The sequence below is a fragment of the Pagrus major genome, chromosome 9 (genome assembly GCF_040436345.1).
Source record: "Pagrus major chromosome 9, Pma_NU_1.0".
Taxonomy (NCBI): domain Eukaryota; kingdom Metazoa; phylum Chordata; class Actinopteri; order Spariformes; family Sparidae; genus Pagrus; species Pagrus major.
Genome location: NC_133223.1, coordinates 21,084,714 through 21,373,071, shown reverse-complemented (window position 1 = coordinate 21,373,071; position 288,358 = coordinate 21,084,714). Strand labels below are relative to the sequence as shown.

The 288,358-nt window shown below is 40.4% G+C and overlaps 10 protein-coding genes across 11 annotated transcripts; 4 read left to right on the top strand and 6 right to left on the bottom strand.

Moving 5' to 3' along the window:
* The first annotated feature begins 73,344 nt into the window (after nucleotides 1-73,344).
* On the top strand, nucleotides 73,345-98,768 carry vwc2l (von Willebrand factor C domain containing 2 like). Its single transcript, XM_073473032.1, has 3 exons — nucleotides 73,345-73,758; nucleotides 91,365-91,494; nucleotides 98,617-98,768. Exons 1-3 carry the CDS (start codon nucleotides 73,345-73,347, stop codon nucleotides 98,766-98,768), a joined length of 696 nt encoding a protein of 231 aa, XP_073329133.1.
* An 8,066-nt stretch (nucleotides 98,769-106,834) lies between these two features.
* On the bottom strand, nucleotides 106,835-133,512 carry bard1 (BRCA1 associated RING domain 1). The gene is made up of 11 exons (XM_073473830.1): nucleotides 133,357-133,512; nucleotides 131,329-131,385; nucleotides 130,384-130,532; nucleotides 128,754-129,778; nucleotides 127,662-127,742; nucleotides 125,736-125,908; nucleotides 117,860-117,986; nucleotides 117,608-117,740; nucleotides 115,067-115,159; nucleotides 109,885-109,982; nucleotides 106,835-107,362 (listed from the first exon to the last, which is right to left on the bottom strand). The coding sequence occupies exons 1-11, from the start codon at nucleotides 133,446-133,448 to the stop codon at nucleotides 107,015-107,017; spliced, it is 2,376 nt and encodes a 791-aa protein (XP_073329931.1). The 5' UTR covers nucleotides 133,449-133,512; the 3' UTR covers nucleotides 106,835-107,014.
* A 1,784-nt stretch (nucleotides 133,513-135,296) lies between these two features.
* abca12 (ATP-binding cassette, sub-family A (ABC1), member 12) lies at nucleotides 135,297-220,132 on the bottom strand. Its single transcript, XM_073473149.1, has 76 exons — nucleotides 220,067-220,132; nucleotides 219,436-219,529; nucleotides 215,447-215,597; nucleotides 214,189-214,310; nucleotides 213,490-213,557; nucleotides 212,454-212,624; nucleotides 212,049-212,242; nucleotides 210,282-210,400; nucleotides 209,879-209,979; nucleotides 208,496-208,642; nucleotides 207,065-207,231; nucleotides 206,540-206,673; nucleotides 205,510-205,640; nucleotides 204,609-204,773; nucleotides 204,114-204,322; nucleotides 203,658-203,791; nucleotides 203,357-203,471; nucleotides 200,097-202,706; nucleotides 199,406-199,539; nucleotides 199,143-199,257; nucleotides 195,874-198,483; nucleotides 194,978-195,090; nucleotides 194,660-194,727; nucleotides 194,087-194,406; nucleotides 192,972-193,084; nucleotides 192,678-192,745; nucleotides 191,868-192,016; nucleotides 191,550-191,680; nucleotides 190,809-190,951; nucleotides 189,048-189,215; nucleotides 188,623-188,840; nucleotides 185,641-186,579; nucleotides 185,171-185,277; nucleotides 183,887-183,993; nucleotides 180,681-180,880; nucleotides 180,217-180,293; nucleotides 179,262-179,389; nucleotides 177,943-178,113; nucleotides 175,606-175,770; nucleotides 175,263-175,458; nucleotides 174,847-174,986; nucleotides 174,109-174,228; nucleotides 173,855-173,945; nucleotides 173,282-173,461; nucleotides 172,097-172,427; nucleotides 171,094-171,208; nucleotides 170,522-170,851; nucleotides 169,438-169,507; nucleotides 169,196-169,330; nucleotides 167,656-167,817; nucleotides 167,249-167,432; nucleotides 166,434-166,652; nucleotides 165,432-165,628; nucleotides 163,156-163,313; nucleotides 161,211-161,444; nucleotides 160,853-161,000; nucleotides 160,020-160,266; nucleotides 157,662-157,748; nucleotides 156,545-156,632; nucleotides 156,276-156,403; nucleotides 155,065-155,152; nucleotides 154,605-154,713; nucleotides 152,581-152,635; nucleotides 149,369-149,546; nucleotides 148,927-149,042; nucleotides 146,045-146,207; nucleotides 145,538-145,791; nucleotides 144,805-145,009; nucleotides 143,589-143,698; nucleotides 142,873-143,023; nucleotides 139,707-139,841; nucleotides 138,989-139,092; nucleotides 138,756-138,848; nucleotides 138,436-138,541; nucleotides 135,858-135,995; nucleotides 135,297-135,401 (listed from the first exon to the last, which is right to left on the bottom strand). Exons 1-76 carry the CDS (start codon nucleotides 220,130-220,132, stop codon nucleotides 135,297-135,299), a joined length of 16,812 nt encoding a protein of 5,603 aa, XP_073329250.1.
* Nucleotides 220,133-224,458: 4,326 nt separating this feature from the next.
* pofut2 (protein O-fucosyltransferase 2) lies at nucleotides 224,459-229,882 on the bottom strand. The gene is made up of 9 exons (XM_073473575.1): nucleotides 229,707-229,882; nucleotides 228,164-228,417; nucleotides 227,835-227,979; nucleotides 227,375-227,485; nucleotides 226,939-227,005; nucleotides 226,726-226,851; nucleotides 226,072-226,252; nucleotides 225,645-225,768; nucleotides 224,459-224,707 (listed from the first exon to the last, which is right to left on the bottom strand). The coding sequence occupies exons 1-9, from the start codon at nucleotides 229,880-229,882 to the stop codon at nucleotides 224,554-224,556; spliced, it is 1,338 nt and encodes a 445-aa protein (XP_073329676.1). The 3' UTR covers nucleotides 224,459-224,553.
* A 260-nt stretch (nucleotides 229,883-230,142) lies between these two features.
* LOC141002287 (trans-1,2-dihydrobenzene-1,2-diol dehydrogenase-like) lies at nucleotides 230,143-233,577 on the bottom strand. Its single transcript, XM_073473568.1, has 7 exons — nucleotides 233,367-233,577; nucleotides 232,077-232,188; nucleotides 231,713-231,876; nucleotides 231,384-231,636; nucleotides 231,127-231,251; nucleotides 230,690-230,840; nucleotides 230,143-230,601 (listed from the first exon to the last, which is right to left on the bottom strand). The coding sequence occupies exons 1-7, from the start codon at nucleotides 233,454-233,456 to the stop codon at nucleotides 230,489-230,491; spliced, it is 1,008 nt and encodes a 335-aa protein (XP_073329669.1). The 5' UTR covers nucleotides 233,457-233,577; the 3' UTR covers nucleotides 230,143-230,488.
* A 1,658-nt stretch (nucleotides 233,578-235,235) lies between these two features.
* Nucleotides 235,236-242,180, bottom strand: LOC141002485 (tubulin alpha chain). The gene is made up of 4 exons (XM_073473824.1): nucleotides 242,071-242,180; nucleotides 237,109-237,334; nucleotides 236,858-237,006; nucleotides 235,236-236,493 (listed from the first exon to the last, which is right to left on the bottom strand). Exons 1-4 carry the CDS (start codon nucleotides 242,071-242,073, stop codon nucleotides 235,519-235,521), a joined length of 1,353 nt encoding a protein of 450 aa, XP_073329925.1. The 5' UTR covers nucleotides 242,074-242,180; the 3' UTR covers nucleotides 235,236-235,518.
* A 4,449-nt stretch (nucleotides 242,181-246,629) lies between these two features.
* LOC141001983 (tubulin alpha chain-like) lies at nucleotides 246,630-248,477 on the top strand (the record flags this gene model as incomplete). Its single annotated transcript, XM_073473148.1, has 3 exons — nucleotides 246,630-246,861; nucleotides 247,117-247,265; nucleotides 247,341-248,477. Coding segments are annotated over 3 exons (1,356 nt in total), but the record flags the coding sequence as incomplete, so codon positions are not given.
* A 1,426-nt stretch (nucleotides 248,478-249,903) lies between these two features.
* LOC141002641 (tubulin alpha chain) lies at nucleotides 249,904-253,638 on the top strand. The gene is made up of 4 exons (XM_073474012.1): nucleotides 249,904-249,992; nucleotides 251,804-252,026; nucleotides 252,174-252,322; nucleotides 252,525-253,638. The coding sequence occupies exons 1-4, from the start codon at nucleotides 249,990-249,992 to the stop codon at nucleotides 253,500-253,502; spliced, it is 1,353 nt and encodes a 450-aa protein (XP_073330113.1). The 5' UTR covers nucleotides 249,904-249,989; the 3' UTR covers nucleotides 253,503-253,638.
* Nucleotides 253,639-256,888: 3,250 nt separating this feature from the next.
* Nucleotides 256,889-265,915, top strand: dnajb2 (DnaJ heat shock protein family (Hsp40) member B2). Of its 2 annotated transcripts, XM_073472997.1 has the most exons (11): nucleotides 256,889-257,075; nucleotides 258,864-258,952; nucleotides 259,207-259,316; nucleotides 259,604-259,657; nucleotides 260,026-260,142; nucleotides 260,431-260,505; nucleotides 260,903-261,041; nucleotides 261,444-261,514; nucleotides 261,808-262,065; nucleotides 265,368-265,438; nucleotides 265,619-265,915. In XM_073472997.1, exons 2-10 carry the CDS (start codon nucleotides 258,888-258,890, stop codon nucleotides 265,394-265,396), a joined length of 918 nt encoding a protein of 305 aa, XP_073329098.1. In that variant the 5' UTR covers nucleotides 256,889-257,075; nucleotides 258,864-258,887; the 3' UTR covers nucleotides 265,397-265,438; nucleotides 265,619-265,915. The 2 variants fall into 2 exon arrangements, with proteins under 2 accessions (XP_073329098.1, XP_073329097.1); XM_073472996.1 differs by lacking the exons at nucleotides 265,368-265,438; nucleotides 265,619-265,915 and having other exon boundaries at nucleotides 261,808-265,319.
* A 531-nt stretch (nucleotides 265,916-266,446) lies between these two features.
* On the bottom strand, nucleotides 266,447-287,561 carry ptprna (protein tyrosine phosphatase receptor type Na). The gene is made up of 24 exons (XM_073473895.1): nucleotides 287,344-287,561; nucleotides 283,899-283,949; nucleotides 279,545-279,655; nucleotides 278,975-279,092; nucleotides 278,696-278,843; nucleotides 278,353-278,560; nucleotides 278,023-278,220; nucleotides 277,753-277,878; nucleotides 277,213-277,247; nucleotides 276,858-277,129; nucleotides 276,680-276,766; nucleotides 276,505-276,584; nucleotides 276,289-276,353; nucleotides 273,598-273,807; nucleotides 272,887-273,147; nucleotides 272,646-272,793; nucleotides 271,702-271,775; nucleotides 271,190-271,267; nucleotides 270,868-270,987; nucleotides 269,602-269,768; nucleotides 268,729-268,782; nucleotides 268,503-268,567; nucleotides 267,602-267,675; nucleotides 266,447-267,470 (listed from the first exon to the last, which is right to left on the bottom strand). Exons 1-24 carry the CDS (start codon nucleotides 287,417-287,419, stop codon nucleotides 267,399-267,401), a joined length of 2,898 nt encoding a protein of 965 aa, XP_073329996.1. The 5' UTR covers nucleotides 287,420-287,561; the 3' UTR covers nucleotides 266,447-267,398.
* Between the last annotated feature and the right edge of the window lie 797 nt (nucleotides 287,562-288,358).

Here is a 288,358-nt window from a genome sequence, read left to right as displayed (position 1 = left end):
CATCTGTACCTAATGGTTAGAGAGAGCCAGTAAATTCAAAATAAGGCAATGCCGACATATGGTTGCCTTCTGTGGCACAAAGGTCTGATTGAATGCATTTGATAGCTTCTATTGATTTTGCAATAGTGTGGCTGTTTTATCAGAAGACAAATTGCTTCTGCAGACAAGCTCAGGGACTCAGACGTGACTGCAGTCTTCAGGGCAGCCCTGGAAGATCTCCATCCACTTTCAATCTACAGCACAGTGCACTGTTCACAATGAAGTGTAATTATCTTAATGTTTGTGTTGTGTTGTTATTCAAGTATTGTGGCCTTCCCGTTAAACATTAAATTTATTGTCTTTGTACTGTTTTCAATTGAGTATATGTCAAAGAGGATTGGCAAATCATCACGTTCTGTTATATTTGCTGTGCTTTTTTGGAATTGGGTTTGTATCTCTAAATGTCAGTAAAGACATACAGTAAGTCCTGTTTTCAGACAGAGATGTTATACATATAGGAATTCAACTGAGAAGAGAGGAAAAGGAGTCTTTGTCGTCAACCCAGTTGCCAGAATAAATGTTGGAAATGTGTCTGCAAGCAACGGATATGTTGCAACTCTATGTTTCTTTAGGTTCAATTTTCAGTTTTATGTGACAAGGCTGTGCTTATGACCTGGTTAGGTTTAGTCACAAAAACCATGTGTTGGGGTTAGGGAAACATGTTTTGGCTGAAAATATCGGTTTTGGTTGCCACAAACAAAGCTGGAGATGTCCTGACTTCAGTTTTTTGTCACTACAGACACAGCATGTAATTGTTCCAAGTTCTCCTTAAAAATATCCAGTGGTGTAAAAGTGGTGCTTTAACATATACCGAATTTACAAGAAGGCCCAAATAATTAAGAATTTGTTGGAATCATCGCTTCACAAACTTTACAAAGTTTCTCCGAACTCAACAACTCACAAAACTGGGCGATTCTATAAAAGAGTCTGGTGAATTTCTCTCCCTCTTCATCTCCTTGCTGTTGTTGACTGTAGCTGATGTGGAATATGTTGATATTCAAGTTTGCCGCCTGGTGTAGTGCAAAACATTCTCAAACTGTTGTCAAGTATTATTAATAATGATTAGATACATTTTATCCTGGCCATTCAAATTAATACATACAATATCAGCACAACAAACTGTCCCCTGAACTCTGTGGTCCCTCATCAAAGGTATCCAGTGTTTTCACACTTCCAGCAAATGTTGATACACAGTCTTGAACTGCGGTCACTGGCTTGGCAGCACTGTAGCTCCACCATCATCTTTTCCACCACCAAATATGAAAGTCAGGTCATAAACATGTAATGAAAATGTGATATGACAGACTGCCAACATTTCATCCTGGCGACTGGGCCATTTATCATCAATGATGTCAAAGTATATTTCCTGTTGCACTCAACTGGAACCAAAATAAAATTATGCCTTCCTAACTCAAGAAACAAAGAGGAATTAAGAGCTAATAAATACACTTCTAAACAATTAGTAATACTCTGGAGGACTGTTGGTACATAAAGAAGCTTGGCTGTGCTAAAGCTGCAATTTATACACACCAATCCTCCAGGAGGGACTTGAAATCTCACTCATAATGCTGAATGATGATATAAAAGCAACAGAGGAAAAAAAGAATAATCCTGCTAAATTAAGGTTGGTATAAATTCTGGCACTCCTGTGTTGAAAAGAACTAATACCTCTCTCTCTCTGCCTCTCACTTTTTTGCTGCACAATGAACTGGGAACAGATGGTGAGGGTGCAGAGCATCAAGCTGGATTTTCTGCCACTTAAGCTTACCATTTCTAGTTCAGAACTAAGGACTGCTGTAGTGGTGCACTCTGGAGCCGCTCAATGGAGGAGGCTCAGTTCTGTGGTGTCCAAAATTGCCTATGTTCCCAAATAACAGTGTGGTGTACCCAATACAAAAGGGATAAAAGAATCGAATGTCTTATCCAACATATTTGCATCATGAAAATTGGTTTGTTTATTTGAGAAATGCTGTAAATATTATAATTCTGACTGTCGACAGCACTATTTTTCATCTCACCAGTTAAAAATCATATACTGACACTAGTCCAGCTCCCATCTGCAGCAACTACAAAGGTAAACATAGCAGTGGGAGCTGTAGGCTGGTTGCTTGACAATGAGAAAATAAATGAACAGCATATTTGCCCATCTTCACACCTGCCACACTCCCACACTGTGGGCAGGCAAACATTTATAAAAGACACCAAACATCCCTGTTGCACTTGGAACATTTTCTGCATTTATACACAGTTTTTTTTTTGGATGTGGTTTGATTATGGTTCTGAATGTTGTTAGCAGCGCTTCGACCTTGACAAAGGAGAGTCATCAAGGCATTCAGGTTTTTCTAAATTAGCTGCAATTTTAATCATTTAACTGTGAGGACCATGTGCCTTAATACACACCAGCAGCCGCAAGGGCAAAATCTTCCATCAGACGTTGGGAGGGGACCAACAACCACCAGTACATTAGAATAAAGCTTGAGTAGTCAGTTTTGCTCATCTGGAAGGTTCCTATTTGTAATCATTCCTGCTGCATAAAAAGTCGGGATCCTGCGTAAAACATAGATAAAAACAAAATGCAGTCAATTGCAAACAAACTGTGTTTTCCTGAGCCCATGTAGTAATATCCTTTGTACAATAATGTGTTTCACAAAAGTATTGAACCTCGCCCCATCCTTGCTCAAGTCTGGGTCGTAGTTCTTCTACAGCTTAATATTATGTTTTAATTACCTGATGATGCTGTTTACGTTTAACTTAGTTGAATATGACTTTCGATTGTCGCTGTAAACATGGGTACTCTAACCTAACCATTTTATCTCATATCAACACATTGATAGTTTGTAATTTACAATTCAACTCTTCCACTCTTAGCTGGAAGCCCCAGTGCCAACAGAGACAGGTGAAAACCAGCTTCATGATACTGGTTATCCAGGATCACCAGTGTTAGTTTAGCTGAGTCAAGCAACGAGACAGAGACCGCAAGATAACAGCTGGTGATGTAGAAACTGGCTGCGAGCCGAGTTCTGCAAACTTTTTATTTATTTTTCTCGCCCTGGACAAACTCTGCAATAATGACCTTCATTAGAACACACGACATGCTGCCGACAGTATTGTTATGTGAGTTTTGTTCAAATAAAACAATGTCTGGTGCTCACCTTGAACCACGTCTCACCAGTCCAGCTTTCTGTCTGCCTCCTTTCAAATCAACACAATGTGCATCATACAATAAAAATAATAACAACATAAAAAGTATGTGCTTGAACCTGTATGACAGTGTGTTCGGGCCGGTCAGATTTCTCTCTGTCAGGCACTTGGAGGGCGTATTCATCGGTCTCCTGTGGGAATTACTGTGGGAATGAGCAGCTGTTCTGTTCAGAATTAGAATACAAAGGTCTCTCAGAAAATGTGGGATGATTCATGAACCAGCACACTAATAAGATGCTGATGATTCATTCTCATTTATGTCCATTACCACCCATGGCTATTCTTGCTCAATTAATTCTGCCACTCTCCAAAGCAGAGGACGGACTAATATTCAAATAGAAGCAGCACAATAGTGACACATTCAGTTTCTCATCCTTCGAACGTCTCACTGGTCTGTGGCCTTTTACCGTCGCCAGGCTGCTGCACTGAAATGCAAATTCCTCATGAGACATTAAAGGGGCATTCGAGAAATTTTAATCAGAAGAGAAAAATCTTCACTGACTGATTTTTTATGCCTAAACAAACTGAATGAATAAACTGAATAAACAAACTGACCATACTGTTTCACTTTGTTTATATGTGGCGGACCCTGCCACCTTTCTAGCTTCAAACAGTGTTCTGGGGACCTTATTTTCCTCTGAGAACAGCTCGTTTATTCAGTGAAGGAAAACAAAATTCTCAGTTTGTATTATTACCTCATTAATATTGTAAATATCACAATTCTGAGTTTGAATAATTTCTTCTCCAAAACTACAAAGTGCCCCTTTAAAGGCTTCATTCTTTCGCATATTCATGCAGCATGAACTGAACAGATATGAGTGACCCTGGGAGGTACAGTACATCCCCACACATCCCTCTGCTCTAATGATGGACAAGCATTGCGCAACCAGTCGCTGTGACTTTTGTTATTGTTCTTCGTGTCCGTGATTAAAATACAGAGATGGACCAGAAGAGGCAAACTTAATACTCTTTGTCAGCAAGTGAGCTCTGCAGTAATCAGGTGAACTGCTGATTAAACTGTGTGGTATGACTGGAGACAGCAGACACATTAATCACATCAATCAACCACACTGCAGTAATGACTCTAAGTGTATCTGATCAATTGTTTATGTGCAAATTAAGACACTGGATTCATATTTGTGACAAATAATAAACTAAAGGTCTAATTTTTAGATTTTTACTGACCTGCAGATGCGTTGCACTCACACTGTGTTGGTAACGTCTCATTCATTTCCGTGCTGTTATAACTACATGTGTGTTGTGAATCATTTGCGCTCGTCACTACAGAAACATGAACACAGACTGAGAGCACAAAACACAGGAAGCGCATTGTCCCTTTACGTGTCTGTCGAAGCCGACCGACGATCTTTCGGGAGCTTTCATTATCTGCTGACAAATATGTCTTTTCTTGTCTGACTGATGGATCACTGCAAGCCAGAAGACAGAGTGAACTGGAGGTTGTGCGGAGAGTGATGACTTTTAAAGGATCATAAAGAACCTCTAGGGGACAGCTCTGTAGAGGATTATTCAAAAGCGTTTTAATTTATTGGGTAATTCTAAGGGAAGGGCTCCCCTTATCAATGAAATGGCTTCAGTCTGAATGTGAGTCCTCTGACATTTAATTTGGTTCCCCCAGAGCTCCTGGTTTTAAATAACAGCAGTCACAGAACTCTCACATTGAAGTCATAATGAGCAATATCGCAACATCCTCAGTGGACTGAATAGCCAGCACTGCTCAGATTTTTGAAAGTCGGATCAAACGGCACATATTTACTTAGCCTAACTTTCATCATTGGACACCTATTCTGATTGTGCCCACACTTACTTCAGTCCAATGCTTTGATCTCAGGCCGTCACCTCCATTTGCATGTGTGTTGATGAATAACACCCCCTTGGTAGCTGTTTCTGTTTAGTAATTAGCATCAAATAGTTTGATTATAAAACAGGGTTTTCACCTTTAATTAACAAAAGAGATTTCTTTCCAGCATGGTGAAGGGTGGGGTGCATGCAGATGTGAGAGTACTGAAGCTTTCAAAACAGCACAACACACTTTACACAAAAATATACAAAAACAGCGACCCTTGCGCAACACGAACCAGAAATGCAACAATACTATTACTTTTCAAATGAAAAGAATGAAAGGCAGAGCTTTGTTTTTTTTCTGACACTTCAGCTCCCCTGTGGCAGCCTTCAGCTGGAGTCTGTAATTTCAGAGAGGGGAAATAGTCTAGCTTGCATCTAGATTGTGCAAACTGTGTTCACAAGGCTGTTGGTGATGGTGCTTCAGTCTTCCACAATAAAATCTGTTTTGTTTTGTTTTTTGTCAAAAATGAGGAGGTTGCATGTGTTTTCTTGAGTTGTTTGTCCAACTGCTTGTGGTTCTGGCTGGCAGAACTTGACAAATATGTGCAAATCTCACCTCAAATATGAATACTGCCAAGAGGTGGGGCACTTGAGTGTGTAATTAACGCCTTTCCAAAGACAATCTCCTAATCTTTGCACAAGTTTTTAATAAATGCACATAGTCATTATGTGTTGGCAACCCCACTATGAAATCAGCTTGCTTAACTGATTGCTGCTTTGTTCACATTGGCTCAGTGGATGTTATCATCTGCAGGCCGTCCTTCTCCCACTCTGCTTTTGCACATATATTAGGTTTGTTGTGCACATGTTTTGATTACAGGCATGTTTGAATTAGCCAGTTACCAGTGGAGTATTTTGCGGGGGAACGTAGTATTAAAAGCCTTACACATGGCTCATGGTCGACTCACACGGATTTTGCCTTGAATTCACTGAAAATAGCAAATTAATAAATAAAATGACAAAGCAGTAAACACACAAAATTGCTCCAAATGAAACTTTATTCCAAAACAGCAAACATGTCTCTTAATCATTAACTGCCAATTTGGTATTTGTATTTTGGTAATGAATCCTCAGTATTCATTACAATGTAATTACTTCCATGTCTGAACTCTCACAACCCACTTCAGTGGGTCTCTACTACACACCTGTGATGTTTCGGGACTAAATCTTGCACAGTTGTGACGCTAGCACACTGACAAAGTCTGACTACAGACATACAGACAGGCAGAAAGATAGAAAGACGAACGGACACAAAAGGTGATACAATGACAGATGATCCTCAATTTAAAATGAATTTGGGTCAGGGGCTCACAGTGGGGAGCCAGTGGTCCCTTTCCTATTCATACCTCCCTGGCTCTGGCCCTCTTGCTTTGACCTTGCACATTTTCAATTTTCAGTTGTCACATTTTCCAGTGACTGCTCAGGAGTCATTACTGCATTACTCAGTACTCATGGGAAGGATTATGTCCATTTTCAGTCTCGGCCTTCATTTTGATCTCAGCTACACACCTTAAAAGTTCTGTGACAGCATCTTGCGCTGTTGTGACGCTATCCTATTGACAAAATCTGTCCCCAGACAGATAAAACACCTGGCAAAGTGCTCAAAAGAGTATCTGTGTCAGTTCCTGCTACAAAAGGTGTCTCCAGGACCATATTTTTCACAAAAATGTGACATTATAGTAACAGGAGATAGAAGTATACTGGGACTGCTGCTGCATTAAAGAATCAGGCAGAAACACATTCGTCCCTTTTAACTGTTTCATAACACGGTTCATTCTGCTTAATGAAAGTCGAGGTGCCGAAAAACTAGGTGAAAAATGTTTTGGTATTTTCCTGACTCTAAAATGCACTTAACCTGGCCGTGGAGAATTTTTGTGCCTAGCTACATCACGACGGGAGGTAGGGCAAGGTGAGGTGTTCTTATGGTGAAAATTGGGTGTTTGACATGTCAAGAAGCTGGTGATAGACAACTCTGCCACAGAACTACACTGCTCCTATCTCATTAATGTTTGATATTCTATCTGTCAATCAAATACTAAATGGGAGAGGGAAGCACTTTTCCGGTGATGTAATGCTAAATGTGTCTTTAGTGTCAATGCTTTCATAGTTAGCGGGTGAATGACAGTGACCTTGCAACGGCAGAGACAAGACTCAGAATGAGAATGTCGATCACAGGGCTAATGAGTGAAGGGCAGATGACAAATCTGAAGGAGAGTAATGGTGTATAAATGGAGTGAATACCTGGTGACAAAGTAAGGGTCTGCAGCCTGGCACACCTTCCACTCCATTAATCAAGGTCACTTCTGGCCTGGCTTTTGTCCTTCTATTTCCACAGTCAGCTCATTGGTGGCTTGCCATGGCCGACACTGAACTTCCGTTTGTGTGTCTAGTTTTTTAGAGCAGTTACATCACCCACTGTAATATCAACCCAAGTTTAGCTTAGGATTCAACTTTACATTTCTTTAGGTTCAATTTTAAATTTTTTGGTTAGGTTTAGGCATTTAAACACTTGGTTAGGGTTCGGAAAACATCATGTTTTGGCTTAAAATACCTGTTTTAGTTGCCACAAACACAGCTGGAGATGTCCTGAGGTCTCATTAAAAACACCCAGTTTCATCACCCCAACACAGCTGAAGTTGTCCCAACTTTCCATCAAAAATTCAGAGAAACCTTGAAAAAAAAAAAACTAAAATCAGAATTGTGTCCCACACACATGCAGTATGTTACTGAAAATAAACTTGGATTACACTTTAATCCATGTCATTTTCTGTCCGGGAATAAATATTTTATTTTTTTTTCAACAAGGTTTCCATTTTCAGTCTCTCACTGCATTTTCTCTACACAGCCTCAGCCCTGAGAGATCTCAGAGAGACGAGCGGAGCCTCTCACTCCAAAGAAACATCAGCATCAGCACAGCAGGTAGGGATTGCCACAGGGCAGAGACTGACAAGAGAAACAAGCCCCAGAGCTTGTGGGATGAAAGAGAATGGGAATTAATGAGCAGGTAGCTGGCTTTCCTGCAAATACTCAGCTCACACAGGTTGTATGTTTTGTTTGTGCACCCCAACCCTCGCTGCCTTACGAGAAGAAGTGTGAGAATGACTGAGGAGGTTCCCTGGTAGACTTGTAAACAAAGTCAAACCTTGTGCTCCGATGATAAATCTTTCAATAACGGTCCAAAGAGAAGCACAGCATGCACTTTGAATTAACTTCTTGTACTAGGGCAAAAATAAAGCCCATTATGTGGTATCTTTTATAATTAACAGTAACTCAACATTTGTTCAGTCTTAAATGGCAGGCCTGTCCCGTTTCCACCAGGCTCTGCATCGCCTCACTTGGTGTTATTCCAAAAAACTGAAATGATGTTCAACTCCGGCCATATGTCATCCTATCTTTTGGAAAACAAGGAGGCTATAAATGACTGGAAACAGTGGCAGAAGGAAAAATGAAGGGGCTTTGTAATTATGCCTGGAGATTCCAGTACGCTTGAAGATAATTACATAATTAATCCTCCATCGCTGTCAAGTGAGCTGCGCTCGCCTCCTTCTGTCATTGCCTTACACTTCTAAGACCGTGTTCAAAAAGACATTAGCACTGCATTAAAAAAAAAGAAAATGCAGACCTTTCATTCATTTTATGAATAGGAGAGTATCCAGCGTTGGCACGAGGACGCAGAGACAAAAAAAACGCAGTACGGCAAAAAAGTTAAACCTTGCTCAGCTTTTGCCACAATACAATAAAATGTTGTCCAGCGATGATTCAAACAAGGGAAACAAAAGCTCTTCACTTTCACTCCATCTCGGGGCCTCATCGTTCCCTACCTATGTCATGGTCATGTCACTCTACGTGTGTTTTCTAGGTTTTTGTGATTTCTTTTGCCCTTTTTTCCAGTGTTCTGTTTCCCCTCCTGTTTTTCTTGTGCTCCACACTGGCCTGATTTTCCCTCCACACCTGCACTGCATCTCTTACATTAGCCCTTCCCTCTTCAGTGTTTTTTCCAACCTGTCAGCTCCTTCCCTGTCTCTAGTGTTTTTGCAATCATTACCCTCACCTGTGTTTGTCTGCCTCCCTCCACCTGAATCTCATCCTCTTGGTAATTTAGCTTGTATTTAAGCCCAGTCATTGTCGAGTCATCTGCTGAGTTTCCATGATCCTGCGGTTGCTGTTTCTCATTCCTGTTGTTGAGTCTTTGTGTTTCCCCGATGTTTCTTCATGTTTGCCTGTTCTTTGTGATGCCGTGACTGAGAATAAAGCTTCGCTCATTGCACTGTCTGCCTGCTGTCTCGTGCATTTGGGTCCATCTTCTCTGCTTCAACATGACAACCTGACTATCTATCTATCCATCCATCCATCCATCCATCTTTTGCTTGAGAGATCCCCTGCTTCCTGACAGTCAGAATTGCAGAAATACTTATCAGGTTAGACAAATGGATAAAAAATAATGTTAAATGTTTATCTTGTTTCCAAACTTCTTTCTGTAAATGTCACTCTGCTTCCTGAATCAGCACAGGTTTTTCTACATACAGGCAGACACCGCTATAAAAATAGACAAAAAGACAAACTGTACTACTTAATGTACTATACTGCTGAGGACATTTTATGAGGATACTTAGAAGAGACCTGAGCAGAGAGCGTTTTTTAATTCCCTGGTACGAAGCCTGAGGTTGTGTGGAGAGGGAATCAATTTGCACTTTAACAAACAACACAAAAGTCTTCACGAGACTTTCATTTGCTGCAATAGTAGACAACTTTGATGAGGACCAGCAGCTAAAATGTCAAAGAAATTGGAAAACTGGTGGATCAGGTACGAAAATTGGCTGCTAAATTATAAAAAACAAAATCCTGAGATGATGTGAGGCTTTCTAAGTCATTTTTAATATCTGTGACTGTGACCTTTACCCCAGCAGTGACTGTGACAGGGACATACCATGCCAACTTACCCAGAATTCAGAACTTTGCCCAGTTCATGTCAAGGATTTTCTCAACAAAAAAAAAAAGAAAAACTCACTTGACCTTGCAAAATTCTATACCTGTACTTCAAATACTTTTTTAGTTTTGATCTTTTGAAGTTTAGCCCTTGGAGCTAAATTTCATCATTGTTATGGTTCTCTGTACGTGTACTCTGAGACTCACCAGTCACTTATTTCTCACTGGATTGGGTTGAAATTTGTCCTGAAACCCTAAGGATCATTTGCAACATGTATTCATTGAAATAGCTGTTGCAGAATGTTTACAGTTATCAAATTAATAACAATAAATCATGTTTTTTATCTGAACGATGAATCTTTCATTTTCAGTGATTAATATCTCCACTATTTATCACTTTCTTTATAATTTTGTTTCTGTTTAGTCCTCTAAAGGTTGACCTTGCAATTGAGAAAATGAAAATACATGAGCAGCACTTGTGCTCAAGTTGGTGGTGACTTTTGGGGTGATTCATATTATCAGTAAAACATGAATATTTTCCTTGAAGGTTATGTTTCCAGGATTACATAAATACGAAAAAAAAATGACAAATGCAGGAATCTCTCTCACTTTCTTTAACATTTTCGCATTTTTTGACATTTTCACAACATTTTGATGAAGAAAATCAGACGTATTTAGTCAGCTGGTATCTATGAGTGAGTACAAAGGGGGGACCGTTGGGTCTTGGCGGAGGTACGTGCTCTACCGATCACGGTGTGAGCTTTAGGACGATGAACCTCAGTTGTACTTCCGAATATTGAAATTCAGAAAATATCAATCTGCACTTGACAGCCTATACCAGACTGCATTGCTTGAAACTTCAAATAAGTACTTATTGTTTCTACTGTGGGCAACAAGTATGATGCAGGAGAACATGAACAACAATGCACCAATCAAAGTGGCACATTTCAGTACCTTTGCCAGCATACAGTCAAACAACACAGTCTAGGACGGCGTTTTGGTGCTGGCATTGCCATTTAGTGTCATCCAAAAGCATGTGATTACACAGTGATTAGCAACACAATTAATTTAGATCATCAGAAAATGAAAGGGCACCCCTCAGTGTGACAGAGCCAGCAAAATTGTTAGATTACAATGTGATTCTGACTGAATTAGCGCACGTGTCATCTGTTTAATAGAAACATTATTATTCTGCGAAATAAAACTCATCAACATGGTCTTTTTTAGATTAATGTCAACCCAATTATATGATATTATGCCCGAGCTGAAAATTACAATACAATAATAACAATAACTACAGTAATAACAATAAGGAGTGTTATTTTGTGTCCACAGATGCACAGAAATCCAGAATGAGAGCCTTGACAGTGGTGATCCCGGTCACACTATGTGTCACAGCAGCTTCCTATCTTAAGTCTGGAGTTAAGATAGGAGGAGTTTCATGACTATTGTCATCTTGACAAGCTAAACAACTTTATAAACATTGTTTTTTCTCTTTGAAACACAAAGACTGGAGTAAAATGGCCCCTGAAATTTAGGGAATCGGGTGGACATTCTGAACATTGGTCGAAAATACCCATTTAATGCAACACAATCTTTTTAGCAGTAAGTTGAGTATAAGGTGAAAGAAAACAGCTGATTAAAATTGTAGTCTTATTTATATAACTTGCAGCCACCAGCAGCACTGATTGCACAGCAGCCCTCCTGTTGGGAGACGAGGAAGAAATCATCTTTGATTTCAGAGGCTTTGCATTAACTTTAATGGGAATCAACCACTCAATGAATCAGGCTTTTTTTTTTGCCTCCCTACCCAGACCTCTTTTACCTTTTCCCTAAACCTAAGTGGAGCTGTTATACTACTATAAATCAACTTTCGGTATGCAGGTATGATCACCTAATCATTACAGTATTGGTGACCAGAGGGGTAAGAGCAATTCTGGCGCAGCGTGATGCAATGTGGTTTTGTGGAGAAGTGGCTGCAGAAGGAGGAATACATTATCTGAACACAATATCAGCAGGTGGAGACAGGATGACTTCAATAACGTCAAATCATATCAGCTGCTCTTATCAAAATGCAGCAGACAGTTTAATGTGCCATTGAGGAGAGTCCAGGGCAATCTGATGAAGAAAATGAAGAAGAGTTGCAAGGTGAGAAAATACAACCTTTTATATATTAATGTATAGTACCACACATACAGTATGTATTTAAATACAAATTAATGAAATTAGTTAAAAATATTTATCTCGGCTGCTGAATATTATGTGCCATTATTTTCTATACCTTAAGTTTATATTCATGTTTATATTTGTATTTTCTGTCTATTCACACTGACACACTGAATGTTGTTGTACATGTACAATGACAATAAAGGTTTATTATTATTATTATTATTGTTTATGTTATCAGACATCACATACAGGCAGTAGACAGATCCCACTGAAAAAAGTCAATATAATCTTTCGTCATTCAGTTTTAAAGTTAGTCCGTAGATGTCCGTATGCACTCCACCAACTAAAGCACCAACTTTGTGTTTGTGCTACTGAACGCCAAAATTGCACCACGTCATCTGATATGCATAAAACACAAGCTCGTGGCATTGTAACTGCATTATCTGTACGTGCCAGTAGCAAGGTTTCCATCCAAACTGCAAATTTTATCAGAATATTCAGAAAATCTGCCAAACAAAGCGAAAAGGAATGAAGTAGGAGTTGGGCCATCAAGATAAACAGCTGTTAAAGTCTCTTTAACTCTCTACATGGACACATGGATCTAATAATTATGCCTGCCGATGTGATAGATAGATAGATAGATAGATAGATAGATAGATAGATAGATAGATAGATAGATAGATAGATAGATAGATAGATAGATAGATAGTGTAACAGTGCCAAAAATATTTCCTTGGCCTCTAAAGTGGTACAATGTGGACTTGTCATTTATCAAATAAGCAATGCCCTTATCCTCGTTGTCACGCCATTATAATGTAATTGTCACGATGTGTGCCGTGGCAGCTTGTTTTGTTGTTGTTTATCCTATTGTTTTCTCCCTACCTGTCCCCCCCTCCTTTTCCCTTACCTGCTGTGTGTGTGTGTGTGTGTGTGTGTGTGTGTTCTGGTGGGCGTGGTTCTCATCTGCAGCAGAGAGGCGCACCTGTTCAGCATCAGACTCATCAACTGCCTCTTACATAACCCTGGTCCTCGCCTCTCTTCAGTGCCAGATTGTTCCGTCACGTTCGGTGAAGATACCTGCGGTCTCTTTAGCCTCAGTGATTTTTCTCAGCTACGTTTGCTTGAGTCATTTTGCCAGTGTTTTTCTAAGCCCTTCTAAGCCTGGACACCGTCCCATGCTTTGTGTTTTTCCCTCTCCTCGGGGTGCAGATCCCCCAGCGTCTCTCTGCTCAGCGAGCAGTTTCACCTGCACTCCTGGAACCTCTCCTCGCTGCCACCAAACCGCTCTACCCAGCCTGCCTGCCCTCCTCGCTTCCTGCTTCTTAATCTTTGTTGTAAATATACACTTTTGGACACACCACTGTCTCCGATCTCTGCACTGGGTCGGACAAAAATAACAGTAATGTTGGAAACATTAAAAGGAGCAAGAGGAGGCTGTCATAACCGAAAATAGTCAATTCAACCACCAGCCACATTCATCAAGATCTATGCATTTTTCCCTTAAACGTTTCGGAAAATGTCAGGGGGGGAACCTTTCTTGCAGTGTGAAAGTGAGAAAAAATTCCTGTATTCGTCCCTTTATCCGGATCCTCACCAAAAGTTAATGGGGTCTATTCTGGGCCGCGGGCCACCCTCCATCCTAGAGTCAATGAAATCTGTTCATTAGTTTTTGTGTAATCCTGCTGACGAACCAACCAACAAACGGGCTCGGGTGAAAACAGAACCTCCTTGGCGGAGGTAACAATGACAAACATAATTGGTTCCATTCCTGAAGTAATTCTTGTTCCCTGAAAAGCTTTCCATGAGCTTTTTGTAATTAAAGTTCAGTGGAGAAAATCTAGCTCAACTGGCTGAATGTGAACATATAAAAAAAAATAAAAGGGGTAATGGCAAATGCAAGCAAAAAATCAATAATGTAATTATAATTGATATAATTCTGGTTCCAAATCCGCTGATCAATGACATGTACCATCTGTGGCCGTGCACATATTCCAGCAGCACATTCCTTTTATAGACGTGTTAATGTGTTCATGATTGATTTCCTGTACAAAATGGCCTGTATGCATTATTTTGGATATGAGAGTGGCGACTGTATGCCTTTTTTTGACTTGTGGCTATGTTCAAGATGAAATATGAAGTACCTCGATTCTTTCCCTTCTCTGATAATGTGAGTGAAACGTGTCCTGACACAGTGACATAATGCTAACAGAGTGTTGCGCTCTCTATGCTATGAAGATTGGCACGTGTCTCTGAGTCCCAGTCAGGCTGTTAGCTGAGCTTCTCCTCATGACCAGCTGTACGCATGGATGTCCAGGGGGCATTTAGAGATTCTGCCCTTGTTTATGTATTCATGTCAAAGTCATTTAGCCCCTTTTTGATGGTGAATAGATGGAAATGGATTTTACAGTACACTGAGTCAAGAGGAATGAGAAGAATATCAAAAATGCTAGAACTAGAAATTCCAGTAAAATGAATTTTCAAAGATAATGTTATAATCTGCTTCAAGCTGGACACATTATTACTAGACCAGTATAGTAGAGTTCATGTATAATGCGTTACATATAAGTAGGACAGATCTACGTGCTTGTATTTCATCATGTATATTATTAATTAATTATCATTATCATAAAGTCGGAATATGTGCTTTGAATTATCCATCGCTGAACCATTCACCAACTTGCAAGGACTGTGTGTGCTTTCATTTCGAACACTAGTATGCTAAAAGAGAGCAGACGGTAGATCGAGCCAGTGGATACAATGAGCTGCCCCCTGTATATCCAGGTAATCATAAACATAAGTAGTCATGTAAACACTTATTAAGGAAGTACACTTCACATAATTCAATGCATGTTGGACTGAAGCACATGGAGAGAGTGGTAAGCAAGCCAGAGCAAAAAAAATTAGTGTTGTCATGCCAAGTAAATCCATCATGTTTTTAACGTTATCATCATCGATGTTTCGGACATTATGTTAATTTAATTGTCAGTGTAAGCTACAAAACAAGGTCATAAACTTAACATAATTGTGGATCTCAATGGAGGTTGTGGGGTAAGACGTGCCAGTGATGTTGGGGCAGGTGACACAGACGCACAGACACACAGACAGATGACACACACTCTGCGTGTTCACTGTTACAAGTTCACAGTTATAACGTTGATGACATAACTACCTAATTACTAATGTTAAGTTTAAGCCATGCACAAACATGTTGTACACAAAAGCATATACAGACATTCTCTATGTAGTTAACACACAAAGATTACAGTTTAATCTTTACTGAAAATATGAAGTTAGCATGTTTAACAAGCTCACACAAACGGTTTGACTTCAAAGTACGAGGCTTTGAGTTAAATTGGTGGCATTAAAGGGGCTATATGTAAGAATTGTGGTTGAAAAAAAGTCAGAAATCAACTTAAATTATCAACAGAATGTGACTAAATGACGGTTTTGACATGATGATGTCTATTGTATTGTGTTGCAGAGATGTCTACATTGAAGTTAGCATGCTAACCAGTTAGCCCTAGCCTGTCCCAGTCCAAAGCTCCCATTTTAGTGGCGTAAACACAGACACTCCCCCGGTACCGAGCCCCCAGTCCAAACCGCTAGCTGCACAGCTAATTGAGCTTACTAGCTAAAAGCAGCGACAATAAGCCGCAGTTAGCGGTTGCTGTGGTGATATGCCGCCCCTTATTTGTTTTGAGTATGAATTTGACAGGTGGCTAATACATATTGCACCTTTTAATAAAGTTCCAAATTATCTCAAAATTGTTTGATTTTGTGTCATTTATGTATCAGTATCTAACGGTGGCTGTTTACCCCCCAGAGGGCTCAATTTACCCGACACCATGTTCATTTACGCCCACCTAGGGGCAAGTAGTGCCATAGGTCTGCTTTTTTTTTGATTGGTCATTGTTTTAAAACCATCATAGTGAGATAATTTGTATTAATTTCCATGGGTACACAACAACTTGAGGTGTATATATAGTAACTATTATTTGAAAGAAATACACTGTTTTTTGCAGTGAAATAATCAAATGTAAAAGGTGGCCTATCTTACCCCGTTCTCCCCCATATGCCAGTGATGTTCCTAATTTGTGTTCACAAGTGTGTCTACACCCTGGCAATCAAAGCCCTGATGAGACGGATATGAGAACAATGTCTCCATCAAAGTTTTCTCTGATATAATGACATGACAGTCGAATGCTTTAAAGCATCCACCACCAATAGATATCATGAGTCATACCCTTATTTCATCTTTTGCATAACTCATCAACAGAGGATGTGTCTCAGTCTCTCCTTCTTCACTCTGCAATGAGGGCAATCCCTTAGTGCCCACCTCTCTGAGCACTCTGTGACAGTCCCTAAAGGCTACAGTCCAGTTTCCAGTGAACACAGAGTTGAGTTGAACTAAAGCTGCTGACCTCAGCTCTCTAACCTTCCCCATTAGCAGCCCAGATATTTCTTTGCATTTACCATGCAGGAGCTAGCTCCAGGGTTGGTGCATAAATTTAGCGATGGTGGATGTTTGTTCTAATTAGATTTATGGGTAGGAAATGTTTGGAGGAGCAAGACAGCACTGTTTTATTATTAAACTTGGAATCAGGTCAGATGAAAAGAGAAGCAATGAAGTGCACTTTGATATTTATGAGCTCTGAAACGGAGACAAGGTGCCCGGCTGTAAAAACTGGGCTATACAGTCATTTTTGGGGGGACGAATAAAGAATTGCTTGCAAAAACTAAAAAAGTGCTAGTATCTAAGTGTTTGAAAATTTCAACATGTCTTTTTCTTATCGACTGTACCTTCTGTCCAGTAATAAATCGTTGATGTGATCAGACCTCCCGATAGGCTGTGAACTCCCCAGAGAAGCCTGTCATGCTCTGTTGCTTTTTTTTTTTGATACTGCAGTGAAAATAAAGGACCTACGGAAAGATGGCTAAAACACAATAATTCTCAGCAGACATCCCACTGTTTTATGTCTCTCATAATCTTAAAGCATTTACTTGGATTAATATGTAGTTTATGGTTAATGGGCTTCATGGTTGAATTTATAATGAAGAAATTAGATGGGAGGCTATAATGCACAAAGCCAACTTAAGCTTATCCATCATAATTCATACTTTTATACGTGTGTTTCACTGCAACAATTAATCATCAACCTCAGTCAAGCTTTACATCAAAAGAAGAGGACATTCGCTGCATATAAGTGACAGAGTATTTGAATTAAGGCCCTTTACACACCAGGGGCATGTGATTTATATACATGTCAGTATATTGTTTCAGACTTTTTTCTTGTGATGAGTACTTTGTTTTTTGTTTTTTTTTGGAACAAGGTCAATTTTACCATCTTTTGCAAGTATAGTCAGAGAGAGAATGCATGATTGACAGAGAGAGAGAGAGAGAGAGAGAGAGAGAGAGAGAGAGAGAGAGAGAGAGAGAGAGAGATTTTAATATCATAGATAATTCAAACTGTCCCGTCCTAAAATATGTCCGTAACTGGTCATGATGGAGCATGAATGACTCTTTCTTTCTCTGCTTCATAAAATCCTATTTCTCTCATCGTGTGAGATCATCACTGAATGACTTTGAAAGCATTATTTTTTATGAAGAATGAGCTGCCTTGAATCTATTTCATTTTTTTTTTTACTGAACAAGTGTGGCAACCATCACAAATTCACATAATATGGCCGCTTCGTCAGTGGACTTAAGCTTCAAACTATCACGCTCTACCTACCCTAACGTCAGTTTCGGATGAGAGGTCTGAAGTCAAGTTAAGCAGTTATACACATGCAACACCCGCTTAGACTTTCAAAATAAAGCTTGCTGACAAACATTTGACATAATATCAGATATTATGACTTTATGACTTATTAAGTTGTGAAACAGTCACAGTTTGGTTAGGTTTAGGAAAAGATCATGCTCAACTATCTTCAGGCATTACACTTACTTAAATTATATAATTTATGTACATTTGCTTACTTACATAACACAACCTTAAAACAAATCAATCTTGACTCTTGTTCACACTTGAGATGTGAATCCCAGACTCCAGGGGAAAAGTCCAGTGTCTGAACTGTCCAACCGCCCTCTGGCTGAGACTGTTCTCGCTCTTTATACTGCTGCATTAGAAATCTGCTTCAAGAAGTGACGCTAGAGGCGTAACTACAGCATCAGACTTAAAAGCAGAGGGCCACTGACCAGGCTGCTGCATTCAATGCACTGGGAGCTAGACCAGGCTGGAATATTTGTGATGCAAAATATCCACAGGTGAGTTGTTTTTTGCATTTTTGCATCATTTATTCGTCACGTCCATGTTGCAGAAAGGGTCTTTTCTCTTAGCATGAAAAAAACGAATAAGCTAACAAATATATGAGCTGATCGCAGTATAGTATTCATTTGACTACACTTGACTGATCATTGTAAAAAAGTAAAAAAGCTATCATAGCTCAGGAGGCACCGTCAAAAAGAATTCATGAAAAGTGTTTGTTTAACTTCTAATTTCTTCATAACCCATTGGCAGTTTTTTCCGTCGTGTGGTTTGCCGTGGTAGATTGAAATAGAATTACAAGAGTCCCACCTGGTTGTTGTGAGACTCAGAGGAGGCAGCTAATTGAATAAACCAAACACTACAATTGAGTCTTGCAATGTGACCTCGTACAGTCCACGGCACATCCATTTAGATTCCATCTGCTCCGAATTAAGGATGCTCACATTCTCATTCCTGTCCCTGCTGCTCCAAGCAAAACAACCACTGTTGATCAGAATCACACGAGCGCTGCCAACTGCCTGCATGAGTTGAAAACAGCTGCCGGGGAGTTTCAGGTGGAATCAGACTGCATTATGTTTTTTAAATATCAGTGCAGCTATTGACAGTGATCTTTAACATCTGCCATTTTAAATGATGCAGCCTGCTCTTAAATACAGCGAAAATGACTCATACTTACACAAAGTAGCTATATTAAGAGAGAATCAATACCTATTATACAACAAGTTCAATAAGTGTACAGAATCCACATTAAGGGCTGAAAAGAAAACATGTTAAGCTATAATTTCAGTAAGGATGCACCCGACCCTGAAGATTCAAGTTTGACTTTGAAAAGACTAATAGTTGCTCATTATGAATAGCCTGTTTTTAAAACCATCATCTGAACAACTTTGTAGAACATTTTATCTACATAATCTTTTACAGTAAATCTTCTTAGCCTATTTAGGTTTACATGTTTTTAATGATAGTTTAAAGCTGCAATAATTTCTGTTTTAAAAAATTCAGAAATGAACTGAAATGATCAGCACAATGTGAAGAAATAACAGTTGGGATTATTTCAATGTGTTGTGTTGCAGATATGTATAGGAGACCCCAGATCCTCCTCTCCTCCTCTACGTTAGTGCTCAACACCGGAGCCCCCCCAGGGCTGTGTGCTCAGCCCCCTTCTGTTCGCACTGTACACCCATGACTGCACTCCCAGACATCTATTACTCTATTGTTAAGTATGCGGACGACCCCACGATCATCTGCTGCATTACAAACAACGATGAGAGTCCATATCAGGAGGAAATCAACAATCGTGCAGAGTGGTGTAAGGCAACAATCTACTGCTCAGCGTCAGCAAAGCCAAGGAGCTGATGTTGATTTTAGAAAAAAGGAGGCAAAGACACACACCCCTGTCTGCATCAGTGGAGCTGAGGTGGAGCAGGTGAACAATTTTAGGTTATTTGGAATTACCATCGCTGAGAACCTACAGTATCATGGTCATCACACATCACCACTCCTGCTGCCATCTGCCAAAAGATACAGAAGTCTCCGCTGCTGGACCACCAGACTATGGAGCAGCTTCTTTCCCCTGGCTGTGAGACTTCTCAATTCATCATCAACACCCCATTTTATAAAATACACGTAGCACAAAGGACGCAAACATCTCCGCCCCAGGCTTGAAAACCTCTTCCTTCTTACCATCCAAATTTCTGTGCTAATGGCGTAAAAACAAGCACCAAATCCAGCAGAGCCTGCTAATACGACCACTTGGCGCATGGCTAACTGAGCAAACTAGCTAACAGCAGCCACATTTGCAGCAGTTAGCGATGACTCCAGTGATATGCTGTTGGAGTATGTATTCAACAGGTGGGCAATTACATATATAGGTGACATATTACATCTTTAAACCTACTTCTCATTTTCAAACGTAGAAGAAATGCACATTTGGAGAAACATTTACACTAAAAGTCACACCCTGCTTGTGTCGATTAATGAGTTCTCACATTATGAAACACATCGGATCATTAACAAGGGTACAGTACACTGTATGAAAAATGCATACTAATTACTTTGTGCAGAAGCATTGCAGTTTTTTAGTTTATGTCCAACTTTACTGGACATGTAACTATGCTAGATCATCACAGTAGCTGACCATAACATCCATTTGATGCAACCGCTCATAGCCCAATCCAACTGTGAGTGTCACACTCTTGACTTTAGCACCAGTTTTTAGTTTCTTCCCTTTGGAGCTGAGTGCACAAAGCCTTATTAGCATTACAGTATGAATTATGAATGACCACAGAGCTCTATATAAAGGCTTATGTTATTCGTGTGCTGTATTATTAAACAGAAAACTGTTTTGCATGCCAAGCTGGAGCAGGCAAGTTGCTGATTGCTTGAAGTCTCACCATTATCTTGGATCCTATATCCTATATATATGTACATAACTTTTCTGAAATATTTACTGGGTCTCTATTGAATGCTGCTCATGCAAAGAAGGGAGCTGATGTCTTTTTCATATGGCTCATTCACTTTGGCGATGTTCTCAAGCACGGCTAAACATGGATTGCATGCAAACACAAATATACAGTGTGTGCGCTTTCAGAACACCAAATGTTGTTCATTTCGCTGCTCAATTGCAACATTAAAAACACAGTTATGTTTTAGGGCGTATGGCGCAGTGCCGTCTGACACTTTGTTATCCCTGCAGGCCAACACATGAACAAGTTTCAGACCAGGCACTTTGGTTTATTAGTTGTTTCCTGCTGAGTACACTCAAGGCTGCAAGCCCAATTAGGCCCATTTGCTACTTTCCCAGCCTCAGTGCCGGATCATTGGAGTCATTTTTCATGCCTATGCAAACAAAAAAAGCACATGTTCATTCTTAAACTGTACTTAAATTTTACAAATTAGCTGACATTTAATTAGAGGCGCAGGGGCACTCCCAAGGACATTTCAAAAAGCAACGTTCACAGAGCCTAGTATCACTTTAAAAACCCCGGCCTAACCGAGATGCACACTCACTTGTGTTTAAGAGCTCAGAAAATCATTTAGCTTGAGTGAAAATAGAAAGAAACTTTTTGGTATTTTTGGTATAAACACTCCCTCTCAATAGCTTGTCTCTGCAATTAGGCTAAAAGGCACTTGGGAAATTTTAAGCTGCTGCATGCCTCCATTTTTTCAGACTCTTTAAATATATCTGAGGACTCTTGGGAAAGCCCTGATGAATTGCTGAGCGCCTGCACAACAAATGAAGGCGTCATCAGACAGAAGCAGAGGGTGAGATGTCATAGAGAGAGATAAAGTGGAGGCAGAAAGTGGGCTGGAGTTGTCATTCCGTGTGCCGCGCTGCAGTTCAAAGTCCACACCCCCACTCGCATCATTCAGCCACACATAAAGTTTAAGAGAGGCCACCCACTCGCTCATTTTGTAATTGGGAGCAGGGAGGGTGGATGCCTCTTCGACACATCACTGTCTCCTAGGCAGGAATGTCTGTCCCCTCTCAACCTCTGCGCCACCTCCAGCAGGGATGGATGTCCACAGTAACAAAAAGCTCAATGTTATCTTCGCAGTTCCTGCAAAAACTTGGGGGAATGCACGACGGACCTCGTGCCAAAGCATGAGATTCACTGTTCACTGTCTTGTGTCACTGGGCTCTGATTAGCGAGCTTCATCACAGCAGCACAAAGACGGAACGAAAACAGAACAGTGCTCTATTTTTAAGCCTCAAGCACCAGCACAACAAATGGCTGAGCTTCCCAAAGTAAGGCTGTGCACAAAGTTGTTTAAAAATGTAAAGCGAAGTCAACGACTCTTTGCACTTTGACTTTAGCATGATGCATCCACAAGTGTGTGCACACTAGCAGGAGTGCTAATTTTGCATGCAATGGAGTGAATTAATGCATTTGTTTACTCAATCCCTGTTGGCCTAAGCTAGGGTCATTGGATCATCACCTCCTACTCTGGTTCTGCTGTGTGTGCTAATACTTAACTTTTTCCTAATATGTGTAAAAAAAAAAGCCAAACTCCAGGATTAAGCAAGCATGTAAGTCTATAAACTCAACAAGGCCATTTACTGTATTTATATGATGTATTGTCCTGTCAGCGAGTTTTATTTATTACACTGAAATAACAATAGCTGCCTAATGTTACATGACATACATTACTCAGACTAGGACACAGAAGGGGGCATAATCGCCACCAAATGATTAAAGTCCTTAATTACTTAAGACAGGATGCTAAATTGCTCCACACAGAGCAAAGACCCTCCGTCTAGGAGGTAGGAAATAGATATTCTCATCATGTTCAGTGATTCTGTTGTGTCCCGTTCTCCAAATGCCACAGGGTGAGGAAGGTGATGGTCGCACCAAAGCCAGCATGCTATGAAAAAGCAGATATTAATGGTGTTCTGTGTCTGACTGAGGCAGCTCACAGCACAGTGTGAGCAATGACAGATGCGTTCAGTAGCAGCGAGTGTAGTCACAGACACAGTCACAGACTCTTCTGTGTCTTACAGTGAGCAAGACTGTCTCAAGCGAAACACATCATCTGCACTGGGGAGCTACTGAAGTCAGCTGCAAGGCGGATGTGTGAATTCACAGCCCAGTCGCCAGAATAAAACTACTGATACGTTCACATTTGTACGTGTCATATACCTGCCGTATTGACATTTCTACAGTAGGTGTCATATCACGTTTATATTATGGGTTTACAATGACTGTCATATCAGAGGGGTGAGGGAATGGTGATGGAGTTACAGAAGGCTGCCAAGAGAGTGACCACGTTTCAAGTCAAGACATCTCCAGCCTTGTCTGCGGTGACCGAAACAGGTATTTTAAACCAAAACTTGATCTTTTCCTAACCCTAACCAAGTGTTTTCTGTACCTAAACCTAACCGGACCATAAGCATGGTATTTTTGCAGCATGAAATCTTCAAATTTACCCCTAAAAACATAAATTTGCAACACAAAGAAACTTGATTTAAAAGTAATTTGACAATGTTATGTCGGCTGTCACTGTTGATTGTGATAGTTTCTGTAAATGTCATGTCAATGCAAATTTTATGAATGCTATCATATTGCAATGTAATACTAAATTCCTATCAGAACATTAGCTAGCTGGCATATATTCTGTGCGTAAACTTGTAAATGAATAAAAAGTTCATCCCACGTGTTAATGAAATCAAAATATTTCTCCAGATTTTAGTTTTCAAGCAAACCCCCAAACAGATTTGGTCCCCTGAATGTTGACTCCATGCATACAGCCTTGATTGTATCTTTATCATATAGTGAACATTTACTACTCTTTGATTACATATTGAATTTTCTCTGGACATATCCAACTGTGTTTGTGGAAACCAAAGCAATTATTTTAAGCAGAAACATGATGTTTTCCTAACCCTAACCCAGTGTTTTTCGTGCCTAAACCTAACCAGAGCATAAGCACAGTGTTGTCACGACATAAAATTGAAAACTGAACCTCGAAAAACATAAAGTTGCATCATAAAGAAATGTAAAGTTTCAAAATATCCATTGTTTGCAGAAACGTACATTGCCAACATTCATTTTGGCGATTGGGTTGGAATTTTGCTAGAAATATGTCAATATGCATTCTTCAACAGTAGAAGTGGAATGACTTTTAATGCTAATATGGAATACCATGTTATTACTTAAGCACTGCTTGAAGGATGGCAAGATGTCCTTGTTAGTTTACACTTGATTAAGCTGTGTGTGAGGTGTCGGATATGAAGCTGCAGGTTTAAATGACCAGTTTGAAAATCATATCTCAAAGACCGGCGATTAATTCCATCCCTGTCATTAGATCCCATCCCATTTATTAGTTCTAGTTAAAAGCCTCGTGACAGGGTTCTCGATCAGCTTCTTTGATTGAGGTGGGTGAAATGAGCGCTGCTTGTTATCAAGACTTAATGAAATGGAGGCAGGTACACACAACAGCTCGATTTCTTGAAATCCCAGCATAGGTGAACAAAGAAAAACGCTTGACGAAAAGAGGCGAGAGGGGTTTCATAGAGAGGAGGGAGGGAACTGCTAAGTGTAAAATGGACAGGGAGTCAGCTACAATGACGACAGAAACAATTTAAAAATAACACATCTACAGAAAAAGTATCTCTGTTCCTTAAAAACATTGTTATGATTGTGAATTGATCATTTTAGAACGTTTGTCTGGTCCAGAGTGATTGTTTTGTTTATCTCTGTGTAAGAATTCTGATGGTCGGTTCAATAAGACCTTTAAAATGTTATCCTCGCAAGTGGACTGTACTCACTCATTGCTAGTAAGGCCATTTTTACATAGTTTTAAGTCAGACTGTAATAGAATCAAAGAATCATTCTGCTCAGTCTTCTAATCAAATTGGAATGAATGACGCTGACATTTGGTCCACAACTCTTGGATCACATCACCGCACATCACTGTGTGGCCACACAGCACCACAGACAGCTCAGTGTGGACTGAGCAATGTATTACAGAGGGAGAGCTGCTCATAAAGTTGCAAGACTTGCTGGATTTCACACAGTGGAGATCTTCAGGTGCCAGGACTCATGGGCTTTGGAGGGGGGATTCATCTTTGATCTTGCCTTCTCAGCACTTCCCCTATATCCATCTCAGTGCAGCAAGGTCGTTGTATCCACACAAATGATTCACATCATTTTCAGGCACATACGCAAGTAAAGATAGTCACCGGCTGGAGGTTATCATTTGAGGATGGCTGTTTTCATTTGTGTTAACGTACATGATAACACTTGTTGAGAATAACACAGAGAAGAATGACTTTTTTCATATGTCAATTTTAGCAACACAGTCAGTCTCGCTCTCCTCCGCTCAATCTGTGCGTCCGTGTGTGTTTTCAGAGCCTCTTCTCTTCACTGATAGGTCCGTGTGATTTCACCACCTCCTGCTGTGGTGTGTATGCAGACCTCCTTAGTTCTGATCACCAGACTTTAATCCAAACGCTCCTTTGATACGCCCCAGACATCTCGGACCCTGCCTCGAAATGAGCAGAACAAACAGCTGAATCAAATGACTGGTGCCTCTGTTGATCTTAAAGGCTGCTGAGGAAATGTCAGTGCAGTTTAAATTACGCATGATCTGATAAATAGAGCCGCTTTGTTGACATTTCTGCCTTCTCTTATTTTTTCCCCGACAAAAATGCCAAATCTGGCATACACATAATGATTTCAAGATTGCAACGATTTCTTTGTGTGCGACTTTTGTGAAAAACAATCTAGCTCACTTCTAATGGCAAGCAGGTGTCGTGCGTCATTGATCTAATTCATCTCCTTCAACATGAGCCTCATCCCCTTTAGTGACAATAGCCTGTAAGAGACACATCTTTACAACAAGAAAGACAGTAACATTGTTTTCACACTTCGGCTGATGAGAGAGATTTTTCCTTTTTTTTCATGCAAGGCTGTTTTCCCTTTTCAGCACATTTGATGAAGTACAAAAATCGAATAATTGGTTGTCTCATACAGCCTTTTCTGGATTACACCCAATTATTCGACCAGCTCAAGATAGTCGCCTGGGGTTCACTTCCTGCGAGCTCTGGTGGGTGTGATCCGCTTGACTGTGCACCAAAAGCTTGTTGATTTACACTGGTTGGCTGTGTCTAATTGTTATCGTCCACCACTGTGCTCAGTACGCGTCAATATCGTAGATCATTAAAACTTAAAAGTGACCTTTGTGTGTGAATTCATGGATTGAGAGCACAGAGCAAAATACTCATCAGATCAAAGCCTCTGTTATCCTCAAAACAGCTGTAGCACATGTAGAGTTCAGTGTCTGTGATGCCATGCGTGTGAGTTGTGCAGTCGGTTCATGGTTTGGATGAATCCTAGTTTGAGGAAATATACCTCCAGTAACTCCTGTTTCCAAATGATTTAAAAACAGACCTGAACCGCACCGAGTATTTAGGTATTTACAGTTGTGTCAAAGTATTGTCTGAAACAGTGCTTTGTTTCTAGTGTTTGTCATTTTTTCATAGCACTGTCGTGTTATTTAACATTAAAAGGGAATGGGAGGTGAAATATAAAAGACAGAAAACCCAGTGTTTGGGCCAACACTCCACTGGTCCAAGCGGGGAGTCCGAACCGCTAGCTGCACAGCTAACTGAGCTTACTAGCTAAGAGAAGCTACAATTAGCAGCAGTTAGCAGTTACTCTGGTGATACACTGCCCTCTATTTGTTTTGAGAATGAATTTTTTAAAATAAAATGAAATGTGATGCTCTCCAGTTTTCAATTACTCTGTTGCTCTCTTCCCATGATTTCGAAAATGAAAAGCCAAAGAGGAAGCTTGTGATTGCACTTAAAGTCCTTTTCATCACCAGCAACTCATGTAACAGTGACCTGTGACCCGCGGTTGATTGCTCTCTTTGTTTCTATGAGGCAGACCATGTCTCTAAATCATCTACCACCTATTGTTCAACAGTGAGTCACCACAAACTCCTGACGGGAGCAGAAAATCAGAGCTGATGTAGCCGGCTACTCATTATCCTGTGATTACTAGTGCAAGGAGAGAAAAAAAAAAGGAAAACCTCACCCCTGACACACGCACACACAAACACACAGTTGCGGCCACAATTACCAGTGGTGTGGAAGACATCGCATGGACTGAAACACATCCATGTCTGACATCAGCAGTAACACTTCTACTTAGCCTTGGGCGTTTTCTATTCCAGACCTCTAACAAGCTATCTGAGTGGGTGAGGTGAGAGTTTTGTTTACGTTTGTTGATAAATCCCACCACACCAGGTGAGGTGATGACTGCTAAAGTCCTCTTGAGAACTCTGCAAGCGATCCCAGTGTAATAATGACCCTGTATTTATTTTGATATCCATGGGAAATACTGACGATAATGATGATGACAACTATGATGATGATCGTGACAATGACGATGATGGTGATGGTGATGATGAGAGTGTGGTTTCGGCAGTAGCTCCCAGTAATCCTAAATGCAATTTGAATGTGATTACATGATACAGTTGGGATATGGCGCGCAGCGGTTTTCCTGCTCTGCTGAGTTGTATTTGTCTTAATGTGACTGCTACCCAGCACAGATCCTTCACACCACACAGCGTGAGCTTAATAGCGTTTGCATGGAAAGAAAATTAATAGAGAAGGGGAAACGCAGCTCTTACCTAAGAGCCAACATTTCTAGTAGACTGCACAACATCCCATCATGAAAATTGAACAGCTGTCCCGTAGGCAGAGTTTGACATTTGTGCTTAACTGACGTGAGTACACACAGTCCGACTATTGTGTCACGTGTTACGTATACAGTAACAGAAGACAGCAGTACCAAGCTTGCATAAAGCCAAACAACAGAGCATAAAATGATCTTCTTACCACTTTGTGTAAGTCTATGTCTCATATAGTACAGAGTATTTGTCTTTCACACATGAGCACACATAATCGAAGCACACTCGCAACCATAAAGGTAAAGGTGGTATGATAACATTCAGCCACTAAAGGTGGTATTCCATTTTCCCTACCATATCTGCCCCCTCAAGTGGTTGCCAGTTTGTCGCACGAGGTAACGTTGCTAACACTAGCTAGGAAGTGTTGACATTGCTAATGCTAGCTATCGTTAACGTTGATTATTCTAGCTAGCATTAATGTTGCTAATGCTAGCTAGCTAACATTAGGGCAGTATAGTATGCTGGGCGCATACAGTACGACTCAGCCGTTTTAACATTTTTTTTCCCACAAACTGGCAACTACCAAGACTGTTGACAAAACACAGATACCACATAATACCAATGGCTTTATACTATTTTTTAATGTTTTTGTTAGATACTTTTATTCTGCAACTTTCTACACGTTGTTATATGACCTTTAAAGTTCAGTAAAAGTGTAATATGAATTTGTTTAGGTCCAAGGTTATACTGTTAGGCTTTCATTTTACATGTACTCTTTTAAACAATTTTGTAGTCATTCGCATGAAATTGAAAACTGAAATATGCAAACTCACTCATCGATCACAGCTCATTGTATAACAGAGTGATAGCTAGCTGAATCACTGACTGCAAGAGAGAGGAAGCCTGCCACTAATGTCCCATGCCACAACGAGCCATGTCACATGACTGCTTTTCAAACGCTTGGTTGAAACTCTGCCTATGAGTTGTCCGTCAAAGCCCTTTCTCGGTATCTTTTCGCTTAAGGTTTATAATAAAGGTGTATTTGACACTAGTAGTTCAAAAGAAACAAGGCATCTTACCCACCTCAGGGACAGAAAGTATGTCAGAATGACATTCCCAATGTAAGTGAGGGTTGTTGCTACGTGGAGCCTCGTTGTAAGTAGGCTGTTTCGGGCCTTGAGCATAATGGAGATGATTTACCAGGTTTGACAAGTCATTTTTGAGGAGTATTTCCTTAAAAAACTGCTTTATCTCTTGTTCTTGACAGCTAACAATCAGAACAATACAGTATTTCCTGAAGGACCTCGAAGGGCTGTATGACATTCTGAAGAGTTTTGTCTTTTGTGGCGAGGAAGATTCTTTCACTGCACCGAGGCAGCTGTATTCATGTCAGCCTTAAATCTGCAAATAACTTGAGGACTATTAGAGCAAAAGGTTAAGGAGTTTTCATAGCTCAGGATAAAAATCCAACCTATAATACTTAATATTATGCAATATTAAATCCTTATAAAGTTTGGATAAAGGTCTGGGAAAAAATTTAAATCAGGTGATTTTTATTTTCATTGGAACTTTTTACATGACACAGTTGAGTTTGACAGTCTGAGGTTTTTCCAACCTTTCATTACAAACCGTGGAATCACCTTTATTATGTGTGGGTTGTATTTGGGTTATATGGGTTTATGGCATGTGTAATAGGCTTTGGGGGAGCAAAATATGGGCTTTCCTGCCCACATAACAATGTCAATATATCAATAGTTTGAGGAAATAAATACAGCTGGCCACGGCTGTGCTGGGGAGAACGCTGGCGTGACCAGAGCAGACTGTGTCGACAGCTTGTGTCTGTGAGATAAAACCCCTGCCAAAGAAGAATGGCAGCATTTACAAAGCCCTCACATTTGAGCACAAGCGCACACATTAAAAGGGGTAATGGTCAGAGTCTGCCCTCTTGTTACTGCAGGGATGGAGGTGTTGAGGACAGCGGGGGGCGACAGCTACTTGATGGAAGACATCACCTCAACTTTTGGAATATAATGGTGGAATACAAATGTGATGTACCCTTGGATCTATAGTACATAGAAGGTTGAGGGAAAATTTTAGTCTTCCTGTTGCTGTTTTTTACAGAAGCAAACGTCCGGCAGCCAAAAGAGACATTGTGTTTGTACAACCCAATCTCCAGAATAATTGTTGGGAATTTACGTTTCTGTTTCTGTTTCTGTTTCTGCTGATGCTGCAACTTTATGGTTCTTTAGGTTCAATTTTCAGTTTTATCTTTTGACAATGCTATGATTATGATCAGGTTAAGGCACAACAACCACTTGGTTAGGGTTAGGAACAAATAATGTTTTGGCTTAAAATGACAGCTAGAGGTGTTAAGGTAAGGGTTAGGGTTTTGTTGCCAAACACACACAGTACAGCTGGAAAATGTCCTGACTTGTCCTTGAAGATATCCAGCAGTTTCACGCTTTTCACTGGTTTGCCATCCTTATGGTCTGTAACTCCACCTGATCCCATCCACCTCCAGATATGAAGGTCAGGTCATAAACATGTAATGTGAAAGTGATGTGACACATTTGTAGAGATGTCAAGGTGGTAGCCTATGACACAGGTGAAATAACTGAGGAAACAGATGAGGCACCCACTGCAAATGCTTAAAGAACTGCCTGATGCAACCAGCGGAGATTTGCAGCTGGGAAAAAAAAAAAGTTGCCATTTTGCATTTTGTTTTCTTTGTTTTGCTCTTTTGTCTTAGATATCTTTCAGAAGAATAATGGCACAGTAACGGAGTGTGAACTGTACAAGCTTAATATGGAATCAGTAAACAGGACGATAAGTCCAAATGTCTCAGTTTAACATTGTTATTCATTTAGAATATTTTGTTGTTACACATAACACAAAATAAAACCCATCCCTTACAGTAAAGATAACAAAAAGCTCTTTTTAAAAACTATTTTTACTAGGGCGTACATCAACAAAAAAGCAAATTACAACCCTTGATGACAAAATAACCCCTTAAACGCACAGTGACATCGTGACAGCATAAGAGTAGGATGTTAAAGACGATGTATTTAAGTTTAACCTCAATAATAACAGCTTGTCATATATTCAGGTACCATTAAAGTTCATCCGACAGGGCTGAGGCACAAATGAATTTTACTGCACTGTTGCATAATATGTACAAGATTTAAAACAACTCAGAAACAGCAGCTACCTGCATTCAACAAAGAGAGTGAGGAGATGAAAACAAAACACAAGATAAAGTTTTTTAAATGTTGCTCATTTATATTATATGTAATTGCTGTGGTTCATATGTTCTAATTAGCCGGCTAATTCATTTCTATCTAAAATTGTTTTATGTTTCATGCAACGTCACACCTCTGTGCCTTATCATTTAGGAGACTGCACACCAGACCTGTCTGTGTTTATATATGGAAGCTGATGAGTCAATTAGCTGTCAGAGGGCTAACCCCCAGGCTCCTTTATGTACATTTAATGATCCACAAAGCTTGAATCAAGAGTGAAAAAAAGGTTGTTTTTTTTCTGCGGGGTCTTAGTTTTATCATCATCTCCATGCCGAATCTAAATCCTCTACTTTTGTACTACACAGCCTTCAGTCTGAGCCTCAACATGGACAGAGCTTCCCTCATTAATCATTTAAGGAAGGCAATTTGCACAGCACCTGTCACAAGCAGGGGGGCTATTAAGGTCCTCAGTGAAAGAGGAACTATGGACTTAATGGTTGAGGAGTAAAGCTCGTTTACAAAATATTGCTTTCTTCGCCGGGCTTGATGAGTGAGCTCAGCTACGGGGCGGTTTTCTTCCAGAGAAGTGCACACGCGCTCAGTCAGGCCTTTGGATACGGTATCCGCAGGTAAAGTGTTTGCTTAGTCAAGGAACACTGATTGTGATTAATGATTGTTTTTCTCTTCTCTTCTATTGCCTCAATGTCTGTATTGGAAAGGCCCTCACAAGGAAGTATTACACTCCAAGATTCTAATATTAGCAGCACTACGTTTTGTAGCGTGAGGCAGTATTCGAGTCCACAAAACCTTCCAGTTCTTGTAAGACAAAGCGTCTGTGTTTTCCCGTCCACCTCGCTGCAGTCTCCCCACCTGGTTCTTGCATCAAGCCAAGTTTGAGGATGGAGTTAATGCATTCGGGATTATGGCTCAGCGATGCCAACTCTCTGGGGGCTGTCCAGAGTGTGTTCCCCACTGGTCAGAGTGTACACAGCTCTGTGCTCACTACAGTCCCACAGTGCCATATGCTCCGTGTCCTTCACTGTCTGAGCTTTGAGCCTTTCAGCAGCGATGATAATGGCAAGAGTTGTAGCAGTGTCCAACAGACATCCTCCAGATAACCTCCCTCGAGGATCCAGTCAGTAAATCATTTAATAGGGCTCTACTCTCAGGAGACCAAGGACAGTTTGAAGCTGGTGCACTGAGATTGTCGAGGGACAATCAGCAGTTTGTACATGAAAGAATTTTTTCAAGCATGATTAGAGAGGATACAAAAAAAACACCTCTTATCTGCTCTTTTATTTCTTCTGTCTCTCGTCACATTGGTGTCAATTACTTGTTATTGTGACAGGGAGCCTCTCGGCCTTCGGATCAATTGTGCTTTTCAAAGACGTTAAGATACAACACTTCTTACGAAAATGCACCGTCCTTACTTTGCAGTTTGAGGAGTGTGTTTCAGACGACAGCCTTCAAGCGTCCTTGAAAAAAAGCACCATTTATATTTTAATTTTCAACATTCGACAAAAAGGCAGAGAGGTGCTAAACCGCTAATAGAAATGTGACATGCATGACCAGCGTTCTCATTTGAATCATCTGGAACTTATTTGAGATGTGCACTATCATGTTTGTAACATGAGTCCTCTTGATTAAAGTCGTAATTGACTTTTTTAATGAAGAATCAGAGACTGGAGATTTTTTACGGACTTGGTAATTAAGGAGGAGACACAGTGGTTTCAGAAACATGCCTGATACAAGTGGAAACAAAAGGCAGAGGAAATTAGCAGCTAAAAGACAAGAACACAGTTTACTGCAATGTCGGCCCTGAGTGAGGCGGATTGTGTATACAGCACTATACATCATCAGTGTATCCGTTTAATATCATAATCCAGTGATGAATGGTAAATCAGAGGAGACTATTAAGTCTCCATTTCCCACCTCATTGTCTACAGTACGTGGCAGGACTCACAAAATGGTAAAGTTTGGAAAAGCTTTAGATGGCTGTCCACTATGTACAGTGTAAATACTTATGCACATATGAGAGCAAAGGCGGGGTAACGGCAGGCTTAGCCAATATCCTTACAGTGAAGAGGTGCTGAACAAGGAACCGCTTTATTTTACAGCCAATATTCCTGAGCCTGTACACTGCAAAATCATTTTCTCCCACATTTTTATTGTTTCTCTCAAAAGGTGTTGTCACCAGAAAGTAACATCCATCAAGTATTGCTGTAATTCTTGCCTGTTTTTGTATGTTTCTGCAAACCAGGGATATGTTGCAACTTTATGTTTCTTTAGGTTCAAGAAACGCTCTGGTCAAGTTGGGCACAAAAAACACTTTGTTGAGACTTAAAATACCTGCTTTGGTCGCCACTAACAAGGCTGGAGATGTCCCGACTTGCCTTCAAAAATATCTGTTTTTTGTTACGCTTATTAATGTTGAAACACCGTCTTGCACTGTGGACTTGTGTTGCAACAAAATAAAGTGATATGTTGTTATCATAGTAACAGTTTCTTCTAAAAACGGAATAATTTAGTATCTAATAGGCCTAACAACAAGAAAATGTCACCATAACATGAGCAATATCTTGTCATATCATGAAATCTCTATGCTGTGGTTCCAATTAATTTTATCATTTTAGAAACATAAATATAACCATTGAGGCACATCCTTCTTTATTTTGTTCCCCACCAACAGCACCAACAAATTAAAAACTAAAATTATTTTGTGAGCTACAAAGTCACACTTCTTTGTTTTGTTTCCTGGCAACAGTGATATACAAGATCAATATTACATCTATCATTTTCAAACAAATCATAATAATAACTGGACTGTAATAGAAACCCTTTCACCATTTGCCCTGCCTTGTAACCTGGAAACTGCAATTTTGTGATTAAAAAAACAAACTTTCAATGGTATTTATTTATACGAACCTTGTAAATACAAAGTTTTTACCCCTTGTTCTCTATCAGAACAGTATGCCTACATATTTTATATCCACTGTATATCCATTTTGTAAACATGATATATGTATAATAGTTAGAGCATAGTGCTATAATACCTGATGGAGTCATGCATTGACTTTTTTTTACAAAGACTTTCCGAAATAAAAGCCAGTTTTCACACATGGTGATGTGTATTGTTTGCATATCACTGGTTCTCAGCAAGATGACAAAACAAAATCAACAAACTTCCTTCAGGCCATTCTACATGATAATGTTTTATGCACTATTAATCACAGCAACAATAAAGACTGACTTTCAGATCTGCAAAATACCGAAACTGCAACAAGAAAAGAGGGTCATGTAGGAGCTTTCCAATTACTGCAATAACAAAGGAGACTCACTAAAAAGAACTATAAAACAAGATTATTGGTAAAGGGACAATGAATATGGCCTGAAGTTTTTAAAAAAAGACTGACAAGCCTGTGACAGGATTCTACAAGGCTCCCTGCAGTGTCCCTGATTACAAAGTAATGGGCTTTTTTTCTTTTGTGTGGCACAAAACCAAAAACTCACATGGCACTGCTGGTGTCCTCCAATGCAGACCAACGACAGAGATTTTACTGGGGGAGTTGTACTCTGGCTGGTGTTGCCTCCAAACAACAAGGCGATCTTAATGCAGTTTCGATGTTATTTTATTTTGTCGCTGATGCCCTCACTTAGTACCACCGAACCTTTTTTGACATGTGCATAGGCTGCCGAGTGCTCCATTGATGTTAATATACAATGCAGACATCAGTCCAAACTGAGCCTTTGTTAGGCATTAACAGTTATTTCAGAGATGGCAGTGTCACATTTTCAGGGATGTCCCCGTCTGCAGTGCTGGGCCTATCATCTCTCTGGCAGACAGGAGCCGGACAGAGCCCAGAGGAAGGGGGAATATTAATTCACCAGCCAATGCACTGCCAAGCTGTTAATAATCTCCATGCAGCGCCAGTGCTTTGGTATTAAACATTTATTGCATTTGCATTCAAATCAGAATCCCAAAGAAATCTAATGTCAAAGCCAAGGCTGGGGTAAAAAAAAAAAGAAAAACTTTTTCTTTAAATATCCTTGTGGGGTTGATGTGTGGCTCATCATACAGCTCAGGCGATGGTTGGGAATGAGGTCAGTGCCTTGTCTTGTTATGTGAAACCCCGAACCCCCTCTGGCCATCAGTCGAGAGATAATGGACCAGCAGGGCTTAAAAATAATCACATTAAAATACAGAATTTTGCTTTTGTGTTATAAATGGGATTTATGGTGTGCTGCAGATTTAAAGACATACTAACGATTTTTTTCTTCAGGTTTATTATTATACTTTGCATTCATTGGTTAATGTATGGTATCATTATTCCTCCTCCAAGTGTGAAGCAGCTCATACTAAATTTAGTGGGTTTCATGTCCTCGGGTTCACATCCAACCCATCACACTCCATTATATCACTTAGTCAAATCCTCCCCTTCACTGTCATTTTAAGCACCTTGATGAATGATGTGTGAACGACAGTCAGCGCCTTTGGCAAAGTCAAAAGGTAGGCGGTGGGTTCAGGGTCCTGACAAGCCTCACAGGTCTCTCAAGTGTGTTCACAGCTCAGGTCAACTGCAGTCTTCCCTAAAGGTTGGCCTGTGAGCAGCGACTCGGCCACAGGAGATAACGGTGACAAACATGGAGGCCACCATGGGGGAAAATTGCACAAACACAGCAGGGCAAACAGAGGGCAAAAAGGCTGTGGTATTCCTGTGTTGTGCTGAAATGCTGGGGCAGTGACCCTTGTGAATTGGATATACTGCTCTCCAAGGCTTTAAAGCCCCCTGTTCTTTCTCTGGTTGAACAGGTAAAAGGATGAAAAAATATTGTGTTTGCTGTACGTCCTTTAGCCGCTAATCTGCAGCCAAAGGACTCAAACACAGTTGTACCTTTTTTGGACAAACCAGTGGGCTTATCCCCGAAAAGACAACAAATTTAGTTTTAAATTGAAATTATCAAATTTCTTTGTGTGAGCTACTGGAAACACTAATTATCACCAAGATAAGACACTAAAGAGAAATTATAAACATAAAAAGAAGGTGGTCAGTCAGTGAAATGACCCCATGTTTATGGGAAAAAACAGTTAAGGACTGTACCCACTGCTCTTATCAATAATCCTCACCACTCACTCTCACAAACGCAGAAAGAAAATATTTTTATGTAGCCCAGCATGGTTAAAATATAAAAATACAGACCTGTGCCCTTGGTTCCCTTTCAATCCATCCACCCTAAATTGCATCAGTCTAGTTTTATTTGAACATGATTCATCAGAGACAGCGTAAGAAAAGAGTAAGAAAGATCCAGGATTCGTTTACCTTCAGCTACAGCATAACCTCCTTAAATAAATCATCTCAGAAGTCCACTGTGTCAAAATCAGCCAATAATTTACCTCCAGCAGAGGTGTGAAGGTCTTGCTGACATGAAGAAAAAGTTTGAAAAAAGCACCGCTCAGTACTTCCAGCAGGCACTTTGCAGTCATATCCTCCTTTGTGTTGTATTGGCCCAGTATACATGGCTGTTTTAAAGGATTTTAGGATTTTAGGATTTTAGAATTAAGGAAAACAAAGTCCTATAGCATCTGCACACCACATGGTTAGATCATCAGCTGGCTTAGCACACTTTGATACGTGAGATGGGACTGAATACAAAAGCAGAGCCCTGAAAGATACACACTGAATACTTAAAGTTACACTGACACGTTTAGAGCAGCACTGCAGCAGAGAATCCTGTGATGAACAGGGCTGCTGTTCAGGGTAGTCCTGCCTCACCAACCTCTGTCCACATATATACTACACTATACTACGCTACACTACACTATACTATAATACGCTACACTACACTACGCTGCGCTGCGCTACACTACACTACACTAGACTAGACTAGACTAGACTAGACTAGACTACACTACACTGTACTACACTATACTAGACTATGCTATGCTATACAATACTATACTATACTATGCTATACTATAATATACAATACTATGCTATACTATGCTATACTATACTATGCTATACTATGCTATTCTATGCTACACTATATTATACTATACTGTACAATACAGTACTATCCTATGCCTTGCCATGCTGTGCTATGCTATGCTATACTATACACTGTAATATTTCATTTGATACTATACTATTCTATACTGTACGATATTCAAAGATACTATATATAGTAGGCTACTACTCAATTTGATACTGTACGTTACTGTACTATACTGGACTGTACTTTACTATAATATACTATACTATAAAATGTTTACCTTCAGTTATTGCCTTTTAAGAATATAATGACATTTTGAGAAATATGAATTTGTTTTGTTGATTTTTGCATTAGATATACTGTTTATTAGAGCTCATAGCTTCTAAACATTATAATAGGTTGTTGTGTAATAGCAGACACAATTACTGATACACGGGAATGTATGTAATAGGGTTGAACTATAGAAGCACATTTGTTTTACCTGTCATTTACATATTGATTCTTTATCCTTACTACTCACCAAACATGTGTGATTGTCTACATTACTCTCCCTAAATAAAGGACTCTAGAATGTTTTCTGATCTGACGCCCCTATCGACAGGACCACACTATACTGTATGTGCCCTGTGATGTCCTCCCTACGCAGACTTTGCCACTATATTGTCACCTGACTTCCTCTTTGTCACTTGGACGTAAAAATGCATAGTTTTGGGGGGCCTGCTGAAGTGACTGATGCTGTTGTTCATCCTGGGAGGACATTCTCATCTGATCACCATGGTGAGATCTGCAGATGAAACAACAACATCAATACATTGTTCTCAAGGCTTTGACAAAAACAACCCCCAAACCATGACACATATTTCAGGATAAGCCAGAAAATGAAAAATAAAAAAATACCCTGACCAAAAACATAATAAAAGGAACAAACTGGGATGGCACATCAATGGAGCATCAATACAGACAGATAATTAAATCTCAGAGGCATCAGATACAAGGAGTCTTTCCCTTGTCATCTCATTTAGTGTAAATATACAAATGTCCCTCATTACAGCTTTAGAAATCATCACTTTGTATAATACTACCCCTGCTTTCACATACACCAGTCAGCCTCATCATTAAAGCCACTGACAGGTGGTGTGAGTAACAATGCAGTGTTCTGCTGGGAAACCTTGGGCACCTCCTGGCATTCACCGGATCCCAATCTGACAAGCATTTGTGACATGAGCAGGAATAAGTCTGATCTACGGAGGGCCAACCCGTCAACCCACAGGACCCAAAGGATTCACTACTAACATACCGGTGTTAGACATCCCCAGATACCAAGGGAACCTGCAGAATACCAAGCAGGGGATTTTAATGTTGTGGCTGATCGGTGTATAACCTGGAGTATTAAGACCAAACCATCTTTAAAAGAAATGTTAAAATCTCATGTGTTTCCAGCTTTCATTGTATTTTAGATTTTTGTATTACCTTATCTGCATCATTATTCAAGCCGCTTCTATAAAACTCAACACAGAACAAGTCACATGATAACATTAGAATTTTAATGCTTTTTTTAAAAAAAAAAAAAAGACATGAATGGCAGCAATTTCATCCTTAGCTCCCTCTCATTAGCGTTTTAATCAGGACATGATAATGAAGGGAGAAGACAGGGTGCAGCAAGTCATGGAAATAATTTAGTGAACCTCCAAACAGCATTATTACCAGCTGCCGCAGTGTGTTTAACTTGTCTAAAACACATTTTGGGACCAAAAGGTATAATAGACTTGGATGAGCAGAGTTGGATGAACACAATTTGTGCTTTTGAAAGAGGCTCATTCAGTGATTCAATTCAGCAACTAGCAATTCCCAACTATTGTCATTTTTCTGAATTAAGAATAAAATCATTAAAAAAGAATCACAATGTGTGGGCGCTTCACAGAAAATGTTACTTTTTCAGGCGCTGCTGTTTTTTTGGGGGGGGAGGGGGGTCGTAGACAAAACATGATTAACTGCCCTCTCGTGTGCCCTTTCAGTTAACTATAATTGTATCACGACTTTCTGCACTCAGTGCCCCACCGCATACAGCTGGTGCCCCCCACCCCTTAAACATCCTGGGTCCACCACTGCTTCTGAATGGTACAGAAATATCTTTAGGGACTCATAATATATAATATAAAGAGCTGCTGCATTTGTTGCCCACTTTTAATTTTTGTTTCAGGGTAACGGTACATGGATATACATTATTAGAATACATAAATCTGAAGCACTCAGACATTTCCTGATGATGCATGTAATTTATAAAATTACAAGCCTGAACAGAGCATTTTGAATAACCTTAGCCTCAGTAGTTCAGTCATTCTAATATGTATGCTGGCAATTGTCTGGACATAATGTATGTATGAGGTGCTTTGGCAGGACCAGAATACAAAATATTGAAATACTTGCAACACAAAAGGTCTTCAGTGAAAATCACAGTGGGATGGAGCAGTTGCAGACACACAGTGATGAGACTTTTAATAAGGGCTGTATGAAGTCGGCTCCTCAGTCTCTGCAGAGGCACTGCATGGTAACACAAAGTGGCTTTGACACGAAATAAACAAGGTGGTTTTCATCTGTATATGATTCATCTTAAAACAGGTTAAGACACTGATTGTACAGACCTAATGTACTGAAAGACATTTATTTAAAAGGGGATGAACATAAAGCAGAGATGTACATTTTCCTTTATAGACTTCCCTTTTAATATGTATACCTTTGAATGCTTGCATGGCCGCTGTAGATTTAATAGATTCTTACTTTTATCTCCTGATGGCTGAAAGACACAGGTGTTTCTCTGCTTTTCATGCTTTTGAAAACAACAGATCTTAATTCAGCTGAGCCCTGGCCATGGACCTGATGTGTTTTTTTTATAGCAGCACCTGGTTCTTCCTCACAAAGAGAGAATACATTGCATTAGTTATTCAAACAGCTCCTCGAGACATGATGGTACCATGATGTGCTGAAGCATCCTGAGTTGCCTAATAATGCTACTACATTGGCTGGTTCTTGTCTCAGTTAGTAAAGCCAGTTCTCAGGGAGCCATTCTCTAGATATTGAATGGCCTTAACAAGACATTTTGGGTTTGTTCCAATCTGGATTTTTAAAAAGAGGCAGGTGTTCAAGTCGATAAACTCAGTGTTGGTGAATGTTTGGTGTAATTGGACCCATGTTGAGTTTTTAAACTTAACCATTTAATATCAAAATGCTGTTGTAGCTCAGCGCTGTTGTAACTAAAAGAATCACAGATCAAAATATGTAAGCCTTGTGGTCTAAAAAAAAAATGTTACAGTATTTATTTATTTCCTTCAGTGTTATATAGGTTATTGTGCATGTAAAAGATCTTGAAAGTTAAATAGCCCAAAGTCCGCGCCAAGGGGAGCTCCTCTCTCCAGCAGAAAACACAGCTCTCAAAACTCCCCGTCAGTAGTTACTTCCGTGACTTTGTGACATCAAGCTATGTCACCATGTCACACATTTGCGTAATTTATGTCTATACTCACAATAGACATGAAGCTAACTGGAAGCTGAAAACATAAAGCAGCCGACTGGGGTCGTGTGAGTGGTGCTGGCTCATGCGTGTGTGAGCTGACCAATCAGAGCAGACTGGGTGTTTGGGAGGAGGGGCCTTAACGAGACAGGAGCTAAAACAGAGCATCTCAGACAGAGGGGGGATACAGTGCTGCAGCACTGGACAATATGAGAAAACTGATGTGTTTCTTTTACATGTTTTAACAACTAAAGCATGTAAATCTAATATGAACATGAAAATGAGTATGATATGTCTCTTTTAATACCTGAAGAAAATATCTTTTTGACCTTAACATAGCGATATGGCCTAAAAAAATACTGTGATATTTTTTAGGCTGTATCGGCATAAACAATATGTGTCTCAATATTTGGAATTGGTACGTTTACAAAATATTGACACAATGAGCTTTTGGATAAATTATCACCAGTAATGTTGATATAATGACTAAGTGGGTAAAGACAAGTATTAGAACAAGTCTGGTAAGTTCAAAAGTTTTATAATTGTATTGCAATGTAGCCCTCAAAACCAGGAAAAGACAACACTTATGCCTTATCATAAAATAACTTCATCCACAATCTAAGGCGATGCATATCAGTCTCATATTATGACAATAATATGATATTGATAGATTGTCCAGCCCTACTTTGTATTACTGTATTATTCCTGAATCATATTTTTAATTGCAGCATACTCATATGGTGTGCATAGCACAATGAAGTAATGTAGCATTTAATTTTAACTTAGGACTGGTATAAAGAATTGCACCGTGCACCATCTATTCATAGCTGGGCCGTCCTGCTGACAGAACAGCAGGAGTGCGATTGGCATCTATTCATTTCCTCTGAACTGGGAACAAGCTCAATCAGAGTCAATCATTGACCCTTTCAGACAGATACCAAAGACTGAATGATGCAGAGGATTAGCTGTCTCAGCCGTTGCCCTGTTTACTTCCTGTATTCCTAAGCCAGAAAATGGCTGCATAAATTGCACAAAACCATTAATCACAGCGCACAATTTTCTCTCCTACTGTAACCCCTTCCCATGCAAAGGCTTTCATTTCCTGTTCAGTCTCTTGACAGAAATCCAATCAACAGTGGATCATAATTTATTCACACTTGGGGAGAGGAATCAGCTTCAAGTACATGAAGACGTCTCATTATTTTAACTCAAACAAGTGAGACAAAGCCTATGTTGTTGTCTTAGCAGGTAGCAGAGAGGGATTTTTCAACTTGATCGACAGAGAAAAAGGATAGGAGTCTTAAGTAAATATTCATTAGTTTTCTTTCTGATAAAAAAGAATGGCTGTCCTTATATCTGGTCTTCATTACAAGGACAGCCAATCAGATGCTCACTGACTGCTGGTCATTCTGGATATTAAGGCAACAGTGATAACCCATTGAGTGCTACATTCCCCAGTCTGGAATTAAAAGTTGTTAATGTTTTAAGGATGTACTGTTCACTGTGTATGGTCATCACTTCTATGTCTGTGATAGTGCATGATAGCATTCCAGCCAGAGTGGTACATTTGTTTTTGCTTTTTTTCCAGCTCCAGTGCACTTTTTAAAAGAAAATGTACTGTTGGATACACATTATTTTTAACAGCAAGATATTCCAGTATGTTCAGTATATATTGAGATATTTAAATGAGCAATAGGTGATAGTTCACCTGGTGACTTTGATTCCAGTAGTGGTTTTTATGTACATTGTCCACCACAGAGCAGATTTTCTTCTCCCACAGATCTGATATAATAACAATAATGATGATTAAAAAGGATGATTTTTAAGTCAACTGTTTTGAACATTTAACAGTCTCTTGGTGGAAAAAACTTTGGTCTTTTTTTTATGTTTGTTTTTGTTTTTGGAACTGGGGACTGGGTATTTAACAGCAGCAGCCTCAAGCAAAGCAATAAATGGATGGTCTAAAAGGTAGCCTGCCAGGCAGCCAGTTTTAATGGATGGTCCTGTAGGCTGTTTAATGATGCCAGCTGCCTGATGAAAAAAAGCTAAATATTTTAGGGGTAGGCAGTACATCAGTACATCTCTTGTCACTTCATTGATTTTTTTTTTTAATATATGGTAAAGCCCCCTTTGAATCAAAAACTGCTCAATTTCTCCATTGCTACAGGTGATTATTATGCTGTAATCTTTCCAATGCAAAACAGTTGTGTTTCTAAATACATGGTAATTAAACACTATTATGCTCATTTTTCATGTCAGAGGTTTATGACCACCCAAAAGGTTACTTCTGGCCACTCCTTTGGGGACAATGGGAAGCTACAGTATGGCCACAGCCCAGCTGGCAAAAAGTCAAAACTGCAGTTTGCTTGTTTCCATAGAGAAATGTTTTTTTTTATTTTTTTTAATGAAACAAAAGTCTCTAACTCCATGCTACACAAACACAGAATATATACAGTATTTATAAATATATGTAAATAACACCGAGGAACTTATTCTGTAGTGCACAGTGGCAACAAGATGTTGATGGTAACATAACATAACAAGTTCAGGTAAACACAGAGTCCACCTCTCCTCTTCCCGATGTAGTCTTTTATATTACTATTTTATTTATTTTATGTCTTTTTCTACTCTGTCTGCTCGGAACACGGTCCGCCCGTCGAGTGCAACAGCTTGATCCGAGATGTTGTGATGGAGACAAATCCCTGTCACTGGTGATTTAGGCACCTTAACCCCAGGTCACCAGGGCAACCAAAAAAGAAAGAGCTGTTAAGAAACAGAGCAGTTAACTCTGTCGAAGCTTCACAATGTTCTACAACCCTGACGATTTGCAACCAACTGTGTTTACAAAAGGTTCCTGAGCCCATGCGGTAATATCCTTTATACAGTCATGTGTTTCACAAAGTGGTGAACCTCGCCCCAACCTTGCTTGAGCAAGACTGAGCCTTTTGAGGATGCCCCTTTCTTACCCAGTCAAAATACTATCGCTTGTTACCAATATGTTCCAAACAGATGTTTTCGAGGATTCAATAACTTTGTTTGAAATGTGTTGCTGGCATTAATTTCAGAATGAGCATATGTTTACTGAAAATGGAAAAGTGGAGTTGCTGAGTCTTTTAATCTGCATCTGGCTCGACATGTTGGACAACACAAGCTTAATCTTTCACAATATTTCACTTGTGTCCAGTGCTTTTTTAAAATTCATCTGTAGAATGTATTAGGGCTCTTTCTTTATACTTCTTGGAACTTGTTTTCCCCTGATACAATATTTCTGGGAATGGAACAGATGTTTTAAAATAAAAAACACAGTTCATTTTCCAAGGCCTTCACAAATCATCTGTTGCCATGGGCCAACCACTCTTATGCGAGACTGTTTATGCCAAGAGAACATTTCTATTTATAGCACATTTGTACAGATATTTAATAGATCATTGTATTCTCATCTGGAAAAGGTGCAGAAGAGGCAATGCCAAACACATTTGTGGCTTTTTTCAGTATAAAAAAAAGCCAAGAGAGTGTGAATTTTTTGTGTAAAACATCATCAATATAGTAAGAAAATGTTATGACCTCTTTAAAACAAAAACAATCCAGCAATTCAGCTCTGCAGGCTAAAAATGTGTGGTAAGACTGTGGTTTTAATCAAGGGGCGAGCTTTGAGCTTTCACCTGTAACCTTCCCTTGATGTCGTTTATCCTTTAGAAAACCAACACTGAAAAAGACTAGACATGTTTAGGCATTGACAAGGTTGTGCTACATCTCGAAGATGGCTCAGGTTGAAAATGTTTGGTTGTAGAGATGGATATTCGATAGCATGTTTCCAAGTTAGATAACCTAAAAAGACTGACGTATTGCATGCTGCTAAATCAGAGAAATCATTGTGCATAAGCGAAGACATTAACTTGCCTGTTTTTTTTATTTTGTCCGTCTCTCTGCAGTGTGGGTTGTTCATCAGCTTGAATGGTGATTGTGTAAATGTAAATGTGTTTGATACGTGCATTTACTGCACCCCTGGTATTAAAAAATCAACTGATGCATGAAATAAACAAAAGACAGACTATGATATGGCTTCCCTTTCCCAGTAATTACCAGGCAATGAAATGTAGCATTCATAATCACATAGATGCTAGCACACATCACTAACCTTCCATGGCTCAGACTCCCTACAACTTGTCAGGAATCCAAGATTCAACAGACTCATTCGCCACTGTGTGGGAAGTCAGTCACTCTGGAGTACCAGTTACCATGTAAACCTGAATGAATTTTTCAATACATATATCATCATTTTACAAACACACATTATAACGATTTTTATAATGTAGGACCATGGCAATAAAAAGGTAAATACATGCAGAATAATAAGTGTAATGGGGGGAGTGACGCGAGTGGTTCCAACAGTTTATGATATCATTCAGTTAATTGGAGTCCAGTGAAGTGTTTTCCAATCATATCGAGAAATTTGAAAGTTTTATGCTGCCAATTTATGCACAAAGGGGATATGTCTCATTGCACTGCCAACAATATTAGTATATTGTGCAATGTGCGGCAGTGCCTCTGCAATTGAATTGTGTCCCTCCTTTGAGCTATGACACAGAGAGAAAGGAGACTGAAAACAGTTTAAACTCACACCTCTATTGATTTATCCTTTATTGCTGGAGATTTATGAATTATTGTAAATCTGATGGTGTCTCTCATAATACTGCCACAGGCTTTTTAAATCAAGCTGACAGGCTTATTATTGAGCTCCGGCAGAGAAGGCAGCGTAGCATGGAGGAGTGTACCATCCCTGATCCAGGAGGAGAAAAATATTACCCCACACTCCCTGGTGGTGAGAAGTTGTTGCACCAGAACTACGTCTTCAAACAATTGCCACTGCGCTCTCCATCACTCACAGCAATGAAATAGCCTCGGCCTAACAATAATGGAATCTAGAGCCTCTCACACTGTAGATCAGTCTCACCGGCAACAGTACTGTCTCAATTTACAGTCTGTCGGGCATGCAAAGGAATGTGCCTGATGGTAATTTATATGGATCCAAGTAATGCATTAATAATAGATGCGAACCATGACGGAAACAAAGTAATGGGCAATGTGTGAGGCTATAGCCAATATTCTACCTGCAAGAAGTAAAAGAATGAAGATCAAACTGCTGAAAGTGTCTCCTAAACCAACCCAACCGCCAGAATAAATGCTGGCAAAGTCACATTTATTTACGTTACCTTTTTTTGGGTTGAATTTTTCTTTTGTCACAACACTGGTTGTGGTTTTGGTCACCATAAACACAACAGGAAATTGTCCCAAGGTGTCCTTAAAAATATCCAGTAGCGTCACATTTACAAATGTCAGAACGCCGTGTTCCCTTGTTAAGAAATTCCAGTGGTTCCAAGCAGACTCGAAATGCTGTCACTAGACACCTAAAAATATCTGGAAATATTTCCATCCATTTTTGTCGTGTCAAGGAGACGAAAACGGATGGAAGGCGGACATTTCCAGCAGTTTTGCAGGCGACCAAAACTGGCTATTTTTCACAGCAAATCTGACCATGTCCATCTGTGATGGTGGCGACCGAAACAAGTCAAACCATGACGTTTTCCTTATCCTAACCAAGCGATTTGTGTGCCTGAATCTAAGCAGGCCAGAAACACAGCGTTGTGACAAGAGAGAATTAAAAAATTGAACCAAAACAAAGTTGCAGCATACAGAAATGTTCAGTTTTAACTTATCTGTGGTTTTGCAGAAACGTACTTAGCGATTAGGTGGGCAGCTTGGCAGCCTTGTCGTCTGGACATGTAATGTGAACGTGATATAATGTGTCCCGTGGAAATGTCAGTATGGTACGTAGCCTATGACCCACACATATCTATGGTTTGCAGAAATGTTAACTGCTAACATTACTCTGGCGACTGGGCTGCTTAAACAGCAGAACTCAACAGAAAAAAAATGAAATGAATTGTAAAACTAGAACTAAAAGTTTTACTAGAACGTAAAAAAAAAAAACAATAGACGAAAAGTCTTGTCAGGCATCGGAGAGAATGAATGCTGACAGATGTGCATCCAATCGTCATCTGTGTTTGCACAAGGAAAGAATCAGAAAAGCAACTACACAGCCCGTCGTGTTACACTTGAAAAAGCCCCGTGCAGTATAAGTGCTCGTCTTAACTCGGAAGAACAGCCTAAGCTGCATGCCTCATGAATAAAACTGTGGTCTTTAAAACGTCCTTCTCTCTCTGCTCTCTGTCCTTCCACTTGGAATTTTATGAAGTATTTTTAAAACTGCCATTACGCTGAAGTAGAGGGAATATGCCTTGGTTTCTAATGCACCACATCTACCTGATACACTGTATCTCAGCTTTATCTCTGGCACCACGCAAAATGAAAATGTGCCTGTATTTTCGTGAGCTGCCACTCAGTTTTATCAGAACCACTCAGCGGCCCACGCAACACTCCACCATCCACGCTGTTTGATAATAAAATGTTTTTGTTTTTTTTTTCAATTCTAAATCATGAGCTCACACATGAGATTTAACAGATTCAAACTGTCCAAGACTCATATTCCAATTTAGGAAACACTGCAGATAAGATAAGGCGGTATAGAGAGAATGGCATTAAACAATTTGGACACAGCTGAGAGCCCTCATTCTTTTATTTTCTATCAAGTGTTGGTAATGGCGAACATGGCACATTGGCAACTTTTCAAACCGTTCCTGAAATATGGTTTGCTGAGGTTCATTTGAAACAATGACAGAAAAATGATGATTTTTTTACTGTTGGAGACATTTATCTGTTATGAGATAAGTGTGGCATTTTTGATTAATGCTGAGGTGTGTTCAGTTCTGTCTCTGTACTCTGGCTTGAACTATTAGTAGATTAGGTGACACTTGTATATCTGCAGAGGGTCTCTGTTGCATGGTCCACATGACAGGCTACAAAGCTGTCAGACAGAGATACTCAGGAGGCCCGTGTGGTTTCCTGTAAATGGATAAACAAGCATGCAAATCAATCATTTGTCATGCTGATAATATCACTGATGAGATTTCTCCCCTGGCTTTGTCATTTAATTTCGCCGAGACATTTTTGGAGAAGCAATTTCAGTTTGGTGTTTTGCAAATATATTCATTTCTTTGTCGTGTATTGAGATTTTCTAGTCGAATGTTTGATTTTATCCTCGACTGCAAGCTCTTTGGACCATTGCCAGGCCACCATGCTATTGCATTTTTTAACCAGGTTAGAGTGGCTCCATCATGTTGGTGTAGACTGAAATATCTCAACAACTATTGGATGGATTGCCATCACATTTTAGACAGACATTCATGGTCCACAGAGGATGAACTGACTTTGGCGATCCTGTGACTTTTCCTTTCCTTCCAAACATGAGGTTGACATTTTTGTCTTTTGGCAAAATGTCTTTGCACCGAATGTCACGGCCATCCATCCAATTGTTGCAGACATCCATGTTCCCTTCAGGATGAATTCTAGCAACGTTGGTGACTTTTGGTCTAGTGCCAGCAAGGGATGGTGGTGGAGTTACAGGCAACAGGGCTGCGAGTCCAGTGACCACAGTTCGAGTCTGCGTTTCAACATTTGTAAGCGTATCACCCCTGGATAGTTTTAAAGGTGCGATACTGTATGTAACAGGTATGGCCACCTGTTGAACTCTTAGCTTGTTAGCTCTGTTAGCCATGCCATATTATTTAATACATTTTTTTATATTTTAAACTAAAATTCTTCTCTGGACAATTTCCAGCCATGTTTGTGGCTTCCAAAACAGGTATTTTAAATCAAACCACAAACACTAATCAAGTGGTGTATGTGTCTAAACCTAACCAGAATTTAGGTTACTTGACAGTTTGTATTACTATCTTTCATCCTGGTAATTGGGTTGCAAATATTAACATGCCAACACTCAAAATTAAGATGGTGACCATGGCAAACATACATCCAGCATGTTTGCATTGTCAGTAAGTGCATGCAAACACAGTGTGCCTAAGTGTACCCTCACAGAGCTGCTAGCATTGCTGCAGACTTGTTTCCTTTGCTGGCAGGTTAAGTAACACTTCACAATAATCACAATAATTCAACATGCCATACATCTAATTAGTGCTATTTTAGATAGCATAAATTAATCCCTCTGATAACTATTGCTGTGCTACTTTATATAAACAGCAACAGAGACACAGTGTTAGAGACTTTCCAAGTTACCTCATGAAGAGACATAAGTTTATACAGAAAGCTCCAGAAAGTGAGTCACACCGCACCAAAGGAAAATATGTCATAGCTGTATTTTTATGAAGTATAATTGTGTCGACTTTAAAAAAGACACTGCTGAGATCTTCAAGTCCCCTACCTTCTTGCAGGAAATTATGTAAGGAATACCTACGCCGTTATTGAAAGGCCTTCTGTGTGCATTAGTAATCACTCCTCCTTTTTTTACTGGGTCAGCGACATCACTAGGGGGTAGAGCAGCTGAATGCTGATGGGACCAAAGCAGTGGCCACAATCCCATTTGAGCAGTCACTGGTACTTTGCCTTAAATGCTTTTCAATCTGCTGGAGATCACATTAGTCGGCTCGTTCTTATCGACTCATCTAAAGAGTTTATGTCTTCATCTAATTAAGGACAGTGCACCCTTAATAGCTCAATGCTTAGGCTGAGTTATTTCATAAGTGTGCAGTTTGGCCAGCCGTCCAATAGTATACTACTCCACTGTCAGCTTAAAATAGTACTTTTGATACTACCAAGACTTATGTCGTGGTTATAACTGTGGCTATTTTGGTAACATATGAAGGTCCTAGTAATAAGCGTTACTTAATAGGTTATAAGACCTTCATGAGCCCTCCAAAGATGCTTATTAACATTACAGTTATCTGTGCTGTTATAGAACATTTATTTGAAGGCTATTACAAACAAGTATAATTAAGTCAAGGCTTTTAATAACTTAAAGCAGTCTTTAAACTGTTGACAAGTTCCTTGCAATTATTTACACATATAAAGTCTTGGTAATAATGTTAATGAGAATCTTGAGAATCTAAGGACTTATAAATGTCTTGTTACCTATAAACTGTCGTGCACCTTAATATAAAGTGTTGCCAGATTTTCCAACAATTTAACAAATAAAGCAAGGAATCTCTGTCTGTCTGTCTGTCTGTCTGCAGTCCACATATCTTGAGAACTGTTCATAAGATCTACTTTGTTGGAAGGTTTGTTGCTGAGAACCAAAGGAAGTGCAATGTAGAATTTGGTGCGATTTGGATATCGGACACCCTCAATATTACATGATCTAATGTCATGTGATCTCATTGGGAAGCGGATGTAAACACAAGGGAGATTACCGTGGTGCAACAACTTGCTGTAGTAACAGTTGCAGTGAGAAAAAACAAAAGCAGAAGGTTAGACAAGTCTAGGTGAGTGGGGAGACAAGGTCAGCACAGGTTTTCTTTTCTTCAGCAAGAACTGGAGGTGACATTTTCAGTTTCTGTCAACATTAGTCTGCTAACTAACATTAGCCTTGAGGGCTAGCATGTTTAGCGTTGCTTGGCAGCCTCGTCAGCTACTACAGGATATCTCATTGGTTATTGTGGTCTATGGAAAATACTGACGTCATCATCCAGATTTTAAGTAATGTTTAGAGTCTGGGTGCAGTTCAGGAGTCTTAAGACTGGATCTGTAAACCCCTCACATTACCAGATAACCTGTGCCAAATACCATGTTTTGAAGGTGCACTGCACTAGTTGTCTAAATTTCCCTTAATTCTGTCCTGGAGCCTCCATATTACTGAGTGTCAGTTTCCTGATATATTGCATCCCCTACCTGGGAGACTTAGTGAAGTTGACAGGATCACAGTTCAGGGCAGATATGAGATGGATCCAAGGTGTCCACTGGCAGGGCCTGCCAGCTCAGCCTGTTTCCATGCTGCTGTGTGTGTCACGAGGGCAAGCCTCCTATTTAGACAAGGGAATGAAAGATGGGGCTGAGATGTATTATGCATGTGAATGCAGGGGAGGCAGGCATCTGCACTAACAAGTCAAGTCAATTTCACAGGGCAAAACCGGCCTGTCTTCTCCCCTCACAAATATAGACTCACTGACTGTAGGTAGAACAATTGATTCCCATGAAACGCTGCAGGGAAAACCTCTCAATGTTTTTATGTAATTGTTGCAAAATATTCCTTATAAATTCCCTATGCAGTAGTCTCTTGTCACCAGTCATCATTACGAGGGAGGGAAGGTTTCTTCACAGGAACAATATTTTGAAAAGTCACGGTCCACTTCAACACATGGGCAGAAGATAAAGACTGAACAGTCCGAGATCCGATTAAAAAAAAGGCAACTGTGGTTATGTTGCAAAACTTGTTTCAAGGCTGCACGCGTTCTCTTCCTACTACTTTTGGCACAGTGTTAAACATCATCACAAGAAGTTGCTGAGTTCAAGTGCTCTGCTGTGGTTTCTTAACCACTTCTTTTGTCAGCACATAATCCAAAGCAGTGATTAAGCTAAATGAAAAAGGGCTGAAAGTATTTTTCTCACCCTGCAGTCTTCGAACTGTTAGCATGTGTTTTAATCACAAAAATGGATTCACAAAATAAATAATACAAAAGATTCACATATATTGCATTAGGATTTCTGACTGTGAGCTCCTTAACATTAAAAAAATTCAAACATGATGCATGCAAAGCAAATTGGTAGGCCTGTAGAGAGATGCTATGATCCTGAGGCTAGTATTCATGATGATAAACAATAAAAAGCATCATGTAAAATAGTAGATATCTCACAGTTAATTGTCAGTTATTCAATTTCTCATCGTACTGAGTCTCTTCCACAGTAATTTAGTGAGCTCTGTAGGCGTGCTGGATTTTCTGCATCCCAGCCAAAGGATATTTAAGACACTTTCTTTCACCCTTTTTGCTCTTTGCACTAAATGCAGGTTCGCTCTTCTACCACCTTACTGACACACGATGTCAAAGACCCGTCTATCCCTCTTGACTCTCTGAACTGTCTACATTTCATAGTTGAGATGAATGCCAAAGAGCTTTTACACATTCATACAAAACATCTGCATTTTGCTTACTTGGTTGGCTTCCATCAGCAATTTCTGAAACATTTCCAAGTGGGCAATTTGGCAACAAATCTATTTAATAAATAGCCTTCAACATTCACTTGCAGAATGGGCCAAAGTCCCAAAGAGGGTTGTTGAGAATAAAAGCAGCTATAAACCAGTCTGTTATTAAGGGATTGTTAGGAAGAGGAGCCAATCTTCTCCTCCTGTTTGTTGTTTTGATGAGCCTGTTGCTCGCGTTGTCTCCGTTCTGTGACTGCGGATCAGCCTCTGTCAGGCCACGCTCTCATTTTGGTCATCCTCACTTGTCTGATCTTTATCTGTGTCAATAAAAATAGAGGAAAAGCCACGCCGCAGGGATGTATGAGGGCAGAGCTAAAAATCCATCTCACATAACAAGTCACTCTGGCTGGGAAGAAAGCATATCATCCTTCTCAGTGGTCTGTAATCTTTCAGTTGTCATGGATACAGAGGTTTCCTAAATCATTCAGTTTTCTTAAATCCATTATTTACAACTTGGACTGCTGTGACAAATTATTATTGCATTAAATTATTTTAGAAAATTATTGTAAAGGAGACCTCTTATGTTTTTTCGTTTTTTTCCCTTTCCTTCAGTGTTTTATATAGTTTCTTGTGGATGTAAAAGGTCTTGAAAGTGAAAAATGCCAAAGTCTGTAACAGAAGCTCCTCTCTCCCACAGAAAACACTGCTCCTGAAACGCCTCGTCAGTAGTCCCGCCTTCCTTTGTGACTTTGTGGCATCACACTACGTCGCCATGTCACACATTTGCATAATTTATGCCTAGCGGCTAGTTTGGTGCGTAAGGACTGATTTAGCACAGCTGCTCTGTTGTTGTTAGCAATGCTGGGTCAGGCATGTGTGAGCTGACCAATCAGAGGAGACTGGGTATTCAGAAGGGGGGCCTTAAAGAGACAGGATCTAAAAGAGAGCGTTTCAGACAGATGGGGAATACAGAGCTGCAGCACTGGACAGTATGAGAAAACTGATGTGTTTTATGAGCACTAAAGCATGTAAAAATATTCTATCAGTAAACCTAAAATAAAATTATGAGCCTGTAAATGAGCATAATATATCTCACTTAAAGAGTTTAAACAGTCCAAATGTTTATAATCATTTACCAGAAGCTGTCAGAACATCAACAAGTGGTGAAATAACTGGAAAAAATAACATTGATATTATGCAACACCATGTCAATTCTGTCAACTTCAGCTCATTATGCAGTAAGTCTTGCATAGGCACATTTTCTCTTGTTCCAGACAGCGTTTTGTCCTTGTCGCAGATTTTGTATGCATAGTGTTTACACCAAAGGGTTTTATTGTTAAATGAAGCTTTAGTGCATTTACTTTAGTATGGGCAGCCTCATATCCATTTGTTTTCTTTATAGTTTTCTACTCATGTAGGCTGTTGTTATTTCTAAAGAGAAAAAATGATTCATTTCATTTCTTTACCACTATATAGAAGGCACACTGAGCATTTTAATTTATTAGGGTGATAAAGTTGTGAATAATTAAGCAGCCGGTCTGGCTTTAGTAAATATGCATACTCATTTCCAACGACTTCAAAACATTAGACTGGCCCTATTCACAGGCAGACCTCATATTAGAACTCTGCAAATGGTTCGGCATCAAATTATTCAGCACAAACACAAGAGCTGTGGAATGCCAAAATAGGAATTAAGAATTAATTTGTAGGCTAATTGTGATGCAAATGAAGGCAGATATCTACCCCAAAACGAAATTCACATTTGCTATTCTTGTGATCTCGATACGTTTATGACTGAATGAATCATCTCATGCTGTCTAAAAGCAGCAGTGGTGATTATTTGGGATATTTGAGCGTTTTGTGGAATTTTGTAATGGATCAGCTCCAGACTGGAAAATGATGCTTTGATGGAGAAACAAGTCTTCAGAGTCCTCAGAGCTCAGATAACCACGGAAAAAGGTATAATATCACTTGACGTGGACAAGCCAATTAATATTCCTGATTTCAGAGAAGGACTCCCTCACATGGTATTAGTATTCATGTCATGCGTGAAAGATCCACCACAGGAGACGGCATTAGGACTATATTGTACAACCAAGTGAAAAATTAAACTCCATGTCCACTCGATTAGCTGTTACATTAATGGGTGCGCGCACATTTATTGAACAAACAACATCAATCAATGCTATCTGTGTTTCTCTGTTGTGTGCTAATCTAACTGGAACATGTATTTTGTAAACTGTGTATGGGTGATTAGGAATGGTTGCTGCTCAATGAACAAATCCAGAAATCTGGTGTTCGACGACGCCTCCCAAATTTTGATTCTAAATGTGAATATCAACAAGCAAAGATTCAGCTTTTGGAAGCTACAGTTGAAGCTCTTGAGTATATGTGGCATACAAAACGCTAAGAATACCCCAGAGTTTCCCCACAGTGTCCTCTCAGCTTAAATAAAGACAAAATTTCTGTATTCACGCTCAAAAGCAGAGTAGAAGGTCAAGGAAGTGCGTCTTGCCCTACAAAGAAACAGCATAGTAGAGCAGTTAAGTAATGCCTCCAGTGTCTTCACTGTAAGCCATGTAGGCCTATGCTAATTATTGTACTCCATAAATACATATATGCATACATACATAATGCCTGAAAATGCAGATAGGCCTACATTGTCTTTGGGCAATCATCAGGGAAGGCAAAGAGAAAATGCAGCATTTACAAAACAAAGCATGTTTCTTCATCTCTCCTTTCATTTTAACTACCTATTATGTGACTTTTGCTACGCTTATTTCCATCTATTATTAGTAATACAAATATATTCAAGTGCCATGCCCGTTTAAAATGTGCCTGTTCGATTGGTCACTGCACACGCTAACATTAAAACGGAAATTAGCTGACGCCTTGTTAGGTATAACTAGCTCCTATACTTCAGCCTGGCTCGTAGCTGTTAACTAATGTTCACGCTCAACTGTTTCAGATGTTGCTACTGGTGAAACCCAACGTTTCCTAGTTTTGCTGCTTCATAATAAAAGCTTTTAAATAACTAAATACTAGGGGGCTTTTATTGTGTAGGACTGAAGGAAATGTGTTTTTTTGTTATTAGCAATTCCTCAACAATACTGCATGAAAGCCCTCACTGTTCCCTGCTGTGCTGGGCTGACGCGCTGACATTTTATCCCTGCCAAGTTTATCCAATCAGGACACAGAACTCAACAAAAAGGCAGTTCTGTCTGAAAGCTAACTTTTCCAGCGCTCCTGATGACAGCTAATTATACCAAACAGGCCAAGCAATAAAAAAGGCTTGAAGAAAAGAGAGAGGCAAAGAGAGCTGCCTTGGACCAAAGAAAGGAGTCGTGGAAGCGCTGATGTAGAGAGGAGGGAGGTGATTGCCAACTGCAAAATGGACAGGAAGTTCACTAAAATGAAACACTTACAGCAGCTTTAAGTGACATTACGTACATTAAGTAACTGACGTTGCATACGAAAGGTAGATGCATAAGTAACATAGTTATTTTAAGCCAAACCACAACGTTTCCCTAAACTGAACAAGGTAGTTTTCTTGCCTAACCCTAGCCTAACTGCAAGCTGTCATTATGGGAGTCACTGGCATTCAACATATTCAGTCACTTAGGTATAAGGATGGGTTGTGCTGAACATTTTATATGCCGTTTTAATAGATATCATACATCTCTATGGAAGGAATTCAGCTATTGTTCTCATTACATCAAGGACAAGTTCTTGCCTTAAATAACACAAAGATAAGACTAAAGCCTAAAGAGCAGACACTGAAGCCTAAGAAAAATAGATAATTGTCGCTTACACATCTTGATTGAGTCTTACTTCATGCTTGGGCTAAGGCATGGTAAGACCTTGCTGTTATTGAGGACAATACATTGATTTAAGTGTGCATACACAAAGAGGGCTTTAGAAATAAGGTGTGAAGTGGTGTCAATTCTAATTTTTCAGCTGGAAGGACACAGATGGAGGAAAGTACACAGTCAAAGATTATTCAACACTGAGTATTTTTAGCCCTGCACTAGGTTAAAGTCAAGGCCATGTCAACACTGAAAAACCCAGTCACCTCTGTAGTAGTGTAAGGACATATTCATTCCACTATTTCTTAGAGTTTATTTTTAATACATTACTATATTGTAATTATTGCATCATCACTAAACATCACTGTAATGTACTGTATCTCCCAGTGGGACTCAAAAGCAGCCACTGTGATCTCATTAAAAGAAATACAATGCCAAAAAATCAACAGAAAAGAATGAATGCATATTAGTATTCTAGAAGAAGAACTTGTTCAACCATGTTCTGGTAATAATTAGACAATGACCTTATTTTTTTTGCCAAGAAACTGACTCCTCTTTCTTCTTCTTCTTTTGTTATAATGGCAGCAACATGCTGCTGTAATTGACAAACAAAGCCAAATCTTGAGTTTTGACCCCCAGCCATTGGCTGATAGCCAACCTTTTAATGTTTGTTGTAGTTCAACAATCAGGGACGGTCCTGTTATTGGCCACCGCACTGTAGGCTTCTGAAACACTGTGAAACCTCTCTCCACATTGCAGTCATCAATTCTGTGCTCCATACAAGTGATTGTAATGGTGTTCATTTTTATCTCAACTCGTAGCAGCTGAAAAGTAGCCAAATAATGTGGAGGACATGAAAAAAAATGTAGAGCTTAAAGATGTGAAGAAACCCTGACACTATACCGAGTGACTATTAAGAGTGCCACTTGTGCCGTGTATATTATGTGGTAACATACAGCAAATGAAAACAAGTCCACCATTTAAGGAGCAATTTGTGAGATATGGCCAGAATATTGGTTTAAAATATTCAAAAAATGAACTAACAGTATCAAACAGAGTAAAGACACAACAGTGTTTGACGTTGTATCTCAGACATCTATGTATTGTGTTGCAGAGATGTCTGCTGAAGTTAGCATGATAACCAGCTAACCACCCGGCGCCGTTCTGTCTCGTAGTACAACCACAAATCGGCAAGAGGTGATAACTGTCACCTGTTAGCATCAAAAATGAACAAAATAAACTAAAAAAATGTCAAGAAATGAAATACTCTTACATCTATTTTCCTTACTAAACAGATAAAATCCACCTGAACACCTTCTGAATTAAAGTTTCTCTCTTACACCGGACTAAGAGCTTAATTGCCTTACCAACACATCATTGTGTGGTTTGTCTTTCCACAATCACCTGTGGTTTGGCTGAAACAAATACTCACTTACTGAGTAAGATGTCAAAATATTCCAGCTCTAAATGCCATTTTTGCCTGCTGCTGATGTCCGCCTCCCCTGTGACCCGAGGTCCTGGTCCAGAAATAACTCTAGGGCCGTTGACTCCGTAGCTAACTAAGCCATGAGCTAATTAGCTAACGGTAGCTAGCAAAGAGCAGCAGTTGTCGGTTACTCTGGTGACGTGTTGTCCCCTATGTTTTTGGAGCTACTTTCAAATTCAGGCCATATTCTACATATTAGACCGTGTAACTCTACTTGTACAATAACAGATAAATGAGGGTGCCTGCTGACCTTGTTCATTATGTAGATAGAGTGTGCAGCGCCAGGGGAAAATCTATTTGTCACAGTTTGCTTTCTAGTTCTTGCCACCGCTCTACTCGCTGAACAATTAGTCAACAAGTCAGGAATCAGTGGGTGTGTATGTTTGGAAAGTACTTTCATAAATGGAATAGGCCATGAATATTAAAAGCATTCCAGATGCTGGGCTTTCTGCACCTTACACGCACTTAACAGTTAAATGGGTTTGCATTTCATTTGCAGGCCCATTTAAAATGCTGTGTCTCTCGCGGTGGAACACCTGGTCCTATTAGTATAGTGCACAAATCCACATTCTGCCATCTGTAGCAGTGATGTCAGGACCTCAGTGGGTAACTATTCCCACCTCTACATCTCCCTGAATCAGTGACGATAGATGGAAGAAAGAGAGCTGATGAAGAGTGGGATGAGCAGAATGAGAGAGAGAGGAGATGAAAATCCCTGCAGCGAGAGAGGTTTGATTCTGCTGGAAGCCAGCGCTCCCTAGAGAAATGGTCTCTGAGCAGCAGAGACGGGGAGGATGGAGAGGGGCCATGTGCAGTAACTCTTCTGTATGCTTCTGGCTAATTATCAACCCAACAAGGAAAAACCAGCTGCTCACATCCACCACACACCATTAGACTAATATCAAACATTAGCATGAGGAATATTCATCTGCCGTCATGGAAGAGAGAAGCATGCAACAGCATGATGTGTAAATTCACATTATATGCCTTGAAGTGAGGCTCAGGGTGTGTTTTTATCCTGATCATCATTATTTATGATCCACATATGGGGAACAGAGTCACCAGTCAAATGATGGTACAGATTTCTGCAACATCGTCCTGCAAATTCTATTTCATGAATATGGGCTTATTAATACTTGTGGTACTTTCACTTGACACTGTCACTGTCTGTTTTTCCTGATAATTCCTATTGAAGCCTGTGTTTTCCACTCACTCGTTGTTGGTTTGTCTGCGTCTCCTGGGTTTTCTGTGTCTGTTCCCCAGTCCTGCTTTGCTCCGTGTGTTCCTGCCTGTGTTCCCGCTGCTTCATTGGTTTCTACTTTGTTTATTTTTTTTGTATTTTTGTGCTCCATTAGCTCTGGATCTGCCCCTGCCTGCTTCTTCTGTTTGTGTTGCCTGTCAGCTTTGTTCTGTGGATTACATCTTATTTTATCAGGACTTGCTTTTCGTTTTTTCTACCTGCCTGCCTGCCTTGGTGTTTTGCGTCTGGGTTTGAAAAAGCTTAACAGAACCTAGGCCTACCTAGAGCTACATAGGCTTGCCAATAAGCTAGAATAATGGTCACTGACATTAAAGGGTAAATGTGATACAAAAGCCCTAATTTCTCTTCGGTCAACATACATTATTTATCATACTGATGATGTCAGGAGGCTGTGACCGGTTGATCACAATATTAGCCCAGGAGCATGTCCTAGATACTACTGGTGAAAACAATGTTTTTTTTTATAAACTGGTCAATTTTGAGATTTTAGAATATTATTCTTCCAAAACATGTCTTCTTTCAGCCGAATGGAAAAATATCCAAAATACACATTTGGTTGTTTAATTTAGTTCAAATGTTTAAACATAACATTTCAGAAAACTTGTAATATAAAAAAATAATTGTCTTAAGGTATACAACTGCAGACGTTTTATGGTGATATCTGTTAGTTAGAATTTTTACTCCACCCTTATGACAATCACAAATACAGTTTCATCACATGCTCATCTGATGATAACTGAATTTAACAACACTACAAGTCCACGTAATTCCTATCTGCTCTTGTTCGAACCTGATTCCCTCTTGGAACTTTCTAAATACACAGCTTTTAAACATGATGACCAGAACTATGGAAACTGAATAACCAGTGAAAGGGTCTTCGGCGAAGGTCAGCACAAGCCTGTTTTTTCTAATGCAACATTATTGGAATAAAATAAGCCCGTTTTTCTAATCAATGCATGGGCTTTTAGACCAAAACCTGATGCATCACAATGGATTGATTTACAATGCTAGGAAGCCGTCTATATGTAGCCCCTATGGCCAATCATTAAATGTTGTTTGTGCAGCATTGGTCAACAAGCGCAATGCACATATCTAATTCAGTCATCTTATTAGAGGACTCATATGGACTCACAAATTGATCAGATGTCAGTTCACTGGGAGGTTACAGGCAGTCCCATATGGTAGCTTGCAGTATGTGTTGCATTAAAGACAAACAAGTGAGATCAGAATGAGATAATACAAGAAATTCATTAAAAGACACTCCTGCTGCGTTCATGTGTCTGGTCTAAACGTAGACTTCACAATTAATGTGTCGTGTTTTTACTGCCAGTATATTCTGTTGATGAGTTCTGATGTTTATTTGTTTGGACTGCCGCTCTGTTGCCACAGCAGCAGCTTGGCGTTCTCCTTCTCGCTTTTGGTCGGCTTTAATGAGGGTCAGATGCTTAGTGCGGAGAAACCGTTTTCATCTGTTCACTTTGCTCCCTTCTAGCACATATTGTCACACAGCAAACCTGCTCCCTATAAGGACTGGATGACAATGAAGGGGGTAATTACAGAGGTGTCAACCCCTGATCATTATCTAACAGTATTATCGTTATGTTCGGGATGTAAAATACATTTTTGCCTGCTACTACCCGTCATCACATTAGACCGTCTTTTTCTCAGAACACACTGATTTTGCTGATCATTCTATGGTGGAGACACTGAGACAAACAGACTTATTACAAGGACAAAGAACATTGTTTCTGTTGAATTCCTGTGCTTTTGTCATTTGATTTACTAGTTCTCTGCTGATTTGTGTCATGGATTGGATTTTCATTTCGGTAATTTCCTATTTTATTTTGTAGATCATATCCTCATGTGTCATGTTTTACTTTCCACTTCCTGCCTTTGTCTGTTCTCCTGCCCTTTTTCCAGCTCAGCCGCATTCCATTAGTTAATCATTCCTGTGTATTAAAGCCTGTGTTTTCCCCTCATTCTGTATTTATTTATTTTATTCGTAGAGGGACCATGTACAAAATGAAACATAAATGTTGCCATGCAACATTTGATGAATTGCACCAGAGCTTAGCTTAGAGCTAATTTCCATCTGTAGTCCCTTGGCAGGTCATAATTAGGTCTTTGACAAAGGTCTTTGTTGGTTGGTCTGTGTCGCCTGCATCTCCTGTGTTCCTGTGCCTGCTCTCCGGTCCCCCAGTGTCCTCTGTGTCCCTACTTTGTTCTCTGTAGCTTCTGGTTTGTCCTCAGTGATTCACTTCTCTTTAATATTTTCCTTGGACTCTCCCTTTCCTGTCTTTTGTTGCTTGGATTTTGGACATCAGCTTATCATTACTGTGCTGAAAAAGATTTTCCGACTGAGAAAATTCAGGTGAACTCCCCCTCAAGTCAAACAACAACTCAGATAGTCAGAGAAAATGTTCTTACATCAGTTGCAGAGTTCATACAAAAGTAAACATTGGCTTGATGGTAAGAACTTTTTATCAGTCGAGTACTGCATACAAAGTTTTGGGGCACATGTAATTTTTTAGGTTAGTTGCTGTCCACGTAGTGACCTAGATTTGCTCTTTTTGGCGTCCATGTTGCTCCAAAATTCTACCTTGCATCTCCTGTGTTTCTGTGCCTGCTCCAAAGTCCTGAGTTGTCCTCTGTGTCCCGGCTTTGTTGTCTGATTTGTCCTCAGTTTTGTATTTCTCGTTAGTCTTTTCCTTGGACTTTCCTTTGCCTCCCTTTTGTTGCTTGCGTTTCGATTTTGGACTTTAGACATAAGCTTATGATTAAAGCAAATTTTTCTTCTTTCACCTCCCTGCCTCTGTGTGTCCTGCGCTTGGGTCTCTTTTTGAAAAATTCTTAACAGATTTGTGCTTTTCAAAATCGACTGTCATTAATTAAATTTGACCCATTAATGGGCAGTAAGTACTCAGAACCTTAGAGTGAATAATTCATCATCATCATTCAAAGGGCCTTGCCAAAGTAGCCATTTGGAGGCACTAATACTGGTGGTTTGTAGCAGTGGTGGTTAATAAATAAATGAAATAAAAAAAGAGCAAAATGACCTTTAATCACAGCCTAGCAATGAAAGTTATGTGACAACAACCATGAGAATTCTGTCTGAAACAGGAAAGGCCACAATTTGGCAGTTCACATCCCCAGGGGGTTTGTGTAATTGCTGTTGAATACATTATGCTTATGACTGACAACCTTTGACAGCCTTTGTATGTTGTGACAATCAATGTAATTGGCTGCCAAATGTTGGGAGGCATTACTCCCTAGTGCCGTGTGAGTGTGTTGTGAAACCTGAGGAAGTTAATGCTGTAACAGAGCATGTCACTGTGTAAAGCCAACTTACAGCAGTCAATACTGGTAATCATTATAAGTTATCCCTGAGCAGCGGGGACTGTACAGGAAGTGGATACGGGTGTCACCTATGCAAATTCATTTAAATGATTGTCAGAAGTGATTAGAATGATTTCTACACCCACACTGCCTGCATGTAATTTAGGGATCATGGAGGAAAATGTACTAAGTGAAACAGGGCTGTTTGTGTCATTTAGTGATAATACAGTGAGTCAGACGGAGGTTTTCTTCACATCGGCTCTGCAAAATATTTCACAATGATAACATTTTTCGGCGTTCTTGTATGTTGAGAGGAGCAATTCAAGTCCTGGAAGTTAATTTTTATAATGATTGCCTTTGGTCTAATTTGTAATGAGTTAATTGCACGTGGCGTTGCGCAATTCAGCATAATGCTGTCTTCATCTGGATGCTCGCGGTGCTAAAAGATTAAACCGAGATGAACGTACACACATCTGGACTGCTGTTTTCATGAGAACCGGGCAAATGCTTTTCAAACTGGAAATGGAATGAAAGATAAACGAAATCTCATATTCTTGTGAGACTAAGTGTTCTCAAAGGAGAGGAACAAAAGCAAAAGAGCTACATGTTGGAGAGAACAAGGGCTAATGTAGTACTTTTTATTCTAATGTCATTTGCACAACAAATGAGTGACAACCAGCGCTCTGAATTCTGTCAGTAACACCTTAACTTAAGGATGGTGGTAAAACTCTGTCCAACTTTTAGCTTCAGAACAAAGACAACAGTTACTCACAAACTGTCATGATATTTTACGTAACTATTCATGGTCCACAGAGAATTATAAACTGATGGGCTATCAAAATCAGATCAAAAATCTAGGAAAAACTAGTAGGTCATTTGACGAACCATTTGTCAATCAGAGGCTAACTTCAACCAATCGGATCAACAGCAGAAGAGCCTCGCCACAAGCGGAGCCCGTTGGTTAATCCATTGAGAAAAGCCTTGAATGCCATTCTTTGCGCTTCTTTCAATAAAGAAATACTCTCCAGTTCAGAGGGTATAACTAACGCTATAGCAGCATCTATGCTAACATCTTTAAGAGCCGCCATCGTCGTTTTCAAACGTACAGTTGCTTCTCTCGTCACACCTAAACCAGCCCTGTAGCTGCCAGTGGTTCTTCAGTAGGTTGCCAGTAGGTTCACATATTTCACTGCAAATCCAGTACATTACATTTGATTCACATGCCAAATTGTCCCTCCGGGCGCTCTCTCCACTTCAACTCTATTTGCATGTCTAAAGCAGCAGAGTCATTAAGAGGCAACCAACCACGGCGACACAGTCTCAGTGCTCAGCACCTCCCTGGAGCTGCTCAAGCATCGTCAGCCTTTGGAGAAAGCGAGTAAGAGAGTCTCTACAGGTCCCCTATGGGAGGAGAAGAGAGCTCTTGTTCTAACTCGGTGGAAAATGCCAGCACCCACAGGGGCACCGTTACACACAGCTGGGATAATAAGTATCACAGGGAGACCCACGATCCACCAGCAATCTGAGACCGGGGCATGGATTTCTTCCCCATTCACTGGTTGCCACCAAGCTGACTCATCCCAAAAAGCCAATGAATCTCTTTCCCCTTTCCGCTTTAGAAGGGCTATTTGAATGTCTGAATCAGTGTGCCATGTAATACAGGATGTGGTTTATAGGACCACAGGGGAAAGTGGATGGGGTGAAACAGTGTGGGGCTGTGAGATGCACGCTCTGGATGGCAGACTTGAATTGAAACACTTAGGCATATAATCCACACGCCACATACTGTAGACCACACTTTGGATTTATTACACTGTTTTATACTTTCCTTAACAACTCAACACACAATTTCCTCTTTTTACCCTTTAAGATGGTTAAAATCAGGTTTTTTTATGTCTTTTTTATGCCAAATTCAACCTAACATATTTGGTTTCTTTTGAAACTTCAGGATCAAGAAATTAAACAATCTTAAAAGATAAGTTCACCCAAAACTGAAAGTTTTGTAATTAATTTCCAACCATTACAGTCTCCTACACAACTGAAGTAAATGAAGACTGTGTGTGTTTAAAACACACACACAAAAAAACACCTTTAAAGAAAACATAAAATTGCTCGTGCAGCTTGTCTTGTGTAATCCAAGTCTCCAGAAGCCAGAAGAGCCAAATTGATCTTGGGGCTTTCCGGAGAATTTGATTATGCCGGACGAGCTATATGGAGCTGTTTTATGTTTTTTTAATTAAGTTGTGTTTTTAAGTTTTAAAACAAGTCCCCATCTTCTCCAGTTGTTTGGGATAATGCTGCATAGCTGTTATGTCGACTACATAACTTCACCCAACTCTCCATCCGTATTGGGGTGAGTAGATAATGGCTGAACTTTCATTTTTGGGTGAACTTTTCCTTTAAGGCACTCTTTTTATTCTCTGACTACTGTAACAAATGTCTGATTTTCCATTATGCAGCCTTGGTATATTGATACCATTCTTAATATCCAAATTCTCTGTAGTTTTATTAAACTAATAGAAGTACATTAATAATACAAAACATTGGCAAAATTCCTGGAGGAATGAGGATGAAAATGGGAAGTGTGTATGAAATCCAATTGATTTAATTGCTAACACACAATAAGATGACAAAATGACTTTAGAGACTCCAAGAAGAAGAATCGGGAAGCCTTTTTCTTAAGTAGCGTGTGGATCAGTGAGAGAGACATGAATTCCCATTGTTACCCAGTCAAATCAGCAGGGGATTGCAGGAGCTCAAGCCAAGGATTAAATTTGTTACAGTGAAATTGTACTACTAGTGTTAATTTAAAGGCACCAACAGAATACTTAGCAAGTGAAGGCATAACTGCGTTGTTAAACGTGAATTTCCCTGCTAGAGACATTAGTACAGAGCCCTCGCTTTATTAAGCATAACCCATTTCCATGGAAGAGAAAAAAATGTATGCTTCACTAACACAAAAGTCTTGATTCGCCTGAGGCCGACCTCCCCTCCTACTATCTGTTCCTACTCCTTTCTCTCTCTCACTTGCTTGAGCTCACTCTGCTTTCTCCCTCTCTGGCATTCAGTTTAATAAGTTAGCGTGAATAGCTGTGGCAGAATATAATGCCTGAGACCTGCTAGCAGGCTATAAATGTGGCCCTAATGGCTAAACCATTATAGCATTTGGTACAGAGTCTACCGCGGTGAATGTGGCGCTGCAGGAAAACGGAGGTGGTGGATGACAGGAGGCTAGGGGATGAAGAGTTCCCTTTCCATTAGCTGATTGAATTGGAACCAAGTCCTGTGTGCCGGGGACTGTTTGCCTCACATCAAACACAACTGGGATGTAAACACCTCTGTTAGTGCTCAGGAAAATGTCACATGAAAGAATTGTCCCAGCAACAAGACTACTTCCAGCAGGTAGTTTGTTAATAGAGGTGGTTGCTGTAGCACATCTCTCAGTACTGGTGTTGTTTTGTATCATCCGCCCGATGTTTTTCGTGAGCTAGAGTGAAGGCCTAATGGACCATGGCGTGCTGGAGTAGACAACACATCTCACATTAGGACCCAAGTGCAATGTCAGATTTAATAAATGATATATATACTTGTTCTGGCTCCATCGCAGAGAGTGGTGTGAGAAGTGGTTGGAAGATGAGAGACTTCACGAACTATAAGTGTTCCTTGTCTTTGAAACCAGGTCAGCGACCAAGATGTTTCTGTACAAAGAGTTGGGGAAGGCATGTGGGCAAGGAAGGAGGGGGGGGTTGTGATGCATAGTTAAGCACACAGTGTAGTACTGGCTGAAAAATGCATGTTTTTATCCCGGGCAAACATGCACATCTTGGACAAAGACAGGAACTGGGAGAAGTCAGGCCTTGTGTCATTAAAGATATAATATGTAAGAATTATGCATTAAAATGTCAGAAAATGCCTCGACCCATGTTATATATCGAATTGAGTAGTGTACTTACATGATTCCAAATGTTTCCAACAATGTTCAAACCCAGAGACATCACAAGTTTACTCAAGGTAACGGTCGTTTCATTTGGCAACCTGTCATTATCATTTCCAGAAAGGAAACTACTGAATGCAGACTAAACGTAACCTGAATTAAACTCTAACTTTACCTCTGCCATGAACATATGTGCCCCGAATCACATGAGACAGATTTTCATCATCAATGGTGGTCATTTAATGGTGTTCATCACCAGCGAAGCTAGTTTGAACGCAAGATAATTTATGTTTATTTGCCCGAAACAGCCAGTTTACTGTACATGAGCTGGTAAGCTAGCAAAAAAGGTCAATCACTAAACTCAGCACTCACCTGAGACTCCGATTCTCTATCGTCTTTTTCCCCTTCCCCTCTCTGTTGTGCAATGTCCATGAAGTAAAGTAACATTTCCTCTCCAGCTCCAGTCGGCAGTACACGTCACTGGACACAAACTACCGACAATTGGAGGTCGCCTTTGCGGATTGCTGCTGCAGTCAGGTTGATAGACAGGAGTGTAGAAATCCACCTTTTAACCCCAAAAGTTAAAAAGTAATCCCTGAGCTTCCCATTAGCTATTCCCTTCAGCGATTAAATGACTCTGGAGAATCCGATGTGACTCTGGGTGTTTATTCCTCCAGACGGTCTGTCTGGGCACCTGATTCTCTCAGCCAGACCTGACCAACTCTGATCATCGGAGCAATGGTTTCAGAAAAGAATCAGTCCTGATGCACTCTTGTTGGAGTTTTCCAGAACCAATCCCTGCTAACATTGCGCGAGAGGCGAGTTATACCCAGGACAGGTCGCCAGTTCATCACACGGTTGACACAAAGAGGCAGACAATTATTCACGCTCACATTCACACCTTCAGGCAATTAACCTGATCCATGGACTGTGGGAGGAAGCCACAGCACCCGGAGGAAACCCACAGAGTCACAAGGAGAACATATAAACTCCACACAGTAAGGCCTCAGCCAGCTCAGATGGCTTGAACGCAGAGCCTTCTTCCTGTGAGGCGACGGTGCAAACCACTGCTTCACCGTGCTGTCCCGTTGTCTTGGACAAACATGCAGTGGGAGAAAAACCACAGGGGATTGTTGGGTGTCATTAACAGATTCCTAACACATCTGTTTCTGGAAGAATTTGAAGAGGAAATAAAGTCAGAAATGCAATGAATTTTGATGTCGTGTTCGAGTGAAGAGGGAAATGCAGCCCACACATGCAACTTGATAAAGTCAAATTCCATTATCCAGCCATCCATTATCTAAAACAGCTTATCCTTTTCAGGGTCGCGGAGGGCTGGAGACGATCACTGCTAACATTGGACACTGCCAGTTCATGACAGACAGACTCTACAAACTCCATAGTCTCAGCCGGCCTACGCTTTGAGCCCAAAACCATCTTGCAGTGAGGCAAAAGTTGTTATCACTGCGTCTTTGTATCACCCAGTGTCTTTGGCAGACATTCACTGGGAGAAAGACAGGCCTTCAGAGAACCAGAAGGGATTGTTTGGTGTCATTAACAGATTCCTAATCCGACAACAAAACATGTCTGTTTGTGGAGGAGGCATGACTCAAAGAGGAAACAAAGTCAGAGAGAGAAACCAAGTTTTGTTAAGAGTGAAGTTGGAAAAGCAGCCCACACATGAAACTTGATGAAATGCAGAATTTAAAATGATGAGAGAAGAGCGGTGAACATTTGAGGCGATTAACAGAGAATGTAATGAAAAGATGCCCTCCTCATTTCTGTATTCAGTCAGGGAGAAAAGTTAACAGTGTAACCTCACTCTGCCCTCATGTGTTTGCCTGCTAAATGCTTCAGCTGACACAGTAATTATGCACTTTGCGCGTGTTACCAGGAGTTTGACAAACCCCCGCTTGCCACAGGTTTTGTTGTGATTGCAGCCTCGCCATCATCTGCATATCAAACACCTGCCACCTTTTAGAGATAACTAACCCCCGCATGATCCTAGTCGATGGCGCCGACTGCACAGTCTCACAGCCAGAGACAGTGACTTAGCACTGCGCTCAGATTCTATGTTTTTTAGTCTAATGATAGAGATCATAGATATTATGACTGAATTTTCCGAGCCTGTAGATTCTGTTGGATTAGGAAAATAATGAGAGGAGTGTAGCTGACAGGCGCTGACTAACGCACTGCTCTTTAGATGGAGTGTTAGTTACGGAGGTTGAATGTCATGAAGCCTTAGCTTGATGCTAAATTTACTTAATAAATGCTACCAGAGAGCAGGCTTGCTGTTTGCTGCCCAGAATCATTCTCAGAGGAGATCAGGCCTGGGATATGCCCGTGCATTAATGAGCATATACACTTGATATATTTAGGACATCTTCTTGATGTTGAGCTGCGGCCCTTATTTTCACGAACCACACTTTAGCTGTCTGAAACATTTAAAGTCTGTCTCTAATTGGTCTGCTTCTCTTTATGTCCACATCTCCCTCTGTGTTAATGAAGATTTAATAAGGGAAATCAGCGTAGGATGCTGGGTGAGTTTACCTCATCAGTTGATGCAGTGCCCCGTTGTTCTTTACATTATATGAGATGATGTTCACTGTCTAATCTTTACCTCTGCTGCAGTTAATTACTCTATTTATTGATTAGACCAGGGCTGCTCAAAGTGGGGCCCGTAGCCCAAAGTTGGCCTGGGCAAAATGTAAAAATAATAATAATATGAATTACTGTTTATGCTGTTTTCTTTTTTTGCGAGGTAAAAATGCTCTTTAAATATGTAGGATTTTTTTCTTTTTTTTCATAATCTGATAATCATTTAAGGGAGCTGGGGATCGTTGTACTACAGAAGCCCTGAGAGGCAAGTGAAGAATAAATTAAGGAACTTGGAAAGATCATCCTTTTTTTAGGTCATAAACACAGAGAGAACAATTTAGGTCAGATTTAGAAGATGGATCACCACCAGGGCTTCCATATAGTCATTTTATATCTTTTGGCCCACGGTCCATCACTGAGTTGAAGTTTTGGCCCTCCAAGGGAAAAAGTCTGGGCACCCATGGATTAGAATACAATAGAAAAAACATTAGTTGACAACTACTTTGATAAATGTTTCAGTCATTTTTCAGCAACTTAAATGTAACAATTTGCTGTTTTTCTTTGTCATTTGCAGTGGTGGACTCAGGATGTTTGAGAGCCAGGGGCTGAAGAAATAAAAAGGGCACCAGCTGTATGCAGTGGGGAACCAGCAAGTAAAAAAGGGCACTACAAGGGCACCCTAGAGGGCTCTTTATCATGTCTTACCTATCATATGGGCATCGAAGAGGGCACTTTCACAGTGTTTTTTTAAATACTAGGGGTGGCGTCCACCAGTGGTCATTTATGACAGCAAATGCAGGATCTTTGGGCTTTGGACTGTTGGTTGGACAAATGAAACAACTTGAAGCTGTCAGTTTGGACTCTGTGAAATTATAATGAATTATGAATTATAACAAAAAGATTCTAAATACTGATTTGTGTATATTAAGGATGTGACAAAGAAAAAGACTTTTATCATGGTGTGCGATAAACACACTCACAATAAATGTATCATGGTAAATATTGTGAAAAATTGTAAATATCCTCAAAAATCAGATGTGTGTGAATACTACAAACAACCAAAACAGGAAGATGAGGTTACCACCATTTATTTATCCTTCATTTATGCAGGAACACCTTATTATTTATGATCACTTATTTAAGATTATTTGATCGTTTTTCATGAAAAAAAAAGTGTGTGTCCTATCTGTGATGGAACAAAAATGTTTGTTTCCTAACGAAATGTCCGGTTAAATTGATTCCAGTATGTTGTAGTGCAATTTTAGTTTTATTTTAAAGGGGCATTATGTAGTTGTTTTACTCAGAAGACAAAGATCTTCACTGACTGATTGTTTATGCCTAAACAAATTAAATTAACAAACTCTCTTTGTTTTTGTGACTGAATACAAAAACTGACCTTAAAAGGTCCCATATTATGAAAAACACATTTTCTCTGGTCTCCACATATATAAACTGGTCCTCCCTGAGCCTACCAACTCCCAGAATGAGGAAAGCAAACGAGTCCTGCCTGGTCTCTGCAGCCCACCCGCTGGTAAAACGGGGCTCCTACAGGCTGTTCAGATTCAGATCCTGTCGTGACGTAACGAAAGGAGTGATTTTCATAGGCCGAAAACACGCCCCCCTCTCCCCGGAGATATCCGAGAGGGGGGCGTTCATCCCCGAGGTGAAGGTCGGTGTGTCCAGCGGTAAGATAGCAGTGTTTCGCGGTGTTTTTGTTGGTTGTAAAAATCAACGTAAGTGCCTATTTTCTATCCCAGCTACAGAAGAACAGAAGAGACAGTGGTTGTGTTTATTTTTAAGGACAACATGTCGGCTAGGGTTCCTGTGAGTCTGTTTGTGTGTGCTAACCACTTCACATCGGCCTGCTTCAGTAAGGAGGGTCAGTACAAAGCTGGCTTTGCCTCGACACTGACCCTCGTAAAAGGATCAGTCCCAACCACACGGGACCCAGCAGCTGCACCCGAGCCACAGGTAAGTGTCGCCACGTGTTGATAGTATTTACAGTTGCCCACGAGTGTGGTGACGTCAGCTTGAAATTGGCTAAGTAGTTAGCTCCGCTTCGGTCGCTATGCAACGGCGTTTGAAGCGAGTTTAATGTTAATAATATTACGAGGGAGCTTGGTTGTCACAGTAAAAAGTCTGGAAACATGTGCAGACTGGAGACAGAGACTATGCGAACAGTGTCCAAGAGTTTGGAGACTGTGTTGGAGATGTTACCTGTTGCAGGTCAGTGGGGGATGGGAGCCGGGTGGTTGTGTTGGGGAGTCCTGCTGCAGCCGCAGAGTCTGTATTTTTCTGAGCCTCTCCTTCTGGGTCCGATTCTGGGTCAAACTGGTGTGGTTGAACGACAGCATCTCGGCGAGCCATAGCGATACATCCACCGTAAACATTATACATCCACCTAAACATTAGCGCATGCTACCGCTAGCGTCAGCGGCATCCTCTCCCTGAGAGGCGCGCGTAGCAGGACGGAGCTCATTAGCATTAAAGGTGCAGGCACACAGACAGCCTGCTGTCAGTGGAGCTCACCTGAGCGACTTTCAGACAGCTGAAGTTCAGGACCAGGATGGGTTTGGGGCAATACATTTCAAATACAGTGTTGTTGGACCTCTGACAGCTGTGTGAAATTGATGAAAAACAGTATAATATGGGACCTTTTTTAAAGGACAACACCATTTCATACTGTTTTACCTTGTTTACATGTGGCGGACCCTGCCACCTCTCTATGTTCAAACAGTGTTCTGGGGACCTTATTTTCCTCTGAAAACAGCAAATATCTTTCATTTCTTCCCCCAAAATCAACATAGTGCCCCTTTAAAGTTACAAGAAGGAAGAATTTTGATGATTGTCAGGACAATATTAATCGCAATTATGAGACAGGATGATTGTGACATGACATTTTCCTATCATCCCATGCCTGGTGTATATGTGACTCTCTCATTTCTTGCTAGTTTTCAGTCAGGTAGATGTGCAGTAAATACCCAGGATTCATGCCTTGACCCAGCATGCAAATACATCTTGTTAATGAGGCTGTTTCGGTTGGATTGAACCTTTCCGTGAAGGGTCAAGTGTGCAGCACATGTATCATTTTGTAATACTTCACAACGGTGAGTTTTGAGCCGAGTTACCCTGGGGACTGACAGGTGTTTCAAGCAAAAAGAGCTCCTGCAGAAAATCAAGGTTTTAATCATTACTCAGATAAAGACATTGGACACGTAGTTATATTTGAACAAGACGGGCCATAAGGTTGCTGTTGATAAGATGTGTGAATCCTCCTGGGAGTAACTAATTAAGTGATAGTCTTGGGGGGTCTCACTCAGTCATCTGTTCTCAGACTGAATGTAGTCAGGCAGTGGCCCCTACGGGCTACCGTCTGTAAAACAGAGCTGATGCTGCTCTGCAAAAAGCTCTACTGTATTTTTCTGTTGTTGTGAGGGCTGAGAAGTCAGACTGGCTTTTTTCTGTTTTTTTCTTTCTTTCTTTCTTTCTTTTAGCGTGGCACCTAGAATACAAATGGGTTTCTGTAAACTGTGCTGCAAATAATGAGTGAGTCAGGGAAAACACGCCGCGGGTCGTGCGTGAAGACACATACACAGACACAACAAGGCACTCGTTTGACACATGTAGGCCACCTCTCCCATTTACGCGCTGCTCTTCCAGGAAACCTGTCTCTGACCAACCACTGACCACTTATTCCGTCGCTCGACTTGATTTTTCAGCCTTTCCCAGGAATGCAGTGGGAGTTCACGGATGGCGGGATGTGTTGTGTCTGTGGGTGACAGAGAGGGGGAGGAGGGGGGCGCTCTGCTCTGCTCTGCTCTGCTCTGCTCGGTGCAGGACGCAGGAGACAGTCGCTCTCCAAGGTGCTGAAAGTCGGAGCGCTCCCTCCTCTCGGTCTCGCCTGCGCACGATGAACGCGACCTCAAGCCATGACTGGCTCCCGATCCCGTTTGGTTTCAATTCTTATCTAACTTCTGCCCTTGTGGATTTTTTTTATTTTTCGAGCCACCGCTGGATGTACGCGCACACATGTGTGCAACAAGACTGACTGCTGCTGCTGCTGCTGCTGCTGCTGCTGGTGCTGCCCGCTTTCTAACGTCCACCTGCTTCGTTGGGAAATATTGAATTTTAATTCTCAGGGAACGCTAAAGAGGATTTCTCTCGCTCTCTCTCGCTCTCTCTCTCTCTGTGTACCGCATGCCTTCGGACGTGAACTGTGATATTGTCTCAAAAAAGGTGAGTCCGGGGAGGATAACCATGAAGCAGACCTACTTTTATGTGGATATCATTTTCTTTGCGCTGGAAAGGAGGGGAGCACACCTCCAAAAGGCTTGTGTTTAATTGCTTTCTTTTAAAAAAAAAAAAGAAAAAGCCACCATCACGACCGAGAGGGGAGGATTATAGCGTCTGGTGGAGTCTTGGTGAATTCACCCAGTGGATAAAGTGAAGTTTCCCATAGGCTATAGGCGGCTATCTCTAATCAGCTCCAGCCACCTCTACTGCATGCGTTCTGGCTTCACACTCAGTGGACACCAACACGATTTCCAACGCGGTGAGTTGAGTATACATCCCTGTTGTCACTTGCGTTTGCAATTGATCTGTCAGGACACGCAACACTTAGAGACCAAGCGATTCTAAGCCGAGGAGGAGGAAGAGGAGGAGGTGGAGGAGGAGGAGAGGGGGGTCTTTATTTGCAGCTGTATGTTGCTCAACTGTCTGTATCCAGCTCTGTGGGGGGAGAGAAAAAAGGGAGTGATGCATTTTGGGTTAAATTCATTGCGCATTTATGAATCAGAACATCTGCATGTCACATGGCTGATTTTAAGAAAAGAACAGGTTATTGTAAGTCCAGATGTTGGAGCAGTCGTTTGTCATTTTTTTTTATTGGCTGAAATAGACGAATAAGCTACCTGTTGTCTCCCGGTCGCTCTCATGGAGTTTTAAAAAAACATTGAGCAAATAGGTTGGGCTTTGGAGAATGTGGAGGAGAATGCCGTGAGGATCCCACTCCACCCACCTCACATAATGGATGTTTTAACCCCGTCGCTGAGATTTTGCGAGAGAGTCATGTGAATCAGCACCTCCACCTCCACCACCACCACCACCACACCAACACAAGCGCACATACAGTGGACTACACAGCTCATGTTAAAGAACAGGTTTTCTGTCAGAGATAATATGTGGCATTAGCCTGTTGAGTAGGAGCAGTGATGGGGGGGAGTCCCATTAGTCTCTGGAGGTAGAATAATAAAGAAACTTGCATCATCCCTGTATACACAACTGGCTGCAGCAGCAGGACAGGACACACTGTAGGCCTGAGGGAGGGAGAAAAATAAATCAAAAGTATTTGTTTACTGGTTTATTGGGATGTTCAAAACAACAGCAGTGAGTCACCACCCATCATATCATCTCTTATTTTTCACTGCAGCCCATTTCCTCACTTGATGCTGATGATGATGGTGATAATGAAGCGCAGGACGGATCCGGAGAGGATACCGGGAGCCTAGGGATGACATCCACATAATCTTGCTCAATGTGGATTTCGATGCCACGGCGAAGGATGGGCCCTCTCCTCTCGGCCGCCTTCGTCCTCCTGCTGGCCCTGAGCGCCGTGACTCCGGCCTCGGTGGGTAACCCCGAGGATTACGCCGCGGACGAGGCGGAGCGGAGCGCCGGAGAAAACATCGTCTTCGATGACTACCGGGGGAAAGGATGCGTGGACGACAGTGGCTTCGTCTACAAACTCGGGGAGCGCTTCTACCCGGGACACTCGAACTGTCCGTGCGTGTGCACGGAGGACGGGCCCGTGTGCGACCAGCCCGAGTGCCCCAAACTTCACCCCAAGTGCACCAAAGTGGAGCACAACGGATGCTGCCCCGAGTGCAAGGAGGTTAAAAACTTTTGCGAGTACCGAGGGAAAACGTATAAAATACTGGAAGAATTCAAGGTAAGCTCTTTTCAAACATTATTTCTTGCATTTTTTTTTTTTTTTTTACATTCAGATGCGTCAACTTAGAAATAAACCAAAGTCATGGCAGAAGTCTAGACCTTGATAATATGAACTTGCCTCATGCAGTAGAAGGAACATGTATATGTTTTTCTTTCTCCTGGCATTGATATTTCCTTTTTTGAGTTTAATGATAAAACAGTTTAGATCACATTTAAGGGCTGTAGTAACTGATGCTCATGAGTTGGGTCCATCTTGCCAGGTTGATTCAGTCGGTCAAAGTCAGAAAGTCTGGATGCCACTAAAGGAACCATCTTACATGGCAGTCTGTCTGGGCTACCCTGTCACATACACACAGGAATGTGAACAACCCATAACTAGACATGCATGTTCGTAAAAAGTGATCAATGTCAATAAAATCAAATATGAAATGAGATCTAAGGTCATGATGGTGTCATTTTGGCAGCAGCGATGTCTCAGGGGGACAGAGGCCGGTCTTAAAGGCGCAGTATGTAAGAATTGGCCATCTGTCCGATTCATACTCCAAACAAATAGGGGGCAGCAAGGTAATTGCTAACTGCGACTAACTGTAGCTGCTGTTAGCCAGTAAGCATGGTTAGCCGTGCAGCTAGCGGTCGTATCAGTTGACTCTGCTCAGACTGGGAGCTCAAAGCACTGGGGGAGTGTTGGTGTTGTTTTATATCAGACTAACATCCTAGAAGGGGCTAGCTGGTGAGCATGCTAACTTCAAAAGATATCTTTGCAACATAATGCAGAGACGTCTTTGACATAATGTCAGAACCTTTTTCTTCACATCCTGTTGATCATTTTAGTTCATTTTTGAATGTTTTCAACAAAAATAACCCGTCTGTTTTCATTCCTTTAAGGTTATGGCGACTGAGTATAGGAATAATAATAGTAATTGTGTAAGACCTTCAGAGCGTGAAACTGTGATATTTTCCCAGATGGCTCATACCGTGGAAATCTCACGCCTTCGCGACCCTGTTTTGTTGTTGCAACTTGTTGACAGAATCCAGTGTGTAAATATTGTTCAACAAAATGCAAAATACAGGTCAACAGCAGCGTTGACCTGAGGTGGGGGGTTGGTAGGGTTCGGGTTAGCGAGGCTCTCAGTTAGTGTGAATATGTATCGATTCCTGGCATACTGTAAAAATATCATGAAAATGTGTTTATTGGCCAAGGGCACAAAGATGGCTGCCACCCAGAGTGATGTCATCCCCCCCCCCTCCCTGCACCCATCAACTGAACACTCACCCAGCATTACTAAACTGACAGATGCTATAACCGTATTTTTAATGCTTTGATTTGTGGACACTGAGTCACTGCTGGCATATTCAGTTTCCCTGTGTCTCCTGCAAAGGGAGCGCTGTTTTTACCCATCAGACCAGTGTCTCAGCGGTTGTTATGGAGCATGACAGTACCGTCTGATTTGAAATGACACCATGAGCATGACAACAGCAGTCTGTGTTTAAACTGTTGCTGCCCATGAGGAAACCTCCTCATTCACATTTCTCACATGTGGATCGGGGCTATAAGTGATTGAGACACGATATGACACAATGCAGCCTAAACAATGGTGTAGCTCTATTGTTAATCATGGCACTTGTTCGTGTCTTTGCGAATAAATATCAGCAACCAGTTAAGATTAGCATGTCCATTGTAGTTGCATCAGCCTAATGCTACAAATCTCTGAGGGCAAACCTCTTTTAAGTATTGGATCTGTCGTGATTTCCTGGTTGCTTTTCTTATCATTTTTTTATACCTGAATTTTTTTTTTTTCTGGATTTAGCTATTACATGCTTTGACATCATATTAGAGGTAGCAAAACCTACATTTTCAAGCCAGCAAATTGGTATTAGGATGACATTGCCAATTTTCTCTTTGGCTTATTTCATCAGTTTTTCCCCGTTTAAAATATTGGATTCACAATCCGAGAGCGACCCTTTAAGTAATCAGTTCCTCCAATCTGTTGTAGAAAAGTTTAAATGTCAGTGGAGAAGAGCACCTCTCACACATCTATTGTGCACAACCAACTTGAAATGACAGTCACTCCAGAAATAAATGAGTACTTGAAACTAAGCCTTAAAAAGCATCTTCAAGATCAACTATCATTGTGAGTGTTCACCATGATAGAGATACCAGAGATCAAATAGTGTGTAAATCCAAGCAAGAAAGCAATTAAACAAATATGCAATGTTACGTCTATACAGGAAACCTACGTACAACCATTTTATAGCTTTTACAAAACATTTCATTTCAGCATTTTAAAGAAAGTTCATCTAAAACAACAGAGAATTGACAAATTGTCAATTTTGAGCATGCTATTTCATTATAAGCCCTTTTCTTCTTCTATTAGGAGCTTGGACATTTCATGCCTCTAGTCTTGTAGAGATACATTAGCCTGTAAATATTGCAAATAATTCATATTTGAAGTATGAAACCAGGAAACAGGGGTTAGACTTGTACTTTGTTTTGTGATCAATAAGTCATAAAAAAAAGACTCCAAGGCACACTGTTTTGCTCTCTTTTTATAAAAAAGTATCAGATATTATTTTCATGTTGTGCAAATCTGCAAAATCTTCAAAGCCAACGTTTGACAACTGGATACTGCGACAGTATAGTGTATATAAATTGTTGACGCTTCTCTTTTTGTGTCCACTTGAAGGCATCAGAACAAGCTGTAAAGATGACCTCGACATATGAAGTCCACCTGTAGTCTTTATGGTGAAGGTGTTTACACATCCAGCAGACATTAGCATTCATTTGGACTCATGTTTCCAGCCACGTGATGAATGTCAGTCCAGTATTCACTCTCTGTTAGCTATGTTTTTGGTCTCTACCATCTCCAGGGGAGATATCTGGCTCTAAATGCTCAACCAGCTCTTCGCTACTTTTATCTGTTGGCTGTTTAGTGCTGCATAGGTAATATTAAGTTGGTTTAACAGAGCTTTTTTGCTAGAAACTGCTGTCTGGTGCAGCTTGGTATGAGTTTAAAGGCCCAGCACATAGGATTTAGTGGTATCTAGCAGTGACGTGGCAAATTGCAACCAACTGAGATCCCTGTTTTCTCAACCTCCTCTACAGTGGCAGCAAAAAAATGTAGAAACTGCGAAAAATGTTGAAACGTGGTGGTGCAAAATGTCTGACTCCATGGAGGAGAACAAAAACACAACAATTCTTAGTTTCAGGTGATTACATACTAATGAAATTTTAGAAAAATGGAAATTAAAAAAAAGTATCATCCCTTTTTTGCTAATAGATCCCCATAAATCACATACACACTGGACTGATGACTAAAAGATTAACACTGCAGGCCGTTAAACCAATACAATTTGCTCAAAGGTGCCAAAATGTTCCATAGAGTAAAGGGGGGCTGCAGAGTCTGTGATCATTTTCTGTGGATGTGTCACTTCAAGCAACTCCTTTTGTGTTACACAAAATTATTCAACCCATTATTGATACAGTATAAAGATATTGGTTAGTGTTGCTTCAAAGTTAGGGAAATGTAAAGGCTAACTACTAGTATCAGAGGAACATGAACCTGGGTACACAACACTAACAATGCCCGTATGCAAACTTAAATCAATGTTTAGATAAAAATCATAACTTGACTCAGTTAGTTATCAGTATGAGGAAACACTGTATGTCTCGTTGTCTCCTTCTCTTTACCTGCCATGCAACGCTTCAGCACAAAGTTTTGTAATCTCGGTGTAATTGTTTCCGTTTGGTTTCATGACTTCAGGGCAAAGCAGAGAAAGATGTAGGAACGTGTTGCACCTGTGAATATTAGCATTTCATGTCACTGAAACAAATTGAAGCAGGCAGGGGGTGACACAGTGAGTTCAGCCAAATAAAATGCAAACAAGCATCATCATTAACCATTCATGTGCATTCTGTGGAAATTTTTGAGAAATCAGACAAAAAAACAACAACAAAAAACCAGACAGAAAAAGCTAGGAATGTGCTGCAATTTTTTTAATTGCTTCATATTTTCATCTGCCTTTTAGTGCATTCAGCTGGATGAGCATCAAGTCACAGCATTCTGATTTCGGATTGTTAAAAGGAATTTTATGCCTCTATTAGGGGGTGCTGAAATAATTGATTAACTGATCAGTCAATTGACATAAAGATGAATCAACAACAATTGAGATGCAATTAATCACTTGGGGCATTCATCAAAGAAGAAAGTCCAATTTCTGCTTTTCTGTGTTTAATGAGTCAAAGACAACACGCACATCATTTGCTTTGACTCCTTTTTTGTGCTGCCATGAATCAAATCCCCAGAAAATCTAATTCCAGTGAAAAATAATTAATTCCCCCTCCACACACTTTTCACCCCTGCATTGACACCTTTTTTATAAAAGGTCGTCACTTCGGTCAAAAAGAGCTTTCTCAAGACTCAAGACTCACAAACTGGCATAGTTCTTAATAACAGTCCACAATTACATGACTGTCGCAGCACGTTCTCACTCCCAACTCGTCAAATACAGCAGCGTGGTTGGCTCGGTGACCTTAAGCTACAAACTATGATGCTCTAGCAACCCCTCTAGCATCAGTTATTTACTTTATTTTTTTACACAAAGGGCTCCACAAGTTAGCTCAGACTATACATAGAACAATACGTAATATACAACGTCCAGTTACACTTTCATAACAAGGCATACTGACAAAAACACATAGGACATATTATGACATTTAGAATGTTGTTGTTATTATTATTATTATTATTATTATTATTATTATTATTATTATTATTATGTTATCAAAAGGTCAAAGTTTAGTTAGGGTTAGGAACTAAAACAACTTGATGAAGTTTAGGAACCAATACTACTCGGTAAGGTCTAGGCTAAAAAACTACTTGGTTAGTGTTAGCCACTGACCAGGCTGCTGTATTTGACATGTTGGGAGTGAGAACAAGCTTGATGATCCACAAGTGTGTTGGAGGTGTTTCCACATGCAAAAAAATCACCAATTCAAGATTGTCCTACAGTACAAGTCATACAATAGCTATGATCCCTGACACCTTTCATACTATATACATGAGAAATGGGTCAACTTCATAGCATATAATGTATTTTATTTTAAAATGAATGCCTTTGGGATATAAAGAGTTAATTGGACGAAACAAGCAATTTGAAGAATTTACCTAGGGCTCTGAAAAAAATGATTGAACAATCAAGAAATTGATCATGAAAATATCAAACATACATTATGAATTGGCACATCAGGATTAGAGTGACACAGTGTTGTTGTTAATAAGGGGCATGTGAGATCAGCCCATTTAAAATCTATGTACTTAATCTGTACTGATTGGTGTGTTTGCACGTCAGGCAGCATCAAGCTCAGTCCTGCATTGGGATGCGAGCCCACAGCTTTTGTAAGGGCCGCCGTGAGTGCATAAACCTTGCAGTTTGATGTGAGATCAAGTCCATCAATAGTGCGGCTCACCCTCCTGCTAACCTTGACTGGAAGGAGAGGGAAGGACATTTCTTCGTACTTGAGGAGGGGGAAAAAACCTTCATTCGTTCTTATTGATTATCTCAGTGAAAATGACATGACAGAAGGAGAGAAGAACTCTGTTGTGCAAGATGATCCCCCTCCCCTATCGAAGACCACACACCTAACTCTAACGTCTCAGTCCACATCCTGCAGGAAGGTTGGGTCTCTTCAGCGAGTGCATGAAAGCTTCGGAACCCTGCAGTGTTCAAGGAAATCAAAGGTCGCCACTATCTGGTATACAGACCCTGTTTAGAGATGGCGACAGGTTAACCTTTGGTGTGGGCCTCATGGCATTTCCTTTGCGGTGATTGTGCGACTGCTAAAGGTTTGCATTTATATTCAGTAGCAGATGATGGAAAGAAATGCAGAGACACAGCATCTTGGAATGAGATGTTGTCAGTATGGAGCCTCTGGGTTGCTTGGATGTGTGAGTTAAAATGAATAATTGATCGATGTATATTTAGTTTGTCATCAAGCAACTCTTGGTTAAGTTTCCTGTTTCATTATGCTGAAAATCTCACCATGCAATAGGTCAGTCATTGTCATGCAAGTGGTATTAGGCAGTCACGACGCAGCTGACTGCGGTGCAATGTCAGTAGTTGAATCTAATGCTGGTATAACTCATGCATCAGCAACCTAGTATACATTTCCCAGTACCAACTTGTCCACTTAAATTTTTACTTTTAGCAACATCATATTTAATACAATGTAGATTTTCTACCAGTGGGTGTATTTTCTACTCTTGTTTTCTTAGTCCTGCCACTCAACCTCAGTAGGTGTTTCACCTACAGGGTTCCCCATCAGATGAGGAAGGGACCAGTGCCCCCAGCACGGCTGCCGGCGTGCCTCTGGCCTCAGCGCAGCTGCAATCAAGAACCAGGAGCTATAGGGTGAGTTCAGATCCCAGATCGTCAGGCTAGGGCTGGGATGTGAACTCAAATGTGAACAATCCCGTCCGTGCTTCCTGCGATCCCCCCTAGGGAAGGGATGCAGAGTTGAAAAAGGGGGGAGGGCTCTGACATTTTCAGTGACAAAGGTACACACAATCAGACTATCTTGAATAGTTTCTAATTTAGAGAAAAGTGATGTTAATTGCTTAATTTGGAAGTAAAACTTGCAGCCTTAATACTTTCATTTCTACGCACCTTTCCTTAAATCCCCAGAAGACAGGTACTAATCTATCCTGTGCAGTGCAGCTAAGGCTTATGACTGAGTTGAGGCAATTTCATTTCCAGAGAAAAACATATTTCTTATTACCACTCTGCACTTATAATAGATATAAATGATATAATATACTTAGTAATTTCCCAATTTTTCTTAACTTTTAATTGTTCTTTCAATACAACAAAAGTCTTTGCAGAAATTGATGTACCGTAATTACTGAAACGTACTGATGGAGCACATGTACAGTCACAACAATGAATTTAAAACAGCACATACACAGCGCCGCCTACACATTGCACACAACAGTAATTAGTGACTCTGCTTTTCAGCTCTGACACCTATGAGACAAAACAGCCATAAAAGCTGTAAAAATGATTGCTCAAATTGATTTTCCTATCCAATTTGCCAGAGGCAACAAAGGTCCTAATTAGAAGACGTTATTAAGCGCAAACAATTAGGCCACAAAGAGTTTGAAAAGAAGTTTTTTCTGGTCTGAACTACCTTAAAGTACCCTTGTTCAAGTATCAGGGGTGTTTTAGCATCCAACTCTTGCCTCCTCTTTCTCTCTCTCTGTATTTCCTGACCACCAGTAAAATATTGTTTTGTCTTGGTCAACAGCAGCATGCAGTTTGACTGTCAGCCCATTCCCATCACTCCCATTAACCGCATGGGTGAGGTTCATGTGACCCTGTTGTGCAGCCTTCAAGCATTTCACATTACCATTTGCCCCACTGAAGGTTATTTGACTATTCATTGCTTCCCAGCCCCGTCTCCATTTGTCTCAGAGCGGGATTGAAAGGCATGACAGCCGATTCACTCTAATACCCGGCCAATAAGACGATGACAACAGGAGACTTTTTCTTCACCAAAACATCTGGCAGCACGTCTAAATGTGGTGCTGGTGCTCCATTTTCTTTTGTGTGTCTGGGCTAAGCCATGACTGATCCTCTTCATGGTAGACCTCACACAAAAGGACGCACAAGAGCACCGGGCACTGCTGAATACGTTGACGGACTGTAGTAGTTTTTTTTTTTTCAAATGGCATTTTTAATATACTCATGCCTATGAGGCACTAAGGCACCAGCCATAGCAGGCTTCCACCTCAGCTGCTTTACAGGTCAATCCGCCAGATTGACCAACAGAAAAATGCCACGTCTGCTCTGAAATGATTTCTTTTTAAAGGCCACTTGTGTTAGAGAATAAACACCGTTAGTCCTCTACTTTGTGTTTCACAGTTCTATGCAATTGGTAAACCACAATTGTCTGGACTAAGTTCAAAGCTCTTCACATAGTTCTCTTTACGGTCATGCAGCCCAGCTCGACAATTCATTTCACATTCAGAATGCATGAATGCAGCACTTCATACACATCTCCGAATCAACCCTTCTGAAGCAAACATGGACAACATTACTCAGCCAAGAGTAACACGGTGTCACTCTTACACAATAACCCTAGAAACAGGACAACAGGTAGCATTACAGTATGTATCACTATTTTAATTAAAGTGTCTTTTATTCATGTTTTTTTTTCCATATTTGCACAGAGTAATTCAAAATTCACAAAATGAGACTAATTACGTAACACAATACAAAACTATACATAGTCACTATACATATGTATTGGATAGCTACGGATATAATAATACAACGGTGTTAGTCAACCCTGTCTACTCTCATCAACATCACACATTACATGGGAGGGAATGTTTTTGCATGCGCGATCCTTCCCTAACAATCATCTGCAGATGTGTCCAGACATCCATAACATCTGGTCACATGAGCAATGGTCAACTTTTGACCTTTCCGACTTTCCACGATGAAAAGAATTCCAGTATGGAGTTGAGGAATGGAGAGTAAAGACTGTAAACCACTCTGTGACTGGAAGAGAATGGTGTAACGCCACATCATCCCAAGCAATGACACTTTCCTCTTTCCTCAGCTGCCACAGGTCTGTCATAGGGGTCATCAGAGACTGGAAATAAGCACTCAGTGTTGAATTTCATACTTGGGATTCTATTTCTTTATGGCTTTTTAGATAAAGATGTGAATGTAACAAATTGCAGTTTGATTTACAGTGATTTAACGTTGAACATAAAACGGACAGTAAGTAAACATGCCAAAAGTAGTGTAAATACACAGTTTTGGCAGTACAATCGTTAGAATAGATGTTGGAAATGTACGTTTCTGCAAACCACTGAAATCAAATCTTTACATTTCTTTACATTGCAGATTTACATTGCTTTGATTCATTTAATTTTCTAATTTATGTTGTGAAAATGCTGCACTTATGATCAGGTTAGGTTTATGCAAAAAAAAATCGCAAGATCATGTTTTGGTTTAAAATACCTGCTTTGGTCACAAACACAGCTGGAAATTGTCCAGTAGAGTCACACTCACAAATGTTGAAACGTAGTCTTGAACTGTGGTCAGTGGCTTGGCAGCCTTCCTGCCTGTAACTCCGTCACCATCCCCTTTACCTACTAATGCGATAGTCAGGTCACATGTAATGTAAACATGTAATAACTTGACACCCACATATGTAAATGTATCATTGGTTTGCAGAAACGATAGCTGGCCATTTTACCCTGGCGACTGGGCTGGTTTGAAAGATGTGGTCACTGAATGAATTTTGTGATGAAGCAATGCAAGCACTCTGTTGTGCCAACAGCGTGAAAGGTTTTGAAAAAGTGACCTTGACAAATGCGTGTTTGTAACGTTACGGTCTGTAATGGATGAAATGATGCCTGTGATATCGAGACATACCTTTGGAGGAGAAAACTCAACATTGCATACAGTATGTCAAGAAGCCAGCTGACTTTTACTATCATCAGTTAGTTTGACAATAATAAATATGAATGTGAGCAACAACAAAGCCAAGTCTTAGTTTTCATCTTCCTAGCTTGCGCTCATTTTCAAAAATATCGATTGCATCGCCTCAAACCAAATGAGTAATATATGTTAATGCTGATGTTGAATTAAATTCCGATTTATTCCTACAATCTACCAGCAGCCACTATTTGAGGCAAAGCATTTTGCTCAGAAAAACAAATGAAAGGTTTAGCAGACTTAGTCCTGCATCACTAATTTGCACTCTAAGGACTATATGATGTCTAATCGTCTCCTTCTCTATCCTCTTAAGATAGTAATATGCCTTATAGGGAGAAAAGGGAAACAGAATCTGTGCCATATGCAGACTGGAGTAAAACTGTGTCTAATTATTCCCTTTGTTATGTTTTAGAGGAATGTCCTTGCTGCATGTTTGGCAGCTGATCAAATATTAATCCAAAGTGGTGTTAGCTGGATCCTTACCATCCACTTAACTAATTGTCCTGCTGCTACAGAAAATTCATGTTTGTGCTGTGCTTTTACCCATAATTAGACACTTCAGACTAACATGTAATCGACCATCCACTGCTAAGTAAAGGCTCCGTTGAGGACAGGAACGTCATATTGCTTTTATTAGCAGAGAAAAGCCGTAATAAATATTAGATGGATGCTTTTGTGTTGACCCTGCCTGTTGCTGCTTTTGTTAAGAAGGTCATCAGACATGAACCGTGCAGAGAGATTTGATCAGTCGCACATTAACTTCGACACAGGTATCCTGGTTTGAAGTGTTAAGCGTTGCAAATTATCATAACTTGGATATGAATTTGTACACACCTTGAAAAACCTGGCTACTCAATCCCTTTTACATATCATTGCAGCAATATCCAGGTGTCCGTTTGTCTACATCAATGCAGGTCTGTCTGACTCCACCACATCCAGCCGTTCTCATTTCTACACCAGCTGAGCTCTCTCAACATTTAAGAATGAGTCAATTTTTTTGTTTCTGGCTGCAAGGAGCCTGCTACATTCTGCTTTTAGTTGTATCCATTTTATTAGCAGTAATAAAGGATGAGAGCAACAACACAGCATTAAGAGAGTCAGAATTTTGTTTTCAGACTTGTATTTAGAAAATACATCGAATTCAAGGCAATATGGAGTTCTTAGGGCATCGCCTCTTTTTGCCACAGGTGGTGGTGCGGGGGTTAAAAATAAACACGAAAGTGCCTTCTTTGATGCCTGAGGTGGATAACACATGATAAAGTGCCCTCTAGGGTGCCCTTCCAGTGGACAAAAACATGGTGAAGTACCCTCTCTTCACCACTAATATATCACAACATTCTGCGCGCTGGTGCCCTACCGCACACAGCCGGCGATTTTTTTCGCCCCTGCCCGTCGAACCTCCTGAGTCCGCCACTGTTTTTAGCGTTCTTCATAATGGCTGGAAATAAAGTAACATTTGTTCAGCAGGTCAGTCAAAGGTTGTTTGCTGCAAAGAAGGAAGCCCTTCATATTAAGGAGTGAGTCTCCTCTTTGAGACGATCTTAGCATCCAGGGGTATCACCACTGTACACCTTCAAAACCTTCACCAGGTTCTCCAATCATGTGTAGCTTGTTCTTATCATGACATCCATGTCCAAGTCTGAATGCTAGGAATGATTTTAGCCGACTTCCGCTCCACTATTACTATAACTGTTCTATTACTCCACTACATTTATTTGATAATGTTAGCTACTAGTTACTTTGCAGATTGCATGCTGCATCAGATCCAAAGTAGTGCATTTTTTATAATCTTTTATTTTGTCTGAAACCGTATTTAAAAAAAAAAAACAATAAACCCTGATTCTGAGAAAACGCTGAATATTGGATCGAATAATTTGCCACGCCTAAAATCGGTTGACCCATAGTATAGAGTGTATACATCCATCTAAATATATGCACAATTTTACTTGTATTTTTGTATTTCAGAAAATTAATTTTGATACTTAAGTACATTTATCAGATACTGTAAGACTAGAAAGCATCATTACGTAGAAATTGGCATTTTGTGAGATTTGAAGCCCCCCACAGTTTCTGAGTGCAACACCACTGTCATAAATACAAATCCCAGGACTGTCGGATGTAATGAAGGTGCCAACTACAGACAAAACTAATTACATCATAACAATGTTATGTGTTGAAAACTTGTACGTTGAAGTAAACATGTATGTAACGCTGTGATCCTACCCTCTCACTGAAGTTACATAGTGCAGAAACAAGTGATAGGTGGGCGGAGTGGCTGAGACAGAGACACCATTCACCCTGTTACAAGACACTGTACCATCACAATAATTTTGAAGCTGCTATTTTAGGGTAAAAAAGTTACATAATGTTGCTTTAACACGATATCTTTACTTTTATTAAAGTCTGACGTCTGAGTTCTTTATACAACTTAGGTTAGGGGTGCTTATCCAGGTTTCTGTTTACATGAAAACTAAATAATTCATTCCGAAAGATCATAACAGGGATATGAGTGTGCATGTAAACACACTAAGTTAGTTTGGACCCCCATTTAAAGACTGCAATAAACACACAAGCTCATTACTGCAAACTGCCATCGCCTCAATTCCCTGACGAGACGTATTTATTATTACCCAACATAATCTTTACTGAACGTGGGTTTCTGCTGCTGGAATTGTCAATATAAAGTGAGGTGTGTAATTGCTGTTATATGTTGCCCAAGGTTATAGTACTTCATCTTCACTCATGGACAACAGAGCTAAGTGAGCTTTATATATCTAATTACTGATACCAAGACCAAGCCAAATATCGCAGCTGGAGAAATGAGCAGAGTTAAAAAAGCTGAACTGCAGCCATGACATCATGAATGGAGACACAGCAGCTTATATGTACCACCGCTGGCCCTGAATCCCACCTCGCCTGCCCCCGACTGATTAAGTCTGTCACAATGCAGTACATCGTCCATATGTATGAGATAACGCCGCTACATTTCTGTATGATCGCTATAGAGGACTATAGGTGTGTTTAACTCTTGCTGGGGTATGTTAAGTGTCTGGTGACAGCTGCTTGTGTGGGTAGAACATGAGAGGAATTTGTGGTAAAGCTCTATATTATGGTACAACCTGATTCTTCCCAACTTATAGTGTAATTGTTTGTACTAATGATGTACCAGTAAAGTACTGACACATACTTGTAGGTAAAATGGAATGAGTATTTTTTAACTACCATGTACCCATTTTAATGTGAGTATGACCTTCCTTGAGAGCTGCACACAAACTACAAGTGAACGGTAGATGACACTTTTTCTGTAGTTTGGAATTTTGGCATTCCCTTCACAGCACTTTTGAGCCAAGCTAAGCACAAATACATTGAATTTTCAAGTATGAGGTTGCAGTTTAGTTATTAGTCACAAGGGATAATTGGAACCTGTATATCCAGAATGTGTTATTTTGAAAAATGATGAAATGAGTAACCAGCTGTGATTAACGACTAAATATAGCATGATACAGAAATGGCTGTATCTCATAACTACAAGGATGATATCAAGTGTTTGGTACCATTGGATTCAGAACAAATCCAATTTCAATAATATGTGCTTCGATCCAGTGTCAATCTGATATCCCATGTGATATTAACGTTGAACTCACTTTTTAGGGTTTTTTAAAGAAAATTATTTTTTATTTATTATTATTATTCTTTAATGAAACCAAAGCTGTAGTCCAGAAAATCAAAAGGAAGGTAATTAACACGCCACCGAGTGGTATCCTCCAGTAACACGCGTAGTGTAGGCAAGTATATGAACAACGTGTGGTTCGAAAGCAAGTATATCTCCTTGCCTCAGGAAAAAACACAGGCTTAAATACACAGGAATGACAGGAAGTGGAAAGTAAAACATGACACATGAAGATATAATCTACAAAATAAGAAAAAATTATCAAACTAAAAATCCATATGACATTAAGGCCATGATAAATATGTGAAATCAAACATTTTGATATTTTGTCTTGACAGGTTTTACGGCAATTTTTTTGTTTCCACGTATAACAGAAACAATTCTGTGGATAATTTCCTTAACATGCTAAATAATGTTGCTAGTCATTGATGGGTTAGGTCTGCTCTGTCCTCAATGCAAGTTGATTGTGATCATTTTTGTTTGTTGCCTTCACTGTTCTTGACATTTACAGTCTGACAGGACACAAAATTGATCGTTTTCAACAACTGCATCATCATAAGAAAGCTTTTCTTACTCACTAAACCTGAACCACCTCGGGCCTCTGAAGTCCCCTGTAAGTGCAATGCTGTGTTTCGTACTGTTGGCAGACTCACAATACTATTTTCCAATTTTTTGGACTTGGACCTTTGTTCCAAAGTAAAAACACATATGTATGCCATATTATTTTTGGTATTATTTTTAAAATAAATCACAGCAGATTTATAAAAGGCTACATGGAATTCATCAAAACCTCCAGCTTTGTTGTCTCAGTATGTCATACTGTACCCCATAATGATATAATAGATCATTTCCCACAGTTCCCACATTGTAAAGCCTTATTCCCCAACTTAAGCGATACTGGTGCACCATCAGTAGCAAAAAATTTGACTGTATTAAAAAGAATACTGAATTTCTAATGAGGGCAGAGTAAAGTTTTCAAAGTGTGGGTACCATCTATGAGTGCGCTCACAAGTCTATCATTTCAGTGCAGCGCCACTAAAAAAGAAAGGGCCTCGAGAAGTGCTCTACATCAGGGAGCAGCAGCTCTAAAATATGCAACAGACACAATGAATGAGCAGACAAAATCGATCATCATTAACATCACTAGGAATGTGAATCTTTTAAAGCAGAGACACAGAGCACAGCTTTTACACCAGAACACAAATAGGCGACAGACACTTCAGCACAGAAATGGAGTCGCTGTTCCTGATCTTATTAAAAAAATCTGATTTTTAACTAAGTATTCTGACAACTTTTGGTGCCCCTTTAGAAACTTCACATCCAATAAATAGCTTCACATCCAAGTTTTTAATCCCGGCAGGCAGCTGTCTGACATATCAGAGGAAGTTGCGTCTGATAAACAGGAAATATTCTGGGAAAGTCTTAAGTTCATGTCTGAACTGTCTCTGCTCTGATCCCGGCTCTACAGTTAAACAGTCATTTCAACATGATCTTGTGGATCTCATTCTACATTTTGATTGTTTTAACCTCAGGAAGTATGAGCACAATCAGAAAATGGGTTATGTATTCACTTTCATTTCTAGTGTCCCTCTCCCTCTCTCTTAATGTTGCTCATATTCAATTTGTGGCTGCAGTGCATCCAGACTGCCATGAATTCCATTAGAAAATACAAGCCTGACCACTTCCCATTTGGTGCCTCTTAATGCGTCCTGGCAAAATTGGCTGATAAAAGTCGAATTAAAGCATCCAGTATTGCTACAGCCCTTTCACTGGTCTCTGCTGGATTATAAACAGTGGATCTTCTTCTTCTTGTTGCTGCTGCTACAGTTCAGTTGTATGAGACTAGAGCTAAACAGTCTGTGTTTAAAAGCAATAGTTTGACTGATGTTGATACCACTCTCATGCTGTCTGGAACCAGCAGCTGGTTAGCTAAGCTTAGTTTAAAGACAAGGAGGTAAAGCTAGCCTGGCTCTGTCTGTGCACCTCTGTAGGTCACTAATTAAGACATAATTTCAAGTGTGTTGTTATTTTGCTCATGTTTCATGTGTTTTTAAGGCTCGTTTCATTTAATCTGTATGTCAATTAAATAATTTAATTGCGTTGCATTAATCTTATCCTAGATTTATGATGGACTGGAGCTTCTGACTGAGGTTAGTAACAGATTAATGTTTGTAAATTAGCCAGGTGGCAAAAGTACACACATTCTTTACTCAAGTAAAAGTAAGAAAGTACAGGCTCTGAAATGTACTCAGTATAAAAGTAAAAAGTATCCCTCTGAAGGACATTTCTGTACAAAGCTAACTATACCTCACCTCATATTAATATAATTCTAAGACTATTTAACTTAAAGGGAGGATCATTAGGATTTGTCCGAGCTAAGGAAGATAGTTGATTGTTGAGTCTCATTTCCAGGACGTCAATTACCTAGCTTGAAATCAGTCTTGTGATGTTGGGAATGTTGGCGATGACGCAAAAAATAAAAATGACTGAATGAATTCCCCTCAAATGCATTAAGACTAAAGTAATGCACCTGTCAGAAAGATATTTGTGTTCAAATGTAGGGAGTAAAAGTCAAAAGTTGTCAGAAAAATACATGCTCAAGTAAAGTACAGATACCAGAAAAGTCTGCATAAGTACACCTACAAAGTATTTGTACTCTGTTACTTCCCGCCTCTGAAGTTAGCTAAACTGTGATAATACCATGAACATACCAACTCTGAGCCCATTAGCTAAATTATGTCACCTACAGGTTTTGATATGGCGACCAGGCGTTAGGTAGATTAGCTCTGTGTTGAATGCATTATTTGAAGTTTTTCTGCAGTTTTCTGATAGCCATAATGTATACCTTTGTTGTTTAATAGCTAAAGGTTACTTCATAGCATAATTAATAATCAGAGGTGGTTTGTGCAAATTTCATTTGAATATGTTATCACATATCCATGACATTGGCCGTTGTTAGAACTGTCAATCATCCTAAATCTGCCTCAGATCAAACAAAAGTAAGATAGAAGAAATGAGTGATACAGATTTTTGTAATAATCTCCAGGGACACGCCTTGAGCACTGTAAAGTACACCTTTAATCATGTTTCAATACTGTTGGGAGACCAACAGCAAATATATAAATGTGCCCGTTTGTAAAAATCAGCCATTAGCCTGTTCTCTGAGGTGCGTGTTTTCATTTTGTAAAGGCATTTCTTCATCAAAGGTCATACGGCGTATATATGCTGAGTTTGAATCTGCTTGTCTGTGCATCTCCCATAGACTTTAACTGAACTGGCACAATTCGGTGATGTAATGTGATGTCCCTTCCTTCTTTCAGAGGTTCCTCGGTTTTGACCAGGAACCTCCTGCCTCTGCTGGTTACCTAGCAACTAAGCAAACAACATATGACATGTCAGTGTAATTAGTGAGCTTCAGAAATGCTGGTAGACCTTTGGACAGCTGTTTCCATTTTCATACGTGTTCAGCTTTAGAGTGGTATTAATATTCTCACTTAACCCTCAGTTGAACTATTGCTTTAAATGTATTCAGTGCATAGCAATGCTTTTTTATCATAAAGTAAATCACTTCAACAACATTCAAGAGTCAAAATTTGCTCACAAAGTAGCTTTGAATATATAAATGTCGTCTGCGTCAGTTTGTGAACATTGGTCAAATGAAAAACTCACAGTTTATTGTCCGAAACATTTTGTGTGCTCGCTGTTGCTGCTCTCCACATACATTGACCTACCCGACCAGAAAAAAAAACAATATTTTATCAAATGTAAACTGTGAGAAGGTTATCAGAAATGAAACACTTCTACCCTCCAAGGTTAGCACTGAGTAGACAGAGCAGAGAGGCCCCTTCTATGATGAGCAGAAAGAAAAATCTAATATGATGAACAGTTGACCTTTCGTGATTTGGAAACAGTTTGTATTTTTCCACTCCATGTAATTGCATTACAGTTCATTTTCCGGTCAAGAGACTTTGTAAAGATAGAGTCAAGTATGAGGCAGCAGCAGCAGCAGCAGCAGCAGAGAGAGCTGCATAGCACTGATTTACATGTTGCAGAGGTGGTAAGATAAGCCTCTGAACTGTTTCCTGAGGCCGACCGCAGCAGGATGCAGCAAAACACTAAATATCAAGAAGTCTATAGACTGCCTTATAGGTTATTCCTTGTGATTTGATTCAGTCCGCTACAGGCTCTGTTTGTTAAGAGGCAAGTGGCCTAATATAACTGCCTTTGTGAATAATTTATTAACTTGCAGCTTTGTTTATGAAGACAGGATGCGATGCATAGAACAGTAACATTTTAATTGGGAAACACCCGCTAAATATGCACATAGGAACAGGCTGTTTCTTCAGAGTATCATGCAGAGCCTAGGTGAAACCTTCTGAATCATCTAACCCCGATTCCCTGTCTCTCTTCCACCTCTCTGCCCACAGCCGTCACCCTGTGAATGGTGCCGCTGCGAACCAAATAATGAGGTGCACTGTGTGGTGTCCGACTGCGCCGTCCCAGAGTGTGTCAACCCTGTGTACGAGCCGGAGCAATGCTGCCCCATCTGTAAAAACGGTAAACACTCATCTTCTCTGGAATTCAACGCACACTCCTTCGAAGTCATTAAATTTTCATTAAACCAATGACAGAAAGTTTATCTGTATATCGCCATTTGATGGCCGCGCCTTTAGAGGATTAGGATGTAATTGATGTTTTATGAATTAAAATTATTACCTTGGGCCCGTTGGACACTAATGAGCAGTACTAGTTTTAATTATAAATGACACACTAAGCAGAGTAAACATTAGCCCATTGATTAAAGGCATGGTAGGAGGGACTAATGGGTCCTCGGAGAGCCTTTTATCTCCCAGTGCCCTGACGCCCTTGTCACACACAGCCAATCCCTAAATTAGAATTATAGGATTCCAATGGTTCATTGGCTATTTACAAGGCGAGGTGGGAGATTTCCCTTAATAATTTGAGAGCCGAAAGAGCTGGCAAAGTTTTCCTTTCCTGGTTAACAATAGGATGTACTCTCATGATTATATGCCTTGTTATTGCATTGCAGTCTTCTCATTATGTTGGGTGTCAACCAAAAATAGAGAAATTGTTCTGTTGAAAAGAGGCAAAGAAAAATATCCTCAAATATTTCCTTTCAAGCTGCGGTTGACCTATAAATATGAAGAAAGGAATTTAGTTTGAGGCGGCTGCTAAATGGCTATTTCGCCACAACTACCCACATTTTCCCTCACACTATCTCTCATTTCCTCCTTATCCCCCCCTTGCTTGCTTGCTTTCTTTTCTTTCAACACACAAACACCCACACTAACAAGGCTGCAGAAGCTTCTAGGAGAGAGCTAATCCAGGCTGACAGGACACAGTGACACCCTTGGCATTTCAGGGTAGGCCTGCCGTTTCCAGGCTCCCCAAGGGTGCCTGGTCAGGCTCTGGCAGACAGATAAATCTCTATGGGAGTGGATGGCTGAGGGCTGTTGAGAAAGGACAATGAGGAATGCTGTTTAGCTCTCATTTCTGGCCAAGGGACAGGGGACTGTGAAAGGAAGACATCCACTTATGTGCTGTGTTAGACATGCAATTAGTGGAAGACAGTCAGACGTTTGTCTTTTACTTTACCTGCTGCAAGCGTTTCAAATAATTATGCAAAATGAGCACGACACTTAAAATGTTGTGCACCAGCCTTTTCTCACCAGGGGAGGATTTTATGAAGCAGACATGAACAGCAGGTTTATAGTGTGGTGTTTGCGATGTCTGTTGAACCACAGACCACTCACTTTACTTTATTCAGTCAACAATCACGTTAGCAGCTGAATGCGAAAATTAGCATGAAAACCCGTTCGCAATGATAATGCTAACGAGCTGAGATGACATTATTGATCCCACAGAAGGGCAGTGTTGCCAGATTGGTTCGATGTTTTTCAGTCCAAAAACAAAACAACAATATTATCTATAATGAACAATCAAATTAATTCATTAACAATAGCAACAGTTTTGTGGTTCATCACAATTTTTTTAATAATAGAACAACAGCTCAAATGTTCACAAGAACAATAGAACACAGACAGGAGGCTGCACGATCCAATTGGCAAAATAGATGTGTACGTTTCTGCAAACAACAGATACTGTATGTTGAGAGTTTATGTTTGTGTGGGTTCCATTTTTAGTTTTATGTGCTCACAGTGTTGTGCTTATGGTCCGGTTAGGTTTAGGCACAAAAAACACTTGGTAAGGGTGAGGAAAACATCATGTCTTAATTGGCTCACAAAAAAAACCACGCCGGAGATGTTCCGACTTCTCATCAAAGTCCCATTGTGTTGAGGTCTCTTTAAAAATATCCAGGGGTGCCAAGCTTAACCGTTGAAACCCTGTGGCTCTTCTTCAAAGATATCCAGTGGTTTCACACAAACACAGTCTTAAAATGCGGTCTCTAGCTGGGCAGCCTTCTCGCTTAAAGGTGCTGTTTGTAAGAAAAGTTGATTTTTGAGTCTCATTCCCAACTCGTCAAATAAGAAGCTCTGGGTTTCCCAACACGTCAAAAACTGATGCTTTGGGGTGGTGGCCCAACTGTCCTACAATCCCAACGCGTCAGTTTTTGACGAGTTAGGAATGAAACTCAAAAATTAAAAGTCATAAACATGTCATGTGAATGTGATATGTATTGTAAAAATGTCAATATGGTATGAAGTCTGTGACAGATACAAATGTCAAGGTATCAGTGGTTATTTATCAGTATATTCTGGCAACTGGGCATAGGCTATATCGTGCATATATAATGCAACAATAAAAGTATTTTCAGTTCCTGCCTTAGAAATAAAGAAATAATAAATGGACAGGTCAAATAAATAAATAATTATTATTTAATTGTCAACAGTAACATTTCATTTTCTAGCTTTACTGTCACATCTTCCACACAAAACGTGTGCATTTTCCAGAGACGAAGGAGCTTTATGGATTACCGACTGTCTGCTGGGTTACTCTCATTAGACACAGTGGCGTGGTTTAATGGGCTGTAGCGTCTGTAGACAATCGTTACCGCAGAGGAAGTTCAGATGTAGTATCTCCACACAGCAAGAAAAGCTTTTGGTTTGTATTAATTTCAAAACCAATCAGAAACATGAAGGCAAGGCAAAGGCTGATACATTATTGAGGTTTTGCACATTGTTAATTAGCTCCCATTAATCATTGATGTGGTGATCTGGAGGTTAAAATACCACTCAATACTTGGGTTACAATGAGACCAAATTTGGTTAATTAGTGAATATTTTGAACAGGATTAATGACGTTATTTCAATTTAAGGCCGGTCCTTACCGAAATTCCAGCATCTAAAAAACATTTCAGCTACAAGTACTCTGGTTGTAACCTTGATAATTGGGTGTCTTTTTAACCAACAAATCACAAACCTTCTGTCAAAGCCTTCCATTACTAGGATTTCAGCTTGTGAGCTTCGAGGAGTTTCACCCTGAAAAACAGCAACAGAGAGCAGAAAGCTGCACAATGGAACAGTCAGCGGAGTGGAAGTGCTTATCTCTGCGCTCCACGTTCATTGAGTCCGACTTATTCAGCTCTAATCTTTATCATGAATTATATACTGTAAATTCATCAGGGGATACATGTAATTGCATAATTGTCATGAGGAAAATGGTAATGAGAGGTAGTGTGAAAACGGCCAGTGTTTCGCCAGCATGATAGGATTAAACCATTTATAGATCTGCCATGTCTTATCTGTCTGAAGGCTGTCATTGTGGTTTTTAAACAGACGTATCATAGAGTAGCAGTGTCACAGAGCTGTTAAGTAACATTCAGACACTGTATTTTATGGACAAGTTGCAGGTTTTTTTTCATGCATTAGAGGTTTTTGGCAGGTGAGTTTTTATGGAAGTCTTTTTTTTACCTCTAGGCAAGAACATTAATAGAATTTGAGCCAAATAGACTGTAATGAGCCCTAATATGCATTCACTCCTCAAAGCAGGGAAAGTATGATGTGCTGAGACAGTTTTTGACGCAGGACAAACATTTTCTGACTTCCCCAAACTTTACAGGCCATGAATTGATCACAGGTGACAGTGTGTCCTTCGAACGGTGACAGGTAGCTGGAAACTGTGTCCTTGTGGCTTCAAATCTATCCGGCTATAAACAATCACACTTGGCAGCAGCGCCAGTCACCCTCTTCCCTCATCTACCTCCACCGAGTTTGTCCTGTAACCTGTGCCAGCTGTCCAGAGGCAGATCAATGAGAGTTAAGACTTGGCATGCGCTCTCAATGTCTCCTCTAAGCTCAGATCAAAGGGGTTTTTATCAGGTCCAAATAGAGCATGGGGCTCCACCATGCAGAGGCAAAGGATGGGACGACTAGGTAGCCAACAGCTCCCTTTGTCAGTGTCACATGGAGATGTATGGCCTCCTGCACCTTATTTTCACTCATAAACACTGCAGCAAATGGAACCAAATCCCACCTGAAGCAGAAGCTTGTAAAATACTGTGAGTTACTGGCCAACCCTATTACTTATCTTTATGAGGCTATTAAATACTTGGTTGGGGCTTGGTAAAAGTCATGGTCTTGGTAAAATATTGAAAAGGTCGTGCTTTTTCAATATTTAACCAAGACCTTGATCTTTACCTTACCCTATATTCAATCGCTTTGGCTGCCTAGACCTTACCATAAAAAAGTAATTAATAAATCCAACTAAAAGGCCTTTTTCACAGCAGTTATTCTGACTTGTCAAAATGGGAAAAGCACAGTAGTTACTAATAACATCAACAATGGCTCTGTTCTGTTCAAGTGTCCCAGTAAGTCATGACAGTGTGACACTAAGCCAGCATGAACAAAGCAGGTCCCCGAAAACTGAAGCAGCTAAATGGAATTAAGCAATCATTAATTCTATTATAATTTATAATGAAACTCCTGTGCTTTCCACACTTTGACATGTCAAAATATCTATTGTGGATAAAAGGTTTTACTGCTAATGTTTCTAATAAAGCTCTTTTTTTAGGTGTCTGAGTTGAAAGTTTTGTGGTGTTTTAAAAAAAAAACACAGATTTGTAGTGTTGATTTGGGTTGAAGCTTTAATGACATCAATCTGCATAAGGATGAATAATCTCTAGGCAGAAATGTTCTGGTTACCCATTTGTAGACATTTGTAGTCTGAGTAATGTTGACCATATGTGGAGAGCAAAAGAGGTGGAACGCATGGCCGAAATCTGCAAAACCCAAATTTAGCTTTTTATTAGTTTTCTAAAAATGTATCTACATTTATATACAGATATCTGTTGACAGAGATTATTTAAGTGGAGAGTTGGGTAACACTTTACTAGAAGGGATAGAAGGTTTTGAGTAGTTACTTGGGAACAAATAAGGAACTCTCTGCTAGTTAACCATTACTTAATGAGTAACTTCTAATTCAAGTTTTTAGAGAAGCTGATGATTAGTTAATGATTAATTGATTAAGAAAACAAGTGAGGGACAAATCAAGATGATCTTGATAATTGATGAATTGTTAATAAGTACTTCCCTAATAATTCCTAAGGGGGACTAAGTAATAGTTAATGATCAGTTACTGGAGAACAGACTGGGAGATACTATATTAATGAATCATTAGGTAATGATTAGTTCATAAATATCTGTGAACCACTTTCTTCAACTTTTTAATTACTTATTACTTAAATATTAGTTACTGCTTTTATGTAGTGATGCATTATTCTGATCAGTTACTAATTAGTCCCTTATTCCTTCACCATTATCTTCTGCAATCACTTACCCTTTTTTCAAGTAAAGTGGTGCATCATACTGAGTAGTTACTGAGTAATCAATCATTAGTTCATGAGTATTATGAAGTATTATTATGAATATTCATAATATTATGCTGCTGTGTTGTATAAGCGTAGGGAATCTGACCAATTGTTGTTATCTCATCACTTACCAGTTGAGTAGCAACTAAAAAGTTAATGGACAATGAAAATCTTGAGGGAAATTGGGGTCATATTTTGAGGTAAAACTACATATTTGATAACCCATTGGCTTACACTAGCTTTCAGCAGCTTCCTAGCTAACATTACCATTTGGCCGCTGTGTTAATATGGTCAATTATAAGTTAGATCCTTAGTTTGTTCCTCATTTGTTTCCTAGTTACTACTCAAAATGTTTGGTTCATTATTGTAAAGTGTTACCAAGATTTTCCCTTAACTCCAGTTCCATCCTCGCATCTCATAATAACCGATGGATGGATTCGAAAAATGGACTTGGGTTAACTACCAAAACAAAGTGTGGCTGCTTATTATTATGTAAGGCTCCTAGGAGGGCATCTAAGAAGCTCAGATAAACCGTTTTTCATAACAGATATTTTGACTTAGAAAAGTTAGAAAAGCCCAAGGCGGTGTTGAGCCAGTATGCATAATACCAGCACCAGGAGACTGAAGCAGCTAAATGGAATTCAGTCGTTCCTCATTTCATTATTTACACCTGTCCCTTCCCTACTCTGACATGTCAAAATGTCTTCCATGTAAAAGTCCTATACTGTGCCGAAGTTGAGTAATTGTGCAGATATGTATCCCTGAATCTCCTCAGTTTGACTGACTCTCCTGTGTCACATTTACATTGCTAGCATTATATTAGCCTGTACTAAATCAAATTCACTGGGAGACTAAGATGTCCATGAATATTAGCCGTGAAAGCTACTATGTCTTCAAGAGTTATGAGACATATGAGGTTTTTATGACCGCTCGTAGAGGAGTCTTGAATTTAGCAGGTTTTACAGTAGCGAGAGCAATCCAAAGTCACCGTCACACCAATTGAGCTGCTGATTGCTTCATTTAAATGATTAAAACTGGTGCGAATTCCTGGCACCTCCTGGCTCCTCTGTCACAAGACGTAGAGGAAGACGTACACCGCCTCAAATCGCCCCCGGCCAGGAGAAACAAATTGGATATAATATCCATGTGGTATTTACCAATAATGAATGTACCGCAAACGCACCGGTGTTTTTGGCTTCTCGAGCACAAATCCTGAAATGTTCCCAGGTTGCTCCGTCTCTCTATCTGTTAAGATGATCAAACACAAAGGTATGATGTATTCCAGTGGTACACAATCAAACACGTTTTCGAATGAAAGGAATCTTAACAACAAGAAGGGATCCGCACAAGTAAATCCTACAGTGTTTTAAGGATAAATCAGATGTCAAAATTAATCTTGAGTTCTTTATTGTTTTGGAAGTCAGTGCAGTCAGTGTGTGGAAAGAAACCATGTAAGGAATTGCTAAGGAGTTCTGTGGCCTTTTCAGACAGACTGAAGTGATTAACACCATCCTCCCTACTGCTTTTCAAAGCAGCTTTCTCTCTCTCTTCCTCTGTCTCTCTCTGTACTCCAGCCTCTCTATACTGCCAAGCCAGCGCCTGGCAGGCTTCTCTGCTCGCGGCGCATTAGGATGCAAAGCGCTCCATGTCGAGGGAGAAGGGGAGACTAACAAAAGCGCTTTAGTGTTGCAAAAACAAGCCCATCGGTGCATGCCCGTGAAAAGATCTGTACGTCTGCTCTGACTCCCTCTAACTCCCTGCAGCTCTCTGCATCACTCCACCACCCCTCCGAAAAGAGAAGCTCTCCAGAGAGCCACATCCATTTCTAGTCGTTCTCATTCCTTCTTTCCTGTCTTTTCTTCCCTTCCTTCCCCTCCCTTCCCATGCGACAGGTCCAAATTGCTTTGCTGGAACAACGATCATCCCAGCCGGAATTGAAGTAAAGGTGGACGACTGCACCATCTGCCGCTGCCACAACGGAGACTGGTGGAAGCCGGCGCAGTGCTTGCGGCGGGAGTGCCTCAACGGCCAGTCGTTGTCATAGAGAGACTCCACCGGGGATGGTGGAAAAGCTCAGGCAAGGCCCTGCCTACTGCACCATTTTGTATGATTGACAGGGCAGGAGCACAATTCCTAAGCAACCTGAGACAGCATAGTATCGAAGAGATGCTCTCACAAGCTTCACACAAATAGAAATTTAGCCACTGGGAAGAAGACGGAACTTGTCTCATGGCTGTTTCCACCCTACAGTTTTAATCGTCCTATATATTTTCAGAAGTTGACTTGCTTGACTTGCTGCTCTCAACACGAAAAAGTTTCTAAGCTCCTTGAACTCTTTCCTAACCATTGGCAATGTTGAATTGCTCACGTTGATTTCTGTCTGTATGTCATCTTGCTTGTTGTACTCGTCTGTCACAGTCACGCAGGTGTTGTAAAATTCCAAAAGCAGGAAAAACAAACCGTAAGCACACTTAACAGCGCTTATTTTTGTCATACGGAGATCGACACCGGTGAAAGCACTGCAAAGGTGTGCGCTTGAGTTCCACAGCTTCACTCGAAGAGCTCGTTTACAAGATGCACATCACACATAAATGTTTGTGTCTTCATAAGACTTTAAGACTTTTTACCGCTATGGCAGGAACTCACCTCTAACACTTAGACAATGCTACTGTCAATTTTATAAACTGCTCTAAAACCCCAGAACGCTGAGTTTATTCATGAACATACCATGGTTTGGAGTCATGTGTCTATATAGTATCAGCACAGGCAGAGTAAGTTCTGCAGAATTAGCTGGAAGGCAGGAAAAGTGGTAGCCGGCAACTTTGAGAAGGAAAATTCTGCAACACTGCATCAAAACAACGACTTCGGGCAGCCCCCTTTCCGGCTTTAATTGTAGTTATTGTTTTCTCTCAGAGGTCCATATCCTCCAAAATATTCCCACTAACTAACTCCTTGAACTTGTTATCAAAGCAATTAGCGAGCCAAGAGCAGCCTGCTTTAATTTCCCTTAATCAAGGAGTATTCTGTGATAAATCATCCAGCTGGGTGCTTGGCGCTGCCGCAGCCTGCATGCTGGGAACACTCTACAAGAACCAGCAGACAAAAGGAGGGAATCTGCATATGTCTGAATGCTTTTTCACGCGCACATTGTCCATGTGAGCATTTACACAAGCACGCCACTCATCCCGCAATCTCGTAGCCACAGTTTGTTGATCTGCACCCACCCAAGCACTTAAACCTATAAGGCTTGTTAGGATACAAAGCTGTTGCGTTATCCCACAGCTATAGATTACGTAATAAATTTTAAGTCCCTCCCCTCCCTAATATGTTGGAATAGCTCTTGCAGTGTGGTGGCTATAACACGGAGACAGGCTAATATATTGCCTTGATATTTTCCCAGAGCAGAGTGATCCTCAAGTGGTCCAATCTTAAAAGAAAAAAGCAGCCAACCAGACCCCAAAACACGATATTTTTGAGATGATAAATACTAGTCATTAATTCAAAGGTGAATTCCAGTAAGCTCACGCCATTCATCACTAGATTTTTTTCCATTTCCAGAAAATCCGTTCCTGTTAACCTTTTAGACCCTATTCCTGGGCGGTGATGGATGGGCTGCTTAATAGCAGCTCCCAGCACTCTGTAATGAGACAGAAATGAACATAGGATAAAGACCAATGACTAAAGAGGCAGATTACCTTAAAAGGCACTAAAACTCGTTTTTTGGAAGAATATCATAGTCTGCAAAGTCTGCCACACTGTCTCAAGCTGCAGCATGTGGGTGATGAACAAATCACAGAATTGAAAGCGTGTGGGTGGAGTTCAATCTTAGGTGCAACAATGGAGTTTGGGTCATTTTCATCATTAAGCTGCAGTGATTTAGTGTCTTTCAATGTGAAGAGACAGACCTCATCTATCTGGCTTGAGGTCTGCAGACTCATAAAACAAAACTGACATCGATGGTTTATCAATTACAGCCTCAGCGCTGCAGACATTTGAGGATTAATAAAAGGAGCTTCATTCATCTTAATTACTTTAAATGCCAAATAATTACTCAGCCTATAGTACATGTATCCGAAAATATATTGGAATTACTTTACTGGGTAGCAACAGAGAGAGACAGAAGTGAGTGTGTCAGTTGACAGGGCGCAGAGGCCTTGCTGCCACCGCCGATGCCTTGTTGCTACTCTTCCAGATCAGATTCACAGAGCATGGCCTTTGGCTTCATACGGTATGAATAGCTGCTTTAAGTGCTACTTTGTTCGCACTGTTGGGTGCAATGGTTTACTGTAATGGATTACCAAAAATGCTAGCTGTTGAGTTACCCTTGCACTTTCCAGGAGAGTGGATTAATGAGAGTACAGGGGCAAGGATGAAATTCACAGCTCTAAAAAAAAATTGTTCTTTTTTTTATAGAGCGAAGGAAGCAGCAAAAATGGTAGATAGTAGGTAATCCTAATGACAATGACTGACTATGTTTACTTGCACATAGTACTCTGGTTTTTGCCCTTATTCCGAAAAAAGACAATAATCCAATTGTCCTATGTCTCCTTTAAACATGCCGTCATAATGTTTAAAGGAGACATATAATGCTCATTTTCAGGTTCATACTTTTATTTAGGGTCACTACTAGAGTAGGTTTACATGCTTTAATGCTCAAAAAAACGCTTCTGTTAGTGTGGATTTGACCTTTTTAATTTTCAAGATCTTTTACATGCACAGGAACATAAAACGTATAAAACACTGAAGTAAAGGGAAAAAATGAAAAAGCATAATAGGTCTCCTTTAAAAGTAGATATGTTTCTTCTCGCCAGAAATGTCGGTTGTTCGTTGTACGTTCCTGCAAACCACGGATGTGTTGAAACTTTACATTTCTTCCTTCACAAAGAAATCCACAGTCCAGCAGCATTAAACAACTTAAATAAATCTTTTAAAATGTTACAATCCGCTCATGTACGGCCAATAAAAAAGCGATTATTACGTGTAAATTGCGACAAAATGTTACATAGAGCCCCTTTCAAAATATCCAGTGGTGTCAAGATGGTACGTTGGCTTATGAGATGTGAATGAATCTTTGGTTTGCAGAAATGTGAACTGCCAGCATTTTATCTCGACCAGCCTTGCAAACTGTTGGCTAGGCAACACGCAGCTGACCATAAACACACTGGGACTGTTTACATGTCCAAAACGTGCTCCCACAACCAGAATAATATCGACACATCCCACGTCGGAAAATGCTACATTCGAAGAAAGGTCTAATTTGAAATGGCCAAAAGGAATATGCTGTTTGCATGACCCGTATCAAATTATGAATATTGTCCTATTTGGAATGATGGTGGAACGCTGGTGTGCATCTAAACGTAGTCACATTGCAACTTATTTCAGTGTTTTGTTATATTGTTTCCTTCCATGCTTCTGAGGTGCATTGCATTTAAAAAACTGAACTAAAACCAAGCTAAACTAAACTGGGGCTCCGTGGCTGCCATCATTAACTAGGTGTAAAGATAAGAGCGCGGAGAGTGGAGCGGTTGTCGACAGAAAGCCCGAACATCCAGATCAAGTTAATAAAACCTGAGTTGCGAATGAGATACGAAATCAAATAAGCAAATCATATATTCAGTGCAGGTAGTACAGTTAAAGCACCGCAGCAAATGAGATGCAGGCATGCAGCAGGACTGTACCGGTGCATACGTTGCTCTGCACTGTAAGTAGGTTGACTTCTTAAACCGATTTCACGAACACTACCTTTTAGCTGAACAGGATGAGTTTTGGCACACGTGGATTCACATGCAGTCTATTCCCATGTGTGTCATTTGAAAGAATAGGCTGCATTTAATGCCACAATGGAAACGGTGCGGCTCAGAGAGAGAGAGAGAGAGAGAGAGAGAAATAGAGTACCTGCCTGGGCAAACAAACATTTCTCCTTGCAAATACGTGAAGCTGCACAGTTTCAAGGACAGATCAGATCAGTCTGTCTTTGTTCATTTTCTGCGAAGACACTCGAGTCTTTATGTCTGTTTGAGAATGTCTATTCAAACAACCCCATCTGTCCTCCCATCATCCACACTTCAGGCTTGTACATGGGCATTTTTGTAAAGGTATACCATTCGCCCTTTCCATGAGACACCGACTTACTGTAGCTGGAAACTATGGAAGATTGTTTTATTTGATTTTTTTTGTCCCTTATGTTTTTTTCAGCAACAAAACTGTTACATGAAGTGTGCCTGAAAACCTACACAGAGTACTATCTGGGATACGAAGAGAGAAACACTGTTATTATACAATCAATTGTATTAGTTTTCGGGGCACCAAGAGCTGTTCATGACGGACTCAAACGTGGGATCACTTCTATGACAAATTTGAAATTCATGCTTAAAAGGAAGAGCATCTTTGATTGTATATGACCACATGCTCGCACAGGATCACCCTAAGCTGTACAAGAAACAAAGGGTCCAAATTTCAAAAAGTTAAAACAGCCCTTGGTGTTCCCCATGTTGTTCATATGTAAATATCTTCAAACGTATAATGTGTATTCTGAAATCTGAGGTGGAGTAAAAAAAAAAAAAAAGAAAAAAGACATAAGAAATAAGAAAATGTGTATCATTCATCGAGACAAAACCTATTTTGTTAAATAGACTTGAAAAGAAGTGTTATTCGGCAAAAAGTGAGTGTGGATTTCTTTTTTTTGTTTTGTTTTGTTTACTCGTAATGTTGACGTTTCATGACACAAGATCTCTTAAAGGGACGGTTCAGCCCAAAATCAAAAATATATCACTTTCCTCTTATCTGTGTGGCTTTTAATCCATCTACATTGCTTTGGTGTCATTTGTTTTGGAGATATTATCGGTAGATTCTATCAAGGTTTATGGATCATCAAGGGCAGTTTCATGTGGGAACTGTTTTCATTCTACCGTATCACAGCACAGAAGGAAGCGTGCATCTAGAGGAAGGGTAAACTACCTTTACTATCAAAAGAGTCATTTCATGGTCTGGAGCCTTAAAATAAAGATGACACCAACTTAAAAGTCTACATTAGCCTATCAAGATTACTAATAGGCCTCAATGAGCATACATTATTATTTCCACATGTGGCTACTCTGCACTGGGCTAATTATGCTTTCGCTAGAACAGATACTGTTCTGTGTGTGGGCTACGTATTTTTTAATCAAAGAAGGCCACAGTCACTTTAGGCCTACATCAGTGATAATGTCAAAACCGTTGATGCCACAAGGCTCCAGAGCGGCAGGTTGCCGACCCACGATCCTTATGGACGAGAGGCTCATGCTCGTGACAGCGCGGGATATAAACATAAATGGTGTCCTCCTCTTCTGAGCTGTAACATTAGCCAGCTTCTTGTCCATGATCAGATGCTAGTTTCCTTCTGTGACGCAGTTGACGGGTCTAGTTCATTAGAAAGAAAATAGTTCCTACATGAAACAGCTCACAACAAGGTCTGTGGATTATCTTGAGTAACCAGGTCATAATCTTTGGAAAGAGACATTGCTGTTTTTCACATGTAATTTTTCCATAACGTTCAAAAGAAGGCAGACATCGCTACGGCTGATATCTCCTTAACTCGGCAACTTACACCAAAACAATCTAGATGGATAAACAGCACTGCATGTAAGAGGAAAAATATGTATTGTTGATTTTGGGGTGAACTGTCCCTTTAAGATGGAATGAAAATGCACCATTGAGAACTGCTGAAAAATGTGAAATTCCTTACTGCGGAAAGCACAGCTGTTCCTGGCAGCTGAATGTATGCCGGGTGCAGCGTGTGTGCTGAAATTCAATTGAAGCCCGGGGGAGGCTGCAGGACAAATCCTCCTTGAATTTAGCCACATTTTTTATTTTCTACAACCGTGCAAGAAACAACAAACAATACACGGTGTGAAACTTAACAGCTGACTCAGGACACAGCAAAACTCCTGGTAACAGAATATAAAAAATAGAATCAAAAATACATGTACAGTATTTTCCTCACTTTAGGCTGTGTGAGAGAGGACACAAGAAGATACCAGTGCTTAATGGTTTTGTAATGCTCAGTCAGTTCAAGGGCATTACTCACCGGTTCATTCTCTCCATTCTACTTCATTACAACTCGGCCTGGGCTTCTATCTCGTCCACACTACTAATTGCCTTCTCCCACCTCCCAGCGTGGACAAGAAAAGGGGAAGCAATTTTATGCAGCACATGGCAATCAATAGCAATTAGGTGCATCCCTGACTAATCCCATTGAAAATGGCGTCTTGGGAGATGGCCAGCAGAAGACCTCTTAAAACACACACACCTTTGGCCCAGCAATGGTGGTGGGGAATGCACACACACACACACACACACACACACACACACACACACACACACACACACACACACACACACACACACACACACACACACGCGCACCCACAATGTGGACACAGTAAGTGCCAGCGGCGTGATGGAACAATTAATTGCTTTGTTTTTCCTATTCTACACTTTATATTGAATCTTCATCGATCATTTTCCGGGACCCACTCTCTCCATTTATATCCAACAGGCATTTTCAATTAGATAATTAGATAATTATCTCCTTCCTGGTAAAACTATGCAGATTATGGAATGCAATTCCACTCTAAAACCACTCAAACAAAAACGGCAGATGAACGAGAGATGTGTGCAGCTGATGAAATTGCATAAATGTGTCAATCAAGAGAGAGAAGCTGGCGAAGAGCGAAGGCATTGTACTGGAGTGTTGTGGTGAAGAGGGAGCAACGTGTCAGTGGATCCACTTTACGACCTTCACCTATGGTCAAGAGCTTTGGGTAATGGTTTAAAGAATCAGAATAACCATCTAACAGCAGTGTCCTTCAGAGTGTGGCTAGGCTCAGATGGATCTCAAGGATGAGAGGTGTCTGGTCTGACTTACTGGAACCCAGAAAAGAAGCTGAAAATGGATGAGTGATGTTCTTTAACCTCCATCTCCACCATGTGTCAATAGCATGAGATTTTAAGAAACCATAAACTAGGTTTTTTAATTACTTTCATGTTGGATAACACCAACGGTTCTCAATCTTTTTGACCTCTTTTACTAGGGGGGGCCCTTGTTACAAGCTGTATATGTATGCATAAGGGTTGGGTTATGTTTAAACAGAACTAGACTGTGAAATCAGAAGTGTTTACAGTAATGGCCACACTAGACAGTGGAGTAAAATGCTGGCTGTTATAGGGAGGGAGGAGACGTATTATTTTGCTAATGGGATAATGGTGCAGTTTCAGACAGCCTCTCACAGAAGACTGTGTCAATTGGTTGTTCATAACAAGAGTGAAAGAAATGGTTAAAACCAAGTAGCTTCAGTCTTTTCTCGCCCCCACACATCTGGCCAATCACAGCACGGAGTGGGTGTCGGATTGTCAGTTTGGGAAAGATACACAAATAGACCATATTCACTGGGCGACCATTTTCTTGATACAATATTGTTTTGATGCGATACGATTAAGAAAGGCGTGAATTAATTTAGAATTTTCATGACAAATCTCAGACATTTGTTTAAATCTGGTGAAACACCCAGGATGTACTCAAACGGTAATGTCAGCTAGTAGTGGAATGCTAATGTCGAGTAACAAGTTATCAAATATGTTGTTTTGCCTTGAAATATGGCTGATCATGCCTCCATATTTTCACTATCCATCATCTTTTCAGTTGCTGATCAATCGGGAAGATGTAAAATGACAATAATTGGTCGGATGACTTTCTTTTATACAACTTGCAACCTGGAACACAGCAGCATTACACTATCCCAGCATTCAAGTTTCCCACCCTGAGCGTGATGTTAGAGGAAAATGGCCACAGTGTGAACAAGGTCTGGCCAGACAGCTCAGCCCCTCAGCTTAATGTCAGAAAGATGTGGGAGGCACTTCTGAAGAAGCTTACTGGCAAGTTAAGCAGGTAAAATAATGTTGTTTTTCTTACAAAATAGCCACGTTTAAAGAGATGCCCCCTTTCTGTCCCAACCCCCCGGGTTTTTCTTGTAGCTCTTGAAGGGCGTTGGTTGGGAAACACTGGTTTATACTGTGCAGCATATGCAGGAGACATCATCACACTCTTAGCCCAAAAAATACAGAAACAACAAATTGTGCTGATAACCAATTTATTATTTGATTGGAGGAAACACATAATTGTTTATTACCATAAATGTGATTTGTGACTATTTCATCACTGCATTATCAAAAACACAAAGAACACATAATGACCATGCTTATGTAAAAGTGATGTCTCAGTGCAAAATGATTATAAAATGTATGAAAAATTGTTCAGACCGATGCCTGAGGGTCTGGCACAGGGAGAAGGCAGAACGCTGCGATGCAGTTGATGACCCAGGTGGAGGGAGCGGACCACACTTTGCCCCGCCTCACTACTGCCGGCTTGTGTGGGCTCTGGGGGTCAAAGATGATGTACTGGGTGCAAAGCGCCTGGTCGGAGCCTGGCAGCGCGTGGTAGGCAGCTGCACTGAGGGTCTGTGTTACATCGCTGTCGGGCTTGGGCTGCCGGCTCAGGAATTGACCTCCGCCCTCCCGGAGCAGCTTGGTGAGCTCGTCTTTTGAGGGCGCCTTAAAGGAGCCGAGGAGGAAGAAGAAACAGCCGTCGAAGAGTGGAGGGAGCTACAAAAGAATGAAAAAAAAAATTTGAGCGTTAGAGAGAATTTCCAACACTTTCTTGCGCATCAAAAGCCAGGTCCTGAAGAGATCTGTTATCCATCATCCTCTTACATTAAAACATGTCAGTCCGCGCCAGCATCAGAAGAAAGCCTCCCTGTGAGCACAGTGGCAGAAGGATTAAAGTCTCCTCTTTTGTTTATGATGAAGTTAAACACCGACTAATTTCATCGCCACTAAATCTAGGCTCTCCTATTACCCAGTGTCTGTGTGGATGCTTTGTATTTACTTCTTTGCTGCAGAGCCAGGAGACATTTTTATCAGCAGCGTTCCCCAGCCAAACTCTGCTGCTTTAAACAGCAATGCTAAGTGGCTCAGTGATTAGGCCACTGGAGACTGTTCTTTTCACAGCATCAATGAACTCAACTGTTTTGGGGTGTTAACTGGATCTCTCAAGAGTTTCTAGTAAGAAAGTTCCTTGTGTAGTCACACTGGCTTGATTTCACTTTTGCTCGTTTACATGTGTGTCCTAAAATATGATTCATTATTTTTTTCTACCATGGACATTGTGTTCTGTATACAAGAAAGAGGAAAAAAGATGAAACCAACAATGGGGACGTCTTAAATCTACAGTTTATAATCATGTCCCATGTGAGCGAGCCTCTCAAAGTGCTAACAGCTTTCAAGAAATAAAAAAAGGTAATCTCTGACAAGACAGTGTACAAACAATGCCTGAAAGAAGTATTCACTTTTTTAAATTTCATTGTTTTATCAGCCTAGCAAGCAAGTATGCCTTAAAAGATGTATAATAGCCATCTACACGTAAACCGGACATCTAGAAAAAAACACGACTAAATTTGGCCTGTCAAAATTTAATAGTCTATTTGAAGACGATTAAACGTTCACATTTAGACCATATTTCACTGGGATTTGCAATGCTCTTTCAAGTGAGAAATTTGAAAAACGACGATAAGCCCTTATTTTTAGATTGTGGCGAATTAAGGGGCCTTAATAGCTAAAAAATAAATAAATAAACCGAAAATCACACATGGTAGATGGCAACTCTACCTGTTATGTCACCATATATTGATACACTCAGTATGTGTAAAGCCTCGCATTAATTTCTCTAAACTTGTGCACTTTGCTCCACAAGTCTCGCTTCTGGCTTTAAGTGTTTGCACATGTGCTTGACAGCAGCAAGCACAATGTCTTATATAACATTTATGTGTAAAACTGCTCCCATTACCAAGTCCTGGAAGCTTCTTTTTGGCAGCTCACAGTCGTGTGAGCACGGTGATGTTGTTTTAGCTGGTTGCTGCCAGTCTAAATCAGGGCTATAGCCAAGATGCTATAATTACGTTCATTATTTTCCCCTGATTTCACCTTGTAATCACTGTTGACTTTTCCTATGTGATGAAATATCATACATCCTGCAACCTGCAGTAGCAATAACAAAATCTAAACAATTTCAAAATCTGTTAGACTAGAAGGGGGTTACAGATAGTCGACTAAATTGGGGATCTCTCTAGCCGAGAAGTCTAAATGATATCTTTTGCTTGCTGTGACATTGACTTACAATGGACCAAATTTCTACAGATTTATCAAAACACTGTAGGTATTCACCCCCTTCAGAGGCAGCTTTAGCAGAAAGTAAAGCCTTGTGTATGTGTGTAAGTGTAAATAGTCTGTATCGGCTTTGTCATCTCGATGACGGCGTGCGTCCCCATTCTTCTTCACCTCTGTCAAGTTTCATGGCGCCTGGCGAGTGAGCCGCAATTTTCTAGTCCGGCCACAAATTCTCGTTCGGACTGAGGTCGTGACTCTGCCTCAGCCACAGCAGGACATTAATGTTGTCGTTTTGGAGCCTCCCCTGAGTAGCTGTGGCTTTGTTTGGAGTAGGTGTCTTTCGGGAAGACAAATCCTCTCCCAAATCATCACAGTTCTCTTACAGACTGCAGCGAGTTTGCTGCATTCATTATACTCTCTACCCTCACAAACCTTACAGGGGCCAGCTGCAGGGAAGCATCCCGATGGCATGATCCTGCTAACACCAGGATTTGAGTTGGTGATGGTGCATTTCTGCTGATGTATGCTGTTATAGCCTTAGATAAGTGTCAAATACACTGCCTTCCCTAATTGGTACTTCTGTTTGTTTTTCTGCACGCATGTGTCAATCTGAAACGGATGGCTGCACAATCAAATATATATGTGCAACATAGCAAAGGGGGTGAATACTATTTATATTTCTATAATTACTTCTCTTATTCTTTCAGTAAGATCAGTGTGTAGAGATTTAAACTATTTGTTTTCTCTCAATAAGTGCCAAAACAGCACAATTACACTGTGATGTACAGTTTTGAGAACAACAAACATGAAAAAGTCAGAGGGAGTACTTTTAACAGTGCTCTATGCTGCTGAACAATCATCATGAGTCACTGCCTGGAAAAACACATTTCTCCCAAGGACAGAGAGTCTAGACAATCTATACTCGTCTATTTCATCTGTTTGTTTGTATGCTTCTCATTTACCAAGCTGCATCTGTTGATGCGACTGCGCTGGGGGCCCTCTCCCGCTTCGTGCTCCGTTTCGGGCATCCACTCGCCTGCCTGCAGACATGCCTCCACCCCTGGCATCAAAGAGAGAAAGGGAGAGAGAGAGAGTGGGGGGGAAAATTAAAGCTACAGCTAATTATGTTGACTTGAAAGAGTGTGACAAGGCAAGGATGACAAAGCTCATGTCTGTTTTATCACGACGAGTTGGAAAATTTCAAGTATTGGCAAAGCTGCCGTTGTTGACAGAGAGAGATGCCCACAGCGTGATGGAGTTAATGATGCAACCCTCGTTTTAAGTATCTCGAGCTTAAGCAGAATTCGAGCATCATCTCTTCTCTCCCCGTCCCTTGAGGTTTTAGAGTCAAATTGTGACTGCGTGACAGCCAGCATCCCGGCTTTCTTTTGAGTTGGAAAAGAATCTTTTTGTTCTACATCTTTTAAGAAAAGCGTCTCAAAAGAGGGAAAAGTTTTAGCAAAAAGTATAGGCAGATACAGAAGGGGGAGAAAGTCGTATTTTAATGACCCCTCACTGTCACAGATAAAAAAATGCTTCTCAAAACGATCAGATCACAGAGCCACTGTTCTCCGTAAGTGTTTTATTATTGAATATCATACAATGGGAGTATATTAAAAAAAATCCATCTGAACATATTGAAACTAGTTTGGGTTGAAAACACTGCAGCCTGAGTATAAAAGATGTCAAACAGACCTGAGACCTGAATAACTATTTTGATTGTGAATATGCAGAGGCTTCTCACAACACTTCCAAACGGAAGAGACACAAACAGTCCCACACACCTAACACACATCTGCAAAGGATCTATATTTGGGATTCATTTCACCTTCACATGCATTTCTACCAACTGCTTCCGGCTGTGAGACATCGCGACATGAACAGAGGGTAAATGTGTGAGTCCACACCTCGTCACAACACAGCCCCGTCATGAAACAGCAAATTCCACACATTCAGTACATCTGCACACACACACAGTCTCCTGAACATGTGGTGCAGTGTAATTACATTTCTTCATCCGCCTTAATTACAGCTGTCATTTACATGGACCCTGCCAGAGACTTGGGCAGAGGAGAGGGGAGATACTGGGGTTAATCGCTCCGGACGATGGCGCTTAGAGCTGATGACTCATTAGCATATTCGCTAATTACATTCACAAAGACTGAATGCAGAAAACATCTCAAACTCCTTCCTTCCTGAGTCAGTGAATGAGTGAACAGCCAGATGAACCCACTTTCCTGATTAACCGTGAGTCCAACTGCAACTGCGCTGTCATTATGAGGACAGTCGCTCATTCTTAATCGACAGTCAGCATCCTAAAAACCAACCGCTGTCATGCTACAAGAAAAATAATGTATAATGTATTCTGGTGTGCACAGGTGGCACAGAAAGCAAAACACCAGCCTGCAGTTGAGTGCCGGGGTTCAATCCCTGGTAGCGATGCCTCCGGCAGGACCAAGTGTCCAGCTGGGGGCAGCTGCCTGAGTGAAGCTGAGTTGCTGGAAGCTGCAAAAAGCATTTAGAACCTTCTGTGTGTGGGGAAGAAGGCACACACACGCCCTTCTGGGCCAACAGTGGGGAGTAACAGAGACGAGCGTGATGGGAAATTAGCCAATACAAATTGGGAAATAAAGGGAAAAATATATTAATAGGAACATTTTGGGAAATATGCTTTTTGTTTTCTTTCTTTCAGAGAGTGAAATGAGAGGATAGATCTCTCACAGGAAACAGTTTGCCTGGCTCTGTCCAAAGTGAATAAAATATGTATGCATACATACACTGTATACGTTGCTTTCACATGGTGTCTTGTTTGTTTGACCCACATAACAACAGAAATGTAAAAAACATCAATCAGTGCAGAACTTCTGTGGAGCATCTCTAGCTATAGCACAGGGTTGCCAGATAAATGGCAAGCAGAAGTTTTGGTTTCTAAATAAAAACCTGGCAACTACAGAACTCAGCTCCTCCTGAAGCCACAAACTGTCATTTAATACATTTTTGTTTATATGCAGGTTACACAAATGAGATACAACATGTTAATTAGTGAGCTCGAGGTGTGTTTGTTTTTCCCTTGTCTTCAGCCAAGCTAGGATTAGGGGTGGGTGTCTACTGGATCACAATCATGATCCAAAGTGCAATCTTTCTTGTCAATTTAAGTTAAGTCAACTTAAAGTAGCCTTTAAATGTCTCCATTAAAACACAATATTACATTAAAGATAGTTCTTCATTGGCACAAGCTCCTCATCCACCATGTTTGCCAGCCATAACTCCAGTTGCATTATTTAAAATACTTCAACCAAAGAAGAGCCACGTGAAGGAATTTGTCCAGTCAGCATAGCCATCTAGTTGGCTACTCCACTCTATTGGTTAATTCACGAAGACAAGATTTTCTAGTCATTGAGGTAATGTGAAGTTTGGAAACAGAAGCAAGTGTACAAATTCGCCTGAAGAGTAGACTGCGGATGCCTTCAAGATCGATTCTGATCTTCACTGGTCAGATGAGTCATCCCTACAGGGCTTCAGACTAACCTTTTCCAAAAAATATCAACAGAATGTGAAGAAATAAATGTTTTGGCGTTAAGTCAAAGACATCTATGTACTGTGTTGAAGAGATATCTATTGGAGTTATCGTGCTAACCAGCTAGCGCTAGGCCTGAAAACCTCTTTCTCCAAACGCTCTTCGAATTCAAATTAGTTTTGTGAGTGCAAAATGATGAACTGTTTGTTTAAGTGGTGTACAGATGGAATGAAACAATCATTTAATCTTCGATGAAAGCTCAGTGAAGACTTTGACCTCGATTGGAGCTCCCCATTAGGCGGGATAACATTTTCATTATGGGTTTTATACAAAACATAGAAGCTGCTTCTCCAAGGAAAATGTGTGGCAACAAAACATAAGACAAATAAGGAGGTATACGCTCAGGTAACGGTATACAAAGGCAGGTGACACGGAGAACTCAGCTGCTTGTGTGTGCGTGCACACACAAAAACAAGGAGAGACAGATAAGATGCCACAGTGATTGTCATGAGGGAGACAAGCTGTGTCAAGTGCTCAGCCTGCGTGGAGAAAAGACGAGGGGAGGGGCTGAATACGGTCCAAACACACACAAAGTCTTATATAGTGACACAACCACACACATTCAAACTTGAAATGACTTACTGGCAGGCAGACACACACACCCACACAGTGAGGAGATGCTACTGACGGATACACCAGTCAAGGGCACACCAAGGTGCCAGAAAACTCTTTGACAGCAAGTCTCTTTCTACTTCCCCCCTAAAGAAGACTTCCTCTGAAAATCAGCTTGTTGACTTGGTTCAGGGATGCCAGGGAGACTGGCTGAGAATCGCTAAATTTCTGCTAAGTATTCATCTTGGTATAAATCGAACAGGGGAAAGAGAGTTAGCCATCTTTTCATTGCTATTGATATTGAAGCCTTGAGACACAGCAATTCCCCCAGTCACCTGCCTGCTTCTATTTGGCTGTCAGACATGTGAGCAGGTCTGAGCACACACACACACAGCAGCAGGCAGAAACAATTTACCTGAAAATTGCTGGATGCCAAATATTCTTTTCATGTTTCTCAAGGTATTCCATGTTGTAGAGAATAAAAAGTAATGCATTTAGAAGTTCCTATTCCAAACACGGAGCCTGATCTCACTTGAAAGGGTGCAGAGAAGAGGAAGTAGAAGATCAAATGTACACGTCTCAGACAAGGAGGAATTAACACTGGAGCCTCAGTAGGATTTAATGGTACGTTTACCAAATTAATAAAAAGGTTGGTAAAGTTTGCGGTGAAGTCTGAATGCTAAAATGACAAACAACACATGAGCTAACACAACTCCATCATAGCTTTTTCTGACAGAAAGATGGCAGGTAAGATGTTCTTTGGGATCAGAAGAGGAGCACAAAACCCATAAAAATTACTCCAAACAGCTTGTGCAGCACAATCCATTTGTTCTGCACTGCGGTTCCAAGAGTCCAATATTTACCTCCTATATTTTTTACTTGTACTGTACCATGCCAAGAGTCACCATACTGCAGTAAACATTACTCCCAGTGCAGATAGAAATACTCTTTCGGTGGCTGAATAGCTGAGCTGAATGCATATGTGACCTTGTGGGCAGCACATAAACACGAAAACACAAATAAAAATAGACATATTCAATATCAATAGCAAAACTTGTTCACTTAGATGGTTATTACAAAAGGTGTAGGTTCTGCATCACAAGCCAATCACATGCATTAATCTAAATCTAAGGTTAAGGTCAGACTGTTTCTTACCTGGCAGCCTGCAGAGATTCTGCTCCCAGGCAAGAAACAAAAGCACCTTTCAAGCACTTTCAAGGTACATTAAACCAAAAATTTCAGATTCTCAAAGCATTTATCGCACATCTAACTTGGTATTTATGTATATTGGTATGTATTATGTATTGGCTTCATATTAACTTTGGCTGTATGTTTTGGTCATGATTATTTAACCCTTGCTAATTTTAACTAACAAGTATGATGATAGGATCGTTTTGATTTTTGGTTCACTTCAATTGTGTATATGAATCACCAGATTATAACCCGCTACTCGCCCAGTGTCAGCTGGGATCAGTCTTAATGCTAAGCTAAGCTAACCTGCTGATGGCAGTAATTTAATATTTAATAGGCAGACATGAGAGTGGTATCTAGCTCTCAACAGGAAGAAAACTAAGCACATTTCCCAAAATATTAACTGACATTTGTAGACGTTTGTCTAATGATAAACAAGCACTTCATAACACTTATAACTGTTTTTGCTGCCACAAACAGAGCATTACAGATCGTCTGACTGTGTTAAAAAAGAAAGAAAAAGCTTGAAGGTTCAAGTAAGCAAGAATTTCCTTCATGTTATCCTGAGCAGCAGTGATGGAAAAAGAGAGCCCTCTAGACAGAATTAACGGCCGTCAGGAATGAAAGGAGCTGAGCGCACTGAATATATACAATTGTCATTCACTGTTCATGATGAAGCAATGCCAAGCTTATTGTGGATAAAATCTGCTTTGGTTTAACTACAGCATGAAGTAGCCCGGTCCCAACAGCAACATTATTTAACATGGCCTCCTAAAGTAGCATCTACAGAGAAGTACCCGGTCGATGGCTCACTCTATACTCACAGCTGAATTTGACAACCCAGCAGCCAGCAAGAAGACCCAGGAGGGTGGAGTAGGTGGTGGGCATGTGTCCTTCTGGCAGCACGACATGGCTCACTGGAGGAAGAAGAGACATACAGAGACACACACACAATATAATTTTGTACAAATGAGTTGACCTTCACATACACAAATAGCTGCTACATGCTGCCGTCCTACTAGTGTGTCTGTCTCAAGACTGAGTGTCCAGCTAAGACCGAGACACTTCTGTATCTCAATAGAAAAACATTGGGACACATCTTAACTTGTTTCCTGATATGTCTGGATTTGGTCGACATCCCTGGTGCTTGTACAAAAGCCTAAGAGCTGTTGAGGACAATGTCTGTAGAGGCAGAACCGAAAGCGAGGGCTTATGTCCTGACATGCAGGTCACTGATTCTGTTGAAGTGTGAAGCCTCACTGCATGGAGACTTAACCCGACTGAGACTGCAAAAGTGCAAGGATCCCTGATGTACAATATGTAATATATCGGATTCATTCTTTGAAATTAAATGCATCTTTTGATGTACCAGAATGCTTTTAAATATATATTTAAAGAGCTTATAGGAAGGTGCAGGGTAAATCTTGTCCTTAAAAACATTATTATGATTGTGAATTAAGAATTTTAAAAAGTTTGTCAGCCTAAAATTATTGTTTTGTGGGTTCCAGATTTTAAAAAGGTTTGTGAGCCAATAGTATAATGCAGTTGGTATCACATGGCATCTGTGTTTTGTCAGTGATCAAGAGTGTTAGCAGGGGAAAAAGAAAACGTAAAATTCTACAGTATGCACGCAGCATACTGTACTGCCCTAATGTTAGCTAGTAGTGTTAGAAACATTAACGCTTGCTAGCTAGCGATAGCAATGTTTACTTGTGCAACAAACTGGCAGCCACTTGAGGGAGCAGATGATTGGCACAAGAGTGGTGTTTTGACCTGAATGCAATGGAAGGGGGGAAATGAAATACCACATTTAGTGGCTGGATGTTATCACACTTTTAATATCAAAATATAAAAGAATATTATATATCAGAAAACAACTTTAAGAGCTAACATGATAGGTGTTTGGCAGACATAGTCTAATCATCCTAGTTTCATGTGTTAACATGCTAATGTTGGCTAATTAGCACTAACACAAAGTCCAGCTGAGGATGACTGGAAAGCAGTTTGAGGGTATTTGATCAGAAAGCAAACTGCTAAATGTTGACTTGATAATGAAAAACATAGCAAAGATATTACAATTTATTCATTCTGGGGATATGAATGTCTGTGTCTTTCAGTATCACTTTTTTAAATAGAGGCATACTGGTCACAGTTGTTGTTACAACATCAGAAGAAAACTAAACATGAGTGTAAAATGACAAAATATTTGTGTTGAAATCATTTTTAGTTTGTCAAAAGGATAAAACAACACAATTCTACTTAACATAGAAATTGATCGGTGATACCGATTCATCAGCCCTGACCCAACTACAGCTAATAATCTGCAGATGTTCCTCACTTCGCTTCGCCTCAGTGAATAGGTAAGCCTTTGTCAACTTGTCAAACATTTCATTGCAACACAACAAAAGCTCTTATTGCACAAAAATGCTTTAGACAAGGACGCACGATTGAAGGTTAATTAAAGTTTTAAAAGGAGCTTCTTGCCTTTTCATTCAACAAGTGAAAACTGTTGACAAGAACAGAATGAACATAATTATATCTCCAGGGCAAAATTGTCTTACATTGCGCATTGACCATGGATTTGTGTGGATTTGTTGCCTTCAGTTCAAAACTTTAAAAAAAGATTCTCTGAAAGCTACAACGTTCATCCCTCAGGTCAGAGTAGGGAGAGTTGTGAGACACAATTGTGTTTTTCATTAGTGCTTATTCATCACCCTGACAGTACCAAACATTTTATGAAGAATGATTTCAATTACTTTTGCTCTCTGGTGTTCTCCCAGGCATTATGCAACAATGAAGGACCTGCTGTATCACAATGATGTATACAGCTCCAAAAGCACTTGTTAGTTACTGATGATCCTTTGTGACTGATAAGCACCTACTGTTGGAGTGCACAATGCAAAAAGACTCTGTGTATGGGAGTAATGCCTTGAAATCTTTGCTTTGTATGAAAAGGATCATTCAGATAAGAATCCCATCTTCGTGGTGGTACTTCATATAATCATCCTAACAAACATAATGACAAGGGAAAGAGTCTGCCTTTAAGACTGCAGAGCCTTTGGGTGGTTGAGCCAGCACTTACCTATCTTATACATCTTTCATGAACAGGGCATCCAAATGGTGACTGATTACTGCTGATTACCTATCAGAGTGTTTGGCAGTGAGTAAACATATCAGTCATGGTCCCAACGTACCAGCAATTGGCTGGTAGCTGCTGTTAATTTGCCGTGTTGCTAAGAGCCCACATATTTCAAACAGCTACATTAAAAAGCAATCATATACAACCAGTATCCTATGAGGCTTTGACTGGAACATTGAAGACACATGAGCCCCCCTAAAGAGGTGTTTCTGCACCCAACACATACCTGAGCCAGAAAAGGTTTCAGCCATTGTGCCTCCCAGTAGCTCTCCCAGTTTGGCGAGGTGATGCTGTTCTAGCTGTGACAGCTTGCTGGCCAGAAACACCACCATTTCATCCTTTCTCACACAGTCACTCACCTAACAGAGGACATAAGAACATGGTTTAGAGATGTCTTTTATTAGCCATCTAGGGTTAAAAATTTCAAGGAAAGTAAGAAAATAAAAAAGCTTATTTGCATGCACACGTAGACACGTACCACAGAGAGACTGGCTGAGGGGCTAAGAGATGTATTAGCATTTTTGGTTCCTTCTGAGGCTTTCTGGAAAATCTCCTGCATCTCCAGACTCACTGCGTAATCTGTGGGCCGCTTTCCAAACAGATTACTGTGAAGAAGAAAATTCAAAAGATGAAGTGTGTCAGTGTTTCACAGTGTGCACACATTTGTGTATTTATACATTTGTGGTGATCAAAGAGAACGTCAGACATGTTCAAACTGATGAACATAAACGTGTAACAGTGTAATAACTACATTACCTTATAATAAATAATACATCAAAGCTAAAACCTGGGCTAATTTACAGCATCATGTTGTGTAGTTGCACAAATATTGTATGTGGATTAGGTCTGAGATGAGTCAAGATAGTTTTTCAAGTGGTCAGTGGTTTTTCAAATTAATGGATACAAGTACTGAAACTACTGGTTCCGTGCTGTGTCAGTGAGTTTTGATGCGGAGACTTTGAATTGTATTTTAAGCCTTAATCTCATTTTAAATACATTATATAAAGGGAGGCTTATGTGGGTTGTGCTTTGGCTCTGTATGACACAGTGATAAAATACTATTACCATTACTAGCGATACAATGCTATTGATAAATCATGCTTGAAAGTCATTTCCATTTCCAACAGTAAATTAACACTAACTGTTCAACTTGCTTGTCTATTTTGCTGAAAAGTATAACAGCAAAAAATAAAACCAAGTAAAAAAACGTCATTTTAAGCATTTTACAGTTTTTTTTAAGCATTTTTAAGTGCTGCAAATAAAGAAATGTTTTCAAATGATAATAAAAAACAACTTCATACTGGACCAGATTAGAGCTGTAATGATTAGTTGATTTTAATCAATAAAAAGAAAATTAGTTGGTAACTAATTTGAAGATCATTAGTTTCAGCCATCTTACAAACAAAAATGTCTAAGGCTTAATGTTTTCAGCTTCTTAATTGTAGCAATTTGCTGCTTTTTGTCGTTTATGAGAGTAAATGAAGGGTCTTTGGGATTTGGACTGTTGGAAGAACACAAGAAGCAATCTGAACACGTCACTTTGGGCTCTGGGAAATTGTGATGAGCAGTTTTCACAATTCTTTGACATTACAAAGACTAAACTTGAAATCATGCCTTTTACTACATCATAATCTGCCAAAGTAGACTGTCTTGCCCAGTGACAGCTTGGGAAATGTTCAAATTGCATCCTCTTTTTCTAGTCTCTTAGCAACTAGCAAGTGACATAAAATGTTTTATTCTTAAATCTAAAGTTAACCATACTAATTTTTGTAACCAACCTGTTGTTGCCCTGCCTGCTTGCTTATGTGACAAAGCTTTCACAGACACCGACAGTGTTGATAATATGTGATTAGTCAGAACTCTCCAACAAGATATCTGTCATATCGTTTCATCACAACTCATGCACATTTGGGGTTTGCTTTTTTATATAAATGGCCAAGCAAGACAAAAAAATAAATAAATAAAAATCAATATTTGCCAGTCCAAAGCTCTGAGAAAAACAATTTGGTGATGTCACACCCCGCTTGTTCTGTGAAACTGTGCACCCATGTGTATCATTCACTTGTTGGAGCATAATTGTTTGATATAAGGGTGAGCTGAAATCTGTGCTTACTTCATTCCGAGGTCATTTCGTGTGCGATACACTAGACCCACTGGCTTGATAACGTTACGAAGCTTTTTGAATTACAAATATGTATCTGTTGAGGAGACCAAATAACTGTTACAGAATTAGTGTAGTTATTTAACCGTAGAAACGCAATAACCTACTTAACATCATCACAAAAGCAACATTTTGCTAATTTCCATTTTTACAATAAAATTTGTGCATTTATGCAGGTAAACCTACTCAATATATGGACCTACTCCTTTCCAATTGCCAGGAAATGAGTTTGCCTTTCTGTTTTTGTTTTTTCCATCTTGTCACGTTTGGTGTAACAAACTCATCAAAGCTTAATTTAACTAATACAGGTGCCATATGCTAATACAAATGCTATGTGTAAAAAGGCAAACCAACAGTTGTTCTTTTCAAGGAAGTTGCAAAGTTTTAACGTGGACATCACACTGATGAAAATGTTCTATTCTGCTTTTATTGAGTCTGTTCTTTCTTTTTCTATGATTTGCTGGTTTGGTAGACTGAGTCTTAAAAACAAGAACAAACTGGCAAAAATCGTTAGGCAGTGCTGTAAGATTACAGGGGTTACCCTTAAAGATCTTCCGCATCTGTATGAAGTGAGAGCCATCTTAAATGCAAAGACTATTGCTTTGGACCCTCAACATCCATTATATGTTGAGTTTCAGATGCTTCCATCAGGGCAGAGGTTTAGTCTCCCTAGGGCAGCACAAAAAGATACAGATTGTCTTTTATACATCAGCTATTGGCTTTTTAAACAAACAACAAACCTCCATGATCTAAGGCGACAGTGTTAGTGATGTGGAATTTGTCTTGTGTATGGGTTTGATGTATTATGCATTTGTGTTTGACTACTGACTGCAAAGCAAATTGCCCTGTGGGGAAATTAAAGTTTTACTCTCTTCTATCAGAAAAAGTAGAAAGCAGCCTGAAGGTGGTTTATTTTAAAAATATATTTTACTTTAGTGTCCCTTCAAAATTAATGCTGACTAAGACAGATAGAAAACTATTTATGTGCAAATGTCCAGAACTTCATATCGCGGCATAGCATGGCACCAGAAAAGGGGCAAAAATATACGTGTCCACCAGGATGTCATGTTTCCATCACTGCCGAGTCATCTGACCTTGGAGTAAATGTCAACTTCTTCCCATTGAAGAAAAAAGCCAGATGATAGTGGGTATAGAACATCAAACTGCTACCACCCCTGCATTATAGTAGGTATATTGTACATACACATTTGAAGTATGTAACTTTAAGTTGCAGGGAGCTGCATGAAACAAGACTGAGGTCACCTTGAGGAAGGAGGAAGAGGAGTAGAGAATGAAGAAAAGCGCGAAGAGGAGGAGGAGAGGAGGAGACAGAGAGAAGAACCAAGCCCAGCAGGTTGTCTCTATAAGATTAGGCGTCAGCAAAGATAACACCTGGGGGACAATTAATAGGTCCACTGGTCCATAAAATATTTCATTTGGATTCATACCCCCAACCCCATACACACACAAATAACAAACAAAAATAAAATGTCCCTGACACTTATACATACGCGCACGCACAAGCTGGTTTATGCAGCTGCACGTGAGATGAATATTTGAGGAAAAGTAAGAAAGCATGGAAAATTGTGCAGGAGGTGAAGTCACAAACACTCCCACAAGCCTCTGCTTAAGAACACAAGTGGGAGGTATGTGGTGGCGGTTATAGTGGATCACCACTGTAACCATGAATCTAATTCTAACTGGGAGGAGGACTTTAGAGTTCAGTTCACACCTAACACTACCCCATAGCCTTTCTACACAAATAAACAACAGAACATCAACTAAAGAGATACTAATATAGCCTATTGTTGGTCTGTACATAGCTCAGCAGTATGTCTTTAAAGGATTCATATGTCTAATGATGGAAATACGTGGCAAGCAACTGATGGAGCAGTGTGTGAGGCCTGAATGCATTTTTAATCAAAAGGTTCATTAGTTACATTTCCGTCTTAAATAATCCACTCCATTTCTCCTGATGGTTGGATCAGCTTTGGCATTACAGCTTATACTTTATGATATGGCCCAAGACACACCCACCTCCATTGGAAAATGTAGCCAGATTGTGTATTGTTCTGTAATTGTTATGTCTCAGACGCCAAACTGTGCAACACTTCGCATGATGCTCCTAAAAATAGCCAATAAGATGAAACTTTCCACACTAACGGAGTTCATGTCAGAGATTAGAGGAAATGAGAAAATGGTATCTTTCAAGCCAAAGAAGAAAACATTGTATCATCGTACTCAAGAGAAGGCATGCTGATCAAATTCAACAATATATCTCATGTAATGTCAGGGCTGAAGGGCCAGCATATTTTATGACATCATCCCCCTGAAAAAGAAAAAAATCCTTGAACAAAATCCTTTGAATCAAGTGATCATAGGATGAAATGACTAAATCAGCAAGCGAATTAAAAGGTCATGTAACATTGTTATGTGGACAAATCATTTTTCAAAAATAACACGTCTACAGAGCTTGTAGAAAGGTGCTGAATAAAAGTATCTATTTTATTATCTCTCTCTTATTTATTATTATGACTATGAATCAATAATTTGAAAATATTTGTCGGGTGCAAAATGATTGTTTTGTTTATCTCTGTGTAAGTATTGTAACTTTTGGTTCCAGCTTCAAACAAGGTTCGTGAGCCAAAAGTATAACGCTGCTGGTACTATGTGGTATGTGTGTTTCATCAGCAATCAAGAGTATTGGCCAGTAGTTGCCAGTTTGTGGAAAAAAAACAAAAAATGGCCGACTTCTACAGTATGCACCCATCATACTGTACTGCCTTAAAGTTAGCTAGCTGAAGTGAGCGACATTAACATTACCTAGTGTTAGCTACATTAGCATTGGCAATGTTAGCTATAACAAACTGGCAACCCCTTGAGGGGGCAGATGATTCGAACAACAGCTGTTTTGGAGATGGAGATGAAATGCCACATTTAGTGTTATCAATAATACATTTAAATCAACTTGATTTAATGAATATAACCGAACAAAACTTGCGTTCTTGGTACAGATATGACATTTTGATGGAGCGCCAATCGCAAAGCAAATATGATCTTATCTTATCGTTACTACTTAAGTAATTTGCTATAAAAGCGTTAAATCCTGAAATCCATGTTTTGTTAATGTGGTTATATAAATGTAATTTTGAGTGCTGTTATGATTTCTGCTAAACTGCCCTGTAAACACTGCGGTGCCCTTTCATACTCTCTGTAAACAGCAAGCAGGAAAGCAAACACCTTTTTTTGACGGCAGTGAAAATTGTTGTTTTTGAAAAAGGCTAAATGCCAACAAATAGGGATTGAAGCTGCATATTTAATTTGACAAAAATATGTTGTGAATTTTGGCTACATCTACCTTTTTACAATAAATTCTGACTTCTGGACTACATCGTTCTGGAGTTATTGGAAATGTTCAGATCACATTAAAAATAAACAATCATATGCAGCCACCACTGGAATATAATACCTATAAATAGTAGAGAACTTATGATATTAGTGTAGCTTGATATTTATCCGCAACTGTGCAGAATTACCAGGTTCTCGCACAATGAATAAACATGCATTTGAATGTTGTTAAAGAATTTGAATGACAACATTATGAATGAAGCTTTAAACTGTGAGCTCAGTACAGCCCAATTCATGCCTTTTGAATGTCAATACAAATACTGTGGAGTAATAGCAATGCATTGGCTAACTGGTAAATGTATTTATCATTCATTGCCTCTGCATGTAGTTCCGTTATACCACACATAGAGGTGATGTTAATTATGGTCTGTATGGGGGCATGGTCAGTAGGACTGGGCCCATTCACCATTCATTCTTATTATTCCCCATCTCATTGACACAAATTAATTTTCATACTGACATGACATGAACAGTGACAATCTAGAAACCAAGGTATGATAAGAACATTTATGTAAGAAAATGGTAATAAAGTAATGTATACAAAATGTGTAGTACATGTTTAAAATACACAAAATACTAACATATTCCTTTAAGTTTGTGAACATAACATATGGTTCTACGGTACAACTTGCAGACCTCATCTCTGCTGTCCAAATGTGCTGCACTTGTAGATATTTATGCTCACAGGACAGGACTGAGACTTATAGTCAGGAGCCCTGCTGTGCATGCTGTGTAGCTTCTCAGAAAATGCTTAAACCTGTTGTTTTTGAGATAAGAGGAAATGGTTGGCTGCATTAAACATATTAGCATTCAAGAGTTCCCTTAGTATTTCTAATAAGCTGCCCAGCAAGTATAAAACCTGAGCTGGACAGAAAGTGGACTCCCAGTCACTGATTTAGGGGACAGGGCCCAAACAATGAAAAAATGCAGTCCAATCATTCAAACCTAAAATGCATACACACACACGCACACACACACACACGAAGGAACAATGAAAATCTCTGCAAAACCTGTATTTCCAAACCCTGAGCTGTGTGCCAATCAATCCATTAGGGATTGCATTGGCAGATGTCTTGGTTCGCCTCTTGTGTGAGTATATGTGTGTGTAGTAAGTGGCGAGACTTAGGCAAGGATTGCATTCATCTTGCAGCTTCCCTAACAGACAGACAGTCCCAACCTACTGCCTCCTTTTTTGCAGACAAGTAACAAAGTAAATGTAAGATCTGGCAATCATCGAAGCAATGAGAATAATCAAATTAATGAAGCCAGGAGAAGACAGAGGATTATTGGTGTAAAATGATCGCAAAGAGAGCGCTAACCGACCAACATACTGACCCTGATCAACTCCTGTATTGATCACAATGATTAGCCAGCATCTCCTTTCTCATTATGGACATTGTGCTGCGCATCTACCCTGCCTCCACAGGCCAGTAATGCTGATACAGCATCAAGTGATTGACCAACAACTAATCAGCCTCAGTTGCTTTTTATATCCATCCACCTATGAACTGCACTGCTGTTCTTGAGAATAAAGGGCTGAATGCCTGGTACAATAACTGGGAGACAGGCACTTGACGTTTCATTGAAGGAAAAATGAGGACTGGTCCAGAATAAGAGGAGCACCTCTATGATGTAATGCAATGAAATACAATAGCCGGGCATTAATTATTGACTTACTTAAAATGTTCCGCTTCTGTTGAGGTTTCTACTTTAGTTGTCCAACTCAGTTGAAAGTTGTTACTTTACTATTACATATATGGAGAAGCAAAAACATTTTAAATTTATAGTACAACATTACAAACCACGTCACTGACTTCATTATAGCTTACATTGCCATCCTCGTCACTGTGGACGGCAAGACTTGCTTAGACATGAAGAGGCACTACATCTTATATATCATATCCATAAGAAAGTTTAACTTTAAATCAATTTTCTGACAGTTGACCTGTTCATTAATGCCTACAGAAAGTGCTTGCTCTTCTACCTTGAAGAGCCTCCCTCTCATCATCTCATCTAAAGCATCAAATTGGATTCACAAGCACACTCTATGTCAGGATTTTAAAATCCTAATCCCAACATTAGGACGGCCTGTTTTATTTGTATTTGGCTGAATAAATTACAGTGAAATGTAATGGATGTATACATGTGTGTCGTTTTTACATTCTAAGAGAGAATACCTAGGCTGCCTGAGTGTAAACAAAGATAATGGAAGTGAATTCATCTGCTTATTTTAATTATGGACCACTACAAATACGCTATGTTTTAAGTAGATAGTGGTCACATGGTGAGAAAAGTAAGGTGCCTAGAGATTCCCACCACTAAGCAGTGCATAAGTGTGTTTTAATTTGTCTGGAGGCACCTGCATCTTATAAATAAGCGATAATTGATGTTCTTCAAATAAAAGTAGCACCAATATCAAGATTTAATGTGCCAGAGCGCAAACTAATGTTGATTTCAAAGCTCACTATTTGAAAATCTTGTTTTCAGGTCAGACATGGTCAGCACTTGAAGATTTCATAAAAGACCAGTGCTGTGAAGATTGATTACTTGACTTGACATGCTCAAGCCCTTTTATATAGTGACCCATGTAATGTGTATGCAAGACCGACCCTGATTTTGTGTCGGTTCAATGTGCGAATCATTTGACCTGTAGCAACCCTTTATAAAAGCCACACATCTGCATAATCTATAAAGTAAATAACTGTCATTACAAGCAGCGTTATGACAGCATCTCACATGTAAATTCAGTCAAGGCTAAGCATATTAAAACACATGAACAACTTACAGTACACTCTGCGAGGCTCCGAGCTGCAGCAGCAGTTTGACAATTGCCAGGTGTCCGTTCCTCACCGCATCATGGAGCGGAGAGTCGTTTTCATAGCCGGGTGTATTCAACAGGGCTCCCTTTGAGACCAACACCTCCACAACCGCCAGGTGACCCAGGTTACACGCTTCGTGCTGGAACAAAAAGGCATAATGCTCAGAAATTATCCCGCTCTTCTTTGATCCGTTCCGTTATCCTCCAAACACAGCTTTATTATTCTCATGCATTCCAAATTCTCTTCCATTTTCAATCACTAAGTTGATTCTACTTCAGGTGAGGTACATGCTTCAAAGAGCTCAAATGAATTTGGATCTTTTAAGTGAATGTTTTAGATGAAAGGTGCTTCCCTGGGGTGTTTTGAAAATATGAAATACTGAGGTAAGTTCATAGCTGCCTATTAGATATTACAGCTTAAACACACCTCATTAATTTATAGATTTAACTGATAGGAAGAAACTCTTCTGAGGAGAACACTTAAAGGTTATATTGATAACATTTTTATGTAGACAGATTTTTTATTTTTTTAAATAATACATCTACAGAGCTTTGCAAAAGGTGCAGATTTAAAGTATCTTTTTGCCTTAAAAACATTACTATTAATTAATTTTAATTACCAATAATTTAAAATATTTTGTCTGGTCTGTTAATTACCAATAATTTAAAATATTTTGTCTGGTCTGAAATGATTGTTTTATGTCTGTGTAAGAATTCCGATAAGTTCTTCACGCTTTTAACTCCAACATTAGCTGAGCAATAACCCACTCATTTTCAAAAAGGAAAAAAAGGACTGAAGGATTTTCCATTCCGTCATGTGCAGGCAACTTAAGGTTATATTTCTCAAAAGAGCACAGACCTATATATTTTCAGGTAAGGCAGCGTGCATAAAAAAATGGCTACACTTGCAGTAACGGACTCACTCCTTGATTTCTGACATGAAAATACTCACCTGCTAATCAAAGTCAGCCTAAAGCTTTGTGGCTTTGTTCCACAATGACGTGAAGAGTTCAGTGGCTGACAAGGGCAAACATGCTGCATCTTAAGAAAACTCGTGCCAATAGACGAAATATGAGCAAGTAAGGAAAAAATATCTTTATCCATTCAAAAACACATGCATAGTATTTAGGAAACCCGCTGCAGACACACACACAACACAACCAAATACACAAAGTGCTACAAATATAAAGGCTTGGACAACCTTGCCGTAGCTACAGTCTGTGACTCATGAAGATATTGAAGTGGTCATGTGTCCAAGCCTTGCTCAGCACCAGTGTCCTCTGTGAACATTTCTTATGTCTTTTTCTGTATTTGCAGCACTTTGTGTATTTGAATGTGTTGTTGAAATTAGCAGCAGGTTTGTGTATTTGGTTGTGCTGTGTGTTTTTTTGGTGTGTTTCCTAAATGCTGCGCATGTGTTGTCAAATCGCGTTTTGTCTATCTGCATGTGTTCTGTTAAGTTGGAGCACAGCAGAACAGTACAGATTGACATTTTTGGTTGCAGTTCAAGTTGGGCTTAAAGCAACAAGAAACAGCTCAATCGTCATATGGCACAAACAGGTGTTGGAATGCCAAAGATGTGGCAAAAGAGCTATTTAGAGAGGAAAACTAAGCTCGCATGCATATTCTAAAAAGGAAAATAATGTTTACTGGAGAGAACAATACAATAAATAGTAAATACTAAGATGTAAATTTTGGGTAAATGTTTCAAGAGTTGGTAAGAGAAGAAAAGCTACAGACAAGCCCTTGTGCAGAAAACGGTTTTGCCATCAAAGTCTGACGGACCACAAGGCAACTGTGGTTTGTTGACAAACATTTTATTTTTTTATTTTTAGAGTTTTTCCACACAACAAATAAAGCTTTCAAACATAGTACTTGGTGTATTAGTCTTACCAAAGGTGTCCACCCAGCATTATCCTTCAGGTTGGGGTCAGCCCCCTGGTCCAGCAGTTCTTTGACAGCCTCTACATCTCCCTGCAGGATCCAGAGAGAACAACAAACCTGAGGTCAGAATTTCAGGCCTGTAAATGCAACCCTTCAAACACAGCAACTGATCCCAGTGTACCAAAGCTCCGGTGTTTATCAATCACACTCTGCAATGGGCCATTGATTACCTTGTCTGGGATCCAGAGGGGGATTACAGCTATGTTTACAAGGATTACTGCAAGACAGTTTATTCTCAACAGTGCGGAATATAACAGTCTGATCATCTGAAGACTAATACGTTCAATTGAGGGGGGAAAACCCCACAGGTAGAGAAGACAATGAAGGCTGCAGATTTATCTTAGATGCATTTTGAAAGAAACTGAAAGATGATGAAGAATATTAAAGGGCCATGTTTGCATCATTGTAACTGACAAATCTTTACAATTTAGTTTGACCATTTGTTGAATAATAAAAGACATAGAAGGAGCAGCAATTTCAGGGATGATAGTTTGATTTAACTATTTATTATTTAAGTTCGATGTAACTCATGTATATTTAATTTAAACTGGTAATAGACAAGATTTTTGCCTTTACATATCATTATGAAGTAAATGCTGATTGCACAATGTAATTGCTACAGAATATTGACTTGGTTCCCAGTAAACCCCGCTTACACCATGCAATTTTGTCAAATTTGCCACCGGGCATGAAATCTCCCAGGAAAATGAAGGCTGAGTGAAGATCCGGTCAGCCTCACACCATTTCTAATTGCTTTCACGTCTCCATAGACTAAATGAATTAATAAACTCACACATTTGCCTTGTGTTGTTGATAGTTGCTACTCTGAAGAAAATAGAAAGTGATCTGATTGTGTTAACAACAGTGGTGCCAATAATAATATCAGCTGGAAATGCTAGAGGGTGATAAGTTGTCCATTTCCACTTTATCAAGTATGTTGTGCAAATATTGCTTCTGAAAATTGTTTAAAATTTGGTTTTTCAGAATGCAACAGAAAATGGATTTAAGTACATAAGGTGAATTATTCAAAAGCCTCTTGACCTTTATAGCAGCTAGATGCAGCAGGGTCTCTCCCTTGTGGTTCCTCTTCATAACTGCAGGGCTCCCCGAGGTGGGCCGTCCAGCAGATGCACCGTGACCACAGGGAGATTTTCTGCCAGCAGTGGCGAGGGCAGAGGGGCTGTCTCCTTGCTCCTGTCTTGACTTTTTGATGCTCTTCTCACACCTGGGGCTACACAGAGATGGCGGATTAAGGACAGCTGGGGACATCTGTGATTTTCTCCTCCTGCCTGGGGAAGCCCTGGGCCTTTTTGGGGTGGTCTCCAATGGGGCGACCTTCTCCTCTGCTCTGGATCTTTTTGAGGAATGCTTTGGGGTAGACACATTGTCCTGTTTTTCAGGATTGTCAGCTGGGTTGGAGTCATTTGTAGACAGTTTGTCATGTTGGATGACACTGTCTGACATGCCCTGACCTCCTGAGGGACTCTCCCCCATGGGGCTCCTGCTAGGGCTGAGTTCATTAGTATCACCATGTGGCACTTCAGGCTGAGGCTCGTCAGATGTGATAGGAGGGCTCAGGAAGGAAACCCTCTTACTAGACCTCCTTGCCCCTTCAGCACAAGGCTGCTCCTTTTCCTTTAACAGATCTACCTCCTCGGTGATCCCCCATTGCTGGTTTATGGTCTCCAGCCTGTTCTTCTTCATCATCTGATTGGTTTGTTTTCGTGTGTTCCTCGTGGCTCCCTTCACCGGCACCTTCCTGCTGGCCGCATTTTTCTTAGTTGACCTTTTCTTCATGTTTCTGTTTTCATTTCTGCATCCTTGAGTAGAAGAAGAGCCAGAGTCTTGGGAGGACGAGGTGAAATTGAAAACTGACAGGTCCTGGCTTTGAGCAGTAATGGTGTCTGGCTGTGCTGCAGCTGTTTCACCGGAAGACCTGCTCTCCGGTACCGTGACCTCTGAAGGCTTCTCCACCACGCAACGTACTTTGCGGCTGCGGGGGCTGAACCAGATCTTGAAGCTCTTCTTTTGCCGAAAGACAGCGCTCTCAGGTTGTGTTTGAATCTCTGGAATGTGATGAGAAAAAACAAAAAAATAACAAAACATAATATCCCCCTCCTGCACATACTATAATTTTTGGGAACTGCCCTCAAAAAGGTTTGTTAATGCCCTCTAATGCACTACCTGTTGAGATGAAAAAACTCCAAACTTTAAAATGATGTGCTGCCAACCAGTACTACTGACATTCTGTCAAAAGTAATGACACACCCTATCAACTTTTTAAACCTTTAACCGTTTTCTGTGTACATTTAAACACCACAACAACCTGCAGAGCTGTTCACATTTTAACTACAGGGCTTAGAAAGTTGCCCTGTCGTTCTTTGTCAAAGCTGAGATCTACAAACTAAACACTACTGTGGTTAATTGCATTGCATAATTACTGTCATTACCGGGATGCTGGATGGGCGATGAAGATTAAAAAAAAACACGAACAAGCCACTAATACTGTCATTCAGAGATTAGATTGGCGGAGAAAAATGTTTAATGTTTCAGCCAACAATTGATAGAAGGGTGTGTGGGCAGATGAGATAATGAATTAGACACATGGATTGGAAGATAACTAGCTACTTATGCTTTCAAGCTGCTATACAGTATGATGGCAACCACCTACCTGGTTGTTCTATGGGCTTGAGCAGGGACTCCAAACCAGAGAAGAGTTCAATGATGCTGCTGAGCTGTCTGTTGATTTGGATGTCCTTCACCCACGCAGGACTGTGACACACCACGCAGCCATCTCCTGCCTGGGCGCCAGCACAGGACCTGAGCAACAGACATATCTTGGATTAGGAGTTACTTCACAGCTCAGTAAGAGGTAATACAATGAGCTGATTGATATACCTTTTAAGACTACTCAGTCATGAAGGGAAGTCATAAATTAATGTTATAGTTTATGCCTACGGGGACATTAATTGCCATTGCGAAGGATATTATGCAGTATTTCATCCGTACAAGAAATCAGCGCCATGTCAAAATAAAAGCATGTTAATTACAAAACTTCCTAATCATTAAGGAGAAAGTGAGCTGTAAAATTACTTTATTTTCCAGGTCCTTACTATGCATTAAATACCTGTAACATAAGTGTTAAGGTTGTCTCATGATTTGGCCTAAAAACTCACATCAGTGCCAAAACAATTATGTTTATTATTACTGATTATTACCGGTTAACCAATAGAATATTAATGTTGATCCCTACTTAATCTGTTAAATGTTTACAAATATGTAATTAGTCACTTTTTGTAATATGTGGAATTTAATCTTAGACTAAAAGATTCCTCAAGTTCGAGAAGAGGAGGCAAAAGACCTTGATGTGGACATTTCATTCTGTAGCAGCAGGAAAGGCATACTGTAGCTGTTAAATACAAAAAACTGTATCAAGGCACTTTTCCCTTCAGTGAACCAGCACAATACCAGAGTCCTGGCAGTGAAACACCTGGATGGAATGGAGCCATAATTAACATCGCACCCGTGTTTGACAAATAAAAAATGTCTAATATGTGACCGGTCTGTTGTTAGTGAGCATGTCAGCGTAAAGCACATTCAGCAGAGGGCACAATACCTGCACAGCATATGCTCGCACATTCCCAGACACACAGGATCCTTCATTAACATCGAGCTGGAAAAAAAACATAACATTTAAAAAGTGGTCAGTACAGTCAGGAGAGGCAACATCACCTCCACTACACTGAGCAAAACTTTTTGCTCAGTCTATTGTTGTTCACCCTCCAGACTTTCAAAAGGAGTCACAGCGAGATTTAAAAAGCAGCCATGGCAACTTTCTAGCACATGCTAAGGAATGAACTGGTATCTGGTCGTGGAACATGTGACTTAGCATTCATAAGCGGCATAAACCATTTATAGGTGAAATTAAGTTTTTTTTCCGCAACTAATCCGGGTTTTAGGATTTAGGATGTTGAAGTAAAGCCCTCTGAGGCAAATATGTGATTCTGGCCTATAGAAGTAAACAAGACTAAGAGTTTACAGTATAGGGCTGGGCAATATTGTGATATTATCTGGTCTCACATGATGATAACCAGATATCATCTTAGATTTTAGATATTGTTATATTGTGATATGTTGTGAGTGATGTCGTTTGCTGGTTTTTAAGGTTGCATTACAGTCACGTCATGTAATTTTCTGAACTTACCAGACTGTTCTACTTGTTCTAATACTAGCCTTTACCCACTTAGTTATTATATCCACATTACTGATGATTATTGAGCAACAATCTCAATGAGTTATTTTGTGCACAATATGGATTTTTTTTGAGCCGATACAGATGACAGATATTTATCTGCTTTTCCTAAGTTCCTACAATGTAGTTTATATAAACCTAAGGGTAAGAAAGACTCGGATGTAGTGAGCAAAGATGAATACTTTGATATTCCACTATTCTAACAAGATATGTCATGTTCATACTCTTTCCCTTTCTTCTTCTTTTGTGTTTATTTGTGAATCACAAACCAACTTTTACGGTGCAAAAAAGCCACACACTATCAGAGTTTGTTAATGCTACTCTTGCTAAGTCAATGAAATAAATTTGGCTGAGGCTCTACTTATCAGCTCTAAATTCACTGATATATAGCTAATGACATAAATTTCCCATAATCGGGCCAATATTTTTTCAATCCAATTTATATTGCTGCAATATTGATAGAGGTATTTATTCAAAGATATTGTGATATTTGAGGAGATTTCATAATTTCCAGATATACTTTGAGTATAGTGCCAACACCAGCATGCTAACATGCTTAATGATAATGCTAACACGTTGATGGATAGCATTAGCAGGCATAATCATTAACATTTTCACAATCTTAGCTAAACCTTTTTGCTAATTGGCATTAAACACGGAGTATAGCTGATGCTGATTGGAATGTTCCCCTTATAAATCCCAAATGCTCTGTATAGCGGAGACAGCAGAGTGGGAGTATATTTACCATTTATTCTGCATCTCAGTAGCTAGCAGCACTGTGAAGGACCCTTCCTACACATCTTACAGACTCTTCACCCTCCTGCCATCTGGCTGGAGGTACTGGAGCACCCTTGCATCCAGACTGTGTAACAGTCTTTTCCCAAACACAGTCACGTTCAGCATCCTGCCATGTTCCAACACTCACCTGAGCTACATCAACCCACCCACCATCCCCAAATCACAAAAACAGACCATCACTGGCACTATCAGTGTAGTCTGTATTGTGCTCCTTTGTTATTGTTTCACAACGAGTTTAGACATTGTATCCTACTAAGGAACACGTGGTTATTTATTTTTTAAGGTACAGCTATTGTGATTATTATGCGATTTCCCAATTGAGCTGATATGATGCAGCAATATAACACTAAACAACTGACTGAGTGTAAGCCTGTAGAATAATTGCAATCAGGTGTTACACAACTACAGCGTTTGTGAGCTAACGTTAGCTGTTAGCGTTAAGGCTAGCTGGAAATACTTGAGGCGAGGTACCGACAATAAACAGAGTTTAGTCTGACAAACAAACATGTTTGCGAAGTCATCGTTAGCGTCAACGTTACTCAACGATGGACGTTTCTTCTGAACGCTTACTTCGGTAACGTTGACGTAACTTACCACTTGGCGCAAAGTAGCAGTCGTCGAAAGTTCGCAACCGCCTCCTTCGTGTTCTTCCAGTCCTCTGTCTGCACCACAACATCGTTATCCATTTCGTCGCAAAAATGTTATTCGTTTCTTGTCGCCTGTATTTTTAACGTTGCTCGTGCATCAATGATTACAAAACAATCCGAACTCACTTCCTGGATAACTTGCATCTCCCGCCAAACGTTTGCGGAAGTAAGCTGTAATGGTTGTCATAACGACGGCGGTGACGTTCTACTCGTCCCGCCCCCAAACTCTGCTGGTAGGAATATAAAATGCGTAAACCCACTTAGTTTTTATATCCACATTACAGGTGATTATTGACCAAACATCTCACTGGGTTTTTTTAAAATCAATACAGATAACCGATAATTACCTGCTTGTCATGACAAATACCTATAAGATAACAGAAAATTAGCATCTTCAGCTCGATTTCATCAACTTCTCTGGAGCCATTTAGCATTATAGCTGGCTCAGTAAATATGTAAACAATTATCCAAGGGTAACTTCACCAGCTTTACACATTAGAGTGTTCACATGTGCACTACTGCATGTGAAAAAAAGTAGCATACAGCCTTTGGTGGCTGGAAAACAAATGATTAAAACAATACAGTATGTTTTTATTCCACACATTCTTCAATCCTGGTGCCTTCATTACCCACAATGCAACTCAGCCACTAAGTGACACAAGTGGAGGTGATTTATCAGATTACATGCAGCTTCCTCTGGAGCCACAAAAGGCGTTCTGCTAGTTTTCCACATATGCAGTAGTACTCCCCAAGATCTGTAAACACACTCGTGTAAAATTGGTCAAGTAACCCTTTAATGCATTGCCTAAGTACTGTGTCATTACATAAAAAAAGATGTATTTGTGCACATAAATTAGCTTTAATAAAAAATATGAAACATTTATGTATCATCTGTCAGGTTTAATGTGACATCAACTCTAAATGAACATCCAAATTCCTATGCAAGAAATATTATATTTGAGTCATCTGGGTAACTTATGTGCTGTAGCAATACTTCCTGATAAACATGTATTTTTGTTTATCATGTTAATTTCTATTTTAGTTACCCTATGGCTATATCCCTTTGGCCTCCTCGCCTCAGATGTCTGTGTAATTACCCTACTATATGTTCTCTCTATTAGAACACTGACTAGCAGCAAAATCAAAGAGCTTTGATGTGATCCAATGCTCAAACATAAGAAAAAAGCAAATACAAAAGGCGCATGATTGCGGGTGCATTTGAAAAATAGCTTTATTAGAATGATATAAAAGCCTAGATACATTCTAGACATCTGGATCTGGTCCATAAGCAAGAAAGAGATGTATAAATATTAGGTACATTCGCTCTAAAGGTTAGGCATGTTCTTAGAGGAAGTGTTAATGAGCAGGGGAAAAGTGCATGTAGAGGATATCCTTCTGAGTATGAATATTATGGTCAAATTTCATCCTGTAGGCATGTAGATCAATGTACATTTGATGAAAAAAATACTTCTCGAGACATGTTATACATTCAGAGAGCTTTAAGGTGAGGCAACTTCTTCTTCTATTTGTCAACATTATGGTTAAATGAAAAATATTCTCAATACAAAATAAAGTGTATTTGGCTATGATATAGAAGAGTACTGTGACCCAACCACAGAAAGAAATTAAGAACGGAATTTAAGGCAAACATCAGACTTCAATTTACTTTTTTTCCCCATCTGTGCATGTATGCAAATGTGCATGTGGTCGTCTGCTTTTCATTAATAGTTTATTTCAGTAAGGACAGACATTTAAGATAGCCTTAATATGATCAATCAATATATAATCAGTATTTCTGAAACAAGTGCACATTCAGTATAAACACATACTGTGTTTCATTTCACAGTGGAGACAGACAAAACAGCAAAGAAAAGATGGCAGTCAGCTCTATGTTTCTACTGCCTTAATGGAGTCCGGGTCGTCACTGTCATCTTCGCTGTGAATTGGAATGTTTTCCATGCCAATCTTTCCCATGGCGAAGTTGATGAAGACCTGTGAAGGTTGAGTGATAATTTAAATGCCATGCAAACATAAAAGACAATTATATTTCTCTGTACTCTGATTTGTTAGTTAATCTGCTGGTCAGTCCCCCCCCCCCCTTCAGTCTGCCTATGGTATCTTCCAATCCCAGAGCGCCAGGAGGGCAGAGTGGTTGAAGAATATCAGCACTGGCTGCATATAAAGCTCATGGATTCTCTCTCTAACTCATATTCCATTTATTTTCCCTCAGGCGTACCCTCTGTCAGTTTCCCTCTGCCTCTTTTAAACTTTCTCAACTCACTCTTTCACTCCCACTCGGCTTTCTTCTGTCCCCGCTCCCCCCCACCCCTCTGCTTCTCTCATCTCCTGTCCCTCTTTTCTGTCCCTCGCTGCCACCTACCCGCCCTGACAAAAACCTCACACTAGTTCTCCCTCACTCTCTGTTTGTGCCTCGTCTCTTTTTCTCACCTCGTCCAGTGTGGTCTGGCTCACTGAGAAGTGTTTGATCTGCAGAGCATTCTTATTGGACTCCAGCTGGTCGAAGATGTCAGCCACCCCTCCCGGAGCAACTGGTACATGGTACTCCACCATAGTGGAGTGCTGGTCCTGTGTGTTGGGAAAGAATGCACAAGTACAGGGTTAAATATTCTGAAATAATATGCTCGCTGTGTAACCAAAATTCTGTAAAATACATTGAAAGGCAGTTAATACCAAACTAAGTAAACTAAACATCTAATATCACACCTAAAGAAAAGGTGCTTGCTCAATCTTTCAATAATACAAGTATAAAATAATTTGCAAGGGGGGGAAGTCTACAGTCTTTGTAAGTCTTTTTACAGTATACTCTGCTATAGTAGACATCAGGGTTTTTGACTCCAGTCCACCTCCATACTGAACAGGGAGTCAATCAAAAATGTACTTGCTAGAGTATGTGTGAGCCAGAAACAGAGTCTGCCAAGCCACAAATATTTTTAATGTAAATCTTGTAAGGCTCTCTGCCACACTGGCAGGTAAATGTTTGTACCGAAATAGACGTGATAAAAAACTGCCGCGTTGTGGTGTCAGTTTCGGGCGAGCAACTTCTCTCCATAAATATAAATGTAGGTCTGTCCTCTGCTGTCAGTGTCGGAGTTTGACTCACAAACGGGCAGACCGGGATGTTGCATTCAAGTGCACGTCAACTCTGAAATCTACACGGCTTTGTACGGAAAAGCGCATGGGCACCTACAGGGACATCATGGGGCATTCAAGTGCACCTCATTAACTCAGAAATCAGAAAAGTGAGTCTCTGATCGCTGAGTAAAACAGGAACGTTTTCATTTTTTTTCTTATTATTCTTTTAAAATAATAACTATCCCATTAATTTCTACACAGGCAATTTTAAAAATTCTATTTTCTATTATTCTATTTTAACTCAACCATAATTTAGTTATTTTATTTGTACAATTATCACGTTTTTTTTTACAGCAGAACTTTTTTGGAATTTAATATTAAAGATGTCAAATTTGAGAGATGTGATGTTAATTAATTGATACAATGTTAGCCTCTCTGTTATCGTGGGACCCCTGACCTGACTTAATTAAAAATCAGATGCCGACATTGAGTAAAAAGTTTGAGAATCCCTATACAGTGTAATGCAACCCAATACAACAGCTCTGCCAGAATTCCACTTTTCCAAAGCTTATAATTTTTCAGTTTTTGCTGACAGTCAGTAAGGTAATAATTTCTCATGTTTATTTTTCAGGTTGTAGAGGATGGTGGTGTTTCAATGGAGTGCATTATCCTGAAAGGTGTCCCTAGAATTCTGGTCCTTTCATATGTAAATGCAGCGGACGAACTATTAGAAACATCCTTCAATATAATGCAGTCCAATTTGACACCACAGGAAACTACAACCATAATACCACAATAAACATAAAGTGAAATGAATAACTCTCTGATACTGTCAATCAAAACTAAACATTGTTATCTTTGTAAAGGCAGACTTTGTGGCAGAGCTGTTGTATTGGATCGCATTATATTGTACAAATGCACCTAGTGAAGATGCCAGAGACTGTGCGTACGTATATACTGAGTTTCTGGAATGGGACAGACTAATACCTGGAACACAGCAGGAAAATGTCCACATGGGTAGTGAGGTATTAAAGACAATAACACATACTGATTGTATGACCTCCGCCAAGGTTATGTTTTCACTCGTGTCTGTTTGTTGGTCGGTTGGTTTGTCAGCAGGATTGAACAAAAACAGCTGAACGAATTTCCACGATACTTGGATGGAGGATCGGTCTCGACCCAGAACAGACCTCATTAACTTTTGGTGTGGATCCTGATAAACGGACGGATCCAGGAATTTTTTCTCACTTTCTTTAACATTGTGCGTTTTTTGACATTTTTGTTAATTTCTCAGGAAATAATGCATGATTCTTGATGAAGAAAAATGAATCAGATTTGAATATTGTTTTTCATAGAGAGTAGTCTTTTTTTGCCTGCTATATGTCAGCAAAAGGCATAGCAACTACCACCAATGTGCAGCTGAGATACTAAGGATTCAGGGAGATGCCAATGGTGATTAGGCTTGATTGAATTGAAGGGGACTTTAACAGCAAACAAAAAACAGCAACTGGGTTATAAACATGATGGAGCATTTAGTCATATTTCCCTCAGGAGTTGGCGAAGATGAGTGAATAACTGACATACATTCATCAGGTGGACAGAAACACATCTCCAAATAAAGGCTAATGTTGCTTCGTACCTGTTGGACATTTGCCTTAACAACTTTATAAGATGATAATATCAGCTTGTTCCGCTATCCCACAGTGGCAAAAAAGGTCAATCTAATGCTGCTTTAAAAACAGCAGCCAGCTCAAGTGAGGCTTCATAAGTACAGCTGGGATTTGAATATCATAAATGATTTTAGCAGAAAGAGAATGATCCATACGACTACTTCAACAACTTTTCTGCAACATTCCACTGCAACATTGGTTTAACCTTTTCTTTCTTCTCTACCAAGTACTCTTGACTACTTTGGATGGCTGGCATCGCTCACCTTGAGATAAGTGCTGGGGAATCGGCGCTGCATGAAGCCAGTGATTGCCTCTGTGTCACAGGAGGCCTCTGCCAAGTACATCTTCACAGTGAACCCGCTGCCGAACCTGAGAGAAAGGAGATTTTACAAATAAAGCAGTGTTATTACATGTCTGAAGGGTTGAGGTGGTGTTGAGGGGAGGGTACACTGCTCTTACAAGTAAAATTGAGTATTCAGTTGAACAAAGGACCACAGGAGGGGGGAGAACAGGAGGCTGTGGAGGCAGGAGGTTGGGAGGGAGCAGTAATGGCTGGATTGGAGGATGAGCAGAGGTCACTAACCTGTTCTTAATGTGCTGCAGGGAGCCAAGGCAACAGAACTGTCCTTTAACCATGATGGCAAGACGGCTGCACAGAGCCTCACACTCCTCCATGCTGGAGACAAACAGAGAAAGTCAAAAGGTCATGCTAGGACAGTAATTAGCCATGCTCGCTTGTTAAAAATACTGAAATTGAACAATGTATATGTCAAATGTTTGTCTGTGATATCCAAAGACAGGCTGTTCTCCTCTAACCTGTGAGAGGTGAGGACCACGGCACATTTTCCTTTCACTTCTTCTGAGATGATTTTCCACAGGTGACGCTTGGTGCGAGGGTCCATGCCAGAGCTCGGCTCATCCTGCAGGGGCAGAACGAGGGATGAGAAAGAGTATAGCAGGAGGAAAGAAAGAGAGGAAGGTTGAAATCAAGACAGCGAGACCAAGGGTAAACAAACAGTTAATGGGGGAAGGCAGAGTGTTGCCAACAGTGTGCAGTGCATACAGAAGGCGAAGGGAAAACGAGGGCAAGGCGAACAAGACAGAGTAAACGCAAATGTAAAAATAGGAAGGGAGATGGGAGGCCCAGTGTTGAAGAAGAACCCAAAAAGGGGAAGGGAAGAAATGAAGACAAATTCACGAAGAAAAGGAGGAGGCAGAGGGAAAATTCCCAAAGAGGATGGGGAAATTAAGAAGACACAGAGAGGAAATAGGAGAGAGAGGACGAGAAAAGAGGATTTGATTGAGACATAAGGTAGAGTCTAAGCTGAAAGTTACAGGGAAGTCTCCCCTCGGGTAAGGCTGAGAAAACAGACTAATCAACTATATGAGATCTGTCAAGTCTGGGGGATCAATATCTACTTTACTTCAAAGACCCTTTCGGGAGGAACAGTAGTGTGTAGTTAGTTTAATATTTGCTGTCTGGTGGCTAGTTAGGCAATTAAATGTGCAGCGATGTGAGCAGGTGTGTCCTCACCAGGAGCAGGATTTGCGGATGCCCGATGAGAGCCAGCGCAGTGGAGAGCTTCCTGCGGGTGCCGCAACTGTAGCCGTCAGTTATGATGTTGCTGTGGTACCTCAGCTCCAGCCTCTTCAGCAGATACTTCACCACCTTTAAAGGAAACATTCAGAGGGATTATAACGCGGGTCAACAACATACCAAACACCATATGAAGAGGGATTACTATTACTCACTCATTATTCACCAGAAGATATTACCATGAAACCTAGCAGTTTTCTGACATTTTAGGTTTAAATATGCAAATAAGACTATCTAATCAAATATGTGCTAATTTGCATTAACAGAAATCTGGAAATCAAGATTTTAATGTTATTCCATTTGTCTGAAACAAGACATGGAAGTTATGGATGCAAAGTAGTTTTATATCATCGTTTATGATACTAAGACGTTTTGTTCAGCAAGATAATCCTCACAGATGAACTCCACTTTAATGATTTTTTGAAGCCTTCGAAAAACTAACGTTAAGCTATAAATGAAGTACACTGCGGTCGCATGACTTTAACATCATCAACACTAAGCGTCTTATTAGAATATTCTATACACACTTTACCATAAATTGATCGATCTACAAGTTGTCCTCAACAAGTCCTCAACAACGACCGCCTTTTTTAGGACACCTAAATGCTTTTTAATTCAAACTCGGTGTATTAACTGACATGTTTTATGTTGTAGAACAAAACGTGAAAATCTTTTTAAGCTTGTGTCAACCACGAACCTTATATCAGGCATCTACTGGAAAACCCATTAAAAAAAAAACATTGATTTTGAGACGTGGAAACTGGAAACTTCCTACACACTGGACCTCCAAATGAATATTAGCGGTATGTTTGACCTTTTAAAGTGGCAGGACAGGACGCAGCTTTTACATGTGAGATTTCAAAGCAATATTTAGCATCAATTAAATGATAAATTATAGTATGGACAACCATTGCATGCTAGTTTATAAATACAACAATAGTGATTGATTTCCCCAACATAAACGCACCAAAACCCCTTGTATATGAGGCTAACATGCAAAGACATTAAGAGGAAATTATAGTAAATGTAAATAATAGAAAATAAAAGTAGTAGAGGCAATAACATCTGCTTTGCTTTCTTCCACATAGGTTTATATGTAAACCCACGTCTGCTGAAAACTGATAATCATTATAGGAGATATGCAAAGGTCCTGCAGTCATGTACTGGGAATCAATAGGTCGAACGATTGCCATACGTGGCTCTGTGGCCATAAAGAAACGATTTCTTAGACCAGTATCCTGTTCCCTAGTTTCATGCACATAAGGATAAAGTCAACCCCATCTTAAAAACAATGGCCCTTCACAGGAAGTTGACTTTCCATTCCTTTAATCTAACATCATCCATGGAGATGCTCTCTCTGGTGAAAAAGTCCAATAACCAAGTACACACGAGTCAGGACCTCATCACAGCAGGAGAGAGAACGTAGATTTATAGAAGGCTAATCTGAGGGTGAAGGGTGGCCCGACATATTATTGGCTACTTGATATTCACTTCTGTTATTATTGCCTCCTCCTATTCTGTCCAGTACAGCCAACACTGCAAATAACCGAGGCTCTATCTATCTGTCGCTCTCCCATGCATATTTAATTCTGTTTGCACAACAGTGATGACTTTACTTTGTGACTTTATTCCATCTAAACTCCACGCTGTCCTGAGGCTGCAGCTTTAGAGAACAGGAACCGATACAGCATGATCCGTTTGGTGCATATCATTTCATCCAGTGTGTTAAACCACATGGAAAGCAGGAATAAAAAACCTCTTTAATGGCTCATAACCATTTCAGCCACTAAGAAATCGCTCATTAATCATATAAAAATAGTGTGCTGTAAATACCGGTTCATTTTCAAATAGCTTGAAGTGATTTCCCATCGGTACGCTTTACCCTTTCACCACCAGTTGGCAAGTTTGCGAACCAGATCAATGGAGAAAGCCAATGCAATAGACAGTTTTTGCTGCTTTCACTCTGTAAGAGGATTTGCCTGATTTGTTGATTTGTCTATATGATTCTGAGTTCACAGTACCAGCTTCTAGACTTGAGTGATTAGCACTAGCAGCATGGCATATACCTGACAGGTTCAGATCAAAACATCTTGTTTTTTTTAATGTTCTCTCATAAAAGCTCCTTCCTATCACCTTTGATGTAACAGCTCATTAAGCTTGACAAAACCGTGTCAATGCGAAATGACCCCATTAAGGCTCGTCTCATTATCCACAGCTAGGGGACTGTCAGTGGGAGACAACATAAGAGGAACTCTATATATAACTTCAAGTTTGTGAATTAGCCCGACACTGATGCTGTGGCCATTATAACCATTGTTGTCACTCTCCTGACCGGAGAAGAAGAGCTGTAACGACAGCAGCGGCGGCGATTAGGGCCAGACGGATCCATTTTCTGTGCCTCACTGTCTGCGTGAGTATGTGTGTCTCTAATGTGTGCATTTGTAACGTGAAAGAGATGATCAATTTTTTGTGCTTCTGCATCCTAAACTCTAAAATTGTGTAGAGAGAGAGAGAGGCAAACACTTTTTTTCTACACATTTTCAGACACCTCAGAGCTGTTTCTCTTCTGTTTCTTTTTGAAAGACAAAAAAGAAATCAGGATGGAAAATCACAAATCACATCATCTTGTTGATTAGTTGCTCTGCAGATTCCTCTCATGTCAGCAGTGGCGGTGCGGCGGCAGGGAAAGACAGGCTCACTCGGTAATCACCACACAAGCAAGATTGATTAGTTCTCAGAAAGATAAATGGGAAGAATGAGGCTAAAGTGACATGTCAAATGAGATCCTCTCATCATCAAAGTATCGTTTAAATGTAAATTCATCTGCAGCCGAGCGTACAGCGTCCGCTTAATTCTGAAGTTTGGATTGCACGGACTGACAACAAAAGCTTTTTCCATTTTGCCCCAGATAGTACAGCTTTCAGCACACATCACTCAACACTTAACCACCTCTCATTCAGTATGCATGGATGCACCAACAGTTACTAGTCCTGCAGAGGGAGTGCACCTTTGAATTTATATCAGATCCCGTGTCATTTTGTGGACGTTGCTGTCACTACTCGGAGCTTTGAAAAGCAGCTCGGAGTCTGCATCTCTTTCTTACCCCGTCCAGCTCACTCTTTGAGATGCCTCGAATGCGACCGTAGAAGTACAAGTGCTCTTCTCCGGTGAGCAGATTGTCCAGTGCATCCACCTGAGGACAGTAGCCAATGTTGATTCCCTCGTTACGACACTCCATGATGTCTACCAACCGCCTGGGGGAATAAAAGACATAGATATTTTTTTATAAATGGCATCCACCACATGGTGTAGGAAAGATGAACATGTAGGTTGTCCTATTGACCCTGCTGTCAGCAGTGAAGTGTGCTGGGAATACCCTCCTAACATCAGCTGTAATAGGGAGCCAGACTCATGAGTACAGTGGAGGTTTATACCTGTATAGGAGAGTGTGAGATACAGCTGCTATTGGCCAAATCCCAAACCATTTACCTTCAAATTTTGGCTGATGCGAGGCAATAATATCCTTCATTTGCAGATATTTGTGTTATGCAAATTTAATCTAGCTCAAATTCATTAGACAGTGCAGCTTGGGCACCAGTGAAATTGAAATCAAAGCTTTATCCTGTGGTGGGTTTGTTTATGTCGTGTCCTCTAATGTGATTCTCATAAATCATCTCTAGTTTGCAGGACTGTTTCTTAAGTAAACAAGTATAAAAGGAGGAAAAGCAAGAGGGGAAAACAAACAAATTTCATTCTATCCTGAGTTAGTTTGCATTGTATGTGCTTGATAAAGAACAAATTAATTAATGAACAGCTTACCCATCCCAGTCCCTGATCTGTGCTGTGCCATCAGTGGGGCTAACATCTCCAGTCAGCATTTTGAAGGTGGTAGTTTTTCCTGCTCCGTTCACTCCCAGCAGACCAAAGCACTGTAAGCAAACACTCACTGCTTAGTAATCACGAAGCATTTGTCCACTTTACAGTGCAATGATAATATGATGGGCTTTTTCTAAGATTGCATAGATGTAATGGCCAATATTCAAATCTATAGACTGAAAAATTACAGAGGCACTTGGGAAGTATCTTTCCTACAGTCGTTATGAAAAAGGATATGATGATGAGTTTTCCCCCAGAGTCACACTCTCTAAGTCAATAGACCCCCCTGATCATCTGATCACTTATCACACCCTATTAACAGCCGCAACACCATAATTCATCTATATTTCTAATAACATTCAACTGTGTATTCTATTTTTCTGTACAATATTTTCCTGAGGCACATATCTTACATCTCTATTTCTAGTAGCAATACTATTTGTAAATGTAAATACATATATAGTTGTCACATATTATAGTTTAATGTACGCATCTTTACAGTTATTTTATATTTTATTACTTGTATATTTATTTGTACTTACTCTTATTTCTTATAGTCTTCTCTATTTATGTCTCACTCAAATCTCTCTATAGCGTCATATTTCAATCCTAGAAGGAGCTACTGTAATGTGCCAATTTCCCCTCGGGGATCAATAAAGTATGTCTGATTCTGAATTTGATAAGTAATGATGGATACAAAGTCTAATTATATATTACTGGCACAACAGTTCCAACAGTTTCCCTAAGACAAATCCACTTGGTGAATGAAGATTATGAGAACGTGGATATTGTTCATCCTAAAGACTTAAGGCTTTGAGAGAGAATTAAAATGAAATGTAAAATGTATCACTTTTAAGACATGATGTCTGATGTCACATGGAGGGAATTAATGTCCATGGGAGCATTATCTAGCAGCCAACTCTTCCACTTGTTTCCAAGAATTTGAAACTGAGCTGTGTTGACTTTGAGTTCAAGTTGAGTCTTCAATACTCCTGACCAGTACCTACAACTCTTAAACATGTAAGTTACTTTGTGAACATTTGTTGTCACACAATGTTGATAATAGTTAGTTATGCCATACCTCTTTTGTTATCCTACTGACTCAGATTGATTTAGTTTGCGTCAGCAATTCATATTCCCACTTTTGGTAAAGTCTCACCTCTCCTGCAGGGATGCCCACAGAGATCCTCTTGACAGCATGGATCTTCTTCTTGAATTGTTGATAGACCTTAGTGAGCTGGTTGACCTGCAGTATGTCTGAGCTGGCTGCTCCGCTGGACACCCGCAGGTGCTCAGCCGCCACATCCTCGTCCTGGTCCTCAGGAGACACCTGGGGCACCGTCTTTCTGCCACAGATCAGATGCCTGCAAAGGGAAAAGTGATGTTTTAAGTTGTTAAAGTTAATGTAACTGGCAGAGACACAGAAACAACCCATTTAATCTGTTATTGACTTCAACTTTTTATTCTCCCGCTAAATGTTCCTCTTAAACAACAGATGCTACAGGTCATGGGTTTTAGAAAATATTTTTTTTATTTCATATAATATCTTTTGATTACGTCTCATATAATAATATTAATAATTCAACTTTTTATTGTTTTCCTAAATGACTCAAAAGGACTCATTTGTATACTATCTGCATTTTTGTATCTTCACTTTAATATTCTGGGCTGCAAAAGGACTGCAAAATGCAAGGAACAGTGTCATCTTTCAGCAGAGAACAGAAGTTTGAATGTGCCGGAATACAATACACAGGAGAGGACCAAATGAAACTGATCTCATCTCTACGTTCTGCACATCCAGCATATTCTCAACTTAATTACAAGACTGGATGTTTACCATAGAAGTTCATGATTTTTCACAGTCATGATCATCATTTTTCTGTTTTCCTCACCTGACTTTACGTATGAGTAACTTGTTGAGCAGCAGGCGCAGGATGAAGAAGACCAGGCCTTGGATGAAGGAGGAGATCATCATCCAGCCCAGGGCGTCAAGGGAGAATGGGTTTTTATAGGCGTCGATGCCGTAGCCGCTGAGGATCTGAACCTCGATGTTCATCCTGGCCAGCTGCATCAGCCCGTTCCCAAAGTTGAACTGGGGGAAGATGTGGAAGGCGTAGCACAGCTTCTTGAAGATGTCCTGGATGACCTGCAGGAAGGAAGGAAGAACAGAAGAGAAGTGAGGATATAAAAACTGAGTCTAAGGTGACCTGAGACCTAATCTTCACTTCCCTGTCACTGGATATGTGAGGTATGTTTGCCCCTCACACTCCTCTGCAACTCTATATCACTGCAGCTGCAGGGACTGACTGCGTTTCATTCAACAATTAATGAACACTCGTGCATTTAAGTGTGTATTTAACTACGTCTACTGCATCTGAAGACAAGCAGTTTATGCTAACCTCAGTGTTGCGCATCGCAATTTGACCCAGGAAGTACAGAACGGAGGTGGACAAGATGGTGTTGAAGGTGATGAAGAGGTTGATGCACATGTAGGTGATGAAGGCCATCTCTGCATTCTTGAAGACGCCTGATAACAGGTACATCCAGGGGAAGGTAGCGAACCTGAGGAATTGACAATGACAGGAGACGTTAAAGTAAAAATAACTCCTCACTGCTGTGATCTCGCTTCAAATACAGGAAACTCACAAAGAGGAGCACACAAAGTGGAAATGGAACATTTATACAGTCATCCTCATCTCCCAAAATGACATGACCTTGCTTTTTCTTTCTTTTTTTTTACTGAAGTGGTTCAGGCCTTTAAAAGACTAAACAGAGCAGCTGCAAGCCTGATGAAAATAGGCACCAAAGAAATACTGAAAAGTGGAGATCGAAAAATACCACACCATGAGGAGGGTAAACATTCAGTCATGATGCCAAAAGAGAGGAAGATAAATTACTTCTCCCCTTATTCCCCTGGTGATAGAACATCCTTTTTTCTCTTTTTTTTGTTCGCTCTTTTCCCTCACATAATCTGCTTGTTCATTTGATTGGGGTGTCTGGGTCAGGGACTCAGAGAGGAAGAGGCGGAGAGAGAAAGAGATCAAGGAGAAAAAGAGCAGGGTTGGGGAAAAAAGAAAAGAGACGGACACAAACAGATAGAGCCAGACAGAGACAAAGCATCTGCGTGCCATGCCCAAAAAAAGTTGCTGGGTAGGCAGACTGCGGGTGCCAAGCCATGACAAGGAACAGAAGCAAGAAGGCTGCGGACCAGACCAGGTGGGTGCAGCCTGACAGATGGAGCGCTGTGATTATTCATTGCTTGGGAGGGAGACATCTGTCTGATAAATGAGAAGCAGAGTGCTGACTTGGCCTCCCAAGATCTCAGGCTCAGGACGAGGCAGCAGGAAACATAGGCTACTAAACTGATGTAAATAATCTCAGTAATCCAGATGTGGGGAAACATGGCATGACATCGGTTTAACGCCTGTCCAAAACCTGAATATCACTGTCAGATTGATTTTAAACACTTGGTATCTCGAGACAATAGCTAGCTGTTCATATTGTTATTGCTTTAAGTCCTGTTGCTTCGACATCCCCCCCCCCCCTCTCTTTCTCTACCATCTTGGCTTGAATAAGACAAACAGGTTGGTAGCGACTTTTCTATCAGCCTTTCAGTCCTACCACCATCTGTCTTTGCAAGGAATTCTGAAAAATGGAGCTGTGTTTGCATTTGAAGAACAGCACTCTCCTTATGCTCTGTGTTGTAAATCCAACCTGGTGGCACACACAGCAACATGCATCAGAGGCAGGAAAACACAGGGTACGTGAGGACATGCTTTGGAGAAAAACAACCCCGAATTGATCAAATGACTTCTGCAAAGGTTGATTGAGGTCGGGGGGGTTTACGATACATTGTAATGTTTGGCCGCGAGAAAACTCCTTGGATGTCCTGCTGCCAAATTAAGTTTCATCAAATCAGTCTTTTGATGCGTCTGAGTAAACAAGATATTTTTGGACGCTTCGCAGTCGTCATGCTGTTGCCGTCAGCAGTGACATCATCAGTCCACTGGTGGATTCACTGGCAGCTATGCATGCTCGCCACCTCCAACATATTTCACAGATGTAGGGCTATGGCTTGGATCGTGAGCTGCTCCATTTGTTTTCATCACTATGGTGAGGTTCATTGTTGCATAATATGTAAGGTTTTTGCATTAAAATGTCTGCAAACGACTAGACCTTTGGTAATATTTAAAACTCAGAGAAATCCATAATTTTATTCAAGGTATCAGATAAAAATGTCCGCTGTGTGATTACGGTCTATTGAGCTGCATGCTAGAGACCCCTTGCAGCAGAAATTAAAGAATGAAAGCTACAGTGTATTACAATTTAGGTTTCAGGGCCATCAGCTCAATTAGTTATTCTAAGAGTTTAACAGAGAACACAGCGCCATTGATAAAAACATGTCCAATGGGGCAAGAAACACAAGCAACACAGGTTAAAAACAAACCCTGAGGTTATATATATATAAATTGGTGAACAATAAGAAGTTTACAGACCAACTTACTGGTTCAATGTTGACCTATTTGCAGTAGTTGTGACATTGGGATTATTACCGACATCATGAATGCAACCACTTTCAGTTTTACCACCTTATAAACTAGTAACTGGCCTGGTAAAACTGTCAGCTTGTTTCTTGTCTCACCGCTGTGTTTGTTGCTCCATTGGACTCATTTCTGTGATTGAATTTTTATTTAGTCAATACTGGAGGGCAGATTAAATATATATCAGGACATTCTGTGTCCTATTGCAAATCATTAGCCCCAGCATGCATTTATAATACTGTACATAAGGTATTCTTACAGAAGCACACATACATAATACCATTTTTGATCTCTTGTGTGATTATATACAAATATATATACTATCATTAAGATGTGCTGTGTATATTTTTTTGCAGTTATGGTAGTTTTGACTGATGCTTTTTTAGTTTATGTCAGGATGTGGGGTAAAAAAAGACCATGGGATCCATTTTTAGTGATGTTACAGTGTTTTCAGTTCTTAGCACTTGGTCACTACAATGTTATCATAACTGATAGAATGAAAAATGCAGCATACAGTGGATCTCAACAGTTGATACAGTGGCTTTGTCTTTTAATATTTTTGATTTTTCAGCCTCAAATCACATTTGGTCAGCAGTGTCATGAACAAAACAAGCCAAAAGGACCAACAATACCATACACTGACGGACATTTTTCAGTAGGCCTTGTAAATAAACCCCCTAAAATTAACACATCATAAGATTACACAACATCCAAAGATTTTGTGAGGCCAAATTACTCACCCAAAGAGCACCAGAAGCATGGTGATGGCACCCAAATTTTGCCGATCTGTGAATGCTGGAATCTGGAAGGCTGCGAACACACCTACAGTCAGGGTCACAGGGATCAGATACATGACCTGTGGAAAAAGACAGAATAGGATGCAGCAATGTGAAGGCATACCATTTAACTGAAAAGTCTGGTTCCATTAATAATGAATCAATGCATTAATAATCATGTAAAGCTATGTTGTGCCATCAATTAATGAATAAGTTATGAATTAAGTCTGGATAGCTTTAAAAAAAGATATAAAGAGAAGGCAATGTTTTGCATATGCTGTTGCAATCTAAAATTAAACACGAGGCAGAGACGTATCATCAAGTATGATTTTGATTTTGACACAAGGGTTCGACTACACATAAAATGTTCTTTTGGGTCTCCTTTTGGGGGATTAGAGGATGTTACCATGTCATAAAAGAAGTTCACAGCCCAGTAGAAGGGCTCGCTGATGCCAGCGATGTGCTGCAGCCTCTTGGAGCCGCTGTGGTGCTCGCTGACTTCATAGATGGCGAAGCTGGCTGTCGTGATGGAATAACCCGTCAGCACACATATAGCCACGAGGAGTTGGAGCATTCCCTGGACACTGTGAGGAAAAAATAGGAACATTCAGATCAGTTAATCAGTCAGTTAATTATCAGTCATGTCTTTAATAAGTAAATTATTCAACCACATCGACTCTAATTGGGGACGCACCAATAAAATAACAGTTTGGCATATAGAATGATCCTCAGAAATCAACTCTCTCTCAAAAAACACTTTAAAAGTTTGCCTACATTGTGTTGCTTTAATTGTCCAACTCTCCCAGAATGTGTCTGCTTTGTTGACTTTCTTCATCAGCACTATATTTTCATTAAGTTGCCCAAAAAACACACCTCGCATTCTGGATTTTTTTCACCCCCGAATTAGTTTTCACAACATCAGCTGAGCCGCGTGTTGAGGAGGCTTGTCGTTAATCACGTAGCCTATCGAAACCAACTCGGTACCGGATGACATTGCAGCAATCAGGTGAATTTACAGGCTTGTATGAAACAGCAGTAGGCCGAAATTAAAATAGGAGAGGTTGCATCACAATCAGGAGGGATGTAATACCAGAGAACATCTCTCTCTCTGTGTCCCTGCAGAGCATGTGTGAATGTCAGTAGACAGAAGGGGCAGAGCAAGGGCAGATTATCCACTGGGTAATCTGTTGCAGATGGCATCATTCTCTCAGATGGATAAAAAAATAAAAAGTAAAAAATGCTAAAATATACTAGGATGGCCATTGATACACACAGAAAAGAAGGTTTATATTTATACGTTTAGGGTACATCGGGGCAGTACCCTCTAAGGCACAGCTGTTGTACCCTTGACATTGGGACTTATTTAACTTAAAGATCCCAGTCTATAACCTCTGGTGGCAATTGTGTACATTAATTCAATTTAACAAAAAATGACCTTTTAAAAAGGGCACATTTAGAAAAAAATACTGCTTGAGAACAAGGTACACACAGTTACCTTGATGTCCAACATTTAGACCTAGTGGGTGCATTAGTGTAGATTGTAACTTGGGGGACAGAAATGGACTCCTACTATACCCCTATTTCTGACAATGTACCTGGGCGGCCCAACCAAGCAAAGTATATGTGTGGGAAACACTGGCTTTTGTGACAGGGAAACAAAGAAATCTTCATTATAAAAAATAACTGTTTTAAAGTCTTTAAAAAGAGCACATTTAATCATACAAATTTATGAGACTACCTTTAAAATGACCTTCTTTCACATGAAAAAGTTTCTATTTTTTGAAAAGTAACGGCTTCAAAAGCCTTTTTAGCCTATTATGCAACTACCAACTAGATGACATGAAATTTTTCAGTTCTCACAAACTGGTAAGTAGCTCATGAATGTGCCAGTGCAAAAATGACATGTCACATCAGTTAAATCGGTCACTTCAATGAGTGAATGTCATCTCCTTTGATGACAGCAGTCAACGAGGGAATATCAGTCAATACCAATGTTCAGCGGATACATTGGTGCATTCATAACTCTGAAGGCCATTATATACCTGGATGGTAAACAACTGTGTTGTATTCCTTTTGTGCCTTAAGTGTAGTTACTACAGCTTCTGATCCGAGGCACTAACGAATGAAGAATGAGGCAACCTGGCATCATTTCTTCAGAAAACAATAGCACATTTCAAAGCCCTTGAACAAACTATCATTTCTTTCCCTGCTGCGACTTGACTCATGTGAACTATTGAAGTAGCTCACAATAATTGGAATTCCATTAATAACAAACAGCTTTGTTAAAAGAGATGCTTGTGCTTCGCCTCTGACAAGATAATAACTGCAAAAGAAACAGATGGCCTCATGTAGAGAACATCTTCACACTGTTATTGCTGTACAGTCTGGGTGCCTGTGGTGCAGCTGTGAGGCTACAGAGCCTATTGTCCACACCAGACCGCGGACAACCAGCTGAGCCTTTGATCCTTCAGTTACTCTTTAACCACTCATTCACATTTTCTTGATGCTGCTACCTGTTCATCTCTAACGCTGTCTTTCCTGCCTTGTACTACTTTTATCTCTATTCTCAAGCCAGGGCACCATCAACCAAACAGAATAAGCTGCATGAGGCTGAAAAAAGGGGGACGGTGATGAAGTTGGCAGAGTGACCGAGTGGGAAGGAGAGTGAGTAGCAGAGAGTGACATGTGGTAGGCGTTTAAGGGCAGCACTAACTACAGAGAATGGCCAGCAGCAGCAGTTAGTGAGCAGGCTTGTTATCAGTGTGGCCAAGATAGCCGGAGAAATTTTCCCACGGCCAAAACTACCAAACCGTGAGAATCGAGACATTTGGAGTGATAAGCCTGCTGTATCTTTACCTGAGGAGGCAGAATATCAGCCTGGAAGGAGGGGTAATGTGCACATGTAGCCACCACACTTCCTCAGTGGGCTCACAGCTATGTAAATGCTATACTCACAAAGAAATGTGAGCGTGTGGAGAAACTGAAGGGGCAGTAAACACGGGGAAATGGTCAGTGAAATGGTCAGTGAAATGGTTAGTGCTAATAAGGCTCTGGAGAGGACAGACCTTCATCAGGCCACAGCTTCGGCTCAACCCACTCTTGGACTGATTTATTGGATTTGATGCTCTGGAACACACACGTTTGCATGCATACATGCAAACGCACACAAACACACACACACAAGCACTCAATCTGCAGTGTGGGTCTCTAAGGCTGAATGTGGAGTATTTTAAAATGGACTCATTTTGGGAAGTGGGGTAGAATCAATCCACCTCTGTGCCACCTTCAGGGTAAACACTCATTATATTGGGACTCTGATCAATAGTGCAAGCTCAGGGAAATCCATTTAGAAAATCAAATATGGGTAAATACTGCTGTCATGTACCTCCCTGCCCCGAGTCCACGCTGACTTTGAAGTCCTGAATTGAAAAGTAGGATGCTTCCATAATTTACCGCGGGCTCAGCCAAACAACAGCCAATAATATTTATCATGACTTGACTAATTTTGAGGATATTTTCACCAATTAGAATGCTAATTAGAATCTTTTTTTAGCGACTGCAGCCATTGATGTTGTTGACAGTCTCAGCAGAAGGAAGAATTCAAAGTGCAGTCCTTACATCACATCTTCATCATCCGCCCGGCCGAAATAGGGGTGACTGGAAACTGATATGGCTGTAATAGAAAGAAATAGAGTATTGTGTTAGCAGTGGAAAAAACAACAGCATGCAGGGCTATTTTTCAGCACTGGAACCAAATGAGCAATGATATTCTCTTTGCCAGGGACACAGTTAATTGAAAAATATAGTGCAAGATGATTTCATTTGCCAGTGCACACAAAGGAAATTGAATTTTCTTTATCATTTTTTTCAGGGTCTTCGAGCTGCTACCCTACATGTCTCCGCTTACATTTCTCGAGATAGGAGAGTTCATCCGGAGAACAGCAGCCCTGGAGCAGGCTGGAGGCTCGCTGCCTTGCTCAAGGGCACTTGGACGGGACTGATGGGTTTCTAGTGACAAAGCCAAATCTGATCTGGAATCATTAACGCTACATCAGTCAGATGTTTCCAGATGTGATTTGTATCTTTTCCAATGGGATACAGCTATGACTAACAGTTATATTCATTAGAGATTAGACAAGCCGGCTTCACAATTTCCCAAAGCCCAAATTTAAAATTCCTAATTTTGTCTAACCAATCTTCTGAGTGCATGAAAGCATCAAACATGCATTTTAGATGAATATCAATATCAGAATTTGTATGTAAGTTATGTACAGTATGTAAGTATGTAGGGGTTTCCTACCCCGAAGCTATTTCGAACAAACACTATGATTGGCTCTATACACATAGGAGACGCCTCAATCACCCAATCAGAGGACGAGAGAGATCGGTTTGAATAATGATCGCCTTGAACCACCTCAACATCAAGGAAGCAGAAACCCTTTATTCACAAAAAAAACTGTATGCTTAATAAATAATTCCATTAAAAAAATGACAGTAATTAATGGATTGTTAAAGCTGTAGCTGTTTTTTTCTGTTGATCGACTAATATATTAATCACCAAAATGAGCACAATGGGTCAAGATCTATAACATGTTTTAGAACACTTTTGTTCTCACTGCCTCAAGCTGTGGCTGTTATTTTTCCTCTATTCTTAAAAGCATTAAACAAGGTTTATTCTCAGTTCACATCCTCTGAAGGTGAATTATTAAACAGTTGAGTAACTGTATATTTACTCTGTGGGATGGGGCAAACAGACTTTCAATACAAAGCATTGTTGCATGTGGGAGTGATCAGAATCTCTAGTGCGGAGAGTGGACAGGAGCGTGATGGCACATCTGTGGCAGTGGGCGGCTATGTACAGAAATCCTGTGAGAGAGACAGAGTGTATAAAGCCGACCTCCAGAATCCAGGATCCTGCCCCAGAGTTGGTGCTGTAGTTCACAATGTGAGGCTGAGGGCTTCACATCTGACATATAAACCATCACCTTGAAAAGTAATCTCCCTCGATCTCCACCCACCTGACTCCACCCCTGCCACCACTGTGAGCTTTCAGGTAACATTTAAATGATTACCCTCGAGCACTTTCATCATCCAGTGGGGAAGAAATGTGTGCGTGCATGTACTTCTGTGTGTTTTCTTCATGTGCATGTGTGTGTGTGTGTATGTTTGTGTAGTCCTGCTGGCAGGCAGATGGTCAGGGTGATACTCGGAGCTGAAACAGTACTGAAAACGTGGGCCAGCCTCGTTCTCTTTAGCACAGCTCCCCAGTGAGTGGCACTCATCAGTATTCAACATGCATAATGATGTGAGTCTAAGGACACACAGCACCCCCTGGCTTTAATCCAGTGAAATGAACCATGAGTAAACACACTGTTTACAGCTCTCTTAATATTTAGTATACAAAAATGCAGTGGGTGCTCAATCGGTAACACCATCCAAGATAGAAAGATGTTCCTCATGCTGATGTGAGCATCAGTTTCTCACAATCCCAGTCATTTTCACAGCTTTTCTTTCACAATATCCAAGAAGTGTTGAGTGTCTGCATAAATAAAGGACAGCACCACCAAAATACTTTTTCTAAAATCAATAAAATATTACAGTAAACAGCAACAACTTTTTATTACCACGCGAATAAAGCTTACCATATTTACGTGGGTCCTTGTCAGCTGGCAGATTGGAGCGTAGGATTAAGTTGCTCATGCTGTTTAAATATGCTGGCATTGTGTGGTGGCCTTCAGGGTTAAACCAGACCTAAACCCATACACAAACAAACACAGAAATGCACAGAAACCATGAATCACACTGCTGCAGACCAGAGTATGTAAGTCATCTCTACAACACACTATTCCAGTGTTTATACCAAGGCTTTAAAGAGACAATAAATGAAGACGTCATCATGTGAGGATTTTTACACACTAAAACAGTGGCACAATTGCTGCAGTAAAGCATATTTATGATGACACTGATGGTGTAACAATGCAGCTCCATCTGCGAGCCCTGATCTTGTAGCGAGGATGTCGTGTTTTAACGTTCAGCTTCTCATCAGGGCAGCGGTTAAAATGATAATAAGACAGGCAGCAAGGAAGCAGGAGACAGATTTACCTTAGAGAGAGTGCGGTTTTTGGGCACTGCTGTTACGTCCATCTGCAAGTCAGGAGGGAGCGGCATGCCAAAAGCAAAGCCACCATACCTGAAAAAAACATCACAGTACATGGATCAAAACATACGAATGCCGCTGAGGAATTAGATGTGACACACTGTGCTGGCTTGTCTTTCTTTTAAAATAACCAAACAGATTCAGAGCATTTTATGTATTTATTTATTTTCTTTCAGTAAAGCACTTTTTAACATTTTAAAACTTTTTTGTTTATCATATTTATACAAGTACGAGTAACATTATTGACAAGGTACTAGAAGCCTAATCGTATTAAGCTGAACCAAGCATTTAGGCGATGACTGAAATTTTTTGCACTCTACAGCCAATTAGATTTCTGCTCATCCTTCCTGAAAGGAAAATGATAAATGTCTCATGTTAAGTGATAACTAGATGTAATGCTGCTGGATTATGCACATTCTCTAGTGCCTTGTCCAGGTGCCTCTCTGACAAAGAGCTTCATCACATGGTGCAACCGCCATCACTTGTACTTTTTGTCTCAAATTTGAAGAAAATCCCTCCTGTTCTGAGGTATGGCATTCACGAGAATGGAACAGATGTGAGGTCACAGTGACCTTAACCGTTGACCACCTAAATCTAATCAGTTCATCCTTGAGTCCAGGCAGATGCTTGAAGAAATTCCCTCAAGGCGTTGCTGAGATATCCCATTCCCAAGAATGGGATGGATGGATGGATGGATAACCCGAAAACATAATATTCTGAATTTTAAGTATATATTTTCCAAGATTTGAGGTTTTCCTGGGGTGGTCAAGCTTATATCATCATATTATTTCATTCGAAAGAAATGTAAAATTGAGATTTTGGCTAGAAGTCTCAGACTTTATGACCCTACTGCATGTATTTTAAGTTTTTATCAAGTTTAATGTCTGTCAGGACTAATAATCTGAACTAATAATAATAATAATAGTTGTATAATACCATAATGTAATACTGTGAAACCCTGATATTTTCTGAGTTGGTTATTGTACTGTGGACATCTCATGCCGTTGCAGCCCTACATGATATAACTGCTTGGATTATCATGGAACGTCACTTCGTCGAATTAACACAATTAGATTATTGATTAAACCTTGGTGATGCATGGGTTGAAATCTAAATGTGTCATCATTAAGCAGGTGTAAACACTGTTTGCATGTACCTGTTCCTCCTGAACTCATTTGCTGTGGCCACCAGGTAGTTCTCCACATTGAGGCCACTCAGGTTGTACACGATATGAGCTGAAGGGATCTTCTTATGGGGAGGCTGGAAGCTTTGCCCTTCACAAACCTGCAGTGCACGGAACAGACAAATGCTTTGTACTTGCCCTTTGATCAAGTACATGAGCGAGAACACATAAACTCACTCTCTCTCTCTCACACACACACACACACACACACACACACACTGCTCTCAGTGACCCAGTCTCACCTGTTCCTGATGCGTGCATTTACAGACACTAAATGCTCTGGAGCTGTTCCCACTGGAGCTCCACTTGCTTGTGCTTCTTGTGCAGCCCCTTTAAAAGAAACCGAGTGAAATGGTGGCTCGGTGAAATGATAATATTCAAGACCATCCATGGACACACCCTAGAACGCATGTTTAAACTGAGTTGATATGCTGGCCTGCATTAACGCTAAAAACCTGTACATAACAGAGAGTCAAAAATCTGAAACTAATTATATCGTAGCTGCGAGCTTGGATGTTTATTTGTGAGATCAGGACCTAAATATTTTTTTCAGATATCAATACAGTTTTCAAAGCTGTTTAATATGTGCTGTAATATCATATTGTGTGAAATTTGCTCGTGTGGGTTGATGCTCAGCTCCCTCACATTTTGTTTTCTGCCAAATGTTTTCAGGGACACTTTGTGCAGATCAAAAAGAGATTGTAGCACAACACATGACTCTGCACACTCACATGAACACCTGTTACTTAAATAACCAGAGTAAGGGGACCATACAGTTTATTTCCAATAAATGTAAACAAGAAAATGCAGCACTCAGCACCCTTTTAGTGTCTGTCATTTTGTGATAATAGGACATCATAAGCAACATATGCAGTCTCCCTTGCACCATAAGATCTTTCCTCCCCTCTCTCTCTACGCTTCTAATTTTTTTTCCTGAGGATTTTAAAATGCATCCGGGGTCTGGTTCATGAGTGCCAACATTGATTTGAGTGCTGTAAGGGCAAAATCTCCCCTATAAACACAGGGTGTTTATGGAATACAAATGATCCTCTCACATCGCAGAGTCCTGCTGCAGGCTTTCAACCACATACGTCGAGCTGAGCGGCAGGAAAATAGGGGGGAGGGGCATGAGAGAGACGAGAGAGGGAGCAGCAGGAATTGGAGGGAGACAGTCTAGTAAAATGAAACAAGGTGAAAGAGGAGGCATGGAAAGAATGACAATGAGTGAAATATGAAAACACTGTGTGAGTGGAGAAAGGTGGAATACATCCAGAAACTGAGCACAGGCACCCAGACTACCACTGACAAATGTATCATTGTCAGGCAAAAACAGCTGGCGTTTGAGGTGTGATAACGTACGGGTCATCCTTGTCGAGGCAGGCGTTATCGATCCCGGGGAATGACATCATGGCTTCCATCAGCTGGCTAGAGTTGGGATTTTGGTTACTGTGGAGCCAGAAAACAAATAGTCAGCCTCAACCCAAGGGTAAAGAGAACAGTTTAGTGAACTATATCATAATAACAACAATAAGAACATGAAGTAACACAAACAAAATGGTTGTTTAATACGGCTCTAAGAGACAGATTTTGTATTAGTTATTATTGATTTGTTAAAATCGCTCCTCGTGGCTATAGTTTTACAAATAATCTGAATTCAAGGTTGGCATTTATAAAGTACTTTCCTGGTAAAAAAAATAAATAAACTGGGTTTAAGAGGAATTTACTAACTCACAACATTGTCAATAAAATGACAAATGGGGGCACAGTCAGAGATTCTAATATAACATCCTCAGGACATTTGTTGTGCCACTTTACATTTAAGTGGATTTCTTTTATTTGTGCCTTTAAACTCACCAAGGGGTACACTCATAAATAAACGAACAAATCATTTAGTTTGCAGTTCATACCGGCAAGTCTGGAAACACAGTGCTATGAGAAAGTTCATAAAATGTGACATTCTACAATCCACAGTTATAATAAGACAAGACTGAAGTGGTCAGGGTTTGGAGTAAATTGCCCCAAGTGAAGGAGTTCAAGTGTTTTGGAGGTCTTGCTCACAAGTGGAGTGTGAGATGTGCCGAACCTATGTGGCGAAGAGGGTGTTGAGCCAGAAGCTAAATCTGTCAATTAACCAGTGGATCTATGTTCAAACTCTCTGCCATGGTCATGAACTTTAGGTAGTGAGCGAAAGAATGAAATTATGGATACTAACGATTGGATTGAGTTTCCTTGACAGAGTGGCTGGGCTCAGCCTGAGCTCTTTTTTGCTTCAAGAAGCTACTAAAGTCATTTGAACCACCTGGGCACCATCGTTTCAAGGTTTTTCAAGCATGATCAACTAGTAGGACACCTTAACAGCAGGACATTGCTGGGAAGAGGGATGTCTGGAAAACCTCGTTTAGCCTGCTGCCACCACAATCTAGCAACAAGTAAGTGGCATAAAATGGATGGATGGAAGAATGGATGGTATGATGGATGGATGGATGGACAGATATGGATAGTTGGATGTATGGATGGATGGATGGATGGATGGATTGATTGATCGATGGATGGATGGAAAGATGGATGGATGGATGGATGGATGGATGGATGGATGGATGGATGGATGGATGGATGGATGGATGGATGGATGGAAAGATAGTTGGATGGATGGATGGATGGATGGATGGATCGATCGATGAATGGATGGATGGATGGACGGATATGGATAGTTGGATGTATGGATGGATGGATGGAAAGATAATTGGATGGATGGATGGATGGATGGATGGATGGATGGATGGATGGATGGATGGATGGATGGATGGATGAATGGATGGATGGATGGACGGGTGGATGGAGCATCTTCTACTGTCAACTACCTTCAATTTACTTCAGCATGTAATATGTAACCCAAACACTGATCTCATTAAAAATAAATAAATATAATTTTCCAATCTATTTTGTACATGAAGCTAAAGAGGACTGAGGAGAGCATTCATACAGTCTTTGATATAGATTGGCACCTCAGCAGTTTCTCCCTCGCAACATATCCCCTTGATCAAACAAAAGCGCTTCTCAAGAATGTAGTCATTCATCGCAACCTCCTGACACTCTTAATATCTCTCACTTTGATCTCAACTTCTCAGCCGTCCTCATCACAATCATCTCTTTCCCTCATGTTTTCTCTCGCTCCCCTTCCTTAAATTCCGTCTGCCCTTCAACAAACTGCAGCTTCAAATTCATTTTATAACCAGTACGACACGTCTTCCCCTGCAAACGATGCAGGAACTGAAAAAAGTAATGAGATGCATCAAGCTTTCATCAAAGTTGCAGAGGTGTTGCGGAGGCGGTTATGTGGTTTGAAAATTTGATCTTTTGAATATATTGTGTTCTTTAATCTGAGCAGTATCAATTTTGTAAACACCAAAACATGGCACCCCAATACAACATCCTCCAAGCTCTGCTTTGCCATAATTTACCATGTTTTTACCTTAAAAAAACACAAAAAGTCTGCAGTGTTTCCTGGAATTGGTCAGACAAGTCACATCAACATTTGATTGAACAAGACTCCCTTTTCCAGGTGAGTGTTGTTCAAATGACTTTAAATAAAAGAGCAAAGCTTCAGAGTTTGACTGAAGTGCTCCAAACATGCTTGGTGTAAAAGCACCCTGATTAGCCTTATTTACTTCTGTGTACTCCTCTCCCAGTGCTCCTTTGTACTTTTTGGGGACTGACCTGAAGAAAGAGTAGCTTGGTCTGAACTTATAAAGTTCAGGGCTAAGCTTCAGCTCAGGATAGTGCTGTAGGTCTTTCTTGATGGAGCCCAGGCCCATAGCAAACACCACAAACACAACAGGAAGCAAGATCTGGGCGAGCAGGCCCTTCCAGTCTCTGCGGCTGTGTTGGAACCTCTTGATTAATATGGCTGTCATCTGCTGCCAAGCCAGGGCCAAGCCGCGCACCATGGACGAACCGGTAAGCTCTAGAGGGAAATAAATGGAGACAAGATTTAATAGCTTTTGTATTAATTCACTCCTTACTGTCTTTGTCTTCTAAGGCACACTGAGTTAAGGCTCACAGGCAGAATGTATCACATAAGATGGAAGTGCAAAGATTCATATTTAACATCCTACATGCTTCCTTTTACTGTAAATATTCAATCTTCAACTTTCATTGTTTTTATTGGACGTGATGTGGGCAAGTGAAAGAGGCAAAGTGCAAAAGGAGAAATAGAAGGAAGAACCATGGGAGGAACGGTTACACCCCGCCTTTCCGAAACCCCGCTGTTCCGAAAATAGACTTCCATTCTTCGTAATGGCAGGGTTTCCCATTTTTTCTAAAGACCCCGCTATTCCGAAAAGGCTATTGGGGAAACCCTAACCCTAACCCTAACCCTATTGGGAAGTAATTTGAACTTGAAAGTCGGAACAGCTGTGTTTTTGGGGGAGGGTCAGAACAGCGGTATTTTGGAATGGAGGGGTTTCGCAATGGAGGTGTTTCGGAATGGAAGGCCGTCCCCGGGAGGAACAAAACAAAGAATGGTAGAGGTAAAAAGCGAGAGAACTTACTGATGTTGTCTCCAAAGCTGGAGATGCTTTCGCTGTGGTCTGAAGGGAAGCTGTCGATGGATCCAGTGTCAGAAACCGTCTCCGATATGGTCGGGAGGGGGTCCTCAGGCCTAGCTTCTGTGTTGTCGTGAGTCAATTGGAGGAACACCTACACAAGTGAAAAGAAAACATTAGCAGCTGTGTTTGTCAACGAGCCAATCAGTGTAATTTATGGCTTGTGATTATGCATACATGTCAATGTGATCAAGTTAATAAGCAGAAGCTCATTTGGAGCTCCCGTATTTTAAACAGGAAAAATGTAAATGTACCTGAGCAGTTGAGCCAGTTTTTGTTTTTGTGCGTGGGTGTTTTAACTTACCTCTTCGAGGGTGGTGTCAGAGATACCATAGCCCCCCAGCTGCAAGGCGTCTAGGTTGGAGTCCAGTGCGGTCAGGAGGGAGCGATATGAGGAGGCGTTAGATGAGCTGAAGGGGGGCAGAGAGTAGACCAGGTCGCCCCCCTGGGCCTCCTTCAGTCGAGCTTCAGGTAAGTGAGCTTGGATGAAGGTTTTCAGTTCAGCGTTGTCAATCTGCTCAGATTCTTGGTTCAGCATCTGCAGAAAAAATTGGAGGAATATATTATCATATTCATCACGCTTTACCTTTGAGTTCCCAGAATATGTTCATTTTACAAAGCATGTACATGTTTTAATGCGCAAAAACATACTGTCCGTTGCTGCAGCACCTCTATTCACCCTGCTCTGAATGCTCAGCTACAGATTAAGCTCATCTAAAGGTGCAGTTTCTGAATATGGGCTGTGTGCATTTCTCAGAGGATTGAGTGTTTTGATATGTTCACATCCTGTGTCCTAAGTTTTTGTTTGTGTTTTTCATGACATGTATGCTCTACCATCGTCCCCCTCCTAACATCATCCATTTCTGACTTTCGTAACATGTTGAGTTCAGTAGGATTATCCACTTCTGCAATTATGACTCTTATTTATACTATGTATACACTGCCCCAAAAGAATACATATTAATATGTTAGCACAGCAGCACTTCAGTGCTCCAGCTGTGTCACAAGATGCATTCAGGGACAGTACTGAGTGTAGGTCACCAGAAACTTGGCAGCACCCAACAAACAATCACTGTGTTATATGTGTGAAATAGAAGTATATAATAATTATGTTAATAATGTATTGCTTTGTGTCGCATTTATGTACACTTAGCATTAGCAGTTATGCAGCCTGTGAGGCGGCTGTATTGTTACCCTTCGCAGAGGATGGTATATTTTCACCCGTGTTCATTTGTTTGTTGGGTGGTTGGTTTGTCAGCAGGATTACACAAAAGCTAGTGAATGAATTTCCACGAAACCTGGATGGAGGATGTGTCTCAGCCCAGGAAACTTTTGGTGCTGATCCAGGAATCTTTCCTCACTTTCTTTAACAGTGCGAGATAGGGCATTTTTGGAGTTTGAAATAACTTTGCATCTGTTGCATCAGACTCAAAAACACAGCTGGAATACCTCCTGTGCGGACAGGCTGTTTGTTAAAAAATGTTGTTACAGCTTTTCGTCAATATATTATCCAAACAAGTTACAAGTCATCTGACAAAGCTTTGAAGGATGAGATAAGGAAACTGGCAACACATTTTGCCTGAGGTTTTCTGCCTTAACTAAAAAGATTGAGCACTACATTAATAAGACGTTTGATACAAGCTGAAAAAGATGTGAGAACAGCCAAAATACAGACCAAAATATGTAACTGGCATGTAGGATGCTATGGGCTGGTAGGAAACTTATCATTTAGCAAGAAAAGAAAAAAAGGACTAAAAAAAGGACTTTAAATTGCTAAATAAGGAAAGCAGTTGGAGCTATAGCATGCTGAAATAAAGTATGAGCCAGTTCTTAGTATTCGGCAGAGCATTATTTGTGTTGGATTTAGCCCATTTAGCAGTTTTTCAATTTATCCGATCCAAGTCAAACTGCTGCAATATGTATTATGCGCAACTCTAGTGTCCAATGTGGCAGAAATAAAACCTAAGACTTATTTACGCATGAACAGGCCAGCTCATCCATAATAATGTGCTCTGAAATGTGACGATTCATGCGGGCTGCGAATAGTATAAGATGTGTCACTGTACTAGAAAGTCTGAGTAAAATGCATCAGAGATATGCTGTTACTCACTCACTTCGGAGATAAAGATTGTGGCCTGTAATCACTCAACTTGATTCACTCATGCTAAAATGTTGTCATGTCATCTCAGTCTAATAATGATTTCATGTTGTGGAAGTCAAAAACACAGGATGCCTGTGAGGATAAATACCTTCTTGGTGAGAGTCAGTTTGTAGCCTTGGCCCAGCTTGTCTTTCAGGTAGAGGGGGGATCCACAGCATTTCAATCCTCCTCTCTCCAGGAAGGCGATGCGGTCACTCAGTACTTCAGCCTCATCCAGGTGGTGGGTGGACATGATGATTGTGCGATCTGACAGACACATATGAAGCAATATGTATAATTTGTGCATGCATTATTATACCATCCCTTAACCCATAACTATAACTCAAATCAACATCACAGAAGCGATAGTTGGAGTTGGATAGTAGTCCTTATTTTCCTATCAAAGATGGCCTTTTAAGTGTAGCTGCAGACAGGCAGACATACACACATCCAAGTAAACAACCAAAAACCAGACATCACAAAGACAAAAGCTATACACAAGCTGTGTGATGCACATACAAATCATTAGAGAATCAGGCGCACAAACAGCAAGCGTTGCATAAAGTTTATTTTGAAATAGATTCCCCTGGCACCAAAATCTCCCTAACATCTGAGACATGGCCAATTACACAGGATATTTTCTACATCTACAAATAGATGACATTTAGCAGTCTCCCTGCCATTACTGCTGCTACTCTGATAGAGCCAGAAGAAGAAAAAAGAAACTTCTGGATGCCTTTTAGACTAACTATATGCTGAATTTAAAGTTAGAAGCCTGAGAGGGGGGAAGCCCTCCAGGGTCAGCTCCAGGTTCACTGCTCGTTCCTGTTCCGTCTCAGGAAATAGGGAGTTGGAGGCATATTCAGTGGAAAACACAAGAGTAAGAGTTTAGGTTGTCAGTGCCATGTGAGACTTTGCACTTTGAATTTGAGTGTTTTTGTACAAGACTAGTAATAAAATAAATGTTTGCATTCCTGATTGTATTCCACAATTGACAGGGTGAATATGATTAGCCACACATTTATAATATAAGTTTAAGTCTGCATGGAATCCCCTTAAGCTGAGTTGCTTCTAATATAGCATACTAACTGGGTGTCAGAGGTGGCAAAAGTACACACATTCCTTACTCAAGTAGAAGTACAGATACTCAAGACTCTGGTAAAATAAGAAGTACTGATTCAACTTCTTTACTCATGTAAAAGAGGCTATGAAATGTACTCAAAGTATAAAGTAAAAAGTATCCCTCTAAAGGTCATTGCAGTAACAAAGTACTTCGTCAATGCAGTGTCCTTCAGAGAGATACTTTTCATATTTCTACTTCGTTACGTCCCACCTTTGCATAAAACCATTTAAGCAACAAGTTATAAAACTCCCAGCTAATACAGGTAGATTTTAAAAGCTTTTTAAAATGTGACAGAGACTCAGCTGATTTAATCAGACGGCGAGGGGGAGTTTGTTCCACAAAAGAATGAAGCCCCTTTGTCTTACGTCTTGACTGTCGAACCTTTCTCAACATTTGCTTGGTGTCTTAAAAAGCAATCAACAAAATCGTGGAATTGAATTCTAAACAAACAGGGAACAGTGTAATTCAGCCAGAGCTGGTGAGATATGCTCTCTGCACCTCGTGTTTGTCAGGAGCCTTGCTGCTGCATTATGCACCAACTTTAGATGGATAATTGCTGCATAATTGAGGCAAGTAAATAATGAATCGCAGCAGTCGAGATGAGAGGAAATTAAGGTGTGAATAAATTGCTCCACTAAGTTTTTGAAAAGCACAGGTTGTACTGCAAATACTTCTGATTTATCTAAATATTTCTGAACTTATGGTCAAATATTTAGTTGTCAGCAGTCCAAGGTTGTGTGTGTGTGTGTGTGTGTGTGTGTGTGTGTGTGTGTGTGTGTGTGTGTGTGTGTGTGTGTGTGTGTGTGTGTGTGTGTGTGTGTATCATACTGTTAAATATATGATCAGGACCAATTGCCAGAATTTCAGTTTTTACATAATTCAGTTTTATGAATTTAGAGACTATTAAGTCTTTGATTCGAGCACAGCAGCAGTGCAAAGAATCCAGATTTTACCATTTTCACACACTGCTGAAGTAAAGGATAAGATGGCCATGGTGTAGCAGATGCAAACTAAACAAAGTCGGGCAAAGTATCGACCCTTGCGGGACTCCACGTGAGGTAAAATTAGAGTTTGCCTGTTTGTTCTAATCTCTTGTGTTATTTTGCTATTTCCACCTGTTCTTCTCCTTATTGTTAGTATCATTAGTGGTAGCAGTAATCATAGTACTAGCTGTAGATCTGAGTTCAGTTGAGAGTTTGTAGAAACAAATTAACAGGAATGCTTGTGTGTGCTCATTGTGTGTGTGCTTCTGAGAGACTCACTTTTCTTGTGCTGGATAACAATGTCCCAGATGCTACGCCTGGAGCAGGGATCGACTCCTGTGGTGGGTTCATCCAGAACCACCAAGCGAGAGCCCCCTATGAAGGCGATGGAGATTGACAGCTTGCGCTTCATGCCGCCCGACAGGGTGCCCACCCGCTTGTGTCTGTGAGCGTACATGCCTGTCTCCTCTAGGATCCTGGTAGGGGAGTAGGAGAGAATGAAAAGCATTAAACATGGAACGCATGTTAACATACTTTTTCTATGCATTGCTACACGGTTTCTGAGCCACAGTTCCATCAGTTACCCAGTGGGAGGTTCTGAGCAACAGGAAACTAGAGGAGAGGTACAGTTTTTTGCCTTAAGGTTCAGGCTTATTATTGCTTCTCTTGTCATGCAGTAACCCACAAAAAATTGTCTCATGATGCAACTAGGAGTTCAAGCTACAGCTTAATGATGCCATAGAATGAAAAAAATATTTTCTGGCACTTGCTCCCATAAGATTTTCCAAAAAGACACAAATGAATAACAAGAAATAAAATTTAAAAAATGATTATGGATAATGTGAACTTGATATTGGAAAATACATTCTTCTAATTTTCCCAGAGAACAGGGTTCTCAACCTGCATTCAATGACAACGTCTGATACATTTCAGAGCTCCTGAGATGCCCAAGGGTGGCATTTAAAGCAACATGATGCAACTTTTTTTCTTAAAACAACAGCTTCAAAATCATTGTGATGGTACAGTGTCTTGTAATAGGCTGAATGATGTCTCTGTCTCAGCCTCTCTGCCCCACTATCATTTGTTTCTGCACTATGTAACTTCAGCGAGATGGTAGGATCACAGCATTACATACATGTTTACTTCAAGATATGTACGTTTTGGTACTGGCACTGCTACATCATTCAGAACCCCTGACATCATGTTTAAGACAAAGTGCATTATGATTGAGTACATTATGATATTCAGCATGTTCCCTGTACTTGATGATCGATCACTCACGTGCGGATTTGTTCGCTCAGTTCCCTGCGTGACCAGTGTGGCGCCTTGATCTGGCCGTACAGCAGCAGGTGCTCCTTGGCGGTCATGTGGTCAAAGAGGACGTCGTATTGCATGCACACCCCCAGCTCTTTGCGGACATCATCGATGTTCATCTGCATGTCTCTGCCGTAAACCTCAATGGCGCCCGAAGATGGGGCATATAGGCCAGTCAGGAGAGACCTAAGCACAAGGCATGGGTTAACAGTTCATGTAGGATCATTTATTATCATCTTAGTTTTTTGGTTATTTTATGGTTCATAATGTGGAAAAAGCTATAAATCAATTACTTTTGCTCCTATTTGCTACCTGGGGTATAAAATGTTGTAAATGTCCTTTGTTTTTCTCCCATTAGCTTGTTTTTGTACTTTACCCGCAGCACCTTCCTTTTAAATTATGATTTATTGGTCCCAGGAACAATATAGGACAAGAAATCCCTTCCTGGTATTGGATGTTTTTGAATCTTATTCTGCTGCTGCATTCATTGTGCGTTTCTCTGAATAACAGCATCAGCAGAATTAGTCACATTTAAAATGTAAATGTAAGTGCTCCGGTTGATGAAGAACCGTCAGGCTAATCTCTACCACGCTGCATTTGCTGTGCCAGATTTGGACAAAACAATCTCCCTGTCAGCAGCAGGCCATTGAGATGATTAAAGGGATGCACAAATCAAATTTAAAAGACACCACATACAGCCTATGAATGGTCGAAATGCGTGTGTATTCATCTTAGGACATGCTGATACTGTGAAAACAGAAACAATAGTGTGCTGCACATACATGGTGGTGGTCTTGCCGGCTCCGTTGTGACCAAGCAGTGAGGTGACATGGCCCTCGTAGAAGGACACATTTAGGTTTTGAATAGCCACTCTGTCGCCGTACATCTTGCTGAGACCATGGAGGGCAACGCCTACTGGGAGCTCTGAGAAGTCCTCACCGGCCTGAGAGGAAAGACTGCTCTGACCTGAGAGAAACACAGAGACAGAAGCAACCTGTAAATCAAGCTAACGGGGGACAGGAATAAAATGAAGGGCGAGGGGCATATATAAGTCTAGTGAGGTGTCTGGATCAAAAAAATGAAAGAACACAAAAGGGAGGACATGTTACAAAACACAACAAAACAGAGGAGACAGCATCGCTTTTGGTTATCTGCCCCAAGATACTACAATGTCGTTTTACTTCTGTACCTTTCCCCTTGTCGTCGGAGAAGACAGGCTGGTTTTTCTGCATAATGTTGGTGAAGAGGAGTCCTCTGCCCGCCTTAAAGTTAGACTTAATGCAACAGCACATGTCAGCCCAGAAGGAGGCTTTGAAGGGGAAGTACCATGGGGCAGGGATGCCGTAGTTTCCTGCAGGATGAAGAAGAGCAAAGACTTCTCATGAAGACATGGAACAGTTTTGGACTAAAGTTGTCCCGATATCAGAATATTAAACTTTGAAACAATGCCAGTACAAAACAGACTTGATAATAGTTTCAATACCACAGTAGAAAGAGATGAAAGCCCTAGGCTCCCAAAATAGAAGCATTTTGATTCTTTTTTTAAATGAACTACCTGCACACAGTGCTGGCAGAGAGAAAGCAACAGAAGACATTACAAAACATTTTTATAATATTAGCATCTGTGCAGCCTTGGGTTGAAAATCCAATAACAGATCTGTTTTTTTTATATAGTTTACTCACTTGGGTATGCTTGAGTTTACTTTCATTTCTACCAAATGCTGATTTCATATCATTTTAAACATGTGGTATCAAAAAAGTATCTCAGTATTTGTAATTTCTTCAACTTTAAATTAGAGGTAAGATTACCAAGAAAATTGTAAACTGCTGTATTTGCTTCAGGTAGGGTGAGATTAACACTGTAATCATAATTAAAAAAATGATTTAAATTGCTTAGTTTACTTCAATGCTAATGTTAATATTGTTGTGCTAATGCTAATACTGCTGACTGCAACCGGCATGAAAAAGAAGACCGACTACTCTGTTAGACTAGCAAAAGTGGAAAATGTGGATATATTCTTCGTATCTGGACTGCTTTGGCTTCTGCTATATACATTTGTTATCCCCAACAAATTAAATGAAGTTCACTTTAAAGTTGTGCATAACATTTATCCCACTAATAAATCAAGGTGTGTTAAATGTGAGTTCTGTAAAGATAAAGAAGAAACAATCATTAATCTGTTTTATGAGACAGTCAGTATGCATCAGGAATCCAAACCAACTATAAAGTTAAATAAGAAGCCAAAGATGTAATATTACACTATGTAAACAAAACTGTCAACTTAATAATTCTAGTAGTGAAGTTTCACATCCATACAGCCAAGTCTCGCCCATCGTTTGAATCCTTCAGGATGGAATTTAAGAAATACTTTGAGTCTATCAGATAGTTTGTGCTGATACAGTCAGTATGCTTCAAGACATCTTCAGAGAAATCTGATTGTACTACCTGCTGTCCCTGTTATGTTATTTTTTTTTTTCTTTCACCTTTTCCTTGTTATAAAACATTTACCTTGTGTCACTGTGCCTTGATAAATGTAACGTCTAACTGTGAGAAAAACTATGCACCGTATGCTTTATACAGTATGTTGTCATGATGCCTATGTCCTTTGTTTTTGCATTCCTACCTGTCAATGACGAATGATAAATAAAGCTTGAGGGGAAAAACATATCAGGATTATATGAGTAAGACTAACCTGCTTAATTTTAAAGACTCTGATTTTACAGGTTACCTGGGAAAACCTTGCGGATGTAAGCCCCGATGATGAAGTAAAGGATGGAGTCGATGAGCATCAGCCAGCAGAGCCAACCGAACGAGGCTGTGTCTCCAGAAATGGGCGAGGTGTATGAGTTGCTCCAATGAATACCTGAAAAAGTGAATGGAAGAAACCTTTTATTTAGCTTCCCGTTGACGAAAGTAGCTTTAGTCAAAAAGATCTTGTGTTATGAAAATCAATTGTCTACATGTGTGTACCTTCTCCCTGGGCCTCGTAGCGAGAGACATATTGACTGGCATGACTGAAACAGGTCGGGGAAAACAAACCCTGGAGGAAAACGAGAGACAAATTAGACACAATACAGAAACCAAAGCCACAAAAAAAGGGTAAAATATATCTTCTTTTTTTTACACAATGCCTTTCAGAAATTCCTCTCTTCTGAGCTCTTGACAACTTCGTGCAAGTTACTGAAGTGATACTTTCCCAACGTGATATGAAGAGTTTTGTTCAAGGCAAACAAGGCTTCAGATGTACACAGTGATGTTATGTCAAATAAAAAATGAAATGTTTGACCTACAACCATTGATCGTCGTGCAGCGTACTTTCAGAGAAATAAAGATGTGTTACTGAATGAGCACAATTTATGTCAGCATAAGAGAGGGGGAAAACTCTGTTCTGCAAACAGAAACAAGTGTAAGCTGTCAGTGCACCCTCCACTCCACTGCTTACTATACTTATTGTCAAACCAAAAAATAAAAATAAAATCTTACAAGAGTAAACAACCAGAGGCCCTGTTTATTCAGATTTATTGTGAAATAATGAAATTGCATTGTACCTCCAGAGCCAATTTAATTATTCGCAAATTTGAAGCTAGAGGTGGTAAATTATTTTATAAATTATATTTGTAGAAAATCTAAACCCGACACAATTAATAAATTGCTCTGACAAAAAAATGTCTGCTAGTCCCGCTAGCTGCACAGCTAACTGAGCTAACAAGCTTACAGTAGCTACAGTTAAGGATATAAACATATATAGATGTAGAAACAGAATACAGTAATCAGCAGTTAGCAGCTACCCTGGTGATATGCTGCCTCTATCTGTTGGGATTATGAATTCAAGGTGGCCAATTCTTACGTATAGCACCTTTAAATAGAGTTCTTCATCTATGTATTTAAGAGTAGAAAAGCTAGTGGATGTAGACAGGCAGAGTAGCTTGGATGGATTTTTTTCAGTAGGATACTTTAGAAATCTAGCTTGCTCTTGCCAGTGTTACCAACCACAGCTTTTATATTATATCATACATATAACACCATGTGAGTCATGACAGAAGAGGTTCCTCACCAGGAGGCTCTTCTGGGAAAAGGTGAGCTTCGTTTCTACCGCCATGACCACAATGAAGGGGAAGAAGCAGAGGATGTAAATGAGGCTGCCACTGAGCCCGGCGATGTAGGTCTTGTCGAAGAAGGAGCTGACCAGGTAACTGAAGGCCAGGATGCTCAAACCATAGTCGCAGAGGTACAAGAAAAGCAGGAAGCCGTCACTGTGGGGCAGGATGCCGCCGTGCTTCAGGATCAACGTGAGGATGATGATGGTCAAGACGAGGTAGGTGGCGCACTCGAAGAACCAAGCAAAAAAGTGGCTGAGCGGGTTGACTCCCATCATTTTCATGTACTGTGGGAGAGAGAGAAAAAAACAAAAGCTGTGCTTGCTTTCCAGTGGTGCTTATGTTACAACAGAGAAGAAACATGGAGGTCAGAAGTCAATTCAACATTTGTTGCTGTGTTCAAAGCTCAGAGAAAAGAAAAGAGAAAAGACAGTATCATTACAGGGCATCTTGGTAAGCAAGAAGTTAGTGTTCACTGCAGGAATACAATGACGGGTCTGATCATGTTTCAAGTGAAAGAAAATATTACCTCGTGCAGCCTCAGCTCTCTCTCGTGCACCAGTTTCTTCACAAAATCAGCCACAAACAGAACCCAGGCCATCATCAGCATGAGCGGGAAGACAAAAGAGATGGCCTCCAGATACCTGGGGAATACAGAGGTGCCAACTGTCAGTCAAATTTCCAGAAAATCTAACATCCAATCACTGTCAACAACAGCACATGAAAAGGCCTATCATTCAGTCACGGGCTTGTCAGAGACGGAGATGCAGAGAGTGGAAGAGCAATATTGAAGAGATTTTTGACAGCTGTGCCCTGATCCTCATATTATTTACGCAAAATAAATGCCTCTTTGTTTTATTTGGGATTTTTTTCACCTAATCGTATCTGCAGCCCGACACATAGGAATTTAGCGCTTGCTGTTTTTCATACTACACAGCTATATTTCACAGCTATCATGTCAGAAAATGTGTTGTTGAGTAATAAATCAGAACGATGGCGAGGCGAGGATCATCATATCTTATCGTTGGTGGAGCCGGCGACAGTGGCCCCGCTGGTGCTTCTTACATGAGATATCAGCACTGTCTTGAGACACACTCGAGGGCAAGCACAAACATAACGTTCAAGCATGATTTATTGGAAAACAACGAAGAGTATTGATGCACAAGTAAATGCCAAACCCATGTTGGATTCGGATATATACTACAGACATGAGTGCCGTTCTTTATGGATGGTTATTAAAGGCCTGAAGGTCGTTTCAGCGTATGTGTGTATATGGACTTAAAAAATGTATGCACAATAATGGTGAATATTCATGCACATGGTACGGAGCCAATTACACAGTGAAAGGCTCCTGTGAATGACTACTTACTGTCAGTCCCAAGTGGCAAATGAATAATGAGAGAGCATGCATTATTCCACATCAATGGTCGTATGTCCCCTCGGAGAGGCCCTGTGCATCCTTTCATGTTTCTACGCATGCATCCATATGGGAGCATGTTCATACTGTATGTGTGTGTATGTGTGGGACTCACTCATCCCGGAGGTGGCACGGATAGGGGAAGGGCTGCAGCTGGACGGCCGGCTCTGTGACTCTCTGTCCAGTCTGGGTCTCGATGATAGCCCGATCAATGTTCTCCTGCAGGTAGACAAAGCCCCGGTTGTAGCGCATCGTCAGGCTGCTCGAGATGTGGTTGTCCTTCACAAAATAAGGGTTCCGGACTCTGTCGGTACGCATAACGTTGTCCATGTGCATGCGGATAGTGTAGCTGACTTTGGGAGGCAGGGAGGACGTGGAAGAGGAAGACCTGGCCTGACGCTTCCTGGATGAGGAGTCTTCGTCTTTGGGAAGCTTGAAGATGACACCTTAAAGACAGATTGCAACATTTCACCACATTCAGTTTACAAAATTCATTCCCCGCCCCAGATAAGCTGTTGTTGAGTCAGATCTCATGTAAGGCTCGGTCACAAGCAAGCAAGAAACTTTCCTCTTTAAACAGATACAACTTCAGAAGAAGTAGCACTGCATAATGGAAAGCAAAGTAACAACCTAGCTGGATATAAAAATGGGTTGGAGTCCTCTAATGTGTGGAAAAAGATTATTCAAAGGAGTGCTGCAGGAATGAGTCCTAAAGCCTGGAAATAAATTTGTATTTTGGCACTTTCAGTTCCCTCGTCTCAAAGTCAATTGGTTTTTTGAAATGTTTTACTAAGTCTGTGGTTAACACAAGCTTAAGAGATGTTAACATTTGTTCTACAACATAAAATACATCAGTAAATACCCTACATGTGAATTTTGAAGCCATTAAATATCATTATAAAGAAGCCGAAGAAGAGGTTGTCGGGGACGTTAAACGTCATCATGCAGAACACAGAAACTCACAAGTCCGCCTTTACTTATAAACTGTTCTAACTCAAACTTCCCATCTTGTAGACTTAACAATTGATAGTTAAAGCAACATTATGTAGAAACTGGCATTTTGTGCGTTTCCTGCAGCCAGCCACTTGTGGGTGATCAAGATGGTTTGGCTTCACTTTTGGGGAGCTGGCCATTCATCGATCTTTATATACAGTCAATGAGTTGAAGTCATGCATCCGTGGTGTAGCTTCTTTAAAGTCCTAACAGAGTTTACTTTTCTGCAATAATCTATGATTAAATGGAAAAATCCCATTGGCCTTTTGACAAAGCTGACTTTCTGGTTGGCCCAATATTTACTCACTTGCGTAGAGATCACGGTTTTTGGCTAATTTATGAGCTGTGTCGTCGAGCTGATCGGCAGAGTCGTAACCGCGGTAGCGGTCAAACTTGATACAGGAGGAGAGGTCGACCATCAGGGTGGACAAGGTGGTGATCTGTTTCAGGATGTGCTTGTTCTTCTCCAGCATCTCCGTCACGTTAGCTTTAAAAGAAAGAAATAGGAATTTAATTGCATGGTTTAGTGTAGTTTAAGCTGTAAGCTGATTGCTGTAAATCCAAGAATCAAAAAGATAACGACATTTGTTGTGTCTGTTGAGTGCCATGCCCTATTATGTCATGTTAATTAAGATAGAAATATGGTCTGACAATACAAGGTAGCCTAATTAAATACCTGCATGTCAAAGTCAGACATTCATAATCACATCAAGGAGAGAAGCCCGGGGAAATTCATGTTGACATGCTTCCTGTAAACCTATGAAGCAGTCACGTTTTCTGAAAGCCCGAGTATTTTACAGGCAATAGGTGAGGGTGGAATAGAAAGGTAAGCCTGGTATCCGCGGCTTACAGAAAGTAAGACCTTCAAATGCTCACTCACAGAAGCTGCTGAGCGTCTCCTTCATTTTGCCGACATTGATGTCTGTCTGCATCTCAATGAAGTTCTTCACAAAGGAATTGCCGAGGGAATTCTGACAAGGAGAGGAGGGAAAGTGGAAGAGACAATGCACAACATCAAGATTCAGCTGCCGAAACTCGTTGAAGACCACTGCAAAGTTTATCTCCAAACTTTCAGATGACGGCGAGCCGGCTAGAATAATCAGATATGCAACAGAAGGCTGTGAGTGTTCGTACCTGCAGCATCGGCAGTGTGTGGCTGAGTAGTTGGGCCGAGTTAAGGACGTATTCGGAGGAGTCGATCCACTCCTCGGAATACTTCCCCAGATTTGCAAACTCTTGCAAGGTCGCATTGGCCTGGACAAGGATAGGACAAGGGCGAGAACAGGTGAAACAGCTGGGTATCAGCAAGATGTCATAACCTGCAGTGTTTGTGTCTGTGTGTGTGTGTGTGTGTGTGTGTGTGTGTGTGTGTGTGTGTGTGTGTGTGTGTGGCTGTTCGAGTCTGTGAAGGCAGCAGTATGCTAGAAACAAAGTCAAAATTGCTCAAAATAGAACCACAGCAGAAGATGGTGGCGCATACAAATATGTGCATACATCCCTGAAACTCTGTAGTTCTTGTTTACTACATGGCATGAAGACTAAACAGGCAACTATCGCCTAGAAGAGGCAGAAATAGACAGAAACAGAGTCAGATGACGGATTTCAGGGGATTTAGATGAAGTTCATGAAGGTGTGAACCCTGAGACAAGCTAACTGTCACATGCTTGAGCTGAAAAACAAAAGAAACAAATCCAAAAAAACAGAACAGTTCTGATCATTTTCACAGCGAGCAGACAGGTGAGTAAATTATTCAACTAGCTTAGCCGGCAAACCTGTACATGGTGGAGTAGTTTGTTGGCTTTATGTCAGTAATAATTAATCATTCATCTTGTGTGTGTGCATGTGTTCATTTATGCTTTATGTACTGCATACCTTCTCCATGATGGCCCTGGTGACAGGTGTGTCAGGGGTGTACAGAATTTGTCCCATCAGCATCGGTTTGAGGAAAGCCCAGGCGATGGCTCCACCTGTGGTGTTGACCATGTCCAGGTACATGTTCTTACAGAAGGGAGCTAAACAAGGAGAGAAGACACACAGTATTTACAGGGGTGAAATGTTTAATTTGGCCAACAAACATTTTTCAGATTTAGTTTCTTTTGTCCAAATATTTAGACAGTTTGAGCATCATTTTAGAGCTTACAGGATGAGGCTGGTTTTTTTGCAACAAATCCCATGAAAAGACCAAAACCAACGATGAATAAGTCTCTTACTGCTTTACAACTTGTTTACTGCATCGACAAGCCCATACATTCCCAAGAAACAGTCACAAATCTGTCCTCCCAACATACTGGCATTTCGTGGAATCTTGAACCTCTCAATCATCTCCTCCCTCTGTTGCTCTTCTTTGACGGAGGGGTTAGAGTCCGACACGATGGGGAGTTTGGAGATTCCAAACAGGGCCAGGATACCGTGCCTGCACAGCGCTCGAGAGAGGGTGACGAATGTAGCTTTGCTAGAGATGCTGGCCCTCTGTCCTCTTGTCATCTGGGGAAAAACGGAGATAGAAACTTGTAGTACTTATTTTGGTTAGGTGTTATTTTTGGTTAGGTGTAAGAATTGTGATCACACAGACAGAAAAAAAACAGGAAGACACGGAATGTAAAGCACTGTAGAGTAGTGAAGACTACACACTTCGTTAAATTCGTTGTTTGACACCAGGTTGAGGTCGTTCATGGAGAGCAGGTAGCCTTGCAGCTGACCAATGGCAGGAAGAAACTTGTTCATCATGTTGGTGATAACCTTGGCCATCTGAAGCATGACTCCCACCAAGCTCTGCAATTCTTCAGACAACACCATCTGAAATAAAGGGAGAGCCATTCAAACATGTTCCTATAGTTTTATTTTCCTCACGATGACTCTAGATTTAATTCAATTTAACAAGTGCATTTCCAAAGAGCAGAGTCTTGTTCTATCGTGTAGGTCTTTTTTTCTTTCTTTTTTTTAGATAGGTTTGAATTGATTGAAATGATTAATCAGTGAAGGCTCTTGCTCAAAATAAAAAATGCCATCCTTAGAATATCTCTCAAAAGTTTCACACCATTGAAAAGCCATAGTTTCATACTTTTGAGTATACTGCATTCACTATTTTCCTCTCTGTCCTTGCTGTCACTTTATTCTCTCTCTCTGACTAGATTAAAATCATTTGGTTGATTCAGTCAAGGCTATATATAGCTATACAGCTTATATATTAGGCAGTCACATATGTCTTTTTCTCAATTACTTCAGAGGCTATTAACCATAGTCGATATCTGCTGGTCAATGGTTGTAAGTTCTTATTTGAATCGTGCACACTTTTAGAGTAGAGCGACATTTACAGGAAACATTACCTCCATTAAATTCGAACAAAGCACCTAAAGATGTCTTTCCAACATTTTCTCTAAAATCTGGAAAAATCACTCTCAATACCTCGGCCTGAGACTATATATAGCCTTATTTTTTTAATTTTTTTTACCAGTACCAGGTGGCTATCAAGTAAAGAGTTCTGTGAAACCGTTTTAGGACATATTAGATAATCAACAATGAAACAAACAAATAAAAACCATTCACCTCAAAATGCCAATGATGAATATAAATAGCAAGCTCTTACAGGCTACCGTTCTTCCCCTCCTGTGTCTGCTCTATACCTCCACTGGTAATTGGTAAACTTTAATCAACTGATTTTTTTGCCTGAAACAAGCTGAAATAAGCACACTGGCATAATATCACCTTGCAGCTGACAAGGCTAACCTGTCAGCAAACAGTTGAAGAATGTTAATCGTAACTGAATCTACTTTTAGCTTTTGTTTGGCCTTCAACGACTGCTAAAGGAAATATCAGCCTCTTGAGCAGCTAACTGCTACACTACGCCCACCAGCTTTGTATACCCATCGTTTGGTGCTGATTACATAGCAAACATCTTGAGGCCTGTTTTGCTGCAAACTTCCTACTACGTCTCTAAAATATAGTATAGTAAGTAATTTAGAGTCGCAGATACTAAAGAGTTTCAACACAACACAGCACACCTGTTACTGTTTGAGTTGTATCAGGTAATCTTTCCACTCTTAAATGGCCCAGGATGAAGATAACAAAAACTGCCATTTTGGTTACATTGAGGTTATTTTGCATTTGAAATAGAAGAGGACAATTACAAAGCACTTTGTTAAAATCAGTACTTTTACACCTTGTGGCCATTTTAGAAATTTGAACCTAACCTCTACTTGTAATGTTTTGAATAACTGTATTTTCATCAACATTCAATTATTTTAATCATAACTACTTTACATAACTCTATTTGCATTTAACATTTGATTAATTAAAATGTTTAATTACAAAGCTTCAGGGCTTTTATATAACTGTATGTTATATTACATTTTCATAATGTGTGTTTTATTAAATCATCCGATGTAAAACATTAGTCTTAATGTTTTTTACAAGCCAATTGTAAGGCTGCCTTTTCTTTGTCAGTATATCTCCTCGTTTTTTCCATTTCTTTGATTTGTTTCGACTCATTGCATATGAAAGTTACCCCTCAGTGATCTCTGAAGTATAAATAAAGATTGGAAACAGGTAAATCTGTTCTACACCTGCACATGTTCTAGAAGTCTCATCTCCAAATACAGATGGTCTGTTGGAGTTCTTTTGGAAATGACAGTGTTTGTTTTCTTAGATCAATCAAAAACATCAATTATAGAATGCATTTTTTTGAATGCGTGCGAGAGCTTCATCTGGAGAACAAATATTTTCTTGGACCAAAACAACGAATTTCTCTCTGACTTACATCTTCCTCAAACAAGCACACGGTAGCATCAAACATGTTTTCCAGCTGCCCAACAGAAACGATTTCTTTGTCCATTCAGTCATTACTGACTGTGTGCAATCACCAAACTCTCACATTCTCTGGGGGTTTTTTTCCAATCGAAGATAAAAGAAGAAAGTGTAGAATGTTATTTTTTCTTTTGACAAAAAAACTCTATCTCAATTCAGCCTTACTCTGTACACCAGTTTCTCCACGTTGACATGGCGAGTCATCAGCAGTGAGAGACTGTACCACTGTTCAGGGGACATGGAGCAGAACATCTTTGAGATGGCCGCATCTGTCTCGTTCATGTCCGTGGATGCTGTGGAGTCGCAGTAACGCAGGTTGACCAACCAGGACAGGATCTGTTTCAAAAGCATTAAAGGAGTGTGGAAACAGTTAAAGCAACTTTGGCGTGATTTGGCGCCCCCTCCCCCACAGTTTCGATTTGGTGCCCCACCACTGTCGTAAATACAAATCCAGGTCTGTGACAATTTGTCAGACGTAATGTAGATACTACAAACAAACCTCATTACGTCATAACAGTGTTATGTGTTGAAAACTTGTATGTTGAAGTAAACATGTATGTAATGCTGTGATCCTACCCTCTCACTGAAGCTACATAGAGCAGAAACAAGTGATAGGAGGGGCGGAGTGGCTGAAACAGAGACACCATTCATCCTATTACAAGATACTGTACCATCAACATGAGTTTGAAGCTGTTATTTTAAGGTACAAAAGTTACCTAAATATGATCCCCATTTTCTATCTGAGAAAGAGCTTTAACCTTTAAACAGTAAAAAACACTGTGTGGGGCATTAAGCAATACAGAGCTTTTGCTTGTAACTGACTATTTTCACACTGTAGTATTGCTACTGTTAGTAAAAGATATGAGTATTTCTTCCACCACTAGAAATATGGCACAGTTTTGAGCAGGGGTGGGAATCACAGAGTGACTCATGATACGATTCACGATACATTGCCCACGATAATGATCGATACGATACAGAGATTCTGCGATAATCAATATATTGCAAGACAATCACCAAATGATCTAACTGTAGAAAACAAAATGCCCCTAAAAATGCAAACTGCAGGAATTATGTATTTATTCACTGCATTGTGGTGTCAGTTTCACAGAATTTGAAATAAACAATGCATCTTAGTCCAGTTTAATGTGTGCCATTATTCCAATGTGCTGCATGTTTTAATAAAAATACCGATATTTGGAGACAGCCTATCGATAATCATATCTCAATCAATATATTGTCCCACCCCTAGTATAGAAATACTTCTCCTCAAGAAAATACATCTATCGAACAGACTAACAGTTCTGGAAACCTTGAGTTATAACAACACGGCGCTTATTTGCTGAGGAATATAGCAGCATAATTCCTCTGCAACATTGCAGACCCTGAGCTGTAAACTGAGTCTCCAAATTTAGTGAGGTTGTGATTAAATGTTTTCTTGCACACTTTATATACTGTATGTGAGTACAGTACTGATGGCTTACCACTAAATTGTTGTTTGGTAGAGTGGTTTTCATCAGGAGGTCGAGATCAGCTAAATCAAAGTCCGTGTGTCGCTGAGCATCCACAAGGAAGGCTGTTTTATTCCTCAGCATCTCTCCGACTGTCACAGCTCCTGGGGAATTAAGTGAAGGAAGTGCTTTTTATTACAACATTGATATATACAACCAGTGTGCCTAGTTTCACTTCTATAAAGGTGGAAACTAAACAAAAACAGCCTTTAAAATCACCCAAGAATTGTTTTTGCTTCCTGTCATTCCTGTCAAGGTGTCATGTAAATTCATCTGATAATATATTACTGCATCACGATTACAGTTCCTGACTGCTATTATGGCATCTTCAGAATCTGAAAAAGTGTCCTCAGCGAGCCAATCACAGTGACGAAGACACTAGTTTAATGTTTACAAGGAAAAACAATTATAGACAAAGTGACATTGGAGAAATTGGCCGCTGTAATAAGTTATTATTGTTAGATAATGTGGCATCAGACACAAGTCAGTGAGCACCGGGTGAGCTGAAATGAGCAGTCTGTTGTTATGGAAACAAGGTTTGTGATCTGCTTTTTTCTACTGATAGCACAGCAGGCAGCTGAAGTGACCACAGCCCTAAATTAGAATTCAAAACTTACTTTAACTTAAACTTACAAAGCTTATAACAATACATATGTCTTTTTAACCCACATTTACATATATTTAGTTGTTTAAAATTTATACTCTATATATAATTATGGGTATAACAATGTTTTGTTTTTCTGCCAGCCAAGAATTCGCACACAAGACAACAAAATCAGCTGTGAAAAGTACAATCTGTAAAGTATAAAACGCAGAAATGAGGGAAATATCTCGTAGGTCTATTATAAAACAGCAATGATGCAGAAATGTCTCACAACATATTGTGATAAAAATACAGTTACAGTTCTGATACAGAGAAACGTCTTACCCGGTGAGGTGATGTTAATATTGAGAGATCTCAGGTTGTTCATGTTGACGTTCAAATCTTGTGTCAACACAGAGGTCCTGTAATCACATACACGCATGCATGCAAAGTACACACACACACACAGAAACACAAACAGATAAAAGCACTTCAGTCTGGAAATATAAATAATGTTACTTTAAAAGAAGCTTTGCCTTCATTCAAAAAAGTTTAATGCTTCAAGGCATCCTGCAGGCTAAATGGCTGAGTTGAAAAACTGTGCTTATTGGACCCAGATGGCAACGAGAGGTAACTGTCTGATTTTGCAGACTTACATACCCTCAAATCCTGTGAGGTGAGCTCTGTAAAGTGCAACCTCTCTGTGATACTATTTAGCAAACAAGACAAATGGAAAAACTGAGGTATAGATGTAGACGATGGTGCGACACGGCGTCCTCTGTACAAAAAGGATGAAGACAGTGCTGTACCAGGTTGACTTGACATTGTAGGTGATGGGGTCTCCGATGACGGCCACAAAGATGGCGTCGATCACAGAGGTCATGTTCATTGCCAGACTCTCAACCAAGGTCTGCATGCTGGGTAGAAAAATGTGACAGAGCTGACCAGGCTCCATGGAGAGGGCCCCCATCAACAGACGCACAGTCTCTGTGTCCTCCAAGGTGCACACCTACAACAAATCAGTCACGTCAGCACCATTTCTGTCTAAATCTCACCATCAAACATCTTCTCCAAAGTGTTGCATGCCCAACACACACTCACATGCATACATGTACTGTACTACTAACATCATATATTCAAATGTTCTGTTTTTAGTTCATAATATCAATGTTATTGTTGTTGTTACTGTATATATTTTGTAATTATTAGTTAACCATCGTTTTTATGTATTCATATTATTTTCTGTATGTTAATTATGTGTTTTCTACAACTTTGTGACATCATAACATTATTTAGGTGGAGGCTTCAAATAAGCCCTCCAGATTTTTTGCTTCTTCCTGCACCGTATGTTATTTTCTATCCTAACACTGTGATCCTACCCTCTCACTGAAGTTGCATAGTGCAGAAACAAGTGATAGGGAGCCAGAGTGGCTGGGACAGAGACACCATTCATCCTATGACAGGAAGCTGTACCATTAACATGATTTTGAAGCTGCTATTTTAAGGTACAAAATTTACATAATGTTGCTTTAAAATAATTCTGAGTTGGTAGGGAATTAAATATAAATGTGTCAAAAGAATCCCAAAGAAACATGTAATCCCCTCAAGGCCATAACAACTGCATAAGATAACTTTTTAATTTCTTTCTTTCACTTTTACTGAAACACTGTGTGCACTTTGACCTAACAAAAAAAATAAAAAATATATATACATACATATATATATATATACAGTCGTCCTCAAAATTATTCATACCCTTGCTAATTTTTGTGATTTTCTATTTTTGTGATGAAATGACTGCATTTTTTCAAGTTTGTTTATGAGTTATACGTGACCAACAAGTGAAAGAATGACAACAATACACAATTCAAGAAATTCTTCATTTCAGGGGTATTTTATTCAAGGATTCCCAAAAAATGCCATGTTCAAAATTATTCATACCCTAGTCCAATGTCTTTCTTTAATAGTCAATAGCATAGCCTTTGTTTTTTATGACTGCTTTGAGACGATTCTTGTATGTGTCCACAAGCTTCCTGCATGTCTCCTGTGGGATGTTTGCCCATTCCTCCTTTGCGAAAGCCTCAAGCAGGGTCAGGTTGGTCGGTTTCCTAGCCACCACTCTGGTCTTCAAGTGATGCCACAAGTTCTCGATGGGATTCAGGTCAGGACTCTGACTTGGCCATTCTAGGACGTTGACATCATTGTCCTTGAACCATTTCTTCACTACCCTGGCAGTGTGTTTGGGATCATTGTCTTGCTGGTACGTCCAGTTGTGGCCAAGCTGTAGTTTCTCAGCAGATTCCTTCACGTTTTCATCAAGGATCCTGATGTAATCTTCCTTTTTCATTATTCCTTGGACCTTGACTAGGTTCCCTGTGCCACTGGAAGAGAAGCATCCCCATAGCATTATGCTTCCACCACCGTACTTGACTGTGGGCACAGTGTTCTTTGGTTTATATGCTTCGCCTTTCTTCCTCCAGACATATTGAGCATCCATATGGCCAAATAACTCCAACTTGGTCTCATCAGACCACAGGATGGTTGACCAAAAGCTGGGATCTTGCTTCAAATGACCTCTAGCAAAGGCCAGGTGAGCCTGCACATGTTTCCTCCTGAGCAGCGGCGTCTTCCGAGGCCTATGTCCATGGAGACCTCCTCTGTGCAAGACTCGCTCAATGGTGGACCGTGAGACCTTTGTCCCTGCCTGGTCAAGCGTTTCAATTAGGGCCTTGGTTGTGGTCTGGGGGTTGTTGTTGACCTCTCGGCATATTTTCCTGGCAAGTTTAGGGGACACCTTACGCTTCCTGCCACGCCCGCTGAGGTTTTTAACAGTATTGAATTTCTTGTACTTGTTAATTATGCTCTGGACGGTTGCCACAGGGACATCATACTGCTTTGAAATGGCCTTGTAACCCTTTCCTTCACTGTGGGCACGCACAAGACGTCGACGTAGGTCTTCACTGAGCTCCTTCTTCTTGACCATGATGACCAGAAATTGAGAATGACCAGAACACTTTTCCTCTATTTATACTCTTCTGGAAAGATGCTATTTTTTTAAATCAGTGTTTAACATTTGTTTAACAATGTTAATGGTATTTATTCCATTGTAACATTTTGAAATAACCATAGGACAAAGATTTTTGTTGAGGTATTGTCAGGGGTATGAATAATTTTGAACATGGCATTTTTTGGGAATCCATGAATAAAATACCCCTGAAATGAAGAATTTCTTGAATTGTGTATTGTTGTCATTCTTTCACTTGTTGGTCACGTATACCTCATAAACAAACTTGAAAAAATGCAGTCATTTCATCACAAAAATAGAAAATCACAAAAATTAGCAAGGGTATGAATAATTTTGAGGACAACTGTATATATATATAATCATTGCCTCCCTACATCCAATGTGGCTTGGCAGTTCTTTACTATGGTTCATTTTTGGACTACAGAATCGAAGGAACCTGGGATTTGTACCGGTGATATTTATGTCTTTCAGCCTTTGCCTTCAGGTCTGAGCAAAACTTTTGTCATCTTTTTATTGAATATTTTACTGATTTATGATTTGCAGTTTATTTTGGCACAGGCAACAAATAACAGCTTCTGGCATTTAATCAAAAGAATATCACCACCTCTGTCAACCTGCAAAAACCCATTTTGCTCGAACTGTTACCAAAGTCTAATCAGCAGTGTTGTTTTTGTTGCCTATTCATGTCTGTGTTGCAGATTTATTTTGCTCCAATTTGACAGCTGACTTTAAGAAATTGAGTCGCCCACTTTCAAACAGCACATTGTTATAAGAATAACACTGCAGGGACACTTTTAGAGCACTAAGCCTTGACAACATTAGTGACGTGCTTTATCAGCTCTGCAATATCAACTACTGTACTTCTAATTATAAATGTGCTTATTAAAACACATAATGAACCCCAACAGTGTTTTCAGACATTCTGAAGTACTCTTTTTCCAATTATGATGAATGATGAATGTGTGAGAAGGGCAGGGTCAATGGAGAGACCTGGGTTCTCAGGAGGCCAAGTTGCTTTGTGAATTGCGGGTCTGTCAGGTTGATCTTGAAGAGCTCCGTGACTGTTCCGATGGTGCTTTGCATGAGGATCAGGTTCTCTGTGGGGAGGGAGGGGACAGCGAAGGAGAGGTGAAAAAAAATGAGGGTAAGCGAGAGGTTATTAGAGTTAGACAGGAAGATGGGATGGGAATGGGAAAAGAGTGCAATAAGGTCTGTAAGGTGACAGAATAACATGACATCCCACTGGGCTTCATTACGACTCGCACCATTACGGGGCACCGTCGTCAGGCAGCGAGCAGCAAATGATGTGCTTAAAGTGAAGCCCTGTGCAGGACTGATGGGGCCAGAGGGGCCAGCAGCAGTAGATGCTGTCGTGCATTAAAACACATCTGACAAGCCCTAAGAAAGGCGCCACCTCAGGCAACAAGATGTGATGACAGAATATTTAATTAGGCCAAAATTAGACAATGGTGATGTTTAATCTCAGGGTGCTCAACACCTAGAGGCCTTTGCAATTACAACAGTTCACTGTGGGTTTGTGTGTGTGTGAAGAATATGAGTGGGGTTTCGGAGGAGTGAAGCCGCCGCCGCTGCTTACAAAGTGATTCTGTGCACCGAAAACATTATCACACAAGCACAGACGCCAATTAAAACGAGGTCATAGATGTCCACTTGTGTGAGTGCGAGGGGAGACGTTTAGCGAGGGCGGACGGGATAAGTGATTGAATTCTACTTTGCTAATGAGATTTAAAAAGGTGCTGAGTGGCTTTCTTCTGGAGAAGGGCCATATGGCCTTGGGCTCTTTGGGAACTCAAGCTAAGCTGATGTGAAGTCTTATTCCTCATATCTCCAGAATGAATTATGCCGCGCTATAATCACGTACACAACAACAACAGCATTAGCAAAACGTTTTATGGTCTTCCCATGGTCCCAAAACAGCGATGAAGGTCAAATTAAAAGGTGGCTCTTCCATGAGGTGTCACTGTTTAATGGCACAGGCTGGCAGACAGTACTTATACATACATACTGTCACAGCAGGTATGTAAACACAAGCTGTAGCATCAGTGGGAGCTCTACAGTACAGCATGAGTGGGAGGGAATTCACAGAGGAGTCAGTCGGTAAAGTTAATTGGAAGAAACTAACATCATTCATTTGGGGCTTCTCCATTTAACTAATGAGTGCACACTTCTTATAATGAAGCTGCCCTTGGTCCAAGAAGCCTCTAACTGTCCAGACTGAGTCAGAGAGAAAGAGGATCTGAACTTTTAAGTTACCTTGTGACTCATTGGCAACAGCTTTTGTGATTTTCTTAATCATTGAGGAGAATGGAAAGCTGTCTGGAAGCAAGGCAGCAGAATTCATGAGGAGATCCATTGATGACCTGGGGAGGATTGAACAAGCTTATGAAATGCTCACCACCAGAGCAACATAACAGTATAAAAACAAGGCAAATAAAGATTCAAAGCAGTTGTTTTAAAGGTTCTATTTGTAAGAAAAGTTGATTTTTTTGAGTCTCATTCCCAACTCCTCAAGTACTGAGGTGTTGGGTGTCCCAACTCATCAAATATCGACGCTTCTGGATTGTTGGTCGCTATCCCAAAGCGTCAGTATTTGCCAAGTTGGAGAACCCAAAGTGTCAGTTTCTGAATAAGAGTTAGGAATAAGACTCTTACAAATAGGACATTTAAGATGCTGCAGGGAATTTATATATCTGAAGTTAAAAAAAGTGCTTTCCAAGACTTACATCTGAACTGCAGCAGGTAGAGTGAGGAAGGAGAGCATCCCAAGGCCAGCATCAACGGTCTCTTCTCGAGAGGCGTTCAAGCCCCACGGCATGCCTCTTGTAGCTCCTTTCACCACAACTTCCAGATCAGGATTGGCAACGAACACGTGGACTGTCTCCATTATCTCTGCCGTGGTCGGAGGGACAGAGATGGCTTTGAACATGGCGGGGTAGTCAATGTAGAACAGGTCTATGAAGTCGTCCATGGGGTTCCTCATTGGCATGATTGGGGATTCGCGTCTATGTCTGCTTCTCACTGTATGGTTACCAGCCGTCATTTCCTGCTTACTCAGATGGTCGTCCATGGGGCTCAGGAGACCACCGGTGCTTACCAACTGCCTCAGCATCGCAAGTGTGTTTCCAGCTAAGTCTTCAAACAGCTCCACGCTTGCTCCCATGTCCATACCCATCTCGGACAAGACAGACAGCAGAGGCCTGAGGATGTCCAAGATTTTGGGCAGAGCCTGAGTCAGCAGGTCCAGTCCAGATGCTTGGGTGGTTCCCAACCATTCAGTCATCGCGATCACCTTCTGCACAATAAAGTTTGTGTGATTGGATGCCAGAAATTCCTCCAAGGCTTGGTAAACCATAGACTCACTGCCAAGTATCTCCATGTCCATCATCAGTTTAACAGCTTCCCTCATCATGCCAGTAACAGATATTTCATCAAGTCCAGAAAAGTTTCCCCACATCATGGAGAACATGTTCGAGGGGATGTTCGCAGAGGAGAGGTATATCATTGCTGCTTCCTCGAAGAGCTTCTGGGGTAAGCTGCTATCTTCAGTGAGATCGTAGTTTTTGAGGATGTGATTCAGTGCTTTCTCCATAGCTTTAATGTAAAGTTCTAGGAATGGGGCCACTTCGAGCAGCTCATCTGTGAGCATTTTCAGGGATGACAAACTGAGGAAAAAATAAATGTCAAGTTCATTCCATGGATAAAGCCTCGTCAAACAGAGTAAGGACTAATTCTCAACAGAGTCTTTCATGCAATGCAAACTAGAGCTGTAATGATCGTTGATTGATAGGTCAGTCGATCGAGAGAAGCTGAGCTGCTTTGATAGTTATCATAGTCATTGTTTAAGTCATTTTTCACGCAAAGTTAAACATTTGCTTAAATGTAAAGATTTGCTGCTTTTCTTTGTCATTTATGACAGTAAGTGAAGAGTTTTTGGGTTTTGGACTGTTGGTTGGACAGCTCTGGGAAATTGTGATGAGCACTTTTCAGGTTTTTTTCCTCAACTTTTTGTTGACTAAATGATGATTTATTGATTGTAAAAAATAACTGGTAGACTAAAGGGTATTTTACACATGAAAGTGTGTTTACAGGTCCTGGGGAGTACTACTGCATATATGAAAAAAGTAGAGGAAAGTTGCATTGTGGGTAATGCAGGCACCAGGTTTTGAAAAGGAAGAAGATTATGTGGAATAAAAAAGGCGATATCTCGAGTCCATGCACTACCCTTCAAAATCTTGTGCCTACATTACCCACAATGCAACTTCGCCACTGAGTGACATCACTGGAGGTAATTTATCAGATTACATGCGGCTTCCTCTGGAGCCACAAAAGGTTTTAAACTACTTTTTTCACATATGCAGTCATACTTCTCAAGACTTGTATACACACTTGACTTCAATGTGTAAAATTTGTTGAGTCACCCTTTAATTGATTATGAAAATAACCATTAGTAGCGTCCGGCTGATATAACAACAGATTATTGGTCGATCAAAGATATACTGTCATTTTAAACAATAGTTCATTGTTAAACTGTAAAATATCCTGCCTTTGTAACATGTTGTCTTTGTCGCAAGTGTTTGATAACCACATTTGAAGGATCATTGTAAAAATGTGTATATATCGGCAGATATATCAGTATCAGAATTTCTCCCTCCCTAATATCGGTATCTGCATCAAGTATCAATGAGCCACTAACAGTTAGTTGTAGCCCTGATGCAAACCATGTTTTTGATTCATTTCCTCAATACACTGATTCCATAGAAGTCTAATTTCTCTCGTTTAACCGGTAGTAATATTTCTTCATCATCTTCCCTCACACTCTCTTGCACAGTTTTCCCATTTTTTCTTCCATAATAGACTCTGGAGTCTTTCCACTGTGATCAATGATCTATAACTCATGTAGTCAGACCTGATTGATTCCTAGCGATATGCAGAATGTGATCCTTATCACCATGCCCGGCCCATTATTGCAGCTGGCATATAAAGGGAAATCAATTTTAAGAGGATGTCTCGGCTAGCTGAATCATGGTTAAGTTATCTGAGTGGGTCTGCCTGTTTTTAGGAAACACTCGCATTAAATTCATCAAGTTGAATGCAAATGTGATCACTCCAATTCCCTGTGTAATTATGTATGAGTCAAATTGGCCCTCCTGGTGCATTGGGGATAATGGTGTAACAACAAATGGAGTGGTGAGATCATCTATAGGTGAGGATGGATCAATGTAGAGATGCAATTAAGTGGAAAGTAAAGAACATTTCTACAGATAACATACTGATAAATACGATGAGACTTTGATGTTCAGTGGGTTTTGTTTTTGATATGCTTGTACTGCACTGTCCTCATATCCTGTGGCTTCAGTGTGGCCTGGTCTGTCTGATCTACTAAGGCTCCTACTTGGGAACAAAAGTATTGTATGATGGATTTCTCCTTATGTGACTTTTGAAAGTTACATAGAAGCTGTTGCTGTTTCATTCAAATGTACTGACGCAACAAACTGATGTTTTTTTACATATAGGTTTTGAGAGTTTAGCATGTTAATTTAATGTCATGCATCATCAATATCCACTTAATAATTTAGTTTAATTTACTACTTTTTACATGCCTTGTATTTTCAGTTTTTTACAGTTTCATTTTAAGCATCTTAAATTTTGACAAGGGCGCATCATGTTAGCAATGACATAATCTGATTGTAGCTGTAAATAGTCACCTGTGTTGCAGCTGCATGGCCTGGAGCTGTTTGAGCCAGCGATGCTGTGCCTCAGGGTTCAGAGGCTGGCCTGTTAGTTTAGTGAGCTGGCTGCAGAAAGCCATGATGAACTGCTCTGTCATGAGCGTGTTGTTAATGTTGACTTGGTAGAGAGACTGTACAGTCTTGACAATCCTTGCAGCTGTGGCGTTCACAGTCATTGGTCGCACACCCATGTGCTGTAAAGACACCACAGAGCAGAGATGGATTGTTAGCAAAGTGGCAGCTTTCTCTGTGTGTCAACACTGCCACCAAGTGGTGAAACTGATAATTGCACCTGAAAAGTGGTTATTTTTAACACCCATTTAAAATTTTAAGTCAGTTTTGAGAAATATGTTCAAAGTGTAGTGTGAATCTCCTATTTAATTTGTTAAGCTTTTACTCACACTCATGTTCATGTGAGCGTAGACACTTTGAGATGCATCGTAGGCCTCAAAAACAGGCTGCAGGCTGATGTTGCACCACATAGCCATGGCGTCTTGGCTTAACCCCACTGCCTCTCTTATTGGCTCCCATATTTGGAGAACTTCACTGCACGTCAATGTGCCATTAGCCTGGAGGGTAAAGAGTTTACTGATTGTGTTTCACGTGCATTGTTCAGAGGAAACCAGTTCAGTTAGCGAGACAGAGCTGGAAATAGAACAAAGTGTCTGAGAGACAAAAAGCAAAGGCACGAAGTCCAACAACATAATCTCTCTGTTCATGCAGTTTACAGAGAAGAAAAGAAAGGGCAGAAGTGTCACACAGGTATCATGGTTTCTCACAGACTTACGTACCTAGGTACACTAAGTACACACCTAGGTACACACCTGCACATACTGTACATGTATAAGCACACACAATGTACAGGTGTAAAATGTGTCATCAACAGTTGACACTGTTTTTCAGCTTTCTGCCACAGCAGGCATCTCTGACAGGCGGTGACAAGGTTCCCTCCAAGATATACACAAGACAAAGAATAGCACTTACAGATAATAGAGTAATAGAGTTCTGCTACACTATACTCCCACCATGGCATATTGTCAACACATGAGAAAAATATATCCACTGAGTCCAGATAACACTAAAGCTCGACCGTGGCTTCATATTTAAAGTACCGAACTCCTGCTTTGCTCAAGTTTCTACTTTTACTTTCAAACACTGATTTATTATTTTGCTCCATGTTTTCCTTTCTGATGTTTAGTTTGGGACGAACAGGTTAGAATTCTGTAATCTACAGATAAGAAGATTTTTTTTTTCTGATGGACTTTTTTCAGCGGTGGTGTCAATCTTTTTTAACTATTAGTAAGAAAGCAAGCAAGCGTCTTTTCCAAAAATTACAATTAATCCCTTAAATAAAACAAAAAACATACCAATCCAATACATTGACCCTGTGGTATTTATTCTATATTTATAAAAAAAACATAAAAATATTTTTTTGTTGACACTCTGTGACACTTTCTTGACACAAGAGATGATAATTAAACTTTCTAGTCATTTCCACTGTTGGGGGTTACTTGTTACAAAGTAGTCCGTTAGAGTACTCGGATTACTTTTTGTTGTAACGAGTAACGGAACGCATTAGTTACACAATTCAAGTAATCTGTTATTTAGTTTGTTTTTCATAACAGTAATCCGTTAGTTTCATTACATCCGAGAGAAGGCAGACATCTCAAGGGCCGATATCTCCAAAATTTGACAACTCAGACCAAAACAAATAAGATGGATAAATAGCAGTACAGGCAAGGGGGGGGAAAAGGGGGTGAACTGTACCTTTAAGCAGGATACCCTAGCCATAACCAGTTTTCAGCTAGATTCTGTGTATGTCATTCAGAGGGTTTAACAGTCCTACCCACATGCTATTTAAGACATGAGGATGATGCCTGTCAAAAGCCTTGTTGAGGGATAAATAAGCTTGCGAATGAGTATGTATGCAGGTGGAACAGACAGATTCCAGACGCACAAAGAACAACACACCCACCGTGCCCTTACATCAGAGATAGATGATGACAGATAGGCATTGTTTATTGTAAAAATGCATGAAGTCTAGTCCAAAGATGCAGTAGCTCTCCTCTCCACATCCCTCCTTCTCTGTCCCTCTCTGTCACACGCGAACACAACAAAGCATCAGCAAATGACTGTGAAGAGTGGAGGGAGGACAGTCTAACCTGCTCAGCTGCCTGCACGGTGCGTTCAATGGCATGCTGCATTCTTCCCGAGACCTCAGACAAGTTGAAACGACTGCTGTTCACAGACTGCGCCATTTCTGTCATCAGGGTCGCCAATGGCATCTGCAAGCTGAGTATAAACTCTGGGCGGAAGACAGAAGATTTGACCAAAATGAAGAGCTTTACAAACAATAACATGTATACATGTTGAAAAAAGCAGCAAATACACAAGGAAATTGATTATATGTGATTATACGGTATATGAAATGGCACTATAGGCACTCTTGAGTAGCTATTTCTTTATTCCGACATCAACTGTTTACGTGGGATGAGATAAAAAGGATCTGGTGTTTGCGTGCGAAAACAAATTTAATCAGAACAGCTGTGTGACAAAGGCAAAAGCGATGTTACATCCTGCATTCCTCTTCCTCATCTGATATTTTATCTCTTCTGGCGCCTTTTTTATCAGTTCCCTGTCCTGAAGATGGATATCTATCATGTAAATGTCACAACGCATTTACGTCAAGACGTTGGGCATGTGCAGAAAGATATTAGGTCTGGGCTTGTTTATTCTTAATTTGAGGTGCATGGCACATTTTTATTCTGTTTGGGCTTTTAAATCAATTATAATCTGAATATTAGGCAACATGTTAACGCAGCTACTGACTCTTTCCTTCCTGCTGTGTATTCTTGTCCTAGCTACATAAATGTAAGAAAGTAGCTGTTTCATCGTGTTCTTACCGGTCTCTGCTTGTGTGTCCTTCACCTCATTTTCTATGACTTTTTCAATTTTTGGGATAACAGATGCAACACTGTCCCAAAGCTCTGTTGCTCTGAGGGTTGACAGTAGGGCTTCTAGCATCTTTTCAAGTCTGTGACAAAACACATGGCATTTGGTTTAGAGTAATCACAGCAGCAAATGAACAGTAGTCTTTATTATAAAATAAATAAATAAACGTTACTCATCATCACATAGCTTTACAAGTTTTGCAATTCAACCATAATGTCTAACCAGCATGTGTTTGATCTGTTTTTATTAAAAATGGTAATTAGACTTACTTCTCCCATGTGTCTTGGTCTGCCTGCTCAGTCATCAGCTGCTCCAGGACTGGAGCAAGATGAGCAAAGCCCTCCAGAGATGGAGCAGTCTTATGTGAGCCTGAGCCTCCCATGATAAGTGGCCAAAGCATGCTCAAGAGTTTGCCCATCTGACGATTAAAGAACAAGAAAATAAGGTAAAAAAATTGTCGCCATCAAATTGTACTCACAAGTTGATACCAGCCACCTAAACGCGCCTTATTTTTCTTATCAAGATCCATGCATTATTCCCTGAGAAATCACTGGAAATGTAAAAAAAAAATGCTGGGATCTGTCCCTTTATCCAGATCCACACCAAAAGTTAATGGCTTCTGTTCTGGGCTGAGACCCGTCGCCCATCGAAGTTTCATGTAAATACATTCTGTAGTTTTTGTGTAATCCTGCTGACGAACGAAACAACCAACAAGTGGACACGGGTGAAAACATAACATCCTTGGTTGAGGAAGAAGTAAGTTTAGTAAGCCTCTGTTTTCAAGCAGGCACAAAATGGCCACTCGCCCTCTGGCTGTCCGTGGAGGCAGGCATAAAAAAAAAAAATTCCCACACAGCTTTTTATGAATTATAAGATGTTTGTACGATTATAAATGATACTGCATTCCAATACCCTTATGACCAGCTTATCTGAAACACATGTGGTTTAAAACAAGGCGTTGGCCGACAGAAAGATTAAGCTGAGATGTTTAATCAGTACATTTTGGAATTCATAATAAACATGATAAAAAAACAAATGATTACGATCTTCTCATACATGCGTAGTGTATTAGGCCTTACCTTGCCAAACATTACAGGCAAATTTTCTGCTGATGCATTCTCGAAAGTTGCCCAGAGACTCATGTTGCCTGAAATCACAAGAACGGGAGGAGTCAATCTCACCGAGTGAGACTTAGAGTGAAGGATCAGATTCTGACAACTGTACACATGAACATTGTGCTATTTTCATCCGCAGCTCTCAGGCTGTCTGACATTAACGCTTGAATAATGAAGTACACAATGTGATCTCCACTCCATCAGAGTTCATCAGCATTCAACATGTTGTCCACCTACAGTGACACAGATCTGACTTGCCTTGGCCAGAATCCAAGATGAAGTGAGTGATGTTAATGAAGACAGAAATGTAGGCCTGGGCGGTGCTGTTTGGCGGCAGGAGGCTCTGGACTGTCTTCATCTGATTCAAAATTCTTAAAAAACAAAGCACATGAATATTTCACATCAGACTCATGAAAAGGTCATCAAAGCATGGCAGGAATGTGTACAATCCATCTTTGTGTTTGGTTTAAATGATCCATCTGGACCAGAGGTTGTTCATTATGATCACTGGAATGCCGACACCTGCTGGTTATCTACTATGGGACTATTTTCCTGGCATGTAAGATGAATGCCATTTTACTCCATTAACTAGTTGACAGTACAGCCAAAAGACGATTTACATCTAGGGTTGGTGAGTTACTCGAGCAGCATTTATGTTCTATTTGTAGAAAATCTCTAAACATCCCAACAGCAATCACTACTATGCTTCAGATAAATGAAAAGATTGGACAGGCTACATGTCTGTCTACTCAATGCCTATGACCGGAGTCTTCCATAAGGCTAAGCTGATACATTGCTAAAGCTATTAGCGAGCTAGTGGCACAAGAATGGCAGAGACAGTGCAGCCAAAATTAGCTAGCTTGACAGCTGTGAGTCCTACCAATAGTCACGTTAGCTGTTTACGTTCATTACGATAATATATGGTGTTTTCTTACATGTGAGTGAGACGTGAGGTAGTTATATGGTTAGCGATGATAACTATGTGCTCACAGTACACAGCCTTTGAGCCTAGCAGCTAGCTAGCTCAGTAGCACTAAGCACACACCCCCAGATCCCAATGAAAGAGAAGCTGCAGCAGCAACAATGTCCCGTAGCGGCTAATGTTAGCACAAAGCACACACCCAGAGTAACTGTTGGTCCAGATGGTCCGAGCACTGTTTATTACTACTAAAATAATCATACTAGACATATTTTAAATGATTTTGTCTATTTAGTATTATGAACATAATAGTGTCTCTTTATCTGGCACAGCTAATCTTTGGCCACATTTGTTGATGGGTGCTAATTTCAAGCCTTTCTCAACTGCATAACAAATTATGAAAATGTAGTCATTTGGTCTATTGGGGTATTAGAAAGATGGCATCAATACTCACAACTGATTCACAGTGTCTGGTCCAACGACTGTGGAGATGGTCTCAAAGTATGTGGTTGCTGCTTTGAGTGCAGGAAGCAGGTATTCAGCAAACATTTCTGGTACCGTCTGTTGGATGACGGTTCCAGCCCTCTTAAGGATGCTGAGGAAGATGTTGCGTGATGAGACAGCACTCATGCCTGGTTGGACAATGAGTTTAATTGAGTCCTCCACAATTCCCCGGATGCTCTGCTGTACGGTGAGTGATGGGAGGTCCAAGTCCAGGATCTGCATCACACTTTGGACTGCTTCCATGATGGCGCCTGAGAGGTGTTGGCCAGTCTGTTGGCCAGAAATATGTAATGCAGTAAAAGCGTCATGATTCATATTTGATCAGCACTGTCTAGGTTGACAGTGATCAGAGATGATGCTGACATGTTTAATCAGGAGTTTATTTTTAATGTAATGTATCCTTTAATGCGCAGACCTTCCGAAAGTTTAATTTTCCACAAAATGAGTTTGCACTACACACAAAAAGGAGACAATTCAATTCTGAACTTCTTATACACGCATGTGACAGAGTATCAAGCCTTACCTTGCCAATAATCAAGGGCAAATTTTCTGCTGATGCATTCTCAAATATTGCCCAGAGACTCATGTTGCCTGAAATCACAAGAAATATTGCTCAGAGAGTGGACATACTGTATATAAACATCTTTTCCGTCAAACTTGAAGTGAAGGGTTGTAATCTGACAACTGTACACATGAACATTGTGCTATTTTCATCCGCAGCTCTCCGGCTGACTGACATTTACGCTTGAATAATGAAGTACACAATGTGATCTCCACTCCATCAGAGTTCATCAGAATTCAACATGTTGTCCACCTACAGTGACACAGAGATCTGACTTGCCTTGGCCAGAATCCAAGATGAAGTGAGTGATGTTAATGAAGACAGAAATGTAGGCCTGGGCGGTGCTGTTTGGCGGCAGGAGGCTCTGGACTGTCTTCATCTGATTCAAAATTCTTAAAAAACAAAGCACATGAATATTTCACATCAGACTCATGAAAAGGTCATCAAAGCATGGCGGGAATGTGTACAATCCATCTTTGTGTTTGGTTTAAATGATCCATCTGGACCAGAGGTTGTTCATTATGATCACTGGAATGCCGACACCTGCTGGTTATCTACTATGGGACTATTTTCCTGGCATGTAAGATGAATGCAATTTTACTCAATTAACTAGTTGACAGTACAGCCAAAAGACGATTTACAGCTAGGGTTGGTAAGTTACTCGAGCAGCATTTATGTTAAATTTGTAGAAAATCACTGGACATCACAACAGCAATCACTACTATGCTTCAGATAAATGAAAAGATTGGACAGGCTACATGTCTGTCTACTCAATGCCTATGACCGGAGTCTTCCACAAGGCTAAGCGGATACATTGCTAAAGCTATTAGCGAGCTAGTGGCACAAGAATGGCAGAGACAGTGCAGCCAAAATTAGCTAGCTTGACAGCTTTGAGTCCTAACAATAGTCACGTTAGCTGTTTACGTTCATTACGATAATATATGGTGTTTTCTTACGTGTGAGTGAGACGTGAGGTAGTTATATGGTTAGGTATGTGCTCACAGTACACAGCCTTTGAGCCTAGCAGCTAGCGTATCTGGCACAGCTAATCTTTGTCTAGATTTGTTGATAGGTGCTAATTTCAAGCCATTCTCAACTGTATAACAAAGTATGGAAATGTCATTTGGTCTATTGAAGTATTAGAGTAAGTAAGTAAAGATGGCATCATTACTCACAGCTGATTCACAGTTTCTGGTCCAACAACTGCGGAGATGGTCTCAAAGTATGTGGTTGCTGCTTTGAGTGCAGGAAGCAGGTATTCAGCAAACATTTCTGGTACGGTCTGTTGGATGACGCTACCAGCCCTCTTGAGGATGCTGAGGGAGATGTTGCGTGATGAGGCAGCACTCATGTCTGGTTGGACAATGAGTTTAATTGAGTCCTCAACAATTCCCCGGATGTTCTGCAGTAAAGCGAGTGGCGGGGGCTCAGAGACCAGGTCCATTACACTTTGGACTGCTTCCATGATGGCGTCTAAGAACTGTTCATTCTGTAGACCACCTGGTTGCTCTGCCACCATTAGGGCTTTGTTCAGGGACTGGGTGATATTGCCAATGATGGAGAGGTAGGCCAGTTGATCACCACTGAGGAAATTAACCGTTGTCTGCAGCAGGTGCTGGAAGTCCGTCACAGGGGTTGAGATATTCATGGAAGAGTTGCCCCATTGCAGCATGCTAGTGATGATCAAAGGGGCATTTGGTTGTTTCATCCACTTCTTTATGAGGCTGAGGTATTGCTTAACTTGGAGCTCAGTGACATTCAGAATGGTTGTGTTGCAAATCGGTGTAGGACCATAATTCATAGCCTCTAGGTTGGTTTTTATGAGGTCAAACTGACGCCAGAGAATATCGACTGTCGTCTCGCCAATTTTAGTAACCCCTGCCCCATCTATTGGGTACTGAAGGCTGTTCATGAGGAGCTCGACCTGATTGCTCACAAATGAAGTGAAATCTGTCTGTGCCAGCTGTAATGTCACTTGCATTTGTGTGAGGGTGAGAAAGTCATCGAGGAGCTCTGAGACTGAGCTGTTGCTAGTGATTTTTGCCAGCCTTGTCAAGTAGAAATCTATAATCTGCAGATAGACTTTCTGAGCATACGTAGGGTTCATCATCAAGGTTGTGTTCAAATTGCTTAATGGTTCTGGGTTGGCAGCTAGTTGTATCAGACCCTCCAGCACTTTGATTTCAGTCATGATCTCCGGAGTGTTCAGGTGGATCATCTGGAGGCTCACCTTGACATTGGCCAGGGTGCTGTTCAGGGTGTGTACGACAGCCATGTGAGGATCGGAGGTGAAGTTAACCCTGATGACATCGCTGATCGTGTTATTGACGATTACCGGGACGAGGGAGAGGATGGCTGTCTCATTACGTAGAGCAGGTATGTTTGTCAGGAAACCGCTGACCCCGTTTATCAATCTCTGAACACACTGTGCTGTCATAAGCGGGTTATGCTGCGGTTCAAAACACTGGCGAGCGTTGATAATCGCCATTACATTCACCATCAGGTCGTTTATGTTGGCAGCTCCAGCTAGTGCGGCAATTTTGTCAAGCTCCTCAAGGGTCAGGTTGGACTGTCTTAGAGCATTCTGGACATCAGATACAGTGATGTTTGGTCTAGCCATGAGCAGTCTGATGAAATGAAGAGTCTGTTTGAATGTTTTCACATACGCTGCATCATTTGGTGGCAGGATGAGTGAGAAGAACAGGGATGTAAGTTCCTCATATTGACGTCCAACCAGAACAGAGTTGGTCGCAGCTAATTTGATGGTGACATTAACATCAGCCGAAAGCATCATGTCCAATATCTGATCGAGGAAGGTGAAGATTTCTGAGATTCCAGCTAGACAGTTTTGACCTGCTGCACACATGGCTATATGATGCTGCAGAGCTTTGAAATCTTTGAGAAAGCGCTTAGCTTCCTGTTGGACCTCAGGTGGTAGGAATGCCACAAATTTCTCTGTAACAATGTCCTGGGCAGCATCTGGTCCAGCCTGAGTCAGGTTCATGAGCATCTCTGGGGTAAGGAGGTTGAGAAAGTCCTTGGAAACCTCATGGAGGTCAGAGACATTTGCTCCGAGTTCCCCAGTCGGTAACGTGAGATGTTGGATTTTCCGCAGCCGATACAGAGACTTCACAAATTCTTGAAGCTGGCGTATGTACCCAAGAATGATGTTAGTTGGGTCACCGTTTGGAGAATCCATCACTTTCTTTAACAGCTCCATGGCACTGAGTATGGCCTCTACAATGCCTGCTGAGGTCTGGTTGGTGAAAGGCTTTATGGCTTCTCTGAAACGGGCTATATCGTCAGGGTGGAAGTAGTCCGAATAGGTAAGCAGACTGTGTCCCATGATGTTGGAGAGAGACATGGTGAGGTTACCCTCCAAGGAGAGGAACAGCATTATCAACCGTTCCAGTTCAGGCATTGTTGGGTCTGTCTCATTGAAGGTAAAAATGTGTTGGTTGAGCCTGCCAAGCTTTGAGGCCACATTAATCACTGCGGACACATTGAGGGGACCTTCACCAGTGAACAGAGGCAGCAGTGGTGCCAAACCTGTGGACTGTAACAGGTTACCGATCAAGGGTTGCATGACGTCAGGGTTAGAGATGTTTTGGTCAGAGAGTCTGGAGATGGTCAGAACGAATCCATCGAGGTTGTTCATAAGGTTAATTAGGTAGGCAGAGAGCGCATCTCCACCTTGGATTCCTTGCTTCAAATATGATCCCGCCAGATGTTTAAAGACCTCACCGTACACTTGCTGCAACAGATTCACACTTCCTTTGAGACAGCTACAGAGAAAAGAGGAGAGAGGACGAGAATACGGTAGAATTCTATAAAAAGTCCATGAAGCAGTTACAATAACTAATAAGGCATGGTTTGACATTTTGGTGAATGCACTTGTTTGTTTTTTTGCTGAGAGTTAGATGAGAATATTGATACCACTCACAAAAATTGAATCTCTCATCTACTCTATAGGGATGTGTGGAAAGTGATGCCAGCCTCCCTTTTGTAAAGCAATTAGGTGCCGCAGGCACAGTCAACAACCATAGGTGCTGCCCATAGGCGGCAATTGTAAACAATACCCAGGTGAGATGACGGACTGTTATCCCATGAGTCATGATGTAATGTCACATGTGGTGTTCTATATCTATAGGGTGCAGTGACTCCTTGAGTGTTGTAGGCAACCAACAAGTCATCCAACATGTAGCTTTATAGCTAGTTAACCAGCTGCTGGCTAAAGCTCCATATTGAATGGACAGATATGAGAGTGGCATTGCTCTTCTCATCTAACTCTCAGCAAGAAAGCCAACAAGCATGTTTCTCTTATCATGTATTTAACATCTTATCAACAGTTCAAAGTCAGCAGGGCAGAAAATTCAGTTCCAGAGGATAAACAATAAGTTTAATAAGGTATAATTTATTAAAACTGCAAGGCTTTGTCACTTACTTCAGCAGGACGTCTTGGTTGGGTGACATCAGAGCCTGAGTCAATGCTTGAGCAAACATTGGCCAGTTCAAACCAGTATCACACTGAATGGCTGAGTTGGAGATGTTAACAGAACCTAAAGGGAAAGGCAAATACATTACATACATATTCTGGCTTTAGTCACAGTCTTAAATTAATCATTACTTGGTTTTGTTCATTTAACGAAGAGAAGAGAAGAGAAGAGAAGAGAAGAGAAGAGAAGAGAAGAGAAGAGAAGGACTCACAGTTTGCTGGCTGAACTGTGACACCAGGCCTGTAGTTCAAAATCCAGTAACCCATGTGGACATAGTTCTTTACAACAGGCCACAGCGGACTCTTCTCAATCGTGTTTCCAAAACCCACCATGGACAAGAAAACACTACACGCAAAGCAAAAGCAAAAGCACAACACTGTTCAGAGAATGACATGATTGACAGCATGAAATGAGACGTATAATCTTAAAATACGATCCTCCTATTCACCTTTATTTGTTTTCCTTCCACTGAATTAACTGAAATTAGCCATTTGTATAGTTTGTCTAACTTTCATGTTATGGGATTTAATTTTAAGACTTTAAAACTGGACATTTTTTTGCTTAAAAAAATACACAGATCTATTATCAAAATAGTTAATAGCCATTAATTTAATAGTTCACCAACTAATTAATGGATTAGATGTTGCAACTCTAATTTCAAGCATTGAAGTATTCATACTCGACAGTATTTGGTGCTGTATGGTGCCTTCACTGTCATGGTTACATCTATTTAGTACCATGAACATAAAAGTTTATGTCCTTATTGTTTATCTGGCACAGCTAAACTTTATCCATATTTATTGATGGGTGCTAATTTCAATTATTTTTCAACTGCATAACTAATTATGCAAATGTAGTCATTTGGTCTATTGAAGTATTAGAGAAATGGCAGCGTTACTCACAGCTGAGGCGCAGTTTCTTGTCCACCGACTGTGGAGATGGTCTCAAAGTATGTGGTTCCTACTTTGAGTGCAGCAAGCAGGTATTGAGCGACCGTCTCTGGTACCGTCTGTTGGAAGATGCTACCAGCCCTCTTGAGGATGCTGAGGGAGATGTTGCGTGATGAGGCAGCACTCATGTCTGGTTGGACAATGAGTTCAGTCAAGTCCTCCACAATTCCCCGGATGTTCTGCAGTAAAGCGAGTGGTGGGGGCTCAGAGACCAGGTCCATTACACTTTGGACTGCTTCCATGATGGCGTCTAAGAACTGTTCATTCTGTAGACCACCTGGTTGCTCTGCCACCATTAGGGCTTTGCTCAGGGACTGGGTGATATTGCCAATGATGGAGAGGTAGGCCAGTTGATCACCACTGAGGAAATTAACCGTTGTCTGCAGCAGGTGCTGGAAGTCCGTCACAGGGGTTGAGATATTCATGGAAGAGTTGCCCCATTGCAACATGCTAGTGATGATCAAAGGGGCATTTGGTTGTTTCATCCACTTCTTTATGAGGCTGAGGTATTGCTTAACTTGGAGCTCAGTTACATTCAGAATGGTTGTGTTGCAAATCGGTGTAGGACCATAATTCATAGCCTCTAGGTTGGTTTTTATGAGGTCAAACTGACGCCAGAGAATATCGACTGTCGTCTCGCCAATTTTAGTAACCCCTGCACCATCTATTGGGTACTGAAGGCTGTTCATGAGGAGCTCGACCTGATTGCTCACGAATGAAGTGAAATCTGTCTGTGCCAGCTGTAATGTCACTTGCATTTGTGTGAGGGAGAGAAAGTCATCGAGGAGCTCTGAGACTGAGCTGTTGCTAGTGATTTTTGCCAGCCTTGTCAAGTAGAAATCTATAATCTGCAGATAGACTTTCTGAGCATACGTAGGGTTCATCATCAAGGTTGTGTTCAAATTGCTTAATGGTTCTGGGTTGGCAGCTAGTTGTATCAGACCCTCCAGCACTTTGATTTCAGTCATGATCTCCGGAGTGTTCAAGTGGATCATCTGGAGGCTCGCCTTGACATTGGCCAGGGTGCTGTTCAGGGTGTGTACGACAGCCATGTGAGGATCGGAGGTGAAGTTAACCCTGATGACATCGCTGATCGTGTTATTGACGATTACCGGGACGAGGGAGAGGATGGCTGTCTCATTACGTAGAGCAGGTATGTTTGTCAGGAAACCGCTGACCCCGTTTATCAATCTCTGAACACACTGTGCTGTCATAAGCGGGTTATGCTGCGGTTCAAAACACTGGCGAGCGTTGATAATCGCCATTACATTCACCATCAGGTCGTTTATGTTGGCAGCTCCAGCTAGTGCGGCAATTTTGTCGAGCTCCTCAAGGGTCAGGTTGGACTGTCTTAGAGCATTCTGGACATCAGATACAGTGATGTTTGGTCTAGCCATGAGCAGTCTGATGAAATGAAGAGTCTGTTTGAATGTTTTCACATACGCTGCATCATTTGGTGGCAGGATGAGTGAGAAGAACAGGGATGTAAGTTCCTCATATTGACGTCCAACCAGAACAGAGTTGGTCGCAGCTAATTTGATGGTGACATTAACATCAGCCGAAAGCATCATGTCCAATATCTGATCGAGGAAGGTGAAGATTTCTGAGATTCCAGCTAGACAGTTTTGACCTGCTGCACACGTGGCTATATGATGCTGCAGAGCTTTGAAATCTTTGAGAAAGCGCTTAGCTTCCTGTTGGACCTCAGGTGGTAGGAATGCCACAAATTTCTCTGTAACAATGTCCTGGGCAGCATCTGGTCCAGCCTGAGTCAGGTTCATGAGCATCTCTGGGTTAAGGAGGTTGAGAAAGTCCTTGGAAACCTCATGGAGGTCAGAGACATTTGCTCCGAGTTCCCCAGTCGGTAACGTGAGATGTTGGATTTTCCGCAGCCGATACAGAGACTTCACAAATTCTTGAAGCTGGCGTATGTACCCAAGAATGATGTTAGTTGGGTCACCGTTTGGAGAATCCATCACTTTCTTTAACAGCTCCATGGCACTGAGTATGGCCTCTACAATGCCTGCTGAGGTTTGGTTGGTGAAAGGCTTTATGGCTTCTCTGAAACGGGCTATATCGTCAGGGTGGAAGTAGTCCGAATAGGTAAGCAGACTGTGTCCCATGATGTTGGAGAGAGACATGGTGAGGTTACCCTCCAAGGAGAGGAACAGCATTATCAACCGTTCCAGTTCAGGCATTGTTGGGTCTGTCTCATTGAAGGTAAAAATGTGTTGGTTGAGCCTGCCAAGCTTTGAGGCCACATCAATCACTGCGGACACATTGAGGGGACCTTCACCGGTGAACAGAGGCAGCAGTGGTGCCAAACCTGTGGACTGTAACAGGTTACCGATCAAGGGTCGCATGACGTCAGGGTTAGAGATGTTTTGGTCAGAGAGTCTGGAGATGGTCAGAACGAATCCATCGAGGTTGTTCATAAGGTTACTCAGGTAGGCAGAGAGCGCATCTCCACCTTGGATTCCTTGCTTCAAATATGATCCCGCCAGATGTTTAAAGACCTCACCGTACACTTGCTGCAACAGATTCACACTTCCTTTGAGACAGCTACAGAGAAAAGAGGAGAGAGGACGAGAATACGGTAGAATTCTATAAAAAGTCCATGAAGCAGTTACAATAACTAATAAGGCATGGTTTGACATTTTGGTGAATGCACTTGTTTGTTTTTTTGCTGAGAGTTAGATGAGAATATTGATACCACTCACAAAAATTGAATCTCTCATCTACTCTATAGGGATGTGTGGAAAGTTATGCCAGCCTCCCTTTTGTAAAGCAATTAGGTGCCGCAGGCACAGTCAACAACCATAGGTGCTGCCCATAGGCGGCAATTGTAAACAATACCCAGGTGAGATGGCGGACTGTTATCCCATGAGTCATGATGTAATGTCACATGTGGTGTTCTATATCTATAGGGTGCAGTGACTCCTTGAGTGTTGTAGGCAACCAACAAGTCATTCAACATGTAGCTTTATAGCTAGTTAACCAGCTGCTGGCTAAAGCTCCAGACAGACAGATATGAGAGTGGCATTGCTCTTCTCATCTAACTCTCAGCAAGAAAGCCAACAAGCATGTTTCTCTTATCATGTATTTAACATCTTATCAACAGTCAGCAGAGCAGAAAATTCAGTTCCAGAGGATAAACAATAATAATTTAATAAGGTATAATTTATTAAAACAGCAAAGGCTTTGTCACTTACTTCAGCAGGACGTCTTGGTTGGGTGACATCAGAGCCTGAGTCAATGCTTGAGCAAACACTGACCAGTTCAAACCAGTATCACACTGAATGGCTGAGTTGGAGATGTTAACAGAACCTAAAGGGAAAGGCAAATACATTACATACATATTCTGGCTTTAGTCACAGTCTTAAATGAATCATTACTTGGTTTTGTTACTTGGTTTTGTTCATTTAACAAAGAGAAAAGAAGAGAAGAGAAGAGAAGAGAAGAGAAGAGAAGAGAAGAGAAGAGAAGAGAAGAGAAGAGAAGAGAAGGACTCACAGTTTGCTGGCTGAACTGTGACACCAGGCCTGTAGTTCAAAATCCAGTAACCCATGTGGACATAGTTCTTTACAACAGGCCACAGCGGACTCTTCTCAATCGTGTTTCCGAAACCCACCATGGACAAGAAAACACTACACGCAAAGCAAAAGCAAAAGCACAACACTGTTCAGAGAATGACATGATTGACAGCATGAAATGAGACGTATAATCTTAAAATACGATCCTCCTATTCACCTTTATTTGTTTTCCTTCATCTGAATTAACTGAAATTAGCCATTTGTATAGTTTGTCTAACTTTCATGTTATGGGATTTAATTTTAAGACTTAAAAACTGGACATTACAAAATATCAATACTTAAGAAAAAGATATGACAGCCTGTTATCAATCATCTGTAGTACGATAGCGCTCTGGAATAAAACCCTGCAGGTATACAATCAGTACTTTCTTAAGACCTGTGTTGAAGAATCCCAGCAACATCATGAGTGCTGTTGTCCGGCAACCAGTTTATCCAGTACGCCTCACCCAGCTCTGTGGACACTCTTTCGAAAAGCACAGCAAACTGAAGGCTCTTATTGTACAAGTTGTGCCACTCAGAGAGAATCATGGGAGGTGTTACGCTGTAGTTTGCTTTGACCAAGATGGTGTTGTACACTTCTTGAACCTGTGGAAAGATAATATGATAAGATTTTAATGAAGCACACCTAATTTTAATGAAAATGTGTTTTGTTGAATGTTGTGTTTTTATGTTTACAGTACATAATAAGCATAGATGAGGTTTTAAAGCCACTTTTCTGTAAGTGTTTCTTTGTGAAGGATTTGTTGCTATGGACTTTCATCTTGACTGTAAATTTCAACAATTCAATCCTAAAATAATTTTAAAAAAGATCTAAAACAATAAAGAAAAGTAGAGAGTATAGCATAAAAATTGGAGGAGGAATAACTTTTACCTTCTGAGCCAATGGCATCCAGTCCATCACCAGCGCATCCTGTAGAGAGGAGCTGTTCTCACAGATCATTGATCTCCACACCTCGATCTTAATGCTGCTTGTGTTTAGGAGCCACTCGAAGGGACCCAAGAGATCCCCACAGGTTAAATCCTCAGATGTCAGACTCTGGCAAAACAGAGGCAAAAAGCAGCAACTGATAAGTGTTTTCTACATTTATTGTTCTCAGGACCATAATCAATGACCTCAAACACATCATCCCCTGAAGTCAAGGTAATTCATGACTGAGAGCTGTCAGCAGATCTTTATTTTCATACAAATTTATTTACATTCTTTTTTACCTTATTCTTTAATAAATTATGCTTCATCAGTTGTTTGGTCCATAAAATGTCTGAAAATGTTTCCATGTTTTTTTTCTACCTTTTACTTATTAATGTTGTTGCTTGTCCTTTTACATTTTGAAAAAATAAGGTAAAAAAAAAAAAAAAGTCTTTTGTCCACAACCAAAAGGTATTCAGTTTACTGTCAAATGGGACTAAAGGAAAAAAATATTCACATTTGAGAAGCTTAAATCAGACAGACGGAGATAAAATGATAAATCAAAATATCAAAAGAGTTGGCGATTAATTTAATTGCTGACAACTAACTGGCAAATCAACTCATCGATCTCTCGTGGAACTAAGGTAAATACAGGGGGTGAAACCTGTCATTAGACCCGCCTTGCCTTTGCAGTTGTGCAAACATAAACTCCTACCCACATCTAAGCAATGGCACCGGAGATTAAGCTGGACCAGAATGATGGCTGAAACTACACACATCAGATCGAGGTTCTATGTGAACATAATTATCTTTTAAGATATTAATATCCAAAGGCTTATCATCAGCTGAAACAATGCAAGCATACCTTCATTGTTATTTCCATCACACTCTCCAGGACTCGACCAGTCCAAGCGCTTGCCTCAGACTGATTCGTCAGTAACGTTAGGTAAGTCCCTTGGAGTTGATCAGCATCTTTAAGGACATTTGCCATCATTCCTGAAAACCAGGGAGAGTGTCGATAACAAATACACAACAAGATCAGTTGACCACAATCACATGTATTGATATGCTGTAAAACAAAAGTACATTTTTGACACATTTTTGACTTCCATTTCTGTTGCATAAAAACATCCCAGGGGGTGGTTTTTTCCTTTGTGTTTCCATTTCCCGCATGGTAACTCCTCTACCCCTACATTGCTTCCACTCTTTCTATCTGTCATCAGTCCCCTGAGAAAGGGTGTGAACTTGTTCCATTCAGTGGATGACAATATGTCAAGATCAGTTGACCACAGCCCCATTTATTGATATGCTACAAAAGAAAAGTACATTTTTGACTTATTTTCAAAACGAATTACTCTTAGGAAGCTAGACATTGTCGCGTTACCCACTTGACTTCCATTTCTGTTGTATAAAACAGAAGTGTTATACTTATATATATAAGTATTGAAGAATTGAAGCAAAGTAGGGCTAGAGGAGTTACCATGCGAGAAATGGACATACACAAATGTTCCTTTGTGTCCATTTCCCACATGGTAACTCCTCTAGCCCTACTTTGCTTCAAGTCTTTCTATCTGTCATCAGTCCCCTGAGAAAGGGCGTGAACTTGTTCCATTCAGTGGATGACAATAGTGACTGTGGCAGCATGTGACAAAAAAAAAACAAATCATGCTCCACAGAGAAAACAATATGTCCTGTGAATGTGTTAAATTTTAATTTTAGTCTTTTTCTCCGTCATTGTAAGAACTGATACATCTTAGTTCAGTTCTCTATCAAAAGTTTCTATAAAAATGTCATCTTAACTGGAGTAAACTTTGTCTACGCTGTCCCTTATTGCTGTAATAATACATTTCAAGGGATTTCTCCCTCACTGTGAGTAGGATGTTAGGCAGTCTTACCTTCTATGGTATCAAGGGTCAGTGACGCTGATTGCATGGACAGAAAGCCAGTTCTGAGGATGCCCTGGACAACCATGTCCACCTCAGGTACCATCTTTATCACCTCCATCATCACTTGACCGACATGCAAAAACCTGCCACGTCAAAGTACAATTACAGTGGATACTATCGCGTGTACTCCTAATGTGTGAAAGGATCATTTATCATTTTTAAAAAGTTATTTCAGAGGTGTAGAAAGTAAAGGGTGAGAAAGACAAACACAAGAAGGATCGGTACAACAATGCTTTCAACATATCTGACGCATGACCATAAGCTGGTGCAAAAAATAAGAGAGGAAATTGGACTATCTTTACTAACTGACCTAATACTGAAAAAATATATATCCCCGCCTACTCATATGTATTTCCTAAAAACTAAAAACTCCAATTTGCTTTATAGTTTTTGCACTCTTCAAAAATGCGTAACCTATAATGGGTTTGCTTTGCAGTTGTTTGGGGCTGTATTTAGAGAACAAACAGTACTTACAGATCCTCTTCAGTGTTTTGTGGTTGTGTATCCACGCTACGCGGGGTCTTTGTGGTGTTGGAGCCTCCCTGTCCTCCTGGGGATGGAACTCCCATCAGACTGTGCAGCAGCCCTTTGGCGAAGGACAGATCACGAAGAGCAACATCCTTACTCCATGCCAGGAGAGTCTGGGAACAATATAGTTCACATAAGGGAGGACGTTTTCTGGGTTAGATTTGCAATATTAATTCGTTTTAGCTAAATTCTACCTGTAAAAAAAAAAAGTTAATAATTTTCTGCTTTACTCCTGTCTCTGTCTGGCATCATGTCTTCTTTATACCACAAAGCCATGTTTAAAGCAGAGCAGGAAAAATAAGTTAAATAAATGACCAGACCTGATCTTTTTGTCCAGGAGTATATAAGAAATTACACTGTGAAAAAACATTTTGATGAGTTGGTCTGCAATTTATTTTCTTAAACTTGAAAAAAACCTGTGAATTATATATGATACATCCAACATTTGCCAAAAAATATAAAAACACTGTGCTATTTACTATATTGCATTATATTGTCATTTTAATGCCAAAAGTTAAACGTCACATGTCTCATTTTCAGGTTAATACTTTTATTTTTGGTGTCTACTAGGCCCCCCTCCCAAAAAGCCAGGTTTTCTCTGATTGGTCAGTCCTGACAGCTCATTTGAAGGCACAATTTTTTGACTATGTGCTGTGTGTATTTACATCGCAGCTGGACCTGCTTTATAATGGATAGGTTGTTAAAATCTAATTTTCTACAAAATGGGACCTTGACACATACTGGGTAAAAGTTGTTATTAGCTTAAATAACTTTATTTATATAGATTTAATCACCAGGTATGGATGCAGAAAGCTAAGATCAAATACATGTGTCAACCACTAGCACTAACACTGTGGGTCAACAGTGCATACATGCAGTATGGCACTGAACCTGTAGGTGATATGGTTGAGTAATACATAACACATGCACATCACTGCTATATGCCAGCATTAGATTGCTAATTGATGTCCAGCTGACTGTTAGAGCGAGTACACAGCATGATAACAGTATTAGCTAACAGCATCTGATTGGGAATCATCTCATTAAAACACATCTACCGCAGTGGCGGCGCTAATTGGATTTCTTTGAGGTGTCTGTTCCTCAGGTGCGACCTGGGATTTGCAGTTGCTCGTTGCCATGGCCAACAGCCTTCTTCCGGCAGTAGACTAATTATTCGGCGCACTCTGAATCTAATTACTTGTGATGGTGGCACTTGAGAATCCAAATCATGAGAAAGGACAGAATGACACAGACAAACAGCATGAGAGAGAACAGAAAAGGACAAATCCAGCCACACATATTAAGTAGCTGACACTTTTTTGATGTCTGGGCTTCTCTTCTGTTGATGATGATAACATTTATATCATTCCAACGTACCTGTTTTGCCACCAGCTCAGGGGAGATCCAGCCCAGAACCATGTCCAACGTGCCTGTGCTGCACGCTGCTGTGAGCCATAACGGCTTGCTGCTGTTGTCACACATGTGGCTACGCACCATATCTTTATCTAATGTCAGGGCGATAGCCTAAAGGGGAAGAGAATAAAGTAAATATAATAAAAACAATGGTGCAAGTCTTCATAAAGTAGCCACTTATTTATGGAACAATTATTATTGTTAAAGGAGTGTTGCATCAAAAGAAATAGGCAGACATTTTTTGAAATACAATTACATTTTCAGTGCTCTTGTAGATAACACTCTCATATTGATATTTAAGGTGCAATATGTAAGAATTGGCCACCTGTTGAATTTCTACTCCAAACAAATGGGGAGCGGCATATCACCGCTAACTGCTGCTAACTGTATTCTATACATCCATGAGTGCCTTCAGCTTTTTAGCTCAGTTCGACGTGCAGCTACTCTGACTATTGGGGAGTCTTGGTGTTTACCTAGCTTTAGAGCTTAGACCCCTGGGAAAAATAAGTTTTCAGTGCTAACTGGTTAGCATGCTTACCTCAGTAAATGTCTCTGCAACACAGTAGACGACTTTGACATGACATCAAAACTGTTCACTATTAACATTCGGTTGACAATTTCAGTTAATTTTTAAGTTTATTAAACTAACATTCTTACATATTGCGTCTTTAAATATGAAGCTACATCCAGGAAATTGTTAGCTTAGCTTGATAATAAGACTGGAATCGGGGGAAACAACTAACATAGTGCGGCTCTGCCCAAAGGTAAAAGAAAATCACCTCTGAAGCTCAGTATTCGACACACTAGCCAAGAAATGTTGATGCACATAACCTCCGCAAAAAAATGAGTAATTGTCATTTTAACACTTCAGTTTTTTTAAGGATTAAACCAACAAGGTATAACATGTTAGTAAGTAAGCTTTAGAGGTGCTAGCAGGTGGTTTTTGTTGCTTTTAAAGAGAGCCAGGCTAGCTGTTACCCTCTGCTCCCTGCCAAGCTAAGCTAACAGGCTGCTAGCTCTTGCTACATAGCATACAGACATAACACTGATGTTGCTTTTCTTAACTCTCTGCCAAAAATAAACTGCTTTAAAACTGTCCTGTTTCAAATTTGGTTTTCTAACCCAGACTGACACACAAATGTTGCACAACAGATTTGTGTGCTGTGCTTTATTTTAATCTTGAAATGTTCAATATGTAATATGAAATCAGATATATCTAAACTGGGAATGAAAAACATGTACAGAAAAGATCCTTATCAGATTGGTAACATTACTCTGATAGAAACATATTTCAATCATATTTCTTGAACATACTGTATAGATACTGTAAAATGACTTAACACGTACCTTGTCCAGTGGTATCTCAACGTTTTGTAGAAGTTGTTTCACCATTTCACTCACTGAGTCATTCTGCAACGTGACAACATCTCCGAGGGGAATGGACACAGCTAAACAGAATGAAATCTGATGTTACACCGTGACAGCATATCAGCACAAAACCTGATTGACAACATTTCTCTGTTGTCTCTATAAGATTAACTGCTATGAAATGTTATTGTTGCACCCTGAGACAGCAAGGCTTCATACCTTCATTGTGATACAGCTTTTTATGAAATGAAACTGTATTTTAAAGGTATATTAGGAAATCAGAGGTTTTAATTGTGCATAAAGACAACAAATATACACTGAAGTCTCACAATTAAAAAAGCCCTCAAACTGCTGAGTGTTTGAAGCTGACATTACAATTTACCTTTGCCAGGCCAGTTTTGAACATATTGGAGCAGGCTGATGCCTCCAACAAAAACTGGCCTTATCCTCGAAAGTGAGGCACCAGCTTCAGGGAAATTGCTCTTGATGACATCTATAGCACTAGAGAGAGCACAGGGGAAAAACATCTAATGGTCAAAACAAGACAGAACCTGCAGCAAACACTTGGAAGAACTAATGATGAGACAAACACACACTTTGCCCTCCTGCTGCTCTAAATCCTGAAGTCTCAGATGTTGTTGGGATGCATCCAGGGCTATACTGGGTGTTTGAAAGTCAGTACCAATGCAGTATATCTAAACTGAAGTCACCAGGGTTAAATGTTATTGTACCTGAGTTTAGTATTCCTAACCTTGACCCTTTTTATACCAAAGCAGGCGGTGTTGTCCTGTTTCACACATATTTTTTTAAATGTCAAAATTGGTGAGATCATACTACGACACCTGAATCTTGCAGCCCTTTAAAGCAGCATGATTCATCTCTTTTCATTAGGGAAACTCAGGATTACCCATTTAAATCAATCACTAGTTGCAGAAACTGTGAACTGACAAAATATGAAGCAAAAATAAAATTCAAATACACGTTTTACAAACTGCTTAAAGGTGTAAGAGGGAGGACTAACGGGACTCCACCATAACACGGATAGGCAATTATTAAATATGCAGGATAAAATCGTATAATACCACTATGCACGATTTGGGGGTTGAACCAGAAGTAGAATAGCCGGGATCACTGCAGGGGCTTCTCCCTACAACAGACGCATGTTTGACTGCAAATTATGCTGAGAAGTAAACATTTTTCTACTTTTATCTTTACTTTCTACATAATGTGACTTTTAAAAACGATGTCTAGGGAATCTGGAAAAAACCTGAGCAGTTCTCAGCGGCTCCAACAGTCTTTACATTATAAAGAGTGCTCATGCCTGAGACCATTCACTTGATTCCCTGAGTGTGCAGCTGTGTATGGTCTCCAGAAGTGGATCAAGAATATTATCATAATTATCAAAATTATTATTGATTGTTTCTTGCAATCTCTCATAATTTTGACCCACTATGAGTGGCCCACAGTTTGCATTTTGTGTTCAGGCGACTAAATACAGCTCTTGATTGGTTATGCTTGCTAGCTAATACAGTAACATTAGTATATTACACAGGACTTCCCTTAAAATGTTGCAGGTGGTCAGGGTTTTTTTTTCTATTTCTCCATTAACTATTCTGCCGATGGTCATAACCAATGTCTAATATGTACAATCTGAATAATGTTAAGATTGCCATACTTATAAGGTACCTCCAGTAACTTGGGGCCACTTGGGACAAACAATGCTATTGTTGGCCACACTGGCTATTTGCTATAGCCAATACGGCTATTTACACCCAGGTGTAAGTAACCTAACCAAGTACTTTTGGTGCCAAATCCTAACCAAACTGCGAATGAAACTGAAAACAAAACAAGACCCTAAAATTAATAAGTCAGCTACGTCTGAAAATTATAAGTTAACATTGAATTTCGACTTTGAACTCCAGTCACCTGTGTGAAAGTACTGTGGTTAACCACAGCTTCATTCCTAAACTAATCCCAACAGTCGATACTTAGATTCGCCCTTACAGGTAGGACAGGACTAGGCAGAACCGTCTTGGGAAAAAAAAAAGGGGAGGCGGAGGGTGAGGGGCACTATCAATAAGGGCCTAAACACCTTCTAACAGCTGTCCTGAATTCATTTTGCACTGCTCCATCACTCAATGTACGTTACCGGTGTATGCTGGTGAGTAGGACCTCAGCACTGCCCAGCACTTGGTCAACAGAACCATTAGAGAAGAGCCGGGGAATAGCTAGCAGCGTGTCCCACAGTGAGGTCTCATTTTGCAACTGATCGATCACCAACACCACCACACCAGCCGCTGTCGCCATCTCATCGGGTTTTGTCTGCATCAGCTGCGTCAGTATCTAACAACCAGAGTTAATTAAGTTCAGAGTCAGCAAAACAAACACACCAGTTTTGTATAATTAGATATACAACAAATGTTTCACATAAAATAGAAATAAAAGAAGTTTGAACTGAGCATCACCACACAGTCCTGATGGGAACAAGCTGACGCATGCAGGCACAAACTGACATAATGTATGTATGCAAGCAAACAAACGCACACAGACACACCTCATTGAGGGTTTGGAGCGAGACCTCAGTCACAGTGTTGTTGGACTTGCAGAAAGTGACCACAGCAGAGGAGAGCAGGTCGGGTGAGGTTGTGTTTATCATTGGCAGCATCATGGTGCAGATGGCCCTTTTCACCACACTCACTGACTCCAGCATTTGCTGCAAGGTCTCCTGCAAGAGATGAATCAGATTGTTACAGTTACACATTAAGTGAAGGTGTTCATTTAAAACATACATTCACACAATATTACTTGATTTTCTGAGCGTAAGTGTAGACTGTAAATCACATGTTTACAGTTCAAATCAGGGCTGCAACTGACGACTATTTTCATGACTAGTCGATTTGTCCTGAAATGTCTTGTTTTGTCCACAACCTAAAGATATTCAGTTTCCTGCCAAAGATCCTGCCATCGACTAATCAATTAATCGTTGTAGGAATCAGGAACCAATCATATCTGTGCTCAAAGATGTAATTTACCATATAAATAGTGAGCGTTATTCACAAAATACTTTCTGCCACATGCCATAACACACATATCTGCATGTGAAGTGTCAGCATTACAAATAGTATAATTATTAAAATATAATATGTAACCAAATGAGCTTTTACTCTGAAAAACTGAACCTTTATCATGTGATACAACCTACTAACTTATCTTTTGTCATAGTTTCACCAGTGTACGTTCCATAGTATTGCATTACTTTCAGAATCTTTATCATTTTGTCTTAATCTTTAATCTGTCCTTATCGCTACTATAACATAGTCTCCATTGTACTCAGATATAATGTCCTACCAGGTTCACTATAGTGTCACTTACAAAAGAAGAAATACAATAAAGAGAAATTTGAATTTTACATAAATCTTCTCAGCATTCCTACTGGCATCTTTTGTCAGAGAACAATGGCTCATCTGCTGTTTACAATGACTAATACATAAGAAAGCAAACAAGCTTTCAATACGGTGACACTTTAACAAACAGGATTTTCCTCATCCTCAGCAGTTTTGTTCCTCCTATTATATCTTAACAATACCCACCTGATCTTCCAGAGAAGTGGATCCGTTGGTGAAAGAGACATTATTGGGCCTTCCCTGCTGAGACGGACCTTTAACACAGAAAAGAAGAAAAGAAGATGACTACCCCTCTCATATGTCTGTTAAATATGATGCTAACAGGAGATAGTTTAATTAGCTTAGCACAAAGACTGGTGTTAAGGAGTAACAGCTTGCTTCTCTTTGTTTTAAAAGTAAAAAAATCTACCAACCTGCACCTCTGCAACTCACTAAATAACACTTCACATCTTATTTTTTTAATCTGCACAAAACTAAAAGTGGATGGAAAAGGGGCTGGCTGTTTCCACTGGCTGTTTCCACTGTCTCCAGCCTTTTTGCTAAGCTATTTGTCACCTAGCACTAGCTTCATATCAAACAGATAGACATCGAACTTTTCACCTAACTGAAAATTTATAAAAATGATTTTCTACTTACTTAATTGAAGTAATTCTGTTCAATTCAACTTGATTTAAATTAATGTACAGTGTGGCTAGTCTACCAAATATCCAATCAAATATCAAATTGTTGTCTGTGTCATAAAATGTGTTTTAAATGGGACTCCCTGATGCAAAAATAAAAAGTGCATAACTCTACCCAAAACTGGAGGTGTGACACTTGACACTGAAAATGTGATTTTTGCCATTGCACATAGAAAAAAAGGGTCCATGAATGAGGATAACTTACCCATCATGTTGTTCAAGACCTCCATCAGTGCTGCGAGATCATTGCTGGAGTCCTCCGGGAGAGCCAGTTTGAAATCCCCCTTAATCAGGTCTTGTAGCGGGGAATCCCCCGGGGAGTTCGCGCTGTCATACAGAGTCAAAAGGATCAGATGAGACTCTTAAAAGATATTCAGACCATGAAATTTTAAACATAAGCCTGTCTTCAAGGGTTTTCCCATAGAGGCTTTTATCCAGCTCTCTGCAAAGCTGAAACATCTTCAAGGGCAGTCGAGTAGCTGAATATACGATATGAAGACCAAGTCAATTTTAGGAAATATTACATTTTTGTTAGCATTTGCTCTCATGAGGATTTGATCATGTGATAGTTCCTCATCTTAGTTGTTCTTGCTTAAAAATGACAAGATTCTCAAATTTTACTCCCTACACTACAGTACCAGATGTATATTTAGCCTGGAATAAATAAATAAATATAGCAAAATTATTTTTTAAAATAAGAACAAGTACAAAGGAACAAGGGACAAAGGACAAAGGGCAAAGGACAAACTAATGGAGCAGAGGTTGGGTAAAAGAGGAGGCAGGACAAAAACCAAACCAGTTCTCCAAACCAAAGAACCAAAACAAAAGCTTTACCCAAAGTAGCTCGGCTGGAAATTTGTGGCTACCATCATCCTTGATTCGCTTCAGTGACAGCACGTCAGCTTCCATAACAGAAGCAGAGACAACAAAACTAAGCCATTGACACAAACTACTGTTGGTATTTAACACCTGAACTAAACAATGAAGACAAGTCTCCATACACGAAGGTGCTTGTCTCCAAAAGGTTACACAACTGGTGGCAGAGATGTCACAATCAGTCATCTACTGCTTTCAAAATATTTCTTTTTATCAGCTTTTTGACTCGAAGGCGGATGAATATGGCCTCATTAAACTGGTTATTTGTGACGAGGCAGCGGAGATTTCACTGTCACCACAGGGGGTTGTCTGTTGCTGGTACATTTCCATGATCACGCTGACTCATCATCTCATGTGACGCTGCTATGCCAAGGTGTGTCCCTCCTTTGTGACCGAAGGGAACTCTGAGCGACTTTCTCTTTTGTTTAATCACGTTATAACGGGCCGATAGAGACATTCCATATGTCTGAGATGAGGAAGGTAAAAAAAAACAAAACAGTACGACGCAATTATATGAGCATTTGGCACATCTGTCATATAGGTCAGATAATAGATCATATACAGTGTGTACTGATGAACAGTAGTACCTTGCACTCCTTCGGGATCTACGAGATGACCTCGATGCAGACGGGTCCACCAGGCGTGACTTGTTATAACAAGTGCTGTCTGTGTTGCACATGAGGGTTTGCAGGAAAGGGAAGAAGCCTGTGCTGGGGAGGTTTCGTGGTCCCACATAACCTGGAGGAGACATGACAAAGTTGTTACTGTAGTGAGGACCCTAGACAACAGCACTACCATTAATAATGGTAATGAATGTACTCAATTATGTAAATTTCAGTGGCACTACTTGACATGAGTTTCCGGTAGATGACAAGTGTGAATACAGGGTTCCCACACCTTCTTCAACTTTCTCAAGACTTAACTTAGTTATCAGGTCCAGTTATTTCAGATTAAATGCTCAGCAGGCTTGACACATGTCAAGGGTAAATTATTGTTACGGCGCTGAGAAGATTAATAATGAGCACTAGCAGGTTTTGCAACAATTAAAAAAGAGAGGCAGGCAGACTATGTGCCTATGTGTAAGTCGAGCGGCAGAGACGGACTCATTCACGAGTTGAAGAGCTCAGTAACTCCTCGATTGTTTCATTTACGCCAGCTTACAAAATATGTTGTAGAGAAAAGGCATGACTTTGGCCATGGTGTGAACTTTTATTGATTTGCTTCAGGCACTGCTGATCCTGCCGATCTTTAACGAGCCGTAAATGTCTTTGTGTGCTGCAACAATCATTAGCTTTTTCGCTTGCTTGCCGTAACCTACATCATTTGACTTTCATCACTCATGTATGCACGTTTCATGCCAGCAGGTAGCACGTGAGACGATGACGCAACCACAGGAGACACAGCGGAATGTTGCCTGTTTACTAATGCAGATTAAAAAATCATCAAAAGAAAATCAATTTATATTCTTGCATTCTTACAAAATATGAATTATATATAATATGATAATAAAAATGAAATATAATATGAATTGAATCTGTTGCGGTTTCCCGTTGCTCTATGACAACATGTTGGATTGTTGGGCGTACTCTAACAACGGGATCAGGAGCCAGAGATCATTTCCATTTGTCCATGTAACTACCAATGAGTAACTCAGACCATCTTTTGTCAGACAACAAGGAGATCAGGTTGCAGTCTGCCTAGTGTGAATACACTGACCTTTCTGGTATTCAATACTGTTAATACAATCTCAGAAAGCAGTGTTTCATCTTGACACAACACATTTCTCTGAGAGAGAATGGAAGCCTAGCAAACAGTGTTTGACTAGGATTAGTCCTAGCATTTGCAGAAAACACTATTCAAACCTACAGCGTATAAACTAACTTTTGAATGACATCAGACCTCAAATCGGTCATCCAGTTACACTGAATTCATGTTCAGCTTTAAGTTGGAGAGAAGTGACTCATGAGAAAACAAGGACAATAACGATGTAAGTATTTGAACAGGCATTCAACGACTTGTATCCATACACTCATTCATTTTCAACCATGACACTTGAGCACAGAACTCAAATGTATGGAAAACAGTTACTGAACATTTTCACAATAATTACAGAGAATGATTTAAATGCACAGTATTCGATTTCTGCCACAAGGGTCCCTCACTCAAAAACAATAGAAACAAAAGAGGTAGTTTGATGACATTGTGAAGTAGCGTGTGATCACGGAAGTTGTTGTCACTTCCTTCCTGGCTCACTGATGCATCAACTGATGTTCCTCCAGAAGTTCAGAAAGTTCAGAAAGAGCATCATTACTTACTTACTGAAATCACAGACTAATGTAAGTACACAACTCAACAAAATCCTTTTTTTTCTTTGTTTTAAGACATTTTAAAGTGGAAACACAAACTCCAACCAGGTGCTTAGAAAGTTGCCTTTTACAATAATAAATATTAGCCTGCAAACATATTTTCTGTAGATTAATCTGTTGGCGTAGAGCAGTACAGTAGTACAAACCAATAGTACATTTTGTACGTGTCCCACGCCTGTCTGTCTGCGTGTGCATGTAAGAATGTGTCTGGTACTGTGTCCACATTCCTAGCATTCAAACGAGAATAACTGTGAGACATCACAACCTGTAAAGATAGTCATCTTCATTTTGAATTGTGATTACATATTTTTTTGGCATGAAAAAGTTATTATTTATTTATTCCTGTTTAAAATATGTGCCCATAAATTAAGTTAAAATTAGGGCTGCACAATTAATTGTAATTTGATCAACATCACATTATGGCCTAATTCAGTATCCAAATCGCAGAAGCTGAAATCTTTTCACAAACATAAAATGTGTGAAAAAGCAGCGTTATGATGAAGCGCAGCAGTATCATTCTCATTAATCATGAATCACATCACAATCGCAATATCTGTTAAAACAAACTTGCAGCCTGTGCTATTGGGGGCACCTGAATGAAATAGCTAGGTGCACCAGCACAACCAGTGTGAAAAGTTAGTCTGGAGCCCTGTGTTACACGAAGCTTAGCGAAAGTTCAGTCAGGAGGACTATCTCTTTATGCATGCACTCTAAGTCACAAGCCAAGTCTCCCACTTTCCCTAATCTTCTCCAGCTCATTCTCCTCCTCAACCAATCACAACCAGGCACGTTGCCCTGTAAAATTCAAAAGTGCTCTCTCTCTCTCTGCCGTCATTTCAGCATTTTTAGTTTTTTTTTACTTCATATCCTCTCACTCGTTTGTCTCTATCAAAAATCTGTACTGATTGAAATATTATGCCTTTAATAACACTTAATACTGTAGCTCTGTGAGAAACAGTGGCCCGTACTCAATTAAACCATGTGGACATCTGAGATGTCTTTAGACTGAGTTTGCGGAGTAATTCGTAACACGATCCAACCTCAGTCAAGGCTGCCGCTTGTCATTCAGTCTGATCTGACACTGATAAGGACTGATTTTTGCGTGTGTTTTTCCGTTACCGTGCCTGTTTCCAGCGTGGATAAATTAACAACCTAGTGTATGTGAAATGCATCATCATGACACTAAATAAAATTAGTTTTAAAAACACAACACATAGCACTTACAGCACTTACAGAGGAAGGGAAGGTCCTATTGTTCAGATTCACTTAGGACATGCCGGGGTTATTAAATAACAGGTGAATCCCTGCATTCATAGAATCAGATCAGATAAGACAGTGGGAGGATCCTCTGCAAATAAATACTGACAGGTGTATAGGAGGATATATCTCAGTGAGACAAAGTCATTTCTTGAGGTTGCAACGTATTTCTTAAACAACCAGGCTTGTTGATGACCTAAAGACTGGCTCCGATTTCTGCCCCTCCCTCCACAACAAACCACTCATCTGCGATCATACGCAACCACACAAAAGCAAATGTGTAACGCTCCCTTCTTACGCACCATTAACAACATTATTCTATCTGAATAAATGCACTTTGTCAAAGTTCAGAAAAGTGCAAACACCCAGTCAACAGTGCAGGGATAGGTTCACATCTGAGGGTCTATTCATGTTTTGGTTTACTTTGATTGTGAAATTCAAATGTCCTTAAGTGCTGCTATCCTTTATGATGCCAAAAAAAACCCCTGCGGTCCGTGTCAGGTCAATATTGTGTTAATGCAACTTGAATCTTAAACCGGTTGGTTCTTTCCTTGAAGTTCCCCTCATTCAGATTCTGGCTTCCTCTTTATTCTACACTTCAGATAACGTCAGACTCATTTAACGTGTGCTTTAAAATGTTTCCTCTTTACTGAAAGTACGTTGAAAACATAGAGCCATAACTGTAAAATTTGTAAGAGGTGTTTCTAGTGGGTTTATCTTTATCTTTTGCAGCGCCAGGGTAGCCTGTAAACGTCAACAATTCATTTCCATTGTGTTGTATTGAAAGTTTAATTCTGTTTGCTCAAGGTTTTTCTGTATATAAAGCCTCATTCTTTGTGATTATGTAATAGCACGACTTGATTAATGAATGGCTATTGGAATACACGTCACCAACAAAACACGGGCCTTGATCGTGGCACTCATCCACTGTTTCTGCGCAGTTTTACACTTACATGTTTCTTTTACGACTGGAGGGAACTGTTGGCGGGTCACAGCAATGATGATGAAGATGATCAGCGGCCAGACGATCAGAGTCAGCGACCATAGCTACGACACAAGATTATCATAAAACATGAGCAATCAGATTATGAAGAGTTCATTTACAGGACTCTTCTTCAATTTGAATAAAATATTCAATAAATATGGGGCATCCAGTGTGTAAAAGTACAGTTTTTGTGTAATTTATTCCTCACAATCCTGATAAGGTAGTTGTAAACCTGACACTGCTATATAGAAATAAAACAATAGTTTAATATAAATCTGTGTTGCTGACATTCTTAGCCAGGTCTCCCCTGATCCCAATGGAGCTAACTTGTCTTAATAAAGGCTAATAAAAATGATAAAATAAAATAAAATAACAGCTCCCACTGCAGTTGAAAATCACTCTGATGTGTTACCTTTAAGTTTTTTTCTGTTACTTTACAAGGTTATAATAACATTCTTAGCCAGGTCTTCCTTGATCTCAATGGGACTAACTTTTTTTTTTTAAGTATTAAAAATAATAATAATAAATAAATGATAATAATAATAATAAATCAAAATATAAAATAGATTGGATTGAAATAAAATAGAGTAAAAGCTCACCGGCTGTCTGATGATTCTCAGCCTATTCTTCCAGAGAAGAAGTTGCAGCTGCCTGAAGAAGGCCATCAGTAGAGGAGGCTGAAATGAAGACACATTACACATTATCCACTCACTTTCAACTGTGTTAATGGCGTACACTTAAAATCTTTTGCAGTGGTTTGACTTTTCAGATACAACAGATAAAGATTTAAATGTATAATATAAAATAAAATAAACAAAAATATAATTTTATTTTCCATTTATATAAATGTATAATATATAAATGTATGTTTTTCTTCTTGACATGACAGAATAATGCCTTAAATCTTAATGAAAACCAAGTGCACTCTTAATATTAAGCTAGCAGTGTACTAATAAAGCATCTGACCTACCTGTCTGTCCTCTTCACAGGTGAAATCGGTTGTTATCTGACTGTAGCTCGCAGGTGTTTTCCGGCGGACATGGCGCCAGGTGCCTCCCTAGCAGGACGTCCTTTCCATCAGTCGGTTACTGAAATAAAACTGAACAAATTCGCGCTCGAAAAAAACTGCAACAGAATAAAAAACCTCCTCGGGAAAGTTTACAGCAAAGATTAAACGTGACAGCAGCGTTTCTGTGAGCAGGTCCACCTGTTCGTGTGTGTGTGTGTGTGTGTGTGAGAGAAAGTGTGTGTGAGGAGGTAAGTGTGTGGGAAAAGGGCGTGTCCAACCTGTTCAAAGCAGAAGAGGGGAAGCATGATTAACTGACAATTATAGGATGCAACAGCACTTCCCCACTAGTACAGTGACCACTTGCTAACTGTAATGAAATGAAATGTGTCTTATCATAAGTGTGATTACATTTTTGGACAAGAAACAGACACATGTATTTAGATGCAGTGGCGGACTCAGGATGTTTGAGGACCAGGGGCCGAATAATAAAAAAGGGGCACCCGCTGTATGTTTGAGTCTTTTTTGCAGTGTGGACGAACCATAAAACTCAAAATCTTACCAAGTGTATTTGTCTAATTTCTAGTAAAAAAAATATCTCATTGTACTTAATATCAAAACACAATCACCTAGAAAGTAGCATTTCAGATAGAGAAAACTCACATTTGACAGATTTTTCATTTATTACAAGCAAGAAAACACCTTCTACTTATTATTTCTTTACTTCTATTTGAAGTTTTTTCCAGTGTAATAGGCATATATTCATTAATGAGTAAGATTTTATTTCATCTTTTATAGTGTAACTGAAATATTTATTTATAGTGACCCGCCATTGCCAACTATATGATCACCTATTGTATAATGTTGAGGTTTTTTATGTGGTTAATGATATAATATTTGTTATGTACAGCCTGTCTTCTCCAGGGCAACATCTGGATAACTTGGATAAAGTGATTTAAAGTTGTTTCAGTTTTTGTTGATTCTAGCGCCCCCCCCCCCCCCCCCTTTGTCAAAAGCGTTACGACACCAGCGCCTGCTGCTGTAAAGATCTTTGCTCGCGGTGCCGGCAGCGTGTGCATTTGTTTTAGAAGCGAGTGACAGATGGATGAGGTAATGTATTTATATGTGATTTTTATATGTGATATATGTGATCGGACCCGAGCACTGGCATTGATAATAACTATATAAAGATAGCAGTCTATTCGCTGATGGTCATGTTTGCTGTTACAGGTCATTTATAATCATCAGAGGAATCACGACTGTTTCATAAACACTTAAACGTTCCTTAAAAGTAAGAGTATTTCATTTCTTGACATATTGTGAGTATTTTTTGGTCATTTATGACCGTTACAAAGTGGTATTATGAGACAAGATGGGCCGGGGCTAGCTGGTTAGCATGCTAACTTCAGTGGACATCTTTGCAACACAATACATAGACGTCTTTGACATAACATCAACACTGTTGTTTCTTTACACTCTGTTGATAATATTAGTTGACTTTTTCTTAATATTTTAAACTAAAATTCTGCCCATATCTTACAAATTGCTCCTTTAAAAGAGAAAAAGATTCATCTGTGATCATAATGACCTGTTTAAAGGTTACAAAACCTTCTTGCTCAAGACAGAAAAACACTCATTTAGGGGGGACAGTGCATCACTGAGCATCTCATTACACACTCAGTTATTCAAGTTTGTCAGGTGTTGTTGGGGAAGTCTTCTCCACAGGGAGAAATCACACTAATATCGTGTGAGGGATCCGCAGGGAACAGTCAAAACAATGTGGTGAATTCTCTGGACGCTAGACATCATATGACCATGTTGAGAGTACAAAGACAAAATAAATCCATGTCATGCTGACAGAGAATAAGAATGCAACAAACAAAAGTAGGCTATATGATTTATTAAATAAAAAAACCTAAGAAAAATATAATCCCAGTTGCCACATTTATACAAAACTATTGGCAAGAGGTCAAGATTTCAGGCACTGAAGGCAAAAAAAAAAAATGCTTTTATCGTATTAAAGGTTAATGTGTCACACTTCACGTGTGAATGCTCAAAAAACTGTTGAAAAAATGCTGAATGACGTGACAGCAGAACATGTTGTTCCTCACAGAGATTGAACTGATTGACATTCATCTGTGAGGTGGCTCATGTAGTACCTTTCCATTACCAGACACAATCAGAAAAAAAAAACAGTGTCCAATACAAAGGGTTGGGCAAAACAGAGCATAGGTGAACGGACACCTGACTGTTTTTTTAAGCATCAATAAGAATTGTCCAATCAATGTAGTCCTACTGGTTTTCCATTATGATAGCAAGGAGGAGGCACAAATCTTCTGACTTGAGTCATTTTATCAGGCTGAACAAGCTGCTCAAGGGTCAATCACAGGTCTTGCTGCTATTACTTCCCCATATAAAGCATACAAAGAGATATATAGATAATTTAATAAAACATATATCTGCTGTTCTGCCCAAAAATGAAAATTCTGTTATTATCTACTCACCCTCATGCTGATGGAAAGTCAGTTGAAGTTTTTTAGTCACAGATCATCCCATCTGGTGGAACGTGGGCTGAGTTAGTAAATTAACAAGCCTGACTAAGATATAACCTCTAACAACCTTTACACAATAACATTTTAATCATCATTTCAAGGCTCTCACACAGCACAGCAAACAAAAACTTTGTTTTTATTTTCACGCATCTGTTTTCTGCCATGTTTAACCTCTGGCAAAAACCTTTATTCAACACCAAAATTACACATCCACTGTACAAACCAAGTCATGAGACAATGCTCATACCGTACAAATTTTAAAACGTGGGCATGCTCACGAGTGGAAAAAATAGGGTGTGTTGTAAGGTAACAGCTTAGTGGCTGGATAGTGTTGACAAGACACGGTGGCTCCTTCATGGCATTTATATTTCTTTCATTGGTAGCAACATTAGCTAAAACACCATAATAATAGATGCCAAATATACAGTATAGTCTGTGGTTTAAAGAGAAGGTATTAAGCATTAATAATGTAATCCCATGTAACAAATGTTAATACTGGCACTGCATAAAAATATGAAATAAGGGAGGAAAGTCATTCCACACAAACATTGAAATACACATCCTTTTGACAAATCATGAGCATGAAGTCGTTATGTGTTATTTTAAAGGTACCCTGTGGGGCTTTTGTCCAGTAATAGTGCTGTGGAGCAGGATTTTTGTGAGCGGATCCCCTTTTTGTTTGGATCTTGTGCAAAGGACACATATGCCTGTGCACTCGAGCGTGGCAACACAATAAACTTTCCTCTCGCCAATTTAATATTAATCTACTAATCCGCACAGTGGCAGTAACACATGAAAGAAATGAAGAAAGGTGCAAACAAAAGGCAGCGTTCAATGCCCCCCTAGTGCCCCCATGTTCGAAAAAGAAATGCTGCGATGGTGCCTTCTTGGATGCCTCTGTGGTAGGTGAAACATAATACGGTGCCCTCCCAGTGCCCTTGCTATGTGCTGGTGTGCCACCGCATACAACTGGAGTCCACCACTGAACACATCTTTACTTGTTTACTCACAGGGTACCTTTAAGTAAAAATGCATGATCTCCATACTATGTTTAGGACCTCTGAATGCTACTTCATACGTACGTGGTGTCATTTTTTAAAACAAAACAAGAAGAATATGTAAAGTTAAGATGCTCAACATCTTTGAATCTCACAAAATGTAAAACTGAGAATACTTCCATTCAACACCGTTTGTGGCAGACATTATAAGACACTCTTTCTCACCAGTGATGCTGGTGTTTGTAACAAATGTCATAAATTACAGGAAGGATCCACGTTCAACATACAAAACATTTGCAGATTTACTTGTTGAACGTTACAGTAACACCTGTTTGGCCACCCACTCTTGGCTTTTTGAGCTTAAGGTTCAGTCACAGTGGTCACTACAGACCTGATTGCACAATTCTGAAACCATAAAAGTGAAAAAATACACCATTAAACACTTAAAATATCTTGTATATTCCATACAAATGAATGTCACTTTTACCACTGCTTTTGGCACTTGTGTGTGTCTTGTGTCAGAGGTAACATCAATAAACTATTTTCCAGTGTGTGGGCTGTTCACATTCTTTCTCAGTGTCCCCACAGAAACGATTGTATGTAGTTTTGGGGTCAAAGCCCAGGATCTCCCTCTCTTCATGGATCCGGAAAGAGAAAGTGGACACTGATGTTCCGATAAAGAATCTGAAAAAGTAATGACATGAATGAATAAAAACATAGGAATGAGGACAGCGATGCAATGAATGTGCAGCTTGGAAAATAACATGAGCATGTAACACTCAATAGAAAAAATGTATGTACATAAGCTGCTCTGACCAGTTTTTCAAGTTGAAATATTTTCCATGGGTGAGTTATTGAGCACGAAAAATTCTCTTTGTTTTCAAGTCGGCCAAGGGTTGAAACACAGTCACTGGCAAGAACTCTTTCTCAGTAATTACCTCTTTTAAAATATAAGCAATAAAACTTCTTCTGGCTCAAGTCTTTGCTCAAAATAGTGCAAATGATCAAATCTTCACATCTTATAGTATTGTCAGAAAAAAAAAGACATCACATTGTTTTGTTTTTTTGTTTGTTTGTTTGTTTGTTTTGTCTGTCAAATTTATTGTCTTATGTGGTAACGCAATAAGGGTATACAGCAGCATTAGTGGCTCTCGGAGGCAGAACTAAGGCACAATGGTGCTTTAGGGTAAATGCTAACATCAACATGCTAACATTCATTCATTCATTCACAATGACAGTGCTAACATGCTGATGTTAAGCCGGTATAATGTTTATCATGTTCACCATTTTAGTTGAGCATTTCAGCATTCTAACAGTTGCTAATAAGCACCAAACTGTTGGTGTCACTTGGAGGTATGTGGTCATAAACCGAAGTATTAGACAAATGAATCAGATCTGATAATGGTGACAGATGAAAAGTCAAGGTTAAATTCATACATGGGGCAGAACGCAGATGTAAAAAACAGAAAAGGCCTGGGTTTAAATGAAAGACAACACAGCTAAGCACTTGTAATTAACAAATAAACATTAAAATGTGTGCTACATCATTGTCTGATATCAATAAGCTTACTGATAAACTGTTATGTTAATAATCATATAATGATGATTAATGATAATTTACCTTGCATGTGCACATATCCACTGGTCAATGATGGCCACCCCTCCATCTTTAAGGAGCTCCAGGTCCTCGGTGGACGGCTCAAAACGCACCATTTCTGGCAACAACTTTTTGAGCTCCTTCAATTCTACAAAAATGAGACGGATAACACAGGTTTATAAGAGCGTTTATAGTGACTACGATTTTTAACGAAATGCCACGGCTACTTACTAATATTATTACTACTACGATGATTTCTTATTACAGAATCATAATTTATTTGTTTATATTCTTTAGATAGATTTAATCACAAAATGTTTCCAGTTTTTAATTTACAAAAAATAGTTGAATCAAATTTCAAAACACAATTGCATGAGCTGCAAAATCCCCGATCATTTATATCCTCTATATAAAGTGTAAATCAACTCTGAATGTGCTGCTATGTCATTACCTTCCCCGTCTGCATCTGTTGCGACAAACACTCTGTCCAATTTGTGCTTCTTCATCAAGCTGCGGATTTTTTTGACTGACCCCTTCAGGCTGGGGACGTCCTCTCTGTGACCCCAGATGAAGTCCTTCCTGCGCAGGTGGACCCCCAGGTATGGACCACCTTTAGCTGAGCCCAGCTTGGCCTGAGGAGTAAATTAAGAAACAACAGGCCACTGTTTAATTACAGTATAGCCTGCAACTTATGACTGGATCGTCAAAAGGCTGAAATCAATGGTTGTTTTCAGAAATAAGTGATCAGAAAGTCAATCTATACAATTTGCGAAATCAACGAACGCAGACGCAAACAGCACAAATATACATAGATGATTTAATGGAAGATGAATAACTGAAAAGATTTGTGGAAAATATTTTTTATCGATTGAGCAGTAAAGGATGTGATCTGGTCTGATTTGCGGATGTGATTAGCTCAAAAAATTCCAAGAATGATCAAATACATAGAGTCAGAACTTCAATGACAAATAATATGATATATGGAAAGTGGTAGTGCTTACAGTACATGTTAAATGCTGCACATACACTGCACTGTACATTTCCACAGCCTTAAGTCAACCTGCATGATCACATAACCATGCCACAATCTGATACACTAACTCACTTTCATGCGGGTCCAGTCCTCACTGTAAACCGTGTAGTCTCTGTCATCTGTGGAGTTCAGGTACTTTGCTCTGAAGTTGTCGCCAATGATTCTCAGGTGCTTGGCAAAAACCATACTGCGGCGAGTCTACATGGAACAAAGATAATGGCAGAGACAACCACATCACATTACAGACAGTAATATAATCAAGGTGATAAGAAAGGATTGACTTACATCCCAGTAATCCTTCCCAGCATAGTGATCATGGAGGAGTGTCTCTGCTCGGTCAAGCATGACTGATCTGCAAAATAGTAGGGAACACAGAAGTTCACATGATCTGAGGGAACAAACCGAGTAATATCACACTGAAGGAAGAATCACGTCAGATCATATTTCAGCTTCCAACAAATAGAAGAATCTGCCACTCCACTGTCTTTTAAAGCATTTATGCTTAATTCTTGTTTTATTATTCTAGTTTTAAACTATCAAACATTATCTGTTAAAGGGATAAAGTTGAATAATAATCATCAGGCTCAATAAAACTGTTCGTGTTAATATTGATTTATCTGCCACAGACTAATTTTACCAACCACTGGTGCTTGACAGAAGTCAACACAATGTGTGTGTGTGCAGTATGTATGTGTGTAGTCATGTTGCTCTGTAAACTCACGTCACTGTGATGTTTTTCTGAAGAACTGGGGCCATGATGGACGCATGGCCCTGGGCTGATATACATGTTACATTTCGAGCTCTCGTCTCCTCGTAGCCCCAAAACCAGCCCCTTGGAAACACAAACCAGATAAATCAGTTGATGATGAACTGACGGGAGAGAGATGTGCAAGCAGGAAGCCAGAGATATCATTAAATACTGTAAATGTGATCCATCACTGCCTGAAGGAGGTCTAATGAGTTATTTTACTGTAATTACAATTCATTTTCTTTGGCACTGAAGATTAACGGAGGAACGACAGATAAAAAGCATGACAGAAAACATCAGCATCACCACAACTAAGACATTTTAGAAAAGATACATAGCCACAACATAAACTCTATACTAGAAACTGGTTTTATTTTTTTACACTTTGCCGCTGAAATTGCTATCATGGGTTTTGTGCATTGTGTTGCTTTACCTGTAGTAGCCCTGTTTATCTTTGGTGTACATCAACTTGTCAATGCAAGGTCGCCTGTCAACTTTTTCCTCCCATTTCCCATCAGTCCATCCCTCTGCGTAGTTTTGCAAGACCAGAACCTGGTCTATGAATGGGCCTCCGTTCTCTAGACCCGAGGGAGGAAGAAAACACACTCAGTGGGTGTTTTCGCTTTGACACACTTTAATGGAGCTAAGTAGCAATCTGTTCTAACAGCTAAGTAGAAAGTGGTAACACTTGCATAGTGAAAAAGATCTATGATTATTAAAGTATAAACAGCTTTATAAATAGTCTGTAAATTAAAAGCTCACCAGCAATGAATTCCTCATACTCAATGACGGGCACATTGGCCTGCAGGCTGGTGAGGCTGAAGAACTCTCCCCACGGGATGCGGATCTGGTGGATGTTGGGGCTGTGCCAGTGGTACAGGCGACCCCATGGGGGAAGCACCAACACCCAGTCATCCCCCTCCTTCCTCAAAGTCTTCACCAGGGAGGCCATGCGGATATAGACATCTCTCCGCAGGTTGAAACCCTCCGGGGGATTCACGTCATACAAAAGGTACCTGAGGTGATGAGAGAGGACATGAGATGGAAAACCGTAGATGGGAAAAGGCAACAGCAAGTTCATTGGTCAGTGAAAACAAAAACGATAGCTGTCTTCACAATGCATCAAACCTACCGCATTTGGTAATAAATCATCCAGTGATCCCATTTAAAATGTCAAGATTCATCTGTCAACAAAAGCAGGGCTGTATTTGTCATATTGCAGCTGAATTATTCTTACTCAGTGACCTACAAGCATTGTAGGAGTCTATTCTTTCTTGCTTAGGGTTTGAGTAAATGTGAATGGTTTATGTAATCTAGCCTTTAACTCTGCAGACAGTTCACATCCTGTACCAACATTTCAGAGGTGATTTGTTGTTGGTGGCAACTGTTCAACCGGTAATAGTCATGCAGGAGCATCACAACAACAAAATAGTGACATGACAGGATATACAAAGAGGAGAGTCAGACATCTCATTACACTAGTTGTATACTGTTGTGGTGTTTTGAAGTTAAGTGGTCCCATTTGCAGCTGTACTATTCATTTTTGTCATACGGCAGAACACACATGTTGTTGCACCATGATCACATTCTTTAAATCTTACGATCAAGAAATGCATGGTGGAAATTCTTGTTGAAAATGCAACACTTTGGTAATACACATTTATGACACTGAAAGTTGATGTGCGGAGGCATCTGCAAGCTGCTGGATCAGTATGTACAAGTACAACCATGCATAACAAATACCCATCCATACATATATATTCCTTAACTAACGCTAAATCATGCTATAATTTAAACATTTTTGTCCGTAATCTCTTCATAACCACCAATTTTTACAGAATCAACCCTTGAAAACACACAAAACGTTTCTGTCCTTTTTACAATTAGCACCGTTATAAAAGGGCAGAAAAACGAGACTGTATAACAATAGAGTGCTGACAAATCAACCAACTTAGAGCCGAAATCTACTACAATACAATAGCGTTTGGAAAATTATATTAGGTGATAGTCTGACAAAGAGGGTATGGCTTTAATGCGCCAGAAATCATTAAATTGGCAATTTTTGGAATGGAGTCAGGTGCATCTTCACCTCACTCTGCAGGGCTTATCCACAGAAGCAGTCGAGCCTGGCAAACGGGATTAAAACACGGCTATGAAAGAGTGAGAGTGTAACCTGAAGCACTACCTCACAAATAAAAGAGACCTTTACAGTTGAAACAAAGACGAATAACTGTAACCGACCTCACGTTAGCAACTTAGCGCACAGCAGCTAGCTAACAGTAACTTCACATGTCAGTAAACTCACCGCAGATCTCTGGCGGCGGCGATGGACACAGTGGCCGTTTGACTCGCACTGAACACATTGTCGGCGTTTGCCGCTTCAAGTGCTGCGAAAGCGACGAAAATAAACAAACAGAATGAAGTAAAAGAATAGATTGAAGCAATAAACACCACTGGTATATGCACTGCTCTGTGCGCCATATTTCCTCAGAGCCACGCACTTCCGGAGGAGTAAAAAGCGTCTGAGCAGTTGCCGGGCAACTAGCAGTGACACGCAGCCAGCAGTGATTATCCAGAGTCCCCAGGTATTTTTGTTTAGTAAGGTTTATAAACATATTTGTCATGTATTTTTGACAAATTATTCAAGATTGTTAATACATTGTGAAGACTAGAATTAATAAACAAGTGTACTATTTATTTACATACACATATTTTAGTCTAAAAGCTTGACAAAACAGAGCTAGATCTTCATTTGAGTTTATTTCCTTACAAAACAGCCAAGAGAGACTATGACATTTGTACAAAATACTTGAAAATTAATAAATGGAGGTTACCATTACAATCTTAGCAGGCTTTTTTTCCCCCCACAGAAGACATTTTTACAAAAGCACACACAAATATTAAAGTTAATGGTACATTTTCTGGTTTTAGGCTCTGCTATCGTGCAATTATTCAACGCACACGCACGCAGACACACAAAAATGTCCAAGCTTCACCCGAACATCTACAATAATCCCACGTGCCCTGAATTCAATAGGAAACTTGATTCAGAGTCCGCCATTCTGCATGTTGAGGTACAGGTGTGCTTCACTGGATGCTGTCTTGGTCATATGTCACTCCCAGTTGTCTTCTGGCCTCGTCTATGACCTCTGCTATCAGGCTGGAGTGAGCCCATGGCATCCCTGGACTCTCCTTCAGTCCTGGAGGGGAGCAAGCAGGCACAGACAACGACACCACATGAGATGATGCCATGATGCTTAATTTTTATGCATGAGAGCAACTTTTTACCTTTCTGCAGACAGTGGCGGACCTCCTCAGCTTCATATCGTAGACCCGTGCTGTTGGTAAAGTTTAGTGTCATGTCAGCCTCTGGCAGGGGGAACTGCATCTCTTTCCCATTCACCTCCAAGGCTGTGGGGCACCACATATGGTCAGGTACCTGATGTGGAAATTAGTGTCGTGTAAGTCACTTTGCATGAAGTGTGAGAGCCATTTATGCTAAGGGATTAACACTTGAAGTTGATATTTTGCATTCCTTGGTTTGCTGGTGTATTTTCTATGTGGAGCATTAAATATGGAGGAACAGCCACAACAGTAACCTCTTGCTTTGACTGGTTAGGATTATGTAAATCAAGTAAATTCAGTCATTAGTTAATTAAGCTATTGAGCCTGGATCTATGTATTAATAGTAGAGCTGCACCGATTAATCGCCTAGCTCCTGGTACCTTAATGGCGCCTTTGGTCCCAGTGATAACCGCATCATTGGTCAGCATCATGGTGATTGAACAAGTGCAAACGGCCAGTCTGTTGCCGGAGAACTTCAGGACCAAAACTGCTGTTCCATCAACGCCTGGGTAAAAGATGTACAGAGAACTTTGATAACAAGAGTTTTATCCAGGTTTTCAATTACTGAATATCCCATCAAATAATATAACTTTACTAAAATATTCGCATGGTAAATTGACTTCCTTGAGACAGTCACCTGTGTCTATGCAATGCCCCGTGGCTTGGATGGACTCAGGCCTCTCTCCATTAAAAACCATGAAGACGAACTGCAGACAGTAGATGCCCAGGTCCAGCAGTGCCCCGCCTCCCATTTTCCTCTCAGCCAGGCGAGAGATGTGGGTGAGTGGAGCTCCCAGGTCGGCCCTCACCATCTGGACATCGCCCACGTCACCCCCACTCAGTAGCCTCCTCACTTCAAGTGACGCGGGAAAGAAACGTGTCCAAATTGCCTGAAAGGAGACATGGAATGGTTTGAACAGATATCTGGGGAATGGTAAAAGTGATTTTGGTCGGAAAAAAGGTTACCTCCATGAGAAACACGTTGTGTTTTTCGGCCGCAGTGATGAGTTCCTGCACCTCCCTTGAATTCATGGCCAGGGGCTTCTCAATCAGCACATTCTTTTTGGACTTCATAAAGAGCTTGCCAGCACTCAGGTGGTGAGGATGGATGGTGCCGATGTAGACCACATCTAGAGAGAGAGAGACTAGTGTTTAGAAACACAATTTAATCCTTCAATTATCCAATAAGTCTGGAATTCACAGTCCACTTAGGACTGGCATTCTTGTAGCTCGTTATGATTAATTAACAGGCCTCAAGTCGCTTCAGCTGACTAGACGTTGATTCGATTTAGACCAGAACATTGTGCCATATGCTGACACAAGAGCCCACCAACGTCTGGATCTTTTGCCAACTCATCGTAACTTCCATATGCTCGAGGGATGCTGTGCTTTTTGGCAAATTCTTCAGCATGCTGCAGGTCCCTCGCTGCAACCGCCACTATCTGAGGATGAAGGGAACAGTTTTGTTTTTGTTAAGCACTCATGTGGGGGGATTTATGTTGAATGAATATTTACCAAACTTTAAATATAAATGACAGTTTAGGAGAAATCTGTCAGCTAATGAAACACAGAAGCGAGAATCATTTCTCAAATGAGTAAAAAGGAAGATGATTTCACTCAGAAGAAAAAAGTGGACATAGTTTTTATTATTACTATATTTACTTTATTCTTCTATCATTCTATTTTATCTTATTTTTGTCTTGTTTCATTTTTTATCATCGCTGAATCGCTGTTTCTCCATCTGCTTATGACTCTTGAGCTGCTCTAACAAGTGAATGTCTTATCTTATCTTATTGACGTCAAGTTTCTGTACTTCCGGCTCAAATGCTAATGCTGATAAAGGTACAAAAGTGACAGTAGTGTCCAACAAATTAAGACATTGATATTCTATTTTTTTAATTATCATTGCATCAGTGTTTTTTGTGTGGGTTGATAACATTTTCATTTAAATTTAAACTTAGGCTCTGATGCAGCATCCTTTCTCTGCAGCCCTGTCTCAGTCAACGTGATCGGTGATGTAATGTAACCTGATTGGTCAAAGATCACAAGTAATAGCCTATCAATGAACACATTCTGCAAAGAAACTAGTAACTAAAAAGTCATAAAATAAATGTAGTGGAGTAAAAAGTACAATATTTGCCTCCAAAATGGTGTGGAGTGGAAGTATGAAGAAGCAGAAAATTGAAATGCTCAAGTAAAGTACCTCAAAATTGTACTTAAGTACTTTGTTACATTCAATTGTAAAGGACTGCATTGTAAGGAAAGGAGTGGAGAGTGCAGGGAATAGTTTGCTGCAGCCATGGACAAAACTCTGAATGCAGAGTCATCCTCTCTGGACTGTTTCCAGTAAAACCGGTCTGATATTTATTTTGGATTAAGAGCTTTGCAAAAGGGCACGATGAGGAAGGTCAACCTCTGAGGTAAGGATGGAAATATCTCCACCTTTTTATTACTATTCATTTCAGACACGAAGCATTCATTTACTCAAGCTGTGCCCACAGTAAAAAACGCAGTTTGTGATGCGTTTACGTGCTTCCTATGGAAAGTAGCCCACTTTAGCCTTCATGTAACACTTTGGCAGGTGTGTGTCGTTACATTAGCTGCATTAAATGCACTGTACCTGGTGGTCTTCAGAGGTCAGGGTCCGTAAAGCCACCGAGAAGTCGTGACTAATTTTACCTGCACTGCATATTCCCCAGCGTGTCGCCATGGCTAGCTAGCTAGCTAACTATTATCAACAACCTGAGGTAACTTAAGCTAGCTTCAGTTAGCTGTTACATACATGGCTCAGACTTGAAGCAACCTCCTGTTCTTGTTGGTCTCTGCCCCCTTGAACATGTGAGCCCTGCTTCTGCAACACTACCCACCTCCGCATGGTGGCGCCTCCGTACAGGTGTCGTGCCAATGTAGGTGTCCCCGACAGAAGCTGTCTCCCCTGGCCGCGGGAGCGCGCATTCATTCAGCGAAGGCGGAAACAGCGCTGCGCGTGCTTTCACCCAAGTAAATTAAAAACTAACAACAATTGCATTGTTTAATTCAATGTTCTGCTGTTGTAATTATCTACGAGGTTTTGCAACATGGCCCACCCATCAAAATAAATGCTTTTATTCTCTTGTACGTCGTGACGTCGTACTACATACTGAGCGGAAAAACCGAGGCATTAATTTCCTCATGTGATTGACATATAACACGCTGTCATTCAAGTCCTGGTGTGGAATTTGTCGAACTAAATAAACGTCGATATCCAAAATCAAGATCACTGTGATTGGTTTCATTACGTCTATTAAATCTACTTCACTTGAAATGTACTATAATGGACAGATGAAGCCTGACCTTTGAATGATTTATTTTATGTGTACTTCAGATACTACTCTATAACCTCTGTGATTATGAACAAGTTTCCTCTCTTCTAGCCAAAGATATGGGGGGATACAAATTCTGGCAGACAGGTTAACAGTCTGAAATAATATGTTTCCCCCCCTCAAAATGGACAGATGAAGCCTGACCATCAAATGATTTATTTTATGTGTACTTCAGATACTACTCTATAACCGCTGTGATTATGAACAAGTTTCCTCTCTTCTAGCCAAAGATATGGGGGGAAACATATTATTTCAGACTGTCAACCTGTCTGCCAGAATTTGTATCCCCCCCTCAAAATGGACAGATGAAGCCTGACCATCAAATGATTTATTTTATGTGTACTTCAGATACTACTCTATAACCTCTGTGATTATGAACATTGTGCTACTTTGGCTCCATCAGAGCCAAAGTAGCACAAAACTGCACATTTCAGAGTGGCCTTTTATTGTGGCCAGCCTAAGGCACATCTGTGCAATATTCATGCTGTCTAATCAGCATCTTGATATGCCACACCTGTTAGGTGGGATGGATTATCTCAGCAAAGGAGAAGTGCTCACTAACACAGATTTAGACAGATTTGTGAACAATATTTGAGAGAAATGGATCTTTTGTGTATATAAAAAATGGAAGCAAAAACAAGTGTTGCGTTTATATTTTTGTTCAGTGTGTGTATATATATATATATATATATATATATATATATACACACACATATATATATACACACACAAGAAAACAAAGAAAACTGTCAAAAATATGAAAGACAGAGATATGTGTGGAAGCTGTGTTTATATGAGAGACAGGGATGACTGTCTTGGTCAGCTGACTAAAGAACTTTTTCATGCTGAACTGCATGTCTCAACAGCCCCGAAAACCAGGTCCTTCTTACCAAGAAAGGCTCCATAAACCGGATTTGACTGGACTCTAGTGGCTGAGCTATAAAACTACAGATATTCCAACTAGGTTTGGTTCAACAATGACACAGCACTACCTCAAAACGGAGCCAAATAAAATAAAAAATAAGTGAGTGCAAAATATAATGGTAGTGTCACAAATTATATATAATTACTCGATCACTTATAAGACAAGAAAGATTCATATTTTAAAGTCATAAATGAACAGGCAATATGTTTGGGAAACGATTTAATGAGCATCAACACAGGTTTCAAACATTAGGTCATTTCTGTCCTGTCAAAAAGTAATAATCTCAATGCACAACAAAAGAATTATCTCGGACCTTAGGCACGTGAGTAGATATTGAATTTAAAAAAAAAAGGTAAATTTAAAACAAACAAAATATTTCTAAATTTGAAACCAACATGCAAAATATGCTCCATTTCTTAAATATTTTCTATTTATTCAATAGACCAATTTTGTCCCTGACAAAAACAAATGACAGCTAAGCCTGTCTAATATTCCTCCCCTTCCTCATCCTCCTCAAATGAGTCGATCCCAACCTCTTCATAATCCTTCTCCAGGGCAGCCATATCTTCTCTGGCCTCAGAGAACTCTCCCTCCTCCATGCCCTCCCCAACATACCAGTGAACAAAGGCTCTCTTGGCATACATGAGGTCAAACTTGTGGTCGAGACGGGCCCAGGCCTCAGCGATGGCCGTGGTGTTGCTCAGCATGCACACAGCCCTCTGCACCTTGGCCAAGTCTCCTCCAGGAACCACTGTTGGAGGCTGGTAGTTGATGCCCACCTTAAAGCCTGTGGGGCACCAGTCAACAAACTGGATGGAGCGCTTGGTCTTGATAGCAGCAATGGCCACATTGACATCTTTGGGAACAACATCGCCACGATACAACAGACAGCAGGCCATGTATTTACCATGACGAGGGTCACACTTCACCATCTGATTGGCTGGCTCAAAGCAGGCATTTGTGATCTCAGCAACAGACAGCTGCTCATGGTAGGCTTTCTCAGCAGAGATGACTGGAGCGTAAGTGGCCAGAGGGAAGTGGATACGAGGGTAGGGCACCAAGTTGGTCTGGAACTCCGTCAGGTCAACATTCAGGGCTCCATCAAAGCGAAGTGAGGCTGTGATTGAAGACACAATCTGGCTGATGAGCCTGTTCAGGTTGGTGTATGATGGGCGTTCAATATCGAGGTTCCTGCGGCAGATGTCGTAGATGGCCTCATTGTCTACCATGAAGGCACAGTCGGAGTGCTCCAAGGTGGTGTGGGTGGTCAGGATGGAGTTGTAAGGCTCCACTACAGCTGTGGAAACCTGGGGGGCTGGGTAGATGGCAAACTCAAGCTTGGACTTTTTGCCAAAGTCAACAGAGAGTCTCTCCATCAGCAGGGAAGTGAAACCAGAGCCGGTGCCTCCACCAAAGGAGTGGAAGACGAGGAAGCCTTGAAGACCTGTGCACTGATCAGCCTAAAGTCACAGATAAACAATTAAAAAAAGCTGGAAAAAATGCAAAAACTGAAACATTGCTTTAAATATTTTGTATCCATGTTCAAGTTCTTTCACTGATGTCTGCTGTGTATGATCATAAAAGTAATCAATAATTTGCAATTGTCACCACAGAAGTGACCCTTAGACAAAGCTATCCTAAGCTGTTGTACTCTTATGTTCTATATTACTGCCACAAAAAATAATGTCGAGTGAGGTCTGGGTGCACATCTTCAGTTCATGGATCAATGAAAATGAGCAGTTGTGGGCTGGACACGTTGACTGTATGGCTCTTTGTTAGGGTTAGAGGGCAAAGCCAGCGTAAATGGGACTTAAAGCGCCTTACCAGTTTGCGGATTCTGTCTAAGACAGAGTCAATGATCTCTTTGCCGATGGTGTAGTGTCCACGAGCGTAGTTATTCGCAGCATCTTCCTTTCCTGAGATCAGCTGTTCAGGGTGAAAGAGCTGACGGTACGTTCCCGTGCGCACCTCATCTGAGAAGAAAGGCATAAGCAACAGTTTAGAGAGCTAATTAAGCTTTTATAGGAGGGTATTAGTGCACAAATCAACAGGCTCCACATCATAACACTACTGACCAATGACAGTGGGTTCCAGGTCAACAAAGATCGCTCTGGGGACGTACTTCCCGGCCCCAGTCTCACTGAAGAAGGTGGTAAAGGAGTCATCGTGGCATGACCCAGATTGCTTTTTGTTGGGCATCTGACCGTCTGGCTGGATGCCGTGTTCTAGACAGTAGAGCTCCCAGCAGGTGTTCCCCATCTGGACACCAGCCTGGCCTACGTGTACGGAGATGCATTCACGCTGGAAGAGAGGAAGAGGAGAAGGTAAAAAAAAGGGGCAGCGAAAAGGGGTTAAGGGAGCTTCAGAAGTAGTGGATGATAACTTTTGCTTTGCAACGGCAACATTTTAAAACAATTATACACATGAATGCTACAGTTGTGGAAATCCAGGTATAATTCATAAACTCTGCCACTAGATGGAAGCAAAAAGTTATATGGGCAGAAGAGGGCTGAAGTTGAGAATGTAAAGTAGACAGATTTGCGACAGCTGTCGTCATATCTCATGTGACTGTCTATGAGCAAGGCTCATGAGCTGAAATGGAGGTTGAGTTCTGAGAACAACTGGGCATTTAACATAAACAGACCTAAGACCTAAACAAAAAAGACATTCATGGAAAAAGTAGCGGACATTGGTTTATTTTAGAGAAGATTCTCGCTATTGAACAGATCCAGGGCTTCACAGGAGGATTTAGGAAGAAAATCTTACATTTGCATTAGCCACTCCCTACAGAATTTGGTCAAAGACATACTACATGACTGTGTGGCAATACAAAACAGATTGTGCGTTTCCCAATCTATACCTTTAACACTGTCAGCAACAAAAGCTATTAACCCACTGTTGCAACGTTGCAAATCAATAAGACAGACCGCTTTATGTCAATACTTGATTTTTTAAATCAATGTGATGAAGAACTTTGATTTTTGCAGCTATTTAAATTTGCTAGATTCCCCAGAAACAAGGCATTCCTGTTTGGCTAGCGTATGCATCTTTCTCCCAAGTTTTCAATTGATTTCCCAGAATCATGATATCAAATTACACATAGATTTTATCTGTATCGCCCACCCTCAGTTCAAATGTCAAAATGTAAAATTGCTTAGGTGTTAAATTTACAACATGAAGCCAGGAAAAGAAAGAAAATATTTACATTTTTAAAGATTAAGGATTTCCTTCTCCTTCTTCTTTTAAAAAAAAAAGGTGCAATATGTCAGAATTGCCCAACTGTCGAATTTATACTTAAAACAAATACGGGGCATCTTATCACAGTAGTAACTGCTCAATGCTGCTCAGTTAGCTATGCAGCTGGGAGCTCAGGGACCAGGGGAGTGTTGGTGTATGCACCGGTGGCGCAGGAGCATTGGAGCAGGATGGGCGGCGGCTCACTGGCTAGCATGCTTACCTCAGTAGACATCTCTGCAACACAATAAACTGACGTCACAACATCAAAACTCTTGTTTCTTCATTTTCTGTTGTTGATTTGTTAAAAATTTGACTATATTTCTTACATATTGCACCTTTAGGTACTTAATCAATTATCAAAAATGCTCTCAATTTATTTTACATGCATGTTTTTTCCTCTCACGAGTAGCACTTTTTCTTTAGGATTACTTTATCCTTCTCCATGTTACCGTGGCAACCTTTGAAATACTATACATCCCCACCTTTCTTCATGTCAGGCTGCTATTTTTATCCTTTCCCCCAAACTTTCCCCTTCTCAGTGATCCGGCAGACAAAACAAGGTGCTGGTGGGTGAGGGAAAGCGGGCAGTGGACCAGGGTTTTACAGAAGAACCCATATAATTTTAGAATCAGTTCAAATCTCACTAAATCCCTGTTGACTGTTTTTAGATGGATCAAATGCTTCATCATCCGTAGCTATCCAAAGCAGGGGCGCCCCTCCCAGACTGGCCTGGGTTTCCAGGTTAGCAGAGCTCTGTGCTGCAGCTATTTTGGGTTCCTCATGCTAACCTGACACCTAGCAGTAAAGGCTGACTGTTTCTGTAAACACTGACAGGCAGTCCCCAAAATAGTGGTCACTGCCAGGCTGAATTACTAAAAGTTAAAAATTGAAAATGATAAACGTAAAAAGGCTTTGAAATGACGTTGATACTTGTTGGTGTGATATTATTTGTCATCACAACAACCACAAGTAAGTAACAGTTAATTCAGGAGTGGAGACAAAGTACTCTTTTAAACTGCAAACTAGTTCCTGTCAGGGTGTGTCTGTATGTGATGGAAAAAAGGGCATGTCTAAGGCTCCACCACATGGACTTGAGATTCCAGTTTTGTCAGTGACGTAAATGATAACATCCTGTCAGAGACAGATAGAGCGATGGAGAGCAAAGGTGAACAAAATAGACAAAAAAAAGAGAACAATTAATTTGTTAAAAGCTTCTTCAGGTCAGCTGACATGGGAACAGAGATCCCTTAATACCCCATCATTACAGTGCGTTCTGCCTCTATAATAGGAAAACCGACATCATGTACCATAAAGACAAGGTGAGGATAGATAATGGTTTAATGGATGCTTGTCTGGACCCAAACTGCCATGTGTTTAGTTTATTATACATGTTGGCTTAAACCCTGACTAACTATGCTTTAAGAGCAAAAGCAAACACATTAATCATTCTTTGTGTGCATTTGGTATGTTTGCATGTTGTATGAATGCTTATTGTCACTTAGTTTACTTTATATTTCCTTTTTCATTTGGTCAATCGCTTTGTCCAGACCAGGTTGTGTCCACATCTAGGGGCCACACTAGGATATTTATTATTCAAATGAGCCATATTATGCTCATTTTCAGGTTCATAATTTTATTTTGGGTTAAGAATAGATTTACATGCTTTAATGCCCAAAAAACACATCCGTTTTCTCATACTGTCCAGTGCTGCGGCACTGCATTCCCCCGGTCTGAAATGCTGTTTTAGCTCCAGTCTGCTCTGATTGGGCAGCTCACACACGCTTGACCCAGCATTTCTAACAACAACAACAACAACAGAGCAGCTGTACTAAATCAATTCTTATTTGCCAAACTAGCTGCTAAGCATAAATTATGCTCAAACTGTCAGTTTTGTATTTAACAATGTATTGGCCCGGCTTCATTTATGCATTTATTGTGGATATCTGTTGTCCCAAATAGAGATCCGTTACGATGGTCCTTTCACCTTTCTTCTGTAGCCCCCCTCAGGTGAGAAAACTCTCCTTGAAAATATGTCAAAAAGTTGGAATAAAGAAGAGCTGTGCCACATGTCTTCATTTTGATGGACTGTTGAATCAACATACTATTTTGTTCCCCTATGTTATCCATTTTGTGAAATAAACACCCTTTCCTCGAGTGCCTTGGATCAAATGATCACACTCGTGAACTGTAACTTAATGCCCGGTAAACAATTTGCTGTAGTTATTTATAGCCAAGGATGAACACTATTGATTCGGATAAATAATAGATAACCTGATGGCGTTTCCTGTGGTGATCCCCCAGTCTGACTGAAACCAATGCGACAAACATTGTGAGCCCTGAATGGCAGACTACTCTACAACTGTCTCACTTCAGGTCTCTGCTACAGTTTTTCAACTGTAAAAAGAAAACAACAAATGGTCGACCAATTTGAAAAACTACAGATGTAAAAGTTAAACTGTGTCTCAGGCATGCAGGTTGAGGCAGCACAACACTAGAACCACCATCGCACGCAATACACAGTAACCGACTGGCTCATGACAATTGCTGAGCACATGAATGCCTCCAAGGTAAGCCTCCCTTTAGAATTTAGGGCCATCATGACGTGTTCTGATGTGTCATTTTGAAGTTAAACCTGATTTGCACACCATTCTACTACAACCATGGATTAAGCCAATTATAAAATCTAGTTTACACAAGTATGTGGATTATGATCCTTCCCCCATTTTTTACCTTTCTTTTTTGTGCATAAATTGTTATAAACTGTCACTGTTCAGCTCTACACAATTCATCTATTGTAGCACTTTAACGCTACAACAATAAAAAGGAAGTAAATTTTATGGACCAGGACTGTTTGATCAAGGCGGGTATACTAGCGTAGTAGTGTACTCAGCACACAATGACACCAGTTGGTTTTTATAAGCAATGCAAGCAAGCTGTGTTTATACTCCACTTTGCAAACAGAAGCAAAGGTTGTGTGTGTGTGTGTGTGTGTGTGTGTGTGTGTGTGTGTGTGTAAGTACAAGGAAATGAGAATATTACTACTCAAGTAATATTCCCATTCACAGAGGCTCCAGTTTGCCACATTTGGCATTTAGCTATTAGTCCCATTTTACTATAAACAGGTGCTTCTACTTTCTTCTGGCTGGAAGCAACTTTTTAATTGATGTTGATGTTGAAAACACAAGCCAAAGCCTACTTTCCAATGGCTGTGTGAATTACGAGGGAAGACAGTTTCCTGCCCCGCAGAGACACTTCTGCGCAGACTTGTTTTTAAATGTGTTACGAGACACACCTTCATTCCTAACTGACATGTATGATTATCACCCACCTAACTACCTAGTAGCCCAGAAATGGGCTTTAAAAAAAGTCAGAAATGCTACTTGAGATTTGAATTAAGCAGCTCTTTCACCAAATCTGAATGCAAAATAAATAAATCACAATACATATATCATCTTGGTTCCATATGTTTGCCTGTCCTGATGTGCTGAAACTGTGCAGTAATCATTAGCACCTGCTGACCCATCCAGGCCAGCAGCCAGCTCAGCTTTACTGCCAGTCACTGGGTCTATTTCTGTCAGTGTCCTGCTGCAGGAGGCCACACAGAGACCAGCACACTGTTGCAACATCGCACCTTTACTCACATCTTTAAGGGAAAATTAAAATACTGAAGACTACCTCACACACCATGTAAAACCAAGGGGGAAAAAAGCTAAAACTCATTTCTACTCGTTGGGATATAAACAAATGGAGCTTATGAGGGGAACCCCCCCAAAACAAAACTTATAGTAGAGTATACTTACCATTGTAGCTTCTTGGTAGAGAGTCCTTTAAGAGAAAACACAAGTGCAGCTGGCTTTAGCCTTTCTTTAGCTTCTCACAGCAGCCGTCAATGTGGTCCGAGTGAGTAAGTAATGCCAGGTGGGCGAGGAGCTGTCAGGCTATATTCAACTGCAAACCACTCCCACCTGCCTCTGCCGCGTGGACGCGCACCGTGAGCGCGCAGGCCACTGTGCCCAAGAAGAAGTGAAAACTGGGTTTTCTGAACGAAAAGCACTAACGTTTATATTTAACTGATTTTGATGAATCGTTTTTGGATTCAGTGATTTATACTGAGTTAAGTACTAATGACAATCATTGAGACAAAAAATGAACAAAGCCTGCAAATCAAAATAAGACACTGCAGCTGGCAGTGAGTCTGCTCTCTTTTCTTTTAGCAGTGAAGTGATATGCTCCATGACAGAAAACTATACACTTATTATATTGTATACAATAACATTTCATGGTAAAAAAAAAAAAAAAAAAAGTAAAGTTGCAGTAGGCTACCATTATAAATATGCACCATATATTATGCAAGTGAGTTGTCCATATTTAAAGTTGAATTAAATGAAAAATGCTGACAGTAGACAGTGGCATGTAGTAACATGGTACGGTCCTTTAAACATGCTGACACTTATGTCTGTTACTGCACCAAGTGTATGTATTTTATATGTGGCAGCCTTTATGTCCACTACATGCTTTTTAATTTTTTTTAGCATAGTCCTCATATGATATTGATCAAACAAAATGTAGACAACTGACTTGCATAATATATTGTGCACATTTTTAATAGTAGCCTACTGCAAATTCACTTTTTTTTTTACCATGAAATGTTATTGTATACAATACAATAAGTGTATAATTTTCAGTCATAGTTTATCACTTCACTGCTAAAAGAAAAGAAAGCAGACTCACTGCCAGTTGCAGTGTCTTATTTTGATTTGCAGAATTTCTTGTACTTAAATGAATATTAATCACTGAATATAAAAACAATTCATCAAAATTAGTTAAATGTAAACGTTAATGCTTTTTATAAGAAGAATTGGCTCAATGTCGACAAACTACAGCATGCACTGAAAATGCTACAACTATTTGTTATTAATAATAACAGAATTATAAATGATCAGTTTTCTATAAAATTTGTGCTTCTGCATAATATGTACTTTTACTTTTGATACTTTGTGTACATTTTTACATAGGTCAAAGATCTCAGTATGTCCTCCTGTAGCACTACCTGTGCTCTATAGTGCTCTATAGTGCTCTACAGAACACCAGACAAAATAAAAACAATAATTGCCCAGTTAGAAAAATATCCAATCCTGCTCACTGTATCAATTCAAACTGCTTTTAACATTATACTTTACAGTTATTTATGACCACTTCACACCACTATATATGTACTGTACATACTGTATGAAAGGTTGCGCCTGCAGTCAGTTGTCTTGTGGGTGGGGCAGACATCCTGCTGACTGAACACCAACCCTCCCGAGCCATTTTACTGGATAGGCTGTCATTGTACCGTTTCAAAGCTAGAGGTCGTAGTTGCTTCACCATGAGTCCCTGAATGAAACTGTGTGTCAGACAGTCATGTGACTTCTTGGAGCAGAAGTTTTTTTTTTTTTTTTTTTTACCACTATTGTGGGTTGTATACACTCACTGGCCACTTCATTAGGAACTCTTTGTACTCTCTTGTACAATCTAATGTGATCCAACTGCCATAAATTCCACCTTTACAAAGATGATAATGTTCAGTTTTCAGTCTTGATTGACGCTGTCAGAGTCAGGTATTAATTTAACTACATGTTTATTATTGAGGTTTTACTAAACGGTGGTGTTGAACTGGTCCACATTACATTATACTGAGAGGTGTTCCTAATATCTGGTTGATCGCATTTACATACATAAGAGAGGCAGAATATTAGAAACACCTTTCAATATGATGAACTCCAGTACACCACCACCACCTACTACAACATCAATAATAAACATAAAGTAGAATTATTACCTTTATGACAGTGTCAGGAATTCATGACAGAGCTGTTGTACTGGATCACATTAGATTGTAGATTGTAGAAGTGTACTTAATGAAGTGATCGGTGAGTGCATGTCACCCTTCAACCAACCAAATTGTGATTATAAGCTTCCAGTTTGTAATGTGATATACCATATGTGGCTTGGTCAATAACACTGCAAATATAGGCCCTTTGCTGAGTTTTTACAACATAAGAATTATAAAACACTTATCTCTCGCAACTTCAGAGTTGTGCAAATGATCTCTTCATCGTACTTTTTGTTCTTTTCTAGGTGTCATTCATTCTTTCTATTCGTGAAAAGACTTTATTGTGGGCCGCTGGGGACCTACACTCTCAAACAATGGAAGTGGGACACAGCTTTATGACTCAGGCAACACCTATGAGAGAACAGCCAGGCGTGTTCTTTCCCAGAAATATTCAAGAGCACTTCAACTCATATGAGTGTTCAAATTTGCAATACTGTGTGGCACTAATGTGAAACCAAAGTGTTTTAGTTTGAAATAACATTGCATAACATTCACAACATGGTGCTTTCTGAGCTTTGTGTTGAAATGATGTGAAATCAACATCGATTACCTTCGTTGTTACCAATGAATCTCACTGCCTCAGGAGGGAAACCAACCTTATAATAAATAGTTGACACTGTCTTATCATCCTCAGCTTCCTGGTGCCACTAATATGTTCAAGACAAACAGGATTAAAGTCAGTGAGAGACTGTTTATCTTAGTGCTGAGTTACTTTCAATTTCACCATCAATTATTTTTGGTGAAAATAAAGCAGTTACAAATAAATATGGTGAGAGCAAAAGTCCGCATGACATTTGTGAATGAAGCCACAGTGTTTTACCCCAAAACAGGAAATCATACTGACTCAGTGCAAACAGTGGATGCCTGCCGGTCTTGAAAGTGGTTTGACTTGTTTTGGCATTGTTTAACACATCTAGGTTCTTCCTGCCAATTGAAACAGGCAGCTACCCAACTGAAACTCATGTTGAGACAAAATGTAGACATGTGAACTACAACCTACTGGCATTCATACAGGCTTTCTGGGCTTAGAAGGACTCCTGTGACCTGACCAAGGACACCGGAGTTTGTGTCTTTTTGGCTTTAAATGCACTGTTTCTGTGGTTGACTTATTATGAGACTTCTCCAACATGCAAGTGTTGTTTACTCCATTTAGTCAGCTGATGCTTTGTGAGGCAGTTCCCATGTATTTAGTTTCTCTACTGTCCCAAGGGGTTGAAGAACTAACAGGGAAGGAGGAGCAGGTCTCATATAGAGACTGACAGTTTAGGTTTAACAGGAACATAGTGTGGGAAAGTGGTATGCTTGACAATGTAATTCATTTTTATAAAACTGTATGTTTTGGTTTTTTAAATGTGCCACTGGGATTCAGAACAGATGTTCCAAATTTGGAGATTCTGTCCAACAATAACTTTAACAATAAATGTTAACAAGAGTCTCACGTTATGTTCTTAGCATGCATTTTATATCCACACAAGTATCCACACAAATCTCCTTTAGAAGAGCAACAATGAATCTACTTCAATTTCTAGTCTCAGATGTTTCCTTATTAGGAATATGGAAGCAAAATATTTATGGATTCAGCAAATGTGTTCAGTGATTGAGACCATTAACTCATTAGGAATGAGTTAATCTTTTACACAGTCAATGGTTCAAATTCATTAATTCATGCATCAAATTCAATGAATACTAATTCAAAAAAGGTCATATGACACTGTCAATATTACAAAATAGTGAGTGACTGTAATACCTAAATTTCAAATCTTCCATAATATTATATACATATGGCAGACGGTTCTTGAAGTGACACACAAGCAATTGGATTCTTTCTCAGATTCTATGACTTATCATAAATGTTCCTATTAGAAACAAAAAAAGTCAATACAACAGGAGTTTTTTATCTTATCATAAGCTACATCATAAGGTCATGCATTAGAAACTGCCAAGTGAAACTACATTAGGTTACCTTCCCCTCGTCTGCGATGCTGCTTCTGCTTTCTGAAATATGAGGTGAACATACTACACACCAGCACAAAACACTCACACACTCACACAATGAACAGGGTGGTGACCTCCTTTTGCATTGTGTGTATGTCTGTCAAGCGGATGACCTTATCCTAGTGTCATCAGTGGGTTCTCTGATTACAACTCAGATCAAATCACTGTTCACATTAAGCTGCAGGTATAAAAACGCAGAGGTGCACAGTTGTGTCCAGCATTACATCTTCTTACCGATACCTGGACATTGGAGAAGAGATCAACGATGGTAAGACATGTGTATACTACTGCATTTCTGAACAATTGTGAGATGTACTGTATTTGTTCAAATATTAAGTTAATGTGTGTGAGATATTGTACATTAATCAGTTCTTTTTTTAATGAACAACAGAGTTGACTTCAATATGATTTAAGTGGTTAAAAAAATTCTGCGTGGCAGGAATGTGAAAAGTAAACAGACACTTCTGATAATTGAACTGTGTTGCTCTCTCACTGCAGCGTGAATGTATCTCCATTCATGTGGGCCAAGCTGGGGCTCAGATTGGCAATGCATGTTGGGAGCTGTACTGTCTGGAACATGGAATCCAGCCAGATGGACAGGTACCAACTGAAAAGACTATTAGAGGAGGAGATGACTCCTTCAACACCTTCTTCAGTGAAACAGGGGCAGGGAAGCACGTTCCCAGAGCCATCTTTGTCGACCTGGAACCTACTGTTATCGGTCAGTACCTGTCACTTTTAGGTCTTTAATAAATGCACACATATTTACATTTTTATAGAAAATAAAACACAAGGATAGCATACTTTTATTGTCCTATTCATGATACAAAAAATATAATTTATGCAGATGACAATCATCTTAATAAAGTTTTCTTGTGCTGTTGTGGAAACATATACATACCAAGCTGTTGATAGTGATTGAACTTGAGGTTCACTCATTCAGTAAACCTGTTTGTCATCATTATCTTTCTCACAGATGAGGTACGTACAGGAACTTACCGTCAATTGTTCCATCCTGAGCAGCTGATTACAGGAAAGGAGGATGCTGCTAACAACTACGCCCGTGGACACTACACCATTGGCAAAGAAATCATTGATTTGGTTCTGGACAGGACTCGTAAACTGGTGAGTTTCTAGTAAACATTTTTTTTTTCTTTTGGCACGACTAAATGATTAAATAATTTGGGAATATCTTTACAGGCTGATCAGTGCACCGGTCTGCAGGGATTCCTCATCTTCCACTCCTTTGGTGGAGGCACCGGCTCTGGTTTCACCTCCCTGCTGATGGAGAGACTCTCTGTTGATTACGGTAAAAAGTCTAAGCTTGAGTTTGCCATCTACCCAGCCCCCCAGGTCTCCACAGCTGTAGTTGAGCCTTACAACTCCATCCTGACCACCCACACCACTTTGGAGCACTCCGACTGTGCCTTCATGGTAGACAACGAGGCCATCTACGACATCTGCCGCAGGAACTTGGATATCGAGAGACCGACTTACACCAACCTGAACAGGCTCATCGGCCAGATTGTGTCTTCAATCACAGCCTCACTTCGCTTTGATGGAGCCCTGAATGTTGACCTGACGGAGTTCCAGACCAACTTGGTGCCCTACCCTCGTATTCACTTCCCTCTGGCCACATACGCTCCAGTCATCTCTGCTGAGAAAGCCTACCATGAGCAGCTGTCTGTTGCTGACATTACCAACACTTGCTTTGAGCCAGCCAATCAGATGGTGAAGTGTGACCCTCGTCATGGTAAATACATGGCCTGCTGTCTGTTGTATCGTGGTGATGTGGTGCCCAAAGATGTCAACTCTGCCATTGCAGCCATCAAGACCAAACGCAGCATCCAGTTTGTTGACTGGTGCCCCACAGGCTTCAAGGTGGGCATCAACTACCAGCCTCCAACAGTGGTTCCTGGAGGAGACTTGGCCAAGGTGCAGAGGGCTGTGTGCATGCTGAGCAACACCACGGCCATCGCTGAGGCCTGGGCCCGTCTCGACCACAAGTTTGACCTCATGTATGCCAAGAGAGCCTTTGTCCACTGGTATGTTGGGGAGGGCATGGAGGAGGGAGAGTTTGCAGAAGCTAGGGAAGATATGGCTGCCCTGGAGAAGGATTATGAAGAGGTTGGTACTGACTACATGGGGGAAGAGGATGAAGGAGAGGAGTACTAACTCCCCTAAGGCCTGCATTTAACCCAAAGTAAAGTGATATTCATTGACAATGGATACTTTATTTTAAATTGAGACTTTTACTTTTTGTAGTGAAGACATAAACCAACAAAACTGCCTTTTGGCAAAACACATTTCAATAATCCCTATCATTATCCTCAAAACAGAGGAAAATTGTGAAATTAAACAAGTTAGTTGTACCATTCGTTATAGCACTGTGTAAAAACATATTTACAATGAAAGCAAAGAAATTTGTGGTCCACCATATCTTGTTTTAGGCCTTTAAAGATCTTTTCTTTCTAGTGTATCATACTGAGACACTTAGACCAAACCCTCTCCTTTGTGCACCTCCCCCCACTATCCTCTCCCATGTGGAATGTAAGTTATGAAAGGGCTCCTATGTCAGTTTCTATATACCATTCAGCTGTGACTCTGACTCTGTGAGAGCAGGAGAGAGAGAAAATAACTCACTAACTCACTGACTGGTGTTGTTTGTGTAGCTCATACTCAGACAGTGGCCTGCGGCAACAATAGGATCCCAGTAATGTGTGAATCACAGCTCTGTGATCCTAAGAGCCTGCTGAAAAGTGGCCAAAACTGGCCTTGAAATTTCTGGGTTTTGATTTTCATACATTTCAGTGGTGTGTTAAATTACATCGCAATGTTCATCTGTATATTCTGAATTTGCGATTAAACTGAAACCCTGCATATTGCCATGTCATTTGTGTCATCTTGCCACTTAAAAGGATTGTATCATATTGCTCATTTTTGACTCTTCCTATCATTAAAGCATATGTCTTTTACATGTAATGATTAAGAATAAAGAAGTTCATCCATGTTTCCATATATATTGTGTGATTACTCATTTCATGACTTAATATAAACACAGGGTGGACTGAGTATGTGTGTTAATAAGTGTGTGGGTGCAAATGCATGCAGAAAATAATCATAATGATTCTCCAAGCCCACATTCATAAAATAAATACATAAAATATGTTGACAAATCTTGAGGGCAGAACATTTTGCATCAGTTCCCCAACATAACAAGCAACAAACCTTTTTCACGACAGCCATATTGAAATGAAATAGAAGGTAAACACAGGTTTAATTCATGAAAATTAATTAAGGTTTCGTTCCATTTAGTGCAGCGAAGACTTTCTAGTGAGCCAACATGCACAATAGCAGCACCTGGACTCTGTTTGACCTGAATGGAACCGAATCTTAATTAGTATCATTGGTAACACCTGTGTTTATCTGACTGTTTGATGTAAAAAAAACAACAAAAAAACAAGTCTATATAACGAACTCAACAGTTCCTCACTGCAAACACTCACTGTCACACACACACACACACACACACACACACACACACACACACACACAAGATTAGAAAAAATGGGAGAGGTTCATTTTGCATACATACGTGTCTAATCTCACACAGAAAGACAAAGCAGATAAATGTATGGGTGGATATCATGACAGGCAGTGTTAGGGACTTCCCTCTTTTTTTTTCAAACTGCTGCTCCCTCCCGCCAATGAGCTGTGCAGCTGCTTACTGTGCTCTCCAGCCTGCCCCCACCACATCCTTGCCTATATAAACCCTGACTCTCCCTCTCCTCCGCACTTCTGCCTTGCATCTGAATCCTCAACGTCAGTCGAAAAGGACAAGCATACAAAATGGTGAGTAGCCACTGAACTGATGACGTAGCCTTGAAATTTCCACTCTCTCTTTTCTTCAGCCTCCCTTTTGTCTCTGCTTCTTAGCATTAGATGGATTACTCAGCCTCTTTTAATGCTCATAAGGCCTCTGCTGTCGAGCTGAAGGTTATTGATACAAAAGCAGCTTTGTCCTATTAGGAGACATTAGTTTTAAGATTAAATTATGGAATGAAACTTTTAAGGGCATGTCTGTTGAGGATTCAGGGATAAGAATACAATGGGGATAGTCACATATGACAACAATGCCCCATAAGTCTTTTTCGTACACTTGGAACAATCTAGGTCAGATGACAGACACTTTATGAGTTAGACTGCACTGTCATTTTCATACTTGTCTGATGCAAAAGCTAGTCATATAAAGCCAGAAACATGAGAAACTAAGGAAAAAGCAGGAGTCTTATTCGTGTTTGCTGAGGAGTTACAGTAATCCTTGACAAAGAAGGAGTGATCGTGGTAATCGTGGCAGTGGGGGGATGGATAGAAAGAAAAGAGTAGAGAGGAGTGGTCTGGCCTAGGCCGTATGAGTTAGTTGGCAGCCATTTTGCAGCTGTTAGGAGTTTTTGGTTAGAGTGAGATGAAGAGAGGGAGAGGGAGGGAGAGAGGGAGGGAGAGAGAGAGAGGGAGCCATCCCTGACTGTTACACAGCATTATGCAGCTGGACAGGATGGGGGAGGGAGCCACAAAAGGGGAGGAGATGAGGGAAGGGAGGAGGCACAGGATGCAGAAGTGGGGGAAGTTTTTTTTTTTTTTTTTTAGCATTTTCCTGAGGCATGGCCTTCCTGTCTGCCACATAGCTCCTTAGTTTCTATGTTCCACTTTTAGGGTGGAGACTCCATTAAAAATGGCTCTTAAAGTCAGGCTTTCAAAACTGCATTTCATCTGTAGCTTCTCTTTTTCCTGCCAACATTTGCTGGATTCCACTGTAACTAACAACCCATTGTGCTGACACTGGTCAGTTTAATGGCTGCTTTCATTCAAGTGCTGGCGCTGCTCTTACACACAGATTTCAGCAGTCAACATTTCTTCTTTCCTCCCCAAACGGAGTGCCAACATAACACCAAAGATTGCCGTTAGACATTAAGTTCAAAGAGAGAACATAGGTGCCATAGAGCATGAATTAAACACAATAGGTGTTCTATTTTCTTGGATTTTTTTTGTTTTTTGGGTGACAAATTATGATAACAATATTTGAGAGCTGACATACAATGACACACAAAGTAAAAGTCCGCAGTGTCAATGTACTAGTCACTGCTGATGGGAGTTATTTGTGGACAGAAGTTGTGATCGTTAATTCTGCCTGGCCTCACAATTGGGTCCAAACACTGCATAATTATCAGGATTTGACAAATTTGTAGAAAAGTTGCAGGGATTGGACAAAAATTTCACAGCAGTGCAGAAGTCGGTGACTGGCAATCACAACATGGCAAATTCCTGGAGGGACTGGTTAGTGTTGGGTCAGCCAACAAAGCAAATATAGTAATACCTGAATTTGAATATTGATTATCTGTGCAACATTAGTTGGCAGCCTCATTGAACTCAAGCCTGACCTATACATCATTTTGCCGATATTGGCCTATCACAGATATATTGGAGATATATCAGTATCGGCATATATGTTTTCTGCTCTGGGCCAATATAAAAACTTTTATTGATATTGGAATTTTTTTGTATTCCCTAATGTTGGTATCTGGCTCCAAAATCAACTATTGGTCGGGCTCTACCTCTAACCAAGTTGACTCCCCTTTTTTTTTTTTTTTTTTTTTTTTTTTCAGCGTGAGTGTATCTCTATGCATGTCGGCCAAGCCGGAGCCCAGATGGGCAATGCCTGCTGGGAGCTGTACTGTCTCGAACATGGGATCCAGCCAGATGGACAGATGCCCAGTGACAAGACTATTGGAGGAGGAGATGACTCCTTCAACACCTTCTTCAGTGAGACTGGAGCAGGAAAGCATGTTCCGAGAGCCATCTTTGTCGACCTGGAACCCACTGTCATCGGTCAGTAATGTGTAAATACCTTGTAAAAAAACTCCTTGCATAATACTGTCCTCATTGTTTTTTCCCATACAAGTTGTGCAGTGTTTAAAACATTCATACCATATGGACATTAGTTCTTACTCTTGTTGTCAATTGCTCCTTTCACAGATGAGGTGCGTACAGGAACCTACCGCCAGCTGTTCCACCCTGAGCAGCTGATTACAGGAAAGGAGGATGCTGCCAACAACTACGCCCGTGGCCACTACACCATCGGCAAGGAGATCATTGACCTGGTTCTGGACAGGACTCGTAAATTGGTGAGTTTAATGAGTTTGCTGGACATATTTAGCATTTGGGAAGGCATGCCTTTTGGCTGAACAAATTTAGTGCTCCAAAAAAATATATTTACCAAAGCTGTATCAAGAAACTTAAGAATAGGGAATCCAGTTTTGGAGACTGTTTTTTTTTCTTTTGTGTGTAATTTCATACATTTTGAGATCATGCAAAATTTCCTTTCAGGCGGATCAGTGCACTGGCCTGCAGGGATTCCTCATCTTCCACTCCTTTGGTGGAGGCACCGGCTCCGGTTTCACCTCCCTGCTGATGGAGAGACTCTCTGTTGATTACGGAAAGAAATCAAAACTTGAATTTGCTGTCTACCCAGCCCCCCAGGTTTCCACAGCTGTAGTGGAGCCTTACAACTCCATCCTGACCACCCACACCACTTTGGAGCACTCCGACTGTGCCTTCATGGTAGACAACGAAGCCATCTACGACATCTGCCGCAGGAACTTGGATATCGAGAGGCCGACTTACACTAACCTGAACAGGCTCATCGGCCAGATTGTGTCTTCAATCACAGCCTCACTTCGCTTTGATGGAGCCCTGAATGTTGACCTGACGGAGTTCCAGACCAACTTGGTGCCCTACCCTCGTATCCACTTCCCTCTGGCCACCTACGCTCCAGTAATCTCTGCTGAGAAAGCCTACCACGAGCAGCTGTCTGTTGCTGACATTACCAATGCTTGCTTTGAGCCAGCTAATCAGATGGTGAAGTGTGACCCTCGTCATGGTAAATACATGGCCTGCTGTCTGTTGTATCGTGGCGATGTGGTGCCCAAAGATGTCAACTCTGCCATTGCAGCCATCAAGACCAAGCGCACCATCCAGTTTGTTGACTGGTGCCCCACAGGCTTCAAGGTGGGCATCAACTACCAGCCTCCAACAGTGGTTCCTGGTGGAGACTTGGCCAAGGTGCAGAGGGCTGTGTGCATGCTGAGCAACACCACGGCCATCGCTGAGGCCTGGGCCCGTCTCGACCACAAGTTTGACCTCATGTATGCCAAGAGAGCCTTTGTCCACTGGTATGTTGGGGAGGGCATGGAGGAGGGAGAGTTCTCTGAGGCAAGAGAAGATATGGCTGCCCTGGAGAAGGATTATGAAGAGGTCGGCACTGACAGCATGGGAGAGGAGGATGAAGAAGGAGAGGAATATTGAAGGGCCAAACATCATCTAGGCTTCACATCACCCATTCCAACAGTTGTCATGAACGTTTCACATTCCCAGCAACATTCTGATAACCTGTGGTGGTGATTTATCAGTATTGTCATTAAAAAAGTTCTCATAAACCTAAGTTAATGTGTGATCATTCCTAAAGTCCTTCAGCATAGTTTGGCAGCCCATTAAGCAAAGTTTTTTTCTTTTTTTTCTTTTTTTCTTTTTTGTAAATCCCTACAACAAGCCTTTTATACTGTTCTGTGTAGTGATCTCAGACTAATGAGCTTGGCATTGAACTTTTACAACAGTGACCGATTATACCTGGCTTTCAGATAAGAAACTAGTAAAAGAGCATTAGTTGTGAAAACTACAAGAAGTACTGACTACAAAAGTTATGTACACAATATATGTGGTCAAGGGAAAGTCAGTACTGCCCAAAGGAATATTTTCATCAAAGTAAACATGGATGATTAAAATCTACCATATGCATTTTGTTCTATTTGCTGTCCATAGTAGGTATTTTTTCCAGCTTTGTTTTGCTGGATTTCACTGTTTGCAAGCACCTCCCATTCATTCACAATGGCAATTTTAGTTTGTTTGCCAATTTCCTTCCTTTTTGCCATGTTGATAATTAGCCACAAAATATACAATGGGCTAACAGTTGCTTCCCTCAGCCACCAGATGGGAGCAATGTGACAAGCAAGTAAAGTTGTGTGAGCTGGTACATGACAAGTCAAAATAACTGACTTACATGATTAGCTCATCATGTGATCCTGACCAGATGAGTCACACAGTGAACTAAAAGCCTACATTCTGGCAAGTTACACTTCTTTGTTCTACTAAATGTGAGAAGGCCTACTGTGCTCTCACTTAACCAAGGGTTTACAATGGGTTAGCTGTCTTACATACTGTAACTATCACTTCAATAGACCCTTCATAGCTTTGACTCGTCAAAGCAGGAAAAGCACAGGTGTGACCAATACGGTTAACAGGGGCTTCTTTCTATTAGGTGTCCCAATAAGTTATGTCAGTGAATGAGCATATACATGACCAGAGTCCTAGAACCAGCTCACCTAAATGGAATGCAGCCATCATTAATGTTATAAATTCCATGGGTGATTTTCCTGACTTGATGAGCCAAAATGTCTGCAGTGAACAGGGTCTTTTGCCTATTCTGTCCTCTATACAGTCACACACCTGCAGTTACCAGTAGTGCAGAAAGTAATCAGCTCATTCAAGTCAAGGTATTAGTACAGCAGTGTAAAAACACTCAAGTAAAAGTACCCTTTGTGTAGCAGACTCGCCCCTGCCAGAATTAAATAACTATATGTATGAATAATGGCATTCGATTATTTAAATAATAAATGTGGTAGAAAAATTTTAAAGATTTAGCGGGTCAAGGCTGACATACAGTAATTGTGACTACTACTTTGGGCGCTTCAGTGAAGGCTATAACAACGAATCTCAGGCAAGTGGTAGAATGTAACTAAGTACAGTAAGTACTATTTTGAGGTACCTTACTTTCTTGTGTATTTCCCTTCTCTTCCACTTCATACTTCTACCCCACAACATTTTGGAGGCAAATATTGTACTTTTTACCACTACATCTATTTGATAACTTTAGTAACTACTTACTTTGCAGATGACATGCTGCATCAGAGCCAGAGTAGCACATTTTCATTTTAAATTATTTTAGTATTATTGGGATAAAAATACTAATGCAGATAATGCCGAAATGCTGAATATCGACCAGGCCGATAATCAGTTGAACCATGGTATACAGTATATACATACATGTAAATATATGTAACATATAATTTACTTTTACTTAAGTTGTACTTATAATACTTATGTAAGTACATTTATTGCCAAAAAAGTAGTTACTTCGGTGCATTTAATATCAGGTGCTTTACTTTAACTCAAGTAGTATTACTTTTGGATATTCTTTTAAACACTGTCACAGGCTACTTTATAAGATGGCTTTATTTAATCTGAAAGTTTTTGCAAAAAACCTAGCCCATGGCTCTCAGATAAATACAGTCATGTCAAAGTATAAAGTTGCAGAAAAGTAATTAAAGTACAAGAACCTAAAAACTGAACTTACGCTACTTGAAGTTCAACACTTGAATATATTGGTTAGCTAACATTTCAGTGCTGTATAGAATTGAGTTTAGTTTGTTAGGATACCCATTAGTTTCAGCATTGCTGCAGCTAGCTACTTCTTACATATTGCACCCTTAAGGAATAAAGGTGCAATATGTAAGAGTTTGAGTTGAAAACAGTCAAAAAGTCACTAAAATTATCAACAAAATTCAAAGAAATAACAGTTTTGACATTATGACGTCTATGTATTGTGTTGCAGTAATATCTACTGAAGTTAGCATGCTAACCAGCTACGCCCAAGTCTGTCTTTGTCCAAAGCTCCTGTGCTAGTGGTGTAAACACCAACACTTCCCGAGTGCTCCAATGACAGCGATTTGCTTTTCCACCACCCCTTTACTGTGGTGAGTTAAGCCAAACCACGCCCGCGATGGACCTGCTCCAGAGTAGGGGCAAGACACACCCACCACGCCTCCAAGCGGGCTACGAAAATGCAACTTTTCCTGTAATGCCGCTTCATAATACAAGCTCTTACATAACTAAACAATGGGGGACTTTAATTGTGAAGAACTTAAAGGAAAAAAAACGTGTTTGTAACCGAATAAGTGGAGCCACTTTGTTAGCTGTGACTCTTCGATCGGGACAAGCTTGTCTTTGGTTTATGACACGCCTTCAAGCAGGTAGCAGGTAAATCCACGGACCTATAACTACTGGACACAGCCCCAGTTCACTCCTATGAAAGCTGCTCAGTGGCGCATGAAGCCAAAAACGCTCGACTTCCGGCCGGGGCTCTTCCGCATTGTGCGTGCGCACTAGACACTTCTTTCACAACGTTAGCATCATGTGACGCTGTAGTTACACGGTTCGGCCACGCAAGAAAAAGCTTCAAACCCCGGCAGCTAATGTTAGCAGCAATTAGCGGTTCCGCTGGTGAAATGCTGCCCCCTACTGTTTTGAGTAGAAAACTCGACAGGTGGCCAGTTCTTACATATTGCAGCTTTAATGATTTTTTTTAAAACGAAATGATTCAGAAATACCTGCGGACAGACCTTACAGCTTGCTTCATGTGTCTTGCCCGGTTTGTGATTTAAAGCCAGTTATCGCGGAGCAACAGGCTGCAGCTGGCGCAGGGCGGGGGCGGTGACGTAGTTTCGAACACTGGCATGTTCTAGACGTTCTATTTTTTTCCCCCCCAGCTGGGAGTGACGTAGCGCGTGCGGCTCGGTCCAAAGGCACACGGTGTAAACAGGGCGGACCGTGAGCTCGTCTCACCCGGTGGGACCCGTGGAGTAGGACGACAGAGGCACTGCAGACTCTACTCGTGTCGGGGCGGCGGCGGACGGCTGAAGAGGGAGGAGGCTGTCTTGTGAAGTAGAGCTACAAGAGGGGGCGCACATTCCAGAGGCGCCGCTATCATAATAATTCATTGTCAGCGTTGGGTAGACGGCTCACTTATTGGCCTCAAGACTCACGGTAGGTACAAAGCTAAGCTACTCCTAACCTATTAGCTAGCCCTCTGTCGTGCAACTTGGCCATAACAGTAAATGCTGTGTCAACCGCGTAACTACATAAATAATGTTACTTTCAATGATAATACTTGACTGTAGACAGCAGCAGCGCCTGTGAGTGCATCTGCCCGTGTGTGTTAGTTTGTGTAGGCCTACTGTCGTGTCAGCAGCAGTTGTCAGATGCCACGAAGCTCGAAATAACGTAGTAATAATACATGTGTGAGCGCACGGCTGTTCCCGAGGGGACGGAGAAAGTTAAGTTGAGTTATTAAACCTCAGTTCTGGAAAGTCCCCCTCTCAGCCCTGAAACTGTTGCAGAGACCACTAATGAGATTGGCATGGTGGTGAGCACGCTGAGTCTGTGGCTATAATGGAACCACTGACTGTACTGAGGTGTTATCGTTTCAAGGGCGCACTTGGTAGATGTACTTTTAAGTTCTTGTGCCAAAAGTCAATGCCATCATTTATTTGAAGGTTAAAAGAAAAAACAAAAACAAAAACAAACAGAAATCCTGTTTAATGTCTTGTGTGTAACACTTAAAGAAAGTTGGGGTAGACTGATTATCAACTCTGGCCAATTATTGGGGCCAGTATTCATCTTTTTTATCTCGTCAGATTGTCAATAAAATAAACGTATTTGCTAATTTGGCTGTCATGCAACATCCTCTCACACAATGTCCCACCTACAGCACTGATTGGTAACACGTCTGAATTAATAGCCTGTAAACACTGAATATTCTGAATCTGCAAAGTAACTAATTGTATCAAATTAATGTAGTGGAGAGGAAGAATAAAGTAGCAGAAAATCAAAGTACTCTAGGAAAGTACCTGAAAAATTATACGCAAGAACAGTATTTGAGTAAATTGTACTGATTCCTTTAGTTGTTGAAGATTTCCCCAAATATATTTCTAATAATCGGTATCGGCCCTGAAAAAGCCATATCCGTTGACCCCTGCTCTACAGTGTACCCGCTACACCTTAAAATCTCATTAGTTAATCAGTATGCATATTTAAGTTTGACAAATAAACTAGAACTTCTAGTTATCAAAACCAAAACCATTGTATTTTTGTAAATTAGCAAATTCACAAAAACAGTTTAAGAAACTTTGCTATCTTATTTGCACAGTCCACAGCATGCATCATGTTTGTGTTTAAATGCTCCATAAACCATTTTCTTCACACTAACATTGATTCTTGTCAAAATCGATGGAAATCAAGACATTCATGACTCATTGTTTGTGTGACGCATTATGACTTGTCCCTTAAATATGGAGCTTAAAGAGCAGCTCTTCTTAATGCCAATCACATGTTGGCTGAATTGTGTATGGTTTAATGAAATTACATTCAGGTAACTCCGCAAGTCTTTTGTCTGTTCGCGCCCACACGTCCTGAGAAAAGGTCTTGACAGGCAAAAAAAGTGAAAACACTTGTATGGGTAATCCATAGGTTTCTAGATTAATCACTTCCAAAATAGGAAATTAAAGGTTCATAAAATGTGTTTTTGTCAACACTTTAGTGTATAGAATGATAAACAAATATATTTACATCACACATTGCCTTGTTAAGACATTCCTTAGACAGCTGCTGTTATGTATGACCACTTCTCTGCAAATTAAATAAATAATGAGCACAGTACTGTTTCTTTTCCTTTTTTGGATATTAGGAAATACCAGAGATACCAAAGTTTTTCAGAGTTTTTGCGATCAGAAAGCAGAAACGCACGCAGGAAACTAAGTTGTATTTTCCTTTTAGGGGTGAGGACCGACAGGAATCAACATGGTGGATTACTATAATGTCTTGGGAGTGTCTAAAACAGCCACTGAGGACGACATCAAGAAGGCGTAAGTACTCTGGGAGTCTGTCTCATGTGTTAAAGGACTTTTTCCACTAATTCATAAGTAATAATGCCATATTTCACCTGAATTTAAAAACAGTTGAAATTGCACATTTCTCAAACACACGGAGACATGTTGTATTTTTCCAAGGCTCTCCATGATGCATCTTTAGTTGTAGTTGTTGTTGAAGAGACCATAATATCATTGCATGTCTTTATCTTAATTGTATGTTTGAGTCAGTGTTTGTGTTGTGCGTACAGGTACAGGAAACTGGCACTGAAATGGCATCCAGACAAAAATCCAGACAACAAGGACGAAGCAGAGAAAAAGTTCAAAGAAGTGGCTGAGGCCTATGAAGTCCTCTCAGACAGTAAGTCAGGGCAGTGTCTTTCTTAATGTTTATTTATATGTGTGTGTGTGTGTGTCTTCTGAGATGGCTGGTAATTGATCTGTGGTGAGACATGAATCTGCATCTCTGTGCGATAACTTCAGGCTCCTGAGAGAGGAACTTAATTCATAGAAGCCTTAAATCGAACACATTAGTTATACTTGTAATCTGTAATGTGTGTCGGGTGTTTCTATGAGAAAAAGAGAGATGTGTTGGTGTCAATGACTTTTTATTCCATCACTAAATTGTACTCTGTTCTTCCACTACAGAGAGTAAGCGTGATGAGTATGACAGATATGGAAAGGACAGAACGCGACCCCCAGGTAAATAAAAAACGGCTGCTATGAGTTACTGACATATTGTAACATTCATTATTGTGACTTCTACCAGCTAAATCTATAAATTGATTGATAATGTGTTAGGTATTTTTCTCATTCTCTTTCTCTTTTTCTGTTTTTCCCCTTCACCTTTCTTTCTCTGGTTCTCATTATCTTTTCACCTCTGTCACACTTATTCTCCTTTTTCTTGTTCTTACATTTTTCTCCCTCCCAATTCCCTGCACCTTTCATTTCACTCACTTTCTCCCTGTACTGGCCGCTAAATATGTTTTCCTCAATCTACTCTTTTCTCCCACTCTTTCTCTTCCTCGGTTGCTCTTAACCCACCTGACCACAACGACTTATTTTTCCAGGTTCCTCCACTTCAAGCTTTTCATCAGATTTCCCAGGATTCACCTTCACATTCCGCAGCCCAGATGAGGTGTTCAAAGAGTTCTTTGCTCGTCAGGATCCCGTTTCTAGCTTATTTGGTAAGTTATATATCATTATAGTTACAGTAGCTTGATTTGATTGACCCCCTCTGGACACCTGTTAATAACGTTGGGATTTTGCTCATCTCCCTTTTTCTTTTATTTCATCTGTGCTGCAATAATTAAACGTAAGTTCTTAAAACAGAAGATGCCTTTTTTTTGACTAAAGTTCAACTTCTTTGTCAGTTAGCTTCACAAAAACCTACTGTGATATTACATCTTACCTTACAGAACAGTATTTAAATAATCATAAGTGTGTCTCTCTCTCTCTCGCTGTCTTTCATCCAGATGACTTCCCAGCCTTTGGCGGCACATCCTCTGGCCTTGGCAACACTGGGTTCTTTTCATTTCCTTCAGCAGGAGGTAAACAGTTAGATATTTTATGAGGAAATTAGCATGGCAAATATAATACTGTATAGACATCAGTGCATGTCATACCGCGGCCACAACATTAAAAACTGTATATTAAACTCTATGTAATCATAGCAGTATTACTTGAGCCTCAAACTCTTCTATCAGCTAGCTCACTGCTCTAACTCATCCAGCCATGGGTTATGGTTTTTTTGCACAAATCAATTGTCACTCTGTTTATTTTTTCTAATATTAGTTACTTTGCTGTACATTTCAACCCACTTAAATTCACACTTTCTGTGGCAATAACACAAGTGATATTTTCATTGCACAGACTGAGGTTCTTTAATAACACATCAAAATTAAACTCTTCTCTTCTACTTTGCTTTCCTGATCATCTCCTCTTCAGGTGACTTTACCTGCTTCTCTTCCATGGGTGGTCTGGATGGGATGGGCGGGATGGGCGGCATGGGCGGAGGGATGGGCAACTTCAAATCGGTTTCTACCTCCACTCGCATCATAAATGGCAAACGCACCACCACCAAGAAGTATGTAATGCTGTCCTTAGAAATGTTAGCCAACTAGGGAATTCGTATTTTCAAATGTGATAGGACTTTTTATCCCAACTGGCACTTGCAATGTTAGATGTTTCAAAGAATACTTGAGCCTTTTTTTGTTAATGCTGCATTTAGCTTTTTTCTGTTACTATTGTTTTTTATTAAAGTGTAGTTATAGAGCTACCATTATATACCCCTAAAATGGTAGTGCTATTTTTCTATAAACCTGCGCCGGTGGCAGTTATATAACTGTAATCAAACATAATCAAACACCACATGAATATTCAATTAAATCATTTAAGTTCTTATACAAGATGACACACGGACAAAAAAAAAACAATGATGGACACACTTTAATACCACTATTTCTCTGTTTATTTGTCTTGCCTACAGGATAAAGGAGAATGGGCAGGAAAGAATAGAGATTGAGGAGGATGGGGTGTTAAAGAGTGTCCTAATTAATGGTAAGTTCATACACACTTAAAGGATAAAGCCACTAAGTTAACACATTATAGTGTGTTTACATGTCTTCGGGAGTACTACTGCATACGTGTGGCCACAGTATCTTGAGTTGAATCCAACACATTCACCTTAACTTTTACCACATAGGAAATAAAAGTAATAGATCGGGAGCTATTATATTAAAAAAGGTTTTAGATGTTGTTATTGAAGAAAAAGTGCATTTCTGCGTGTGTGCACAGGTTACTTAATGTTGTTTATGAACATACTCAGCTGTGTTGTCGCGTGTTATTCTCAGGTGTGGAGGATGAAATGGCCCTCGTGCTGGAGCTGAGCCGACGGGAAGACCCAAAGTCCCATAACACCCAACAGAAGCCACAAATCCCAAAAGAATCACCTGCTACACATCAGTCATGTAACTACAACTACAGGGTGGCGTCAGGCAGTGAGGATGACGAAGATGACGAGTACGATGAAGACCTGCAGACGGCTTTGGCATGCAGCCTGTCAGAGCTGGAGGCGGAGGAGAGAGCAGCTGTTAACAACATCATAAAAGGTGCTCTGGGTGGGGACAGAGCCATGAGGAGCAAAGTTAAGACTACAAAAACTACTACTAGCACTAGTACTAGTACTAAAACTACAAAATTGAATGTTAATGGTACTGAAATGTTTATTGATGTAGACGGGCAGGTTAAAATGGGCCCAGGGCCTGGAGGTAGACAGGAAAAGGAGGAGAAGGAAACCAAAGAGTCGGACTCTTCTGAGTCACCCACAACTTCCAGCACTACACCACAGACCAGTCCAGAAGAGTTTGAACCGGCCACGAAAAGTAGTGACACTAGTGCGAAAAAGAAAAAGAAGTGTGGGTGTATTGTGTGCTAATGGAGTGTGTGTGTGCGTGTGTATTTGGGATGCCTTATTCTTTATACCAATCCAGTGTTGTGCCTACAGCCAGACTCTAATGTAATTTTATTGCTGGATTCTAAATTTGCGACAGTGCCTCAATTGATCCCAAGGCTTTCTTGCAGTTTTAACAGTCACCTTTGTGGTGTATTACCATTTAATTGGCCAATACAGCTAAAAGATAAATCATGCAGAGCAATAGGATTATTTCTGAATGTATGTAAATTTGCAAAATATTAATGTAGACTGAAAAGAGTTGGTTTAGGTATTTAGGAGTTGGTAGTTTAATCTGAGAGTGTTGTGAGCGTGCATGTTTTTCTGTGCGTGCGTCTGTGTGTGTTTGGACCAGTTGAGACCCTGCCATAGAATATTCTCATCACGGCTCTCAGTCAAAGGGAATGTATCAGAACTGTGTCACAAACAATAGATCAAAATCTAAAGTAGGTCACAGAACTTTCTCTGGTGACCATTTTGATCAAAAAAGAGCTGTGTTTACTGATCAGCCTCGACTAATTTCTAGAATACGTAAAGCAAAAAGTAGTGGAAGCACACTCGCACACTTTGCAAAGATAAATACCTTGTAAATACGCACATACTTTAATTGCAAAGTTGCAATTTTACAGAGTTTACGTATCATTGATTGGCCTTAATGCACTTTTACTAAAATATCACTACTATATTAGGTCAGATTGTAGTTGTTTATGAAGTTGTTTATGAAGAGAATGTGTACAGCATTGAGACTGATTGTAAACCACCGTTGCAAACAATCATACATCTTCACATGTTTTCTAGGGAGGTCGCTGGAGAGGTTACCAGGGAAACAGTTATGGGTGATACTGTCGGTGCTCGGCAGAACCAGACTAACAAAGAATCATAACAACTGACGCACAAGGGGCACTTTCAAGGCTTTAGAAGCGTTGGCTGAGTAGGCTAAGTAATAATAATAGTGTTAGAAATATATACACGATAAAGCTACTACCCTAGATCTTCATGAATTAATGATTCGTCATACGAAACGTGGATTCGCGTCCTGTTACCATGAATAAACAGCAAGTTACAGGACATGCTGGAAGTCACGCCTGTATTTCGTGCAAGGTATCATGGGGGCTAGGAATGAGTTTGATAAGTCTCATATATTTTGATCCATTTGGTGCCTTTGTGTCTTCTGACTATTTTACTGTGTTTACATTTGTAGGGTAAATGTGCCAAGTCAGAAAAACAAATCAGTTTCAAGCAAAGCAAATGTATTTTAGTCAACAAGTTAAGCGGATCTTTTGTTGTTTTGGGTTATTTTTTCCATTCAGCACCAGCTTTTTCTAGCACAAAACTATACATGGGTGATTGGAAGTGAGAGGATTCAGAGTCAATAGTGTGTGATGGTTGTGTCAATGTTTAAAAATATGCAGCTTTGTCACCAAATCAGTGCTAGGTTTTGGTGCCCTTTGGCTTTGGCTCGAACTGTAAGCATGGGGGAGACGTGTAGCTGCATTTTCCTTCTATCAACATCTGTTGATTAATTTCCCCTGGGCAAAACACTAGACCCCACTTGTTTAATTGAGCTGCACAGTGTGATAGTTTAAACAGACTGTTGTGCTCCAGGGCAACTCCAAAACCCTCCCTCCACCTGCACTGATTTTCTTCAGGTTTTTGCCTGAAATAAAGTGGCATGAATAGTTAAAATAAGTGATAGAAATCTGCCAAAATGAAGGACATACCTTGCGTTGACAATGTCTGTTTTGTGATGTTGGCATATACATTCACACCTTAGCACCAGAGCAAGACATACTTACATGATTTACAATAGTGTTCAATGGTTTTAGGTACAATGTGAAGAAAAACACTGGAAAACACACACACACACACACACACACACACACACACACACACACACACACACACACACATTCATACAGAAACACTAATAAATGTTTTAAATGTGATTGTTGCTGTGAAACAAGGCTGAAAGTAACACAAAGGTGTTAAAAATAAAAACTAGTGCCAGTTATATGTTAATTTCTTGCTACTGTTCAACGACACGCCTGTCTTAATAAGTACCTTATTACAAGCTGTGTCGCCTCCCCAGCCCTGCTTTTACGCTGCCCAAGCAAGATACGTTGTGATATATTTTTCATGAGTGCTTAATTGATTTTACATTGCATGAGTTTTGCTTTTACTTTAAAGGTTAGCTGTCATCAATGACAAAGAGAACAAATAATCAGTTCAAACTAGTCAAAATTGTGAGTTGAGTTGTTTATCATTTCTCCCCTTCAAACTGTTACTGTGTGGGGAAGGAATGAGAGCGAAAGAGGCAAATGGTTTCTCTTATATCCACCTGTAATTATACTACATTGAACTGTGTTTGTTATTTTTATTTTTCGATTGTTAAAAGGTAAATTACAAATAAAGATTGAGCTGAAGAGGAGTTGGGATATTTGATTTTTTAAACAGAACTATGGCAGAAATAGTTAAACATTTTCCTCTAATTGTTACTGATTTTGTGCTATACAAGTATTACATTTATTACAGCAACTAATAGTGATACAGGAACAATTAAGTTAGTTTTATCTTCTAGGAATACACTGTTAATTAATAACTCAAATCTTGTTTTGCTGTTTTCCAGTAGATTTGCCAACAAAACCTGTGAAAACCAATGCAGCCTTGTAGATATTCAGGCTGCTATATCCTTCACCAATAACTATACATTTTAAGTAGCCCCAGAATATAGTTTTTTTTATCTCCTTATCTCTTTCTGTCCTTTTAGCTGATCTCATCTGCTTTAATTTTAATTTAGTTTATCAGCTGATGATGTGCTGGAATCGTCTTTAAGGACTGTCGTGCATTGTCTTGAATAAGCTGTAAACAGATCTCATTGTGGTATAAAAATAAAGCAGTTTTGGAAATTCATAATGTGACAAATACACATTTTTGTCTCACCCTTCCTGCTTCCTGTTTCAGACTCAGACTTCGAGGCCTTCACAAGCTAACCTGATTGGCTCATGCTGCTCTGTGCCCTAGCCTGCCCTGAGGTAACGAACCAGCGTGAACCTGAAGCACCCTGAGTGTTTTTCAGTCACTCCTTCTCCCCTTTGCCCCATGAGCCCCATTCGATCAGCTCGGATCATGAACTCCCATTTTTCTTAGAAATCTTATTTATTACAACTAATGCTAGTAAAGTGTAACATGTCCTTGTACGTCTACTCTTACAGGTCAACGGTCAATTCCCCTTGATGCACTTGTCTCTCTCTGCCCACCATGGCTCCTACCTGCTGAATGACACTTATATAGTATTTCATATGTATGTGTGTGAGTGTGTGTGCGGACTGTAGCTCATTGTAGAGCAAACGACTGGATACTTTGTATTTTGAAACTGAAGGAGTTCTATTCATCTCTGCATTAACTGACAATGTTTCAGCTGGACTTTTAATTTTAATTTAATGCCTGCAAGTGGAAAAAATGCTTTGAAACATATAAAGCAGAGAAAATAAAACATTTCCTGCTGACTACTCTGTATGAGTTGGTGGTAGTTTATCTTAGCGACAGGATATTGATCATATTCACACTGCGGCCATTTTCCTTTGAATTCACGCTCAAGCCCAGATGCTAGGATAATGTTATGCTATGCAAGTCGTCTAAATGTAGGGAATCTGACAAATTGTTCTCAATTTACCACTGAAGAAGATGATGGATAGAGAAAATCTGGAGGGACTTTGGGTCATATTTCAAGGTAACACTAAATATTTGATAACACATTAGCTAACGTTAGCATTCAACTACTTCCATGCTAATGTTATTGTGTAATTACATCCAGTGCGTTTCCCTTCCAGGCTTAAATAAATGTGTCCAACATGTCCGTTGATATTCACAGTTAATTTATGCTGTGCCTTTGCTGTTGTATCGTGTAACTATCAAACACTATTCTTAGCTAGGAAGTGGTTAAACGCTAACGTTAGCTGCTGGCTAATGGAAGGCAACAGGATTTATACATGTGATAGAAGTAAGATGACACGATAGTTTAAAAAATAATCACTTGAGCCTTTATGTTTTTTAGTTTTTTGCTGCATCACGTCACAAATTTATTCAGGTCAAGTCAAAAATACATTTTTATAGATATTTTCTATCTGTCTGCTACATGAATTAAACACAATCATCAGGGTGGATTATTTACATGAATCACAAGGCCGTACACTGAGTAAGACGATTGAAAGAACCCAAAGTTAACTTTGTGTGCAGAGAGAGAGAGAGAGAGAAGGCGATGTGTACTTTGTGGTCAGTGTACAGCATCTGTTACAAAAGGACCAGAGCCTGAAAGCAAACAATCATGTTGTCAAGGCAAAGACGAGCCTCACGGATAAAAACTTGCTGTAAATCAACACACGCCAGACAGTAGCATACAGTATTCTGGTGGACACATGACACCACACTCAGGGGGTTAAACTGGACTGAATCATTGGTGTATATCAGCAAGATGGAAGTCTTTGCAATCTGCTTAGTTTGGGAAGGGATTTATCAAACAAACCTATTTTTGGTAAATTGTCTGTTGATGTTGATCATTTGTTGATCAGATAGATGAACGATGTTACACTTCAGTATTATGACATAACAATGTCAGACTCAAGCAAAAGGTAAAGGGGAAATTTCATCTGGATTCACACAGGCACAGTATATGCAAGTCTCTCCTTTTTGTAGTTTTGTAAATCTCTAATTAGGTAGAAACTTCATAGAGGTATTCAAATTTGTTTGGTGAAAAAAAAATCTGATCTTCGTTCTTATTTACACCCTGCCAAAAAACCATTGGATGCACTTCCAAAAAGTTTTAAAAACCCAGGAGATGAGTAGATGGTGAAATACTGCATGCTGAAAACAAGAGCAGTAACTGCTCCATGTGTGGCAGAGCAAATTCTTATTTACAGTGATGGCCAGACATACATGACTGCTTTGTAGTGTTTATCTCTGTGTGCTTGTGCATGTCCTCCTGTTGTCCTCAGCTCACTGTGGCAGGGCTTTCAAGATGGCGTTCACCTCCTCAGCTACTGCTGTCAGCGCAAACTCAAACTGGTCCTGATCAGGGAGAAGGGAAGCAGAGAAGAGAGGGAACGGGGATGTGAAAAGTGTGAGGGAGACGGTTGGATTATAATGGACGTCCACCTTTAAAGTGCTCAAATAGTTCAAAGACAACGGATTGGTGGTACCTTGGTGCGGACCAAGCCGGGTCTCTGGTCTCTGATGTGCTCCAGTGAGGCAGCGATGTCGATCTCCTTCACTCCTAACAACAAGAACAGTAAGAGCATCACTATCACAGTTTGGGAGAGTTCCTGAAACTGTTTTTATGGCTACAGAAGACAAAAATCTAGTCTTTAAACGTTTAACTTATTATAAACTGATAAAAAAATGTAAATATAAAAATACAAATGGAACATTTCCATTTTTTACCCCCTACATTTACTTTGAGAGGTGTTGATTGGGTTTCTTTAGCTTCTTATATCTTGCTCTGTGAAATGTTAGCATTTGCCAGGAATGCAAAGAAGCTCCTACTCATTGAGTTATTGTACTTGTAAAGAGAAATGAAGTCAAAAGAGCCAAAAACTGTTAAGTATGTTTATTATACTTTATATCAGTGCTACTTTGTGAAACCGCCCTTTCAGTGATTCATGAACTTCAGCATATTTTAGCGTTTAAGCAAAATTTCAGTTCAAGCTAAATTATTGAACCACATTGTGATTATAGCCCCCTCTGCTGTCCACGATGGGTAACACATTAGTGTACACAATGAGCCCATATGAGCAAACAAGGCTGTACAAAATGTTCCATTGCCTCTTTTTGCTCACCTGGGATGGGCTACATGCCGAAACATTTAAGTCAGAATTTAACACTATGTATACATTGGAGTAGGGTTGTAAAAAGAACCTAAAAGTCATACTTTTTCGTCGTTAAAGCAAAGATACCATGTTAAAATATTACTTTGGTAAAAGTGAAACTCACCCATACCAATATTACTTGAGCAAAAATCAGAAAGTGTCTGAAAAGCACAAGTAAAGTACAGTGTGTGTGTGTGTGTGTGTGTGTGTGTGTGTGTGTGTGTGTGTGACTCACCCTTGGCCATGCGATTCAGCACCATGTCAATAAGGATGTACGTGCCAGTCCTGCCAGTGCCATCACTGTGAGAGTGACAGATATAAAAAGGAAACTGTGACTGTGTTTTAGCTCAATCTGCTTTCCAAACATATATTAGTCAATAAAGTCATAGTATATGTTAATACATTCTGGTGTTTCACAGAAATCTGACATTCATAAGATATAAAAAAAAAAAGAAATTCACCCGCAGTGAACGATGATTGGGCAGGAACGGCCTCTGTAGCATTTATTCACCTTCCTGAAAAGCAGGAACACGAGACAGCAGAGAAAGAAAGGAGAACAAAGAACAGAAAAAAACAGGCTTTATTGTAAAGGCTTTATGACAACCTTTGTCATCGCAACCAACCTTGTTCACATATGCTATGAATGAAACACAACTAATTATGTCTTAAATGGAGGTTCAGGAACGAAGTGGATAAATTAAAGGCAACGGGAAGAAAGCAGTGACCAAGTAGGAAGAATAAAGGATGGAAAGACGTATATGTTAATGACACACGAAAACTGTGAGATAAGGAATGAGGTAAAGAATTTCAGTACAGGATAAAATAGTAACTGCATGAGGTCATGGATGACAGTGTGATGGTAAAACAGGAAAGAATAGGTGAAGAGGAAGCCACAGATTCACTGTCCCTCTTGCAGTCGCCAGTCACACCTGCCAATGCTCATTTTTGTGACTATGCAACTGGAGCCAGAGTACTAGCTGCAAACCACAAAAATGACACTGGGAGATGTTAAAAAATACAAACCTGTCAACCTGCACACTGGGAGAGAGGGAGAGAGAGAGAGCTGAGATGATGGACAGGGTATGAAATGTGCGGCAGAGGGGTCTTGTTTGATTTCACAACATGCAGAATGACGGGGGACGATGGGAAACATGAAAAAAGATGGATGCGATGAACGAGATCTGGCGGAATCAAACCCACTGAGTCACCGCAACATTACACCCACTGCGTCCTGAACACCTGTTTGTCACTGAAAATAACTGAATCCTATGACACCTGTTGAATCCAAGAACATGTCCGTGTGTGCGTGTTTGAGTAATCGTGTAGTTCCTTACCTGCGGAAGTCGAGCAGCGGTCGGGTGGAGGTGGGGATGCCGTCAGCCGGCCAGCTCAGCAGGTGGAACTGCGTCAAGGTTCTGGTCTCCTGCGTCTGGACATTTTTCAGGTAGAAGCTGCGCACCAGGAAGTCCTTACACCAGATGTGCTCTGACACCAGGTTCACCTTATCAACACAAGTGGGACAGACAGAGGAGGGATTGTCAGCACCGTCATTTTGTAACCTGTATGTGGTTTAATGATGCATTGTTTCAACCAGGAATCAGGCAAACGTTCATCTAAAAACATGATACATATCTCACAAATTACTCCCAAAAACATAACTAAAAAGGGATTGTAGCTCACACAGAAACACATCAATAAGTAACTCTGGTTTGGCACCAGGGGGAGACAAACCATCAGCGTTGTAACACAGTATTGAGTGTATATACAGTATAAAAAAATGTTAATACACCTCAAGCAGCTGCTGGTATGCAACTGAGATGCATTCATGGCCAGTTCTGATGTTATGCACGAAGGCTTTGGTGAATAAGGTAAAAGATATGAAGGCTGTTATCTTGCGATTATTTAAATGGAATAATGCCTGGCCAATATTTTATGTGGACTAAGTCACAATTAATACATGTAAATTCTGTATTTTCTGTTTCTTTTCTCCTTAAATTAGGAATATGATTCATCGAGTCGTGGCACCACCACCTTGTGTCTAAAGATCTGTTATGGTTGGGTTTTTTGTTCAGCTGGTTCTTGGTTTATTTTGGAAGTTCTCTCCTCATGTGTCCCTCCTTTTAACTGTTAAGGTTTGCAGACACAGAGGCAGGCAGGTTAAAAAAACAAAAGGCGTGCTTTATTTACAAAGCCAGAATCCTGAATTCAAATTGCAGGGGAAAAAAGGGCTGGCGACAAAAAAGCAGGCAAAAGAGAATCCAAGAAAAAAACACAGAATACAAAACAAAGAACAAACCATGAGGAACAAACGGGAAAAAAGGAAGAAAAAAACAGAGACAGGAAGTGTACAGCAAAACATGACACATGAGGAGAGAACTTACGAAATAAAACAGGATGATGGTTTCTAAGCGTATGTCCGTCATATAGAGGAATCTGTACTCAATTCAGACTGTTTTAAATTCTTAGATTTATCTTGGATTATTCTTACAACATATAACCCTTACAGCAGGTACAATGCAGGGATGCTTTACCTACTGCACCATAAAATACACAGTGCCATCTGTGAAATTCGTGTTTATGAGTTGCAACAGGAAATTAACCTCATAGATGTGGTAGAGTGAAGAGCCCTCGTCAGGCCAGTAACGCTCGCACTGTTTCTCTCCATCTTCCACCAGAGCTGTCATCATCACGATCACCGTGCAGCCGTTCTCCCACACCATCTGTCGGTTACAGAGAACACGTTTAAATAAATCCGTGACACCTGTATGTAACAAGGCAGATTTTCCTGCAGGTGGACTGAACGGTCCACTGGCCTACATCATTTTAATTCGTCGTGAAAAAACAGCAAGTCAACCCACTGCATTGGGACAGAAAAAGAAGGAGGGAGAAAAGCAGAAACAGCAGAGGGAAGCTTGTACCGACCTGCCAGAAATCAGCGACAGTGTGAGCGAGTGGTCCCTGTGTGGCGATGTAAGCTGGCTGGCGAGGGTCATGATCAGACTATGGGATGAAAAGGAAAAGAGAAAGAGCAGATTTTTTTTCTCAAACAGATATGAGTCAGTAATATGGGTATAAATGTATGAGACACTAGCTTAAAGATCTCAGTACTGTTTGTTTGTATTTCTTTGCCCTCCACATAGTAACACAAGACGTGGAGGAATGCTAACCGTGCTATATAACAGTAAATGGACTGAAAGCTAAATATTAAACTTCAGTCAGGTGTATTCTGATAAAGAGGAAGGGTTGAGCACAGGTATGGCAGGCTGAAAGACAGGAAAACCTAAATAGCTACAATATTCACAGTCCACAAATTTGTATTTCCTTCTGTTGTAACAAATAGTTAATTTCTTACCACAATGTTAAAAAAAACACTGATTATAAATATTATCAAATAGTGTAAATGTTTTAGATTGGAAGATTAGAGGGATTCTTACAATGACGCTGGCGTTGATGTAGTCTTGTTTACTGGAGTTTACTTCAGCCTTCAGCTTCACCCGAGAGTGATCATCTGCCAAAGACAACAGATGTCAACAGTGATTCACTGAATGAATTAACCACCATTCACCACATAATATGCACTTGGAAGTCTTTTTCGATTGATGACTGATATGTGTATGCAGCAATGGAGGAAGTAAGTCGTCCCTTTAGTTAAAGGTCAAGTTTGTAGGATTTAGTGGCATCTGGTGGCAAGGTTGCAGGTTGAAACCAACTGAATACCCCTCGCCTCACTCTCTCGTACAGTGGCTGCTAAAAACATGAAAAGGACGAGGACCTGCTCCCTCTATAGATTAAAAAAGCTCATTCGAGGCAACAAAAAACAATTATTCTTATTTTCAGGCAATTATACATTAATGAAAACAATTATGCACCTTTCTACCTTTCTGCTGATAGATGCTTCTAAATTCAACACACTGGACTGTTAAATGAAAGCATTATCAGCAAAACGTAGTTAAAGTGTCAAAAGTAAGAGTACTTATTGCACTGCATTTTAAAAGTTGACTACTTTGAAAAAGTCAGGAAATAACCTCAAAATAACCAAGTAAAGTAAACTATTACATTTAAGTTGTACGAGCTAAAATATTTAAAATCTTAAAATTATTAGTATACTACTTGGTGTATGCAGAATGGCTTCTTTTAAAGAGTTTAAAGAGACTTTGTGTGCTCCTCAGTATTATAGAGCTGCATCATGTCATATTTTTTTTGTAAAAAGCAACAAGTAACTTTGAGTAGTATAAGTATAAAGCAGAATAAAACTGAAATACTCAAGTAAAGTTCAACTATGCCAAAATTGTTCTTACAGTACAATACTTAAATAAATGTACTCCACTGTATACATGACAGATACAATCAGACAGAGTGACACTTTGGGTTAACTAACAGGGGAGGGACTCAGCGTGTCTGTTTCTGTCCATGTTGCTCGGGCTTTGAGCAACAGCCACTGAACTGGGATCAGCCTGGTAGGAGCACAAAGCTTCCCACTCCTTCTGAAGACGGTCCTTATTACGCAGGTGGTCCTCCATATACGCCTGAGAGAAAAGATGCCAATACAACACTGGAGGTTAATATCTTCTAAACAATGAAAGTGATGTTTTTACAGCGAGAAAAGTCCATTTTCTCACCAGTATCATGTGACCAGTAGAGATGTCCATGTTGGACTGGGCTGGCTCTTCGCTCCAGGACGGGGTGGAGCTGTGGGTGGAGGACGGGCTGTGCTGGGGACCGTCGCTGAACTGGGAGGAAACGCTGCTGACGCGAGACGTGTCCGTACCCCTTCGACCGCCAGCACCTGTTGGTATGGCGGACCCCGCCATGCTCCCGCCAGCCACACAGTCCTGACGACACAGGGAGGATTTGGACGCCATGTGCTGCCGACATAACTCCTGAGTGAAAGGTAAGGAAAGGGAGATGCAGAACGCTAAAAAAGGTAAGTAAATGATTAAAGGGCTGCAGCTATGTATTAATATCAATATTGATCAATAATCAGTTACTGTAAAGAGGTCTATCTGGTTACAGGCTTCTAAAAAAAATTGCATACTGTAGCGCACCTTTTGTATGGGCAATTTATACTCATTGTATGTCATTAACATTCAAAACATAATACGGATAACGACTCATTTCTCTTTTGACCTATATGATCGGGATAACAAATGTTAGTTTGCACATTTATTGCTGTTTTGACAATCCACAATATGGTTTCTTAAACTTACAATCCATTATAGCATTGAGACTCTGAGACCGAGGTGAAAACAAAGAAGACAAACAAAGAAAACCTCTGGGAAATTATATAAAATGGCCTTTCCTCAGTCTCAAATCTATTCATGTTTTCTTACCTGGTAGTCAAAGTGTGTCTCCGCTCCTCCCTCCGGCCCCAAGCCAAGCTTGCCATTGGCCACTTGCTGAGTGTAGTGCCTGAGACAAGCTACGGCCATGGCCAATACCAGCACGCCACCCACGACTGCCATGGAAACAAGAGTGATGACAGTCCCACTGGAGCCCTCGGAAACCCTGGTTACCTGAGGGAGACCCCGCGCATCTGTCCTCTGGGAAACAGAGATCGTAAAGAGTGGTGAGTAAGATATGAACAGAGGAGAGGGAACACAAAGAAAACACACAGAGACCATTTGTTGACACACATGTCTTGCCTTCAGAGATCAGTCAACCCAATCTAAGCTACCCCGGGGAATCTGCTCCCACCGCTGGAATTCAAAGGTCACTCGTTTCATTTTAACAACACCCTTTTTTTTATATGTAACTGTGTTTGACAGCAGGGTGTGCTCAGTGAGAGGCTGATGTTGAGTTTTAAAGACAGAATTCAAGGCGGTGTGACAGCGGAGGCTCCATGGAGATCAGTGAACCATGATCCATTACACGCCACTCATCCATGCTGAGTGCCACTCCACCTCCTCTTCATCTTCTTTTCTAGCTTTTAAAACAGTTTTCACTACGCAGAACAGAATTCAACACACATCTTACAATCGTAATGTCCACAGGCACACACACACAGACTGAATCACCACACTCCTGCTCACTTGAAACATCACTCATGCCTACTTGTATTGTTTTTGTACCTGTATTGTATTTTTATTTTCCTTTCTTTGTCTTTTTTATTCCCATGTGTGAAACAGAAAATGTTTCTTCTCCCGAAAAATACTTTTTCACTCGGTTTCACACATGACATTTTTTTTTCACATTTTCACAGATGGAAAAAAATGGAGTGAAAAAAAAATGACTCACTTTCCTGAATTTTTTTTTTTTCACTTGGTTTCACACATAAATAAAATTAAAAAAAATGAGCCTGACTTTTTTTTCTCACCTGTTTTCACAGAAGGAAAAAAAAAATTAAGGACAGGAAGATTATCCTGGCAAATCTATTTTTCACCATGTTCTCAAGTCATAAACACAGGAGAGGCTTCCGTAAACAGCTGTGAAAAAGTGGAAAAATAACCAAAACATGTGGAGCCCCATTTAAAAAATGTTTTTCTCTTTGTCCTAACTTAAAACACAATACTGCTACACCATCAACACAATTTACAAAGCAAAAGAAACCGGCTCTGGATGCATCAACAATACAAATCACTTGAAACCACTGAAGAGTGCACACATGAAATATTTGTGTGTTGAAGCTTGCTGCCAGAAATAATGAGTTTGAATATTCTGTAACCGGAGGGCTATAATGTTGTTGCATGTTTCTGTCATCCTTGACATGCCTGGGTTTTTTTCTGTGGTACCTTTGTATGATGAAGTTACAATAGCCATGTGTTCCTTTTTATGCTTTTTCCTTTAGTATCACCACAGTTTATATGTATCCTCACTCTCTCAGTCGTTAATTCATGATACTTTTCTTATTTTTATTTTCTTCTCTTTTTAAATTCTCTCTTTAGGTGTGTGTTGCTTTGTTTTAATCAAATAGTAAATACTTTTCAAATGTACAAATCCTGCACTCAGGTTTTTTTTCTATTTAACTTGACTGAATATATCTGATAAATATGACTTTTCTGAACGAATTAACCAGAACTGACAAGCACTGCTGATGAAAAAAACATTATCTCATCTCCCAGATCACATCAGTGCCACGCACACACACACACACACTGAATTAATTCGCTGTGTTATCCTGATATTCTGCCTTAATGGGTGTTAATCCATTAAACAGAAAATTCCAGATGCAGGTACCGACGCTGAGTCCGGGATTCAGGCTATTTGTGTGAACAGAAAATAATGAGGTTAATGACACTTGTGACTGTTGCCATAGCACCTGGGATCTGGGAGCCACAGCGGGTGGGTGGAGGTGGAGGAAGACGAAGCACCATGGCAACAAGTGAAACGCTGGTTGTTATGAGGTGTCGCCACGGTGATTCGTTCTGGCCACCTGCCCTCCAGGTGGCACACATGCACAGGGGCCTTACACACCGAGACTAACACCCATGCACAATATTAGAGTGTAGTGGTGGATGGAAAACAAGCTCTGTGGGTGAGACAGATGGATTGCCTTTATCTGTGCTGTATCTGTCATTTTTCATACAAGGAGTTTAGCAAATTTTCTGCATCAACACCTTATTTTAATGGTATTCGATGATGGAGCCAGCAGGGGAAAAAAACATCAATTGATTCTGATATTAAGATAAAAAAAAACATTAGGTTCAGTCACTAAAAGTGCTTTCAGAGCTACGTTTAATCCTTGTAATATATATTTTACTTGTAACGTTTTTTAGGATTGCATGTTTCTGTCCACATGTTTACCACAGAACATATATAATGAAGCCATATAGGAATCCTACAAGTGGAAGATCCATAAAAAACTCAGTAAAGAGACGTCGGTGGCCAAAATGCGAAATCAAGACTGTCAGGGAGTCGGATAATCTGTCCGTGAAACGCCAGTTTTAAATGAAAATGGCAAAGAATACACAGCAGTGATTATATCTCTGTTGCCTTGACGACTGCTCCATATGTTACTGATAGGAGGGGTCACAAAGGAAATGAGTGTGTTCGTGTGTGTGTGTGTGTGTGTGTGTATCGAGTACCTCTCCCACACCAGTCTGTATGATCTTCAGGCCTGTCTCTGACTCCAGGAAGTTCTTTTCAGATACTGTCGGGGTGAAAAAAAACAACAAACATTTGGCAAAATTTGAGTAAAAAACTGTGAGAGAGACGGTGCAACGCGCCCACATACTTTCCACTTCATGTTAAATGTGTGGGTAGGTAGGTGTCAGCGTGAATGTGTGTTTTTTGAGCCTCACCAGCTTTAGCAGCCACCTCTGCAGCCGTCATGTTGTGCTCGTTCTGGCGGACACGGAACGTCAGCGCAGGACCCACCACACTGGCAACACAAAGCCACAGGGACGCTTTAGAATCTAATAGGAAAACGTACGACTCTCTCTCGCACACTGTCAGACACGCGAAGAGGTGGTGTACCTGAGGTTTATGAAGCTACTGGTTGTCAGGTGTATCTTGTCAGCCAGCAGGTCCAGCAGCTTCACTCCGTCATACAAACTCAGAGGACTATCAAAGAAAAACATCATTATCCTCCATGTAAACGGCAAAAAGCATTTAGTGATTTCATGACAGCCTTTGGCCTTGATCGAGTGCTGACCTCTGGTTGGTGACGATGTACCCATACTCCTCCTTGCCTCCTGTGCCCTCCACCAGTGGCAATCCATGCTCCTTCAGGCCCAGTCCGGCTGCAGCAGGAGCAGCCTGCGGAGCCTGGGATGCAGAAGGAGGATGGCTGGCGCTCTTGGCCGGAGCTGTGGCTGGGGCCGAGACGGAGGAGGGGGCGGGAGGGGCAGCGGGGGGGCCCGAAACAGGAACAGGGGCAGGTTTCTCCGGCTTATGGGACACACTGTCTGTTTTTAGCAGCTGCATCTACAGGGAAATGACGGAAGAGCTGTCAGTGATGAATAGTGGATGATTCTTGCCAACACTGCTGACATCGAATGCTGACATACCTCCTTAAGGGTGACGAGGTCTTTCTCGTTCGGATCTGTGTTAAGACAGATGAACTGATGTTTTTAAGCAAATATTACAGTAAAACAATTCAATTCTAGCATCATTTGCTTCACACAATATTTTTCTGCTCAAGTGAAACTGCTCACAAGAAGGTCTATGAATGATCTTGATTTCTGAAAAGGGACTTTCCTGTTGAGTTTCTCAAATGTATATTTAGGCCAGTATCTGCAAAACTCTGGAACTCACACCAAAACAACCTAGAAAACTACAGAAAAGAGGATTTTTTTTTTTTTAAATGTGAACTGTCCCTTTAACCTCTTATTCTTCATATGTACAGACATAGATGTTAAAGCTTCATGCTGTAGCTTCATAATCCCACTTTTGTGTTTAAACAAGGGACTCATTATTACTATTTATTTGTCAATTTGAAACACAAATGTCCACCTTACATTACACTTAATAAAAGCATGATTCAGTACGAAGGGTTGGCTTCGTTTGATCAAATAATCTGAACACGGGGAACATGTGTAAGACTGTACCTGCTTTTTCTTGGGCCTGCAGCAGCTGCAGAATGAGGGCTAGCTTGTAGAGCTGCTCTTGACTGAGCTCTCTGGGGTCGACTCCGTATCTCTGCAGGACACCTGACATCCTCTGAAGCAGGCCATCTAGCACAGGATAGCAGAGTTAGCACGGCCTTTGCATCGTCCAATGTTCTGAATATGCACACTTTGTAAGTGTGCTCATAGTGTCAATCTGATGATTTAGGATATATCATGTCAATTACATTTAGATAAATTCATTTGTCTTACCATTTCCATTTCCAGGCAGAGTGCCGAAATCCTGAGTTACTTTTTTGTTCTGTAGCTGTTGTTGTTGTTGTTGTTGTTGTTGTTGTTGCTGTTGTTGCTGTTGTTGTCTGCCAGTGGTACCAAGTCTCTCCTCTAGGGTGTAGTCTTCCACATAGTCCACTGGTATCTCCAGTTCCAAGTCCTCATAATAAGGCAGACCTGCTCACAGCATCATAGGTTATCATGGGACAGAGCTTTGATTAGAAATAGCTTACAAACAGTGTTTTTAGCATGTTTTCCTGTGTGCTACATCATTATTTCTTGTTCTGGAAATCTGATAGTCCTGCTCACCTGCCGGAGCCATGGAAGCTGGCCCTCGGTGGCGATAAGAAGGCTGTGCTGATGCCAGGTAGAGAGACAGAGCTTCCTGCAGCAGCTGCCTGTCACGCTCTCGCTCTCGCTCTCGCTCTCTCTGATTGGCCTGGGACCTTGAAGAGGGGCGGACGTAACCGCCTGCTGCCCCAATGAGTGATCTCTCTACTTCATCTTGATATCTATGCTGCAATAAGGAGAGATATGTCGCTGATTTAGTGCATGTGTGCGACATCTGAAATTTTCTATGTATATTTTTTCATATTCCTTATATCTGCTTGTGTTTTTGACGCTGCTAAAATGATCTTTTAATTATGTGTACCTGGTGGTATGTGTACGGGTCCATGGAGGCTGTCTGCATGCGTAGTGGAGACTGAGGAGGCTCAACAATCATGTAGTCCAGATAGTTGCCTCCAGGAGGTGCGGACCCCGATTTAGGACTGTGGTGATGGGGGATGTGCTGTTTGGACCTGGCAACCCAGAGGGAAGGTTAAAGGAAAAGGTCCAGACGGAAATAAATGGTGCCTCAGGGTGAAATGAATGGATGCATGTGACTCTGTCCATGTGTATTTCTCACTAAATGTCACTGGAGAGTACTTACTGAGATGAATGAGAAGAGGAAGAAGAGGAGCTGGGCTTAGAGGGCTGGGTGGTGTGGGGAACTCTCTTCAGCTCCTTTGATAGAATGTACTGTGTGATGTCATCTTGCCAGGAAAGACCTGCACGTGCACACACACACACACACACACACACACAGCAATTAGTGCAAGACAGAGGAAGATTGTCTGAAGTCAATACTGTTTCTCTCAGGAGTTGAAGTGCTCGTATTATGAATGGATTTCTGCTTGTATTCATAAAGTGTCCTTGAGGTCAGCACAATGTTAGAGTATATGAACACAACAACTTCAATACGACTAAATACTGTAGTGGTCACTTTGAGGTAATTATCGTGGTTATTTGGGGCGTAATTTCAAAGAAATTTCAAATATGTGACTTGGTAATTACCACCTCCTTACTATGAAATTTGCAGGCCTGTAAAATGAAGTATTACCAACAAGTTGTACGAGACTATATCGTCCAAATCGTCACAGTAAGGCTACTTAGAATCAATGTGGTACTCAATCTAACTGTTTCAGATGTATAAAGAAATGCTAGTGATGATTTATCTCACCTTGTAGCATGAGCTGTTTGAGGACTTCCTGCATCCTCTTCAGGACAGGAACCGACACCTGGAACTGGACCCTGTCCTGCTTGGAGCTGAGACACTGACCGAACAGCCCGTCTGGAATGAACACAAACACAGAAGACATGTAAAAATTTTTAACCCTTATTTTGCCAGGAGAGTCTCATGAGATTTTAAAGTGACTCCCAGCCCAGAGAATAGGCAGAATCTTGACACAGCACAGGTGTAAATAATAAAGAATGGCTGAATTCTGTTCAGCTGCTCCGGTGTCAGGGTCTGGTATGGTTCAGGCTCGGTGCCATTGTTGTTATTGGTGACATCTGTGCTTTTCCTGCTGTGACAAATCAAAACGCCTGCTGTGAAAAAAGGCTTAGCATCTGTAAGAAGGCATCAATTGAAGTCTTTCTTTCCTTTGATTTTTCAGTTTCACAACACATACAGTATTAAAATGAAGCTGAACTTGTGACACAGTACAGTACTTTATAATCCCCTTAGTTCTTATGTTAGCCCACACCGCACAAGCTCACAGCCGTGAGTCATAGTTTTGAAACACAGCCCACACAGTTACACTGCTTGTCACATTACTTTTGACGAGGTTCTGCCGCCGTCACTGTGTGCGCTTTGCAAAAATTCTCCTTTGAAATAGTTGCTAACCTGCAGGCGGCCTCATGGCAACAGAAATAATAATAGCATCTCGGATCATGATCATAAACTAATCCATGTTCTGACCCTCTACAGTGCAGGACGTGAAGAAATGTAACATTAGCCCGCGCAATTTCATGCATCCGTTCTTTACCCCAAAAACAAGCTGATGCATCATTCTAAGCGTCTTGCTGCAGGCCTATATCAGTGCACTGAAGTGTTCAGACAGATTTGTGCATGTTAAACAATCTGAAACTTTATTATAGAGCTGTCATTGTGTGGACGCACCCATAAGGCCTGTCTTTTTCGCTGTGACATCTCCAAAAAGTGAGGATATTTTCGAGAGAAAAAGGTTGTCAGACTGCGATGTGATGGGAATAAAGATACAGCAGAGCAGACTGTGTATTATCTGGCGCACTGATGAGTCACCACAGTCTTTCACTACACTGGCTAAATCTCACACAACCCAACCTGGAGCAGTGAAAAGGTGAATTGTTGACAGATTTAGTAAGGATTAATATCTTTATATAGCCACAGATGCTATAGGAAACAGTACAGATCTTTTTTTACCGCTCAATGTACTGATTCATGATTTATTTACTGTTTTATGAATGATATTTTAAATCCCTCTGGGTGGGTGGGTGCAAATTCAGTTAAGCCTTTTAGCCTTGACAAGAAATACAGAGAGATACATATACTTTAGGAACTCCCCCCCCCCCACGATGAATAAGACCTTTTTTTCGACTTATTTCCCCGTAATCAAATGACCGATGCTGATGATATGATATGACAGAGGATATTGTATCTGGGCAGTGAATTGCACTGATAGAGATGATAGGGACGACTGATACAGTAGCTCTTATTCCTGGTGGTGAGCTGACTGATGACAGAGAGAGAGAGCGGGGACATGAGGATGAGGACGAGGAGGAGGAATGGAAGATGAATGCAGGGAAGGCAGCAAACTGCACGGCTTGATTGGATTGGGACTATTTCTAGAGTTACAGCTGGGGTTATTTTTGTGGATGTCATTTCTGTGCGGGGAACCTACAGTGGCGTTCAGCGTTGGACAAGGAAATCTTGGAAATTGACAAAAATAAAAAGTACAATTGTTGGCTCAGATTGGGCTGATTCCTCGCTCAGTCTCGTTCTCTCTCTCGATCATCACCTGCCCTTTTGGTTTCACTGACTTACAGGCTACAATTTCATTTATAATGTTGCTTCTGTCTTAGTTTTGAATTAAATATTGTTGAAATAACAGCTATTTGAACTCATGTATAAGTCCTCTGATGATCTAGTCTTCTAAAATCACAGTCACAGCAGGCCAACTGAACCTAACCCTCGTGAGCTGATACCTGGTATCCAGCTTAAAGAGCAGCTCATTGTTCTGATGGACAGACTGGAGGTTCAGGGGAGGTTCCTGCAATGACAACATCAACATGAGCACAAACTCATCTTCCTGGAGAAGAATAAGGTTAAACCAGCGGAGGCCGATTGACCTGACACAGTGCCAGAAACAGGCTGGCAACAAAAACCTCCACCTCTGACTATCTTCGACAGAGGAGCCCTGTGTCCAACACCTGCACACCACTATTCCTACCAAATGCAGGGCAGGCGTCAGGATAGGAGTTACAGGCGAGAAGGCTTCCGAGACAGTGACTGCAGTTTGAGACTGTGATTCAACAATTATAAGTATGAAACAACTGGATTTTGGAGCGTTTGCGGTGACCAAAGCAGGTGTTTTAAGCCAAAACATGATGTTTTCCTCCCCAAACCAAGCGATTTTGGTGCCATAAGCGCAGCATTATCCCAACATACAATAGACAATTGAACCAAAAGAAACATAAAGTTGCAACATAAAGAAATGTAAAGTTTCAACATGTCCGTTGCGACAACCTGCAAAACCTCTAATCTGCCTGGTGCAGGGTCATCCACACATCCTGTCACGGACACAGATAAACAACTGCTGCAAGCACCTGAAAAGATGCCGCGCATTCCACACTGAGGCACGCAGGACACAATCGATCTTCACTATCGCTCATGGCAGCAGGCCAGCAGAAAGGAGAGGACTTTTACTACAAGGAGCCTGTAAGTCTGGGGAACTTGCAGCAGAGATAGAAGGCTAAGCAGTGCAGTGAGCACACATTATTAGACATGAAGGCCGATTGTGGATGCACCACTGTCTTGCAAAAAACCTTACAAGATGCTGTAAAACAGGCTGACGCCTGTCATTCGTGTTGCAGAAGCAGAAATGACACATTACTTTGCTGATTCAATTCATTTTGTTTAATTTAAAGATCTAAGCTGAACTTTTGTTTTTTGTTGATTCTGGCGATGAGGTTGAAACAATGTTTTCTGTGCTGTGCTGTACCACAAGACTACAAAAAGTCAAAGGTGCACAGATTACATAACGTCAACAAACTTTTGTCACATTCTGTTGATACATTTATGTTAATTTTTAAATGTTTTCAATTATATATATATATATATATATATATATATATATATATATATATATATATATATATGTATATGTATATATATATATATATATATATATTTATAAATTATATCATATTACACCTTAAAATTAATACCTGTAGGCTTTTTATGAAAGGGTTATTTTAGATAATCAAGGAAAAAAGCGACCAGCATTTGAATATTTCATAACAGCTCTGACGCCGAGCGTCATCCAGTGAGCGAAAGCATCAGTTTACAGACATTTTACACTGATGCATTGTATGGTATTGAAAGGGACTATACTGACAATAACACATAAGATGCGTCAGCCTGAATGTGTTCTATTCATTGTGCTGTCCATCCTGGTTGCCTCATGCAGTCCAACACCTCTGCAACCTCTTCATCTAAACTCAACACAGTTATTCTTTATGTGTTAGTCACCAGGAGACCTGTGTGTCTACAGAGGCTGTGGCTGTTACGCTCTCTCTCTGTGGACTGTGTATATTTTCCTCCCACAAGCCAAGAAATTAGGTCAATTAGTATTTGTTGGTGTCTAACAAACGGAACACACTGATTGTTTACAGCTTGTTTTGCATTTTAGGTTCTTGAGGAGACAAAGAAATCAGAGAGGCAAAAATCTCATTTCAGCCAATCAGACTAAAAAAAAACCTTTGAGTAGTCATTACACCAAGTATTGATCTCTGGTGTTCGGTCCTCAGAACCACATATGTGCATCACTCCAGCCCGGTACAAGTATGCGCCGATCCATTTTGTATTCTCTCCAATGGCCGTGCGTAAGTGCAATTTCCACAGAGAAGTGCGTAAGTGTGTGTCAGTGACTCATCGCTGTATTAGCACAACAACTGTGGGGGTGTCGACCTCACAGTGATGTCAGTGTTGCCATGGAGACAGCAGGGCGGAGGAGGGGCTTAGATAAAGAAGACGAGGAAAAAAGGGAGAGGGGCAGGTGACGGAGGGAGACAGGCACATGGGGCCGAGGGAGGAAAAATCCTTGACTTGTGTTTGTGTGTTTTCATACGCAGGGTTTGTGTCGGCACGCTGCCAGTGGCATATAGTGTACGTGTGTCCAGATGCAGGGTTAATAATTCAATGTGGTGTAAAAGTGCAGTAAGGGTTGAGAGAAGTAGCCTGTCTTAAAAGTTTAATGCTCAAGTTCAAAAGAGGGATTTTGTTTGGTTGTGTGCGTGTTTTTGTGTGCTTTCTGTGTGTGTTTTGTACTCACCATCTGAGCAGAACTGATCCCTCGTGCACAGTTTTCTCTCAAACAGGCAGCCTGAGGTAGAAAGACAAAGAGAGGACTCACTAACAGGTACTCAGAGTGAAATCTTTCACGGCGATTTCCATGCCGCCGACGAGAACACAACAAAGTGAGATTGGCCTTGGCTCGCTCATTGTAATTGGTGTAAAATGTACCGCACAGTCATAACAAGAACACATTACTTTTATATTTAAAAGCAGCCATTGTCGAAGCCAACCTACGCTGCTCTTATCATTTGTAACGACTTTTATATAATCACACGAGGACGCTTTAAAAGCCCCCTCACCCCAAGCTGTGTCATTAAATTGTGTGAAACCTGGAACTTCTGAAAAAACCACGACACTTAAAATCATCTTATTTTGAAAAAAACCTTCTGAAAATACAACGTTGGCCAACATTTTGTAGATGTGATTCACTGGGAAGAGAATAAAACTTGTAATTAAACAGGGGGCACGAATACACTGCTGTCATTAGTATTTTTGTTCACTCCTTCTCATTCTAGCCGCTTCACTGCTTTTTATTTTAGGGTGGTGAGTAAGGCCTTGGAGCAATGTGGGAAGGAGCAGGTGGCTGCTGTCAGATAGCAGAATATGTGTTACACGTCACAGCCTGAGCCTCTTTTCCCTACTTCCCAGAGAAAAAAAAATCACTTTTCCTCTCCATTTGCACATCCCAGAGACAAAACCAAGAAGTGCATACATGGTATGACATTTGTTTGTTGGTCCATGTAGGTGTGAGGAAGAGACAGATGTGACCCAGTTGACAGGTGAGAAGGTTAGCAGAATGAATGCAGGTGTGAACTGAGCGAAACAAACTTGGTCAGAGAAGATTGACGTGACGCAGTTGCTCACAGCAGTTTCAGTGACTCACCTCGACTCTGTTAGAAGAGAAACACACACATCGCGCACACAGGGAGAGTGTGTACCTTGTGTTTCTTTCCTGACTTCTCAAACTTATTACTTTGAAACCTGAGAGTATATTTTGATGAGTAATGGGGACAAGAAATCTCAAGGTGAATCTCGTAAATGCCAGTCCTGGCCAACAAACACTGATTGGTTGTCCAGGGAAGGACATCCGGTAGTGCTGGACCATCATTAGCAACATGGAGCTAAAACAAAGGAAGAAATGACAAAAACATTTTTTTTTGGTTTATTTACCAGGGTTTGAATTGTTTATATTTCTCAATCTCATTTTAATTTTTCTTTTTTAATTGCAACACTGATTGAGGAAGTTGATGTTACAACCATGCATGTTTTTAGACTGGCAGAAACAAAAAAAGGTGCACTCTGTAGTTTTGAAATTTTAATCAGAAGAGAAATATCTTCATTGACTCTTTATTACCCGTAAACAAACTAAATAAACAAACTCTCTTTGTTTTCATGACTGAATAAAAAAACTGACCTTAAAGGACAACACAATTTCATGCTGTTTTACTTTATATGTGGCGGACCCTGCCACCTTTCTAGCTTCAAACAGTGTTCTGGGGACCTTATTTTCCTCTGAAAACAGCTTGTTTATTCAGTCATGGAAAGGAGTGGAGTGAATGGGGTTTGTATTATTAATTGTCCCTTTAATTGTTAAACAGAATAATTATCTTAATTCAAAATGTAAACAACATGTACTGTTCCGATGAATTTTATGACACTGATGAGCAAATTTATGGAAACCGTCATAGCAACAGGATATCCACCGTGAGGGTAACAGCTGGCTGCAGAGACAGCATCTTTAACGCGTACATCGCACCGTGTGAGAGGATGGACAGTGGGACATATGGATGGATGTCTAATCAAATGAACGGATGGATGGACGCGTGTGTGAAAGAAGAGAGACGGAAACAAAGAGGCGTGAGAGGATGAATGGACAAAGGGAAGCAACGGTGGTTTCTCTCCATGGTGCTGAAACCACTTGCAGAACGGCTTCCAGCTGAGCCGTCTATTGCTCATTGTTTTGTTGGATTTTTTAACTTAATTTCTCAAAGGTTTTCTCAGTGATGTGTTATTTTTAATGGCGAACTGTAGAGAAAATGAGCATTTTATGTTCTATTCAGCTTGTTTTTGTGTATTTTTGTGATACATTGCAAGTATATTATGCTTCCAGTGTTCACAATGAGAGTTTCAACAATGTGGCAACACATTTTGAAAGTTATTTGAAATATTGAACGTTTACATCCCTTGTTATCACGATGTAGCTGTCTGTATGTCCACTAATAAACCACAAACAATCGTTTCTCAGCTGCTTGATGCATCGCATCTGGTTGTTTCCACTAACACGATAAAACTACAGTCATAAAATATGCCTCAAATTATTCAAATTGACTCATATATATATATATCTACAGGGAGCAGGAGAAGTAACAGGGGCATTCTTCTGACAGCACAAAAGCGTCAGAGAAACTGAGCGAGAGAATAACATTTGGCCTTTTTTCCATTCTCTGTCTGAATCACTCATTGAATTCACTCCCTGCTTCACAAATCTCCACCTACACATGTCAGACGAGCAGGTTGTCTAAAAATGTTTGTCTGTAAAGCAAAACCTCGGGGAAACCAGCAACAGAACCACATCCGAACAGGCGACGTAAGAATTCACTTGTTGCATCTTTGCTTCGATTACTAATTGCGCCTGTACAATACATCAATCTACAAATAGAAAATGAATGACATCACTTTATCTTTAGCATTAATCGATATGAAATACTACTGCTGCTGCCGTTGTTAGTAATATTAACATAACAGCTACTATTGCTGATGTGGCAGCCATTCCTGCCGTCACTGACAGTGAAAAGATGTAGAAAAATACTAAATTCAACTTGTTTTTTGTTGTTATTATTTGATACAGACGTTAAACAACCTACAACACATCTCTCATTAATAAATGCAGTCTTCTGGTTACTCGAGTCAGTTTTTGCTGTCGTATGACTTTTTTTGGGGGGTCTCTTGCTTCATGTTTGATTCTGCTCTGTACTTACTTTCTCTTCTCCCTCCTCAATAGAAAATACTCCAAATAATTGCTATAATATCACTAATGGCACGAGGAGTGTCGGTGGCATGATGTGGGTCACGATTCCTCAAAATGCCCCAGGAGGAAGAAGACATACAACAACTGGCTAGATTCAGTTTTTATTTGCCCTTTCACTCTTTGCACCCTGCATCTCTCCCCCCCCGCCTCGGTTACATCTCATTAGACTCTACATTCATCATCTCTGCTGCAAAAAAGACTCCTCATACAGATGTGTCTAAATGTAAGTCTCAGGACATTGGTAGCGATGCCACAGGGGGGGTAAAGTGTCCTACAGCTGGATTAGGTCGCCATAAAGTCACAGGCTGCAGACACATCATGTACCTGTGGGAATATATCAGCAATATTTCTGCTTTCATCATCATCATCATCATCACTATCATCATCATCCTACCGTATTTGTCTGACATCCCTGGCTGCCACAGCACGGTCAGAAGCAGCAGAGCTCGCCATGGCTTTAGGTGTTGCATGATCCTCTGATGCCTCGCAGCAGCAGCAGAGGAGGAGACGCAGACAGAAAGATGCGGAGTCCCCCCCTTTTTTTTTTTTTTTTTGAGTTGTTGTTGTTGTTGCCTCGCTGCCTCTTTTAAATCCCCATAATGTTCACACGAGCCGCAGCCGGTGTCGACAGCTCACACACTGCACCCACAGAGCCCATGTGACGGAGAAATATAAATAAATGGGCTGAAAGAACTCATTCCTCACGGGGGGGAAAAGGGCGGGGCGTGCGGGATGATGATGAGGAGGAGGAGGAGGAGGAGGAAGAGGTGGAGGTGGACGTGGGCGTGGTTTTATCTAAAGTAGGTTGATAAAACACGACTGCACAAGTGCGGAAATAACGTAGAAGCTGAAGAAGAGGGGAGCTCTCGAGGGGTGGAGGTATCGACCTGCAGCTACGTCAGCAGGGCCTCGAGGCAGAGGGGTGGGTGATGGTGACGTCTCATGTCCCACAAACGTCACGCATTCATTACCGTTCCTGCATGCATGCGCGCGAAACGTGACGAATGCAGCGTTTCTGTCCTATCAGACAGCTTGCAGGTGTGCACAGGTATTTAGAACCAAATCTCTCTCTCTTTTTAAAAAAAAAAAAAAAAAAAAAAACTGGTTTCAAGCTTATGTTTAATGTCACGTTTGACAGCTGTCAGGATATATATGCAGGATTTGTCTCAATGGGACAAAGCCATGGGTGCAGGGACTAGGTGTGCTAGGGGGGGCTGCAGCACCCCACAAAACAAGGTTATAACATGTGCCGAATTTACAAGGAGGCCAAAATAATTATGAATTTGTTAGAAGCAGCGCTGAACAAACTTTATTAAGTTTCTCCTAACTCAGCAACTCACAAAATTAAGGGAGTTTTTTAAGGGAGTCTGGTGAATTGCTCTCCCTCTTCATCTCCTTGCTGTTGACTG

What these genes read in the sequence shown, in the direction of transcription:
- bard1 (XM_073473830.1), bottom strand. Translation starts at nt 133,448, where the DNA reads ATGGATAACGATGTTGTGGTGCAGACAGAGGACTGGAAGAACACGAAG. An exon ending in CTGCTACTTTGCGCCAAGTG is followed by an intron (nt 131,386 to 133,356) that starts GTAAGTTACGTC and finishes TTTTTTTTCCAG; the next exon opens with CTCGATGTTAATGAAGGATC. An exon ending in TGAAACCTTTTCTGGCTCAG is followed by an intron (nt 115,160 to 117,607) that starts GTATGTGTTGGG and finishes TTCTTCCTCCAG; the next exon opens with TGAGCCATGTCGTGCTGCCA.
- abca12 (XM_073473149.1), bottom strand. Translation starts at nt 220,132, where the DNA reads ATGGCCTTCTTCAGGCAGCTGCAACTTCTTCTCTGGAAGAATAGGCTG. An exon ending in CGCTCCAAACCCTCAATGAG is followed by an intron (nt 212,243 to 212,453) that starts GTGTGTCTGTGT and finishes TCTGGTTGTTAG; the next exon opens with ATACTGACGCAGCTGATGCA. An exon ending in TGAACTTCTTTTATGACATG is followed by an intron (nt 149,043 to 149,368) that starts GTAACATCCTCT and finishes CTTTTTCCACAG; the next exon opens with GTCATGTATCTGATCCCTGT.
- LOC141002485 (XM_073473824.1), bottom strand. An exon ending in CCTGGAACCCACTGTCATTG is followed by an intron (nt 237,007 to 237,108) that starts GTCAGTAGTGTT and finishes CTTTCTTCTCAG; the next exon opens with ATGAGGTGCGCACGGGAACG. An exon ending in TAGACAGAATCCGCAAACTG is followed by an intron (nt 236,494 to 236,857) that starts GTAAGGCGCTTT and finishes CTGTGACTTTAG; the next exon opens with GCTGATCAGTGCACAGGTCT.
- ptprna (XM_073473895.1), bottom strand. Translation starts at nt 287,419, where the DNA reads ATGCAACACCTAAAGCCATGGCGAGCTCTGCTGCTTCTGACCGTGCTG. An exon ending in ACACGCTGAGTCCCTCCCCT is followed by an intron (nt 271,776 to 272,645) that starts GTTAGTTAACCC and finishes TGTCTTTGGCAG; the next exon opens with ATGATCACTCTCGGGTGAAG. An exon ending in ACATCAACGCCAGCGTCATT is followed by an intron (nt 271,268 to 271,701) that starts GTAAGAATCCCT and finishes TTCATCCCATAG; the next exon opens with TCTGATCATGACCCTCGCCA.
- LOC141002641 (XM_073474012.1), top strand. An exon ending in CCTGGAACCCACTGTCATCG is followed by an intron (nt 252,027 to 252,173) that starts GTCAGTAATGTG and finishes CTCCTTTCACAG; the next exon opens with ATGAGGTGCGTACAGGAACC. An exon ending in TGGACAGGACTCGTAAATTG is followed by an intron (nt 252,323 to 252,524) that starts GTGAGTTTAATG and finishes ATTTCCTTTCAG; the next exon opens with GCGGATCAGTGCACTGGCCT.
- LOC141002287 (XM_073473568.1), bottom strand. Translation starts at nt 233,456, where the DNA reads ATGGCGACACGCTGGGGAATATGCAGTGCAGGTAAAATTAGTCACGAC. An exon ending in ACAACGTGTTTCTCATGGAG is followed by an intron (nt 231,637 to 231,712) that starts GTAACCTTTTTT and finishes GTCTCCTTTCAG; the next exon opens with GCAATTTGGACACGTTTCTT. An exon ending in GGGGCATTGCATAGACACAG is followed by an intron (nt 231,252 to 231,383) that starts GTGACTGTCTCA and finishes TCTTTTACCCAG; the next exon opens with GCGTTGATGGAACAGCAGTT.
- dnajb2 (XM_073472996.1), top strand. Translation starts at nt 258,888, where the DNA reads ATGGTGGATTACTATAATGTCTTGGGAGTGTCTAAAACAGCCACTGAG. An exon ending in TTCATTTCCTTCAGCAGGAG is followed by an intron (nt 260,506 to 260,902) that starts GTAAACAGTTAG and finishes TCTCCTCTTCAG; the next exon opens with GTGACTTTACCTGCTTCTCT. An exon ending in AAAGAGTGTCCTAATTAATG is followed by an intron (nt 261,515 to 261,807) that starts GTAAGTTCATAC and finishes TGTTATTCTCAG; the next exon opens with GTGTGGAGGATGAAATGGCC.
- pofut2 (XM_073473575.1), bottom strand. Translation starts at nt 229,882, where the DNA reads ATGGCGCACAGAGCAGTGCATATACCAGTGGTGTTTATTGCTTCAATC. An exon ending in GATAAACAGGGCTACTACAG is followed by an intron (nt 227,486 to 227,834) that starts GTAAAGCAACAC and finishes TGTGTTTCCAAG; the next exon opens with GGGCTGGTTTTGGGGCTACG. An exon ending in AACAGATGCAGACGGGGAAG is followed by an intron (nt 225,769 to 226,071) that starts GTAATGACATAG and finishes TCATTTTTGTAG; the next exon opens with AATTGAAGGAGCTCAAAAAG.
- vwc2l (XM_073473032.1), top strand. Translation starts at nt 73,345, where the DNA reads ATGTGGATTTCGATGCCACGGCGAAGGATGGGCCCTCTCCTCTCGGCC. An exon ending in AAATACTGGAAGAATTCAAG is followed by an intron (nt 73,759 to 91,364) that starts GTAAGCTCTTTT and finishes CTCTGCCCACAG; the next exon opens with CCGTCACCCTGTGAATGGTG. An exon ending in CTGCCCCATCTGTAAAAACG is followed by an intron (nt 91,495 to 98,616) that starts GTAAACACTCAT and finishes CCCATGCGACAG; the next exon opens with GTCCAAATTGCTTTGCTGGA.